Source organism: Vulpes vulpes, chromosome 6 (genome assembly GCF_048418805.1).
Source record: "Vulpes vulpes isolate BD-2025 chromosome 6, VulVul3, whole genome shotgun sequence".
NCBI lineage: Eukaryota > Metazoa > Chordata > Mammalia > Carnivora > Canidae > Vulpes > Vulpes vulpes.
Genome location: NC_132785.1, coordinates 117,614,274 through 117,902,631, shown reverse-complemented (window position 1 = coordinate 117,902,631; position 288,358 = coordinate 117,614,274). Strand labels below are relative to the sequence as shown.

The window sequence follows — 288,358 nt, the reverse complement described above, 5'->3', positions numbered from 1 at the left end:
AACCTACTCTTAATATTTTTAGCTACACAACTCTTTCTCATCATCATCTCACCTAGTTTGCTGAGGTGAACATATAGCATATATGTTATTTTTTTTACTTATTCAACTTCACCTTTCATTTTTCCTATAACTACCTGTGTTTATAAACAATAGTCTCATATCATTCTATATTTTATGGTCATTAGAAGGAGCCATAGATAAGAAAGGGATAGTTTGCCCCAAGCTTAAAGCTTTCTCCTAAAAGCCCTCTCTACTCCTCAAACTCTGTTCTATACTTCAGATTCTAAATATTCATATTAACAGTTGTTTCAAAGAAAGACCAGGAATCCACCCCTGACTTTGTAACTAATATTTTGTTTTAAAAAAATGACCAAATGCAAGTTGGCACAGGGTTGTATATTATTTGGAAATAATTTATTCATAGTCTTAAGCTTACATCATATATCATGATGCTAGAGTTCTATTGATATTTTTTCTCTCCAGGAATAGTTTTGAAAACATTTCTAACCATGATCATGCATCATATAAATATGCGAAGCTTGTGTAGATGCCAAGAAACTAAGTGAAAACCCAGAATTATTTTTCACCGTCATCAAATAGTATGATCATCAGAGAGAAATGGTTATTATAGTTGGAAGATTTCTCCAGACTTTTCTACACTTGTCCACAGAAAAGAGGAGGAGACATTCTCAGATTTGTTTCTTTATAGGAATATGAGTAACTCTTTCAGATCTCCAGGAACTATGCCAAATGTAACTGTTCTACATTTTTTAAAAAGATTTTATTTATTTACTCTTGAGAGACAGACAGAGAGAGAGAGAGAGAGAGAGAGAAAGAGACAGAGACACAGGCAGAGGGAGGAGCAGGTTCCATGCAGGGAGCCTGATGTGGGACTCGATCCTGGGACTCCAGGATCAGGCCCTGGGCTGAAGGTAGGTGCTAAACCGCTGAGCCACCTGGGCTCCACTGTTCTAGATTTTAATAATGGAAATGTTATCACTTAAATGTGCATCAAGTAGGACCAAAAACAACTAGCAAAAGACAGTAATTCAGCAAATTCAGTATTACTAAAAGAAATGTAAAAATGTTTTGAGATCTTCACATAGGTCTACGCCAACCATTATTATTACCCTCATACACAACATTTTAATATCTCTAAGAGACAGAGGCTTTGATGTCTCATAGTCTATGGCAGCTCAATATTACATATTGAACAACTTAAATCGCTGTGAAATAATTCAAGGCAAACCTCTATTCTTTCAAAGAACTTTAAAAGAATAATGAATTGAGGTTCTAGTTAGAAATTATTTTCTAATAAAATTAATGTAAATGGTTGGGTCATTAAATCCAGTTTGAGGGCCTATATACAGGAGAAGAAACGTGCAGTGGCTGGTTGCTGACGCAGCTACTAAACCTTCTGACACAGAAGGAGCAGCACAGGAATATGTTCTTTAAACTAGAATCCAGGTAGCCACTAGTGAATGTGTGGCCGTAATGGACAGTACATATTTTCCATCCTCTAAGGTCACCCGGCCTTTAAGCAGGCAACACACAATGAAAATACCTCAGGGCAAAACGCAGCAGGGCTGTTCCTTTAAAAAGTATTCAGAATAGTATGAGGGCTTGTCTTTTCCTAGGGATGTAGACAATTCTATCTCTGCTAATATTTGGAAATATAATTAGATAGAAAAACACATCATCGGATATATTGGAGGATTGGACAAAGTACACAATGGATGGAATTGTACGTTGATGAAATATAATCCAATATACATGTCACTATGTTATTAAGGATGGTGACTCAACTTAGAGCTGGGAGACTTTCAGTAGTGGTTCAGAAGCAATAAATAAACCCAGAGTATTCTCACGAGAGAGAGAGAAGCTAAGGGAGGAGCTCATGAAATGGCAGGTTTTCAGGTCTGAACATGTATTTCTTTTTCACACATGTTTTAGATTCATGTTGATTGTAACTCAAAATCCATTTTCTTTTGAATTTTTTAAGACTATTGCTTGTTAAGATCTCCAATGTCCCAGGCTTTGTTATTTATCAATCCCTTCTGATAAGTACTCGCTTGGTACTTTTAGTGCACGGAACCTTAGATAAGCTTACAATATTCTATCTGGACAGACCTTGAAATAGACCTAAAAAGTGTTGCCATGGCCTCTAAAGACCAAGCTCCATAGTGCTTACTTAGGTGAAAAGAAGATGCATCTTTCTATCTTGGGTCAGAATTTAGCCTAAACCTAATTAGAATACTAGAGGAAAAGAATCTGGGATTTACATAGACACGTGGGTTTCAGACTGACATCTCCCACATTGTTGAACTTGAACAGATTATTAAAATTACTGAGTGACAGTGTTACCTCCATAACTTGTGAGTTTATAGTAAATGTTTAATGTAATAATTTATATAAGGCACATAGCAAAGGGACTGGCATAAAGGAGATGTCTCACAAATTATATATGCTTTTTTTCCAGGATAACATTAATATTTATTATGTGTAATTATTGCCAGGACTAAATAAATCAATGGATATAGCTTTTAGAATGATCGGTGGTAAAAAAAAAAAAAAAAAAAAAAAAGAATGATCAGTGGTACATACATACTCTTAAAATTTTTAATAGCTGAGATGCCTGGGTGGCTCAGTGGTTGAGCATCTGCCTTCAGCTCAGGGTGTGATCCAGGATTCTCGGGATCGAGTCCTGCATCAGGCTCCCCACAGGGAGTCTGCTTCTCTCTCTGCCTGTCTCTCTCTCTCTCTCTCTCTCTCTCTTTCTCTGTGTGTGTGTCTCTCATGTAGAAATAAATAAAATCTTTTTAAAAATGTTATTAGCTATATTTATTATTATTTATCAATGTTCCAAGATCTCAGTAATATTAATTATATAGTGGGGGATTAAATTATAGGCATTAGAGCAATGATAGATCAGCGAGGGAATCACTCAAACTAGGTATTTATATAGAGAAAAGAAAAATCTGAATCTATAACTCTTTTTGCTGTTGTTGTTATATAGTTCATTCCTTCAGTAAATAAGTACAGAACCAGTAGGGGAAATATATAAAGAGGTTTCTTATAAGGAATTGGCTCATGAAATTGTGGAGATGGATAAATCCCATGTCAGCAGAGCAAGTCAACAAGCTGAAGATTCAGGAGAACCAATCATGTAGTTCCTGCCCAAGGGCCAGCAGGTTTAAGACTCAGGAAGAGCCACGGTTTTGGCTTGAGTCCAAAAGTAGGGAAAAAAAATCTAATGTCCCAGTTTGAAGGCAATCAGGCAGAAAGAATTCTCTCTTACTCAGGGGACCCTCCATCAGCCTTTTTGTTCTAGTCAGTCCTTCGACTGATTAGATGAGGCCCATCTACACTAGGAAGAGCAATTTATTTTACTCTGTTTATTGATTTAAATGTTAATCTCACCCATAAACACCCTTACAGCCACAACCAGAATAATGTTTGACAAAATCTCTGGGTACCTTGTAACCCAGTCACATTGACACATAAAATGAATCATCATGCTCTAGACATTCCAGTCTGCTTATAGGGACAAGAAATAGTCTTTTGAAAGTTTATATCATCAACACAACATTAATTCACCAACTGAGTAACACCCTCCCAGTCTTATAGATAACTCTGCCCAGGAATTTGCTGAGGTCCCAGCATACATCAGAGAACTGTGAATTGAATCTAGTTCAGATTTACAGATATGGATAGGAGATAAGTGCAATATATAACTTTGCATGACATAACAGGGAGCTCAGACTTTACCTTATGGAAAATAGGAAGCTAAAGACAGATTTAAGTAGGAAAGTAGTTTGATCAGATATGTTTTCAAATCATCGCTTTAATAATAATCTATCAGGTGACCAGAGTGATAGTTAATGTTCTGTGCCTCTTCTTATTTCCTGGACTTCTGAATTTGGACTTCAGTCTTTGTTATTTACTCCTAAGATCTACCCACCTAATTATTTTTGGGCCTTCCCTATAGGGCATAAAAATAAGTTGACATTTGGGACCTAAATACCTGCATAATCTCTGCCCATCTTGAGAGATTTATTCAGTTACCCCTCCTCAGATTCCCTTACCACTAATCTTTCAATTTGATTCTAAGTTGCTAACTATGTGAAAAATTCATAGTCACTACCTCTGAAGTAGTGTAGATACATACCTTAGGCCAAGTCTTCATGAAGCAGAAACACAGGTATTATTCCCAAATTCCTGCCACTGGAAGAATTTTCCTCCACTGCTGTACTATAGGTCACCCTTAGGTAGGGTTGCATTTACTTCTAGATAGTGCCAGCATATGAGGAAGGTCCATTTTATAGCAAGTCTGATATTCTCCTCCCCCACTTAACATATAATTGGGAACTCCTGATGAAGCAGAGCATGCAATAAAAGAGTAAGAGCAAAGCAGTAAAAGCAGATACCACGAGAACTTGAACCACCTGCTCATGGTGTTTGCAGTAGCCTTTAAGCCCTCCCAAGGTTTGGTCTTCCATAGCACTTCGATTCTTCCAAGTTTTGGTAGTAACACAACTAGTTAAAGTCACTGAGCCTCCAACTATCCTTTGTGAAGACATTGATTTCTATTTGGCCTGACATAAAATCAAACTTTGCTTTCACAATGGGGAATTTTGCTGGCAGTGAAAAGTATTGTCCACAGCCACCAACTCTTATTAGGGTTTCCCAGAGGCACCATTCCATATGTCTATATGCCACAGACACTTCCCCTACCGTGGACGCTGCTGAATTTTAAAAACCAAGTGGCAGGAAAACTTGTATCACAGTCTATATACCTTTTTCAAAGCCTTTTTTGTTTGTTTTGCTCTGAACTCCATTTGGAACTGGCAGCCTTAAAGATTATACATTATGTGGGTCAGACCAACACGAATATATTTCTTTCTTTGTGATGGACATGATAGGTGCAACACTGGTTTCTCAGCTTAAAGGTGATATACTGCCATGCATCAGATTCCTAGATGCCTAGAAACTTCACCAATCCAAGCCTCTGAAATCTCTCAAGTATTATTGTCACTCTCTGAAATGCATAAAGCTTACTAAGTTACCTAGGGTGCTTCCTATGTCTTGTTCACGCAGTCCAATTAACTTCATATCATTAATATAACGAACCATGTGTTTGTGCTATCAAGAATACCAACTTCCCTTTTGTACATTGTTTGTAGGACTATAAATCAATACAGCTATTATGAAAAACAGTATGGAGGTTCCTTACAAAATTAAAAATAGGACTACCAGCAATCTCACATCTGGGTATATACATAAAGGAAATAAAATAGCTATCTCGAAGAGATATCTGAACTACCATGTTCACTGAAGCACTATTTACGATAACCAAGATGTGGAAACAGCCTCAATTTCTGTTAATAGATGAATGGATAAAGAAAAAGGTATGTACAATGAAATATTATTTGGTTTTTAAAAAGAATGAAGTCCTGCCATTTGTGACTACATGGATTAACCTGGAGGACATTATGCTATGTGAAATAAACCAAACACAGAAAGATAAATACTGCATGACAGTAATTTTATATGTAGAATCTAAAAAAAAAGTTGAACTCATAGAAACAGAGGGTAGAAAAGTGGTTACATGGGACTAGGGGTGGGGAATATGGGGACACATTGGTCAAAACCCAACACTAGTTACTATAATACTAGTACCTGTAACGAGGTACTTCTAGTTATAAGATAAATATATTCTGGAAACCTAATGTAGGGCATGGTGACTATAATTAATAATAATTTATTATTTACTTGAAATCTGCTATCTAAGTAGATCTTAAGTACTCTCACCCCCCCCACACACACACAAATGGTAAATAAAAAGATGATAAATAGGTTAATTAGCTTGTTTGTGTAAATTATTTATCCACGTATACAGACACATCAAAACATCATATTGTTCATCTTATATACGATTTTTATTGACCAGTCATTCGCCACTAAAGCTGAGGGGGAAAAGGAAAAACAAAACAAAACAAAAAGATCGCCAAATTCCCTCTGGATTATTTAATGAGAGAGTAGGAGAGCTGTCACAACCCAGAGGCAAGAGAGGAGGGGTATACTACAGTCCTTGCTAGTTGAAAACAGTTTCTGATTATCTTTGATAAGCATATCTTTGAAAAGCAAGTAGAAAAAAAGCCTTTTAGGCCAATGATTGTATACCAGGTGCCAAAAGTTTCTGTTTATTTGTTTCAGTCAAGATACCACATTTGGATTTATAATTGTGAATTACAGCATGACCTGGTTATGTCTACAATAATCTGTCATTTTCCATGAACTATTTAGCTTTTCTACTGACCAAAATGTGTGAACTAAGTAAGGATGATATGGTAATCAAGACTTTTGCATCTCTCAGGGCTTTGATTAAAAGTAGTAATTTGCCATTCTTTGGGGGCCCCATATAGCTTTTGGAAGGAGCATTTCTAGGGACTTCCACATACCCATTTTTTTATTATAAAAGACCAGAGTTTAGGGAACCATTGTGGGGAGTCTTTTAATTACTTAGTGTATTTAGTTCTATAATACAGTCTGGATCCGGAAAACAAAATAAAACAAGAGATGGACCCTCAATCCCACTGGAGAGACAATGAGATAGATTTATCTAAGTTTCCAATTATCACCTGACCTCCAAAACCCTCTGAAGCCAGTAGACCAGAGTGGTACTTTAGGTCTCGTGATTGCTACAAGTGCAAAGCTACTATGTAATATCAACAAGGAAGTCTGAGCATTTATCTTTTTTTTTTTTTAATCCCTGTGACTCTGGAAATGGCCCCTGACCACTTTGGGGAAGGCTTAGGGAAACATGCATGGTGTATATCTGTGGCCACTCCTGTGCCTTCCTCAAATGGATCAGGTCTTACCCTCAAGCAGTCTGGATCAATTAACTAGCTTATGTCCTTCAGTAAAGAGCATGATCTCCATGACAGTGGCTCAAGTTTACTTTCTTTGTATCATAGTTAGAAAATGCCTGCTTCTATACGCATCAAGCAGTATCTTAGAAGGCTATTCATCTATTTAAGTCTTCAGGACTCTGATCAATTAGCTATCACAACAGCTCCAAACACTCTGATTACTGTTCTTATGGGTAACTATGACCTATAGTGATAATTGCACCCACCTTGTCTCTAATGATAAATGCTGTCTCCGAAACTTCAGTAGAAAGGGGCAGTCAAACTATGGCAATCCAACAAAAACTCAGCCCTGGGAGTACTACCATTACTTCATTCTGTATACCTTTTGTTCTGTGGCTGATGCCTCTCATTATTCAAACTCCTCTGAAAGCCAAAGGGGCAAAGAAGCACACTGATACAGTCTGGGGCAAAGAAACACGTTGATACAGTCTGGAGCACAGAGCAAAGTGGAGAAGGTTGAAGATTGAATTTAGAAAGACAAAGGAAAAGAACCAGTATGCTCACTAAAAGGTGAGATCCACGGCGGCAGTGACACTGTCCATTATCTTCCCTGAGGTTTACCTAACACTTAGTAACAGTCATATAGTACATGCAACGTAAATATCGGCTATGTAGATGGATAAATGTGGGGTGCTTGGGTGGTTCAGTCATTTGGGCATTTGTCTTCGGCTGAGGTTATAATCCCTGGGTCCTGGGATTGAGCCCTGAGTCAGGATCCCTGCTCAGCGAGAAGTCTGCTTCTCTTCGTTCCTCTCCTTGTGCCTCTTCTCCCCAGGCATGTGCACATACTCTCTTCCTCTATCTCTCAAATAAACAAATAAAATATTTTTAAAAAATAGATAGGTAAATGAGTGTACAGAAAGGTGGGCATATTTAAGATTGCAGACATGTAGCTACATATCAGGAAAATCAGAAATAGACAAGGAAAATACACAGGAAAATGACAAATAGATACTGTGGTAGTTGATTTCCAGTAGATGGTGGCCTTCTGTATCATCCAATAGACGGTTAACACCACTTTTAAAGGTCAGGCTGAGGCTGGCTTCTCTAGATAAACAGTAATCTTTCAAAAGAGGGCCTGATACCACTCGGCCTATATGGTAATATTTCAGAATCAAAAGGAATTCCTAGTTTTACTCTAACATATCTCCAAATAGGTCTGTAGAAATCTGTGATTCTATTCATATAATGACATCAATACACTTTTCCATGTTAAAATGATATATTCCTAGGAAGAGGATGATGATAATGCACCTCAATATAAACAAAATTTTTATACCCTTTCTCCAGAAAATATTTTGTTAGGGAACAAAGAATAGCACTTTGATAGTGCATATCCATTGGGAAACAAAGAAGGAGCATATTTTTAATATTGTGGCATCAGTAAGAAATGACAGACTACAGATGTAATGAAAGAATATATGGTATGTGACAGGAAAAAAAAGGCCATGTATTATTTCAAACTCTTCCCGTCAAAAAGTCAAGTATATTTCTCAGTCCTTTGATGCCAGGCCTAGGTTTTGGCTCACTTTGTACAATGGGGTATATGAGAAAATATGCTGTCAGCAAATGCTTGTGAATTTGGGGCTAGCCTGTTGTTACTGCTAGGAAGCCTTCCAGCTCCATAAAAACGAACTTGGGCTAGCCTGCTGTATGATGAGATATGCATGACTTTGTCCCGTGTAACATCGAGCCAGTCAACAAAAAGATAGGTGAGGTACATTAGACCAACTACCGCCACCCATCAGATAGGTTCCTGAGGCAATTCTAAATTATTCTGTCGCAAGTAACCTGCCCCAGACCAGAAGAAACACCTAGCCATTCCACAAAACCATAAAAAACAATAAATGTTTATTATTTTAAGTACTAGTTCTTGGAATGATTTGTTATGCACTTAATTTTTTATTAACAGAGTTTTCTTTTTTTTTCTTCCTCCTGGATAAAAAGAAATAATGCCTAAATATTTGGAGTGACAGGAATAGAAGAATACATGATGCTAAGATTTACTTGGGGTGCCACAGCTCTGACCCTTCCCCTTTTCTTACTCAGATTTACCTCGTTGTCACCTTTTCTCACTCTTCCCACAAGATTCCAAATTGGTATTGGATTTGTTGTGAGCAGAGCCAATCATATACTTGCTGTGGGTGAAGAAGTCTTCTTGTCACTAAGAGACATTTTAGGGTCATTTATTATCTTCTATCACGGGACCTTTATCCCTCTTCAAGTTGCAAATTCCCGAGGCTGAGGTCATATTTTAAACTGCTCTCTGTCACTTTGGCTTCTCATGAGAAGCAATTTCAGCTTCATTCTCAAGAAGAGATTTTGATAGAGAAACAGCATGAGACTAATGGATTCCTAAAGGTAAAAAGTGGCAGCATAACTGATTAGAAAAAGGAAAACATGATGTGGAAGGGAGAGAACTCTAAAATATAAATCCAACTACTCTAAATTTTGTGAACTTTGAACTTTGATCACATGTGCATGTCACCTATTGTCAACATTTCCTATGACTGAGTCCTTAAAATTTCTATAATATTCAATACCTACCTTTCCCCCTCTCCTTTCCTAAGACAAGACAACCCCCAAATAATTTTCAAGAACCTAATTATACCAGATACTAAATGAAAAATAAACAATATATACTAGACCCTCACTATATCCACACAATATATATTATATATATTGATATGCTATACACTATTATACACAACTGTATTATATGCACTATTATGTGTAATAATCATGGCAAAGCTTATACTTCAATTTCCTTCTTCCTTTACCTTCCCTCAGACTTCCATAATTATTAAAACCACACTTTAAGCAGTAAAATAAATGTGCATAGTGTGATATACCTTTTATTGTTAGCATAAGAGTAAAAAGCAATTGTCATCTTTGAGCAGAGTTATTTGATTACAGGAGTGAGTTCCAAATGAGAATGATGGAACACTTTTAAGGTTATGAGAAAGACAGCTCCGAAAACAATGTATCATTTACAAAATGTAATTTGAGCTTGCCCTTTGTCCTGTCACAATTCAAGAAGATGAGATACTTTTTGAAATTAAAAGGCGATACCCAAAAAGAAGATAAAATAGAGTGATATTTCTGAGGCACATAGCACTTCTATCCCAAAAAGCTTTACACCATAATAATTTGCATTCCATAGTATTTTTTCTTGTGAGATTTTTCAAAGCCCATTAAATTAATATGAATTCAACTATGATGCATTCCCTTGAAGTAGGGATTTATTCTTCATATCCCTGTTTTACACATAAGCACATCAGGTGCTTTGCTGAAGGCTACACAGCAACTTATAAGTCAGTTAGGAAATTGATCCTAGAAATCCTAATTTCCTATCTCTTGTTCCGGTACCTTGATAAAACCATTTTGCAAATAGAGAAACATATTACTCTTCAGCTAAATAGCAAATTAAAGACATGCTGTCTCATGTAATCTTGTAAATAGGCTTTAAAAGCCACCAGTACTCCTGAGAGATTTACCATCTGGTTCCCATGGTGGCAAAAAAGAAATGGAGCTGAGAGCAGAAGAGATATTGGATTGTATTCAACAGCCAGAGGTGGGTTTCTGCACAGCCTAGAGCATCTGGATTAGAATCTCCAGATTTTCTTTTCGATAGAAAAATCAATTTCACGTGCAGCCCTGCTGGAGCATACCAGACTTAGCAAAGCGAAAACAATGTGTGATGACTCCTAACCAATCTGTGGTAGAACACATTTGGTATTTAGTACTTACAACCTGTGGCAATCAACCTCCGAGGTGGCTCCCAATGAGCCTTGCTTCTTAGCATCTGTGCTTTTGTGCTTGTCCACTAACACTGAATTAGGGCTACATCATAAAAAGTATTGCAGCTTCTACCTTGGTCCTAGAATCACTCCTTCAGGGAAGCTAACCACCATGACATGAGAACACTTAAACAGCCCTGAGGTCCATGTGGATAAGAACTGAGACTTTTGTAGACAACCAGAACCAATTTTCCAGCCATGCGTATAAGCCATCTCACAAGTGGGATGTTCCAACCCCAAACAAGCCTTCAAATGACTGCAGCCCAGTGAACTGCATGCTCATGAAAGACCCTGTGCCAGAACTTCCCAACCAAGCTCCTCCCAAAATCCTGACCTATAAATATGGTGAGACATGTGTGAGATAATAAATGATTATTGTTTACCTAGTCAAAAAACTCTGACGTATAGTACTAGATAACTAATACATAATCAAACAACTGATGAGCCTGAGAAGAGTAAATAAGGAGTTAAGTTAGTTTTTTTCATTTCGATTCAACTGCTATTTAATAAACACCAACTTTCTATCAGATATCATAGAAAAAATACTGGTAGGTAACCATCAAGCCTGCGGACAAAAGTAGTTTACCACTTAGAAAAAGAAACTGATAAATGATCTAGTGAAAACCATGCAAACTTCAGAATATGAAAGATATTCATTATGAAATTGCATGAAACCCCTTACGATTTTGTAACGGCTTTCTATAGCATTTTTGAGTTAAAATTAAACTCTGTGCCACATCTGGCTCCTAAGCCTCACCTGCTGCTTCTCCAAACATTCTGGAGTTCAGTGTCTTGAACATGCCAAGCTCTTTATTCTCTAGAGCTTTAGCTGGTGCTCTTCCTTCAGCCTCTTCAGCTTCCTTTACCTCCATTCTCTCTCCTTCAACCTTGGTCATATCCTTTACATCATTAACTTCTTCAGGTCTCAATTTAAATGTCACCTCTTTTAGGGGATCCCTGGGTGGCTCAGCGGTTTAGTGCCTGCCTTTGGCCCAGGGCGTGATCCTGGAGTCCTGGGATAGAGTCCCACATCGGGCTCCCTGCATGGAGCCTGCTTCTCCCTCTGCCTCTCTCTCTCTCTCTCTCTCTCTCTCTCTCTCTCTCTCTCCTTCTCTCATGAATAAATAAATAAAATCTTAAAAAAAAATAAATGGCACCTCTTTTAAGAGATTTTTTTGGAGTATTTTTTGTAACCACTACTATTCCTCCATCACCACATGCACACATACAGACACACAGAAACACACATTGTTTTTATTATTACATGATCTCTATTTGCTTCCTTTAAATCGCCAATCCAATTAGTAAGATAGGATCTGTGTCTGTTTTCTTTCTGATTTTTATGCACCCGTTAGTTAGCACTATGTGTCCATATATTAGGTGCTTAATAAATACTTATTGAATGAATAAAAAAACAAAAAAAATATAAACAGATCTCCAGGAACATTAAAGAGCTTGTTAGATCACTTCAGGGAAGACTTCCTGGAAGCAGTGGCACTTAAATGAGGTTTACTGCTTGCTTTAGGTTTCAGAACTATGTGATACGGGTTATTCCAAGGGAATCATTGCCTATGGAGAGGGAAGAGGATGATCAATAATGGGTTTTCAGACAGTTGTGTTTATTCTTTACAGCCAGTCTTCATTCTTCCCAGAGTATACACTAGACTCTATGTTTGTCTATAAAACACTATGGCCTGGTAGAATTTGTAGGGAAGAATGGCAGTTCTACCACAGTTAAATCGTGTTGTTACGAAGTGAATCACTGCTATGGATTCAAAATTCAAAAATGAAATGAACGAGTCATGCTCCCTCAGTGGTGGTTTTGAGGTGAGTGTGTGGGAGGAGTGGAGTGGGTTTATAAGAATGATCTGCAGTATTGTGTTTATCTTCTTGCTCCAATAAGATATATTGTCAATATTTGAGCCAATTGTTCAGAATCTGCAAAGTTGATTGAGATGCTGTTAAGAACTACTGGACCCAGGTCACTTTAGACAAAATATCCAAGAATAGGACATGAATGTGAAATGTTGTCCAATTAAAAAACAGCCTACAATATGAAAATATAAGGAATTGAATTCTCAACTGCTTTATGAAGACAGAATCACAGATGCCATGAGTTTAAGGTAGGGGAGTCTTTCCCACATTGTTCCCAATGTAAAAAAAGTTTGTTTTTGCAAGATGTCACAAAAAAGTTCTAACTCCTTTCTCTGCATGCAAAATAACAAGCTCAAGGAAAATCTATGCATATCTAATGAAACTAATCAACAGATACTACAGAATGAAACACATCATTTGGAGGGTGGATGGAGAATCTGATCAATGGAGTTGTCCATATTCGGGCATATATGTGGACAATTATGGGAATTTTAGGCCTGATTTAAGAAACCATAAATCATATGGTTCTCATCCTTTCTTTTACTAATGTAGTGTATCACACAGACTGATTTGCAAATATTGAACCAAACTTGCAACCAGGAATAAACCCCACTTGATTGTGGTGAATGATTTTTTTTAAATATATTGCTGGATTTGGTTTGCTAATATTGTATTGAGAATTTTTGCATCTATATTCATCAGGGATATTGGCCTGTTCTTTTTTTTTTTTTTTTTTTAGAGAAGTCTTTATCTGGTTTTGGTATCAGGATAATGCATGCCTCAGAATGAATTTTGAAGTTTTCCTTCCTTTTCTAATTTTTGGAATAGTTTGAAAAGAATAGGTGTTAACTCTTCTTTAAATGTTTGGTAAAATTCACCTGTGAAGCCATCTGGCCCTGGATATTTGTTTGTTTGGAGTTTTTTTTTTTTTTAATTGATTCAATTTATTTGCTGGTTATCAGTCTTTTCAAATTTCTATTTCTTCCTGTTTCAGTTTTGGTAGTTTATATGTTTATAGGAATTTATCCATTTCTTTCAGGATGTCTAATTTTTAGTATGTACTTTTCATAATATTTTCTTCTAATTGCTTATATTTCTGTGGTTTTGATTGTTAATTCTCTTCATTTGTGATTTTATTTATAAAAGAAATATTTATTTCTTTTCTCTTTTTGAGAAGTCTGGTTAGAGGTTTATCAATTTTATTAAGTTTTTCAAACAATCACCTCCTGGTTTCATTGATCTATTTCATTTTGTTTTTAGTTTCTATGTCATTTCTTCCTTCTCTATTATTTCCTTCCTTATGCTGGCTTTAGGCTTCAATTGTTGTTCTTTTTCTAGCTTCTTTTTATATAAGGTTATGTGAGATTTTTCTTGCTTCTTGAATTAGGCCCATATTGTTACATACTTCTGTCTTACGGACGCTTTTGCTGCAACCAAAACATTTTGAACTAATGAGTTTTCATTTTCAGTTGTTTCTATGTATTATTATTTTTTAAATTTCTTCTTTGATTTCTTGGTTGATCCAATTATTGTTGAGTAGCATCTTCTTTAACCTCCATATATTTGTGGTCTTCCCACATTATTTATTGTGATTGACTTTTTGTTTCATCATGTTGTAGTCAGAAAAGGTGCATGGGAGGGCATCTGGGTGGCTCAGTGGTTGAGCATTTGCCTTCAGCTCAAGTCGTGATCCTGAGTCCCAGGATTGAGTCCCGCGTCGGCTCCCCGCAGTGAGCCTGCTTCTCCCTCTGCCTGTGATTCTGCGTCTCTCTCTCTGTGTCCCTCATGAATAAATAAAAGTAAAATCTTTTTTTAAAAAAAAGAAAAGGCGCATGGTCTGATTTCAATCTTTTTGAATTTGTTGAGGCCTGTGTTATGACATAATATGTAATCTATTTAGGAGAATATTCCATATGCACTTGAACATAATGTGTTCTACTGTTTTAGGATGGAATGTTCTGTATATATCTGTTAAGAACCATATAATCATGTCAATATATCCTGAAAAAGTGTTTGATATAGTACAATATTCATTCAAGATAAAAATCCTCAACAAAGTAAGTTAGAGGGAACATAACTCAATATAATAAAGTCCATATATGAAAAACCCACAGTTAATATCATTCTCAATAGGAAAAAACTGAAAGCTTTTCCTCTATGGTCAGAAACTAGACAAGGATGTCCACTCTCACCTTGTTATTTAACATTGTACTGAAATTCCTAGCCACAGCAATTTGAAACAAAAAGAAATAAAAAGCATCCAAATTGGCAAGGAAGAAGTCAAACTTTCACTATTTCCAGATGGCATGATACTCTACATAGAGAACCTGAAAAACTTCATGTGAATTGAATAAAGTTGCAAGGTACAAAATCAATATACAGAAATCTGCTGCATTCCTAGATATCTAAGATTACACCTAACCAAAGTGAAAGACCTGTAATCTGAAAACTATGAAATACTGATGAAAGAAAGTGAAGATAACACAAAAAATGGCATGCTCTTGGATTGGAAGAAGATATATTGTTAAAATGTATATATTACACAAAGCAATCTATGCATTTATTGCAATCTTTATCAAAATGCCAACAGCATTTTTCACAGAGCTAGAACAAACAATCCTACAATTTGTAGGGAGTCACAAAAAAAAAACAAAAACTCAAAATAGCCAAAGCAACTTTGTAGCAGAAAAGTAAAACTGGGGAATCATCGTTCTTGACTTCAAGTCACATTACAAAACTATAGTGATCAAAACAATATGTCACTGATCCAAAAATAGACACAGAGATCAATGAGACTGAATGGAAAACCCAGAAAGGAATCAAACGCTACATGGCCAATTAATCTTCAGAAATCAGGAAAGAATATCCAAAGGGAAAAAGACAGTCTTTCCAACAAATGGTGTTGGGGAAATTGGACAGCAACTTGCGAAAGAATGAAACTGGACCATTTTCTTACACCATACACAAAAATAAATTCAAAATGGATTAAAGACCTAAATGTGAGACCTGAAACTATAAAAATCCTAGAAGAAAACACAGGTAGTAACCTCTTTAACATTGGCCATAGCAACTTCTTTCTAGATATGTCTCCTAAGGCAAGGGGGACAAAAGCAAAAAAAACTAATGGAGCTTCATCCAAATAAAAGGTTTCTTCTAGACAGTGAAGGAAATAATCAACAAAACTAAAAGGTAACCTATGGAATGGAAGATGTTTGCAAATGACATATTTGATAAAGGGTTAGTATCTAAAATACATAAAGAACTTATATGGGGCACCTAGGTGGCTTAGTCAGTTGAGCATCTGACCTTTGATTTCAGCTCAGGTCATGATTTCATGTGTTGTGAGCACATCCCCTGCTGACCAAGGAGACCGGTTCAGACTCCTTGCTCAGCAGGGGATTTGCTTGAAGATTCTCTCCCTCTGCCCGCCTCCCCCCCTTGCATTCTTTCTCATGCTCTTGCTGTAAAATAAATGAATAAATCTTTAAAAATAATATATAAAAAAACATAAAATTCAACACCCAAAGAATGAATAATCCAATTAAAATATGGGCAGAAGACATACATAGACATTTTTCTAAAGAAGACATGCACATGGTCAACAGGCACATGTAAAGATGTTCGACATCACTGATCATCAGGGAATTGCAAATCAAAACTACAATGAGATATTACCTCTCACCTGTCAAAATGGCTAAAACAAAAACATAAGAAATAACAGATGTTGTCAAGGATGTGGAGAAAAGACAATCCTCTTGCACTGTTGGTGGGAATTGCAAACTAATGCAGCCACTCTGAAAAACAGTATGGGGTTGAAAAAGTTAAAACTTAAAAATAGGACTCCCGGGCAGCCCCGGTGGCTCAGGGGTTTATGCCGCCTTCAGCCCAGGGTGTGATCCTGGAGACCCAAGATCGAGTCCCATGTCGGGCTCCCTGCACGGAGCCTGCTTCTCCCTCTGCCTGTGTCTCTGCCTCTCTCTTTTTCTGTGTCTCTCATGAATAAATAAATAAAATCTTTTAAAAATAAATAAAAATAAATAAAAATAAAAATAGGACTCCCTACGATCAGCAATCATACTACTGGGTATTTACCCAAAGTAGAAAAAAAATAAATTAAATTTAAAAATAAATAAATAAATAAATAAATAATAAAACAAAGAAGACAAAAATACTAACTCAAATGGACATATGCACCACTACATTTATAGCAGCATTATTTACAATAGACAAATTATGGAAACAGCCTAAGTAAGCATAGGCTGAAGATATAGGTATATAATGAGCCCTAAAACAGAATGAAATCTTGCCATTTGTAATGGCAAGGGTGGAACTAGAGTATATTATGCTAAGCAAAATAAGTCAGTCAGAGAAAGACAAATACCATATGATTTCACTCATGTGGAATTTAAGAAACAAAACGATCAAAGGGGGAAAAGAGGGAGAGAGAGAGCGAAAGAAACAAACCAAGATATACACTCTTAACTAAAGAGAACAAACTGATGGTTACCACAGGAGAGGGGGATGGGTGAAATGGGTGATAGGGATTAATAGTGCATTTGTTGTGATGAGCACAGGATGCCCTGTGGAAGTGTTGGATTGCACCTTTATAAATATCTCAATCAGGAAATTGTGGTAAAAGTGACACTGAGTGATCCTAGTCTAGGTTACAAAGGAAATATAGTTCTCACCTGGTTTTGTCTCTTCCTCCCAGGCCACTTGCATTCGGAGCTCAAAACTATTCTGAAGCCACCATGCTGATAAATCACAAGGATAAACCACATAGGACAGAGATGCTCAAGGAGCTGTGACTGTTTAAGCCTCCAGCTGTTTGAATCTTCCCAGACCAGGTACCAGACAGCAGAGCACAGAAGCTTTAGAGATGCTTCCAGCCCCAGCAGCCATTTGACTAAAACAGTGAAGAGAATCCAAGAAAACATTGCCCAGCTAAGCCTCATCAAAGCCCCAGAATATTCGGGATAATGACAAAAGATGATTGACATTGTTCTAAAACACTAAATTTGGGGTGATTTGTTACACAGACAACTGAAATGGATACTAAAGTTATTATTTTAATACTTCTATCAATAAGGTTTAACACAGATGCAATTAATGTGGCATTTTCAACACTTTCCAAAATTTTTATTTTATCATTTAATTTTATTTTCTTTCTTTCTTTCTTTCTTTCTTTCTTTCTTTCTTTCTTTCTTTCTTTCTTTTTCTTTCTTTCTTTTTTCTTTCTTTCTTTCTTTCTTTCTTTCTTTCTTTTTCTTTCTTTCTTTTTAAAGACTGCATTTATTGATTCATGAGAGACACACAGAGAGAGGCAGAGACATAAGAAGAGAGAGAAGCCGTCTCCCTGAGAGTAGTCCAGTGTGAGACTTGATCCCAGGACCCCAGGATTATGACTTGAGCCAAAGGCAGATGCTCAACCACTGAGCCATCCAAGCATCTCTCTTTTTTAATTTAAATTCAATTTGCCAACATATAGTATGACACCCAGTGCTCATCCCATCAAGTTATTAATTTTATTCTTAAAACTCTTTCAATTGATTCCCCAAAATTGTTTGTCTCCCTCCACTTGAATATAGGCCCGGTAGGGGCAGGATTTGGTCTGTTTTATTCATAACTACTTTACCAATAGATAGAATGACAACTTGAGTCCTTGGCCTATAAGTCAAAGGAAAATCTGAATATGATTCTGGTTGCTGCTGGAAATAAACAGAAAATTTAAGCATAGGTATTATGGATGAATGACATATATAAAGATTTTTGGGGCTTTCATTTGTTGTGACTGAACTGTGAAGAATATTTGTGGGTGATAACTTCATTTTGTATAAATGCTCACATTCTTAAATTCATGTATTAGACTAATACATGATTAGGCTAATTTATCTTTATCTTTTCACCCTTGGGTCATATTGCAAATTCTATTAATTTTTCCCATTATAAATCTGAGGTATTATTCAGTAGTTCTCATTAGCAATACACCCTTTTCATTAAGTATTGGTTCTGAACATTACCTATTCCCAAGCTCTGGGAAGTCTCCTTTCTCTTATTTCAATCTTTTTTCATCAATTTTAAGTTTTACAGGCCTTTTAAAAAATTCTTTCCCTGACCTCACTAGGCTTTCAAAAGCTATTGAATTAATATCATCCAAACTTAATGTGCTGTTTGCTCCTTCTCGATCATTAATGAAGATGTAAAACAAGACCAGCTACCTAGCCTCTTGTCATTTTTCTTGATTTGCCACCCTCAGCCAGCCATCATACCAGTTAATAAAGCTTATATCAAGTCCAATTTGGAAAGATACACTTTAAAAATAACTAATTTCGGCCTTGTTATTCCCAATTCATGTTTTCTGTGTGCACCACTGTTAACCCAAAAGCTCAGGATGTTTTCTTGAGAAGAGAGAAATTCTTAATGTTATAAAACAGAATAAAACATTGTCGCACCTGCTTCCTAAAGGCATTATTTTCCATGAAATAAATTTGATCTGAGTGGAATCAGGTAATTCTCTCCTTGACACATAGTTTTTTTTTTTTAAAGAAAAAAGTCAAGAAATAAACTAGCCAGGCTGAGTTGATATAAATAAAATCAATTTATTGGGAAGATTAAGTAGCATGGATTTAACTCTTTATATACTTTCTTTGTTAATATTCTTGGTCTCTGTTCTATAGGAAAGGAGTTTTATGCAAACCCTTCACATATAGGGATCTGGTTTATAACTTTTCTATAAATCTACAGTGATCCATACACAGCATAATTCAGAGCTCCTTCCTTTCATTCTGGTTGAATTTCTTGCTGCAATATTTTGCAACACATTTGGAACATAGAGATACTTTTAATATAGTGACTTTCACCCCTAAGACATTTTGTATTATATAAAGAACATCATCAGATTCTGAAAGCAAAGTGGCATTTAAAAAGGGGTGAGGGACATTGTATCCATCATATAATTATGTTCAAAGCACTACTTTGCCAGCCTTCGGTACAATCGTGATTGATAATCCCCTCTCCCACCTGAAGCTCTGAATGATCTTCAAATGTCCTTTATCAATTTGCAATTAACCCCAAAAGGCAGGACACTCTGTGTCCATAATCCCACACACCAAACAGTTAACAATACTTTCTTCAGTATTCACTTTATGTTATAATTTTATGTCTTTAAAATACAAGAGATAAGTATACATATATCAATTTTGAATAAGAGCAGAATGTTTTGTCACACCAAGTAAGAGCAGTAAGTTAGGGAGTCAAATACTTCACTGACACTTAATAAAGCATCTGGGGTCTCATTCCCTATTCCTCCCATCACTGTCATCTAGGTCAATTGTGATTCAAACGAGTCTTAAATCAAGAATAAGAAGATGACCCAGAGAGAATAAATAAATGTTAGAAGGAATGAGCCAAATCAAGACTCTTCTCTCAGCTGTTTCACATCCCGTTCTTTCCTCCAGACTGAGCCCTCCCACAGCATACCTATTGTGTCTTGTGGCTCTGTAAGCTCCTTCTTGTTGGAGAGCACACATTCTCATTAATCCTAAAAGCTTGACAAAGGGAAGATATTATTATTTTCTCAAACCATTTACTCCCACATGGTCCCATATCCAGAACAACTCTTGTACAGCAGTTACTCAGAATCCTTTGTATATATTCCCTTGGCTAATCTTTGGATTTTTCTCATACATCTTCCACTTACAGACATACATGGATACCCATTGCTACTACACAGTTCTACCCATGCCTACTACACCACTACAGGTGAGCTGAACACATATGGCCAGACTTGTAGTATCCTATGAGTACTTCAGAAATCTTTTTAATATTTGCCAGTAGTAGAATTATATTTCATTGGATTTTTATATGTTTTGTGTGAAAGCATTTAAAACAAACTAGTGGTTGTTGTAATTCTTGATTTTGGCATTAAAGGAAATATTATACTTTGAGCCTTGGAAAGGTAATAGGTGATTGAACATCAACCTCTGAGAAGCCAAGCATGGGCATTTTTTTTTTTTCTAAAGACGTATTTTTATTTTATTTTATTTTATTTTATTTTATTTTATTTTATTTTATTTTTTAAAAAGTTTCTCATTTTTTAAATATTTTTTTTCTTTATTTATTTATGATAGCCACACAGAGAGAGAGAGAGAGAGGCAGAGACACAGGTAGAGGGAGGAGCAGGCTCCATGCACCGGGAGCCCGATGTGGGATTCGATCCCGGGTCTCCAGGATCGCGCCCTGGGCCAAAGGCAGGCACCAAACCACTGAGCCACCCAGGGATCCCCATATTTTTTTTATTTTAGAGAGAGTGTGTGCACACAAGTTGGGGGAGAGGGAGAGAGTGCTGGAGCAGACTCTGTTGAGCATGGAGCCAGACGTGGGCCTCTACTTGGGGCTCAATCCCAAGCCCAGAGATCATGAATCGAGCCAAAATCAAGAGTCAGCCACCCAATCAACTGAGCCACCCAGGCACCCAATAACCTGGGCATTTCTATCAGTATATTCTTTGAGTGTATCCGTGTATTCTATAATAACAATGTTATTTTGTACTGTTTGTTTAAATATAAATGACCCACCACTAGCCAAGGACTTTTTGAGAGGTAAAATTAATGCCAGATTAATTTTTGCATTATTAGAAATTAGAGTCCCTGGGACAGAGTAGGGCTTCAATATGGTTTTGAAATATAATGGATGATTGACTTGGTGAATAAATGGAGGAAAGAAAGAATAATTGCCTAAGATGTCACCTGTACTACATTAGATACAGGAGATAGAAAGATGAAAAAGAAAAGTCTCTCCCTTAAGGATTCTTCCTTTTCTATCCAGAAGAGTGCCAGAGAAGCAAACGTATATAATTCAATGTGAGAATTGTTTAATAGAGTCAGATGCAGGACCAATCATAGCCAATGTAGGATTCTCTGAAAAGTATAAAGTCTTCCATGCTTAGGAATTCATCTGAATTAATAGATGGATGATTTAGTGTATTAAAGTCAAGCAGACATGGTCTCAGCTCTCCACTTTTTATATATATGGCAAAAATCTCCATAAATAATAGTTCATAGTTTCTATAATAATAATAATAATAATAATAATAATAAATGAAGATAATAAATTTTAAGATCATATTCATATGACCAAGGGCCAAAAGAAGGCATAGATTATTAAAGAGTCTTTTAGTTCAGAAGAATCATTCATCTGGGAGGACTGAAGACTTTGAAGATGTTTTAGGATTTTAACAGTCTTAAAAGATTGATTGAATGTAAATACATGAAAAAGACTTCAAGACATTACTGATGGGGGAATAAAAAACAATATTGTTTGAACAAAAGTAAAAAAACAGCAGTCATAAAATCTTCACCAGCTTAATGAGTGTGTCCATGCAGGAACAATTATTACAATCTGATTCACTATCTCAGCCAGCCTGAAAATATATTCCCACTGTCAGCAAAACTAAAAATGGGGCAAAATGCTTTGGACACCCAATGCTGAGAAAGACTTCACTTGCAGGATATATTTTTACTAACGGTCTGGACCTTTCAAGTTTCTAAGTGAAAGTAGAAAATGTTTAATAAATATCTGACCTCATTTTATGGCCATCCATGGCCACTTCCAAACCAAGGAAGACACAACCTTCTTTTAGAATCACATTTATAAACACCCAAACACTTCGGAAGGATGTTAATTGGGCACAATTCATCTTATGGCAGAAAACCATAAATTTTCTGAATTAATTCTTATCTAAGTCTAACATCTCAAGTCAAAAGCATTTTTCTGTATTGCTACTTGTTTATCTGACTGACTAGCTGTACATCAGAGATTCATTCCCATGACCCTCTCCTCAGGTTCAGTGCATTTCCTAGAGTGGCTCACAGAACTCAGGGAAATATTTTACTTACTAGATCACTGGTTTATTATAAAAGGATGTCACTCAGGAATAGTCAAATGGAAAAAGTTCATAGGGCAAACCATGGAGAAAGGACCAGGAGCTTCCATGCTCTCTCTAATTGTGACACTCTTCCCAAATCTCTACATTTTCATCAACCCAGAGCCTCTCTGACCCATCCTTTGAGGTTTTTACAAGGTGCTTCATTACAGAGGCATGATTTATCAAACCATTGGTCCTTGGTGACGGATTCAACCTCTGGCCCCTCTCCCTTCTCCAGAGGTCATGGGTGGGAATTGAAAATCCCAACCTTTAATCGCAGGGTTGGTTCTCCTGGCAACCAGGCCCTGGGCTTGGGTGGGGTCCAAAAGTCACCCTAGAGCAAACAAAGACACCTTTATAGTTCTCCTCACTTAGAAAATTCCAAGGGTTTGGGAGAGTGTGAGCCGAGAAAAATATTTTTTCATTATCTGAATGACCAAAATAGATATTTCTTATAAATCATATAATCTCATCTTTTTTTCAGTTTAGCTGTCAGGATTTCCATGATGGTGCAGGTGAGGGGGAGAAGGACTGCAACCAACTACCTTAATCCTCCGTTCCGATGTTAATATACTAGCTAGTTAGAATCAATAATTATCAATATGACATTGTGTATTTTAGAGCAAAATCATTTATTTCTCCTTCAAAGTGGAGCAATCCCATTTAAGATGCTCAGCCAACAGCCTGTATTAGTGGAATACAGGCAGATATTCATGAACTAAAGCAATCCTACTACCTTCTAATTCTTGTTTTTCTCTTTTATTCATATTTTCAAAGCTGTAACTGTTTCCCTCTCTCCGTCTCCCCCTCCCATTTCTCTCTCTCTCTCTCTCTCTCTCTCTCTCTCTTCCTCTGTGCCAACTCTTCAACCTTGTATGCCCTGGCTGAACAGAGGAACCCTCTAGTGGCTAAGTTTTCCAACAAAATCTACAACTGTCTTCACGAAATGCAAAAGTACCTGTGAAGTTGGGGGGCAGGGCTGCCATTCCATTCCAGAAGGAGCTGACATGCATGCTTCTGCTTGCTAGCCATTCAATGGGATTCTTTTCTTATCTTTTACAATGCAACATCGAGAAGCTCTTTAGTTGGCTGCTCTCGTCCTGGGCTGATGTGACAAAATGCAGCATTGGGGAAAGAGATGCACACTCATCATCCAACCTCTTTCTACAAAATGTTTCTTTTCTATTCTGTGCTGCCCCCAGAGAACAGATAGTGCCCCCGTAATAAATGAAGTAGGAGATTTAGTCATCAGACCTTAAAAAAACTCATGGCGTGAATCCTTGCCCTTGAGAGAATTTGCTGAGTAGCATGAGCCAAGCTATTTTCTGACTACTTGTGGTTAATATCAAATAGAAACTAAATGTTTCAGAACCACTCAGACAGCCATCTGCTGTTTAAGGGACCTTTCTCGTGTGAGACGTGAGTTTCACTACAGTTCCCACTTCAGATTTGGAAACCTGGTTCTTTCCATATAACCCAGAAGGTGAGAGTCTGAGAGGTATTGGAATAGCCTCATTCCCCAGGGCTCTGTCTGGGGCCAGCAGCCATGAGAGAACATCTCTGAGATTTTAATTAGTTAATTAAATGTCATACTTAACCCACAGTGGCCCTCTTGGTAAACCATTTGAGCAGTGCTACCAGAAATCATGACCACACTCACCTATAGACAAAGAACTTGAGAATTTGAGTATGAGGAAGAAAAGAATGTATCAGTTAAGCCTCTCTCTCTCTCTCCCTCTCTCTCTCTCTCTTTCAAAAATGAAAGAAAATCTGACTCAAACTAGGTTAGACAAAGAAGGGAACATGCCAACACCATCCACTTAGAGGTACTGGTCTTCAGTGGCTTCAGGCATGGTGGACTAAGGTGCTCAGAGCTAAGTTTCTCTCCATCTCTTAGTCTTTCATTCAGGATAGAAAGGGGATACTGTAGCTTGACAGTTCTCAGCTTCAAATCTGGCAAGTTAGAGGATCTGTCTTTCTAAAGCCTCAGTGAATTTCACAGTGTCTCCTATGATGTTTCTATCATTATTCTTTCCCTTTTGCAAATCAGATAACTGAAACAGAACTATTAAATTGTTTGTGTAACAACACACAGTTTCAGTGGGTAGAGACAGATACTAAAGCCAAATATGATTGATGAGGTGGGTATTTGGTATTTCTTTAATTATTGTATTTACAGCTATAGTGTCTGTGCATCTGAGGGCAAAAGCATGTGGGTTACACCAAAAAGCAGAGTATCATTTCTGATCTTAACCCTAATACTTTTGTCACTTCTCTTGGTACACTCTAGCTCTTACGCTGATCTGTGCTATGTGACATCCACAAACTAGACCCCAAATATAACCTCCTTGCCATGGACCCCTTTTCAGCTCCTCCTCTTCCATACTCAGCCTCGTTTCTCTACAAAGCCTTCAATTTCAAACTCTTAAATCATGTTTTTTGACGTACTCTGCTGATGAGTTAAAAGTCTATAAGGTGACTTGCCATGCGATCTTGTAGACTCAAAAAGATCTAGGTAAAGGGTCTAGAATAATATCTACACAAAAGGAAGTCATAAATGGTAACTATTATTATTGGTCCCTACCTCTGAAACTTTTTCAACTCTCACTTTTATCCACCCAGAGAAAATTTGAACAAATGAAAATGTATCTTAAAAACACCAAACAGGAAACATATAATGGTGATATTGGGGAAGCTTACTGATGCTGAAAGGCCCAGCTTCATTTATAATTTTACTGGATATAAAAAATATATTTTACTGGACATTTTTGAACATAAGAGAGAAAAAGAATGAAAGACAGCAAGGTTGTATAAAAAGAAATAAAATTATTGTTGCTTTCTTTGAGAATGATTGTGTATGTGAAGATCCAGAAACCATCAAATAACAAAATGTAAGAATAAAAAATTTTTAAACACGCTTTTTTTTTTCAAGTTAAATTTGAGATTCAAAAAAAAAAAAATGAAGGTAGTACAGAGCTGCCTGGTTCCTCAGTTAGATAAGCAATCAACTCTTGATTTCGGCTCAGGTCATGATCTCAGGGTTGTGAGATTGAGCCTTATGTCAGGCTCCACACTCAGCAAGGGGTCAGCGTGTCCCTCTCCCTCTGTCCCTCCCTCTGCTCATGTTCTCTCTTTTATTTACAAAAATAAATAAATAATATCTTGAAAAAAATTAAAAAAGAAGATAATACAGTTTCTGTATACTGTACATTCAGGTTCACCTATTACATATTTGTCATAATTAAAGTATTGATGTTGGTATATTATGAAGTATAGTCCATATGTTATTCAGATTTCCTCAGTTTTCTTCTAATATCCTTTCTCTGTTCCAGGATCCCTCCAAAGACACCACGCTACATTTCATAGTCAGGTCTCCCTAAGCTTCTCTTAGTTGTGACGGTTTTTCAGACTTTTTTTATGATCTTGACAGTTTTGAAAAGTACTAGTCAAATAATTTGCAGAATGTCCCTCAGTTGGGACCTATCTCATGATTTTCCCATGATAAGAACAGGGTAAAGTGTTTTGAAGAGGAAGATTACAGAGGTAAATCCATTCTTATCACATCATATCAAGAGTACAGGCTATTAATATGACACACTGTTGATGTTAACCTTCATCAACTAACTTGAGGCAGTGTTTGTCAGACTTAGACACTGTAAAATTACTCTTTCTTTTTTCCTCCTCTCTATATTATAATCTGTAAGAAAGTCTCTATGCAGAACCCACACTCAAGTAGTCAAGTGTTACACTCCATCTTGTTGCTCGATATCTACATTAATTAATTGGGATTCTCTATATAGGAGATTTGGCTCTTCTTCCATAATTATTTATTCATGTAATAATTTATTTATGTCAGCATGGACTTATTGTTATTTATTTTATTATTTAGGTTATAATTCAATACTAATTTATTTATTTTCTTGTTCAGAGTGCTCCAGGTTGGCCACTAAGAGCTCTTTTAGGTGGTCCTTATATTCCTTTAACATATCCTTATCATACTGGGGGTTTTGGTTGGTAGACCAGTTGGTTTTTGTATTTTGTTGGTCTGAATACTTATTTCCTGGCATCACAAGCTGCTGCAGGATCTGTATGTATGTTTCTTTCCCCAGTCTTGGAATCTTTCATTTCTCCAAGGAGCTCTATTGCTTTTACTGAATAATGGTATTAATCACCAAAGTCTTGGCATTAGATGTATTCATTGTCCCTGGGATTTCATTGCTTTTATCCCCTAAAAAGTCATATTCACAAATATCAATAAATACTTCTATATGTAACCATCTGTGTCTGTGTTAAGTCAAACATATGTCCATACTGATGTCTCCAACTCTAAACTATATTTAATGGATCAACCTCACTTATTCCCCTATCTGTAGGGCAACCTCCTGCTTCACAGAAAGAAAACTAGCTTCCATCATCTCTCATCCATTTATTTAGTTGTTCAAGTCCACTATACGTGTGTAGTAGTTGCAGAATTGTTAATTTGTACCCCTGTAGGAAACAAAAGTTAAAAAATGTTTTTTTTTTTTAACTAAAGTACAGTGCTTATATGGCATTCTTTCTGCTTTTCACCTTACAGATTTCACTCATTTGCAAAGCTACATAGGCCAGTAACATTCTCCTACCTCATTCTGTGAGGTTCTTATACATATTTTTAATATGTTTGGATTCTTGTGTCATACTCTTCATCCTATTTGGAGATTCCCCCAAATTCCTATTTTTTTTCTAACTCGCATACCCTAAGATTTACTCTTTGCACTATAAAGTTCTATGAGTTTCAGCAAGTGTTTAATGTGTTATATGCACCAGTATACTACCATAAAGAATAGTTTCACCAACATAAAAATCCCCTGTGCTTTAGATATTCAAACTTCTTCCCAGGCTTCAGTCAAAACATTAGCTAACATTTCACTACTTCTATAGTTTTTTTTTTTTTTTTTTTTCAGAATGTTGTATAATTGGAACCATTCAGTTTGTAGTTTTTTAGTCTGGCTTCTTTCACTTAACAATATGCCTTGAAGATTAATCCATTTCATGGTTTTATAGCTCTTTTTATTGTTGACTAGTATTCCATTTATATGGATGGATCATTGTTTATTTATTTATTTTTTAACCCACTCCCTCATCAAAGGATATCTTGCTTGTATTCACTTTTTGGTGTTTATAAATAAAGCTGCCGTAACACTCATGTGCAGATATATATGCACACATATTTTCAAATAAGCAAATATATATAATCATGAATATTGGATTATATAATAAGACTATATTTGGTTTTGTAAGAAACTGTCAAACTATCTATGAAAACAGCTGTACTGTTTTGCATTCCCACTAACAATAAATGAGAGTTCCTGTTGCTTCACATCCCAGCCAGTAATTGGTGTTATAAGTTTCTAAAATGTTAGTCATTTCATCAGTAAGTACTAGTATCACATTGTTGTTTTAATTTGCAATCCCTTAATGACAAATAATGTTGAGCATCTTTTCAGACATTTATTTGCCATCTCTTACTTTTTTAAAAATCTTGATTTCTAAAGTGGTTGTTAGGATTCTTTCTTCATTTTTTAATTAAGTTGCTTATTTTCTTATTGCTGACTTTTAAAAGTTCTTTGTGTCTCTATGTTGCAAATATTTTCTGCCATCCTGGGCTTGGATTCTTATTCATTTAGCTGTGTATATCTATCTAACTGCATCATGGACTGTGCTCTGTGTTATTAATCCTGCCTTGGGACCTCAGTTATCTTTTTTTTTGTTTTAAAAATATTTATTTATTTATTTATTTATTTATTTATTTATTTATTTAGGGGGCCTGAGGGGCAGAGGCAAAGGGAGAAAAAACTCAAGCTTATGTCACTCTGAGTGGAGAGCCCAGTACAGGGTTCAATCTCACAACCATGAAATCAGGATCTGAGCCCAATACAGGTCAGTAGCTTAACTGATTGAGCCACCCAGTGTCTTGGGATCTTGGTCATCTTCATTGAATTAGCAAAACAAAAACCTGAAGGGATGATTTTCTTTTGCTAACGACAACAATTATCTTATGTATTTGTCAAATTTCCTCCCACAGATATTATAAAATGTCTTTATCTATATAATAATGCACTGAAAAAATACTGACTCTAGGATGTTAATTTATAACATTTTGTAGTGTGCCCATGGCTACTATGGCAGTAGAAATGAGTTGTCCATTTTGTTGAGATAGTTTAGCTTTAAATGGTCTATAAATTATTCTTTCTAATATAAATTCTAGCTAAATATTACAAATAATATAGCCATACAATCATTGTGGAAAGGAACAGAGTTACAAAAATACTGTGAGGAAATACAACAAATCAGCATAGATTTTTCACTGAATAAATTATAAGATTTTATGGCCTATCATTACCAAAGATCATGTTGGGAAAATGTTTTAAGGATAGAGTTTGTTTTTACTCTTTAAATCATTATTTGTGGGCAGCCTGGGTGGCTCAGCAGTCTAGCTCCTGCCTTTGGCCCAGGGCCTGATCCTGGAGACCTGGGATCGAGTCCCACGTCAAGCTACCTGCATGGAGCCTGTGTCTCTGTCTCTCATGAATGAATAAATAAAATCTTAAAAAAAAATAAAAAATAAATCATTATTTGTTTCTATGCAATTCAATTTCCAGCCAACCATTGCCTGCAACTGATGTTACTTCCAGTAGTGGTGTAATGCAGAAATTATTCAAGTAAGAGTCTTTTGAGAAGATTGTTTTCCTGTCCCCATGTTACAGATGGGAAAATTGAGGCTGAGGGTTTTAATGACTTAGAAATGGTCACATACTACATACTTCCAGGTGGTTGGAGATATTGTTAAAGACTTGGTTTATCTGATTCTAATGCTTTTGCTGTTTTTTTTTAACATTTTGGCAATCTCTCCCTGCACAGCCAGTTGTGGACAGATGCCTCACTGGTCATGGATTTCACTAAAAAAAAAATGGGTGTCCTCTTCCTGTAGCTGTTAATATGTAGAGACAAATAGGAAATTAAGAGTATGAGTGCAGAATGGACTATGATGAACTAAGTTAAGTATATGTCTTCATAAAAATTTTTAAAATCTGAAGCAGAAAATGGAAGTCAAAAAACTAAAAATAAGAAAAGAGAGATAAACATGAAGGTAAATGAGGGAATATTAGGGAAGTGTTTTTCTTTTTTTTCTGTCCTTTTCTTGGCTATTATGTGTGGCTGGACCATATCAAAGGCACAACAAGAAGCATCCAGGCAAACACATTTTAGAAGGTATGCATTTAAAGATATCAATATTAAGATGGTTTGTAGAGGATATGCACACTTTAGACTCCTTGAATTGGCATCTGTTCTGTATCTACTAGCTGTGTGTCTTTTGGCAAATATTAAACATCTCTATTCATCAGTTAATTCATCTGTAACAGAGGGATTACAGCAGTATCCACCACAGACAGTTGAATGCTAAATGAGTTGATACACACCAAGCACCAGAAAAGTCTCTGGTGTAGAGTAAATGATAAATAAAATTAGTTTATTAGCTCACTACACTGTGGTAGCAAAGCTCTTATCTTCAAGTGACATTCTGCCGCTGTGAGTGTCTCTGTGTTTTTTTTTGTTTTGTTTTGTTTTGTTTTTGTTTTTCTTTTTCAATGTTGTTGTTAACTGGCTAACTCTCTAGCTCGAACATAAGCTATCAGGACCTGTCTTTGTCCTACTCGTTGCTATGTGCCTCACTTCAAGGAGAGTATTCAGCACTCAATAGGAACTCAATCAGTATTTCTTGGGTAAACTAAATGAAGTGATGTGCACAAGGCCACATTCTGACCTGTTGGAGAAGTCATGTTGATCAACACACTTTTCTTGGTAAAAACTGATGTCCTGAAGAATGGACTCATTTTGTACTCAGAGATGCTTGAGTTTAGTTATAAAGGGTATAGTAACACGAGATATAGTGGGATTTTTTTTTAAAGAGAGCAATTTATAAGCTCTGGAATACAAGGACTGGCTGCAAAACCTCTCTAGCCTCTGTTTTATGGCATGTGAAATGAGGTCAAAAAATGCCTATGGAATTGGAGCCCCAGGATGTAACATGGAAATATCAATTTCTTTCGTATTTGTGCCATCTTCAGTGGTTAGGATTTTTGGCCCTAGGTTGTAAAGGTGAGGCCATTTTCAAGGCAACTAAGTGCTTCTTGATTATAAATCTGCTGAACTCCATATAGGAAATTCCCTTGAAAAATGCCCTGAGCATTTAATGTCCCTAGAGCAGACATTGGTTGATTTATTGTAATAACAGCTATCTCTTCTGTCTTGCTGGGAATTAAGTGCCATTTGCCATCATTTACCAATACATAACCACAGTGATCTTTCTGCTTTTCCCTGAATACTGCAGCCACTTCCTTTCTCTGGATCTTTCCCTTTGTTGCTCCTTCTTTCTCTATATCTGTTACCAAGAATGTCCCATGGTTTCCTTTTTGTCATTCAGATCTTAAACCATATGAACTCATTCAAGGGACCTTCCCAATCATCTTACTAAAGTTCCCTGAACTCCCACAAACCCCTACTATAATACTGGCTTAAGGTGTACAGAACACCTGTGGCTGCATGAAACTACCTTGTTTAGATCTTGGCTTATGTGATGGTCATTAGGCTCTTCTAGACTACTCAAAGGCCTATGAGAGACCATATTGGTCACTTAACCTCTGTGTCCAAGATTTTTATAATCCCAGATCTGTGACCAAGAGTTTTATAAGAATACTAGTCATATAAGATTAGAGACTACCCTAATGACCTCATTTTTACCTCCGTAAAAGGCCTATCTTCAATGAAATTACATTTCTAGATACTGGGGTTAAAGACTCAAACATAATATTTGGTGGTGCAGGAGCACAATGCAACCTATAACAGTGAGATATGCCTTTGTATGGGCATTTTAATTATCTGGTATGTTCTGTAATTTTTTTTTAATTTATTTTTTAGCGGGGTCAAGACTTGCATTTCCCTTGTCAGTAATCTGGTTCACTTCATACCCTGAGTTACCTACTCACTGATAGCATCTAATAACATCAAGTTAATATAAAAATCATCTGTTAATTGCATAACGAGCTGGCAGAAAAAAAGAAGAAAGAGTGATGCTTGGGTGGCTCAGCAGTTGAGCATCTGCCTTTGGTTCAGGGCATGATCTCAGAGTCCCGGGATCGAGTCTCACATCGGGCTCCCTGCATGGAGCCTGCTTCTCCTTCTGCCTGTGTCTCTCTTTGTGTCTTTCATGAATAAATCAATAAAATCCTTTAAAAAAGAAGAAGAAGAAGAAAAAGGAAAGAAAGAAAGAAAGAAAGAAAGAAAGAAAGAAAGAAAGCCTCATATGCTATAGACTATATGAAAGCTCATGTCCAGAAAGATTGTCAGATAACTGAAGAAGTATTTATATATAGCCACTTGTTGAATTTGCATAAACTTCAGCTTTATTATAAAGGAGACATATTTAGTGTAAGGTTGAAGAAGAAAAATACCGTATTTTTCCATACCACGGTACCTGTCTTGAATAAGGTGCTAGATAGAGAAAATGATGTCATTTCTGAAGGCAGTTCTCATAGGAGTCTGTAGTCTGAACTTATTTGGGAGGAAAACCATTTCTGGTGAATAATTTGGCTTTAATTATTCAGCTTTGATCCAACATTGATATTGCTCCCCAGAAATTGTTCAGAAATATGTTCAAATTTTCTCTGTAGGAACTCACTTCAGTAATCCTTGCAATTAAATATCCAAGGAATATGAGTCACAATTAAAAGTAAATCACCAAGTCACAAGGGAAAAGTGTACCATGATCAAAAGCCAACAAAAACTGTAGCAGAATGAAAAATGCAAAAATAGTATATGTGGAGATTTACATTACACACACATATACACACACCCCTCAATATGTTTGAAAAATAAGAGATTGAATAAAATAGTGATTGAAATAATGAAAAATAAGAGATAAAATGTGATTAAAATTATAAAATATCATCTTTTTAAATTATCAAATACACATTTTCAAAATTAAAATCTAATTATTAAAAGTAAAATTCTGTGAATAAGTTTAGAACAGATTAGAACCAGTTAAAGAGAAAAGTAATAAATTGCATGTCAGGTTAAATAATATATATAATGCACCAGAAGGAGTCAAATAGTTGGAAAATCTGAAAGAAAATTTTAGAGACATTAAAAATAAAGTCTGATATGTGAATGATTTAGGGTTCCAGAAAGAAAGGAAGGCTTGAATGAAGGAGTGGCAACCTTTAAGAAATATGTTTGGGCTGTTCCCAAGTTAATCAAAGGAAGCAAAATACAGGTTAAATAATCCCTGTTTTGTCCAAGAAAAGGAAAGGGATGAGGACGGTGAGAAAAAAGAAGAAATGAGAAGAAGAACAGAAAAGAAAAAAGAGAAGACACATAGACTAAGTTGTGACAAATTTATCTTGAAAATAAATCTGAGCTAGAAGTTAAAAATGCTATTTATTTTATTTTATTTTTAATTATTTATTTATTTATTTAATTTTATTTTTAATTTTTTGTCTGCTATTTACTCAAAAAGCTGTTAAACAAACAAAAGCTTCTTTGACCCTTGACCTTAAATTTCTACTTTTGTACTGCTTATACACACAGTGGACCCTTGAACCTTTGTGCAGTTGAAAATCATGTATATCATTTTGACTTCCCCAAAATTTAGCGATATAGCGTACCATTGACCAGAAGCCTTACTTATATCATAAACAGTTGATTAACACATATTCTGTATGTTGTATGTTCTATATACTATATTCTTATAACAAAGGAAGCTAGAGAAAAAAAATGTTATTAAGAAAATCAGAGGGAAGTTAAAATAAACTTATAGCACTGTACCATGCTTATCAAATGTAATCTGCATAGAAGTAGACCCATGCAGTTTAAACTCATGTTGTTCAAGGGTCAACTGTACTATGTCATTAGGCACTATGGAAGAGCTTTTATTTTAAGCAAATATAAATGCCTTTTTTTTCTTTTGTCCATGGGGGAAGTGCTGTTTGGTAATAACTCTATCTTCTCTGCTCTAGAATAGATACTTTTTCATAAATGCTATACATTTTAAATTTGGACTCCATCTTAACATCTTTTTTCTCCTCCTAAAAAATGTGTTCAGATATGTTGGTGTTTTGTGGTTTCCACTCTAATTTCTGGACCTCCTACATGGTACATTCAGGCTGTGAGCAACATGTAGTGCTACATATCAGATTTTATCTAGACCTCCTTCCGTAATGCTGCTCCTTTGGCCACTCTTACCGTAATGTCCACTGTGCTATGCCACATGTGAGATTTCTCTGGAAGGCTTCCAGTCTCAATAACACCACAAGAGGGAGCATAGGGCACTAAACATGAGCTCTTGTATCTTCCCAAACCTATCTAAGTGTTTCTATGTGTGCCTCTCCTCTCTTGCCCTATGATGGTCAGTGCAAAGGAGACAAGTAAAAATACATTTTACTGCCTGCTATACTCTATCCTCTTTTGCACCAGAGCTTCACCATAACCTCCACCATTAGGTCTCTCTATTTCTTATGGCAAATTCTTTTTATGCCCTATCATCCTTCTTTCAATTTGCCCTCACCTCTCTCTAGGACAATAACACAAAAGGCTGCAGGAAATGAAATAAGATTATCAAAAAAAGATAAATGGTCATAAGTTTCAAAATAATTATTCTTGTTTGTATTCAATGAACTATAATATCAAGTATTCTTTGTCAGTTGTTTTCAGATTCCTACTTTCCTTTTTATCTGCATTAGTTGCACATGATTCCTTGGTGGAGGGTGTTAAAAAACTTCCAAAGGGGGAGATATGCAAGAACAATTTGAGAGCACTGCATAAATAGAGGCTTCCCTAAACAATCTTGCCATCCGCTCCAACAAACAGAAGTCATGTGACCCTCCAAATAACTCCTATAGGACTGATTGCTCTTGCTTATATTCCTTATCACATTCTCAACTACTCTTTAAAAATCTCACTGAAGTTTTTTTTGAAATCAGAGAAAATTGGGCAACCCAGTGGCTCAGCGGTTTACCACCGCCTTCAGCCCAGGGTGTGATCCTGGAGACCCGAAATCGAGTACCATGTCAGGCTACCTGCATGGAGCCTGCTTCTCCATCTGCCTGTGTCTGTGCCTCTCTCTCTCTCTCTCTCTCTCTCTCTCTCTGTCTGTCTGTCTCTCATGAATAAATAAATAAAATCTTTTTACAAAATTGAAATCAGAGAAAATTCATTGCAGCTGGACCATGGAGTCAACTGGAAAGAAATGCAAAGTGAATAGTTCTAAGAAACTATTCCCTGCAACACAATTCAATTATCACTTTCATGGAGGCTTCCAACACCTTACTCTGAGCCATTTTTTCCAATCTGCTTTGGATTCTGCATCCTCACTTGATCTGAAATTTCCCAAGTTTGAAACCCATGATCATCTTGTCTCATTGCTTGATCCTGATGCTCAAAGCCCACACTTCTTCTTTTCACTGTTAACACTTTACTGTGGCATTATTTTATGAAGCAGTGCAAAGCTATTTTATTAACTCATTATATCTAAGAGTCAATAAAATGTTTTGACAAATTATTCTTTACGGAAAGTTAAAGTATTGCAATACTAGTCTTTAAATATGATCCATCTGGCAGTTAAAGAATTAAGGGTTCCATCAGAACAGACATTTCTGAACAATAGCAAAAATATATGATTATATATTATATATAAAGATTACTATAAATAAGACAAAAATGGGGATTATTGAGCTTAAGAATAATATTGTAAATAATGCCTCAGAGTATTGCCATCACTTGATATTCTAACATATAAAGAATATGTCATTTTTAGAAAAGTATGGAAGATCTCTTGTTCACCTTTCAGATGCAGATTTTCATAACTTACCATGAATTTTTTACCCTTGAGTGATGAAGACTGATTCCAAAAGGATTCATTCCAGTATTCCAAAAGTACTCCAAATAAGAAGGAACGACCAATATACCAAATACCAAATATACCAAATATACCAACAACCAAATATACCAAATATAACCAATATACCAACAACCAAATATACCAAATATACCACCAATATACCAACAACCAAATATACCAAATATACCACCAATATACCAACAACCAAAATGTTATTGGTAAAACTACCTCTTTAAAAAAATTGATTCTACAGTTATTAACTGAGAAACCTGAAAAATGGTTTCTCATAAACAAAGCTATATCAAACATTCAATGCTTTTAAATGTGGCAATAACTAAAATTTTTGAAGTCTTATAATTAAAATCTGATTTTATTTCCTTTAAGTAAATGCAGTGTTCTTGTACAAAGAAAGGGAAAAAAGATAGATGTTCCTAGAAGCAAGTAAAACCAAGTGTCCATAGGATATAAACTAATGTTACCTTTCTGTTATGTTTGCAACAGGAATTGAACTTAAACCTCACACAATACATCCGCAGCTCCTTTTCCCACTTTTTACAATGGGCTTATGTGAAATATCTCCCTGACCCCTGAAGTTATCTACTTCACTAGACTGAGGTCATGTAAATCTAACCATTGACTATTATTTAGCTAGATAAGAATTAGTCTTTTCATTGTGAGATAATAAATATTCACTGCACCGTGGGTATGTGCAAATGTTAAAAGCAAAACAGAAGGTAAACCCTGGTATTATTCTGAATCTTCAAAGTGCTGAGCATAAATTTTCTTGGTTTTCCCCCTGAGTTTCAAATGAAATGCATTTCAATAACCATTGGAAAGCAGATCTACTTTTGCATCAGGAGGAGGTCCAGTATATAGAAAAAGGCTTAACCATGAAGTTGTTCAATTTCTATAATTCAAATTGCTATAGGCAGAGGCTCAGTAAAATGTTGACATGCCTTGGAATGTATCCAAGCAGAAGTCTGGCACTGATGGGAGTGTAAATACAAAAAATATAAACAAAACAGTAAGATTTAGGAAAAGACAGCTTTATGACCTACTTAGATATTTGAAAGTACCTGATGTCTTATACTTGTATTTTTCTATATTTTTCTTAATTATCTAGACAGTCAGACATATTGTATCATCTTACACAAGGGAGAAAAGAATGTTATAGGGAGATATTAAATGTGTGAACTACTATCTTCTCAAGTGATAGAGTCAATAATCAGATCTGGATTAATGTTTCTAAGAAAATATTCAGTCAATTATAGTTATTTGTTGCTTACAGTTTGTTAAATGACCCATTAATAAAGTGAACTTACATTTTGGCAAGATGGAAATAAATATCATAGACATAATTCATTTGGGATATTTCTAGGCAGGTGTATACAGTATCAAGCAGTCTTTGGTATTTCTCATGCATTATTTCCTACCAGTTCTACCTATCCAAACTCCCAATTAGTCTAAGAGTTAAGAAATATAACATCAAAGCTCAGAAATAATTACAGGGATTTTTGCATTTATGGGAATACAAAAATATCCAGTATCCAGCAAGGTAAAATTCAAAATGTTAAGCATCAAATCTAAAATTACCAGACATTCACAGAATTGCAAATGTGACATGTACTCAAAAGACATACTAATTAATTGTGAAACTCAAATTGACATAGATGTTAAAATTAGAAGATAAGGCCATTCCAACTATTATTATGACTGTATTTCTTATGTTCCATGAGTTAAATCATGACTTGGAAAAAAATATAAAGACTAAATAAACTTCTACAAATGAAAATGTTAATGTTTGAAATAAAAAAAAATAACAGCAAATTAGATTTGCAGAAGAAAAGATTTCTGAAATTTACGACATAGTAACAGAAACTATTTAAAATTAAACACATGCGTAATCAAATAAAAAGTTAAAAGGGCATCATGGAGCTGTAGGACTTCAAGAATTTTAATATATGTGGAATCAAAATCCTCAAAAGAGGGGACAGAAAATATTTGAAGACATAATAGAGCCAAATTTTCCAAATGTGATAAAAACTATAAATCCACAGATCCGAGAGATTCACCAAACCCCAAGGGCAAGAAACATGACGAAGCTCATAGCAAATCACATTATAATAAAATTGCTCAAAAGCTAGTAATAAACAGAAAACCTTTAAAGCAACCAATGAGGAATGGGAAGAACCCTACTTTCAGAGGAACAAGGAAACACATGACAGCACTTTCTTGTCAGAAAAAAATGCAAATGATAAAAATGGTAAAGCAGCAGTTTTAAGTAAAGAAGGGAAAAAGAGGCCAACCTAAGATTTATTTCCAGTAAAAATATCTTTAAAAAAAAAGTAAAAATGAAGACTTTTTAGACATGCAGAAGCAGAAATAACACCACCTAAGACTTATACTATAAGACATGTTGAACAAACCCTTTAGGCAGAAGGGTTGAACAAACCCTTTAGGCAGAAATACCAAGTGAAAATAAGGATCAACATATGAATGAAGACCAGAAAACATGATAAATAAATGTGATTTTCCTATTATATAAATTTACTTAATATTGATATTATCATTTAATAGTTAATATTAATATTCAGTCCAAAAATATATGAGAGGTAATACATCATGACCAAGGATATTTAACTACATCATGACCAAGGAATGCCACTTTTTTAACAAACTGAAAAAGAAAAACATAAGGTTATCTCAATAGACACAGGTAAAGCACTTGGCAAATTTCAAAGCCCTTCCTGATAAACTTTCAGCAATAGGATTGAACTTTTTCAACCTGATAAACAGTATCTATAAAAACCTACAGATAGCATCATGCTTAACAGTGAAAGGCTGAAAACTTTCCCTCTACCATCAGGAATAAGATAAAATGTTTTATTCACCATTCACCCTTTTATTCACCATTCTACTACAGAGGTCTAGCTAGTGAAATCAGGCAAGAAAATAAACAAGTCATCCTGATTGTATAGGAAAAAGTAAAGCTGTCTCTATTCAAAGAGGGCATGATATTTTAAATAGAAAATATACAAAAATAGAAATCGACCAAAAAAAGACACTAGATTAATCATTTAGTAAGTTTAAATTAGGGATACAGAACTAATATGTGATAATCTACAGTACTAGCAAAGAACATACAGAAATCAAAGTTAAAAATGACATTTTAACAGCATGAAAAAGTATAAAATATTCAAGGATAAATCTGACAAAAATTGTAATATCTGTGTGCTTAATCAGTCACTGAACACAGCAGAGATGCCAAGGCACACCCATTCCTGGAAGACACAGTATGTTTCTCAGGAGCAACCTTGGCTTGAGAACTCCCTTGAAAAAAATAAAATAAAATAAAATAAAATAAAAAAAAGAGAACTCCCTTGACAGTCTCATCTAATTTTCTCAAGAACTTTACTGCAAATGAAAGTGCTTTCTCCAACTTTTTTCCTGAATTCAAGATCATACCTGCATCATGGTCTAACACCCCTCTTCCCCCATCCTGGCTTCCCCCCCTACCAATTTTGGTTCACAAATTGTTCCTCTGATGAATGCCATGGAGGCTTAATACAATCTTGACATCTACTTCTCACAGAACTTGGACTAAAACAATGATTAAAACCACATACACTCTGTGCCAAATATAAGTCCTAGGACAGTGGTTGAATATATTTTAGAATTATTTATGCAATTTATCAATCCAATAAGCCATTTCAGACAGAAGCTGATATCCAAGAAATGGATTGCCATACCTCTACACTTTGCCTATTTTTCCTTTATTCTGTTGGCAATCTTGAAACCTTGAGAGTTTTTAGAACATTATTTATTCTACTTTAACAAAAACAATTACTCATTCTTATGATCTCAAACAGAGTACCGTGAAGAAAATTTACCTTTTCATTGGTTGGAAATGTACTATAGTTCAATTAAAATCTCAGGGATTCTGATATTTTATAATTTTATATAATTTATTAAATATTTCTTTTTCTTTCACTTATTTTCAGTCATATAATACTACTGCTAGATAATTAGGAACTGCAGGTAAGATAAAAGGTAATAATTTATAACAAGGAACTTGTGTGACTTCTATAGGTAAATATCCTGAATATTCTTAGTACGTAGAACCAATTGATTTGTAATTTTAATGGTCTTTATTTCTTGGCTAGAAAAGGCATATTTGATTTTTCCCCTATTCATCATTTCTTTTAATAAAAAATTTGAATAGGGCTTTTTTTTTTTCATAAAGATGTGAAAGGGAAGGTAATTCTTAGCCACACTCCTCAGTCATGAAACAATATGAATATGACAGCAACTTACTGGCTTTCAACCTCCACTCCAATTTCTTCTAACATGCAAGCTAAAAATAGTCTTGGATGTTGTAACTTTAATAACCTACTTCTAGGCAATTTAAGAGATTTCACAGGTGAATTTTAATTTTTCCCACTTATTAACTGGATTCTAGAATTTAATTCATATTAGGTACAACCCTAGATTACAATAACAACTCCAGATATCAATAACATAATGCAGCACATTCTTACTTCAGACATACTATTACGTATAATCTCTATGTCATATACAGACATGCGCACAAATTCGTGAATACAAATTCATGCATACACACACACAGAACAGTTCTTGTGTTGTTAAATTTGATTAAAGTTGTAAGCAATATGCTACTAAGACTTGTATACTGATACTGCAATATTTACAATGTCAAAGGTGTTAAAATAACACTAAATTGTAGAAAGTATAGTTATCAGTAATAAACAGATTGCTATTCATCTCTTTCCAAAGGTTGAGATTTGCATAGTTATAGGAATGACATATCTGAAATTATTTTTTAGGGCAACCAATATAATAAAGTTATTTCCAACCTTAGTCAGTATTCATTGAATGCCAAGACAACCATATAGGGCAAAGAACAGTCTCTTCAACACTAACAAATGTTACTGGAACAAATGGATGGCCACGTGCAAATTCTCACATCACACACAAAAATAAAATAAAAATGGATCAAAAAGATCGAAATATAAAGAAAAAAACTACAAGACTCTTAGAAGAATATATAGGAATGACCTTGACTTCGGCAAGGATTCTTAGATAGAACACATAAAACAATGAAAAAAAATAAAACTGAGCTTTATGAAAATGTTAAAAGTTAGTGCTTCAAAGGACATCATCATGAAAGTGTAAGGACAACCCACAGAATGGGCTTAGGTATTTTAAAATCATATATCTGATAAGAGACCTGTATTTTGGAATATATAAAGAACTCTTACATCTCAATAGTTGAACAACTCCACTAGAAGATGTACAAATAATCAGAATAGACATCTCTATAAAGAAGATACACAAAAGATCTATGTACATGAAAAAATACTCAATATCATTAGCCATCAGAGAGATGCAAGTCATGGTGATTATAATTTAAAAAAAAAAAGCAAATAACAATGACAATGCAGATAAATTTGAACTCTCATATACTGCTGGTGGGTATGTATAATTGATCAACCAATGAGGAGATAAAATATGGTATATCCACATAATTGAATATTACTTGGAAATAAAAGGGAATAGGGCAGCCCCTGTGGCTCAGCAGTTTAGCACCGCCGTCAGCCCAGGCTATAATCCTGGAGACCCAGGATCAAGATCCAGAGCCACATCGGGCTCCCTGCATGGAGCCTGATTCTCCTTCTGCCTGTGTCTCTGCCTCTCTCTGTGTGTGTCTCTCATGAATAAATAAATAAAATCTTTAAAAAATAAAAAAGGGGGTAAAATACTGATGCCCCCCTACAGAATAAAAAAAAAATTAAATGTCCCTAAAATTTATTGTGGTAATGGTTTTATCTTGGTGAACACACTAAATACCATTGAACTGTATAATTTAAACTGATGAGTTATATGACATTTGAATCATATCTCAATAAAGCTTTGAGAAAAATGTAGTCAATAGAATTGTTAGAACAAAACTCTTAAGACTGGAGCTATAAAGTTGAAGGAACTTATGGATATTATCTTTACAGATAATCACATAACTTCTTAATACATCTTGTGTGTGTGTGAATGAGTAAAACATATTTATTAGCTTTACTTAAGTCTGAATCTCAGTAATAAGTCAGATTTTCCTTAATACATCTCTTGAAGTTGATTTCAATGGTGGGAGACAAATTCATCTCATGAGTTATTTTCTTGTCAGTCATCTAGGAGACTCCCAACACCCTAACCTCTAATGCTTCTTATGAAAACTCAATCAAGGAGACAAAGCTCTAGACAGAGAACTAACTCCTTTTAGTCTTTGGTAAAGAGAACACATTTCATTCTTTTATTCATGTCTGTGGATAGCTAGATCCATTCACTTTAAGAATGGTAAGCTCTGGAACCTCCATAGTAAGTAATCTAACTGGGGGAAAAAATCCTATATTTATCTCAGCTTAGCATTGAACTAAATGTCAGAGGCAAAACCTAGGAAAATGTGGTACATTTCCAATCATCTGGTTATTCTTTGATCTTTGAAACTTCTGCATTAATAGCAATTTGTATTAATAAATCATAATAATATTTTAATAAATAATTCAACTCAGTATATTTTATTCAACAACCTTTAGCTTGCTTAAATGTTCATTGCACATTTTTTTCATATAAGAACCAGATAATATTTTTAATATGGGGTTAAGTTTTAAAATAATTAATTTAGTTCATGGCATTAGTTCCATAAAACAATTTCACTAAAGACAGAATTGTAAAATCTCAATGTGAATCTATAAAACATCAATAAAGTTTAATTTGAAAAGTTAACAAAGTCCATGGAGACTCAACCACATTTTATTACAATTCATTGTACTTGCAGTTAATATTGCCAAGATGTAGAAATATTATGGCAAATAAGGCTTTCTCATTTTTTTTTCAAAATTACCACTGCGGGATCTATAAGGACAATAGTACAGCTATCACAGAATGAAGAAGATAACAAATAAATGTGGTAGGAAGACACAATGGAGAAAGAAGGAATAGGAGAAAGAGATTTACAGCATGCACATATTTTCCCCTTCTTTTTAAAACTTTATTGTGGTGTCTCTAACATATAAAAATTTTATATATTCATGGTGTACAACTTGATGTTTTGAATTATGTATATACTGTGAAATGATCATCACGATTAAGCCAAATAGCTTACTTATCACTTCTACATGTTTGCTATTATGTGTGTGTGTGTATGTGTAGTGAGAAGATTTAATTTAAATCTATTCTATTGGCCAACTTCAAGTATACAATACTGTATTGTTAACTATTATTAACATGCTGTATGTCAGATTTCCAGAATTCATTCATCTTGCATAACTAAACCTTGTACCCTTTGACCAACAACATCTCATTCCATTCCTCCTCTGCCAGCAACCGCCATTCTATATAGCTTCTTGTGAGTTTGACTGTTTTAAATTCCACATAAAAGTGTGATCATATAGTATTTGTCTTTCTGTGCCTGACTTATTTAACTTAGCATAATGCACTCCAGGTTCATCTATATTGTTGCAAATGGAAGGATTTCCTTCCTTTTTAAAGCTAAATAGTATTGCCGTGTGTACGCATGCGTGGACGTGTGCATGTGTGTATACTAATTCTTTACCAGTTCATCCACTGGCAGATATTTAGGTTGTTTCCATATTTGGATATTGTGAACAATGCTTCAATGAACATGTGAGTACAGACACCTCTTCCAGTTCCAACGTTTATTTCCTTTGAATATATATTTAGATATAAAATTGTTGGACCATATGATAGTTTTATTTTTCATTTTTTTAAGAACCTCTGTATTGTTTTCTGTAATGGCTTTACTGATTTACATTACCACCAAGAGTCCCTTTTCAGGGTGCCTGGCTGGCTCAGATAGTTAAGCCTCATACTCTTGATTTCAGCTCAGGCCATTTTCTCAGGGTCACGAGATGGAGTCATGTGTTGGGCTCTGCACTCAGAGCTGAGTTTGCTCAGCCCTCTCCCTCTGCTCCTGCTCTATGCTCCCTCACTCTCTCTCTCTTTACCTCTAAAATTAATTAATTAATTAGTTAGTTAATTAATTTAAAAATTCCCTTTTCTTCATATCTTCACCATCATTAGTTTTATCTTTTTGATAATAGCCATCCTGGCAGGTGGTAGGGTATAGCTCATTTTGGTTTTGGTTTGTATTTCATACTCCTTGACTTCCAAATATATTATAAATCTTTGATAATCAAAACTATATGGTACAGACATTAGAAATAGACAAACAGGAACAGAAAAGAGAGGCCAGAAATAAATGAACACATTTTGGGTCAGCTGATCTTTGACAAGGGTGGCAAGAACACACTATTGGGGAATGATAGTCTCTTTAGTAAATGGTGTTAGAAAAACTGAATATTCATGCGCAGAAGAATGAAAGTGTCCTCAAGTGTCCTCTTGTACCATATACCAAAATCAACTCAAAATGACTGAAAAGTTAAATTTAAGACCTGAAACTATAAAACCACTAGAATAAAATATAGGGGAAAAGTTTCTTGACATTGGTCTTGGGAATAATTTTTTTGGTCATGACAACAAAAGCACAGTCGAGAAATACTAAAATAGGCAACTGGAATTACATTAAATTAAATAGATTCTGCACAGCAAAGGAAGTAATCAACAGGATGAATAAGCAACCTCTAGATTGGGAGAACATATTTGTAAACCAAATATCTGATAAGAGACTAATATCCAAATTATTCAAGGAACTCACATAATTTAATAGAAAAAAAAGAAAAAAAAAACAGAAAAAGGATCTGAGTACACGTTTTTCAAAAGACATACAAATGACCAACAGGTGAACCACAAATAAGGAACAAACTTGCCCTTCAAGCACATACTTTTGACCAGTCTTGGGAATCTATCTTAAGGAAAACAAAATCATATGTACAAGATATTCATAGAAACCATATTATAATGGCCAAATGTTGGGCTCATACAGAATATTGCTACTGGCCCAGTTTCTATTCATTGATCACTTGCATTAGCACTTTCAAAAGCCAGAAAATGACAATCCGTTGTAATGTGAGTCTCCCTGAAAACAGTCTGAAGAGCGATAATACAGAGATTCAGACAACCTACCATGATCTAGCCCACATGCTTGCTGTGTCCTGCTCATATCAAAGAAGCATTTATCAAATGTCAAATGGGTGCCAAATGCTTTGATAGGAACTATCAGATTCTTACTGGATAAATCACCAAAAACAGCCATGTTTCTGAAAGCATCAAATGGGTCCCAGTAAAGAGAAAGAAAAAAAAAAAGATTTTCACTCTAGAAGATCAAGTTTTCAGATAAATGAAGTTTGCTTATGTCAACCACAGGAACAAGTCTTGTATACATTGACCATAAATCAGATTTCTTTCATGTCCTGTGTAGGTCACCCACTAAACACCACACTCTCTGCCTCTAAAATTTTGTTTATATTCCTTTCCTTTTGCTGATGTAAAGCCAATCTTTCCACACTCAGTTATAGTTTTAACAGTTCTATGAACCAGTCTTCCCCAACATTTAATTTCTGGTGCATGTTTAACAAATGATAGGGACATTTGTTTAACTTATTAACTACTTAGCTATTATTTATATGAAATATATAACCTAAAATATAGTTATATACACATTATATATAGTATAAATATATATTATAATATACATAAGAAAATATGCATAAACAAAAACACATGAGAAATAATTTTTAGATATTTTATTGTATTTTCCCATAAATGATGAAGGTATTTCTGTGGCAATAAACAGATCTCTGTATCATCCCTCTTGATGAGTTCATAATAATCCATTTATAGACACATGGATGCACCAAAATTGACTTGACCATACAGATATTATTAGATACAAGAAAAAAAAAGCAACATTGTAATAAAGATCCTTACACATATATGTCTGAACACACACTGCTTTTACTACATCCTGAAATCAAATAATCAAATTCTTAGCTATGAATTATTGGCTTAGACGTCCTACAGTATTTCTGTAGCAAATGCCTCCAGGAAGACACAATCAATTTTTACATTCATGAGCCAGTTATGAATTTTTTCCTTAATTGTCTCAGCACTACTGAATCACATCACTATTTTTTAATCTATTTTTAAATCTAAATATGATAGCTAAAGGTAATATTTTACTGTTTTAGCAGTTCATATCTTTTTTATTTACAATTATGATTAAACATCTTTCCTTGCTTTTTACAGTTTTCTAAGCTTACACTTAGAAAAAGCTGATCAAATTATATGGAAGTATCTATTCTCAGATGATTTGTTAGAATTTTCTGAAAAGTTATAGAAGCTTGGTAATATAAAAGGTGTGTGTGTTTGTTGTTACATTTTGAATATATTTTATGATTACTGTCCCATTTAGGTTAAAAGCTGTTTTTTAAATATGGTTTTATCCTCGATTTTATAATAGCAAGCAGTTTTACTCTTTCTATGAATAGCTTTGCCAGTGGTTTATCTTTCAAAAAATTTAATTTTATCTCAATTCGTAAATTCTGTTAATTTTCTAGCAGTACCTATTCTCCTTAAAGGTATGTGCATATGAGTGCATGTGTGTCTAACTATATGTGCCTTTCCTTGATTGCATAGTTTATTCTATTTTTTCTTTACTAATAAAAACATTTAATAACATTTTTTCCTCTTTATATGTTTTGGGATAAATACCATAAATTTTTATATGTACGATTGTCATTATAATTGCAGATTTTATTTCCTAAAACTTTGGCAAAACTTTTAGGTAGATTTGTTTTAAGTTTATAGATATTTGGGAATTTTTATTGATTTCTTTGGATAAAGGTGATTTTCTTTCTTTTTTATTGGATGGTGGTTAGCTGTTATTAATTTAATGTGCTATTCTACTGCAGTCAAATAATATAACCTCTAAAACATCTGGTTTGGGCTCTGATATTTTCCCTGAGTCATATAGATCAAATTTTGAAATATTCCATTATGCACTTGAAAAGGAGCTACAGCCTTTGTATGAAGAGAACAGATTTTTTATATATGAATATGTTAAATTAATCTATGCAATTAATTATCACCTACATTATCTGAAGACAAATTATATTAATATGTTATTGTCAACTTATATAATTGACTTTAATATCAATTTCATTTTACTTTTCTAACTACTGTGCCTTGTGGCAATATTCAATACTCTGTGTTCATCAAAGTTACTTAATTATCTTATCATTGTGAATTGCATCCTTAAATGATTTTTAAAAATGCCTACTTATTCTGTTTAAATGTTTTTGCCTTAATACCCATTTCATGGTATCAGTAGTGTGACATTGTGATAGTGTGACAGGGAGAGTGATAACAGCAATAACTCTGGAAATCGTGGACAAGTTATACATAACTATATATCTAAGTTTCTTTAGTTATAAAATGAGGATAATATTACCTTCTCTATAAATTGTCTCTGAGGGTTTGCAACGCTGTATAAGGAATAGTATTCTTTTCTGTTTACATTTTCCTGAAAATGTCTTCTTACTTTCACACTTTTTTTATACTTCACTTTCAGACTATTTTTTTATAATCAACACTAATATTTTGTTTTTCGAAGGGAATGACACTATATGGGGATAAACTTGTTTAGCAGATCTCTTCTGTGTACTTAGCAAATAGAAACCATGCTATCCACTGGGATTTGGAGCCAGAAAACATGGGATCTAACCTGTCAGTTCTTATGCTTTATTACCTTTAGGAAAGTCATATAACCTCTTTAAGACTTAGTGTTCTTATTTGCAAAATAAGAATAACACTCACTATAAAAGTCTGATGAGGTTCAAGTGAGGTAATATACAGGAAAGCTTTTTAGACACTAAATTGGTGTTACACCATTGCTACTTACTAAGTCAATGAAGATTCACAAGTCCTTGCAGAATCTCCTCGGACAAGATTATCTTCAAAATTCAGAATATTTTATATTTCAGAAGAGTGATTCAGTACATATGCCACTCATTAGATTGAATGAGGTCTGCATAATCAAATGCATTAATATTTCTGCAACAAAATAGAGACAAATATTCCTACCAAGTAAGATAAATAAAGAGTACATCTAGTTTTGTGACTATATTTAGTACAAATTTCATTCTTAACTGAGTTAGAGAAACTTTCCATTTCAATAGTTTTTGGATTTTGGAATTGGGGTTGAGAAATTTTGATCTGTATTTCTATGACCCCATGATGAAATCCCATTTTGGGGGGAAGTTCAGGCAGATTCCATTTTTTAAAGAACATTTATGAAATGCCTAGATATCTGTGTTGTATAAACATGAAACAAAAAAAAAAAGAAAAAAATAATGGGATTTCATCAAAACTTTAAAATGCTGTGTATAAAAAGTTCCTGTCAAGAGAGTAAAAAGACAGAATGGAAAAAATATTTGCAAGTGATTTATGTGATACGAGTGTAGTGAGCATGGGTGAGTTTGTGTACCTTTTACTCTTTCTTTTGACTGCATGATAAAAAATTATTTCCACACAATTTCAAGGGACTGAAGAAGAAACTGACTTTGTTCTCATCCTCTGAATAGTAGGCATGTGTACTCTTTACACATTTAGAGAGAAGATAGTAGACCGAGTACCTTTCTAAAATTCGGATCCAAGAAAGTTCTATTATCTTGAAGTTGTCTGTTTCGCCTGCTTCTACTACCGAGTTTTCTAATATTTCTAGCTATTCAACTCAACTTTTAAATATAATTTCTAAGTTATCTGCTATCAAGAATTCTTTCTTTTAATTATCTTATCTCAACAATTTCCCTTTACTCATTGGGTCTATAACTTTTAGAATGCACGCAAAACTATTTCATGCTGCTCTTGCTCATTAGCTTATGTTGTTTATAAAGCTCCCTTCATTTTAATAACATTTGGCAGAGCTTGCAGGGAAGATTCAGTATATGTAAGAAAGACCAGTATCCAAGGTACAATGAGACAAAATACATCAATGTCCTGTTATTAGTGTCTAGATCATGAGTCAGGGCTCATGTTGATTTGATGACAGCAGTATGAATTTTCTCTTTTCTGATGTGGCATTTATCTCACAAAAGCATGGTTGAAGCCAGGTCATAATTCCGGTCAATTTTCCTTTTTTTCCTACTTCTAGTTACCTTAATTCAGCAAAAAGTTTTCATAGTTTTGGCAATAGTTTTTTCTATATATTAGTTCAATATAGTTGGTATTTTCATCTTATTTCTTTGTCCTATGTAGAGGCCATGTTTTTATTTTTTATTTATTTTTTTAAAGATTTTATTTATTTATTCATGAGAGAGAGACAGAGAGAGAGACACAGAGAGAGAGGCAGAGACACAGGCAGAGGTAGAAGCAGGCCCCATGCAGGAAGCTGGATGTGGGACTGGATCCCAAGATCCATCACACCCTAGGCTGAAGGCAGGCGCCAAACTGTTGAGCCACCTAGGGATCCCCAAGGCCATGTTTTAGAATTTAAGCTAGATCTGTATTAATCCAAACACATTTTGAATGTGCAAATATTAGATTTTGAGTGGATTTTATCTTAAATTGTTTAATTAAATTAGAATAACAAAATTTTACAAAGCATATTTTTGAAGAATCATCATAGTTAAGAGAATGTGCCTCAAATTCTAAAGGCTTGGATTAAATTTAATTTTTATCAATTAATTTACAGATTAATTTATGGTATGTGACTTTGAACAAGTTACTTTAAAATTTGTTATTATTCTTGTCATCGGCAGTAATGTCACTTTAACTATTGGCAATTTCAGATTTTAAAATTCTATAAGTACAGAAATAAATGAAAATGGAAATTCTCATGGGTTCTTTTTAAGAGCTTATTATCCATCATCAGAGAGATAAGGAAGCAATTTGATGAGGCATATGCCAAGGCAATTCCTTCTGAAAATGTTGAAACTGTCAATGTGTTAAATTTTAAAGAAATTTTCACTTTTTTAGAGAAATATAACATATGATTACTGAATAGCGATAGGTCCCTGTATTGATTTGGTTTCATTTTGCTTTCTGGGACCCAGAAGTTTGTATCACCTTAATTGCACTTTCTAGTGAAGAGTTGGGGAAAAGAAACAGAGGGTGAAAAATGAGAATGGTTTATAAAGAATCTGCATTCTGAGAATCAATCCTTGTTGCACATGAAGTAGAAGACCACATGCTGCCATTTCCAAACGAATATTATAGATTCCTCTCTTGAGAGCACATCCTTGAAACATAGCCTGGAAAATTGATCTTTTTCTGTTTCATTTTTTCATTTCTGAAACCTATAAAAGGACAAAAGAAGTTGCCCAAAAGTTATATGTTAACTGATCAAATTATCATAAGATGGGCTACTGATAATATCTCTATATTGTCTCAAGTCTTAGGATTCAAAAACTCCAGTAGAAATAAAGCATGAAAGCTTTTACTAATATTCAGAAAAATCTCAATTCAAAATTAAAATTTCTGTCCTAACACACCTTCAGTTTCTTAAAGACAGACTTTTATTCTTCTCCAAAACAAGCAAGTTGTTTTGCAAGTTAGTTTCATGGCCAATGTCCATTCTCGGTATCTTTTGGTGTTCACATGAACTTGATGTTTTCCATCTCTTAAAATATCTAAATAAGAGAAAGAAATCGCCAATTAAATACACAGACAAATCTTGAAGTCTACCTTCCACTTTTTGGACACATACCTGTCATCAGAGCTTTCCAAATCACCCTTTCACCTGCATGCACACTCTACACATTCATCAAACTCATTTCTTGATAGTATTCATTCTACTTTAAACCACCTGTCAAAACAACCCTTTAATTAGGTTAAGCTGTCTGGCTTTGTGAAAAGGTTTACTGTACTCAGTTGTCCCTGCCATAAAATTAATAGTTTGACCAACTTCTAAGGAGACAGATTTTGCACTCGTGAAAGTCAAATTAAATCCACCTTTGCCAAACGGGGAAAAATTGGTGTGTCTGAAACTTTGAAAGCAGCACTTCATTTATTATAATCTTTCGAGTGCCAAAGTACAAATTAGGTAGAACTGCAGCTGTAAGAAAGCCCAAGTTATAGCACATTGCTCTTCTGACCCTTTTAGGAGGCAGCACACCTACAAGATAATGAACAGAGAGAATGACTGTACCAGAGTCAGCACTGCCAAATTTCTGACCAAATTTGCAATAAGCAACCAATCATTCAGTAAATTAATATTCCACAGACTCAAATATTACGTAGGCTAGTCACTGCACATCATTTCTAGACCACAATTTTGATATTTTCCAGGAACAAGGTTCATTTTATTATTAAAACTCGGGAGAATAGGATTCATTTTTAAAATGCTTTATAATTTCATTCAGGTCTTACTAAAACTGCTTTTAGACCCACATTCTTTCAGTTGAAGTAGCAAAGGAAGTAATATTTAAGTCTGCTTAATCCTGAAGACAAAGTGATTTGGAATTTGGGGTTGGGATTTTGTTTTTCCCTCAACATAGTGCATAAATGGGTCTTCTATTGACTCAGAGATAAAGATGATTCATGATTCCAATTATTATTTAAGGTGTGTAAAGTCTTAAGGTCTCTAAGGCAGGACTCAAAGTGGACAGTAGATTTAACTAAGACAAAGTGCTCTGGTATTTTTCATAGAGTCAAAAGGAGTTACCAAAAAGTTGCAAAAGCACTTTGTTTTACTTTAAAACATAGGAGGATAAGAATTAATTTAAGACAAATATTGGTTGATTGATTATCTTCCTTTAATCCTGTATTTTAATTCAGTAAGTGTATATTATTGAAAGTTCACACGATGATTATCTTCAACTACAGCTTTATAGAATTTGCTAGAAGTATAGAAATCTGGTGTCTTGCTTCTTTCTTAGTAGTACTAGATGTGTGGTTGTAGGGCAGTCACATAACTGAAAAGAGTTAGGTCATTGCTCTCAGTATTACCTACAAGTGTGATTCTAAAACACTAGTGTTCAAAAATGTTTTGATATTTCTTCATATTCCTAACTAATACTTCTTAATTGAAACCTTTTTTATAACAATATTTCAGGGCGCCTGTGTGGCCTAGCTGGTTAAGCATCCAACTCTTGGTTTTGGCTCAGGTCATGATCTCAGGGTCATGAGGTTGAGCCCCACGTCAGGTTCCACATTGGACATGGAGCCTGCTTAGTATTCTTTCACTGATCTCTCTCTTTCTCTGGAAAATAAATAATAAATAAATAAATAAACAAACAAACAACTACAGGTTGCTCTTGAACAACATGTTTGAACTGTGTAGATCCACTTACATATGGATTTTTTTTCTTTTTATAAATATAGGATAGTGCCGTAAATTTATTTTCTATTCCTTAATTATTTTCTTAACATTTTCTTTTCTCTAGTTTACTTTATTGTAAGAATGCGGTATATAATACATATAACTTACAAAATATGTGTGACTCGACTGTTTAGATTATTGGTAAGGCTTCCAGTCAACAGTAGGCTATTAGTAGTTAAGTTTTTGGGGGAGTCAAAAGCTACACATGAATTTCTGACTGCACCAGAAGGTTAGTGTTCCTAACTCCCACGTGGTTCATTGGCCAATTCTAAATATAGAAAATGAAAAATAATTTTTAATGTTTTCTCACAATTAAGTTTTTCATTGTGTTTTCGAAATACTCAAATATAGAAAGCCAAGAACATGAGTTATTTTTAGACAACCTTTATTAATAAAATTTAATGAGATGCCTATATTTTATGTCTCCACTAATTTTAATAATATTTTCACCTGGCTATGAAAAAGAGTCTCAGATATCCTCTATTACAAATTTGCATTCAGAACCTACAAATTGAGAAAGATCCAGAAATTCCATGAGAAATATGGCCACATTTAATGGAAAATTCAAAGTGATATGCAATTCTTGGTAAAGTTTAAAACAGAACAAGTTTTCTTTGATTTATATAATATTTGCATTTCTTGGCTATTCAGTTTGCTTTAAAGCTATCCCAAAAACCTGTTTTGAATTTATATGTAAAATGGAGTTTTAGTCTTTAGGTTTAGGTATAAACACGCACTTTGGATGCATGGAAGATATTTAGAACTCTGCAGGCTATGGATAATATTTTTTTGCAGAACAATCCTGATCATTGCAGGATGTCTAACCTTCCTGGCCCCATTCACAAAACTCTAGTAGTGACTACCCCCCAAATGTTATGATAACTAAAAATAACCTCCATAAATTTTCAAAATGTGCCCTGGAGGGTGGTACTATCCCCACTGAGACCCATTGATTTAAGGCTTTGCATACAGAAGTACCTAAAGTAAATTTCACAGCTTGAATGGTATAATTATGTAAGCCAATAAATTCCTCTCTTATTTTTTAGCAGTGTACATTAGACTGGTGATTCATTTAAAAAAATGATCAATTTAATTAAAATAAAGCATAAATAAGTTTACATTTTTACTCATTCTATGCAAATATGGGAAAAATAGGAGCAGTATATGGGCAATGTGGAATTATTTCTTTCAATCTCATTATAAAATGTATGGATTTTAATAAAAATATTATGTATGTCTAACCTAGGAGGAAATCTGAACAGACCATGTGTGTCTAGCAACCAGATACACAGTAAGAGGAAAATACTCTCGAAACTTATATTCTGGTCACAAAAGAGAACACATGTTTGAGCAGAAATTCATTTTCAAAGTCCCAGCAAAAGATTTCAGGAGCTCTGTGTAGTAGTCTGGAAATAAGAGGGCTGAGTCAAAGGTAGGTATGTCTTTAGCAAATGCTTTCTCTAATTCAGATAGCTAACTGGACAGCATTCCTGGAAAAAAGGACATGATTTTATTTGTATTTTAGGAAAATATAGTAAAATACTTTTTTTTTTTTTTTTTTTTATGATAGTCACAGAGAGAGAGAGAGGCAGAGACACAGGCAGAGGGAGAAGCAGGCTCCGTGCACCGGGAGCCCGACGTGGGATTCGATCCAGGGTCTCCAGGATCGCGCCCTGGGCCAAAGGCAGGCGCCAAACCACTGCGCCACCCAGGGATCCCTAGTAAAATACTTTTTAACAAACTAATCTTAAGATTTTATATCTGACATTAATTTTATGATTTTGTATTTTTCCTCTTTTAAAAAATATTTTTTTTATTTATTCATGAGAGATACAGAGAGAGGCAGAGACATACGCAGAGGGAGAAGCAGGTTCCTCAAGGGGAGCCCAAAGTGGGACTCAATCCCATGACTCCTAATCACTCCCTGAACTGAAGGCCAACGCTAAACTGCTGAGCCACTCAGGCTCCCTTATGATTTTGTATTGAAAATATTTTGTGATATGCTGATAAATGAAATTTATATTTTCATTTTTAATTTTTTTATAGATGTTATTCATTTATTTGAGAGAAATGAAAACACTAGCGGTGCAGGGGGCAGGGAGGAGCAGCAGAGGGGGAGGAAGAAGCAGGCTCTGCACCGAGTGGGAGCCCAAGACAGAACTCAATTCCAGGATGCTGGGATCATGACCTTAGCTGAAGACAGACACTTAACCAACTGAGCCACCAGGCGCCCCAAGAAGCAAAACTTATTAAAATAGATTAGATGGGGCAGCCCGGGTGGCTCAGCAGTTTAGCACCGCCTTCAGCCCAAGGCCTGATTCTGGAGACCCGGGATTGAGTCCCACGTCGGGTTCCCTGCATGGAGCCTGCTTCTCCCTCTGCCTCTCTCTCTCTCTCTGCCTCTCTCTCTCTCTGTGTCTCTCATGAATAAATAAATAAAATATTTTAAAAATAAAATAGATTAGAGTAGATGGATAGATGCACATGTATACATATATATACACACACATACGTATCATAGGTATGTAGTAAGAGATAGAATGGGAACAAATGAATTGATCATAGGTTACTTCAAAGCCCCAGGACGGTTTACCAAATTTTGATAACAGCATTTTTTAAGTGCCCATTGTTCTGTGCATTATACCAAGCCCTTACATATGTTAATTAATATAATACTTATTTTATAAGACAGATACTATTATTTCAGTCTTCCCATTTCACAGATAGAGAAACTCCAAGGTAAAGACTTAAGTAGCAAGATTTGAATCCAAGCATTTTAGTGCTAAGGTATCCTCGTAAGCATTATGTTCTCTGGCCTCCTTCTACTACTATTCTAGCAAACATCAGTTCTGAAAGTCATTCCATGTGTGCACTAAAAAATAGCATGAAACATAAGTTCAAGTTAAACCCATGTTAGAGTAATCCTACTGCCTTAGAAACCTTAATAAAATAATGTGCATTATGGCTTGCTGGGACACACATCCCTAATTTCTTAGAACACTAACTCCTTTTATCATAAACCATTTTGCGAAAAAATAGTATTTTCATGACTCACTTGAAAAATGATGTACAATACTGTCCTTAACACATTTTTAAAAAGATTTTATTTTATTTACTCATAAAAGAGAGAGATAGAGACATAGGCAGAGGGAGAAGCGGGGTCCCTGCAGGGAGCCCAAGGTGGGATTCCATCCCCGGACACCAGGATCATGATGTGAGCCAAAGGTAGATGCTCCATCGCTGACCCACCCAGGCATTCACTTAAATAACACATTTTAATAGATGATATTAGTAGGAAATATTAATTCCATATTTTTCACTCTTAAAATTTTATCAGTATTTTATCTTGCATTTTCAAGTACTTTGTACCAATTTTTGAAAAATATTAATTCATAGACTCCAGAATCTAAGAATGTTGATAGTATACATATATATATTTTTAAATTGCAAAAATAGTTTTCTAATTATTGAAACTTTGAAAAGACAATCTTTTTGAATATAAAAATCATCAGAGGGCATACTCTGTGATTCTAGCATTTTCTTGGAGACCCATATGAAAAGGTATTTATATTTTAAAAATATTCAATAAATCATTTGTGATGGCTTTAATAGAGATTAAATAAATGGATATAATTAGACTGTTTTCCTTTAAGAAGAATCAGCTTTGAGCTTATAATATCTAAATTTGAAGTTAATGTATTCAAAAATCAGAAGTACTCCACAATCTAGGAAATGCAATGAAATTTAATGATCTAGGATATATTTTGATAGATATACTTATGGCAAGAGAGAAAAAAAGAGAAAGAATACCAAATAATCCAGAAAAAGGGTGTTGTGTTTTCAGACTTAATACATTTTCCCATAAACTCCATATACTTTTATATCTTTGACATAAACTAAAAATGTTTAAAATTTTCTGCCTTTAATTTTGTGCTTACAAAACATAAGTTTTAACTTTCCAAAGACAGCTAGCTTTTCCTTAACAGTTTTTGGACATTTTTTAAAGCTCAAGTTAGAAATTTTAGATGACTTTTATTCAAATGAGCACATAGTATCAGTCATCCACAGAAATTTAAGTTTATTTAGCGCTTTCTATGGACCTAAAACTGTGGTGGAGCCATGGGTTTCCAAAGTGTCAGGTAAAGGCCTTTTCCACCTAGTGTCTATTTTGCCAGTTTCCTATATTTCATGGGAAGATAATTAAGAAGCGCTCGTTTGAAACGCATTGAGATATTCCTATATGATGCTCTCAACTCAAATCTTTAAGATTATAATAGCATCACGAGTATATGGCCTTCTGATAATAAGAACTGACATTTTTAAAGTGTTTTCCTAAAACGAAATGACTTCATTTCCTATCAAAATATCCAATTTTTCATCCTTTACAATGTTGATTCTTGCTTTGTAATAGGAAGAAAAAAAAGATATGAAATAAGCAAGTTTCAGCACAGATAAATTTCAGGAAATGGCCAAACATCAAAATATCCAAAACTAAACTTTGATTTATTCACTGCTTTGGAGATAATCTATGAGAACCTATCTATTTAACCTTCGATAGAGAAAAGATCGAGTACCTTGAACTGAGTTTTACAGTTCACCTCTAGCGTTTAGATGTCATGTAGAAACAGTTTTGAAATAGAAAACAATAACCATTCTCTGCTAAGAACGAACTTAACTGTTCTATAGGTCTGACAAATGCAATGTTAATGTGTTCAGTGTTAACATTTGGGGTTTGCAACTGACAATGAACAAGAAAACCAGGTGCATCTGTAAAAGGACTTAATGTGAAAATCACTTCATTCTATTTAAGCTAATTTTGGCAGAAAGAGAATCTGACATCAGCACTGTGAACAATGAGGCAAAAGTTTCTTTCTATCACCTCTTTCAAGTCTTGGTTCAAACCCCAGTCAAATTCTTCTTTTTTATATGTGTCTTGTATGCAAATGCATTGAATAAGTACTACATTAGTTCTCTCTCCCTAATGTGTTATGACCTATTATTCTGTCAATTCCATGCATACAAATGCAAACTTAAATGACTTTTATCTTTCTTCCTGGTAATAGATTTGTTTTCCATTATTTCTTCCTAAGTACATAATAAATTACCAAAATTTCAGTCATTACCTTAACAATTTTTGCCATATCCACTTACTACTTTTTAAATAAAATCATATATTTCAAGCCTACCGGGGTGTGTGTGTGTGTGTGTGTGTGTGTGCATCTGTTTTAAAAAGGCATTTTTCTAAGGTTGCCTCATGTTTTATGCGCTGGCGACATATTGTCACAATAAAAAAAAAAAGATGTATATATAACCACGGAATTAAATGTTTGTCCAGATGCCACCTACACTTCTAAGTACCATAGGTGGTATCACACACTGGGAGCAACGATGGATAGCACAGCATAGTGTTATTTACACAACAGTCATCTGAAGTCTATTCATGCTTATTTAAAGCCTATAAACTTCCAAATTAATTTCTTTAGGCTTTCTACCTAAAGAGAATTTGGCTTTGTTGTTTGTTTTTTTAAATAATGGAACGCTTCATGATTTTGCGTGTCATCTTTGTGCAGGGGCCATACTAATCTTCTCTGTAGCTTTCCAGTTTTGGTACATGTGCTGCCAAAGCAAGCACTCACTTGTTCTAAAGTAAAATTATTTTATAAGATTCTTTTTATGGTAATGACAGCTATAATCCAAAATATAAAAGTTTGATATTTACCAGCCAAAATATACATTTATATACATTTGCAGACTTTTCTTTTTTCATTAAAAATATACACATATATGTAATATAATACATAATATATATAATAATTAAAATATATAACATATAGTACATGATATAATATATATATTACATATAGTGTTCTTTACACCTATGTTCATAGCATTATCAGAATAGCCAAAAGATGTAAATAGCCTGAAATGTCTGCCACTGGATAAATGGCTTAAAAAAAATGTAGTATAGTCTCACAATGGAATATTATTCAGTCTTAAAAACGGAAAGACATGAGGCACCTGGGTAGTTGGTTAAGCAACCGACTCTTGGTGTTGGTGTTGGCACAGGTCATGATCTCAGGGTTTTGAGATCGAGCCACATATTGGGCTCTGAGCTGGGCATGGAGCCTGCCTAAGATTGTCCCTTGCCCTCTCCCTTTGACCCTCCCCCATCCCACTCCACTGTCACTTTCTCTCTCTAAAAGAAAAAGAAGAGAGAGAGAGAAAAAAGGAAAGACATTCTGCTACATGCTATATATGGTGAATCTTGAGGACATTATGCTAAGTGAAATAACACAGCCACAAAAAGACAAACGCTATATGACTCAACTCAGCTGCAATATCTAAACTGGTCAAATTTACAGAGACAGAAAGTTGACCAGTGGTTACCAATGGCTACCAGGGAGGAATGGGGAGCTATTGTTTAATGGATACAGAGTTTTAGCTTGTGTTAATGAAAAGCTTTGCATTTAGATAGTGATAATTGTTGTACAACAATGTGAATGTACTTGATGCCACTAAACTATACACTTAAAATACATAAAATGGTAAATTTTAAGTTATATTTATTTTACTAAAATAAAAAAGTAAAATAATATATACTTTATATGCTCTTATATATGTATTTTATATGTGTATCCATATATAGCTTAATACTATGTTACATGTGCTGAGTGTCAAAGACCTTAAACTGACAGGTAATAAACTAACAATGAATATGTTACCTTTCACATCAACCTATAACTTTTAATCACAGATTATTATGGCCTTTTTCATTTATCAAACATCATTGGTATATCCTTTCCTAACTTTCCTGAAAAATTTATTGAAGTAAAATCTATTTTGGAACCAGCACACTGTATAAAACTTTTGAACATTCTCAGAGTTTCTGATTAGAGGTAAATCAGCAGTAGAAAACATTTTCTGTAACTAAATTCTTTTTCTTTTAGAAATATTTATTTTACAGAGAGAGCGCAGGGGAGGGGTGGAGGGAGAGAGAGAGAGAGAAAGAGAGAGATAGAATCCCAAGCAGATTCCCCTCTGAGCACAGAGTCCAACCTGGGGCTGGATCTTATGACCCTGAAGATCATAACCTGAGCTGAAACAAAGAGTTGGCTGCTTAACTGACTACACCCCCTCCCCCCCGTTGCCCCAGTATGACTAAATTACTTAATAGTCTGGTTGCTGAAGTCTGCATTCAGAGTTCTACACCCATCTATCAAAATCCCTCAAAGAACTTTGCCCTTGTGAAAATACCTTCTAGTACCTATTGAATTTAACTCTCCCAGAACCTGCTAAATACACTCCTAGACACTCGTGCTTCTTCAAAGCAGAGAGTACACATTCTGTGTCAAGAAAACACATCTTTATTCTAGAATAAAAAACTACCTCTCCATAAGCTAACTTTCTTCTTACTGAGTTGCTGGCCATTATCTAGATTCATTGTATTCAGGCCCAGGGCTTTGTTTGCTTTACCTGAATCCATGTGTAGTGGACATAGGTTGTTTATTCTTTCTCAGCATTCATTTCCTCTTCTGAGAGTAGGATCCAGATTTCCTTTTGGAAACCCAACCCCACGTTCTAACCCTCATTCGTCTTCAGTCTATTTGGTTTGTGTGTGAAGGTCTCATCCCAAAATCCTGGGGAGGAAGACAAAGGTAGTTAATGAGTATGCCCCATCCTTTTGTCCACTGCAGTTATTTTAGTAGACCAAATTAATTCCATAGATTAATTTAATTAATTTAATAAATTACTTCAATATAATCAAATCAAAGTAAATTTGTTGAACTAATTTAAAATAGAAATCATCTTCTTAATAGGTTTACTAAGCTGGTATACCTTAAGCCAAAATTGTTAGTTCCATATTAATACCTTTCCTAGTCAAAGCCTACCTGAGAAAGAAGCCAACAAGTATAAAAGCAAAGCCAGAAGACAGAAAAAGTTTCCAGATGATTTCCTTTCAGCACCTGGATCCACCTTCATCTTGACCTTAATGATCTTCTCTTGAACACTTCAACCACTTGAATCAATATATTCCTGCTGCTTTGGCTTAAACAAATTTGAGATGAGTTTATGTCCCTTGCCACAAAGCAAGTTCAATCGTATATTAGCACAGTGCTCCTCGAAAGTGTTCTATGTGATAACAACGTGAATCAGAATCATCTGTACATCTAAAACATGAAGATCTTTGTGGACCACCTTTGACTTACTGAATCAGAAGTAATGGAAAAATGGTGCCTAGTAATATATATGTGCTATCTTTCCAATGCCTAGCCAGTCACTAATCTGGAATCTGTTCTCTACTTCCCATGTTCTTGAGGCATCAGGTTTTAAAAATCTACTTCCACATTTCCTTCAAATTAATTACATGATTATCTTACTTTTGTTTTTCCACCATTTTGAATGATAACCTGGCCTTGGCCTCTTCTATCCCTGTAGCAACTACCGTGCCCTTTTGTATTTAATCGCAGTTCAGGTCTTGATCTTGGCTTGGCCTAGAAATTTCCCCCAGGAATCTTTCTTAAAGAGAAAGACATTTAGTAATATTGAAACTTCATTAAAAAAAAAAAAAAACAGAATTTTAAAGGAGACTGATAGCAATTATTATTATCTGATATGGATTCTACAGTGCTTCCAAAGGAGTACATGTAGGTATTCAGAAAATTTTTGTGTATGTGTGCTAGGACAGGGAAATGCCAATGTTGTTGAAAGACTTCTCAAATTGAAGCAGAAAAATATCACAAGCAAATTTAAGGACTAATGCAATTTAAATCTACCACGGGCAGTTTTGATGAACAGTAAGAGAGAGGAAGAAAGAAACACTGGAGTTTTGGGGGCTGTATTGAAATAGCGGATGTAATTTAAAAACAAGAGGGTAGGCAATCTGGACAGTCAGGATTCAAACTTGCTATTAGCTCTACAATTTCGCATCATGTCATTGTTCCCCAACACCCTTTCCCAGGCTGTGTGTTTGTACTGTTGATGTTTCCCCCTGATTGCGCCCTGGTGGTCTGCTTGTTGGAAGTCTTTTTTGTTTCCATTCAGTATACTTTTTGACTTGCTTCCCACTTCCCTGGTTCGTTCATTCGCCCTAATTATGATTATCTGATAAAGAATGGAGGTGACACTTCCAAACCACGAGTCCAAACAGTCTCATTAGGCAGGAAACCCTGCCACTTATCTAATTTAAATAAAAAAGGTGTGTTTTACACAAAACAAACCTAAGCAGCCAGCCACAGAAATTCCTTTCATCGGATCTATTTACTTCTCTTTGGTATTCAGTATGATCTTTTAAGCAACAGGCAGTTATAATAAGAGTTCAATGGTTTCTCTAATTTTTCTAATGGAAGTCAGATTTAGAAGGTGTTTGGTTTTTGCAGACCTGTTAAATTCCTAGGCTTACACATTTCAATAGTTAATCATGAAGTAGCTAAAAAATGTGCTCCTTTTGGAAGTATTAAATAAATACAGAGGTTGTTTTGTTATTTAAAAACTTAAAAAATGCAGCATGGAAAGCAGCTCATGAATTTAATTCTATGGCATCATTTTTAGAAAAGACAGGTTAATAATTGAATGGTGTTGTCAAGAGAGATAGAATATAGAGTAGTTATGAATGTATTTTGTCAAGTGAACATTCACTGTTGATGTAAAAAGCTGAGACTGATTGAGCTTGAAAGAGAACAGTGAAAACAGCCGGGATCCCTAATAATCTGGAGCATTTAGACTCAAACTCTTTCATTCTGTCACCCAGATATCTGTATGTTGAGGAATGCAGTGATAGCGATTGCTTCTCCACCCAGGACTAACTGTTGGGTATCAGTGACCAACTCTGTTCTACGATGGTAGTGAGGCAAATGTTCCCCATTAAATTATCTGAATCCTAGAATTATTAAAAAAGAGATCTCTCCCCCCTGATTTCATAGGCTTTGCCCAAATAGAGAAACTATAGATAGTTGTACTTTGATGCTCCAAATTGCATATTGACCATGTTTCATCAGGGATAAATCCTACTTGAGTATATGAACACACTGAACCATAAATGAAGACCACACATTTTTTAATACTTTCTGATGTGATAATACATAGGACTTGGCTCATCATTTAGCAATGTCATTCTTTGCTTTTAATGATAAGGCAGCCAGAGTGGTCAGATAGTCTCACTAAAACAATCTCATCAACTCTGTTTAGGTTCACATAAGCAGGATGTCAACCTGCTGGCACTCTTGGTAGCACAGCTTTTATATGATGATGGACCTGGACAGTTTAATTTCACATGCGCTTCCATATTTGGCTCTTTACCATTTGTGTTATGTTGGTCTTTCTTCTCATTTCCAACTGAATTTCTGATTTAGAGAGGGATGAGTCTCGTTTCACTAATCTTTCCCACACAGAGACATATACAGTTACAGTCTGTCAGTAATTTTTTCCTGCAGCTCTTATACTTTTTTGTTTTTGTCTCTCCTACTTTCCTGTCATTAAGAACTGTGCTGTTGGTCTTATTTCTCCTTACATATACTGACCTTATAATATCCTTTAACAATAAAAGGGAAGTTAAGGTCAGCAAGAGATCACTCCCTAAGAAAGAAAAGGTAATTTGGTTGAGTATTATACTTAAGGATTGAAAATGGAAGAATTGCAAGTATATGATAATTTTTTTTTGGGGGGGGGGAGTGTGATCCATGTTGCTCCATTTCTAATAAAGAAGAGTAGACTCCTGTTATCTTGGTGGGTTTTCCGCAACTGGGGCAAGACAGAGAAAGAAACCAATGAGAGAGACTGACCTTGCATGTACTGATTCATTTAGCTTATATAAAAGGTTTAGACCCATGTCTTGGTTTCCAGAAACTAAACCACAAATTCAAAAGAAAATAACAATCTTGTCTCCAAGTAAAGCTCATACACCATTATCTCAATAACTGTTTCCAAAACTAAAGTCTGAATGTGAAGTTAAGAACTGAAGTTGGTTTAGTCACAATAAAGCAGAATGATCTCAAGTTTGGTCTCTGGTAGCCAAATCTTAAAGTGACCAAAATTAATAAGACCAGTAATGAGACTTAGCAACAACATGTGCTTCATGATATGATGCAGTGAAAAGGGTATTATGCCTTTTTTGTCCTCTTGCCAAAAATGTGAACCTTAATTTGATTGTGAGGAAACATCAGACAAACCCAAAAGAAGAGATAGTCTACAAAGTAAATGTGTAGTCTTCTTCAAAGGCTTGAGGTCATGAAAGACAAAGAACCATATCAATCTGCAGTGGATTGAGACATGATGGTTGATTGCAATGTGGGATTATGGATTGAATCTTGAACCAGAAAAGAATACATTAGTTGGACAATTGGTAAAATTTGTGCAGGTCTATTGATTACTTAATAGTACTATGTCTTCTTGAATTTCCTAATTTTGATTATCATAAAACTGCAATAAGGGGGCACCTGGGTGATTCAGTAGGTTAAGTATCTGCCTTTGATACTTAACCTGATCCTGATCCTTGGGTCCTGAAGGGTCCAGGATCAAGCTCCTGCTTCTCCCTCCCTCCCTAGCCCCTCCCCACTGTTTGTGCTCTCTCTCTCTCCCATTTGCTCTCTTTCTCTCTCAAATAAATAAATAAAATATTTTTAAAAACTGTAGTTATATTAAGATGTCATCATTTTTGAAAGCTGGAGAGATGGTATATGAGAATTAGTTATACTATTGTTACCACTTGTTAAAATTTGACATTATTTCAAAATGAAAGTTAAAAAACTTTATGAAAATATTAGCAGTCACACTTGATCACATGAAACCAGATTCCATAGCCGAGTTGGAAAATAATTTGTGTAGTTTAATCAAATATTCTAGTAAATAAGATTATAGCATTAAACATAATTCAACAGGTGTATATTCAGTTGTTCTACCTATGCACTTGTTCTACACCATGCACAGCAAAAGTCAAATTTGTGAAGACAGTCTTTGCTTTTAGTAGTACACAAATAATATCAAAACCTAAAGCATTTCTTTTAAAAAAAAGATGGAAAATAGGGTGCCTGAGAGGCTCAGTCAGTTGAGCGTCTGACTCTTGGTTTCGGTTCAGGCCATGATCTCAGGGTCATGAGATGAAATCTAGCATTGGGCTCAAGCAGAGTCTGCTTGAAGATTCTCTCCATCTTTCCCTTCTCCGACTTATTCTCTCTTTCCCTCTCTCTCTCTCTGTAAAATAATTAAATGAATCTTTAAAAAATAAAATTAATTCTGGAATGCACTAGTGTTCTAATAGCCCAGTGACATGAAAATGATAAAAAAAATATTTATGCCCTGTCATAGTTGAAGATACATAAGTTCTTTCACACATTGTGCTTATTCAAATGCATAAATTACCCAACGATCAGATTCTCTGCTGTGAGAATTGTATGATTAGTCACTTAGAAGATCATATGAGAGTATTGCATATTCCACATTTAAATAAGTATATAATTGACCCCTTTGCATCCTTATAATGCACTGAAAATTTCTTTTCATAACCATAATTCTGATAAATTATAAAATTCTGAAGTGATTCCTGACATACTCGGAAAAATATAAATTATGCCATGTAGTGTTAGTGTTGTGGTCTTTCAAATATATTTTCCATCCTTGTTTTTTAAAGATTTATTTGAGAGAGAGCAAGAGAGCATACCCATACACGTGAGCAGGTGGGGAGAGGGGCAGAGGGATAGGATCTCACTGTAACCACTCTATCTAGTTTACTACACTATTTCAATAAATATGCAAATAAACAATTTCACTTGTAAATCCAAGATTAGGATAGGCTATTCAGAACCAGTCACATGAGATACGTGAAACGGTAAAAATTTGACTGTGACCCAACCTGATTTCATGGGATATTGTTGACTCAATTGTAGATGGGTTTCGACATAGCTATTATGGCATTGAACCATTGGAGTCCAGATTTAATCAGCAACAATAATAACAGAAAATACCATGCTCCCATGAGTTCTTAATGGCCATGATCTAAAACAAGTTTGATTCATTTAAAAAATGAAACCCCCAAAATTCTCTCATGGCCCACAAACTGTGAATATTTTCCACAGAGATTCAAGGAATGTTCATCTATGTTCTTCTAATGAGATCTTTAAGACAACACCAAGAACATCAGAATCCTTTAAATGCTGGCATTAGCAAGGCCATGTAACATTCCAAGTGGGTTGTTGTGGGAAGGTTTTATCCCATAAGTTGCTCAGATCACACCTCTTCTATTTGTGTCCCTGTTGTCTGCCTTAGAAACCAGTGCCTGTAAAATGAAAGATTAATGGGATTGTCTTCAGCCCTGCTTTAGGCCATTGCATTTATCCCTCATCATTCTGCTTCCCCAGCCCTGACATTTAGCCTCTCCTTATACTGCTGTCTGATATTACAAATTGTGCTGGGTAATTTCCCCCAGCCAAAATAGGAGATTTAGAAACACCAGGGAGTTCTGGAAATCTATCCTGCCCATCACAAAATGCTTCCTGTCCTGGCTTAACACAAAGAGAGAGAAGAAATGAGTCTACACCCTGGAGGGTGGGGCCACTAAAAATAATAGAATCATAAGAGCCACAGAAGGGGGAAAAAAGTGGGTTTTTTTGTAAGAATTATTATCTTGACACTCTATAAGTAATAAAGGTTGGGAAATTTCTTAAACATTACTTTACCTACCTACCTTAATATGACAAAATTAGTTTCAGCGGAATTATTTCCTGAAAAAAAAAAAAAAGATTTTAGCTAGTAATTGATACTCCTAACCTTGGTAGTAAAGACATTTTGTTTTTGTTTTTGTTTGTTTTTTTGTTTTGTTTTGTTTAAAAAAAAAGAAAAAAAGGAAATGAGGATGTATGGGAGAATAGCTAACTTGAGTCACTGCAATGCATGCATTGTACGTTCCTTATGTACAGGCACCTTCAGGCTCCTGTATCTCAATAGAATGCCAGGGGAAAGGGATTTATAAGAAAGATTGGTTATGTGCCTACAAGAACTGCTTATTTTGCTTGAATCAAACAAAATAAGAAAGGTTCTACTCAGGTTTTATTCCATACCCCACCCTAGTTGCCCTACCAACCTATCCATATATTTGAGATCTAAGCTAATTGGTAACTTGGAAGAATTATAAACTTTTTTTTAACAGAAAAAAAATTATTTTAAATTCTGGATTGTAGTAAATTGTCCAACTCATTTCTGCAAGCAGATATACAAGTAGAAAGAAGAGGGAGCAGGGGATGATTCAGAATGGTGCCTATTGCCAAATTCCTACCTTGGTTTGATTGAGTGAAATCAAGTGCAATGATGGGTGTCCTGACTTAAACAATCTCTTCATGAGGCACTTGGCTAGCTCAGTTGGTGTAGCATCTGACTCTTGATTTCAGCTCAGGTCATGATCTCACAGTTGTGAGATGGAGCCCCATGTCAGGTTCCACACTGGGTATAGAACCTGCTTAAGATTCTTTCTCTCCTTCTGCCCCTCCCCACCCCACTCTCTCTCCCTCTGTAAAAAACAATAATAAAAAATAAATAAATAAATAAATAAATAAATAAATAAATAAATAAATCTTTTCACAACTTCTGAATGAAATTTCCACTAGAAACAAGGCCAGGACTATTGAAACAACTATTTACTCAATATGGCTACCCTCCAATGGCACTCTCCTCCCATATGGCAGGTGTACAAAGTGAGTTATTAGCTTCTGAAGTGTTTGCCAGCAGGATGGAGCCTTACAATATTAAGAGGTTGGCCAAACTTATAGCTACATCAGAAAAAAAAGAAGAAAGAAAAGAAGCCTCAAAGAGGTTAACAATGCTTTTCCAAGGCTACACAGTTAACAAGTAACATCCTGTAAGAAGTCATGTAAGCTGGAACTCTCAAGGTTTTAAAAGCAATTTCAGGGTTCTTTGATGCCCCCTTCTCTTCTCCATCTCAAATTCAGAGTCCTTATGCTTTCATTAGGAAGCATCTCATGGAAGAGAAATCTGGAGCAGGCTATGTGGGCAGTCCCGATTTTCTTCTTGGTTCTATCAACCACACTCCCTGACTTCAGGTTTCCAGGCATGCAGTAATAGAAAATTACGTGTCTTGTCACATCCAGAGTATATCTGGCATAGACTACTGACTCTGTGTCTCTCTCTCACTCTCGCTCTTGCTCCTTCTCTCAGTTAATTACCTGCTTTGTTCTAGCATCCCATAGACACAGTGTTGACTACACTTTGCTTAGAGGTCAACTCGTTTAGTAAGTCTTGGTCTGAATGCTTGAGACATAGAAACTATACTACCCACTGGAATTTGGAGCCTAGAGACATAAGATCTATCCTCTCAGTTCTGACACTTCATCAGTTTTGGGAAAATCTGACTTTCTCCTTGAACAAACTTTTTCCAGGTTCTTTGAGGCTCTCCTTCTGGGTAGGCCTCAATTTGGGGGTTCTGTGTTCTTCCTTGAGGATTCAGTTTTAGCCAAGAATCCTGCATAGCTAGCAGTATCTGATCACCCTCAATATCTCACCAAATTCCTCATCTCCCCACTTTGGTATCTGCTCACACTGATCTACCTTCAGCAAAACAGCTTCACCAAAATCTTCCCTTACCCTGAAGATTTCCTCCTAATAATTCTGAACTCACTGACACCCCCCAACACCCCCCCCCCTTAACTCCTTGACTATAATTCCCACTGGTCCATGTTGTGTTTGGAATTTAACCCATTAATACTGAGGTCTGTTTCTCCTTATTACAGTAGCTTTAAAAAATAATAAATTTTATCTCCATTGCTTTAACTTCTGGTTTTCTTTAACACACTTCATCTCTCTGAGCATCAGTGTTTTTACTTGCAAAATAGGTCTAACACCCTCCGTAAAAATCTTTGGTGAGGTTCAAGTGAGATAATACATGAAAGACCATTAGAAACTAAAAGATTTCATCCTATTTTTTTTTAACTAAGATTTTATTTATTTATTTGAGAGAGAGAGCATGAACAGGGGGAGGAGAAAGGGAAAGGGCAGAGGGGCAAGCAGACTCTGTGCTGGGCAGGGAACTGATCTCACATGCCTGGGGCTCAGTCAGGACCCTGAGATCATGACCTGAGCCCTGAACCAAAGTTAGACACTTAACTAAGAAAACCAGGCCCCCCGACATTATACCCTTGTTAGTTGCTATTACCATTGCAGGCTCATAAACGATTTCAGCAGGTCTTCAAAATTCAGACTATTTTAGATTTTGGGTACACCTGGGTAGCTCAGTGGTTGAGTGTCTGCCTTTGGCTCAAGTCATAATCCCAGGGTCCTGGGATCGAGTCCCGCATTGGACTCCTCACAGGGAGACGGCTTCTCCTTCTGCCTATGTCTCTGCCTCTCTCTGTGTGTCTCTCATGAATAAATAAATAACATCTTTTTAAAAAAGAATATTCTAGATTTTTTTAAAGTAATTCAGCTGACATTTGCTAAGAAAATAGACCTCAAATATTCTCTCTCTCTCACACACACACATACACACAAAGGAAACTATGTGAGGGGACGGATATGTTAACTTGATTGCAGTAATCATTTTACAATTTATTTGTATATTAAATATTAAGTTAAATCCTATCACAATGTATTTGCATATTAAATATTGAATTAAAATATATTAATATTTGTACACCTTAAAAGGAAGCTTATTGGCATCTGGAGCAAAAAAGAGTAGTTCGGTATATATGCCAATTGTTAGAGTCGGTGGAGTCTGAGATATCATCTCATTATTGACCGTAGTAATACTTCTAAAACAAAATGGACAAATATTCCCACTAAGTGGGATAAATGAAGACTATCTCTAGCTTTGTGACAGTTTAGGACAGTTTTTGTTCACCACTGAATTACAAAAACTTTTCATCCCAATAGCATTTCAGATTTTGTACCTGGTGATGAGAAATCACCTGTATCCCCATGACCTCAATATTAAATGTCATTCCTTCCTGGAAAGTCCAGACAGATTCCATTTTTAAAGAATATTTTTAGAATACCTTAATGCGCTGGGCACTGGATGAGACTTGCTCATCAAGCTGTATGAGCAACAGGAAAGCAAGAAAAAAAAAAGAAAGAAAGAAAGAAAGAAAGAAAGAAAGAAAGAAAGAAAGAAAGAAAGAAAAGAAAAGAAAAGAAAAGAAAAGAAAAGAAAAGAAAAGAAAAGAAAAGAAAAGAAAAAAGGTGATGTGGATTTTATAAAAATTAAAAACATTTGTGCATCAAAGGCTATGATCATGATCAAGAGAGTGAAAAGACAGTGCCCAGGATGGGAGGAAATCAGTGCAAATCATATGTCTGGGATCTAGTATCAAGAATAAACATAAAAAGGATGGAATCCCCAAGAGCTCAAGATCTCTGGACAGTGTTTGTTTGGGTCCTTTGTCAAATCCTGAGTTGCCACTATGAGGTGATAGTTTAAAACAATAAAAATTAAAAGAAGAGGAGGAGAAAGAAATGATGCACAAGAAACATAATTTTGAAATGCCTCCTGCCCCTCTCTTCTGTTGGTTTCAATTCGGGAAGGCAGGTGCTCATCTAACAATGGAAATCTCATCCACGTTGATAGGCAGCCCTGCTTGTGTTTTCATGGCTCCTCATTTAAACATCATGCCCCACTCCCCCCCACCTTTTTTTTCTGGCTTTTTTTTTGTGTGTGTGTGTCTATCATATATATAAAGCATTTCCAAATCGCCTTTGAAGGAAGCAGTTTGACATGCTAAATTAAACAGAGCTCCAGAGACATTTGTTTCAGGCAGCAAAACAAACTCAACTAGACAAAAAAAAAAAAAAAAGAAAAAGAAAAAAAAAAGAAAAAAAAATGCCGAGCCCATCAGATCTGAAACCATATTTCTACTTGTCTGCGTGTTAAACTGCAATAATGTAAATGAATGCGAATCGCTTGGCGAGCTGTGAGAAAATAAGCTGCAAATTACAAAGCTGGCGAGTGAGTGTTGGAAGTGGTGGAATGTGATGATAACGTGATGGGTGGGGACCTGAGGCTTCATTAGAGATTCTCATTTCTCACTCATTTCATTTCCAGTTATAAAGTCCAGTGAAATGGATCTCGGTAATTGCAAAGTTGATTGCTGCATGGGTTTAGGGGAAATGAATACTGCTTTACTTTTCCCCTTTCCCTTTCTGCCTTCTCTCTCTCCTGCTCTTTTGTTACATCCATGGGATTTTCGGAGAGCTTTCCCAAACTATCGGGAGGATCAAACTCTTTAGTAGTTTTGACATCTCTATGGCCTGTGGGCACCAGTGCAATTTTCTCTTTTAAAAATGAGATGTGATAGCATCGCCAGATGACAAACCGGAGCTGAAGCCTTGGTACCCTGGATATCACAACTCTTCTGCCTGCCAAGAAAAGAAAGAAAACAAAGCAAATCTCTACTTGTTGAAGTAAAGGCTCTATAAGGAAAAGAGAGACCAGGAGTTTGCTGGATATTACCGGTGACAGCAAATAGACTACAAAACCTCCCATGTTAAAGGTGTTCATTTAACTGCATTCAAAGCTCTTCTTTTAAATCAAATTTATTACAATTTGATAAGCACTCTAAGTAGATTCTGTGAGATGGGTTGTCCATTGGCCAGTTTTTCAAACTAAACCAAGAGCAGCCTTTGTGTTAGGTGTTGACATCTGATTCCTTTCGTGCTCATAAAGTATGTTTATGGAAACCAAGGTACCCCCCCCCCTTTTTTTTTTCATGAGAATGGCCAGATTTCAAAATGGCAGGCACAGATCTTGTAAAGGCTATTGGAGGCAATGATGGGGCATAAATGAGATAAGGGGATGTGGATGTAAGTTATGCTTAGGGGTGATATTGGTGGATTTGCAGGTGAATATAGGTAAAACCTTAGAGTCATTCTGATAGACTCTCCCCACCCCCCACCCCAGGACATTACATCTCTCATGATCAAATTCTCCTTTGGATTTGATCTTATGTTCCTATTCAAGAAAAGCATCGTAACATTTCAGGACGAAAGTTTACTATTATAATTCCAGTGGGGTGGACAAGTTGTTGATTATAGTGATCAGGTTTAGGAACAGCAAGGCTCACTACTCTGTGTCTGACCTCCTAGCCATGAATGAGTCTTACCTACCTTGGTTTGTCTAGAATTTTGAGACCCTAGTCTCTGACATTTTGCTCTGTCTCTCCTTGTAGCAGGCTTCTGGTATTGAAAACTAAGTCACAAGGAACACGCAATTCATGCAGAGTCAGGCAAATTCCATCTTTCTCAAATTCTGGGCATCTGCAATTCTATGGTGTGATGATGAATTTATATGTCAACTTGACTGAGACATGGGGTGCCCAGACATTTGGCCAAACATTTTTCAGAATATATCTGTGAGATGTTTCTGGAAGAGATTAACCAAGTAAAATAGATTATTCTCCTTAATGTGGATGGACCTCATCCAATCAGTTGAATATCTGGATAAAACAAAAAAGGCTGAATTCCTCCTGCCTAATTGCTGGGCTGGGACATTGGCTGTTTGCTGCCATCACACTTGAACTAAAATACTGACTCTTGCTTGTTTCAAGTCTGCTGGCATTTGCGCTGGAACTTAGACCATCGGCTCTCCTGGTTCTCAGTTCTTTGGACTTGGACTGGATTTACGCCATTGGCTCTCTTGGGTCTCCAGCTTGCTGACAGCAGATCTTGGAATTTCTTAGCCTCCATAACCATGGAAGCCAATACTCTACAATAAATATCTCTCAATACATAGACAGGTAGGTAGGTAGATATCGACTATATATTTATATTTTTATATTTATACACACACACACATATACATATAATCGTGTAAATGTGAACTTCTCATAGCACTGGGAGAGGACACCTAGAGAATATCCTTTTATACTTTTTTTTTCAAAATAGAAAACTGAATGCTCATTATGAATTTGTGTAACAATTTTTCTTTTTTGTTTGTTTGTTTGTTTTTGCTTTGAACAAGTACTCTACCACCAGTAGAGATTTTCCTAAAAGGAAATGTTTTGATACGTGATCATAGTGAAAATCACCACTGTTGAATATTCACTATATCCTAGGAAATATACTGAGATCTACACAGACTTTTTTTTTCTTTTCAAAGATTTTATTTATTCATTCATGAGAGAGAGAGAGAGAGAGAGAGAGAGAGAGAGAAAGGCAGAGACACAGGCAGAAGGAGAAGCAGGCTCCATGCAGGGAGCCCAATGTGGGACTTGATCCCGGGACTCCAGGGTCATGTCCTGGGCCGAAGGCAGCACTAAACCGCTGAGCCACCCGGGCTGCCCCAGACATTTTTTTTTAAAGCCTGTCCACAAACTTGCAAATGATGAAGGAATGAGGTCTGGAGTCACTCAACAACTTGCTTATAGTCATTCATTCAGTGGTTAGAGCAACATTCATATGGGTCTACTTGAAACTGCCCATCTCTGGCACTGGTAGAAAAATGGTATAAGGAAGTAGCAGGGGATATCACTTCTGATTGGAGTTGGGGCGAAAAGAGCAGTAGTCAGCATGTGTTTATCACCCAAGCTATTTATCACTTTGCTTATCTCTTTATCTTATCATTTCTTCCTCCTATGTGCACAGCAAGATGCCACTTAACTCTCTGGTTTCCTTCACCACTACCAACTCACAGATAGACAGAAGCATGGAATGCAAGCCAAAACAGATTGTAAGACTCTTCTCTTTGGGAAATGAAAATGGAAAGAAATGGAAATCCCACATATATACTTAAAAAGAAATAATTTACAGCACAAAACAGATGTTGACAACTTACTTTGCCCATGGCTTTGGTTTGGGGCTTGGGGGAGAGGGAAAAGAGAAAACTAGTCAAGTAATTTTACAATATCAAAGTTTGTTTTCTATTTTTATAGATAATTGCCTGATTTGTAAAATAAAGCTTTGAATAAGATCATTTCTAATGTTTCCAGGATTAACACTGCTTGTTTATATATTCTTATTTTTTTTTTAAGATTTTATTTATTTCTTCATGAGAGACACACACACACACACAGAGGTAGAGACACAGGCAGAGGGAGAAGCAGGCTCCATGCAGGGAACCTGATGTGGGACTTGATCCTGGGACTTCAGGATCATGCCCTGAGCTGAAGGCAGGTGCTAAACTGCTGAGCTATCCAGGGATCCCCATATTCCTATTTTCAAAAAGAAATCCCATGAGCTTCCAATGCATTCATTGACTCAAACTCTTCCCTCTGTAATCATTTCTAATCTGAGTTTTGTCCAAACTTTAACAGTGGAGATTTACAAAGTCCTTCTCAACAAATCCAGAGGAGTTCCCTTACCCCTCTTCAGCATCATGCAGTGTTTGGAACTGTGGGTCACCCGAGACCATATGTAGAGATGTATTTTCATGCATTAGTGTATTCCTCCAGTGAAAGATCCCATAGCTTTTCTCAGAATCTCAATGAATCAAATTCTGTGGCACAAAAAGATCCTTTAACTGATACAATACTAGTTTAAAAAATTAAAAATAATAATTGGAAATTCACTGGAGACCATTGTTAAAGTAGTTCTATGAAGTGTTTGGTATAAAAGAAACCTATTGCAAAATGAGTTGAAAAGTTAAAGAAAATGAATAAAAAGAAAATGTCAGATGTGGTCCATACCTTTCAGAATGAGGTCTCCCTCTTTTTGATTAAAAGAGATTATTTTTATAATCTGTAACAAAAATTTGGTGTTTATAGTCAGAATGGTCATCGGGAAGGATGTGTAATAATAATTCATTTAATTCTATCATCGTATAGAATGTTCACCTGGTTTATCCAATTTGATACAGAGAGTTGTGGCAGATCAGAGCCTTGAACTTGGCTTTCCAGATCCTGACATGCAAATTCTTTTTATCATTTCATATTGCTTCTTAATGCTTCACACATGTACTTATTTGTTTTTTCTCCAAAGCCGTAAGGTGAACTTATTAGGATACGAATAAGAAGAGGATGGGTTTTGACTTACAGGGCCTGATTCTGAGACACTCTAGTTTATTCATCTATAGAGTAGAGCTAACTTTCACATTCACCTCAATGTGTTTTTGATGTGAGGATGCACTTTAACGTCTTTAGAAGAGTCCAGTCCATAGAAAAATTCCATAAATGTTGGTGTAATTGTTATTATGACACCTGCATTACTCTGCACGGTGCAATATGGCATCCTGGTTGAGAAAGAAGGCTTTGAGATTAAAGAGATGAGTAAAAACCAGGTGTCATTCCTTTCCAGGTGTGGAAAGGCAGGCAAGTCTTATCATTATAGAAACAAAACCTACAGAACAAAAGAGTAAGTTAATGTTTCCAATATTCACCATACTCACTGCTAGAAAATTCTCACCCATGCCTACCATGACTGTGTCTTTCTGCATTTAAAATCTATGTGTTTCCTCTGATCTCTGCAGTCACTAGCAAGAGCTGATTTGCATGTCAGACTTTACCTTCTAAATCTCTGCAAGTAACTGTTGATTTGGTAATAACACTGGTTCCCAGGTGCAAGCAGCACATCGCCATATCCTTTATGAATAAGCTTTTCACAAACAAAATAAACAAGTGCCAAATGCTTCAGGGTGACTGAATGCAAAGAAGCTAAGCCTAGGGAGGTACAAGATGGGATGAGAGATGAGTTTTGCTACTGAGGAATTGAAAGCCCTCTGAGTAACAGAGCCTCCATTTCTATTATTCTTCTCCTAGCCAAAATATTTTTCATCACCAGAATGATACTGAAAATTCGACAATTGCAGCCGTCAGGTCAAATGGTACTATCCCAAATCTATGTGATAATTCTCATAGCACACTCTGCATGTGTAGACGAGTTTGTCAACGAACATAGTAATATCATATGTAGACCTCTCTGAAAGGAGTATTTTGCAAGTATGTGAAAATTCAAATGACCAAGAAGTTTGGAATCTCCCTCATTTGATCTGATAACAGTAAGAATTCATCTTTACAATGACCCCATTCTAGATACCTGGCAGTAACTAGCCAATTTAATCCTGATTAACAGGTCCGTGAGGTAGGTATTATTATTATTAGTCCATTTTCCAGGTGAGAACATTGAGTCAAGGACAGGCTAAATAATTTGCCAATGCCAGTAAGTGATTGAATCAGGTTCGACTCCCTAGTACACATCCTAGTCTCCTGAGACTGGGTTCTATCTCCTCTTGCCATGTAGACTCTGGGCCGTAGTTCACTGTAACACCCAGGTGACTGTTTGCAACTGGTAGCTCTCCTCATTGGCTGATTTTTGATGGATCTTCTCTGAAAAGAATGTTGAATTTCACTATTAAGGTCAGAGTCCATCAGAAAATATCTATCTTGAAGCTGACACCAGCACTGCATTGAGTTGTTAGACTTAAGACCGAAACAACACATCTACTGAAAATAAGTCCCAGATTCCCTTTTGCTTTCCTAATTCCTTAATTCTCAGACAATATGTTCCAGACTCTCAAAATTCCTCAAAAGAGTAAAAAAGAATCAAAGAGCTAAATCAAGGGGAAAAAATGCTAGAGCATTTTGACTTAAGGAGAAAAAAAAAAAAAAAAAAAAAAGAAGCTTTTGAATTCATTTTCTGGACTTGAGAACTTAAAATTCTTTCCCAATCAGCAACACGTCTTAATAAAACAAAATCAGTGTCACCCCCAGAAAAGCTCATTACCTTTCCTTCTCTGACATGCCAGGAGGGACCTTTCTCCCCAGTGCCAGCTGTTTCAGAAGCCTGGGGCCCGCTCCACCTCTAGGGACATTAGCTTTAACCTTTCAATCTCTTTGATTTAATCATATGATCATGTAATTAAATTCCAATAGTCAAGTTTCAAGGCCAGAGAGGCCAAAGCTGAGCAGTTCCATTTAGCCCAAGCAGATGGCAGACACTGTTCCTGGAACAGCATGCTCAGATTGCATGTTGCTAGCATTTATGTGGAGTTCTCGTTAAACACATGCAACAAAAAGGTAGAGTCAGTCTGCTTAAAGAATGAAAGCCTCTTCACCTGCTTCCGTGAGATAAGGTGCAATGTATTTTTAATGTACACTTTTATCTCTCCTTGGCAGCAAAGATGGTTTCCACGTGATAACCAAACCATAAGGTAAGCAAAGCTAATGGGTCTGATTTGTAGACAGCATATGGCCCCCTAGGTTCAATTTAATGCATTCTTTCTTCTCGTGTTGCCTAAAGCTTTTCAAATGTTGAGGAAGAGCTTTCAGGATTCAGTTTAAAGACGCTTCTTCAATTTGTTTAACTGTTGTTAATAGCCAGGTGTTATTTCAACATCTGGTTGAAGTCTGTTTTATGATTTTACCAAGAAGACACATCAGCAACATCGCCAACCTTGTTACATTAACAATGTGTTAGTGAGGCTAGAGTAAAACAGAGATTTCTATACACTGCAGGTAAATCTGTAAATTGGTACAAACTGTTCGAAGAATGTAATTTTGTGGAAAAAAAACAAAAACTTAGAAGTATTCACACCTTTGCCTAATTTTCCCAATTATTCAAAGTGTACAAGCCTGAAGATGTTCACGTTACCCCAAATATACACACACAAAAAAAATTAGAGTATCCTTCACCGGACCACTGATTAAATAAATGTTAGTATATCAGTATGGGATATTATTTTCAAAAAGTAATTTTATAAATATAAATTGCTCAAATGGGATTCAAATCTGTCTAAAGTGGATTATCCCAATTTTATTTTTTTAAAGAAGACTACACACGTATATGAAAATGGTGAGGGGTAGGTAGCTCTGGCTGGTAAGAATATGGGTAATTTCTATTTTATATTTTATGTGCTTTTTAGATTTTCCACCATTAGTATATATTACAATTACATAGAGAAAGTTATTTACAAATTAACATATGGTATTTTCATAGCTGTTCTATGCTATTACTCACAGAAAGATCACAAACAAAAAGGCTGGTCTCTCTTTTTTTTTGGGGGGGGGGTCTCTTCTTTTAATCGCTCCACCAGAAGCTCAACTGGCACAAACATGAATATCAAGGTGCTTCTGTCAACCAGTTTTTATTTTAATATCTCTTGATTGTCATCAGATGACTTTGGAAAACAAGATAAATGACACTAAATCTGTTCATGTAAAATAGCATTGATATAAGAGGTAAAATTTTTAAAACACATATTCTTAGTATTATGAAAAACAAAAGTACCCTTTCTTTGTAATTCGCATTAAAAGAAAACTAAGTATCATTTTTCTGGCTTCTTCATTCATTTATTAGCCTGCTACTCAGCTTAGTCCTGATGATGTCTCTCTAATAGCATCACACAGAGAAGGGTTCATACACATGGATTTATTCTAAATGTCCCTATAACACAGGCCAGGAGTGGCGCTTAATAAAGTTTAAGGGACTCAATCAAAGTAACTCTGTGACTAAGCTCATAACAAAGTCCATATTTCTGTATCTCAGGGCAGCTTCTTTACAAGGTGGCTTTGGTGAGAATACAGTATACTTGGATCTGAGTTTCTTTCATGTGCTCCTAGGGAAAGGCAGCGAGTTTGAGGAGTACTCTGAGGAATACTAATGCGTCTGCTAGCAGAGGCAGTTTTAGCTTTGCTGGAGATTTCACTTAAATCTCTAAAAAGATACATTAAATTGAGATTCTGGAGATCACTTGCTAGGAAGTTTGGTTTAAATGACTTAATGGAGTATTCTTAGTGACTCAACATAGAACCTCCGGATATTCTTCACCCAGGCATGACTAGCCAAATGGCACTCTATTGATGCCACCAGAAGATTTGTCATCTAGGATGACCAAGTTGGTACCTTTCCAAGTTACATCTGTTCTGTAGAAAAACTATGCTGTGTGTAGGGTGGCGTTTTAAATTTTTTCTTCAATTTTGCTTAAAACGTGGCATTTGTATACATTTGTGACTCTGGAAATATCTTCTGCTAATTATGCAAATACTCAACTGGATCACCAGTGGAAAATATTTTGGGGAGTTTTGTTTGTTTGTTTTTGCTTAAATGTGTTTTGAGTCCGGATGCCTCATTGCAAATGTCTGGAATTCATTTGCTGTCTTCCTTGTTGTAGGTAATGACCATTATCCCAGCCATTGTGTATGAGCTCACTCAGGTTCAAACCTTGACTTTCTCCTAATTGCTCTCATGTGGTTAAAGGCAACCTCTATTCACAGCATGGAATATGACATTCCTCCAGCAGACCAAGCCAAAGGGATAAAAGCTTCCCATGCAGAGTTAAATGATCTTAGGGTGTTATTATGTCGATTAATGGCTGAAAAAATATTTGGATCTCTTTTCTTTCCTTTTTTTCAAAAGAGTGGGGGAAATTTGTAAAACAAACTGTTCAAGTAAAGCAAATCATTGATAACTTCTGTTTTTGTAAATCACTAAAAGTATTTTTAAATTTATTAGTTTAGTTATATACTCATTTTGGGCAACTTAACTTGGTATAACTTAACACACACAAAAAACCAAAGGTCTGGATTTTGCAAATGGTTCACTAATAGAGGAGAGTTATGTTTAAGTTGTTGCCTAATAAAAGACACAATCTCTTTTTCAATTGTGTAAAAGTTTTAAATTTTCTTAGGGGATTTTTAGTCTAAAAACCAAGATGTCTTTTTTGTTTGTTGATTTATCAGATGAAAAGCACGGCAAGAATAAAATTCTCACAAAACATCTTCTGTAGTAACAAACAAAATGTAAACCCACTTCAAGATGGAAAATGCACATTGCTTCTAAAAGAAAACTTGCTATCTTGGGGACTCTTCAATGAAAAGGAAGCATGTCAGGAAATAAAAGTCTTTCCCACACAGTTAGAGAAACAGTTGCTTCTTAGTGTAGATGCTCTTGTCTATCAGAGCAACTAGCAGTGTGTTATTTAAAGATTCTCCAAATGGTATCAGCACGAATCACGAAAACATCATCTGAGCTAATAAGGTCATTAAAAACAACTCTGCTTGACTTTAAATAATATGTTTGTGAAAGAATCTTCAGCAACATCAAACATACTTCTAATAATGCTTTATTCTGCTTCAGGCCTAAGAAATATTTGATATTCTTTGTTCATTGCTTTACTTATAAACAGTTCATTTAAGGAGATTTAGCTAACCGAGATGATTTTCTTGCTATTGTTTTGAAGCCCCTATTTAAATAGAAGTCTTTTTCAGTTGTATGCATACATGTGCTCCCAGCCCTTGTGGGAAAGCATATGTAAGTAGACAAGTGATGAAGGAGAGTAACATATTTGAAATTCCTCTTATTATTCAGGAGAAATAAGAAAGTATTGATTAATCTGGACTTTAAGTCAAATAGGCATGCTGAGATTGTCAGGAAACCACTTAAAAGAAATAAAAATAGAACATGCATCATCCAAATCAGTCGAAAGGAAAAAAAAAAACAACCTTCCTCATAAGAGACAATTTAAGCATAGGATATAAAAAGCCTAAAAATAAGAAAGAAATTCATACTACTAAGAAGAAAATATCAGCTAAAATAAAGCTGGTATAACTATACTAACAACAAAATAGAGTTTAAGGCAATAAAATAAAATGTCTGTCTGAAAAATTAAGTGGATCATACATGTTTATAAAAGGAAGAGCTTACCAAAAAGACAGAACTATTCTAAAATCTACCCATTGAATAACAGAGTCAGAATATGACACAATTGACATAAAATGACACATGCACAATCATTTAACACATCACCACAATTGACAGAAGCAGGTAAAAAAAAATCTGAAAAAATAAAATGAGTTATCTTAGCTCAATCTAATGTAGTTACATAGAATTCTGTAAACAACTAGGGAAAAAACACTTGTTTTAGGCAATGACCGAATTTTACTAAGCCATAAAACATATTACAACAATTGGCAACAAATGGATATTTTTTCAGGCCATGTTCTCTGACTTAAATGAAAATAGTGAGGAGTAAGTAATTAAAAGTACCTACCTATAAAACAAACAAAAAAATGGAAACATTCCAAATAATTTATGGATAAAAGAAGATTTATCAATCGAATTAGAAAAATTTATTTATTTATTTTAAATTTTTATTTATTTATTCATGAGAGACACAGAGAGAGGCAGAGACAAAGGTAGAGGTAGAAGCAGGTTCCATGCAGGGAGCCTGATGTGGGACTTGATCCCGGGTCTCCAGGATCACACCCCAGGCTGAAGGAGGCACTAAACCGCTGAGCCACCGGGGCTGCCCCGAATTAGAAAAATTTAGAGCTGATAATTAAATTAAACTTACACACTAAAAGTTGAGAGAGGTAGCTAACAGTATTTGGAAATTTATAGTCTTGGGGCTCCTGGGTGGCACAGTTGTGTTTGAGCCTTAGCTTTGGCTCAGGTCTTGACCTCAGGGTCATGATTTCAGAGTCAGAATCTGAGTCCTGAGATTGAGCCCTGAATGGGGTTCTGTGCTGAGCACAGATGCTGCTAGAGTTTCTCTCTCCCTCTGCCCCTCCCCACCTTACACATACTCTCTCTCTTAAATAAATAAATAAATAAATCTTAAAAAAATAATTTTATAGTCTTATATTAAGAGAAACAAAATGTAAAACTACTGCAGAGAATATAAAGAGCTAACAATTACTATTCAGCATATATAGAAGACTTGAACCAATAAAGAAGAAAATGAACAAAATATCCAGACAGATAAAAATAAAATATAATGAAAAGAAGCTTAAACAACAAGTGGAATCAGGGAAATGCAAATTCAAACCAGAATGACACTGTCTCTGTTCCTAAGACAAATATTTAAATGTTTTACAACAGTAAATAACAAGGATGTAGAAATGAGAACTCTCATGTATAACTGGTGATAATTAAAATTTGTACAAACACTTTGGATAGCAATTTGGTAATATTAGGTAGAGCTACAAATGAAAATTGAATCTTCAATCTAGCAATTCAAATCCTAGGTATATATGATCTCATATATGATGTTAAAAGAATGTTTAATGAAGAAGATTTTATGATCCCCCCAAAATGTAAAATGACTTAAATGTTCATCAACCTGCGAAAGTAAAATTCAAATTTTTATATAATTGTAAAATGATAGATTTATATAATAAAATATTATAATGTATTGTGAATGGATGAATGAAAACCACATAGGCACGTTTCACAAACTTACTAAGTACAAAAAAGGCAGATGCAGAATGATTCATAGAGTTTGAAACCATTGATGTATAAATTTAAAATGTAAAATAGCGCTATATACTGTTTATTGATTCATGTGAATATAGTAAATATTTGAGAAAAGGAAAGAGACAAGTGTTGTAGGTAGGGGGCACAAAGCTTTCAACTATACTTGTAATTTTAAAAAAATAAATAAAAGATCTGAAGCAAATGTGGAATAATTTTAAGATCAGACAAAGATAGTTGATGTGTACATGTTTGTTGTTATTATTACTCTTTATCTTCCTGTCTGGTTAAATAATAATAATTTCCCAATAAAAAGTGAAATAATATATGAATATTTGAAGAATTCAAGGATGACATAAAAATATCAATGATACAAGGTTCATTAAATTTTATAAATATGAAAAGTGTAGATACTATCAGAAATAGCATTTTGGAAGAATTCATCTTAAAATCTTTTACCTAAAATTAGTATGATAGAAACAAAGTTCTGGTTTTGATGCCAGTCTTCATCAGTTTGTTAGGATCAATCTGACACCATCCTTGCACATTATTCAAAACTTAATCTAATATATTTTGTGCCACTGATAACAAATGTGGTTAAGGAGTTCATCTGACAAAACATTTTGTACAATTTTGAATTAAATTCTGCCTCGAGACATACATATCTATCTTGGTTCCTGATTATCCTCTTGTTTTTCAAATTATTAAAGCACATAAACCAAAAGACCAATGGATGCAAATAGGAGTTACAGCACAGCATCTGCAACAGATTTTGTTATCAGCTTCAGGCTAGTTCTTTCAATGAGCTATTAAATCATCAAAATTTGGGTCAAGTGATTTCTGCTCAAATAAATTGTTACCCAAAATAAATACATCAGAGCTTTCTGGAGGAAACTGTAGAATAGAAAATTAATAATTAGTATATTTTCAGATTCTTAACATCATGCTTAAAATGAATAAATTTACAGCTATGATTCTGGAGTCAGACTTCAGGGCAATCTTAATTTCCATTGAGATACTGCACATAATGATAGGGACAGTACCAAAATCCGCCCCCCTCCCCCTCAGAGATGTGGAATTTCTGTCCACATTAGTTATGGAGCACTGTCTTTGGGCAAAATACTCTACAAGTCCTATTAGCCCAAATAAACTTGTCAATTATAAAATAGAAATACAAATTCTGGTGGGTGGGGAATGGATGAAATAAGTGATAGGGATTAAAGAACACACTCATCATGATGAGCATAGGTAATCTATAGAATTGTTGAATCACTGTATTGTGGTCCTGAAACTAATCTAACACTGTATGCTAACTATACTGGAATTAAAGAAAAAAACTTAACAAAAAAAAAAGAAAAATATATAAATTTTGTACCTCCTACACATGGCTTAAAATCTATGCATTCAAAAAATATTTTTTTTAGGTCTCCTGTGTGTGTGTCTCTCCTGAGTCAGCTCTAGAGAGTTTCCCCTGAGCCCTTGTTTCAATAAAGCCCCATCCTTGAGCCTTGTCCTTGAGCCCACCTAGCTCACTTATAGTAAGCATCCTGCTAAGTCATGTCAGTAAGAATCTTCCACACCTGATATGTGATGATCTTGGTCTGCCTAAGGGAAGAATCCTAAATCTGTTTAAAGAGAATACTCTTGCCCTCGACATTTCTTCTTGGTAACTGTACCCTTGCCCTTGATATTTCTTCTTAGTAACTGTCTATTATGGACACCTCACCTCAGTCCTTGGCTAAAAATCCCCACCTGTCCTTGGTATTCACCCTTGAGGTCAATCCTACACTAAGCTCTCTTTTCCCTTGTTGCAACAGTTTCTAAATAAAATCTATTTTTACCACACTGCTGTCTGATGCTTCTGGCTCTCTTTGCAATGTGAAGCATTATGTTAAGTTCTGAGCAAAACAACTGTTGTCCTTACTTTTGTGGATCTTGCAGCAAAATAGGAGATGGGCATTAAACACTCAATCACAGAGACAGATGACCCCTTAAGGCTGGTGTCCTTGATGTAGTTCCTTGGATAGTTAAGGAGGTGCACAGAACTTAATAGTAATACCTAGTCAGAAGTACAGTTTAAGAAATAAAATCTACCTAGCTATTTAGGCAAGAAAGGAAATTAGATACATAGGAAATTTTAGGGAGAATTGCAGGAGCAGAGAAAGGGGACTGCCAATGCAAGTAATGGCCATAAGTTCCAGAGTTCGTCTGTGATTGTCCTCTGGGAATTAGGGGAACTGCTGCTTGGGCACCACCACTAATCCATTTCAGCTGCTCTTGACACTTACATCTCAATGAACATGCTAACTGAAACAGCAACATAAGCATGGTCACTGCCTCATATTGACTTTCAAAAATGTGCATCTCATGATGGTACCCAATTCCCATCTAGACCACTAGTGACAGGAGGGTCTGGAAATGCATTTTTAGGCTCACAGCTTATTCAATACAGGATGGCATCCAGAAGGATATGAGGATGGATGCTGGGTGCCAATTGACTGTATCCTGTAGAGTACACCCTTTGGCAACTCAAGACTGATTACTTATACTTAAAGAAAAAAAGCAGTTTCAGCATGCACCTGCCTAACATATAATATAACATATTGTATAACATTCTTTATACAAATAGAAATATTTGTATTTCCCCCCAAATTTCTTTGTCACTGTATCCAACGCTGGTTTATCATCATCCTTCAACTCCAGTCATAATCCTAACTTGATAGTCTATAATTAGAGGAGCAAACTACAAACATTACAATTTATATAAAATTATAGGGGAAAAGGAAAGTAGCGAAAAAGAAAGTCAGTACATACATAACAAAGTGAGGAAGAAAAGAGGACTGATTATAGATTCCTTATTCTGCAAGTGATCACAAGATCACAACTGTTGTTGATGACAGCTTTTATGCTCATCCCATTCCCTTTCTTTTGAGTTCCTTTGCCAGCACTGAAATTGGTCAGTTTTTTACCCAGTAGGGGGATGAAACCTTCATTCCTGAGTGTTCTTTATTCTGGGTGGTTCTGCCTGTATTGGGTTGTTACAGACTCCCACTTATATATTGACCAAAAAGTATGGAAGCATTAACAGGTGATCTTATAGAATTGCCTAGGCTCCATTTTTTGTGTAGCAACATCTTTATTTTTCCTTAATAATCAGGATCAATTGTGCCAGCCAAAGTGGTCAACCTCTTTGCTTATTGGGTAAGTGGCATGCAAACATCAAATTACTCAGCAGTGATCCTAGAGTTCACAGGAATCACTGGGTGTCTTCTTAGAAGAGAGACATTCTTCTTTTGAGTACTAAGACCTATAAACCATCACAGCCCAAGGTCAAATGAATGGAAAGCTGAATATTGTGAGTAGTCTTTAGATGAAAGATAAATGTTTCCTCTCTCAGTTTATCTCTTGGTTTCCAGACATATACTTTGTATGAGTTACCTTGGTGTACTGTTAGACAGCATTCAGTTCTGCTATACAAAACACAAAAACAAAACTCATAAGATGCTTTCCTATGTTAGTAACTTATGAACCACGTTAAGTATAAAGTAAGTGTGTCTTGTGTATGTTGAACATAGATAATATAAAGGGATGGGAAGACCAAGAGCCACCAAACATTCATAATATGCTAATATCCATGAGGTATCTGAGGCACCAAATATTCTTGACACACATACACTATATTTATATATTTAAATATATATCAGTATATTTTTAAATATATAAAGGATATGAAGTCCTCAAAATTTGTGAGGTCAAGGATTAGCCACACATTCGTGAAACTCCTCCTGAACTCATATGCCCTGTGTCCCATAAATGCAAATAAAATTCACGGATGTTAGTGCAGTAATTGACTGGCTACAGCTTTGGCCAGGTGTATATGGTCCTATGCTTCTTGGATAGGGTATATTGGGCCCCAGAAAAGGTCTATCTATTAAAGACCTTTCCTTAAACCTTAAGTCTACTTGCACCTTATTTTAAGGATAGCCCTTTCCCCTTAGTTCCTATCATGTGTTTTAAATTGAGTTAGCCTTGTGAGATCTGGGCATCTTAATTTGGACTGTGAGCCTCTCTGTATTCAATGATCTCTAGGATAGCTTAAGATCATTCCCACGTGAAATTTAACTATAAACAAAAAGTGCCATGTATTGGTCAGGGATTCAGATCATATTTCTTATTCTGAAAAGACAATGCCTTCATCTTCCAACAGTGTTTCTCCCAAGCGCTGCCATAACTGAGTCTTCAATAGTACATTATACTGTTTTAAAAGGCCAGTTGCTTCAGGCAGCTTGTGGCACATGATAACACAAATGAATCCAATTGACTTGAGTCCATTTCTTCTTCTTTTGTTTTATCAATGAATGCATTGTTCAAAAACAATGTTATGTGGGTCACTCTGATGCTGTCCCATTAAGTAAGTCAACAGATGCAGAGGCATGGTCATAAAAAAAAGGCAAATCCATATGCAGAATAATTGCCTATTCCAATTTGGATAAATAGGTGCCCTTTCCATAATGGAAGGCATCCAGTGTCATTATCTGTCATCAGATAGATGGCTGGCCCCCTAGTGGATGGTGAATTGTGAGTGTCATCGCTTGTTTCTGAGGTTGGCAGCTTGGGTACTCAGTACCAGCTGATTCAAATAATCCATGTTGTTGAGTCTATGTTTTAACCTATCCTCTTGCTGTTATATATTCTTTATTTATGAATTCATTTAGCAAGCAAGGGGGCTGGCTATTGAAAGTAACTGCTTGGGATGCCTGGGGGGCTCAGCGGTTGAGCATCTGCCTTAGGGTCAGGGCGTGATCCCTGGATCAGGGATTGAGTCCCACCTCAGGCTCCTTGCTTAGGGCCTGCTTCTCCCTCTGCCTGTGTGTCTATGCCTCTTTGTGTGTGTGTGTGTGTGTGTGTGTGTGTGTGTCTCATGAAAAAATAAATAAAATCTTTAAAAAAGTAACTGCTTAATATTTGCAAAATGGGTCATTGTATTTACATAATTATTGAGAGGTTTTTCAGCTAGGAATGTCTTCTGAAGAGAAATCAGATGGGACATTAATATCCACAGAGACTCTACCAGTTCTGAAACGTCTTTCCACATTTCTCTTCCCTATATCTCCTTATTACCAATCCTCTAAATTGTATTCATGCTCTGGCAACCTTCATTTTCAAGCAAAGTGAGCAAACAGATGCACCACTCAATGATTTGCACACTTGAAAGATATTTGTTTTCTATAGTTTCTCTAGGGACTAGGCATAGATTAAAGAAGTGGCAGTGCAGGAACATAAAATCCATTGGTAGGGTATACATTTGTTCAAGCAACAAATTTGACCATTGAGCCAATCTTACATATACTATTTCTACTTTGTTTAGGTCTTTTGTTGCCCAAGCTCAACTTTATGGTTAGGTAATTAAAAAAAAAAAAAATGGTGATCATGGTTGCATGGCCACTTGGGAGTCCAATGGTCGAGTGTTTGGCCTCTCTTCGCATCTCTTAGCACAGTAGGATCTTTTTCTCAAAAGGATATTAATCATCAATCTCAGGAAAAAGGACTGGTTTTCTCTGAGTACTCTAAATATCTACATTATTAATCTCTTATCAGATTTGCAAGATTTTTCAAACTACAAGGCCAGCTGCTTCAGACAATATAGAAACTACTGAATTTGCTGAACTGTTATGACCAAGTGGCAGAGAAAACAGCTTGCACTATAGACTGGATAAGCAGGAGAGTCTACTCTTATTCTGAAACAAACAGAAAATTCACAGATGTAGCAATTACTTGGTAAAAGTATTGAAACAGCACATCCAAAAGGGTATACGTTGCTTTCAAACATCCAGGAAGCTCGCCAAGAACTAGGACTATCCCTTTGGAAGGGATTTTCAGACATGTCCCACTGAACTTTCAGAAATATGAAAAAGACAGTAGTTCCTAAATTTTCATGGGAGGTTTTCTCCTACTTTCTGGCATGTGTGTAAATTACACAGTTAGCTCAGATATCGTGTATCCCCAGCTCTCCAGTTTCAGTCATTTGATGTCATTAAATAGTAGACCTGTGTAATATCCTCTGGTATGGTGAGACCATCAAGGTCTCTGGAAGTAATTTTTGATATCACCATGAGAAATGTTTTTTTTTGTTGTTGTTGTTGTTGTTTTTGAGAAATGTTAATTAAGGTGAAAGCAAACCACTCTAGTGCTCTTCATTTATTGAGATAAAACAAAAAAATGTGTAACCATTTCTAGATTAATAGTTGAATACAAGATATTACATCTTCTACAACCATAGCAACTGAAGTTGCCACTTGATGAAATGTACATTGATCTGCTTTTCTCCAAAATATAGCCAACTTCTTCATGGGTGAAAGAAGCAAGTGAAGTGAGGATAACATAGGAATCACTACCCCTACAATTTAACTCTTGGAATTGGTAAATGGCTGTGACACTCCATTGTGATCATTAAAGCCGGGCTTCCATTTGTCACACTTGGGTAATTTCTTCAGTTGTACGGTTTAATCTGAGTTAAGGTGGCTGGACATCTATTTTATTCATAAAGTTATGATGAGCAATTATCTACTCCTAGAGAATGGGTTAAACAATTTACCTACTACTCTACTCCAGATGCCTATTATAATCATGTCTGCCCTATACCTGGTAATAAATGTTGTCATTTGACCTCTCCCATTCCAGGATCCCATCCTTCCCCTTAAACACGGAGCCCATTTCAAGGGCAGCATCCATACCTTCATCTCTTTCCAAGAGAGGACGGCCTCATCAATGTACTGTTAAATGTCTTAGTGAAGGAAATACACTTGGAATCTCTTAGGAGACAGAATTAGAAGTTAAAATGAGTCCGATGATAAATCACTCCTCTGTTCACACCCTTCCAAGTCTCAGATTCTACCACATATCAAAGAATTCCTTGCCGTGCACCTTCATTTGGTGTGAGCCATCGAGTCCACGTTTCAGGCGACCAACCCAGTCGACAGTCATAATCTCTCTGGGCTGTTTGGGCAAGCACATTAGATGCAGATTCTGGTGGTGTCATCCATATTGGGGAATTTCGACCAAGATGTTTATGATTTTTCCTACCCGGTGAAGCTCCCTTTAAATCTATTGCCACACATATTCCCCAGATTTTTGTTGATAAAAACCAACAAACACTTGGCTTTTTTTTTCATATTTCAGCCTGTTCCTCTTGGCTGACTCTTTGTCCTCTACTAGCACCCTGGGAAGTAATTCTAACTCTAGGTCTGAGGGCAGTAAGGTGGTAAGGACGGGCCATGAGGATAAATGGCATTCCTTATACATTAATTACCTAAGCCAAGTTAGTTCCCCAAGAAAGGAAAAACCAACCTCCTACAACAGGGATAAGGGGCTGCTACAGGCAAGGAAGTTTCATTAGATTTGGACATTCAGTATAGTCACACTAATCTATATCCAACTAATATTTCCATCTGAATTTTCTGGTTTCTGAAACTTTCCCAATCAATGCCATAACTTCCACAAAGGAGACTTGGTGAGGCTGTGATTCAGCCCACATTATAATTCAGCAATAAACAGGATCAGACACCATGTACTTTTTTTTTTTTTTTTTTTTTTTTTTTTTTTGCCAACAGCAGCCCTGCAGCTACAAGATATAAAAGACTGTGGGAAGTAGTCATGGACACTCCCTGGGCCTCTGACTTGCCTTGAGCAAAGTATTTAAAACCCTGAGCTGTAAAAAAATTTAAAAAATAAAATAAAAATAAAAAAAAACCCTGAGCTGTTGTTTTCTTTCTCTGCATATTTCAGTCCAGTCAGAAAGAGCTAGCCTATCCCACAATTATTATATTTATATTCCTATCATAAAATTCTATTGAAATCACATAGCTCACCAAAACTTTGGCTTAATGGGTATTTCAGTCCAAGTGACCTCAGGTAATAATTTCAGTAGCTGATTTTTTTTTTTTTCACTACAAGCCAAGAATTGCCAATGTTCCATTACTCACTAATAGAATTGTCTCCTCTTTTATAACCAGGTTAGGAGACCAATACCAAATTTATATCCTTGTGTAAATAGACTTGCAGCCAATTTGGGTACCAAATACTTCATCCAACAAGAATAAAATGCTGGAGATGGAAATGATTCCAGTCATTTTATTTTATTTTTTTTAAGATTTTATTTATTTATTCATGAGCGACACAGACACACACACACACACACAGAGAGAGAGAGAGAGAGAGAGAGAGAGAGAAAGAGAGAGAGAGGCAGAGACACAGGCAGAGGGAGAAACAGGCTCCATGCAGGGAGCCTGACGTGCGACTCAATCCCAGGTCTCCAGGATCACGCCCTGGGCTGAAGGCAGCGCTAAACCACTGAGCCACCCGGGCTGCCTGATTCCAGTCATTTTAAACAGGAGAAGATTCAATACAAATATTAGATGTGCACAACATATTAGGTGCATAATTTTGGGACTGCTTAAAATTTATTTTATTTAATATATTCACTTCCATGTTTCATTGTAACAAAGCCATGGTCTACCAACAATCAGAAGAAACACTATTTTTAAATTATTACTATGTCACCCATGCAAACATTTTTATTTCCATTGCCTATTTAAAAAATGATTTTAAAAAGATGATTAAAAATAATCTATTAAAAAATAATCTATTGTCTATAGAGGCTGACATTAGCCCCAGAAGAAGAGTACGAAATGGCTAAGAGGAGAGAAATCTGGAGTCACCCCTTAAACTATTGTATGCAATGACATTTTACTGTAGCCTTTATCCAGAAATCAGGGATCTCTTGCTTTGCTTCTTGACACCAGAGACGTTAGTGACCAGCCATTGGGACACCAATTATAGCTACATTGTCTAGTTGCCTTTATACCTAAGCCCAAACATTAATAGTCAGATAGCCTCCACTTCATGATTGTCTTGAAAATATTGTGCATGTACATATAATTGGCAAAGCCCAACTGGCATACAGAATCCTACCTGCAAATGTGTCTTATGTGTGTGATAGATTTCTTCCCAGAGGGGGGAAAAAGTATATAGAAGGAATTAGGAATGACAAATACCAATCAGCCATACCTAGGGATTTGTCAAAAAAGCTAACTCTTAAACCTTGCACTCCAGCATTAAGTACTGCATTCCCTGCCTTTATCTTTGGAGATTGTTATGCTTTGAAAAGCCCTATCATTAGTTTTCACCTTAGGTTTATTTACTTTTAGCAGAGATGTATTTTACCAGGATAACAAGGTACTACAAATAAGTCATAGACCAAGTGCACCATGGGAGGGATTAGAATATTGCTATCCACATTATAGAGCACTGGATGTAGGACATGCTTTATATGCATTTAAACTCATTTAGTTCTTACACCAAGTCTATGAGGAAATTATAGCTACAGCTGAAGCCATATGTCACTTGATAAGTAAAAAACCAGGTCAAGATTTCCACCCAGGCCAGCTGTGCTGTCGAAAAGCCCAATGTAGGATCTATACTTTTAGGAATATTCCTACTAATTCTCTCAAGCTATTTGGGAGAGAGAATAGGAAGTGGTAATAGGAAGTGGCTTCTAATGATGTGTTTACCAGGTTGTTCGCGTCGCTTGCTGTGTTCTAATCAAGGGGATCGAAGCTCTTTGCAGAGATGCTAGACTCCAACAGAAGAGACAGAGTGAGACCAGTGAGAATCTAGCACATGCATATAAATACAGTGATATTCCCAAGGCACATTTATTAAAAAAACAGGAAATTTGTGGCAGCAAATGGTAGTATAATGGCAGAGGTCTTAATGAGAGAACTCAGTCATTATTATCATTATTATTATTATTATTAATTAACTCTGTCTCTTCTAATTTGCCTCTGTAGAGAAGGCTGTCAATGATTTTCCCAAAGATGAAAGAAAATAATGAAATAATTCTCAAGGATATCATAGATAGATAGATAGATAGATAGATAGATAGATAGTGTATATGCTCTATAGACTTCGGTGACCAAATTTTACATTTTACTTGCTGAGGAAAGCCGGGTCATGATCTGCATTAAAATCTAGTAATTGCATGATTCTAAATGGAGTCAGAAGGTTGGTTGGGTCATTAATCCACGAAGTACCTTGCTGTCTGATAAAATATACAGTGTGAGGAATACAGTGCTCAGACTGGTCTTTTCCAGATCTCTTTGGCTTCATCTACAGGATGGCCCATCGCAGGCTCATAGCAGAGTTGGCACAGTTAGGTCATTTGGTGATGACAATGCGAGCAAGAAAACCTACTAGCAAGGTAGCACAATGCAGTGAGGGGAAGCACCTGGTTTGAAATACTAAGCCCTGTGCTCCAAAGCTTCAGAGCTTACCCTATCACTTACGGTCAGATCTTCACCAATTCTTTCAGGGGGCTTCCATTACCCCATGTCTGAGATAGATCCATATCCCATGGATGATACATTTAATGATAGCAACAGAGTCTATAAATATAAATTTGATTATCAAGCACTCTAATCCTAGCCAAATTCATAAGGGAAAATTCAGCTGCTCTCCAACATGGTTGACACAACTCATTTACTGCTGTCATTCTTTGGGCATATTGAAAACTCAGCAGAACAAAGTAGAATTTCTGATGCAGTCCCAGAAGTCTACTCGCATTATAGAAAGTACATTTGGTGCCCTGAATACCCGCTAGCCTTCAATATTCACCCTCTCTTTGCCCATGTGGGCAACTGCTTTCAAGAAAAGCTGCTTATTGTAAAATCATGCACTGGTCCAAAAAGAGAATTCGGCTCTCTTAAAGTCATGGCAAGATTTTGTTCAACATGACAAGAAGGCATGTTCACAAACAACTTGCCGTCTGTTTACTGCATTTATGGCTGGAAGAAGGAAACTGAGCCACAGTAAAAGTGAGAGTCACCCAGTTTCGCCAGCGGTCGGCCAACGAGTAAGAACATTTCTGGGATCTTGCAGGGAGAGTTGAAATAATTGGATTATGAGGGAACGTTGTTACAGAGTGAAGACTGACCGCTCTAGAAATTCTTCTCTTGTCACTTTAGTTTTTCTCTCTCCATGGAAAACACTTGGTCTAATGAAACTGGTAACCAAAGGGTCATGGGACTAATCTTGGCTACAGAATTATGAGTGCAGCTGCAACTTTTTTAGCCAGATCTTTTTCCTTTACCTTCAAATTTCCCTGCCTCTCCTCCTTCTGGGAAGCAGATATGAAGTCTGCTCTCCGGGCTCCTCCGCTGGCTGCCATCCACATTCCCGCATTCCATGTCTCGGTGATTATCTTTGCTCTGCATCCAGCAGGCAAACTTGGATTTAGTTACACTAAAGCACCAATCACTTTGATGGTCCTTTCCTTGCACCTTTCGTTTTCATATAGAGTTGAGAAAGTTTGGTTTCACTTGGCTTCAAAGAATTGAATGTTGGGGCACCTGGGTGGCTCAGATGGTTAAGCCTCTGCCGTCAGCTCAGGTCAAGATCCTGGGGTCCGGGCATCCTGGGTGGTTCAGTGGGTTAGTGCCGCCTTCAGCCCAGGGGTGATCCTGGAGACCCAGGATCAAGTCCCATGTCAGACTCTGTGCATGGAGCCTGCTTCTCCCCCTGCCTGTGTCTCTGCCTCTCTCTTTCTCTCTCTCTCTCTTTCTGTGTGTGTGTGTGTTTCTCATGAATAAATAAATAAAATCTTTAAAAAAAAAATCCCAGAGTCCTGGGATTGAGCCCCATATCCAGCTCCCTGCTCAGCGAGGAGTCTCCCTCTCCCTCTACCTCCCCCCACCATTTACAGTCTCTCTTTCTCCCTCTCTCTCTCAAATGAATAAGTAAAATCTAAAAAGAATTTAATACTTACTTTATTTTGTGGGTATTTGTAGCTGATATATATTTTAATTTTTAAGTTTTAGGGCATATTTGGGTTGTTTTCCCAGAGATTTGACAATCAGAGAAGAGGAAAGGTTAAATATTGATTAACTAAACTAGGTTTGCCACAAATTAGCATGTGGCAAAACTAGGGCCCCGTGTATATGTTCATGTGTCTCGTCCAAATTCGTAGAACTAAACAGTCAGTGTTTAGGACATGAAGTTAATTTTATTTCATATTGTTCAATAGATGAGGAACACCTTTGGGCTCAGTCTTACACCTTCATATAATTATAGTCCTATGTCTGGTGAAACTGAGTCTTGAGCAGAAGTGTGAAGCAGGCTGTGGCAGGTTGGGTTGTCAGGGAAGTAGACTCATACAGAGATTAGCAGGCATTATTAGAGAAGGCTCTTGCAGGTGACAGCTGTGAAAGCGATGCATAAAGAGGAAGGACAGGGTAGAGGGAGAAGTGAACCCAAGATAAAATCTCAAGTAAATCTGAAATTGAACCGGCAGCCCTTTTGTGAGCCAAGGTGCCTGACTGTCATCAGTTAAGGGTGGTGGAGAAGAGGCTAGAATCATAGTGGATACTCTCGACATCCTCAAGCTTTCTACCAGTAGCATTAGAGCACTGCACGGAATACCAAACACACAGGCACAGTTTGCTTCCCTTAAAGCTGCCCCCAAATTTGGGACACCTTTCAGTGGCTGTCCATCCTCGTGGCCTGTGCTCCAAACTATTCCATTTCTCCTTTCTCCAATCCATCTTTTGTCCCATCTTCTACTGCTAGTTGCTATATTTGGGTAAGACATATTCCCAGCCCCCATCATAATGGCTAGTAGACATTCCACTTCTTGAAAATCTAGGTAACAAGTGTCCATTTTGATGAAGATGCTTGGAATCAAAGGAGTGAGGAAACTAGTGGGTATTTCAAGCAGGGTGGAGGATGACAGAGCAAAGGGGGAGAGCTGCAGGTAATTTAAACTTTTTAAAAAATGACGCAGTTACATGGATGCATATGGTTAACTCTACTGTTACTACTGTGGGGTGATTGCATCATGAAAAGTTTGCAAAAGTGCGTGCCTCACTGGCTCTCCCACAGATGCCCCCAGAAGCTCAAAAGGCAACTGCTATGTTTTGAAATTTCATCTAAATCAAACAGTACATGAGCATGCTCAAGTATGGCAGGAATGGTAGATTGATGCTCAAAGCATGTCACTCCTGGTCACATGAGATAACATCTCTCTCTGAGGATCTCATGAAACAATGGACTGTGAGATGTCTGTACTTATTACAGGAGCATAAGAATGAATTTTGTTCTATCAACGGTCATATCAAGGAAGGAGACAGGAAATGACAGGAAATGACAGGAAGGAGTTGGATGGAGTTAACACAACTAAGCAACCACTATGTACTAGGTGCTGTGCTGGTAACTTTATTTTTTATGATTTTATTTATTTATTTGACAGAAAGAATGACAGCATGAGTGAAGGGAGGGGCAGAGGGAGAGGAAGAGGGACAAGCAGACTTCCTGCTGAGTGGGGAGCTTGATGTGGGGCTTGATCTCAGGGTCAAAGGCAGACACTTAACATCTGAGCCACCCAGGTGCCCCTTTGCTGGTAACTTTAAATGAATTCTCACGCCATCACTATGGTAGGGGTTTTTATTATACCACTTTCAAGATCTGAAACCAAATATTAAAGAGGTTCATTATTTGGCTAGGGATACAGCTAGTAAGTCAATGAGCCACTATTTGAACTCCAAAGCCAGTGCAATTTCCATCATCTCTTATGCCACGGATTCTGGAATAACTTTTTATAAAAGGAGTTCAATTCTAGTACTTGGATGGTTAATACTCTAACCTAAGGGTTAATCCTTTTGATTACTTCATGTTCTAGATGATGATGATGATGATGATGATGATGATGATGATATTTTCGAAACTAAACCTGAATAACCTGTACTCAGGCCACAAATGATTTGCCTGTTTAGGTGTGTTTATTCAGACTTCCCTGAAACATGCTGTTCATCTTTCCTTAAAAATGGATGTCACACCACAATGTATTTGCCCATATTTAATCACTCTTCCGTAAAATATATTTTATGTGTTTTTGTTGGCTTTTTGTTGTTGTCACTTTTAAAATATTGGTAATTTTACATAAACATTTTATTTGTTTTCTTCCTTATACTGGTTTGTTTGTTTTTTTACTTATCAGGTTACACTGACTTTTTTAATACAGACTCACTTTACAGTAAATCTTTCATTAGGGAAAGCTATCTTTGTCACAATAAATTATTTCAAAAATACGCCTCTGAAGTTTTGAATCTCCTTCACTATGCAAAATTAAATTAAAATTAACAATAATGTGCTTTTTCCTCCAGATGGCTTCATTTTGATTTACTTGTAAATTCTTAAATTGCCAGGTAGAATCTTAATGTTTGGGAAGAAAATTATTAAATAATTTTGTAATATTTGCTCTAATAAATTCCTTGTTAAATGCCATTTTGGTCCTTTATAGAGGTACTATAATACTTAACTAACTTTTGAAAATAATTATTTTACTAACTTGGTTATATTTTATTAAATTCTCTTTATAGAATTAACAAACTTTTAAAAATTACATAACAAGGACCTTTTAAAAATTACACAAAAAGGAATGAGCTTGTAAAACTGGATAGATAATGATACCTCAATCTGCGTTCCAAGGATAATTTTCTAACTACACAGCTAAAAGCCATTCATTTAAAGTATCCATCCCTAGAGTGGCAAAGTCTGAATTACATAAATATCCTTAAAAAGTAATGTTTCATTATTAAATTCAGATGTATCATGTAATCAATTGAAGCTATTATTTACTGGTAGGATTCTTAGGCAACCACTTTAAAGCTAAATATTAACATCCATTGCTACCTGGTAAGCAGCAATTTTATAAACATATTGAATGTCCTGGAAAGAAGTATTTTCTGATTATTCTAAAAATTCAGTTTATTTTTAAGATCATAATTGTATACTTCTTCAAGTTTCAAAGATAAGAAGTAGCACAGTCAGTGTTAAAATCTGTTCTATTTCATCAAAAATAAAGCACATTTATCATTCAGCATTTTCCTGGATATTCTTCTCATAATTTCTTTTTTGTTGAATATTTAAAGTTTAATAGCTATTACATAAAAGGCTTACAAAGATAGAAGATGCACTCAATATTTTAAGAAACAATCTTGCTTTATACAAGTTTTATTGTAAGGAAATCTATCTTTAATAATTTTTATTGAAATAAAGTATTTTATAAATATGTCTACTTAGTAACATAGTTTGAACTCCCCTCTTTTGAGAGAAAGATAATTGAGATAATAAGAATGAGTTTTGTTTCCACTTGCTTCTCTTTCTATTCATTTGTAATTTTTTAGCCACAATGAGTTTGAATGAACCCGTCACTGTACCAAACACTTGACATAAATTATCTTGTTGAGTCTTCACAAGTACTGTTACCCCATTTCACATATAAGGAAAGGGAGACTTAGAAACATTAAATAATAACACCCAGGTACAAAGTGGGAGTTCTCTGTGATTCCACAGCACTTTTGAAAATTATGCATGTTGCTTCCCAAACATACTGAGTTTACTGTTGCTGTCAGTAATGGGGGACACGCAAGTCTTTGTAATAAAGTCAATGAAACTGAGTGTTTGCATGCTCCCTGTTTTTCATCCCATATACTTCTTCCTGAATTTATAAAAACATATGACAAAAATCAGCCCAATTCAATACAGCTAAACCTCATGGAAAAATTACAAGAATCAAATGGAATTTAATGTCCAAAAGAACTTAAGAAATCAACCAAAGTCGTATGCTCTGGACTAGAAGAAACAAGGTTGAGAGATAATGGTCGTACCCATGAGCCAAGGGAGACCCAAGCCATGTAATCCAATTTCTGGACATTAATTCCATATATTTTCAGAAAGTACCTGACATGGTCCTGTGCTCTATGGCTGCTGTTAAAGTAAGTAATTACCCCAGGGACAAATAAGGAATCTGAAGCATAAATATGCTCAAGGCCCAAAGTTAGTATGGATTGGAGCAAGGGTAACTTAAGCTCTGGACATATACAATACAATAGTCTGTATAGAAACTGTAGTTCTCAGGCGGCCCAGGTGGCTCAGTGGTTGAGCGCCGCCTTCAGCCCAGGGTGCGATCCTGGAGACCCGGGATTGAGTCCCACATCGGGCTTCCTGCATGGAGCCTGCTTCTCCCTCTGCCTGTGTCTCTGCGCTTCTCTGTGTTTGTGTCTCGTAACTAAATAAAATCTTAAAAAAAAAAAAAAAAAGAAAAGAAAAAGAAAAACTGCAGTTCTCTACCAGAGGTGATTGACCTCCTTACACAGCAACTTGTTCTTGCTTATTGCCCATACACTTTTGGAGTGCACTGTATTCCAACTAATGGTAGCCAATATGTAAAACATTTAACAACAGAAAGAGCTGGGGGGCAAACTATCAAACAGACACCAGCCCAAAGAGAAAAGAAACGGGCCACAGACCACAGGAATGCCAGTATTGATCTATAGCTGCCAAATAACTGCCCTGAACCCAATTAAACCCTTCAGTCAAGGACTAGAAGAGAAAGTATTTGTTTCCCCTAGCATCTGAATGTCTCAACTTCTGCATTTATTAAACAAGGAAAGGCAGGATAAAAAGGAAAATAATGCTAATATGGACTCCCAGTGAGTGAGCTGCTTTGAGACTATTTTAACTATCATCAACAGAAAGTGTACAGAAGGAAAGAAACAACATGACCTATCTGAAGATGATGCATGTCTCTTAATTACAACTAGATTACAAAATTGAGAATGGTATTGGCTGTAACAAAGTAAGTGTGTGACAGCTGGTAGACTATCACATCTGCATTGCAAAACCATTAATACGTTCTTCGATTCGGAAGATCCTAGATCCATAGATCCTAATGGTTGGTCATATAGTAAAATGAAACAAAACTATGCCATTTCACACTACACACTTTTTAATAGAAAGTTATTATCTTGATTTTTTAAAAGTTTTAATTTTCTAATGTTTTCCTGAATACTCCATTCTAGGGCACATTAGATACTCTTGAATTAATTTTCGGCAATAATCACACATATACATGCTCAGAAGATCCAATAGGAAATATGCTAGCTACACTACAAAGAAGTTTATTCTTTCTCCATTCAGCAGCGCTGGTCAGTGGTCCCATCCATCATGCGACAGAGGACCTGGTATGGTTCTGTGCTACCTTATGGCACTCTCCCTTACCCCAATTTTTCAGGGAAAAAAAGAGAAAAGAATAGGGGGAAATGGAAAAACCCCTGTCAGACTTGTATTGATAATGGTTGTACACAGTTACGTGGAATTTGGGATGCTAATTACCTTTAAATAGATGACTCTTACATATAATTCTGATCTTAATACTCACATAGTCTGGTTTCTTCATATAAAGTTGGCAATGTGTCACCCTGTGCTTGCAAATGGGGTTTGTCTCAAATATACGTGGTGCTCAATGCCATTTATTCAATGCTCCCTTGAATCTGAGACACTGCCAACTGCTTTCCATGCCTGCACTTCTGACAGTCTCCATATGTGTCAAGCTTCACTATCTCTATTTCAGGTAAAAGAAACTAATGACCATAAAGTGTAACTTATTAACAGAGAGAATTGGCAGAGACAGGTTTCCAAAGTAAGTCAGTCTGTTTCAATTCTGAGTTCTTAATAACTACTGCCTTCTTCTTTATGGGAATATCATTTCTAGAAGAGAACTACTTATTCTTGTAGCAAATAACCAAGACAATACAATGTGAACCTCTAAATGATACGTGTCATATTTTAGATATAAGATATGACACAGTGAATAATGAATGTCCCATTTGATACTGCTGATGGAAACCAAAAAAAAAAAAAATAATGTACTTCTGGTTTTTACATGTGAAAAATTCATCTTGACTAGCAAACTGTCAAAATGTTTTACTTTGACTTTATGTCTATCCATACTTTGGGTACGTCTCGTGATGATGACATTTTGTTGTAAGTAATTCTTCAAGATATCTCTTTGTATGTCTTTCTGCAAGTTGGCTCAGAGCTTTGAGATTGTCTGTAAAATATATAAAAAAAAAGGTATGTTCTTCAAATCATTTGAATAGTTCTCTCAGCCCTCCTTGTGGGTATAGACATATCCTAATTTCATAATAAAGCTTCCAAGTCACGGTAAATGTATGGTCATCAAATAATCATGAAAACAAAAATTTCCGTAAAAGCTGTCATGGGTAAACAAGAGATTTTTTTTTTAGAAAATGTATGCTTTATTTGTTCTTATAAAGTGCATATTGTGGCATTTGAGCAAGGCTAATTCTACATATCCAGAATTCTACAAATCATTCTGAGGCTTTTAAAAAAATCATCCAGCCATAGAGGATTGACTAAGCAGCTATTGTTTGAGCTGCTGCTGTTCAGGGAAGCCTGACCCCAGAAGGAGCCTGATATCATGGCAGAGTCCCATGTGCTCTGTTCACATTTTACCTAAAATCATGTCCTGAACACCTGCCAAAAGCTGGGCGCTGTACTCAGCACTGGACATGACACAACGATTGACAGAGTATGTCCTCTGTCTCCAGGGGGCTCAGAGCATAGGCATGTAACAGATCCATGAAAAACCACATACAGATGCCATAAATACAAGTATTTTAAAGTTCTATTAACTGCACACAGAGGGGTCAGATAATTGACATATGTGATTTAAGAGGCTTCCTAAAGGTGGGGACACTTGGGTTGTATCTTGAGGAAGGAACAGGTCACTAAACTAAAGAGAAAGTGAATGTCATAGGATAAAAGATGAACAAAATTACAGCAGTCTGAAGGAGCCAGATCTCTTGGAGATAGACTCTGTTCCGAGCCAGTCTGTGTCTAGTCTAGAGCAGGTAATGAATGAGGAAGACATACTGGGAAGGAATGTCAGAGAGCAACGTATGTATGACATATGTGTCGTACAAAGAGTTTGAATTCTCTCTTCAAGTCATGGTAATGGAATATTTTGAAACCAAGACAGTGTCACAATCAGGCTTTCTTTGTAAATTAGTATCCTTTGTCCCACGGTGTGTAGGAAAGGTGGAAGTGGACTAGAGACGACAGGAAGGGTTTTCACCATGTCAGAGTTCGGAAACTGAGAAAAGAAAACACATTTGAGAAATCTTACAAGTCTTGGAAGTAGAAACACTACCTGATTATGTAAATGTAGGAGTGTGAGCCAGCTCAAAGAAGGCAAAGAAGCAGGAAAAGCCTTGCCCATGTGTTAAATGCCAGTAACTTCCAGGAAAGATTTTCAATGATGCAAAGTTTACCATCCTGGAAAATAGCCTCATTCAGCACCAAAACTTAGCAGGCCTCAGCAAATATTTGTGGAATAAGAACAAAATGAAACTAAAAGAGGTTCTTACTGCCCAAATCAGCGGTCTCTCAACCAGCACGATTTTATATTTGATTAGGAATACATTGGCCCAATATGGAAGTTGATGATGTCACTGAGCTGATAAGAATCTCCTCAAGGACGTAATTTATTTTTCATTTAGTTTAGACTTCATACCAAGAAAATGGACAAATGGGCTCATCAGTTGGAGTGTGCACTAAAAAAGCATCTGTTTTAGAGTGTACCAATTCTTTATCTGTAACTGTCAGTGTAACTGCTGAAAATAAAGCTCCTATAATATCCTCTAAAGCACACATTTTCTATTTGTGCTATGAAAAAAAAAATAAAAAGCATAAATTCAGAAGCCCGTTTGCTAAGGCCCTAATAGATTCTGACATGTGAGCATCTTCAACAGGATCTACAAAATACTTCGAGCAACCTTTCAAGTATGAAACAAATTCATTACTAAAAATAATCTGACTCAAGTCCTTTTAATAGTCCTTTCAGCTCACCCTGTGGGTTTGCGCATATCTTGATTCCATCTGAAGCTTTCAGATCAGATAAATGTGCAGCCACCCGATAATAACAAACACAGAATTTCTATTAAAAAAATAAGGATGGGTAACCAAGAGATTTAAAAGTATTTTGGGGATTTTTAGAATGTTCCCTTATCACGAACAATAATCAGTATATATTGCATCCATTGAGCGAAGTTGTGATATCTCCATCATCACAAATTTTAACCAGTGATAAAGAAGTTGTCCTGAAGGCTAGTTAGTCTTAAAGCTAGTCAATTTATTAAGAGACAAGAAATAGTTAAGAGTCTTAAGAGTCATGTTTAGGGTTAATTTCCTGTAATTACTCTTGCCATTTACAGGTTTTGTGATCATGGACCAATCACCATACTTCTTGGGAAGCGGAGTTTTACAATCTGAAAAATAAAGATAAAGTACCTTATATGGTTAAAGACAAAATGTGACCACGTGTATTAAAGCATCCTAAATATGGTCTTACATAGGTGCTCAATAATTGTCAGGTGCTATTTATTATTGTTTTTGATTTATATTCAAGTCCAAATGGAAATTTAAGGTTGCGTGTCTAATTACCAAACACAATTCCTAAATGTTCAAGTACGTAGTATATGTTTGAAACTTTAATTCAAATTTAATCCTAATTTTATCAATGCACTATCACTTTGTGTCATCTATTAAACATCAAGATCATCTAATATATATACAACAAATGCATCATCAAATTTACCATGAAGTACATATGTTTCTTTTGTCACCTTAGTTTCTCTGCTGAGTTTGAGAGAATGTGAAGTCGTTACATGGTCTCTGAGACTCTGGAATGTGTTAGAAAATGAGCTTATTGTACCTATGAGCTCCTTAGCAGGAGAGTCATAGTTTTCTCCGAATTCCCAGAAGAACCTAACATAGTACTCTGTAGAAAATACATGAGGAGTAAATACTTTGGGTGGATAGATTTCTTTAGGAACAAAGGAAGTAGAAGATATGCTTAATTTGCTTTAGACTGTATTTTATTCTTCTCTGAAACTTCTGAACTCAGCCGAGAGCCTGGAACAATGTAGAAGGATTTCAATAAACTTTTTTTTTTTTTTTTTTAATGAATTGTATTCCTTGAATAAGGGTCTGGTCTTCACAGAGTAAGATCTGTAATTCTTGGTAAAAGTAACTAAGAGTTGCCTGGACATTTCTCGATGTAAAATCACCCAAATGTAATATGAATCATCTGTTACCATTGCTTTTCATCTTAATTTTCCAACAGAGAGTCTATAAATAATTAACACTAGTTAACTGAAGTGTTGTGATTTTATTTCCTGATTTAATCTATGTCAAGTACATTATTAGTGAGAGTAAAAGAGGGGCTCTGGCAAACCTTGAGATAAATCTGAGTTGCACTGGAGCATATGAATAGATAACATTTTCCATGAGTGCTCATTGGAAGTATGGGTGGATGAGCTATAAACAAATCATAAGTAGAAACGTACCATAAGAATCCTAAAGGAAAAGTGACATTTAAAACCAATAGCGTATGTTATGAAATAGGGGCAAAGACTATTCCGATTGGATAACTACATTGGTATCTATCTCTATGCCAAATAACACAGATTTCACAAATACAAAACAACATGCTTAATGTGTGTGTGTATACTAAAAAGATATTCATAGGAACACACAATCTAGTGGAGAAACAGAAAAGAACATGAAGATGTCATGTAAACCCCTCCCACGAAAAGGGTCCAACGGCCTTAAAAAATACAAGTTGTCTTCAAAGTAGGAGAAAAGGAAAAATCCTACTACTTCCTTCACCCCTGCCACCCTCTTACATCATCAGGAATTATCCCACATTTCTTTTTAACATTAACAACGCAAGTATTGGCTGTAACCCAATGAACTTAAACACAGTGTGGTTTTCTTTTAAAATAAGCCTTTACTGAATATATCAACAAGGTACTGTATAGTGTAGAGTGAAGTTTGTAGTTAACAAAGTGTGTGACATGGTAGGTCTCAGAGGATGTGTAATGCAGAATCTTCCAGCCCCTTGCAGTCCCTTGTCAGTGAGGACACACTAAACATAAACCAGAAGCAAATCAACATATGGTTCGAACAATAACAACTCATCGGGATTAACTTTCAGTGAATATATACTGGTCCTATGAGGGACAGACGGTGGAGACACCTTCACCTTGCCTCAAAAAGGTCATAAATTTTACATCCCATGGTTATCTTTATAAATACCTCGGTGTGTGTTTGTGTGTGTGTGCAAGCATGTGTGAGTTTCATACTAGTTTAAAAATTCCTGTTGCGATGGCCTTGCTTTGTGCTCTTCTGATAGATGTGCCACTAGAAGAAGAAAAAAATGAAAACTATAGCACAAGAATCCGATTCGTTTGTTATAACAGCGGTATCATACATGTATAAATCTTTCTCCCCACAATCTGTGACAAGCATCCCTTGTTGCCAGCAATTGTCTTTTGTCTTTTGACCCTGCTGAAGAAATCAGAGAAGGATGTAAACAATAGCTTTCTTCATTTGTATTTTGGGAAAAAAAAAAAAAAAAAAGGACATCAGGCCAGTTTTGACAAAGACTAAGAACTAGTAGTTTTTGTGTTGTTCTGTTTTTGTATCTCTTTCCCTTTGGGGCACAAGGAAACTGTTCTGCTTTCCCATTAAGCAGGAAAGGTAAATCACGGGCAAAACCATTCTTCTCATGTTCTAATGTCTCCTCATGGTGGCTTTTAAAGAAAAAATGCTATAAACAAAGATGTCAGTGGAAATTAACCACTTCACTGTCAAAAGTTGCACTGGGCCTTCCAGCTGAGGTTCTCTGAACTAGGGCAGCCCTAGTAATTTATGTTCGGATTGGATGTCCGGCTGGCTGCACACAGAGCTGGTTCTCCACAGAGGGGACGTAAGCTGTGATCTTGTGAAATGACGAAGACCAAAGTGATTTGCATTGATGGGAAATGGAGCCTCAAAATGAGCTCCGTCATCAATACTTTTGCCAGATTGGTCACATTACAGGTTTTTTTTGTTTTTGTTTTTGTTTTTGTTTTTACTTCGGGAATGCATCTAAAATATTTTCAACAAACATCCAGATATTTAGAAATTGCATTATTTCTAATGGGATAGAAATTTTTCCACTTCTCACACAAGGAAACTAAGCAGGGAAACGCACTTTTGGTCTCTGCCTGTGGTGTCCATTGCGACGAGCTGTTAACGCATTTGACAGTTTTGAGGGAAACACAGAGCCTCTCCCTATTCAAACACATCTCCCCAAACAAATAAGTATTAATGAAAACCATGGGTGTGAATAACGATCAATAATATCTGTGTGATCATGGTTGTACCTTTTCCTTTAGACTTTCCTCTGCACAGTGATAGTTACCTAGCTCTGAATGTAGCTCTATATGATCTGATCACCTCGTTTGGTCAAACAGCATCAAGTTCTTTATAAGCCAGTTGGTATGTATGGCTTTGTTTATGGACTTGGCCTGTACATTCAACTGTGACTCCTGACTCATCTCAAAATAAGAAACAATGACAGCAAATGAGGCTCAATACAGAGCAGATGTATCAGCAAAACACACCCCCATGACTGAAAATGCCAGTCAAAGCCCAATCCAACATCGATGGTTGGCTATTCAGCAGTCTTCTTAAGACATACAAAACATTACAAATCCCATGATGTGCTTTCTGTCCTGGTGTAGGCGAGAGCCCTAGCTATGCTACAACAAGTGGGAGTTTGATCTCAATTTTAGTAGTCTCTGTCACACTGTGTGCAAGATCAAAGTGAAGCCTGTATCTACCTTCTATCTCGTCATAATTCTGTGAATCCCATAAGACGTCATAGAAACCCTTCCAACATTGATCTTCTTGGCCCAAAGCAAAAACATTTCAGCTGCCAAATATCGCGCTGGGGGGTTATACGCACAATAGAAATACATGAGAATGATTACTTTGTGGATAGAAGAGAAAAAAACCCTCAAAAGTCAAAGTACCATCATTTGAACATATAGTTTTATCTACACAGCCAAGGGGAAGAGGACAGTGGAAGGGAATTATCCAGTAAAATACACAAAACCCCATGTCATTGTCCTGAATGTTACATGGCTTACTATTACACTGATCACCTTCACAGACTGTCTTGTCCCTTCGCTGTGTGGAATTAGCTTTAAAAAAGCAACAGCCAAAATTCACTAGCTAATAGACTAAAATGGAAACCTAAGTCACTTTAGGATTAATTCAAATTAATTCGTAGCTAATTTCAGCTCAACTGACTGCAGTTTCGATTCTTGCTTCTACAACATTATAACTTGAGTTATATTTGCTGCTTATTGTGAGGGACAAGGGAGATTAAAACATATAAGTTGGGGGTACATTATTAAAGAAAATAAAGCTCTTACTATAAAGAAAAACTTGCATAGCATTTTATACCTAAACTCTTACAAAGAAGACACATCACAGTTCTATTTTGTTGAGAGAGAGAGAGAGAGGGGGGGGGAAACAAAATGATTGTGACATTAACTTCATAGGTCCCTAAGAAGTGGCCCGTGGTAAAGGAAATATGCAACACAGGGTAAAAATTGATTTTAAAAGGAATTTTTCCAAGGGTGTGTAGTTTTTAGATAATGTATGCGATCGATAGCCCTTCTACATCTAAGGGATGAAAAGGAGTAAGTTATACATACTTTGTGAAGATGGGCATTACTTTGAAAATATGTGAGCACAGACATCCCTCCCTTCTCTAAGCCCTCTGCTCTATGTCCCACTCTGCCAAGGTTGGGGGAACAAGCCCACACTCTGACTTGTTCATTTCTTGTGTTATCCGGTTTAATAAAAGATTGATTATCCCTCCACAATTCCCACAGAAGAGGGGCACTCAAGACTGAAAAGGAATAAATGAAAATTCAAAAATGGAATAGAATTCAAGTTCAGTCCAAGGTGGAAACTCCGTATTGCTTTAAAATAAAATAAAAAAAAAAGCAAACAAACATTATTTCAGCCAGTTTTGATGTATCTTTACAGAATTATTAGCACTGAAAATCAGTATACATTTTAAAGTGTGTAAGTATTTATGGATATTTGTGCAACCAAGACTGGCATCTAAAATTTTCTTTCAAATTTTAAGCAGAGTGGGGGGAAAAAACCAAACAAATGTAGCATAAATAGCTAATTACGAAAATATATGTGAGGTGATTGGAAGACAAATTTGCAAGGGGATAAAGTTATTAATTCAAGCTATTTCAACATGATACTAATACAGTCATTTGATAAAGTAGAGCAGAACCACTGATCACTTGTTTTTGTCTAAATGGTATCGTGGGTTTTCAAATATCAACTTTAGTATATTCCAAACACTCATCTCTTGTTGGTCTAAATATCATGTTGACATAGCCTCAGTGAATCTACCCAAATAAGTCTCATTATCAAAAATAATTCCATTCAATATAATTCTTCCCATTATTTTATTAGCCTCTTCTACAAAAGTATTCTAGAATATATCTCTGTTGAATGTGATTCAACCTGACATATAATTTGAATAGTAACACTTGTAAAGGGAGTTTTCTCGCTGGAACATCCTACGTGTCCCTGCAGATGACCGAAATCACACTCAAGTCTCTAACTCTGTTATCGCATAGGGCCAGGGAAGCATGAGGAGTGATTTTTTAAGCTCCCAATCAGAAAGCCAACCCCCCTCCCACCGACCCCTGGGGTTTGAAGTTCTTTTCCAAACGTGTCGATTTCTGGGTTTTGCCAAGTTGGGTTAACTTATCTTACGGGAACGGGCTTCCTCGTGATGCTTTCTATACATTTCCTGCTCTGGGTCAAATCGGGGTAACTACCTCCTTTCTTGTATTTCGAAATGTTATACTTTTCTTCCAGGTCAGGAAGTGCAGAAATAGCACGAAGGTATCTGGGCCATTTCTTGTTTTACCCACATTATTTAGCCTGCCCTGATGAGGCCACTGTAATCTGCCCTCTCATCTGACCACCGACCGTAAGAAGGGAATTTATTCTGACAGCTTCTACGGCAAAATGGGTAGTGTGCATCATGAGGAAGAATCACTCCTTCTTTTGCCTTGGCGTTGGGTTCTCATTGTACAACCCTGTACAGTACTTCAGCAACTATTTTTTTTTTTAAGATTTAAAAAGCAAAGAGTTACAAAACTGTTTGTAATTAACTTGAAATAGAAAAGATAGCACTTTTTTTTTTTAAATCCCATTATATAGTACACCGTATAAATTACAGAGTATTCAAATGCACAAATGCATCTGGGTAACATTTATCAAATGTAATTCGCGTGTCTCTCTGTGCACACACGTGTGTGTTCTCGGGAGTCCTAGTGTCCGCCTTCCTGACGCCGGGCCCCTGGCCGTCACGTGTGGCAGTGCTCCAGGTCTGGCACACTGCTGTTGCAGTATCGCATGTTGTTGGAGATATGACAGTCTGTATAATTAATGCCCCCATTCGGGGTGTAAATGGGCTGCAGTCTGAAATCTCCTTTAAGGAGCTGATCGTTATTTAAGGAGACGATCTGAAAGCTGGTCTCTGTCATCTCCAGGATGGAATTGTCCTTCTTGGTGCCGGCCTCACAATAGTCATCTTTCCGCCGGCCTCGGTTGTACTTCCACTTCTGGGACGTGTAGCGCCCCTTTTTGTGCATGTGCCAGCAGAAGACGCTCAGCAAGACCACGAGCACAAATATCACGGCGCCCCCGATCAGGCCCGCCAGCAGAAAAGGGGAGCCCATGCTGTGGGAGGTCGTCTGCTCGTGGCTGGAGGCCGTGTTGCTGCCATTGTTCAAATAGGAGGCGTGCGTGGTGGCCTCGGAACAAACGGTGTCTTCCACCGCGCGGTAGTTAAAAGCATCCAGGGGCACGAGGCAAATCCGATAGGTGGATCTGGGCTCCAGGTTCACCAGGCTCAAGTGCTGCTTCTCGCCGCTGACGATGCGTTCCTGAACGATGCCCCCGACTAAGCTGTGGCCCATTTTCACCCACGTGAGTTTGTACGCCATCACCGTGAAGAGGGACAGCCAGCTGACCTGGATGGACGTGTCATTCACGAAATGGACAGACAGCTGGATCCGTTCGGAAACAGGCGGGGTCGCTCTTTCCCTGCCATCCCAGGCCGGGACGGTGGGCAGCCTGGCAGTGGTGGGAGTCTGCGGTGTGTGGCTCCGGCCCGGGGTCGGGACAGACAGCGTGGGGGGCTGAGTCGTCGGGGGGGCCGTACTCGGGGCCGGGGTAAAGACGGGCAGCCCAGGGGTCGTGGTGGGGCACGACAACAGATTCATATTCAGCTCCCGGACAGCCATGCCCCGGACTTGCTCAGGCCCTTGGCACATGAAACCTCGCACGTTGAGAGAGGGGGGGATGTACTTGAGCCACTCGGTGACCCACTTAATGCTGCAGTCGCAGAACCAGGGGTTGTTCCGGGCGGTGAGCTGCTTCAGGTTGGAGAGGTTATCGAAGACCCCTTGGGTCAACACGCGCAGCTGGTTGTTGGATATGTCCAGCCGTTCCAGCTTGCGCAGGTTTGAGAAGGCCGTCAGAGGGATGTGGCTGATCTGGTTGTCCTGCAGGTAGAGCCTGATCAGGTGTGTGCCGGGGAGATCGGGGGGCGGGTGGGAGAGGGAATTCCGAACAATGGAGAACTCCTTGAGCTTGGTGAGATGGCTGAAGGTGCCGTCGGCGATGCCCTTGTTGGTCAGGAGGTTGCCGTCCACGATCAGACGCTCCAAGCTCGTGAGGTTCTGGAAGGCCATGTCCGATATGATGGCAATTCGATTTTCGTCCACTCGCAGCTCTTGCAAATCCACGGGCAGCCCCACAGGCACACTGCTCAGGTGATTCTTGGACAGAAACAACAGTTTGAGGCTGATGGCCTCCCGGAAGGCCCCGTCTTCCACCCCCACTGTGGATATCGAGTTGTCATCCAGGTGAAGCTCCTCGAGCTTCAAGAGCTGGGCAAGAGCAGCCCGGGAAATGGTCTGAATGTTGTTTTCCTGCAAATGGAGAACCCTGACGTTCTTGGGAAGGTTCATGGGGAATTCATCCAGCTGGTTGCCATAAAGGTAGACCGTGTGCACCGACCGTACGTTGTGCAGTTCCGCAGGAAATCCAGCATTATTAATTTGGTTGTTGTGGAGGTAGAGTACGGTTACGCCCTCCGGGATCCCAAGAGGCACTGAGGTCAAGCTTCGCTCATTACAGTAGACAAAGTTCCTATCGCAGCGGCACACGCTAGGGCATGCCAAGATTTTTGACACTTGTGAGTAGAGCCCCAGGGAAATGAGAAGCCAAGATTTCAGGAAAAAAGCCCCATGGCTGGGCCACTGTGTGGTCTGCAGGCCCATTTCTGAAGTACAGAAACAAAATACAAGGTGGTGGGGAAAGTAAAAAGGAAGAAAAAAATATATATATATATATAGCAAAACCAAAATGACTAGACGGGGTTCTGTTAAAGTCCAGAACTCCAAGTGGAGGAAAAGTCTCGAAGGCCTGCGGTAAAACAATTCTCCTGCGGTCTCTGGTCTTATCAGCCTGTGTTGCCTTCTTTGTTACTGTCCTCCATGTGCAAAAATAATAATAATAATAACAATAATAATAATAATAATAATAATTTCAATAGGGAGAATTTTCCACACAGGCGATGAGTGAAGCCAAGTTATCAGCGGTCAACAGGGACCCAACGAGGCAGGCAGAACTAGAACTCCCTTCTCGTGCTGGAGATCAGGTCAGCGTTGATGAGACTCTGAACTTCTTGGTTAAGCTCAATCTGCAATCTGTTGTAGGAAAGCAAAGAGAAAAAAGTCAGTTAAGGGGAGAGTAATGGATGAAGTGCTGACCTGACTCTATGTCCTTCAAGAACAATGTTATCTGACAAATAACACCAGAGACAAGGGAGCTGGCATTAAGTGATGTTTTAAGGAACAATAATTTAGTTGAAAAGGTACTGAGAAAGGATCATGATTTGGTTATCTTATATTCGTGCAAAAGAAAACCAGACAGCTCCCCCTCACCATCAGTGATTGTACTGTGAATTTTACATCCCAATCAGTATATTCTCTTAAATATCTATTCGCGTATCCAATGGAAAAGCCCATCGGACCCACTGTTGAACCCACTGAATCAATAACGATGATCACCTACAAATCTGACTGGCCACACCTTGTTTCAAGATGAAATGACTGACTGACTAATACAACTGGAGGAGAAAAAAATGGGAAGTCCTTTCTAGTTATAAATAAACAAATGCAAGATAGGGGCTGATAAAGTTATTTAAAAAGGTAAGTCCATTTGGTATGATGCTAAGCGAAAATAAATGGGAGAGAGAAAGACAAATACCGTATGATTTCATTCAGATGTGGAATTTAAGAAACAAAACAGAAGAACATAGGAGAAAGGAAGGAAAAATAAAATAAGAGGAAAATTGAGAGAGAGGCAAACTGTAAGAAACTCCTAATTATAGGGAACAAACCAAGGGTCGCTGGAGGGGAGGAGTTGGGGGGGGACAGGGTAACTGGGTGATGGGCATTAAGGAGAGCACGTGATGGAATGAGCACTCGGTGTGATATGCACCTGATGAATCACTAAATTCTACCTCTGAAACGAATAAAAATAAATTCAATTAAAAAAAAAAGATGTGTCCTTTTGATCTGATACTGCAAAGGAGATGAATAAATGTAATGCACGGAAGCACGCATGAAGGCAGAGAGACGATTTCTCTTTTCTTCCCCACTTTTCCCCTCTTCATGTCTTTGTCTTTCTCCAAAATAGCCTGCGCTCGAGTTACCAAGAACGACGAAACTCCAGTCCATGATACATTTCTATTGATTCCTTCTTTCCGGGCTTACAGGTACAGATGAGATCACCATTGTGATCTCTTTGAGAACTGCCAAGCTCATGATTGGGAATAAGTTATTTTTCAACACCACCACCTTCCTCCCATCCGTGAGGATTTTTTTTTCCTGCTTTTAAAGAAGGACCTTCAGCCGACTTTGAAATGACAGAGGACCCAGATGAGGAAGTAAAGGCAATCCACAGATAGTAATCATGCCTTCATGCTCTACAACATGTTCCATCTGTTTTTAGATCAGAGAGGTAAAGCAGTTAATTGAAAGGTGCCAGATTTGATTTCCTTACAAAATAAGCTAACATGACAGGACATGGCAAGCTATGAATTTCTTAATTCTCACCAACAGACAAAAACTAAAACAACTTATATATCTAGAGCACGGAGGAAGTATTTGAAATTGTTTCCTCAGCTATCCTTAGAAATATAATTAAAAAAAGAAAACAAAGCATTGTAAATGCTATTTAAGTGTCAAGGATATTGTGAATTTGTTCCACGACTTAAAAAAAAAAATTGCGAACCACCTAAAAAAAAATGCCTCTGATGACCTGAAACAGTAAAATTCATGTTTTATTGTTCAGAGACCTTAAAAAGGGGAGAGGAGAGATAGGGAATCTTTCTCCAGGCAAAACCAGATTGAGATATGATACTTTTAATTTGTCAAAACTTAAAAATATACGTTTTACCACTAGACAGGAGCCTTCCCCCCACCCCAGCAAAAACCCTCCTATCTGCTTAAAGAATAATTTATAATACAACCGGGATAGAATAGGAAAAATGAGTTCAGTGTCATCAGCCTGACGTCATCCTTAGCACAGATTTCAAATTTTTAGACCATCTCAGTGTTCCCTAATAGTTTGATTTTCAAGGGTGATCCTGGTCCAGTAGCCTGAGCTTGAGCTGCGAAGTTGTTGGAAAGTAGCAAGAACCTAGGGTGTCCTGTTAAAATTTGAGAGTCATTGCCCTAAACACAGTAACATCTTATTTAATCATTCAAACGTTTTCATGTATTCAATACAAAACAAATTCGAGAGCATGTCAAAGGACTCAACTAAGAGTAAAAGCATACTGATCCCTTTTGTCCCTAGAAGATAGTCTCAAATTACATCTTACACATAAATGACATCTTGTAGGTGGAGTAGGGGAATGACTATAACATACACTTGGCCTCAACAGACCCTTGGAAATCTATGTCTGAATGACAAGCACTAATGCTCAGTAGGAGTGCAAAAGTTATTTGTAATCATGAGATCCCACTTTATGAAGCAGGATTTACTTAAGAACAAACATTTGTTTGGTGCTATTAGCATTTACTCTTCATAGGAGGTAGGAAAGAGAGACCGGAAGAATGGAACCCAACACAGTTTTGAGTATTCCACAGGAATCTTCCACATGCAATAGTAACACACAATAAATAGACTTTCCTAAGAGAGAAAAACAGCTGCTCCAGGGCTCTAAGTTCCTAAATAAAAAGAATAGATGTTTCTTGACTGTGTTTACAAGCCTAGTATTAAGGCTTTGGAAACAATGAGCCAATACTTGAGGATGACAAAAGTTACTTAGAAAGTTCATCAACCAGAAATCTCAAAGCAATAATTACTGGGAGCTAACACAGCACTCAGGTTTTGGGACCTGGAGACTATCATTGCTTCCCAATGGCACATTTTCCACTTGCCTGTGCTGTGTCTTCTGTTAGGAGGAGGGAAAGCCCCATCAGCCAGTCCTTTGCCCCAGGCCTTGCTCTCTAGCCGAGGTACTTGACTTATGAGTGCTTCTTTCGTAATTATGTAAGAAGAGGATGTTGTCCTGAAGAAATCCTCTAATGGGATTACATGGGGGCAAACTGTCACTGTTTATCCACCTTAACAGAAGAAAAGTCTCATCGAGATCACAATGTGTTGATCAGCTATGACAAGCTCAATTCTGAATTGGAAACAAACTCTTTTTTTTTGTTGTTGTTGTTGTTGTTGTTGTTGTTGTTTTTTGAGCTTCTTGAAAGTCCCACAAAATTACAGCAAATAGCAAATCTGTTGTAATCCTTGGATCAATGGTAGCCTCAATATGTCAGCCAATATACAGTATCTTTGTTGAAATTAGTACAAGTGGAAAATTACAAACATGTAGGCAATAATAACATTGTTTTTTCATTTAAATACACTAAAATTTCCTCTATATTTTCAGGGCTAATTCCTACTGCATCCTAAGAGCAGTAATCCTTTCAGACTTTAAGTGGGAGACTCTATTCATAGAGAAAGTAGTACAGTATAATAGTCAAAAGCACAGCCCCCGAGTTCTCATCCCACCTCTGACACAGAGTAGCCGCAGGATTTTGACCTTTTACGCCTTCTTTTCCTCACCTGAAAAATGAAGATGAAAATAGTTCCTAACTCATAGTATTCTGGAAAGAATTAAATAGGATAGTATTTGTGGAAAGCCTTCATGATGTCTGACTCACGTGAGAACATAATAAGTATAAACTGTGATTCTCTACCTAATTATTATGATTTACGTAGTCCAAAGAGGTAAACTCCGATGTATACAGCAAAATAAAACCACCTTGAACCTACCAAGTTCTGTGCATTGTAATATACTCCAGAATTTCTCAACCTCAGTGCTACTGGCATTTTGGGCTGGATAATTCTGTATGGGGCTCCCATGAGCATCCAAAAATATTTCCAGGGACACCTGGGTGGCTCATTGGTTGAGTCTCCGCCTTCGGCTCAGGGCATGATCCCAGGTCTGGGTATCGAGTCCTGCATGGGGCTCCCTGTGAAGAGCCCACTTCTCCCTCTGCCTGTGTCTCAGCTTCTCTCTCTGTGTCTCTCATGAATACATAAATAAAATCTTTAAAACAAAAACGTTTCCAGACAGTGTCATGCGTATGTCCCTTGGGATGACAAAATCGCCCCCAGTTATGAACCACTGACCCACACCATCTTATAAGTACCTTAGAAGGTTAGCATTATTATTCTAATTTTGTAGAAGAAATCGAACATAGGTTTCTAAAAACCAGAACCTAAAAGTACTTCTTGCCATGGACACCAAAAAAGCATGAAAATGTAACATGCTTTTATTCGAGCAATATTTATTGGGCACTAAAATGAGGATACAGTCTGAGGCAGAACTGATATGGATTTTGGCTTCACTGGCTTGACCAGTCAGTGAAGGGAGAGAAATGGAAGCATGAAATTACGTTACTATGTAAAGAGTTCTAAGCTTAACGTATCTGAGAATCACAGTAGTGTGTAAAGAGCTCTAACCTACCTAGGCCCTGGGGTATCAGGAAAAACACTGCAGGACAAAGACTGTCCCTCTGATGATTTGAAGGCTAAGAAGGTGCAAGCAAGAGAAGAGATTCCAGAAGTGTTGCACCTGGACCCAAGCTGGTGATAATAAAGATCAGGAGGTGAAACTCAGCTCCACTGAGAGAAGAAATAAAACTTGGACAGCACAGCACATTCCCCCAAATCTGCCCACTTCCCACTTCAGGGAGTCCTGTTTCCAGAAGGTAATAAACAAACCCATGTTTCAAGGTCACTAGCCATTTCCATTTACAAGTCGCTAAATATTGGGAATAAAAAGATTTTGCTTTACAAGATGATTTCAAATATTGAGAGCAAAAGTTGCCATTGCCCCCTCGCCTTTTCCTATTTGTTTGAATGCGGCACTGAGTACGCTTCCTTTCCAGGAAACTAGAGATTATGAAGAACGGTTTCATGGAAGGCGCTAAGGAAAAACAGGAATTTTCATTGCAAGTAGAAAACACAGTTTCAAAAGGTTGCGTATAAATCAACACGGAACAAATGCTCTTTGGAGACACCAAGAACCCGGCCCTGCCGGTCTGTGAAAGCTGCCTGTAAGCAGCAGTTACTCAGACTACTTTACCCTAATTTAACTCTTTTCATAGGAACTGAGACTCAAAGCACATAAATCATGTAAGAGCTTTCAGCAAAGTGTTTCTCTCGCAGTGCTGCCTAAGAAGAATTTTTTAAAAAATTAATTCCAGGAGCCTGTATTCCAGGAGCGCTTAATAAACTCAGACTATAAAAATCATAGTACAGAAAATAAGAATTGTCAATAAGCACTGCCGATCGCATAATATAATGACACCAGGACAAACCTTATAAAATCTTAATGGTCTCAGCATTGGCTGGACTGTGACAAGACAGCACAGCGCATGAAATGCCACGAATGAGAAAGCCAACCCGAAGAGGAACTCTCTACGTAAAGTTTCCCTGGGTACCTGGGACTTAGCACTTCTGGAGTTAGACAATTTGTGCTTAAAATCAGACACGCAGGTGCAGAATTCAGAGGTCTAACTACACTACAAATGTCTCTGTTACAATCTGGAAACACTAAAACAATTTATAGATCTTGTGCACATTTCCACATTCCTGAAGATAGGTTATAAATACAGTTCTTACAACAGTCAGGAGAGTTCTATAGTTAGCTGGCCAAGATGTGGGGATTAGCAGAGGAATTTGGGGAAAAATAAAACAATAGTCAGCCCCTCACTTGAAATCATTTTTCCATCTCATTCGTTGACCCTCAACCAAACCCCTTGAAGTTTCTCATTAGACAAATATTTTTCTTTGCTAAAACAAAGAGAATGAAAGAAGGGAAGATGGAGAAAAGGAGGAAAAGAGGGAAGGGAAGAAGGGAAACACTTTATATAAACGGTTGACAATTTCCTGGCTCCAGTCAGTCTAGAATTGAAAACATTAAAATTGGACCAAAAAAAAAAAATTAAAAAGGAGCTATTCTCCTGGCAAACATAAAATTCTCTAACACATTTGAAGAGTTGTTCCCACATGGTTTCCAGTGTAGTTGGTTCATATAATAAGTTTAGAACAAGCAAACAATGTCAAAAACTCAAGAGCATAAACTTTGAGGACATATTCATTACTGTCACTGGCTGTTCTTCATCCACTAGGGAGCTGCCACTGACCGACCGTTCTTTGGTTCCATTAAAATCTGCGTATCTGGAGGCAAGACTGGGACTTCATGGTTTTTAAACTCAGTGGTGAGCAGACATGAAGAGAGAAGAATTTTCTTGAGACAACACTGATAGGATTAGAGAAAAGAAATAAGTCTACACAGTGCATAAAGGATGGGCCCCCTTCAACCCATATCTATATGCTTTTCAATCCATTTCCAAAAGAGAGTTCACTTATTTAGACATCCGTTCACTTGGTCAAACAAACATATACTGAGCAGCACATGTTTCAGGCATAGAAAATAGTGGGTTTCCTTGGCTTTTATCTCTGAGAGAGACTTTTTCCCCATCATCCGATTCAGAGATTCTCCAACCCCAAAGGTCATCAAAAACACTAGGGGAAGATGAAAAAAGATGAAAAATCTGCATACAGATTTTTGGTTTGATAGGTCTTTTTTTTTTTTTAGGATTTTATTTATTTATTCATGAGAGATACGCAGAGAGAGGGAGAGACATAGGCAGAGGGAGAAGCAGGCTCCGTGTGGGGAGCCTGATGTGAGACTCGATCCTAGAACCCTGGTTTGATAGGTCTTTGAAGAAGGCTGTGCATGTGCATTTTGTCAATACTTTCCAGGTGGTTCTGATGATCGACCATTTGGGCCACTTTAGGGCTCAATCACCCAGACACCCACCATCAGGATGGAGGCAACTGGTCTTTCTCTTTATTTTGTGGGGGGATCAAATTGATTTGTGGCAGGTGGAGCAGTACATGTGGTGGTATGGCAAGAGCAAAGGGTTTGGGGTAAGTTAGAATTTGGTTTTGACCTCAGCTCAGCTACTCTTCAAAATCATGACAATGGGCATTTGACTCAACATCGCTCAAACCCTTCGTTCATCTCAAGAGGGGAGAATAAGCCATGCTCACAAAATTATTGGGAACACTAGAGATAGTGGATGTAAAGTAACTAAGAATACCACGAAGGCTCCCAATAAACTGTGCTGGACTCTGGCGACAGGTGACCTGGATAGCTTTCTGACTTGCCAGCTATGCTAACTTGGGTACATCATTTTGCCTCCCTTGGCCCCAGTTAACTCATTTGTCCATTGAAGAAAATGGTAATATGAATCTCTCACAGTTGTTGTAGGGCTGTAAATCATTTCAAGTGTTAATCGAACATGTGGAGAACATACGCCCCTTATGTGTTGGCCGTTCCCATTTTTAGCTTTAAAAAACAGCAACAATAGCAAAACCCTCTTCCACAGGGAGCTTTTGTCCCATATTAGTAGAGAGTTGGTTCTTTTGAATTCATCAAATTTTACCTCCCTCTTTCATTTACTGATCATAGTTATTTCCTTTGGAGATATACACATACATCTTCCCATCAATCAACACTGTGACTATGTGGAGACATTTACTGGGTCTCTCAGATCTTCTCCTTTCCTATGTAAATATCCCATATCTTTCATTTGCTTCACAATCTCAGCAATGCGGATGCCTCTATTTCTCAGTATGTGCTGCCCGGAATGGAGAACAAGACTCATGTGCACGACCAGCACCAAGTACGACCCAGCAAACAGTGGAGAGTGCCCACTCCCTGCCAGGTGTAGGGCTGATTACTAGAAAGATATCTACGGCACAGACTCCATGTTTGAGTACCAGTTCATGTCAGATAAAATAACTCTTTGCATAAAGCTCTTTGCAATTTCAAAAGCATTTTAATATGTTTCATTTAATGTAATCCCACAACAACCCAAAGGAGATATGTCTATCAACCTCAGATGAAGTCTACAGAGATGAAGTAATCTGCTTGAAGCCATATTGGTGGTATGAACAGAGGATGGTATAAATTTTCCATAAGAAAATACTAGCTACTGGGAATCTCTTGGTGGCTCCAGCGGTTTAGCGCCTGCCTTTGGCCCAGGGTGTGATCCTGGAGTCCCGGGATCAAGTCCCACATCGGGCTCCCTGCATGGAGCCTGCTTCTCCCTCTGCCTGTGTCTCTGCTTCTCTCTCTCTCTCTCTCTCTCTCTCTCCGTGTGTGTGTCTCTCATGAATAAATAAATAAAATCTTAAAAAGAAAAAAAAAGAAAATACTAGCTACTGGTATGATTTTATGAATGGTGTCAGTTATGATGGTATTAAAACCAACATGCACTTCCCTGTAAAAACTAAAGCCTCTCTCCACTGCTTAAATATACAAAACCATCAGTAGTAGCCTGGCACCTGAAGTGAGTAAAATGTCCAAGCTGGACTGGTACATAAATAAAGAATAATTATGCCAGGGAACCCATTATCTGTTCTCCCCCAGGTGACTCCAGGGCTCAGCAGGAGTGAGAAACCAAGCAGTTCAGCTTATGGGCAGCATTAAGGTGCCAAGGATTGGAGGAATCTGAAGGACTTGATGGCCACTGACAGGCTGCTAGCAAAACAGACAGCAAAGCTTCCTTGCCTACTTCATCTCAAAGAACCCCAAGGTGGCTGTCACCACATTTTACAGCTTGGGAAACTCTTTATGTGGGGCCACTGTGGGAAAAGCTGTTGAAGTAGTAAAGCTAGTCACAACTGCCCAACACATGGCCACCTTGTGTATACTAGTAGCTTGAGATGAGATGCCTTAGGTATCAAGAATTTCTTGAATTATAAGGGAAAAAATCTGTAGAAAGTGAGATCAGTAATATAACAAACAGTAATCTTAAGAAAGATCTTGCTAGATCTGCCCCTCCCCCAATCCCTCCCTGACCCCTGGCAAGGGACTGTTTCTAAGCAATTCCATAAGAACACTTGACTCCAGAAAGTCTGAAAGATTTCTTCTATCTTTTGCCCTACAACCCAAACATGCAATGCTCACTCTGAATACTTGTATCCCTTTCCATGCTGTCTCCCAGTCCATCATGCCCCCCAAGACATTCTTCCAGCATTTACCTAGAGTGCAGAAGGAAGGAATGGGAAATCATCTTTTCTTTCCTCCTTCCTTTCTTTTTTTTGGGGGGTAGGGAGCAAACTATGTTGGGATAGAACCAGAGCTTTGAACTTGCTGTTTATACTCTCCTTGATTATTCAGCAGAAGAAATAAGCAGGTGAGTATGACCAGTGTATGCACCCCTAGGCTCTGATATATTTTTAACTTGAGTTCAAATTCCGCCAAATAGTCAAATACCTCTTGAGTGCCGACCACTGCTAGTGACAGTGCCATACTCACAGAGCCATGAGAAAGAAGTCATTATTATCTTGAATTTGCAAATGAGGAGATAAGCTTGGAGAAATCTGTGACTTACTCAAGTTCAAGTTGTCGTAAATCCTAGCCACAGAATGCCAGCTCAGTTTTTCTGACAAGAAAGGAAAGAAAAAGAAAGAAAAATGTGGTGCTCTTCCCACTACATTCTCCTCCTTGAATTATTGGTTTAGGGTGTGCAATCTAGTATATCAAAAATTCTTCTGCCAACGCCCCAGGTTCCCTTGCCCTCTGTTTTATCATTGCACCAATCAAGCAAACAAACAAACCCCATCACAAGCCCTATCTCCCCTGTACCTACCTGAGTTTCAGATTCTTACCAGAGAAAGTCATGTAATAGCACAGATAAGGCCTACCTTTTCTTTTTTTTTAAGGTTTTATTTATTTATTCATGAGAGACACACACAGAGAGAGAGAGAGAGAGGGAGGCAGAGACACAGGCAGAGGGAGAAGCAGGCTCCATGCAGGGAGCCTGATGTGGGACTCGATCCCGGGTCTCCAGGATTGTGCCCTGGGCTGAAGGCAGCGCTAAACCGCTGAGCCACCTGAGCTGCCCCCAGATAAGGCCTACCTTAACTAGGGAATCACCAACCTGCAATAAGCCTGCACTCTGCCTAGCAACCCTGTTCTACTTCTCTGGAAAACTTCTTTCTCAGTCTCCCCAAAGATGGAGTCCGTCTTCCTTAGGTTCCCTAACTTCTCCTTTCACTTTCAGTAGACAGCATGACTTCAATGTGAAGATAAGCAGAAGACATCAGACAGGATCTCCCCTGTCTTCCTGCTGCCAGAAACCTCAGCCCACCTACATCTGCATCCACTTTCTTTCCCTTAGAGCTGGACCAATCCATCACCTCTGTGGAGCTCTGGCCCTACAGGCCTCTCTAGAATAACACCCTCTATGTTCTCCCTCCCTGTGTACGCAATCTCTCTGTTTCAAAGGGCATCTACTTTTAAACATTCTCTGGGGGCACCTGGGTGGTTCAGTTGGTTTGGCATCCAACTCTTTGGTTTCAGCTTAGGTCAGGATCTCAGGATCGTTAGACGGAGCTCCATGTGCAGCCTCACCCTCAGTGCAGAGTCTGCTTGTCCCTCTCTCTCTGGGCCTCCCTCGCTTGCACTCTCTCTCTGAAATAATTAATTAATTGATTAATATCATTAAAAATAATAAACATTCTCTGGTATTTTCCATTAAAAAAAAAAATCCCCCCTCCGGATGCTGCTGCAGTTTTCTCCCAACATTTAGCCACACTTCTCAAAAGAATGGTTCACAATCGACATCTCTGTTTTCTCACCTCCCACCCATCTCCCTCCACCAATCTCTACACTGGTTCCTGCCCCTGCTTTCACACAAGCATGTCTCACTGACGTCAGCAATCATCCCTGGGTTGGTAAATCCAAAGGGCTTATGTCTGTCTTCTTTCTTTATCTCACAGCATCAGTTAGACTGCTGTGCATGCCCTTTCTGAAACCTTCTCATTCTCTGATCGCTCTGACATCACAGTCTGCTGGTTTTCCTCTTCCTCCTCCTATTTCCTATTTGTAGGCTCCCCTTCCTCAATCTAGGCATTCAGTGTGAGTCCAGTAAGCTTGGATCCAGGTGCTTTTCTCGTTCTTCTGCGGGACATGGCATCCAAGCCCCAAGTTTAAATTATCATCTGTGTATGCAAATTTTTTTAATTAATTTATTTATTTATGATAGTCACACACACAGAGAGAGAGAGAGAGGCACAGACATAGGCAGAGGGAGAAGCAGGCTCCATGCACCGGGAGCCCGACGTGGGATTCGATCCCGGGTCTCCAGGATCACGCCCTGGGCCAAAGGCAGGCGCTAAACCGCTGCGCCACCCAGGGATCCCTGTGTATGCAAATAAAGCACAAACCACAATCTCCATCCTAGCCTCTCCTCTTAGCTCATTACCTGTACAGCGAAACACCCACTTGACTTACTCATTTCAATGTCTTAAGAGAACTTCTGGCTTAGCATGTGCAGTTTCAGGTACCTTTTAAGAACCTTCCATGTGCTGACTCATAATAAAGCAATACATCTGATACTGTTATTACCCCAACAGAGAGAATGGAGCCCTGAGTTATACAGCTTCTCCAAAGCCGATCAGCAGCTCAGGGACAGCAATAGAATTTGAACTCATGCACGAGCCGCAAGGCCTTGCTCCTGACCCCTATCTTTGTCCCCTGTAAGCTCCACATAGGCAGAGACTGGACTGCTTTTGCTTACTACTGTTTTCCCAGAGCCTACAATAGCAAATGGCAGATATTCAAGAAGTGTTTATAGAATAAATAGATGAATCAAAAATGACCTTCAGATGATTACTTTGCTTGAAGAGGCAGTCTGTAAAAACTCTTCGACATCTTCAACCTGAGGTCCCATAAGGAACCACCAAGCTAATATTTCGGAAAAGGCTTCAAAGGTTTTAAGTAACACTAACCTACCCAGAGAGATGGAGGGATAGATAGAGAGATAGATGAACAGTCATCAAAGACCAAGAAACTAGATAACCTTAGGAAAGGGCATAAAACATGCAACGGGAGAACAATTGTAATTGCCACAGCACTGTACTTGTTTTGCAAAATAACATCAAATTCGGTGCTTTTATGGACTGAAATGGGGTCAGTCTGACCCATTATTACAAACTTGGTTTGATGAAAGGCACGTCTGATCACCCTAGATACCTAACTTTTTAGTTCTATGATGATTTTGACCGAAATTCAGGCAAGTCCTTATGGTTTACTACAAAAACTCTGTAAATAAATAAATACATAAATAACAAAACAAGAAAACCTCAAAGCAACAACAAATCTCAAGTGTTTCTTCCCATATAATGCCAGTAACTTATATATATTTATACAAATTTCAGGGTGACAGCTCAACTGTGCTTTAATTGCATACTTCTTTACCATTCTGCAGAGATAGAATCCATACAAAACAGGCCGGGAACTTTGAGAGCTATAAAAAAGCTCATAGAAAAAAATCAACTGAATCCAAAAATATAAACATGACCCATTTTCCCACCAAAATATTGCACCACATATGTAATATGCATAATGAAACAGAAAATCTCGTTGTCTTCTTCACAAGGAGAATACATTTCAGTCAGTGATATTGATCAGCACATGAAATGAAATTACATAGTGTGTATTTGCAGGTGAGTTATCTGGTTTTGAGTTTAAAAAATGAAAAATTCATTGCGTGAGCCTCTTTTGGTATCATAGGGATGGCTCTGAATGTAAATGGTACAAAATTTCCTCACTGAATAAACAGGTTTCACAGTGCGCTTCCTCATCTTCAGAACACCTGTCACGTTGAAGTGTCAGGCTATGTTCGGGGGACGATTTGAGGGATGGGAGGGAAAAAAGAAACAAAAGAAAGATGATTATTTCCTATCCTTGACCTTTTCTTTTTCTCAAGGGCATCTGCTCCAGCATGCAGATATAGGGTAAAATAAAATCGAGTTTTTTTTCAAGACTTAAAATCAAACCCCAGAGGAGAGCCATTAGTATCGTGCCCAGGGTAAGCTTCACATTGCACAAAAGAAATCATTCAAAGCAAAATTTTAAAAATACACAACAGATTTTAAAAGCTATCTTGAAAAGAATCTACACGGGCAGCTTTTCTTATTTGAACGAAATGTTAAGTGATATTTCCCAAACAAAAGAGACTTTAAACATACAAGCAGATCCTTTTACAGGTTTATACACAGTCAGAGCACTCCTTTCAGTTATGAACACTGTGGGCTTCAAACTTTATCCCCAATGCAGAAAGTTTGTGTTTTTTTAATTATATGTTGTCAATCAACTTTAACCACTTAATTCTTTGTTTAAAAAAAAATGCTTCCCCCACACCCCTGACAAGCATATACATACACACACACCAGAACATGATCATGATGACTTTTTTTTTTTCCTTTCTTTCTTTTCATTAGGGAAAGCAAACTACAGGACTCACTGCCACCTGGGGCCATGTACACGAAGCTACCACAAGAGGGCAACAACACAGCTGAAGGTTTCCCAGTAACACACACACACACACACACACACACACACACACACACACACCCCTCAGGCAAGAAGATAGTTTGGACTGTTTTTTTCATCTTTGTCTCAGCTACCTAATAGTTGTCCAGAAAAGAGTTCCATTCTTCGCTACTAAATAAAATTAAAAACTCAAGTATTCAAGGGTAAACATGATGTTTGGGATGATAAAGCAGATTAAAACATTGAGATTGATGATCTGTAGGAAGTGAGATCAGATTACTTGCTGCTTGCTTAGCTACATTCTCGCGCTTGACTAAAAAACAGTCTTCTCAGGCCTTAGGGAGTATCAGGATTGGTCTGACAAGGTTTATCTTCGAAGGGATTACATCTAAATGGCAGGTCTGCTGTCTGAGACAAAACATTCAAGAAATAGGTCAAGGGAAAACGCACTTTGAGTGGGTAGCCACTTAACATGATACAGTTTCCTCAAAAACCTTTCCTTGCAAGTCCCTGATGCCTAAAATGTCATAATTATAAACCAATTCCTTTGGATTAGAATGCTACTCTCTCTAGAAACCCAAACATTCTTGGCAGACCTTCTAAATCAAGTGAAGTGCATCTCACCTTTTCCCAGAGCTAGTATTTCTCGCTCATTCATTCATCAAACAATTGTTGAGAGGCTACTTACCATGTGCCTGGGACAGTGTGCGGTCTTTGTGATGCAAAGGTGAAAAAGATAAATAAAGTCTTTACAATTAAGAAAGTGGCATGTTTAGAAAGCAAGACAGAAAAGAAAAAAAAAACTATACACATGAGACGAGAATGATAAAACTGTGAGCAATGTTGTCATGAAGGAAATAAAGGTGACAGGTGTGGGTTTAGCTATGGCCATCACGGATGACACCTTCGTACACGGGATTCCCAAAAAAATGAGGAGTTGTAATGAATGAGGGATCTGGGACAAGGGAGGGCAGTGCATGAGAAGAGAGAGGCCAACAGAACGTCTGGGCATAATAAGAGCAGGTGCAAAGGCCCAAGGGAGGAAGAGCCTAACCTCATTCTAGAACTAAAAGACCAATGTGGCTATAGCATTTAGTGAGGAGTGTAGTGAACAGAGGGACACTGATGGGCCTGGTCACACAAAACGTCATGGCTCGGGCAAGCCATCTGGATTTTATTCTAAGGGCAATGGGAAGCCCAAGATTAAATGGACTAGAGCAGGGAGGGTTTGATGAGAGAACGTAAGGATCGAAAGAGACAATCTGAATCTGTAAAGCAAAGAGCTGAAAGAAGTTTTAGGGGAAAAAGGATAGAGTTGAACAGAAAATGTTATGGAAAGAGGAGCTTGGGGAGGAAAAGTAAGCTCCATGCTTCTAGCAGAATTTTCTCCTTCAATGTCCTGTTTTGGGATAAATAAGCCCCACATTTTTCAGCTGTCTCAAATTCTCTTTGGAAATAGATGGAGTATAAATAATAAATAAATAAAAGAAATACAACTTTGACTAAACAAGAACTTTAAAGACAAAGTGAGGTACTCATGCTGGGTAAAGAGAGCCACATAATTAATTAGAAGGGTCTCTCCCCTTCTATCCTGAGCACTGAAGCCAGCCACCCTGTTTAGCATAATGTCCCTTTCACTGGGAAAGGCACAGACCACCCGCTGTTCCCTAGCAAGTAAATTGGTCCCTAGTATAAATTATTCTATGTGGTGAGGAAAAGCACTGACTCTTTAATTTTTTTTTATTTTTTATTTTTTCCTGAAGCTATGAGCATGGCGTAGCAAACAACCTTAGATAATTTTAAAAAGCAGCTTTTAGTGTTCTTAGTGACAAAAATTTGCCAGTTCTGTCTAGGGTTGGGCAGGGGTGCATCCTTCCAGAGAGGCTGTTCTCTCTCACCTGAGAAGGGTGGGCACTGAGGCCTGGCTCCTTGCGGTGATGAAGGGCACCACACAAGGTGGGCAGGAACCTGGGTATTTTCTGCTTCCACCTGAAAGCTCATATGCTTCTACAGCCAAATTGTTTCTTTTTTGTTTCCCAAGGGATGAGGGAGCTTTTTGTGGGACTTCTGGGGCCAGAAAATGGAGATTTAGGGTCAAGACTTAATGGAGAGAGTCTCTGGTGAAACAACCACCTCTGTTAGCTTCCTTTGGTTGTTGCTAAGCCCTGACCATAATGTTTCCTCAGAATGTTCTGTGCCCTGACTCTCTTGCTTACTCTTCAGGGGAGTCAGAGTATGAGAATAATATCAAAATCAGTGAGAGTTCCTGAAAGAACTGTGACTGACCACAGTACCACCATCAGATTTGTGACCTGCACCCTCCCACCAGGGCAAGATGTGCACAGGCCCAAAGGCCGTGACAATCTGAAGCCTATATGGCCCCTTCCAGGCAATACTCTCAGTAGCCAGGATGCAGAAACCTTCTCCTAGGGCCTTGGCTGGCTTCTCAGAAGGGTCTGTCTTCCCAAGGTTACAGCACTTCTAGGTCTGTTTATCTGGGTGGAGGGAGTGCAGAGCTGGTGTGTGTGTGTGTGTGTGTGTACAAGGCCCTTTGGGATTCAGGATGGAATCCCTGAGGGCAGAGAATATGCTATATGCTTGGTACCAGTTCTCTCCATAGTATCACTTTCCATGCAGAATGTGGTGGAGTTTGAGAATTCTAAGGTCAGGACATTCTAAGAGGCAGCTCAGTCACATAGGAGAATTGTACACACTTTTTAAAACAATTTGTTAATAAGATTTACAAAGGTCCCTGCTGGTGTCGGTGGCTCTTCGGGTGATTAGGGGACCAGCTTCCATGGAGGGAGTCACTCTGCATAGCCATTGAATAAACACAAATACTGCCACGGTATGTTATCTCTCTTAGTGTGAAAGAAATATACAAGTTTTAAGAAACTTGTTAAAAACTCACAAGTATTGATAGAATTACCAATTCAAACTTGGCAATAAATAAATAAATAAATAAATAAATAAATAAATAAATATCCATTCAGTCATTCATCCATTCACTGTGGAATCCACACATGACAGGTAGTGGATTGTCATGGACACAGTTGTGCCCTGCAAAGCCCATGTGTTAAAGTCCTACCTTCTTGAACCTCAGAATGTGATCATATGTGGAGGCAGAGTCTTTAACTGAGTAACTAGGTTTGTAGTAGGTCATTAGAGTGGCCCTAATCCAATCCAACTGGTGCCTTCTAAGAAGAGGAGATCAGGACACAGTTACACAGCAAAGAACCATGTGAAGACACAGAAAGAAGATGGCCATGTACAAGCCGAGGAGAGAAGAGGCCACAGAACCCCGCCAACATCTTGATTTCAGATGTCCAGCCTCCAGGATTGTGAGAAAATAAATGTCAGTGGTTGAAACCATCGAATCTGCGGTGTTTTGCTATGGCAGCCCATGTAGACTGACAGAGATAGCTCACTTCAATAGTTCACAATACAGTGGAAAAGAAAGCTATGCCAGAGTCAGTTATAAAACAAGATGATGAAGAAGCAGCTCACTTATGCCCCACTCTAAGAGCAGGACTGTAAAGCGATTAATTTGTGTACCCCTGAAAAGTCCTCCCTCTGGACCTCCACTCTGAACTGAATCCAGCCCCTAGGCCTTAAGCATTTCCTACTTTTGGAATGAAAATCTTCTTTTCTCAAGTGCCATGGTCATACCCCCAGCAGTTCCAAGAATCCATCCACTCCCTATTTTTCAGGCCAGTGAATAAGGACTTTGTACTTTTGATGATAATCATTAATAAAAAAATGAAAATTGCTAAGCGGTTATTAAGAAAAGTATATTGTCTATCTCCAATTGCTCTCTCAGGCTCTAAAATTCATTGATATGCTTCAACCGTTTACCGGGTTCTCTGCATCAACAGCTGCCAAATCTAAGTGTTGGTCTCAGAGTGAGAGCATCCAGAATGGAAGGGAGCATGACTCCCACATTCACTTGCTCAGTCACATAAGGAGCTGGCCCCACTCTCATGCAGTGCCCAGAGCCTTGGGTGGAGTGGAGGGAAGCATGATCACTCAACATACAATAGACCATGCATTCTCTACAAGGGTGATATAATCCCCAAGGTGAGTAAAACCTGGGTCTTAGGAAAAAGAGAAGAAAATCTTAGATACTATGACAGCTTACGGCCTTTCAAGTGACCACAGGATACAAACAGACATACTGTATATCCGCAGTAGTAAAACATCACGAGGGAAGGGGAGCTTTAGGAAAATATTTGGGCAAACTTCTTAACGGGGGAAATAAAAAAAAAGTTGAGTGATACTTTCATAGACTGGAAGTAAGAATACCAAGCATGGAAGTACAAAGAATAAGAGGTAACGTGCTGAATGGCATGTAAAACTGTGAAATGCACACTACATGCTAGAGATCTGTCAACTCATTTAGTTCTCATGGCAACCTAAGAAGGAACTATTATTATTGCCATTCTAGTGATATAGATTGGAGGCATTAAGTGTTTAATTTTGTGACGGTTACACATCTTAGATATATAATGGCTGGGATGTACATAGCAGAAAGCTCCTTACCAATATTCCACTTAATCAATATACTCAAAAATACTATGTTAACATACCCTCACTCACTGTACCAGTGTCATCCTGGGTGTTAGTGGCTGCTCAGATATTCTTGTGGCACCTCTACACCTACTCTTGACTTGTTAGGAGTTCTACGCCTACCAAGAGTTCCGAACCACACTATGTTAGTTATGCTTTTGTACTGTAATTATAGAGTTAGAATGAATATTTTTTATTTAATAAAGCAACAAAACAGAAGTACAAAAAGGGAGTTACTCATATGAAAACATGGTTGAACAGTCTAGAAAAAACTAGTTTGTTTGTTTGTTTTAATGGCAAGTCAGTTAAAGTTGTCAGCACATTATGGAAGGCCAAAATGGAGAAAGCAGATTCTTAAAATCTGTTACGGTTCCATAATCAGATTACTCTCCTAGTGCCTAAACACTTTAATTCCCATATAAGAAAGGAACCTGGAAATCAGAGTTGATGCATTTGGGGAAGAAAACAATATTAATCCAATCAGGTTCCATATGCAGCTGAAACTCTGGACCCTACATCAAAGGTTTGGCAAATTATTGTCCACTTACATGCTTTTGTTTTGTGTGCATATAAGTTATTATTAAATATTTTTACAATTTTTAAAATTAAAATGAAATACCTGTCCTGATTGTGCCTGATTTAGATAAATAACATGTATACTATATACATTTTCATCCTTCTATCAGCCCTAAAACCTAGGAAACCTGTAAGTTATTATTGAGGCAAAAACTTAAGCAAACTTGATAAGCACCATCCAATGGAGACAGCTACCATAGCCAAAGTAAATACTGCTCCCTATTTCCAACTAGAGTTGTGAGTTCTCGAAAAGGCAAATGTAGCTAAAGGAAAACAAAACAGTGGGTTCCCTACTTGACCTTTCTTTTTTTTTTTTTTCTAAATGATCTTTCTTGATGAAAAAGAGAAAAAAGAGAAAGAGAGGGAGAAGGAAGAGGAAGAGAAGGAGAAGAAGAAGGAGGGAGGGGAAAGAAAGAAAGAAGAAAGAAAATAAAGAAAGAAGAAATGAAAGAAAGAAAGAAAGAGAAAGAAAGAAAGAAAGAAAGAAAGAAAGAAAGAAAGAAGGAAGGAAGAAGGAAGGAAGGAAGGAAGGAAGAAGGAAGGAAGGAAGGAAGGAAGGAAGGAAGAAGGAAGGAGGAAGGAAGAAGGAAGGAAGGAAGAAGGAAGGAAGGAAGGAAGGAAGGAAGGAAGGAAGGAAGGAAGGAAAAGAAAAAGAGAAGAAAGAAAGAAAGAAAGAAAGAAAGAAAGAAAGAAGAAAGAAAGAAAGAAAGAAAGAAAGAAAAAGAAAGAAAGAGAAAGAAAAAGAAAGAAAGAAAGAAAGAAAGAAAGAAAGAAAGAAAGAAAGAAAGAAAGAAAGAAAAGGCAACTGAAAGCGGGGAGTGTAAATTTAATTAAATCAGATGGAAACCTGGGATGTTATTAAAGGAAAAGATGAAAAAGCACACTTAAAGTCCGCCCTACCAAGCACTTCTGACTACCTGAATTATTTATCAGGTGCACTGCAGTTATGCACCAAAAGGGCTATGAATCCTTACTGGTGTTTTTGTGATCTGTGATGATTCTGAACCCTCTGTGTCAAAGCGCCCCGTCCTCGCTAACCAGCATTGACAGCCAGACCTAGGCTAAGAGGGCTACTGTGGTCTTCCCATTCTCTTTCCTAACCACTCTCCGCCACGGTCCACCCCTCTGCACACACACACAGCAGGAAAGACTAATTTTGTTCCCATTCACTAAGCCCTCTTTGAAGGTATTTCTCTAGCACCGCTCTGAGCTGCAGTGATTTAGAGCAATTTATTTTATCTGCATCTTTTTATTTCCTCTGCCATTAGTCCAATTTCAAAAACAATAAGAACAAAAAGGAATCCTTCTCTGTTTTTTTTTTTTTTAAACAATCCTTAGGTTTCTTTATCTTGCATGTAATTATTTTTTCCCTTTTGTTGTTTTCCAACTCTCCCTCGATTTCTTCATCCGTGGCAATTTGTGCAAACAAATGCTGTCCACAGCCACCATTAATCCTTGAAGGGTGACCTACTGTGAATAATAATGTTCAAAAACTCAGGCTTGCTTGTGCAAGGTCAAAAGAGGTCAAAGATATGATCCGAGTCCTTGAAAAGTTCACAACTTTCGGTTGGGTAAATAAATATACATGTTAGAGAAGAGTACCAGGCAACAGAAAACCGCAGTGGAGAGAACATTAAATAAAGTAAAACTAAAGGAAGACCTGGGAGAGTTTTTGGAGATCCTGATTTTACTTCTGCATGTTCTGCTAACACAGGCATGTCACTTAACTTTCCTAGGCATTGTGTCACACATATGAAAGGAACTGGACTTACTTCGACTTCAAGCTCCTTTCCAATGTTAAAATAAGTGACAATTTTTTCAACCCATTTCACCCCTCAAAGTCAACAACAAAAATTCCACAAAATTTTTTTAAACCAGTAAAACAGGGTGGCATTAATTGAGGTAAGATAGCTTTTAAAGTTCTTGAGTTCATAGAAATAATATTAAAGAAAGCAATAATGTGAGCTTGAACAAAAGCAGTGGGCTAGAACAAAGTCAAAATGGTCCCATCAAAAACAGTGGGGGTACTCTTTTTGTTACCCAGAAATCTGTACAATGTACATCTCTGACCTTTTCTCCATTCTTAATCCAGGTCTCAATTACCTGCCAAGATCTGACAAAAAGACAAGAGAAGAAAAATAAAAAGGAACTCCTTCATCTTCTATCAGAAGTTATTTATCTGGCCACAGCGTGTCCTCAAGCAGAGGGCTTCAGTCATCAATGAACAATAAGACAGGGTCACTCTTTATATGCTGGTTTTGAGCTTATCAGTTATTCAGTCAATGCCATTATTCTAGAAAGCATTATGACACAAGTCCTTTTTCTTCCTCTTAATAATAATTGATGCCCAGAACCTCGACTTTCGTCTTTCCTACAGACACAAGCAAAGAGGCCTCTATCTACTGTTCTCTGGGGCTTACCTCATTGGAACAGCTGCAGCAGCTACCAAGTGAGCGAGAGCTAAGTGGAGGGCTCTATACTAAGTGCCTTCAGGGAATTCAGAAATAAATCAGTTCAAGTTCTTGCCTGCACGTTACTTAGGAGAGAAGATGGATAAATGAATAATTGAAGGCAGAAGGTCATAACTGCCGTAAATAGAGACATCAACAAAATTATATACAGGATGAAAAGGAAGAGGGATATTTGGGAATATCTGAAGGACTTGGAAAGAAAGTGTCATTTGAGACCAGTTTCATTTCCAACTCCCTATCTAGTTGTAAAGAAGAAAATCACCTCAAGACTCCCCTCAATATGAACCAAAGAACAGAGATGATCATTCATCTAGGGTTATGGCATATATATCTTCCAAATGGTTATTAGTTTCATTTTCAACAGGAATGAAGGTTCTCTACACGGAATTCTCACACATTGAAGGGTATGCCATCTATTTATGACACTGTAGCAACTTGTTTCCTAATAAATAAATTGCCAGATGCATTCTGCCACAGGGCAATAGAAGTCATTGATGTGAAGGTATGGTTCTTAAAGCAAAATTACACTCAACTTTTCTATTTCGCTTTTCATAATAATTGCAGCTCTTATCAAATCACAATCTTCTGTGCTGAAGGTAGAGCCCCCTTAAGCTACTCTCACTTTGAAAACTCTAACTTGTCTTTGAACAATTCCTGATGAAGACAAAGAGAGCACAGAAATGTAATCAATCCTGATTTCTCCAATTTGTTCTCTGAGCTACAGGGTGCTTTGATTAAATTGGGAGTGCCATCTTGCCTTCCAACAGAGGAGCTGGGGCGGGAGAAGAGCCAGGAACCTACCAGGAATGATTCTGTAGCAGTGACTCCAAATCTGAGCACAGGGACTATTCCAAAGTTGTTATAGCAAGATGCTTACTTTGAGAAACTGGAAAAAAATGTATCATCACTTCAAAAGACAGCTTTGTAGGCTAGAGCAAAGAAAATCGGGTAGGTATATTTTCTGTAGCATACATGTAAATTTTTATATTTATACAGTATGTGTGCATATATATGCAAATATATTTATACCCAGAAAATAGACTTCTCTACCCCCTACTATAAATAGAGAGAGAGAGAGAGAGAGCGCACAAGTGGGAGGGGCAGAAGGAGAAGGAGAGAGAATCTCAAGCAGATTCCATGCTGAGCACAGAGCCTGACTCAGGGCTCAGCATCACCACCATGAGATCACGTCCTGAGCTGAAACCAAGAGTTAGATGTTTAACCAACTGCACCAGCCAGGCACACCTAGAAATTAGTATTTAATGACGGATTTTAGATATGGTTAAAAAAAATCAAATGTCTATTGTGAAGGATTTTCCTCCATATTGACCAAGAAGCACTATTCGTCATAGACACTAAAGTCTTCTACTTGACTTCTAGGAACAACTGTTTGTATAGCCTCATATTCAGAACATTCCATGGTGGACATAAAAACAAATACTGCATGCCAGATACAGTACTCAGATACAGGGTACTCCTCCTGCTAGTACTGTTTGTTAGCCATTCACATCTCTGTGGCTTTACCAATAATAATGATATTTATGAAAGAAATGTTATTCACATAGAATTTGCAATTTACAAAGTACTCCCCCATACATCTCATTTGATCCTCCCATTTCTATAAGCCAAGTCTTATGGCTGGGTCATTTTATAAATGGCAAAAATGAGGCTCAGGCAGTTCCAGGGATTTGTTCAATCTCATCTAGGTAGTGGGTTGTACAGTTTGGGTTTAGACCCAGGTGTTTTGATTCCAAGGTTACGCTCTTTACTCTGGGGCAGAAAGATCTTTAGGGCTTTTCTCCCCAGGCCATCCCTCCACTTCAGCTTGCCAATAACCAGCTGCTACGGCAGCCTGCTGTCTTCCATTACCCAGAGGGCCACACTCTCTCTAGGGAATTGGTGATGTTAGGCATAATTTTAGTCTTGGAAGCCTGGCTGTGGTCCAGGACCTCTTTATTAGGATCACGCTGTGTCATTTAAAGTTCAAAGAGTCTTGTAAGCAATGCTGACAAAATGGCTCGACAATGGTCTATGAATCCATGGAGCGTTCAACCCAGCCCTCATGGGTTTGGACTGTCAGTTTATTGCCTGCCCTGGGCCACATTCTGTTAAGTGGTTTCTTTCACATTTTCCTTCCCTTACATCTCATCCTGTGCTCCCTTCGTCACATCAGCCTCTGTCCCTACATCTTCACCATCTTCCTGAGCTGTAATCCCTGACTGGCCGTAAGTGAACCTTCTTTGTGAACTTAACCTTGTGTTCTTCATCCAACCTCCTCCTCTCCCTTCTGCAGGCCAGAGGACATGGCTTCCATTTGTTTATTTGATTCCACGGTGTTCTTAATAAATAAAATGAGAGTAATACCCATCTTTCTGTCTTCATAAAATGCTAAGTGACAATACTCAACAATTACCTACTAAGCACCTGGAATGGATAAGACAAAGTCTTGACCTCCAACTAGGTCTTCTGATGACAACGCTGATCAGATCTTCACTATTCCGAAACCCATGTCTCAATACAAGCTCCCTCTTCGCCTTTGTCTTTGCATTTATGTAAATTATATTATCTCTATGTCTTACTCTCTGGCTTCTTCTCATCCCATTTACACTATTTGAAATGACTCCCTAAAAAGTCCACTGTATGATTTCCAAATATAAAATCTAATGGTGTATTTCAATCTTCCTTCACCTTAACTTCTCTACAAGGATTGTTACCCTTGACCATATTTCCTTTCCCTAAACTCTCCTTTCCATCAGTTTCTCTGATATCCTGTTAGCCCTCTTATTTTTCCGACCACATCTGTTTTCCTCCCAACCCCAAAATGTGGACAGTCATTATAGTTCTATCCCCATGTGCCTTCTCTTCAATATATGATTAAATGTATAAAACTGGATTCCAAATCTTCAACCCAGTTCCAACATTTTTACATTTGAATTAATTCCCAAACCCACAGATATTAGCAGTCATGCATCCATCCATCTGGAACTTCAATCTCTTAAGTTCTTCTTCCAACTTCTTCATTTTAACCAATGACATCAACATCCCCTGTTACCCACAGTAGTGGTACCCACTCTTCTTACTTCCTCCTGACTTACCATCCAAATGAGTCACTAGTGAGGGCAATTCTTACTTTACAGATTTCTCTTCCTATATTAGCTATTGCCCTCAAACAGAGCTAAACTACATTTGTCTCATATCTTGTCCCCAGGCTCTCTAGCCACTTTCTACCTATAGGAATATCCTGAGAGTATCATTGTATTGCCCCACTCAAAAGTTTATTCCCACTGCTTGTGAGGATATTGTCATTTAAACATCTTCAGAGCTGGATATAGCCTATCTTTTTTATTTGGGTCTTGGATTGAAATCCCAGATTTGCCACTTTCTAGCTTTATGACCTTGGGGAAGTTGCTTAATCTTGCTATGACCTGATTTCCTCACTTGTAAAATTTCATTAACTCACTGAGGAGAGAAAGAAAAGATTGATGAACAAATGATGAAACTGAATGTCTAAGGTGCAATTCAAGAAGCAGGAATTAGGGACACCTGGGTGGCTCAGTGGTTGAGCATCTGCCTTTGGCTGAGGGTATGATCCCGGGATTCTGGGATGGAGTCCCACATTAGGCTCCTCAGAGGGAACCTGCTTCTCCCTCTGCCTGTGTCTCTGCCTCTCTCTGTGTGTCTCTCCTGAATAAATAAATAAAATCTTTTTTAAAAAGCCGGAATTAATTTTGTTGTGAGTGGCATTGTTAGACATACTTGATAATTCTTCAATATTAATTAACTTTCATTTTGTTAGGCCAATGTGGTACAGAGGGAAACATTTAAGCTTTATAGTTAGAGAAACCAGTGTTCAACTATTGAATATTCTAACAAGTAGCTATATGACATTGTAAAAAATCATTTAACTTCACTGAGTCATGGTTCTCTCTCAGTAAACAGGAATAATGATACCTGCCTTACCGAGTTACTTTAAAATTTAGCAATAGCAACATGGGGTATTTATGATAGCTACAAGCTTGATGGTAGTTATTAATACTATTCATGGTCTAGGAATGAAGCAGCCAAAACATGGTCATCTTTGATACTGGAAAATATTTTTAGCCTACTGAGGCAAGAGTATTTCATGGGACCAAAAGCGGTTTGCATATGCCATCTGAATTTAAAACAAAAAAAGCCCACTTCCACTATTTCATCCTAATGTATAGCTGGATGAAATATGCCATATAAGATTAAATCTATTACTTGACATTACTTTTTAAACAAAGGCTGTCTGATTAGTAGAAAGAATCCAGAGACTTGGATCTTTGTCTTAGTGTTGTCACTAACTAAATGTGTGGCCTTGAGGAGAATCATTTTATTTCTCCTCTTGAATATTAAAACCATAACAGGAAAAAAAAAAAAAAGGTTTTCACAATGCCTAATCTAAGGTCTCTATTAGCGTGAAAATCCCATGAGTCCCAAGGATGGAGTGCCACCTGTTGGGTCCAACTGAGAATTAGCTTTGAAATTTAAAGGAATTTCACTGAGCATCTGAATATTACCACCTGAAGCCAAGCCCTACAATAAATAAAGCAAATATAATGGGTTGATGAGGATGACAGAGAAGACTTGGTTTCCTGAATCTGCTGCTAGTACCTGGGTTGATAAGTATGGCTTGCACACTGCAATCTAAAACACTCTTGAAAGTCAAAGTTGAGAATTTCAGTAGAATGACTTCACTCAATTAAGAAATATGTGCAATTCAAGGATAAATGAAATACAATCAGACATACTTATATGTCCAGACACCTGCTCTGCCATGAGCAGTGGGCATTTAGTAAATCACTTAACTCCTCTAATCCAAAAATTCCTTACAACATGGGTGTGAAGATTAAATGAGGGGATCTATACAAAGTCTTTACTTAGCAAATGGCCTGAATGGACTGAAGGCGCCATAAATGGTTATCATGACTTTCATCATTGGATGTAAAACTGTTCTACATGAAGTAACTAGAGTTAGGAGTTTCAAATGAAACAACTATAGTGAAACACTAACAAGTATAGGGCTACCAACATGAGTCTAAAGCAGAGATCAAAGGGTTCTTTCCCAACTGCAGAAATTATACTTATGGTTGTGAATAAGTCAATTTTGTTGGCACACAAAAATGCCACCAGAGTATATCCTCTCTGTGATCCCATTCAGCTGTCACATCCTATCAGCATATAATTTGAAGCCACACGTCCGACTATATATTTCACCAGTAACTTTAGGTTTCTGCAGAAGTAGAAGCACGATACCTCCACATCTCTGTGAACAGACAAAATTTCTCACAAAGTGTTTCAGCCCTGAAAACTCTTAAAAACCGACAGCATTTCATTTCCAGTATTAAGTTTAGACTATGAAAATACAACAGTTTAAGAAGAATATAGCCTCATGGACTTTTGCTATTTAGCTGGGAATAGCAGTCAGGAAAATCCAGTAGAACAAATAAAGGGAAAAAAACTCAGTAATGACACCACCATGATGGTTTTCCTCATGAGGAAAGCAAATATCTCCAAGTGGCTACTCTCATTTACTCGTTTATTTTTCTCAGTTAATAAAAGAATATGTACTGAGCGCTATATATATAAATGTAGTTCATGCCTAAATAGCGAATATTTCTCTTCATCTTTCTTTCATGGCCTGAACACATTTTCTCTCATTTTCCAGCTCCTTGAACTACATTTTTCCTTATTATATTTTAATTGACTTTTCATATTAAATTTTGCTTGAAAGGATGATTTGAGTTCAAAAGCACCAAAGGAGTCATACCTTTTGAGCAAAGCCTTATGTCATATTTAATTTGATCCAAAGTTCGATAGCAAATTCTGGTTTTCCTCTTTATTTTTTCATATTAACACAATAAAATATAATAAAGGCCCAGCTAAAAATAATAGAGAGGGAAGAAATAGTTTCTGTCATTCAAACACTCAGATTTCACCTTGACTTCCGCTATCATGAAACTCTATCATTTTTAAATGTTTGCTTGCTTTCTTAGAATCAAATCGTTAAAGCCATATGCTATCTCCCAGCTCAGCATTCTCATTACCATTTAAAGTGTGCTTAAAATCAATTGAAAGTCAACACATCACATAACAAGCAAGGCACAGCTAGCGTGTTCTGATCTGTGCAGTTGCATGGTAACTGCTTGCCTATGAAATATCCAAATTCTCCCAGGTACCATGGTGATAGGCAGAAAGAGTTTAAACAGTGAAGATGTTAAAAAAAATAAGCCTTCTAAAAGATGATGGGTTCAGTTACTTCAGAATTTCTAAATCAGAAATTCTTTTTTAAATTTATTTGTGCACTGGAAAAATCCAAAAACTAAATTCTCACATTGAAGTCCTTTTACCACATTATAAAAAGGAAAGAGGGCAGCCCTGGTGGCCCAGCAGTTTAGTGTCGCCTTCAGCCCAGGGCCTGATCCTGGAGACCTGGGATCGAGTCCCGTGTCAGGGTCCCTGCATGGAGCCTGCTTCTCCCTCTGCCTGTGTCTCTGCCTCTCTCTTTCTCTTTCTCTCTCTCTCTCTTTCTGTGCCCTCATGAATAAATAAAATAAAATCTTAAAAAAATAAAAATAAATACATAAAAAAGGAAAGAAAAAGAAGAGGTTACTTAAAAAAAAAAAAAAAAGCCTGTTTTGTGTTTGTATCTAATCTCTTGTTTGGTACCTGATTCTACTGGGCAGAAGCATGACAGAGAGCAAATGTGCTAAAGCATCTGAAAAAAGGGGAGGAAAAAGCAAAAAGAAAAAGAACCAACAAACTACATGAAAAACGTGTGTCCGACTGTTTTAATATTTACAGAAATGCTTGATTCATTTTAACAGTCTTGTGAAGGGGGTGATTATTCTTTAGTTGACCCCACCTAAATCCAACTGGATAGGTTTTCTGTCATTCTCCAGATCTGGAAGAAAAGATGGCACGTGAAAAGAAACCTTTGCAGGACTTCAGAGAAACCTGCTTCCTGTCCCCTGAGGGGGAATGCCGCCTCCCTGACCTGTGCAGATAGAGATGGTTTGTTTGTTGGACGCTGGTATTTTAAGAGGTCCCTCCTGAACAATCACAAAATGAACTGTAATTTCCTGAGAGATGCAGGCCTAAAGCCTGTCTGAAGATGAATGAAAATGATCCCAATCCCAAGCACAGAATTCTCAAAGGCCCCCAAGCCCGCCCTTGGGGGATTTGTGGAAGTGGATTCTAAGCCCAGACCAAGCAAGGAACATGCTCACCTCTTGCCAGTCAACTGAACCCCTCTGAGCCTTCTTCATGGCACCAAGAGCATGTGTATGTGGAGACAGGAAAATATAGCAAACCAGAAATGGCCTAGTTTTCCCACTGGGCCTGTTACTTGATATTAAGAAGTTATCCCCCTATAGGAATAGCTATGGGTTTCATTTCCAGGCCCTTCTGTATTAGGACTTCAAAGAAAATCCTGAATATTAATCCTATTGATGCTCTTTGAACATGGTAGGCACTTATACCTTGGATAAAAGAAGGACATTAATTCCTAAGCTCTTTTCATATAGACTTCAAAGGCTTCTTTCTTCTGTATCTTTGAAATCCATGATTTCTCATAGCTATGTGCATATACACAAACATAAAATAAATAAGCATGCATATATATATTCAAAATGTGTGCCTACCAATTACTGAGCATGTTCTTAATGCCAAGTACCTTCTCAGGCATTTTTTTTTTTCACATCCTAGCACTAATCCTCATAAATTACTTTTAAGTCATTATGACTAACTCAATTTTGGGAATAAACAAAAACTCACTAAATTTAAGAAAAATGAAATAATGTGCTCAAATTCATGGAATTTATAATCATCAACCCTTGAACCTAGGATTTCGTGATTCCCAAAACCCAGGGTCATTTGGACATACCACACACATCTTCTACTAAGTAATTCAGTGTGGATGTGTAAGGAACTATAAAGAAAACTTTAATTTTTTCAGGATTATGTGAATTAAACAGGATAGGGACTTAGAATCAAAAGTACCAAAACATAGAAGCCTCAGGTATGTTCCTCAACTGGAAACGACAGAAATTAGGGCAACCCTAAAGGCCAAAATTCTTTCAAAGCTCAGGGAGCAAATTCCCAACTATTTATTGAGCACCTACTACAGTAAGAGGGATTTAGGGTGTGTGATGAAGGGCTGTGTGGGTGCATTTATTTTTTTTAAGATTTATTTATTTATTTGGGAGAGAACATACATGTATGAAGTGGGGGGCACAGAGGGAGAAAGAATTCTCAAGCCAGCTCCTGGTTGAGTCTGGGGCCCACCTCAGGGTTCCATCCTAGGACACAGAGATCATGACCTGAGCCAAAACCAAGAGTCAGAGTCACTCAACCTACTGAGTCACCTAGAGCCAATGAGTGTGTGCATTTTCTGAGTGTGCGCATTTTAAAGAGGACCTCTGAGCTGAGACTCACTGGTGGGGGAACCTGGGTATAGGAATGCCAGGGGAAGCAGTTCAAGGAAGCTCTGCTCAGGCACACATCATATGCAAAAGACCCACATGCACATACCTTCTACATACAACACACATCCTCAGTGTTAGGTATCATGCCCTGCACCCTTCCCTGAAGCCAACTTAAAATACAGATGGGACCTGAGCAAGACCCTTGCAACCATATATGGTCACTCATTCTCAAACAGCATCTGCTAACAGGTCACTTCCCTTTACAGAATTGCAACTTTCCTTAGGGTCAAGCCTCTGCTTCTTGACATACTTAGGGTGTGTCTGTGGAATTTCTTCTCTAATTTTTCACTGCTGTCCCTATGGGTCAGATGGTTTGTTCCCACTGGCCTCTCCTTTCTGCAGACATCTTTCCTGAGTTTATTCTTATTCTAAATTAGAAGCCAATTTAAGGGCTCTTTAGTATTAGATGACTTTTTCTAATCAAGATAAATTTTTATTTTAAAATCTATTCTTATCTGCTGGGGATCCAACCAAAGGAAGCCATGCTAACGGGAATTAGACAATATGGGGCTGGGGTTTGGGACAGGTTATTCAGTCTTACATGCCCCCTCCCATCAGTCTGAGCTTCATGCTCTCAGCCATAGGAAAAGGCTCAGCTTGGTTATATGGAGACAAACCTTAGTTTATGTTTCATATGGCTGCTGGATTACCTCAGTCTGTCAATTGCAATATGAATTTTCTTGACAAAGTAGACCAAGGAACTTGGGTCTAGAGTCAGTTCATTAAAATACTCAGAAGACCACAATTTGAGTGGACTTAAAATCTCATTATTATTGAAATATCAATTTTAGCTAATTGTTTTAGGTAAAAAATAATATGATCATTCACTTACTATCAGTTAAAGCTTTAATCATTTGTTTGTTTCATATAATTTAAATAAAATTTAAATATTATATGCTTCAAATGGACTAGTATTGTTTTTAGATAAATTCGGAAATAAATTATTAAGAGATATTTGTGATCTTAATATTCTAAATTAGCAGAGAAATGATGGGATCTTCAGGATATAAGGTTAATAAGAATTTTATTTTGTTTTATTTTTCAAGATTTTATTTACTTATTCATGAGAGACAGACAGAGAGAAAAAGAGGCAGAGACATAGACAGAGGGAGATGCAGGCTCCATGCAGGCAGTCCGATATGGGACTGGATCTCAGGACTCTGCAATCACACCCTGAGCCAAAGGCAGATGTTCAACCACTGAGCTACCCAGGTGTCCCAGTTAATAGGAATTTTAAAAATACAGTTTTTAAAAATCAGATGCTGAGTACCTTTAATGCTCAGAGCCAAGAATAAAATTATCTCAATTCAAAGAGGGGTGAGGGGAAAGAAAGGTGACTCAGAGCCATGTAAATAATGCTAAATTATCAAAAGAAACAGTTAAAGTTTGCCAATGGTGCAGAGACCAAAATCTATAAAACATTATTAATAGGTTCCCAGGTAGACTATAAATAATCAACAATATCCTTTCAATATTTCCAATCCCCAGAAAGTGCACGATCTATTTAAAATTCTACTATACCTACTGATTTTTGAATCAACATGTTTCAACCTTATCAAATCAACAGAGTCCCAATTGCATTTTTAAAAAAATCATATGAAGAGTTTGATAAACCATAAATTAACCTACAGGACATACAGCCAGGAGATGAGGTAGAGAAACGGAGTTTGAATATCATGAGGAAGAGGCAGCTGTTAGCTTCATGGAATTTCAAAAGCAACACAGACTCAAAAGCTTCAGAAACCGCATAAAAAAAAAAAACAAAACCTAGAAGTTTTGAGAAAAGTCTAAAAACTCTTTAGCTAACCATTTGAAAGCTAAGCTCAAATAAATGAAAACTTAATCTAGATATTTTACATAGACATTTTTCTACTTTTCTTCCGAAGTTAACCTCAATGTTTTTTTTTTTTTTTTAGATTTTATTTATTTATTCATGAGAGACACACAGGGAGAGGCAGAGATATAGGCAGAGGGAGAAGCAGGCTCCCTGTGGGAACTCTGATGCGGGACTCAATCCCAGGACCCCGGGATCATGCCCTGAGTTGAAGGCAGTCGCTCAACCACTGAGCCACCCAGGTGCCCTCTGCCTTTTTTTAACCTCAAGGTTCTTAACGAATCATAGCATAACACAGTGGCAATTGTACAGCAGGATGGGAAAAGAAAATGTTATTCGTATCCAGATGTGAATTAACAGGTAGTGTATATAGTAGACAAAGACATATTTTGTGTATTTTCCATCCATTGATTTGAAAATATTATGCAAAATATTCATGTGATTTTAAAATATTATGGATTGACTACCAAGAAAGCCCTGAGCTCATGGAACTGGCTATGCAGCATATTCTCCACGTCTGGATCCCCCGGGGCACTCTGCATGGCATCCTGCATGAACAGGTGCAGAATTCACGGGGTTAGTTTTTGACTGAGCAAAAAATGTCAATACTCCTTTGCACATACCAGACCCCATTTATTCTGAGTTGATGCACTTTTATCACCAAAGGGGTAAGGGTGTACCAATTCTTCTAATCTGGAGGATTAGAAGCAAGGAATGAAAGGTGGCAGTCACTATTTACTGTGTGTCTCACAATTTGCAGCCCAACTGCTACCAGATGGGGGTAGAAAGTAGGGATGTGGTCCCTGGGATGCAAAGGGCAGAACAAAGGAGGAGCTGCTGCCTTCCTTCTCTAGAGTCATTTCCTTTTTCTATTTTCTCTTCCGTTGTCACAGGTATATTGATTAGCATTAAGACATAAGAAAGCCATTTTATCCTATCACGTGTTTTCTTTTAAAAAAAATCTTATAAAAGATTTTTGTTTTCTTCCTGTCCCATCTATTTTAATGGCCCATCTCAGGCAGGGTGAAATCAACTACTATGTAGACAAATATTTAATTTGACACTTAAAAAATCAATTTGTAATTTACTTTGTTATTTCAATTTAGTGGAGTGAGTCATTCATTTCTTGACTGTTATATGTGTTTAAAACTACAAGATAAATGTGCATTAAATTTATATAGCATTCTATGTAAGCATAATGCCCCTTTATTCCTCACATCCATAAGAGTCAGGGCTTAGCTCAAGAAATATTTATTAAGCAATAAAAACACCATATATTTAGTAGACAAAACTGAATCTCATTTATAAATTAGGTACTCATGTACACCTGCCACTCAATAAATCAAAAGCAATTAAGAAGCACCATTTAGTTGCCTACTAACCTAGGTATATGAAGATTTGTTTTAATTCCAGGCTATTTTATATGCTAATTGACAAGAACAATGTGCTGGCTATTTTGCAGGCTGATCACCTAAGCATTCACCTAAGTTACATTTCAAAGGCTCCTAAGAACCTGCTTCATAACCTACCAAGCAACAGGTGGGGCGGTGGTCCTTCCCCTGCCTATGCATCTTCAGATTTTCAGAGTTCAGACTCTTTTTCGATAGCAGACTTTCTGCAGAGAATGAATTCCCACAGGACAAAGCACTTCAAATACGCTACACTTGGAAGAGGGCAAGAGATATCCTCAGCTTCTGTGAAATGAACAGATGACACCAACATCAAGACACCGCTGACGTGTGCTTTCATTCCTTTTTTTCAAAATGATATTTGTCCAAATCCTCAGTGACTATAAAGCCTGAAAAAGTGTCTAATCCAGAGAAACCTAAACCAAAATGAAGATAGCTTGGGAGAGCCTGGTGTCGTTACCTCCTGGCCTTCTTCTATACTATATATATCGACAGCCGACAAATGGACCATTTCATCTTGGAAAATCAATTCCCTGGAATAATGATCTATCTTTCAAAAATTATACTTAGTTTTCAATAAATAAGATGCCTCAGAATTCTTTTCAAAGCATTTTGCAGTTAACAGCGCATGACTCTCCAAAGTCAAAAGTAAGAGGCATTGTGATAGAAGGATGGTTCTCATGTCATCAAAACAACAAAAAAAGAGGAAACATGGATGATTCAGTGACTTGCTCAAGGCCGCTCAGCAATCCATAGGAAACAGTGATTAGAAGTCTAGTCTGTGAACACATGATTACATAACCTAACCACATACTGAGCAAGGCAAGAGACATGAGCAACTTAAAAAAAAAAATGCTTACTGTCTGTTTCTCCATGCAGGCTGCTTCAGGATGTGTAGACCCTACACCATTTTTACCGGACTATACCCACAAGGAGAAGAGGAAGGAGTTTATCACTGCACTTAGCCCATCACTGAGATGAACACACAGACGTCAGTGACCACTTACTAAAGGCCAAAACTGTTAAGTTGAGAAAAAAAGAAAGGGGAGAGAGAAGGCAAGAAGCATGGAGGGCTGTAGCTATGTGCTATAGGAACAGAGAGAAGCAATACAATGGAGGATCTAGGAGGAAGGGAATTAACCTAAGACATTCCCAACCTTGGCCACATAACCAGTGCAGTGGTTCTCAACAGCGGCCACTTTGATCCACCTCCCCTCGAGGATATTTAGCAATGTTGGAGACCTTTTTAATAGTCATGACTGGGAGTACTACTGGCATTTAGTGGGTGGGGTCCATGGATGCTGTTCAATCTCCTGCAGGACACAGCAACACACTCCACAACAAAGAGCTATTCAATTCCAACTGTTGATTGCACTGCTGTTAAGAAATCTTGAACTAATCATATGACACTGAACAAGTCAGTGACCTTCTAGAAGCCCAGATCTGATTCACATAAAGGGAGCATAATAGTAATGCATAATAGTAATGCAACAGAACCTATCTTGAAAGGTGGGTGAAGATATTGTAAGACATAATCCAAGCAAAGCACTTCATCCAGGTACTGGAATGTTAACTGCATTGAAAGTATTTTTTTAATTAATTTTTATTAGTAACAGTGCTTGTGTCTTCCATTTAGTAACTCATGAAGACAGGAAAAGGAACACATAAAAGGCCACAAGAGTAATCACTCATTTCAAGTTGTAATAGTACTAAAAAATAACATTCAGTACTCAAATAGTCAAATTTGGTTCATTCCAGAATATTTTAATCTAATCCCTTCCCCAATAATAAAAAAGGAAGCTAAAATAAAAGCAGTCCCCTCAAATATTTCCTCATCCTTCACCACACAAGGGTTCCAGAGATCTCACTCAAAGGATGATGAAGACAACATATAGCTTTGTGGATAGTGTTTAATCAGGAAAAATTTATGGTAAAAGGGGATGTTAAAAATTATTATCAGTTCAATATCTTTGAAATGTGAGCTCTTCTTCCAAAGTTGAGTTTTAATTTCAAGTCTCAAAGTGTTTTGATTTTGTCCTTTTGAACTGTCAACCGTGACCACATCTAAAGAGACAGTTTGCATTTGTCTGCTGAACCTGTGGTAGGGTTTGAGTAACACACACACACACACACACACACACACACACAATCCAGTCAAGTCCTTTAATTTGTTGAAATAGTTAGGACTTGAAGAGCAAGTTCCAATTAAAATGACCTAAGAAGCAAGTATGTTTTTCTGCTTTAGATGGTGAAGAGGGACAGAAACCACAAGATTATACATCAAATGAGCAAACAAAACAAATCAGGAAAATCTCAGACAGCAGAAGTAGTTCTTCCACTAGAATTCTTTGGAACTGTTGGCACACTGGTATCTGCTGTCTGGGTCAATTAGAGTGACCAAGATGAGCTCTGCCTTTTTTTTCATTCCTTAGCCATCTACAAACTGGATGACCAAGCAGTTTCAAGCTTAAAATCTATTTCTTCCCATTTTCTGAAAGGCCGGAAGAATGTAAATGTGTTTTTTTAAGTATCATTTTGAAAACAGTATAATATTGAGCTCCCTTATTTGATGGTAAAACTAGAAATTATAACACCTTACTTAAGACATAACCAAAGACAAAATATCAAGTAAGATATTGGTGATATAAATAGTGAGATTCCCCTATAGCCAAACTGGAGAATACTGATTTATAGAGGAAAGTCAACTCCAAAAATTAAAAAAAAAAAAAATCTGCTAACTTTAATATTTACATGCTACCTGTGAATTACTTTGATTCACCTAAATTCCATGAGAGTTAACTTACCTTCTTGTGTTGACATTTTGGATGTGAACTTCTTCCTTCTGACTTTGAGAAATATCATGGCCCCATTGTACAAATGACAGGATCATTACTAAATTGATTCCATGTCTACCATGCCCGGGAGAATTTGCCCGACAGGTGTTCTAACTTTATTGCTTACAAACATTAAACAAAGACTCCTTCATGTCTTTTTCTTTTTTACTTTGAAATAAATAGAACAAAACATCTTATTTTCAATTCCTAAACTGTGGAAGAATTGGCACCTAAGTGGAAGTGAGTTTTATCAGAATTATGAAACACCAATTTGGGGCATTGCTTCTTTTTTTTTCTTTTTTTAAATTTCAATGTATTGCAATAAGAACAATGAATAAGGTCTCGCTTAACAACAACAAAAAATTAGTGTATAAAACTAATAGGCAAAAAGTTATATAGCAGATCTCTAGAACTTATTCATCTTGCAGAATGTAAATGTTATGCCTGTTGGTTAAGCATTATTTCTTATACCAGCATTGTCAGTGAAGTCAGTGGAGTTAATAAAGGCTCAAGTTGCACAACCTCCTGTGATTGAAGCCTGGCTCCTCTCTTCACTGGCTGTGTAACCTACAGGCAAGTTACTTAACCTCTCTGTGCCTCACTTACGTCTTCTCTAAAAAGAATTATATATAAATCATATGTATGTGTGATACACATATATATTAACTATATTATGTTATATTATATTATATTACATTATATTATATTATATTCATATGTGTGTGACAAGTAGAACCAATGCCAAAGAGGGAAATGATAAAAAAATATTTGCTATTATTATTGCTGATGCAATGGTACTCCTGTATAACTTTAAGAAAGGAGAAAGTATATACAACTGTAATTGTCAGTTATTCCTCAGTAAAGTTAGGGGAAGAAAAGAAAGGGTAATGCAATTGTTCATCCTTTGTTTCCCAGCTCTTCACCTGAATCTTGTCATCGCTTCCAGGACCAGATGGCATCGTCAAATCTCTTATGATTTAGATATATCTAAATATGAAGAGAATAAAATCCATCCATCCTTAATCTCAAAAAACTATATTTTATGGAATCTAGAACTCTAAATAACACATTAAGTAATACAATATGTAATTAAAAGCCCACCACATATCGTCTCCTACATATATAAGGTACACACACAGAATGATTCTCTATACTGAGATTGTAACTGCTGGTTATTTTACTCTTTCACTTCAGTTTTTTTTTTATCATCAATTAAACGTGTCTTATATTTGTGATCATAAATAAGTTTCATGTTTCTAAAATAAGGATCATTTTAGTACTTCTATCATAACCGAACACCATCGAGCCTCTTTTGAGGGGAGAAGGCAGGATTCACATACCAATAATATAAATATTGTCCTGGAAAACCGATAGTCTGGGATGAGCCAAATCAGAGAAAGATTAGTAAGAGAAAGAAAACATTTGAACCAGCAGTATTGCTCTTTCAACCCAGAGGGGAGACACTGAACTCAGTCATACCTGCGAAGGGATGGCTTCAGAAGGCTCAGGGGCTGGAGACTCTTATTGGGTGTTGATGACAGATGGCCTGCCAAGCCTAGTATCTCCATGAATCTCACCTCCACCTTACAGGTAGCTGTTTAGACTACCATTCTACCAATAAGGAAAGGAGGGTTCAAGGTCACAGGGCCAGTCAGCAGCGCCCAAAGGCCAACCATATTTCCTGGCTCTAAGTTAACTATCCTTTCACCATGCCACAGAAGCCCTCTCCTGGCCCTCGCCTTTCCTCGGCCCTCTTATGGCTTTATTCATTGCCTTTCCCATTCCTCCTCCCCCAAGTCCAGCCCATGCTTCCCTGTCTTTTTGGATGATGCCCCATTTGCAATGAAAAGTAACAGGTGAGGGGTGGGGGCACAAAGGCCTCCTAGAGCTCCCACACAGAGGGCCTGAGGAAGGTAGGGCCAGCGATGCCCGGACACGCCAGTGTTCTCACAGGCGTGCAGCTGCAGACATGCACACCGACTCTGCGAGGCTCATAAAGCAGCTTTCAGCGCCACTTAGAAGCCTGTGTGAGCGGGCATCTGCAGGCAGCCTCTGCACAGTGAGGAATTCTCTGCTCGGCCAGGCCTGCCGTGTGAGCAGAGGAGTGGCCACGGGAGCCCAGAGAAGAACGTCTGGCCTCTGTGGCTCCGGAGGGCATACTGTCACGTCCCCCCAAACAGGAGGGAACAAAGAGCTGCAGAAAGGGCGAAGGAAGACTCTCCGAGTCTCACCCTGGCCAGTCACCCAACCTAGGCCCTCGAATGTCGACTTCCTTACACAAAGACAGAACAAAGACACCATAATAAAAGGCCTTTGGGGACACCTGGGTAACTCAGTGGTTGAGCACATGCCTTTGGCCCAGGGCATGATCCCGGGGTTCTGGGATCGAGTCCCACATCAGGCTCCCCGCAGAGAGCCTGCTTCTCCCTCTGCCTATGTCTCTGCCTCTCTCTGTGTGCCTCTCATGAATAAATAAATAAAAATCTTTAAAAAAAAATGTCTTGCACTGACCCGACATTTTTCTTATTTATGTTTCCAGCATTTCTTGTTCATGTCATTTCTTCTAATTACCTAATCAGGGAAGTAAATGCAATGCCCCCAATCAGTACGGTGCAAGCTGCCATGGGCACGTCCCATTCATCAAAGACATTTCTTCGTCCTGCGCAAAGACTAATCAACTCTTGCATTTGGTAAAGCAAGTAGCTGAGGAGACCTAGGTCACTGGTGCTTAAACAGAGAGGTTGAGACAAGAGAGTAATTTAATTGTGGAGGCCTCCCTGGATTGGTCGCCCACAGGTTCCAGGGAGCCAGGGACCCCATATTCTCAAAGGGATAAATAAATAAATCCTTTTGCGGGGGATAAAGACAGTCCAGTGCACCGCAAGGGTCGATCAATACTAAAATACACTTGCTGCAATCACTGCCTATTCTTAACACATCCATGTATCCATTGTCAGATTCTGATTAGCTGAAGAAAGGTCCACTTCCTCTTCCTTGGGTACTTGTCAGGAGGTTCCCACTTTTGCTCTCTCCAGAGCGCTGCAATCAACATGCAGTGCTCATATCATATAAAGGAAGTGATATTTTCTTCTTTGCCTAATGCCTTGGAGAGATATCCCTTAAGCCGACCCGGGGTCTTGACTTCCTCCTTGGAAGAGTTCTAGGATGGGCTTGGATCTCCTCCCCATGGCATCTAATCCCTTCTTCCGGGCTTATCTGGAGCCTCATGTAACTGCTGCCAAGATGGGAGTGTTCTGCTCCCAAAATGCATTGCTTTAACCCCAATCTGAATTCTGTTCACAGCAAAGAGTGCCCATCAGTCACTCAAATAATTAATTATTTGATTGCTACCATTTGGGAAATGGGATATCTGCCCATTTCGGCTCACCAACAGCAAGGATTCTGAAAGGGTTAAAAGTGTTGCCTTACCTTCCAATATAACAAAAAGTGGGGACCTGGTATATTTTTTCTCATGACCTCTGTTTCTTTAAATATTATAGCACAGCTTAAACACTATATGAATTAAAATTAATCACACACAAACAAATGACCCTCGAGTGTTTATTTCTGGAAATATTGAGAGAGGCAGTCGTACCTTCAGGGTCGATCCCCCCACCACCCCCACACCACCGAGTAATTTTCAGCATCTTGTGGAGATCATCCATGTGATGGTTTTCTGCATACAAGGGCTAGAGCCCTAACCTTTCACAAGGACAATTTCACTCCTCAAATGGGCATTGTCTGTAGGTTCTTTTCTTTCAGATGGTTTTCTGTGTTTGATAAGTGCAGAGGAAGGGGGTGTGCAGGAAGCCTAAGTTTAACCTCCCAAGTCGTGCGGTGTCACAATGTGCAATTTTTATTCTGAAAAATTATGCAGAATATTGTAGAAACCTATAGCAAATAATTAAAATATATCTCACATATACAGAACCATATAAAACGATGTTTTTTTTTTTTTTCTTTTTTCTACAGCCACTACTTAACATCTCTTAAAATTAGGTGCTTTCGGGATCCCTGGGTGGCGCAGCGGTTTGGCGCCTGCCTTTGGCCCAGGGCGCGATCCTGGAGACCCGGGATCGAATCCCACATCAGGCTCCCGGCGCATGGAGCCTGCTTCTCCCTCTGCCTGTGTCTCTGCCTCTCTCTTTCTCTCTGTATGACTATCATAAATAAATAAAATTTAAAAAAAAAAAGATTTAAAAAAAAAATTAGGTGCTTTCATCCTGAGTTAATAGTAAAAACAGCTAGACTTTACTCAGCACTTTCTTTGCAGGACACATCTGCACGCGACCGACCAATCTCATGCAATCCTCACAACGACTGCATCCGATTGGACTATCATCCCCTTTTTACACATCATACTCAGGATTCCAACAACAGAAGCTATGATTTATTTACTGGGTGCCTAACTATGTGCCAGACACCTTACTACAAATGTCTTCACAGTTAATCTGTGCAGTAGCATTACAATTGTTGGTTCTCTCGTTATTACCATTATACCAATGAAGAAACTGAGCCCACAGTGGATAAGTAACTTACCCAAGATAAACACGAATAAATGCCGGGATTCCGACCCGGATTGGCCCAAACATACACTTCTTAACCACTTTGCTCTACTGTCTCAAACAAATGCTAAATACAAATGAAAATCAGTAAGTGGGGCTGAAAAAGATTTCCAAGAGTAATTGAGTAAATTATTTCTATTTCTTTCTTAGTTTCCCAAACTCAAGCTTTTTATCACACGCATAGAGGCTCCTAGAGCATTGTCCTAGAGCACAATCCATTACCTGCCCAGCCTCTCATCCCTCATATTCACACACACACACACACACACACACACACCATATGATGTAGGGGCATATTATATCAAACAAATGCTGATCTAGCTATTGAATAGAATGATATCAAGCCTCCACTCATTTTGCTTTACCACCAGCCAGCACATCTAAGAGCAGGACTTGACTATACTTAGGCCTGGTATATATCACACTGAGTATGAGGTGGGAGCTGTTACTAAGTAAATATCTTCCATCCTTAGAGGTGCTGTTCCCTATAAATATCAAACTTCCTAAGAACATTCCAGAAAGACTTCTTATGTACAGCTTAGAGATTCAGAAAAAATAATGGTCAAAGAAATATTTAAAATTCGTTCTTCTGGGGTCTCCAGATGGCTCAGTCAGTTAAGCATCCACCTTCAGCTCAGGTCATGATCCGAGGGTCCTGAGATTGAGTCCTGTGTTGTGGGACTCTGCACAGCAGGGAGTCTGCTTCTCCCCCTACCTCTGCCCCTCCTCCAGGCTTGTGCGTGCTTGCTCTCAAACGCTTTCTCTCTCTCTCTCAAATAAATAAAAATCTTAAAAAAAAATTTAAAAATATATGAAATTAATTATTCCTTTCCAAAGCCTGTGTTCTTTCCACTGACAGGCTGCTGCACTGATGACATTCTCCATTTGCCAACCCTCCGAGAAAAAAAAAAAAAAAAACCCAGCCACACAAATGAGGAACTCCACAAAAATAAAACCATGCTCCTCACTGTAGAGAAACACATAACTTAATGCCAGGTTGCATCCATGCTCACAGGTACCACCGTCATCCACAGCCAAGGCGTCATCGCTTCAAAGGCTACAACCCCAGTTGAAATGAAATGACAGGATTATTTTTATCACACATCCTAACTCTAGATGGCGTAATACGAAGAAATAACCCTGTACAATGACCCCAAATACTGGATCTTTTTTTTTTTTCATTCCAGTGAAATGTGGCAAAGGAACTCTGGGCACCATCTTCCTATTCCCCCTAGATAGACACTACTTTTTTTCCTGAATAAAAATAATCCATTTTCTTACTAAAATTTGTTTCTAGGGACCCCTGGGTGGCTCAGTGGTGGAGCGTCTGCCTTCAGCTCAAGGCATGATCCTGGGACCTGAGATCGAGTCCCATATTGGGGTCCTTGCAAGGAGCCTGCTTCTCCCTCTGCCTCTGCCTCTGCCTCTCTCTCTCTCTCATAAATAAATAAAAAAAAAATAGATCTTTAAAAAATAAAAATAAAATTGGTTTCTATAAACTTAAAAATAATTGATAGCATTAAACAAACTTTATCATCATTGCAAAGGATGACTTTAACCTTTTGTTCCAGAAGAAAATGCAAATCTTCATCCTGGATCAGTCTCCAATGCTAACATCACTGCGCTCATCACTATGAATGTCCATGAGGACCAGGGCTTTGAACCAAAGGAAGGGAACAACCATCAATTTGTTCCGAGAAGTGGAGTTGTGGTAGAATTTTCTAAACCGTGTAAACTAGGATTCAATGGCACTGTCAAAGCATTGTTTTCCTTTCTTTGACCACTAAATATAGAGGCCGGTCTTCTCGGGAAAGCGGCATCCTATAATGAGCCATGCAAAGCTGCGGGCTTGTCATTCAGAGCACTGCTTGCTCTATTCTAGAATCTGGTCGTGGCCCCAGGACTATCTCCAAACAAATGGGAAGCTAATTTGCATAAGCCTCATTTCCATTTTATTCATCCTCTGCCCAAATCTAGATCAGGGGGCTGTTTAATATCATCCCACTGTGGGAGGTCATAGGAATGGAAAGGGCATTCCTGGTCAAGGATGAGAAAGCATAGGTTCCAGAGTTGAGTGTCCATCTGAAATCCAAAGCTCCTACCAGAGAAAGCCTGTCGCAAGATACAGAGCAAGAAAAACACACAAACACACGCACAAAAAAGATAAATGAAAACATAAGCAGGGAAGTAACTAGAACCATCGCCGTGGTCTTCTCTCTCTATGGATGAGCTAAAAAGCCACCACTGAGGCAGTAGCAGTGAGATACGCCAGCTACTTAACTTACATTTCCATATTAGTCTTTTTTTTTTTTTTTTTTTTTACTCCCTGATACATAAGTAAAGACCCAGAGGAAAAGAAAGTCAAAAGACAGGTGGTTTTCTCAATGTTAAGCATCCTCTAAACAGCAAGACTGAAACACAGTGGTCCCTGTCTGTAGCTCCTTTGCCTTCACCCAGGGGACCTCCCTTCTGCTGACCTGTTGTTTTCTGACACTGCTCTTCATACAACAGGAATGTGTCCTAATAAGTAAACAAAAGCCTCAGAGGTTCACTCAGCATTTGTCTGTTTTCTTCTCCTTGAACACTAAGCAGTCTGAGACAAACTGTTAACTTAAACTCAACTGTATTGAGGTGTATGAGCCCGATTTTTAGGTGCGTGGTCTCAAGGTTATTTTCCAAGCATAAGTCAGCCTGATGTCACAGTAAACGTGTACACACACAACACACACAGGCATGGGCATCTACATGAACGCAAATTTCTTGAGCAAACATGAATCCCGTTTGAAGGAGAAAACGAAATTACTTCTGAAAACTCTGCAAAAATCCTGCAACATCAACAGCACCTTCCCCGGCTCATTAATTCTGGCCTAAATTTGCTACTGTCAGGCACACTGTCCAGCAGACACCCACCTGCTATTAGGCTGAATGTGCCTGGCATCTTGACATTCTATTGATTCCAATCCAAGGCTTATGTAAAAAAGGCAGCTCAGAGTCCAAAAGGAATTTTAGCCACAAATACTTTGGGAGAAATCCAAACAACTAAAAACAGAAAGAAAGACAAGATGCAAATCTGAGTGACAAAATTGAGACAACCCAAACCAGACTGCTGAGCGTTCAAGGACAAATCTACAAACGGCCCGGGCATCCCCTTTTGACAGCTACTTAATTTTAGGTAATTCCAATAGCCTGTGCATTGGACGACCATCCCCTCCCCGTCTGGACTATTGGCACATAGATTCATAAGGGTATTCATTATTATTCCAATGGTGTTGCTGTTAAGGAAGACCCCGTCAATTCTTGCCCTCTAGATCCCTATACATATTCAGTAAAAAAATATGCTGCACTATAAACATGGTCCTGATAATGACAAAGGATTCAGGTTCTTGAGCTCCTAATATAAACCAGAAACTATGTAAACTGCTTTAAAAGGACTGTGTCCTTTATTTTTTATTATTATTATTTTTTTTAGGACTGTGTCCTTTAATCTTCAAAACAGTCTGATGCGCAAAGAGTTTGATTTCCATTCTACAGATAAGAAATATTGAGGTTCTCAGGGGTAAAGTAACTTTCTCCGGGCAGCTGGAAAATGAGACGCTGGGGAAGAGAGAGCATCAGGATGCATTTATAAATTTTCTGACACTTCCCAGCCCTTGTCCAACCTCCCCTCCCCTCAAATAACCTGCGCCTAAATAAAAGGGGTCTACGTCCAATTTCCAAATCCTGGCACTGGTGGCTTTGGTGGCAGCTGCTTGTCACAGTCAACTAGGCATAAACAGGATGGCTCTGGGGATGTTCTTTAAAACCAGACCAACTCTCTCTTACTTCAGCCAAGAGAAGGCATATATTTCAGAATAAAAGTAAATTTAGAGAGAGAAAGAGAGAGAGAAGGAGAAACCTGTAATCCCACCGAGCAGCACACAAATTTTAACTGACTCCCACTCCTCCCCGCTGGCCCCCCACGCCCACCAGCCACTGCAGTTCAAAGACAGCTCTTGGCCGAAGGGGGGCATGAGATCCATCGGGGCCAGCTGGAAGAAGGACCTCACGCTTAGGGGAGAGTAGAAAAGGAGTGGAGACTCACTGCAGATGTCAGTGATCTCAAAGAAAGAATCCAGTCTTTTCCAAAAGCTGGTTTCTATCCGGGCTGCCGGGAGGATCAGAAGATACGAGGTTTCCACTGGGAGGGATGTGTTTCTGCTGCGCTGATATTCCCGAGGTTTCTAAGTTGACTGCAGGCTGCTGAGTGCCAGTCTGGGTTTAAGGAGCAGGGACAGCCATCGAGGTTTCAACGAGACTCGACTTTACCCCCTTTGCCGTGACAAGACGGGTGTATTTTACCCTGCAATCGAGCATCTTTGGGTGCCTTTTGAGCATCTCCTCTGCGACTTTGTGCATGTCTCTAAATTTGAAGCAATACTCATTTTTTTTTTTTTGTAAGCGAATACTCCTACATGGAGCTATGTAAAGTCAATATGTGAAATAACCAACACGTTCCTCCAAAAGGTTTGTGACACCCCCCGATCTTCATCTGCCCTACCCTGCGGTGGCATCTCTATGTTTCCTGCCGGTGTCAGGGGTAGGAGGCACTGCCTGGAAGTCCGGCCAGCGCATCCTTCCTGCCGCTCTGTCTCTGACTTAGAAGGTGACTTCTCAGAGTCAGCCACTTAGCCATCTCGCCCTGGTTTATCATCCATCAGTGAGCGGTGCTACCGCTGCCATTATTATTCAAAATGGTTATGGACTTATAAAGATGTTCTCATCTGATAATAATGTTTGCAATATGCTTTTACACTGCCTAGTTAACAAAGTGCGCCTGTGATTTTCTTGCCGGTGCAAGTCACAAAAGCTGCTGCCGTGGAATGGTTAGCAGCGTTCTCAATAGTTACACATGGAAATGCAGGGTGTCTGTGTGTGTGTGTGTGTGTGTGTGTGTGTGTGTGTGTGTGTGAATGTATCAAAAACAAAAAACCCACAACAGATCGGGTGTCCTTTTGTGCATGGTTGACAACAAAAAAGGCAGCACCCCAGGAAATATTAAAAAAATATCTCTTTCCCCCTCAACTCACAACTTAACAGACTCTCCAAAGGCAGTGATTGCCATTTGCTGAATAAAGGGCCCAATGTCTGTCCTTGACCTCCTCGCTCAAGTCCTATTGACAGGAGAGGAAGTAGAACACACATATTGAAGGCAGGGGATGGTCCTTGGAGGCTAAGAAGCTGACTAATAAAAAGCATACTGCCTACAAAGCAGAATATTGAAGGGGAGCACAGATGCAGGGAATTAATAAAAATCCGTGCACCTCTTTTTTAATGACGGCAACAGTGGACTTGTGACTAGAATTCTCCTCTTGGTGAAGAGGAGAATGTCAACAGGAGTTCTATAACAGCACTGCAGGAGAAAAAAAAACGGATGCATACGTCATTTAAAATGAATCACATTTCACTTCCTCCATTTTCACATATACAGAGAAAAATATAAAACTACATTTTAAAAAAATCAATTCGGCTTTGTACTTTTCTACTCCAATAGGAGACATAGGCATCAGAATGATAAGACTTGATAGCCTTTGCATGATTATTTAAATAGGGTCACCCACCATGGGATCCCACGGGCTGTAGATGTGCCAACCCAAAATGAAAAATGCAAGTGGCAACACATTACAAATCGCTCCTTCTTTATTGTGAGATTTGAATTTCCTTTTTGTTTTTGAACAAGAGCGTCATAGTTCGCTGACAAATGTCCTGAGCTATATATAGAGAGGAATAACAATATTTATGATCAGGGGCAGAGCTGGCTTTTCACTTCCAAACAGAAATACAAACTATGTGCTCATTTTATGACTTTCAGGTCAAGGATTCGGGTTGACCATCAGAATGTTTGGTGCCTTCTGAGCACAGGGTGTCCACGCTCTTGGGGATCTGGAATGCCTTCAAGTTGTGTCTACAAATGCCCTTCCTCCACTGCAATAGACTATAACCATCGTGAAGCAAGCAAGGGGTTTTAATATGGAGAGCTGTAAATCTGAATGAGTTTGATAAGAAAAAAAAAGACAAATGGGTTATTAATTTACCTCCAAAAGGTACAAGCAGTTTGTACTGCCATTGCTTAAGAGATTAGATTCTCTGAGAAACTGGAAAACAAAATCTTTGGCTTTCCTTGGAAGAATGCTAGAGGCAATTTGCTGATTATTTTTCAAAGGAGGAAAAGAAGGTGTTGAAAACTCTTAACAACATGTAAAGTTCTGAGTTTGCAAGCACCAAACACAAAACAATGATAATGTTTTAGCACTTTATAAATGTAAGTCACTCTAGTCTTCGGAGATATAAATACTTTTCAACAAAGTACAGGATCCCTGCCTCTATGCCCAAATAGAGGAAAACAGCCAAATACTTTAAAGCATCAGAAGATAACCATGGTGATAAAATACATAGCTCTTGTCCTGAGAGGAAAATAAGAAAACACACGTAATTAAAATGGCAGTGAATCTGAAAGAAACCCAGATAACTATGGTTTTGGTCGTGAGTTTCTGAGACTGCCTCTGATGGCTGGAATTTCAAGTAACAGCACAGATTGTAAAGAGAGGAGGATCATTTTATCTCAACATTGGTCACTGGTGAACCCAATGGGAGGTAACTAGTCAGAGAAAGTGCAGACGATAAATAAACAAGGCCCTGAATGAATAATCTCTCAGAGAGTTAGTACAAGAAGCATTCTGTCCAATTCTAGAATATATGCTCACAAATGGAGTTTTACCAGCAAGAAGGAATTAAGGTTTACTCAACTCCTTAAAAGCTATGTCTCCCCCAGACATGGTACTAAGTACTTAACATATATTCCTTGCTTTAATCTGCTGGATACCCCAGCCAAGTGGGTAGTATTATCACTTCTTTACAGATGAACAATTTGATACTGGGCAGTGAAGGCGCTAAGCACTGGAAGGAAGGCGAGATGGTGCCTGAGGTGACGCAAAGGCAGCCCCATTGTGTCCTCCCTTGTGCATACACTCACTGGAGGGACAGTGCTACCACAGCCCGCTCCTGCAACAGTACATGGCCCCAAAGGGAGAAGGACAGTCCGAGGCACGGTTTTCAATACTTCACTTGATGCAATGTTGGTTGGGGGCCTTGGGAATCCAAACGGCTCCTCTCCCCGATGACAGTGAGCTGCCATTTGCCTGGGATTACTTCTGGAGAGACCCACACACCTGTTCCCAAAGCTGAGAACTATCTCATTCCCCTCGTTCCAACCCAGCTTGTACTTACAAAAGTGGTGAGTCAATTTGGGGACATCCAGCTTCTGTTTCTTGAGCTGCAGAAGCCCTTAATCCATTCTCAAACAATGTTTTGAGGAACAGACAGAGGTACTAGTAAATATTTTTTGAGTTTGAAGAAATATTTATGTGAGCCCTTAATCAAATTGCCGTCAGCTCCAGAAAATGAGAAATGGGGTTGTAAGTCACAAAGTCCCTTGATCCACCCACCCACACTCCACCCCAAGGCACACAGAAGTATCAGATATACACATTAATATTTACCTGCAGTATAACACTGGGCCCGTTTCACACATAAGGACTGTGTGGGATGATCTGGGTCCAGGTTTTGAGATCTCAGTGAGACAGTAAAAGTCCAGGGGCAAAGGTTGGGAATGAACCACCTTCAGGGTTGGGTTTTAGCCAGCTGAACCACTCCCTTGGCAATCACAACCACCTATTATTACAGGCTCTGTGCTAGTATCTGCCCAATTTATAAGACAAGTGCACCCATTAAGTGTATGAAAAATCATGTCTGATAACTTTATTAAATAAAAGCCAAAGGGAAAAATATTTGCTTACCCAATGACTAAGACCTTTCCTGCCAAGTAAGTCTATAATCAGGTGGGCAGTATCCAGAGGTCAATTTCAGTGGAAATGAATCTTAGCTGTGTTGGTAATGACCTGGTCTCCTCTTGAATGATGGCCAATGCCTTTGTTGCCTGTTGAACCCAGTTATGTCCTGGGTGAATTTTTTCCAAAGGAGAGTGAAGCGATGCAATTCAACAGTGGAAAATATTCCATTTGGAAGAATAATGATTTGGGAAGATAACAAATTGCTCAACAGGTTCCTCATAAGCCTCACATCAAAATAGAGCTCTATAATTAAGGAGAAGGTGGTCGTACCCACATGAGAAGCCTTGGAACAAATTTCCACATGAAGTGATGGCTTAATAGGAGCCATGTAGCTAAATTCCTTTGCACTCAAAAACAAACAAACAAACAAACTCTTCAATTTATTTAAGAAATAAAAGTGAATGCAACATTGGCAAAATATAGCATAAAGGCACAAAAATGAATAAAAGATTTTAAAAAAGGAATCTTGAAACTTCTAATATCCTTCAAAAGGATTAAGATGTTAGTTAACGAGCAGTACCAAAGCCTCCACACACCTCTTTTTGTATCAGGACCCTTTCTGACCTCTTAGTATTAACAGTTGTGAAACAAGCAAGACTACCTGGAATTTCTATAGCATGAGAAGTTACCAGGTAAAATAAAATAGGATACAAACAGAGCACAGGACATATGTATACAAAAAAAAAAAATCACTGTTTATCAAGAATTCAAATTTAACTGGGCATCTCATATTTTTATTTATTAAATCTATTAACCATATGATCAAGCAGTCATGAACAACTTTTGAATGAACTGTTTTTGAGCTGGTGAATGGTGCAACCAGAGGTCATTAATCACTAGTGTGCTTTGTGGTTTCCTAAGAAGCTCTTTGAAAATGCTGACTCCTGAGACTTTCCCCTACAGATTTGTCCTTCTATGGGCCAAACAGCACTACACTGACCTACTCCCAGGTGAGTCCTGATACACATACATTTGAGAATGACTGTTTTAACCCAGACTAATAAAAAAAAAAAATGAAGACACAATAAGCTTGGTTTCTCTGATGGTTCAAATCACTCCATTAAGCCTTCGGAGGTGGATCAGATAGATGTCTGAAATCTTAAGATAGTGTTAACTTGAGAATGCCAAAAGGAGATCATGGAAACCCAAATGTTGCTTAGGAAAATATCATCATGGAGCACTTCTTCACTAACCAGCTGAAGACACTGAGGGAAAATCATTCACTTTAAATTAGCAATCCAGAAGCACAACCAAGAATAGCATCGCTGACACCTGATGCCAGCATTCACCCCATGCTGTCATTTCTAAACAATTTCTCCTTACATCCTTTCTTGAACAGCTGAAAGAGTTGGCACACCCAACAGAAGGAGCTGAGACATTTTTCTATCCTTAGCTAATGCGTAAACTCCTTAGCTACAAAGTAACTGTCCAATCACAATATAACATAAAGAAATCCACATTTGAATCAGGAATTATCTCAACAGATGTAAGCTGTTTCTTCATTGTATCAGTAAATGTTAACATAGCATTAAAAGTGAGTAAAGGAAAATCTAATTGCACTTTACTGAATATAAAACCCAATTACTTTTTTGCTTCCAAGGATATGAGGAGTGTGTGTGTGTGTGTGTGTGTGTGTGTGTGTGTGTGTGAGATGTCTGTGGTATGAGTGATGGAGGAGAAAGTGTTTCCTTCTCTTACTATTGGCAGAATTTCTTTTTCTGCGATATTCTGGCCATTGGCTACAACTCCCCAACATCCCCCCATTTACAATTAATGAGAACTTACCTCCCATGAAGGCTATGTCTGACAATGCGAGGTAGCTGACTATGAAGTTCAAATGTCCAGAAACATGACTCAGTCATGGCAAGATGGTAGCATAGAAACTGTGGCTACTCAGCTTTGAGTGGCCAAAAACTGGAGAGCTAATACTGCAACGTGGACTATGTGCAACAGAACTTTGGTTTAGTGGAAAGGAGTAATAAAAGCTCTCTCTTGTGAGTTATTCTGACTTTGGTTCAAATCCAAGTTCCACCCAGATGGGCCATGAGACCTTGGGCAGGTGACTCAAACCCTCTGAGACCCTTCACCATCTGTAAAATGTAAATAAGAGCATCTAACGGAAAAAGCTACCATGAGGATTAAATAAATTAATATGTGTGAAGTATCTACCACAGGGCAGGGCACATGGGTCACTAAATGGTAAGAATGAGAAGCACGAGTATGTGGTTCTCTGGGCCCATGGGGTCACCATATACATCCTGATGCTGAGGAATGGACCAGCTCTGTGCCTGGCTAAGTGCAGAACAAATTAACAATAAAAGAACATCAAGATCTACTCACTGTCCGTTTATAATTGTCTTACAATCAAGTAACCAGTACATGTTTCATAACCCCTGCCGTGAACATTGGATCTGATTAATTAATGCTAATACAAAAAATTTCAAGCCATGCTGCCCTGGTTCCCCATATCTCGATTAAGGAGATGACCCATATCTGCTTGAGAAGCACACAAAAGTGACACAGGTCATATACCACAAAAAGACAACACAGAAGTACAAATGCCAGTTGATGAATAGCTGATGAATAGTGGGAGAAGTGGTATAACTGATAACATCTATGAGCTCAGAGGAAGAGGGAACCACCACAGCTGGATTCTTCAAGGCAGATAAGCCACTTGGAACTGGCCTTGGAAAAGAAGTGGGATTTAGATAAGCAGAAAAGAGGAAATCCTGGGTCTCTGATACAAGTAAAGCAGCAGAAATGAGAAAGCACAGGGCTGTGATGACTTTTTGATAGTGTATTATCCAGGTCATTTGCAGCACTGAATGCCAGGCACAAAAAATGGCCCATTGCTATTTAGGCCTGTGGTTCTCAAGATTGTACTGTGTGTCTCAGCATCATACAACTGTCAAATAATCACAGGGATCATCTTCAAGACTCCACCCAAAAAATTTTTGGAGCTGCTTAGATAAGATTGGCTGTAGAGTACATACAGTCTTAGTAAACTGGCACAACATGTCCCTTCTCCAACACACACACACACACACACACACACACACACTCACATGCGTGCATTTCCATTCCACTGACTACAAAACAATGGTATTCCTTGATCAACTGTTTATATGATAGGAAACAGGGGCCATGAAGAGCTTTGGCAAACCCAATCAAGATACACTTGATAAAGAAAGAAGGTGCTAACTGTATTCTTCAAATGTCAAATGCAGAGTCAGAGAAGGAGAGTCCACTATAGCTCTGCTCCAGTGGACTCGCCTCAGTCCACCTTGTTACTCCACTATCTTGGTACTCACTTCCCTTTCCACCATGGTAAGAAAGTTAATAAAGTACCAAACAGATAATTATCTTTGATTTCCTTTTTTTGGCATCAATCTTTGGCATAGCCTTTTGGAACTGTCAGTGGAAGGGATGAGCTCAGAATTTAGGCAAACTATTCCTTCCTTCTTATGCCTACATCAACCGGCCCATCCACTGGATTACACTCTTCAACTGCCAGGTAGGCACCATTAAATGAAAATGTCACAGTAAGCCCTGCCTGGTCCCCTAATCATTTAACATTCTCCATATCCCATACTGTTCTTTATGCTTATAGTCTGTTACAGTTTCTGAAACCAATATATGAGTGTGATGATCTCCATTTTAAAAGAAATTCTAGAAGAAATATTATAGCAGATCCAAATATAAAAACATTATAGCCAACCCTGAGCTAATACCACGGTGACTGTTAAAATGATGTACTCGTCCAAAGGAAAAAAAAAAATTTACAGAGAGCATCCCATACTAAAATAAAATATATCAATTTTGCCACTTTGGACTAAAGCAAAATAGATGAAGGAAAGCTCTGGGTTCCAAATCCTTCAGATATCACCAGGGACCAAGACACACGGTTACTACTTTATACCACCCAAACACAGAATCACTGAGAAACCTAAACAGACACACTTTCAAGAGATACGTCTTACAAAAACTTGAAAAAACAAGGCTTTAAAATCTAAACTCGGGGATCCCTGGGTGGCTCAGTGGTTTAGCGCCTGCCTTCAGCCCAGGGCGTGATCCTGGAGTCCCGGGATCAAGTCCTGCATCGGGCTCCCTGCATGAAGCCTGCTTCTCCCTCTGCCTGTGTCTCTGCCTCTCTCTCTCTCTCTCTCTCTCTCTGTGTCTCTCATGAATAAATAAATAAAAATCTTAAAAAAAATAAATAAATAAAGTCTAAACTCTAGACTCAGTATAGAGTGTGATGAAAAAAAATTAAAAAGTGAAATGGAATATATTAAACTACTGGAGTTGTTTTCAAAGAAATAATGAGAATTTAAGGGAAAACACAAACATAAAGAATTCATTAAAACCATACACTTCACTCTTTGCTCTTTGAGCAAGAGTACAAATTAAAGCATACCCATGCAATGCTATAAAAAATAATTGACCTCTAAATGTGAATTCATTTAGCTGCTTCCAACACTGTGGCCAGTTTGAGGTAAGAAAGTACAACCATGAGTCCTAATACCTGAAATGAAAAAGAAGTTGAATTATCACATGTGCGATTTTTGTACCTACCGAGTATTTACAACAGCCTCACGTAGATTCTAATCTAGAGTTGAAATGTGAAACCTATGAACACGAAGGCCTTTCACTTCTACTGGTCAATGCAACGTTGGCAAAAAGAACAAGAGAACGTCTTTAAAGGAGTCAAGGTATCATTTATGTGTCAACCTGACGACTCGCCCCCCTTGGATGATGGCTGTCAATCCCAAAAGCTAGAGAGGGGGATGGCAGAGGTAGTGTCTTATTTGGCGTGAAGGCAGCTTGTCACTTTCTGCTCTCGATTTTTCTCTTCGGTTGAAAGATGATGCGCCCATGTGGAGAAAACCTGTTTAAAGAATACTGTGGTAGATGAGATGGACCTCCCAGCAGTTTATAAAAGCCACAGAGATTCACTGTCACATTTAATTAGCACGATCCCCGAATTGAACTGACCAGAACTTTTAAGAGAAAACATCTTGGTACCTACAGCACTTGCGATCATTTTTATTGCTGAAGCAAAATCTCCCCAAAAGCCGAGAAAAAAAGAATGCTTTCATGACATCACTTCAGAAATGTATTTTTCAGTAGCTCTGATAAAAACCCCAACAAACCATGGTAACCAGAGGGCTTGGGGACAAAACAAACCTCATCTGAAATTCTTAAAACACATTTCCTACTGTGACCGTCTGCAGACTTTTTTTTTATCAGAACTCTCAAGTGCACTGGCAATGGCCTGGCTCCTAATGTCTCCCTTTCTCCAACGTTCCTCCCCAAGGGACAAGCTGAATGCCTCCAGTGTGATGTTTGGTGCAGGGAATGATCTCTTGCCTGTGCTGTCCTTGCCCTGCCCCAGTTCCATGGTCCCAGCACAGAGGACTCCACGCTGGGTTCTGGGCTCCTTGTTGCTCCTACTGTCATTTATGTCTCTGGTCAGCCCAGGGAACCAGGGAGGCTCACATTTCCCCTTCACTCCATCCCAGACTAGAAAAAGGAAGCCTGTACTGACTGTCACTGGTAGCCTTAACGAAAGATGGTCAGCTGCCAAGGATGCGTGGTCATGACAGAGCCCCTTGGGCAGAGTTCTTCTCTTTCTAGAAATCCCAAAGCAGTGCTCAAAGGCACTACAGTCATCACCAATAGTGGCCAAAGTGCCTCCTTGTGCCCCACAGTCTTCACTCATTTGCCACAGTGTCCCCCCAGGTCCATCATGAAACACAGTCCCTCTTTTTCAAAGGAGTGTAGTTGCCAGGAAATTACTGTTAAAGTGTTAGCTATTTATCATAAAAGCGTTTACTGATCACTTGGTATCATAGTTGGAATTTCTAAGATAAAAGACTGATCTGCTAATCTTTAACAGAGTAAGAGGCAGGGAGGGGCAGCTAAAGTACACCAGGCACTTACATACCACGTCCCTTGACCTCTGCTCCATTTCACAGACCATGAAACTGGGTTTCAAGAGATTATGTAACTGACAGGAGAAAGATGAGTAGCCCCAGAATGAGAGGTGACAGCAGCCAAGGTGGGGCTCCACAGAGAGCAGAGGAGGCGTGATAGGGTCACTGGGTCCCAGACAAGATTTATGGAAAGGAAGAAGAAAAGACGAAGGAGACAGTGGGTATAAAGACAAAAGAAACTGAGTATAGAGCTGAATCACCTTTTTTTGTTTTTGTTTTTGTTTTGTGCTCCTCCCCTCTGGTCCAGAGCTGCACCAAGTCTCCTGAACATGAGCACATGTTTAAGGAAAATCCCCATTCACATTACCTAAGGCAAGGGAAGTTAAATTAATTTGGAAATACACCTAGCGATGACTGTTGTCTCGGTCTATCAGTGCCTCACACACGGTCATTAAGGTTTTCCAATCATCTTTTAATTCCAGTGCTCATGCATATCATAACCCCTTCGATTGCCCAAGCAGGGCCTTCCTACTCAATGAGAAACAGAGTGACCTGCCTACCAGGGAACTAGAATGAAGCCGTGTGCCTTGTCGCACGGGCTCGTGTTCTTCCCCCCGCACCTCCTTCTCCCAAGTCAACAAGGTCCTGATTTCACCATCCCATCCCTATTTATCCCATTATGAAACGAGGAAGGGGCCAAATTCTCAAGGGACCAACCACAAGGAGAACATGGATGACTAATTTCCAAATAAGTGGTAAGACTCTTGGCATAGCAGCTCTGGTTCAAGCCTTCTCTAATCACCTGCTGGGGAGGCGGAGGGGAGGGTAACCCACGTTGTTCACAGAAGTTGATAAAGCTAAGCATTCCCTTGATCTTTAGAGGAAAACAAAATTCACTGAACGAGTTATTTACTTTGTTCTAGGCTCCATTCTTTGCAGATACTGACACATCCAATCCTAACAGCAACTCCATGAGTAGGTACTATGAGTACGTGCATTGTACACGGCAGGATCCTGGGGCAGGGTGATAAAGGAGCTTGTCCAGTCAGTCTTCTACATACTTCTCTGCAGTGGCAGAGAATTGAGGTCTGAGTCCAAACAGTCTGGCTCCAGAATTCACACTCTTAATCCACACAATATGGCAATAGGGCAAACGCACCCATGGCATATAGTGTCTGTTTTCCTAGAAACCACCATTTTAGTATAACAGGAACAGTATAGAAGGAAACTAAGAGCTTCTAAATACCTTTGGAGTGTCTATTATGTGCAGGCACCATGCCAGTGGTCGGAATACTGTGATGTTCACACCACCGTGCAGGTGCCCACAGAGTTCTGAGTGGACATGTCCATGTGGGAGCTGAATTAGGATGGTTCTACTACTTCTGTAAAGCTCAAATCCACAATTCTGCTCCCAATTTATTGGATGTATTTGCACAGTCCTTCCCTGGCCCAGCTGCTGTGGGAAGAAAAAAAATTGGCCCCTCAGCACAGGCTTCATCACATTTTTCACTTAAATAGGTTCCAATAAATGTGTCCTTCCTGCAACTTTCAACAATGCTGGTTGAATCATGAGAAGTTCTGCATGACCTGTGGAAACTATTTTCATTACTTTTCAGTCACAACACAAATATGAATACCGTTTGAAAGTTCTGCACTGGATTACCTTTCATCTGGCAGAAACAGACTGTGTTGTTGTTGTTGTTTCATAATGACTAATTCACAAATGACCTAATTGAAAAGTACTTACACTTGCTTCATTCCTGGGAAGCCTATACATGGAAGGGTTATGTTCCTTTTTATTCAGGCCAAAGATTTGATAGGGCCCAATACTGAGATTGTTTTTCAGCCACCAGATGACATTTTCTTTGGATGCAAGTAGCCAGGAATATAAACCCTGTGTATTTTAACTACATATTTGGATCAGCTAACTGAACAATACCAAATACTGCATTTTCCAAAATGTTTTCACCAGAAATTTCTCTCTCTCTCTCTCTCCCCCTCTCACTCTCTCTCTCTCTTTCACACACACACACACACACACACACACACACACACATTCATAGAGTGGTAAGAATGACTCCTGTAGGATTCGCCTTGAGAATTTACCAAGTGTTATCTTATGGGTTGAAAATCAGGATGATCCCTGGATTCTTTTAAAAAGCCATTTTATTCTTGGAGAGCAAACTTTGATTTCAGTCTTGAATGGAGTAAGAATCTGTTACATTTATCTCTCAATGAAACTTTCCCTTGAAAGTTTCTACAATCCTACCCAGTCATCATCCACTGAATACTATCTCCCCTGACCATGCATGGCTCATCAGGGAGCTCAGTCCACAGCACTGACTCCCCCCAACGCTCTGCGGCAAACACATCTAGAAACTATAATTGGCTCATGCGCCCTCTTGAAGGCTTCCAACCAGAAGGAATTAGGCAAGTGCCAATATAAAAGTGGATCTCTAGCCAATTATACCCTCCCTTGTCTTCCAGTCTCCATCGTGTAAATAATCAAGATACTTCATCAGGAAACTATTGGCACAGTGGCATTTGCAAATTTCCCTCCATTTGTGGTTTTCCTACTCTGGTTCACCTGTCAGCATGGCCCAGATTTGGCAGGGGGCAAAGACCCATCTTTCTTATTCTAATGGTTGGAGGTGGAAGAAAATCTTACACAAATTGGTGCATTTTGCTTATTCATCCTCTATTAAAAGCACTCCACAAGCAGTGAAGTTTCTGTCTGGAGGACTAATAAAAAAAGATTTTTTCCCCCTAAGATATGGCTTGTTGGTTGGTATTTTGTAATAAATTCCATTATGGGCTCTAAACCTTCCCAAGGACCCATGGATTCAATAGGTACGAATATATCAGTGTCATGTCAAGCACATTTTCCCTCATGACTTGCAACAGCTCTTTCAATGTAGGAGTATTTTTTAATGCTATTTCCAAATGTCTTTTAAGCATGACAATCCCAAAATAGCAACTTTTTAAAAAGCTAACAACCTGTATTTTAAAACCAATAACCTGAGCACAAGAACTCTCAAGCATATACACCTTAATACATCCCCATGTACATGGTCCCTGAAATCATTTGAAAAATTTAAAAATAAAGAAATTTGGTCACTGGTCATGTATGTATTGGAGAGCTGGTACTATTCCTATTAATAGGATTAAGAAACTACTGGGGTTCCAGAGGCTACATAATACTCTGAATAGCTCCATCAAGATCATTATTTTTACATCCAGCCCACTAAAACAACTGCAGAATCCACTTGTCTCATATTCACATTGTAACTTAAAATGAAGGTGACAGATTTCTTATGAGAAAAGGAACAGCACGCAATAGATATTATGACAAAAGCTATTTTTTGACTCTATACATACTGGAGGTATTAATATCACTCTTTCTATGCAAAAACAATATAGGACACCCCAGACTGCATGTCATTTGGGTCAAGAAGATTTTCATTATCCTCATCCTGTACCATCCCCCCCAAAAAAGCCCCCAGAGACAAACAAACAAAAGCAGTTTTTAAAACAGGATATTTCATTCACATCTTCCTAAGATCCCTGAAAGGGATAGAAGTAACAGAAATGGAAGTCTAGTTTAAAATAAAACTCAGGAGGGGTGCCTGGCTGGCTCAACCAGTAGAGCATGTGACTCTCGATCTTAGAGTCATGAGTTCGAGCCCATGTTGGGGTAGAGTTTACTGTAAAAAAAAATAAACTCTAGGATTTCTATGGCTTTATACCTTGACTCTTATATATATTATTAATTGTGTTTCTACTAACTGCTATAGTTAATAACTCCACTACTCTCTTCTTACTGTCATATAAATGGTAAGATAGAGATAAGATAAAACCAGGGATCTTATGATTAATTTCATCTCTCCTTCTTACTATAAAATGACTGGTGTATGTTCAACAGCTTCTCTTTTAATATCCTATAAATTATGTACCCATTAATTCAGGAGTTTGAATTCCCTTTAATATTGAGGAAGTAACATTTTAAAAATCTCCAAGTCTTGACTGAATTATAAAATTAAATTGTTTGCTTTTTGGTAGAGCCAAGATTCCATGTGAGAACTAACTCATGATTATACAGGAAATATGAAACAGGAAATTAGTGAAACGAGGAAATACATTTAAATTTGCTATTATTGCACAAACTTCTTATGACACGACAGGCCACATGAAATAGCGCTTAAAGTATGAACTACCCTATAATAATCACCACCAGGACTTACACATGAATAGTACCCTTCAACTTACAAATCACTTTTAGATATAGTCTCACATCTGATCACTACCAAAAAATCCTTTGAAATCAGCACTATTATAATCCCCATCATATAGATGAAGAAGCTGATCTGCAGGATGATGCAGAGCTGCACAGTTTAAGAACTATTACATTAAATTACATATCATTTGTTTCCATCATGATAGGTAGAGTCATATTTTTCTGTAATAGTGTTACCTATGTCTACAAAAGACACAGAAAATAGTTTTCTGTGGTCTACAAAAGACAGAGAAAATGACAGAAACCAACTTTCAAATACTTTATTTTTATATTATCTATGAGTCCAATGGTGCACTCCGAACCCCAGCCCTTCTTGCCAAAGACAAAGTGTCTTCGCACAGATCCTCCATAAATATACTTGGAGTGATCTTCATTGGCCCAGTGGAGATGTAATGATTTAGGATTCTAGTTGCCTAAATATGTTTCTAACTCAGGTTGTCAGTGATGGATATTGTTTATTCAATTTTTTATTTTCCTCTATTTCTCTAAGTTAATCCATTTGTATTAAATGAGGAAAACATCTCACTTTTAACATTGCCAAATTGCTACTCACTGTAAATTTTTTTTAAAAAAATCGCTAAAGTTTCTAAATATATCCATCCAACTCAACTAATATAGAGTCATTGACCAAATCAATTCATGAGACATGAAAAAAATGCCATTTGGTTATAATATTCTACAGGTACAGGCAGAGAAGTGTAGTTTTCCAAGTACCACTTTGGTTTTCTGTCACATAAATATTGAAAATGGAGTCACCGAAAAGCTTGTGCCCGTCCTTTACTTCCTCTGATAAATATCATCTTATGGAAGAGTATCAGTGCCCTGACTTCCAGCTGCCCTTTTGAGTACCACATGTAGGACTACTTTTTTTCATGGCTTTTTTATGCTAAGATTTTTACACCATCTCCCTTTCAACTCCAATGCAGAGTTGAACTCCAATGTCTTTACTGGGATTCAAAGTCAATTATTAGCTGTTATGTACAAATAAATACCAGATACATCCATACTCTCCACCTAAGCCATTTAACTTTTTTTTTTTTTTCAAGAGAAATCCGCTCTTTTTTTGGTTTTCTTTTCTTGGGTCACATTTAAGTATTGAGGTCTGGAGATTACAGAAGATCTGAAACACGTCAGTCACAAAAAGTAAGACTTGGATGGGGAGATGGCATTCAATGCATCTGCTATTTGTTAAATAGCACAGACTCTGGAGTCAGGTACAGCTGGTCCCATTCCAATCTCATCGCTTCCTCGTTGTGTGGCCCTGGCGACAGTGTGATATTATTGGGGACAACCATCATAATTCATAATTGATAAGCCTTCTGGAAAGATTAAATAGAGTAAGGCAACAGTGTCTAGAAAACTGTAATTCTCAAAAACTGATATGTGCTTCTTCTCTTTAAGGAGTGGATGTGGTATAGATGCCAGTGGATGTCTAATTTTATGTTAGAAAAAATAGATTTAAAATACATTTATTTATTATTTCTTTTTATATTTAACACTGTGAAAATAGCCTCACAAAAGGAAACCAAAAAGCTCAGGCTCTAGTCCACAAGGGTTCTCAACTGCCTCTAGGTCTGGGACTCAAGAGCTCTGTCCCTTCATGCAGGGTTCTGTTGCAACCCATTGATTTCTCCTCACAGTATAAAATTTCCTTTGTTTAATTTCATTGGGTTGTTTCCCTTGGGTCCTTCTGACCATTTATGTTCCTTGTTGTTTATACTGTTCAACCATCAATAGATTTCATTTTGAAGAACATGATGCAATCCTGTGATGCCACTCTTTCCTGTAATTGAACTGTTGTTGCCTGAAAAATGTCCTAAAGAACAGGAAAATAATTGATGTCCATGAGCATCATAGTCTTCAAGACATTTATGAAATAAATTAGATATCTTGTATCTGGATTTAAAAAAAAAAAAAAGAACAGTGGGTCAAGTTGCAACCAGCTATAAACTATCTGATGTTTCATACCCGTCTATTCTCTTCCTCTCTCCACTACTTAATAGCACCTCAACTGATGTTCAGAACAAGTCCATGAGTGGGTATTATGAACTTCAGCTAACAGAGATGGAGACTGTACTTCTAGAAAACCAAATAACCCGCATTAGATCCTCAAAACCCAAAAAGTGGTAGAGATTGCACTCAACTCTGGTTTTCTTGATACCAACTGCCTGGGAAACACAGGAATCATTAAAGAAGTTTAACTTTTTTGACATGACATTCCAATTACATTGGCTTAGAATTTCAGAAATGTCTACATCTGTGCGAAATGAAATATCCTTTTGAAGACCTGAGTCTGATGGATTTAAGAAGCTGACCAGGTGTCCAGTGAACTTTCAATAGGAAACAACGCCTTTCCTCCCATGAACCCTCTTCCCAGTTAGTTGTTCAGAAGCTGCCAAACATTCCACTTCAGAAACTACTTATATTTAGCCCAAGGCTTTACTCATAGTTTTAAAAATGTAAATACTTTTTAAAAAAGTAACCTTTAGCAATGATGGCAGTTATATTCCCTATAGTGGGAATGAGTTTTCAGTTTATCTCAAGACTGGTTTTATTGGTAGGAGCTTGAGAACTGGGGAAAAAAAAATGATGATGACCAAAGTGTCCCAGATAAGTAAAAATGGGGAGTTCTGGAATTTTAAGAGCACTGAAGGCAGACAACAATAAAATACAAAGACAACAATATCAGCCACCCTCATGATTCCATAATTTTACCAAAGGCTGAGGCTGTTGAAAGAACAAATGATTTTCAGGGCTACAGTATTATACATTTTAAAATAAGGGAAATTTACCATTCTACTTGGAAAGACTTCTGTTATGAATCTATTTTATCTCACCCCTACATTATCATTATAAACCAGGCGGCCATTCTGCAACTTTATTGGTTGTCAGTAATATCACCTGCTGTAATAACGGAGGGAGAATGTCCACGCAGGCAAGACTCATGCATCAGGACGCCTAGTTGTCTACCTGCCAGGGTTCTGTGAGTGTTCAAGTAGAATTGCAGCATTCGCTCTGCACAATTCACAATCTAACAGATGGTCCCATCAAGCAAGTGTCCCTGATAGTCCGTCTCTTTGAAAATGAGGGCAAAGAAACGCAGACTAAAATTAAGTCGACTAGAAGAATGCATGTCCTTATTCCTCACAGTATGTTGACAACGGCTGACAAATTTCTAGTGGATATAATCTCATAGAACATGCACAGTAACATTTTATAACAACATAAACCGAGATTGTAAGATACCTTGATAAATAGCTACTTTTCACCCCAGGCTGTGCTCTCCTCTCTCCGGATACGTGCACAGCTCCCGTCACCATCAAACAGCCAGGGGAGAATTACAGACTGCTCCAGAGATAGCTTTGGAAGCTGCGAGGAGCTGTTAAAAAGTTGCATTCAAATTATGGGGTGGTGGAACACAAACGTGCTCTACAGAATGTAACATCATTTTCGGAGGCAAAGAAAAAAAAAGAAAGAAAAAATAGACACCATGCTACTGAAAGGTAATGGGGGAAAATTTAGTGCTCTACAAACTGACAGTGAGCTGTTAACAAGGTAAAATTACCAAATATTGGTGCAATTTGGAGCTTGCATTTTCTGTTTGGGGAATTATGATAATGTGACAAGGTTATCGTTATAATTAGGAGAGTAATTAAAGTAACGGAGTAATTGCTCTTCTGCATTTTTTCTTAGTCAAAAAGATCTTAATTGTAGGGAAAAAAAGAGAGAAAAGAATATTCTTTTTTTTTTTTTTAAAGATTTCTCACAAGTGTCACAGAATCCAAAATCAGGGAGACTAGTCACATTGGTACGTATAGCATCTCTCAACTTTTTTTTTTTTTCCTATGAGCAACTCTTTTTTTTTTTTTTTTCTAAGCTGTTACAAATTCCTCGTTCCAGAGCACAGATTTTACATGTGAAGACTGTCTATTAGGAGGCAGTCCCTTCTTGTGTGATATCATTTTTAATTTTTATAGGTTAAGGTGGGGTTTTTTTGTTGTTGTTTGTTTGTTTTTCCTCAATACTTTCTCATTCCAGACTTAGTTTCAATGAATTATACAGTCACACTGGCTCACCTGCACAAATGAGGAAAATCAAAATCGTTCCCCCCAGGTGGGTGTAAATCCACAGGTAGTAGACAAACAACAATAAAAGAAAGAAAGAAAGAAAGAAAGAAAGAAAGAAAGAAAGAAAGAAAGAAAGAAAGAAAGAAGCGTACCCATTCCTGAAGAGTCAGAGCTAGAACAGACAAGGTCTGTCTGGCAGATATATACTTTGAAGTACGGAAATGATGATGCAGTATTAAGAGATTTGTTTAAATTCCTGGGGGAAGAAGGGAACCGGACCTGGCAGAGCTATGAGAAAGTCAACATTTTTTGCTCAAATCCTATGGGCTTCCTGAAACAGATAGAAAGCCTTGCCAATTTTACATGAAGTGAGAGCGATCAAGACAGGCCCGCTGACTAATGCTAACCTGTTATTCATCACTAGTGACTAATGATTGAGGAAAACCACTGAGGAAATGCGGCCAATGCAGGGGATCCCGGGATCTTGGACCTAACCTGGAACCTGCCATCTATCCTCAGGATGGCCAGGGCAGCGCAGACCTGGGTTCCAGCTGTGAGTCCCAGGAACAGCACTGCAGGGAAACTGAACCAGGTGACCTCACATAAGGGAGATCACGACTATGAATCTTCCTTTCCTTACCTGAAAAATAACGATCTGATTCCTCTAATGTGCTAAACTGCCCTGAGGTAAAAAAAAGGGGGGGGGATCATAAAAGAGCTTTATAAAGGGTTTTATTTAGGTCATTGGCATGTATATATTTCATATAATGCAAATTGGCTATAATCTTTACTGCAAGCAACGGTGGTCTGGCTCCCTGACTCCCCTTCCTCTGGGCAGTGAGAATGATGTATTCAAAGAACATCAGAACTATTTGGAAACAAAAAAGCTCATATTCATTTTGGTGTCAATTTAGCCCTGAAGTGATTAGACACTGCTCCTGCTAGACTGTTTGCTGCTTATCTGCTTAGCTAAGCCATATTCTTTCATCAAAGATCAGCTCAAAGGTCACTTCCTCCTGGAGCATTCCCAGGGACCCAGAGTGGAAAGGAAGCTCACTTCTACTTGCTTATTAAGCCACTGCTTACACCCACCTACCGTCTCAGGTTATGATACTTGCTCCCCTGTCTGTCCACCTCCAGGCCAAGAGCAACTTGGGGAAGAGGCTGAGTCCTCTGTGCCTCTGCCACCCTAGGGTGAACACATGTTCTGAGTATAAGTTGACCAGGTGAATAACAGATTCTTCAGCATGAGTGATTATGACAGTTATAAATGCACGAATAGGTGGGGATACGTGTAGATAAGTACAGATCCGGGTGTCTGAGTACAGATCCGGGGTGTCTGTATGTGCCCCTATGTGAATTCATCTGACCATATCTAGGTCTAGATCTCTATTTTAAATACAGGCTCCTTTGATTAGGATACTGCCCTCTTAGGAAGCCACTAGCCACCCGCATTACCCTATCCTGAGAAGAGAGTGTGGGAATAAACAGTTCCTTTATTTCAGGAAACATTATTTCCTGAAGGTTATTATCTGCTCCGGCAATAGCAATATCACAGCAATTACTCTAAAGAAACCTTGTGTCCGATATGCAGGATACAAAAGCATTCCAAAAACACAATGTGGATCTCTAAAGGAATCATGAAGAGGGAACTCCCCGGTGGATAAACACCTCGAAGCTTTTGCTATGGCTGCTGTTCTTCTGAGCAATTGCATCTTCCCCTTTTGTGATGTGATTTTAAACTGAAAGCATTAGGTAGCAAGCAGCACTGTAATTAAAGCTTCAAACAGAAAATGATTGAAGAAACACTGAAAGAGATGTCTCCTTTGAAAGTGCATTTCAATTCTCCCCATGTCTTCAGAAGAAAAATGCTTCTGACAGTCTATATTTTACCACTGTTTCACTTAATAATGCATATCGACATTTATCCAGGAACATCGGTCGTTGCTTGGCTTCTCATTAAAATCAGCTAAGCACCCGCCCATGACTCTGACTTCCCCTCCACACACCCCGGCTATCCCCCACTTTGTTTTCTCTACCTGTTCTCATTTACTTGTTTTGAAAATTAACTTTTTAAGAAAGGATAAATAATGTAGAGTGGAAACACAATTCCCCTGGAAAACCTGAGTATAACTCAGGGGGCGTGGGGAATGAGAACCCTTTGTCTCTTGTTTGCAAAATAACTATTTCATAACCCAAATGAAAACACATACGTGCACAGGACATATATATTCCAAGATCAAAACAGACTACATGGAGGGTTCATTATTCTTATGCTCTGTGCTTAGAACATCGCAAGAGACTTTTTTATAGATGCCCATTACCTGCTTAACTTTCTAAAACGCATCCCAGATTAACTATTTGTACAATCAGCATCGTCTAATATGAATTAGCACTATACCAAAACAAACAAAAAAAAAAGAGAGAAGTTTCTTTTTAGTTTGCTGTTGTTTTTATAAATCTCTGGGTCTGTGTAGGGACACGATCAAGTCCATCTCCGTTCAGAAAATCGAGGTATTCTACTCATAAAACCTAACATTCATAATGTAAGTCTAAAGCAGATTTCATTCAATACTTGGTTAGGAGCTATGGAGGTATTTCAAGAGGAATCTGATACACACACTGCTCTCAAGGTAGCTGGAAACTAATAATGTAGCTACCTAATTTAAAAAGAGCTTAAAAAAAAAAACTCTGTAAATTAGTCATGACTTTAGCTCCCAATTGAGTAACAGGGTATTGTGCTTTTTTTTTTTTTTAAAGTTTATCACTTTGAAAATAAGAGTTCACAAAGTTGTTTACTAGATGATTTCAACTGGTACAAAATTTGTACTAGTAAAGCACTGTTTATAGGTAATATAAATAGCTAATATTTAATGTGCAAATACTACACACCAGGCCCCGTTCTGAGCACATTTTAAGTATCAACTCATAACATCTCCTCAACAACCTTATAAGGTAGACATTATCTCCTTGTTGCACATAAGAAAACTAAGGCACAGCAACATGGTAGCTTGTCTAAGGCATCAAGTAACAAAGAAGAGATGGGATTTGAACCCAAGGTGTCTGGCCTCAGGGCTAGCTTAGCCATTTTCTACTACCTTTGTCTAGGTAGAAAGGCATCTCTGCAGAGGAAGGTATGTGCAACTTAACTGGGTTGAAAATAAGAATCTGTCCAAAGAACGTGTGATTCTCAGACCAAGCTCAGGCTACAATTCAATTTTTAAATTAAAACATTTTCCCAGTAGAATTTTATCACCAGCTTTTTGCAAAGAGTAGAGTGCCACTTGTAGGTAAAAATTAGTGTAAGAAAGCAGGGTGTTTGGGATGTAGGCTAGAGCTTGTCAAAAGGTTAATAAGCTTTATTGTAATAAAGCTCTTGTCAATGAAATTTCTGCACATTGCACTTACCCTTGTATACTTAATTTTCAACAACCCAGTGGGCCTTCTCTTAAACTGGCAAATATTGCAGATAAAATCTATAAAAACGTCTCTAGAATACCAAACTTTGAGGACATCTTAAATGTCCAGACAGCACTGCCTATGTTATTGCTTTAATTTTAAGAGAATTATAAGCATATTCCAGACATTTTTAAGTACAAAGTATCTATATTCACAAGACTGAATTTATCAACTTCATGGTCAATTTCTTAGTTATATGCCTTTGATCCATATTGTATTAACATCTCACATGTAAAGTAGCAACATGTCTAAATCTTAACACTTATTTTCTCCCTCTAATCGTTAAATGTTCAAACAGCTATTTCTTTTCCAGTTTTCAATAGCTGGCGTCCTCCACTTTTGTCCTCTTCTTACCAGGTTCATTTTAAGATTTTCACCTAGGGGAGAAATAGTTACGTCCCCGATCTGTGGGTGTCTTGTAGGAGTCTGGGCATATTCTAACACACAGTGACTAGTTCATTTCTGAAGGCACAGCAAGATTAGGAGGGCTGCCCACCTCCTTTGGACCCCTCCACCAGGATCTGAATCTACTGTGACTTTCGATATGAAAAGCCTTCAATACCTTGCCACCTGTAAATTTTCCATCTTTCCCTTTCAATAAAGATAGCTTTTACACGAAGAGTAAAATCAAATTTCTAACTTGCAAGTGTCTAAGGACCACAATTACATTACCAGAATGATGCCTATCTCCATTAGACAGGCATTATTAGATGATGTTATAGGGCTTTACTCTACATCAGTGCCTTCTGCAGGGTGTGATGTATACCCAGGGGGTGTGGACCTGTGGGGCTGGCTCATGACAGCGCCACCTCTGACACCGCCATACAGCTCGGCAGCCGCCTTCAGGGGAAAAGAACCTCAGAATCACCTTACCAGCATCCTGTAGTGACACGGTACTGTTCTCTTCACCAGGCCAAATGTATTGAAATTCACAGCAGCAGTTCTCTGTTTTTACATTCAGAAAGAAATGGCTACAAAGACATAACCATTCCTTGGATCAGGTCAAACATGACACTCCTATTCACAATGCTGACTGTTTTGGTCAAAGCCAATGAGTCGAATTTTACAAATAATGGATCAAGTAGAAATACCACAATTTTTACAAGGGAGGGATTCTCAGCTCGATTAAATGCACTGAATTCATTGTCAGCTTTAATTGGAATGCCAGCTTTCAGTTAAGGAATGGGGTGGAGGATTCAAGAAGGTATTCAAGCAGCAAAGACGCAGTCTGATAGGACCTCAGAGACCTCTGTAGGCCGCCGGCAAGCTTCAGAAAAAAAATGAAAATATTGTACATCCTGGACTGTATTTCTTAGCTGCACTAATATTTCAGGAAATGAAGCACATAATACTTCTATTCTGTAGAAAGGGCATTTGCAGCCTGTGACCACTCACTGACAAATGTTTGTCTTCTGCAGTGATTTTTTTTTTCCTTTCGCAAGATGACAGTTTATTTAAATCCTTCAAGAAGACCAAACTAAACTGGCACTTGGAACTTTCTGGTATCTGGGACTTCAAAAAAATAGTTATTCTTTGCTGACTCAATCATGCATCTTTTTTAAACTAATTTTTGTAGTGTCCTGCAGAGTAAAATGAAGCCCTTTTATAGGTAAGTTAAGTACTTTGAAAAAGAATAAAATAAAATGTGTTCTCCTTTCTTCTATATGAGAATGGAAAGAAAAGAGAGTCCTTTCTACTTCTGATGAGCTTTTCTTTCCAATTTAAACCCTCAACATCATGTTTGAAAAGTATGTGCCCTACCCTATGAGCTGATGAATATAAAACTAAATCTATTCTGTTTGTATAGTAATTTGGATAACCGCGTCAAGCACGTGGGTAGAGCTGAGTTTCAATGCACTCCAAAAGTCATCTGCTACACAACTTCTTCAATAGGACAAAAGATTCTGTCCTTTTTGAAAATTATAGTGCAGAACCACCACCAGCAACAAAATTATTCATAATCACCTGTTGGAGGTAAACTAAAATCTTCTCGCTTCCCCCTCCCCCTTTTTCCTCTATCGTTTTCTTTCCCCCTCCTCCTCTGATTCCTTCTTGCCTTCCACTACAATGTGTTGAATCCCTAACTTTATAGCCGACTAGTGTTGGAACTGGGGTGAAAATATGAATTAGACAGTTGTCATTCCAAGGGGTTCAACAAGGAGAAATGACTCTTTGATTATCCTATTGGTGTCACTGAGAAAGAGAGGCAGACAGACAGAGTGAGCAAGTGCGAGGGCACATGTGGAATATTGGGGGCAAGCATTTAAAAGTTGGCCACTACTAAATACACTGTTTGCATTCTACGGCGATTTGGTTATCACATTTTGTCCTGATTTCATGTTTCTTGGCCAATAAACTTTTACAGCCTCATTATCCATTCCATCCTTTTTTTTTTCTTTTTCTGTCTGAGGGCTGCAAAGGAGAGCGGTGTGCATTTCATAGCAATGACTAAGGCAGACACCCATACAAGCTTACTTGAATCAGAAGAAAAGAGCCACCAGATGGAAGGTGGCCACTCTCTAAGTTTTCTCTGCCTTATCTGCTGTATGTGTTGAGGCTAGACGCCTTTAATTTGAAAGAATACCATAGTAAAAATTAAACATGAGAGTCAAATCCTGAGCCTGGCATCAAAAAATGCCTTTACCTCTGTAGTCCTCCAAAACTAGATTCGGGTGGTTATACTGGTAAATTTCCAGGAACTTAATGAATGGCAGACACATCAGATAAAAGAGAAAACAAGACTTGTTCGATTTGTAGAGCTTCGACCTCTAGGAAGGATTACTGAAATTGCTCCCTCACACCAAAGGTTTCACAATCAGCCTTCCAAATCCTGCCATAAACCAGAAGGTCCCCATGTCTTACCTGTCTGCACCAGGAAACTCCAAGCTATGACAGTCATCAACATTATCACTGCCAAACATGTACGAAGCTTCTAAAGGGAGCTAGAGGGACTGTATCTCTCTTTGCACAGGCCAGTGGGATGTTCCTCTGTGATCATCTGCCTTGGTAGCTTGGAAGGGCATGAGCTAGGCCATTGGGTCAGTAATGCGGGGACACATTATTGTCTGCTGCTTTTTGAAAATATCAGCGATATTTACCATACTTTATTTATTTTTTTTGAATAAGCCATGTTGGAAAACCTGTCCATATTTATTGAGCACATAATTTGACCAGGTACTAAATGCTCTCCATGTATTACCTCATTTAATCCTAAGGCAACTCTTTAAGGAGGTTTTAATTTGGCTCTTTTCACTGCACTGATTAAAAAAGAAGAAGAAGAAGAAGAAGAAGAAGAAGAAGAAGAAGAAGAAGAAAAAGAAGAAGAAGAAGAAGAAGAAGAAGAAGAAGAAGAAGAAGAAGAAGAAGATGATGCTGGTGTAGATTAAGTTTCTTGCTAAGGTGCCAGAGCTGTCAAGTAGGGAAGGCAGCTCCAAGTCCTAGCAGACAAAATCCAGAGCCAACCTCCTAATCACTAATGCTAGCCTCCTAGATTCTGACCATTAGAGAGTTACTGGAACCACCCAGTGTTAAACAGATGAGGAAACCGAGGTTCAAGAATGTTGAGTAACTTGACAGAAATCAAAAGAATTTTTAGAGACAGCATAAAAACTAGAACTCAGACCCTCCGCCCACCCACCTAATGTTATTTCAATAACCCACACTGTCGGTCCCACTCAACTCATAGCACAGACTGTTGACAGAATGACCATCTAACATATAGATACACAAAAGAGAGAGGGGCATGCCCCCTTCAGCATTTCATTCTCCTCTTGCCAATTCTATGAAAAAGGGATAATGAAACATGCCCTACCTATAGGGAAGTAGGACCAAACTGAGTACTTTAAAACTTAAGGGAAGTATGAATTACAACAATGACAGAAATACGAAGAGTGGTTCCCTTCTGCAAGTATCTCACTTCATACCATATTTTCTCTCTTGAGATGATTAAATCAAATCTTCAGGTATTCCAGTAGTCCATTGCAATTTTAAATATAATAAATCTTTTAGACATTTCAGGGTATAACCTCTACACATATTCATCCAGTCCATGCAGCTATCCATTCATCCATTTTTTTTAAAGAACTTAGGATACAGTAGTAATTAGTCAAACACAGAAAACCAACAATGCACTAAGATCCTATTGTGTATAATGCTTTTCATCTCTTACGTCACTTAAATTTTACAAGAACACAAAAACAAATTAGTATCTTCATTTTACAGAACAGGCCTCAATGAAATATATAATTTGCCCCCAATTTCACAGTCAGTTAATAGTAAAGCCTGGATTCACACTCAGATCCATCTGATTCCTCATGGAACAACCATGGCATACTTGACATTCCCTCTGTGTGGGGCAGTTCTTGGATGGGTCCTTAACCACAGGGAGCTGCCCCTCCCATCCCTTCTTGTTAAACAGGACAAGGGGGGGCAACACTGGAACCTCTACTGCTGTCATTTGGGCTTTACAGTGTTACATTACGAAGTGACGTGAAAAAAGCAAACATTTCATGTTTTTATAATGTTCCAGTAACTCTCCACTGGAGAAGGGTAAGAGCTACTGTATGCAGAGAAAGAGGTTCTGGGACTTTACCAGTGATGTGCCTGGATCTCTAAGCTTCTGTCCCCCAGGCCTCATTTCCTAACTTTCCCACACAATCCTATTCCTTCTATCAATTACGACCAAAGGGTCCTGTTCACCACAGTTCACAGAAACCAGCTACCACTCTTCCATGTGCAACATGCTCTTAATTTTGAAGAGTGGAAGGGCATGGGGCTTGAAGTCCAATCCTTTCATCCTCTTGTTAGGAGTTCCAGAGAGAAGGTGGAGTGAGAATCAAACTCAAACTACCAGTTAAATCAGAGATTTCCTCTGGATCTCATTATTTACAGGTCTCTCTGTCATTTAAAGACAAAGAATTATCTGATACTCTTTTTTTTTTTTCAGGGAGATATTAGCTATACATTTTTATAGAAATTCTGGTAAGGATTTGGAAATAAAAAAATCACAGAACAGGAGGAACAATGGCAAGTCAGCTTGTTTCCACGCCCATCATGAAAAGACCAAACCTAAGCTAACTCATCAGGATTCATTATTCTTTGTTTAAAAAAGATTTATTTATTTATTTATTTATTTATTTATTTATTTATTTATCCATCCATCCATGAGAGACACTCACAGAGAGAGAGAGAGAGAGAGAGAGAGAGAGAGAGAGAGGCAGAAACACAGGCAGTGGGAGAAGCAGGCTCCATGCAGGGAGCCCAACGTGGGACTTGATCCCGAGTCTCCAGGATCAGGCCCTGGGCTGAAGGCAGCACTAAACCACTGAGCCACTTGGGCTATTCTTATTTCTATTGATTAATAAAGGGAATGCTACAATTTTCCCATGGATGCCTTCCAGATTTCCAGCTTTACATAAGGATATTAATATCTCTACACAAAGGAAAGTAAAATCAAGGTTAAGTTCCAATATCTGTTTATTAAAGGTTTTTTTTTTTTTTTTAAATCATGCTGTATGGTGTAGATCTTTCTTTATCTTGTAACAGTGTGTTTCTAGACTATGGAAAAGCCTCTAAATAGAAATCTAGGTAAAGGCTAAAACAATACTGATTTTTCACCAGGAAAGAAGTTGATAAATATAAAATTTTGTATGGCTGTAGTGTTTTGATATGAAAAACACCTTCATAACTGTGGATGACACTAATATTATGCAGAAAAAGAAAAAATACTCATTAGCCAGTTATAATTACATTGGTCATTCAGGCTAAATGAACTGTGTCTCTATCACATCATATTTTCCACAATGTGGTCTACAATGAAATTATTCACTTAATTTGCCTCTTTCTTTCCTCTTTGTCATGGCTTTCGTTTTGTTGTTTACCTGTTTCCTAATAGACATTCCCTGGGGTTCTTGAAGAGATCATGTTCATTCTTAAAAGCTCTTAGTTGAGAATTTCACCTAGTGGAAACATTCACAGCACTGTCCCCAAAGAATATATTATGAATGTTACTATTTTCATGTTTGTAAAGACAAGTTGAAACTTAGTAGAAAAATCCCCCCCAAAAAAAAAAAAGAAAAAAAAAAAAAGAAAAATCCCATTTTTTGCCTGTTGATAAGCCAGACTCCTCTGCAGGCAGTTGTTTTTAAGAGTACTTTCTTTGGATAATTCCTTTCTAATAATCCATGATACCTACTGCTTCTGAAGCGATGAGACTGCTGGAAGGATTTTTTTTTTCCCATAAAACATGTGATTTTTAAGAGTTTTTCAGCAGTGAGTGTCCTAACTGAGACAGAGTAATGACTATTTCTGGAGTATCGTATCCTCTTCTGGACCCTGGAAATAAATAGTGTTATGGAGAAACTGGGTAGGAAGCACTGTGTCCCTACAGAGATCCTTTGGGGAACAAGTGACACAGTATTACAGAACTGTCTTCTCTGGGCAGGAAAAAAATAGCCACTTATATAAGCCACAGCATTCATATTATTTCAAGTCGGAGGGCAAAGGGGAATGGAGCTAACGCTTACTAGTACTTGATGTGTGTCAGGTATCACCTGATCTATTTGCCACAGTGATCCTATGAGACGCATATCATTTTTCCTTCTTTAACAATTGAGAAAGCAGATACAAAGATAAAAACAAAACAAAAACACCATGCTCTAGTTACCCTAGCTGGCAGAGGCAGAACCGGGATTCAAATCCATCCATCTGAATCCAAACTCCATGGCCTTCCATTACCCTCCACCCTATGTCTTTGTGCAGTTCCCTTTTAAAAAGAATACAATTATGGAGATAATAAAAAACATGTGATTGCTGTATTTTTCAAAACATCCAGATGTCGTCAAAGATTCCAGCAAGCTGAAGTCTATGGTTTTGCAATAATGCAAGCATCTCTTTCAGTATAAACTAGCACACCACTAATTTTGGCTATCAAGCCTCAGTTATAAGAATCCAATTCAACATAATCAAGTTCTAATGCCTCTGATTATGTCTATTTGCTCTTGCCTAGAGGGCTGGAAAGACGACAGGTTTTACAAATATAAACAAAGGGTTCATGATGCTGTTGGAATGTCCTACCTTCCTGTTTTCAAAGCAAGAGTGCACTGCTTTGACAAAGAATTCCACAGGCAGAACAAAGGGAGCCTATCCCATTAAATACTTTTAAAACTCAAATATGTAAGAGTTATCTGTGCAAACTTTGCTGATATCAATTTGCCTCATATTTAAAATCTGCTGCAAAGCAGTACAGATAGAAGGAGACACAGACTTGTGCTGTCTGGGAATTTCACAGAGGTGGATTGGGGTCAGATACCTGAGCTCAGTTTAGCACCTCAAACATTTATTGGGCATGATTTTTGCCCTAGATGAGCTCACAGATAGTGGAGACAAAGCACTCGGTGAAATTTCGTACCACAATAAGACTACTACAAAGACAAAAGTCAAGACATACTCTAAATGTAGCTCAGAAGAGAAGATAAACTTACTTTGGGAAGATTAAGGAAAGCTGCAGAAAGAACAGCCCTGAGTAGTGAGCTAAGAAGTTCAGACTTGACCTTGGAAGCAATGGAAAGTAACGTCATCAGTACTGGAAGGAGAGAGAGTAAGGTGACTGCGGTGTGCCAAGTCAGGGGAGGAAAGACATACACGGGCCACAGTCGAACCAAAGTGCAAGGTAAGAAGGACAGGATTTTGAAAAGATGCATAAAGCCAGAGACAGAATACTTGAAAATGAATGAGAGGGAGTAATCAAATATGGCTCAAAATAGCAGTTCTAGACAACATGGCTTGTGTGCTAAGGAAATATGATTTACATTTTTTGTTGGGATTTGTTGCAATCAGTTCACACTGACACACACCCCACACTGAAGTCCAGCAGAAAATCCAATCAGCTCATAACTCCGAGTGGAGAGGGAAGAGGGACACGGGGTCATAGGCTGATGTGTTACAGATGCATGTGGTCCGGACAAACCAGGCAGTCATTCCTGATAGGAGCGACACGAGCATGTTGACATTTCGTTCACATGGCCTGATAGCAACTTCTCAGTTGGATAGCAAACGTTTGGTTCTACCCAATTCAGCCAAATTCAAACTATCACAGATAGAAACGTCACAGAATTCCCTGAAGGGCCAAACAGAGCTGGTGTTTGCATGTGGTCATGGAGTTGGCTGGCCATAGCGCCGTCCACCAAACTGCTTCCACTCCTGGGCAGAGCCTGCTTTCACAACTCCATCAATGAGCTCATCTAGAATGACTCAAGAATGCCACCCACCCACAGTTGCCTCATGACAGATAGTGGGCATATAGGGACAGAAGAACACAGAAACACTGATAGCCCGTTCTAGCTGTCTAAAGGGAAACAGAGAATCAGGGAGTGGGAAATGAGGAATTAAGGCAACATGGATAATATTCACATGGAATGAGGAAGGACAGATGTTTGGAAGGTCTTCACTGCAATCCCTGAATTCGTAAAACACAACTTTGCTATATGCAGATAGGAGCGCATTGGTACAAAGGGCACAAAGAGAGGGATGGCAAAGGAAAAAAAAAAGGAGTAATTGCCAACAGGGTGAAGACTTTCAAACATATCTATGCTTCTTTTCAAACCATCAGTGTAGAACAGCCTTTTCCAGCCCATCTCTGGGTCATTCTTCTTCCCCAATAAAATCTACTGCCCGAACAATTACATAGATCTGGAAAAGGAGAGAATCTGACCTATTTATAACACAGTCAATTCTCCATTATCCCCAGGCTCTCTCAGAGGCCACTAGCTTTACGCTATTACCTGCCCTCTGGTCATTCCACTGTCCATTATCACCTCCACAGGGAAAAAGAGGTGAACCTCAAATCAATTCATTTAACTATTTATTAGTAGTGCTGGTAAAGGAAAGAATGGAGAGTGTTCTCTGCCATACACGTACCTCACAATCTGGCACTTATCTACAGACTTGCATTAGTACAGAAAATAGGATCTCAGTTGTCATTCTTTATTTTCAAAGTAGTGATTCTTCCCTCTTCCCATTTTACAGAAATACTTTGAGAGACCCAAGAAACTTTTTCACTCAAAAATGGCAAAGAGAAAATAATAACTTCTTACTTAGGGATCTTCAGAAAAAAAACAATCTAAATCAAAATGCTGCATCACAGATTATCTACTGGACAAGAGCAATCACCTCTGAATTCAGTTTTCAAGGCATGGAAACATAAATGTCAAGTTGATTTTGGACATCACCCAGTGCTCACCTCTCCTGTAAAGATAATTAATAGCTACAAAATAAGCTAAGCAACCTGAGGCAATTCTCTCTGCTTTTCTCTGTATGTACAATTGGATTATGAGCAGTATTACTAAACAGAATCCACCTTATAGGTTTTTATGAAGATTTAAATGTGTAAATATATATAAATTGTATAAGCAGAACTCTAAGTAAATCTTATCTATGACCCACACCTTTATTTATTGTTTACTACTACTATTATTATTGTCATCATTATTACTGCTAACCCCCTAGATGAGAACATGGCTTTGCTGATTCTCAGTGTGATTCAAGAATAAGGAGAGAACACTGTTTCTAAACAGTCCCACAAATTAACATTGTAAGATCTTCTGGGTAGTGTTCTAAGCCTCTTATATTAAAGCAGAGTGGCTTATCAAAAATCATCTCAGGTATCATTTCATGCATCTCCTATTGGTATTGAAAGTGTTGCCAGCATATAGACAGCCCAGAGGCAATCAAGGGGTAAGGTAGGAGCATATCAAAATACACTCCACCATCTTCGACCTACTTAGCCACTGGAAATTTTGCTGAAATTTTGCATACATCCAGCCCACAGGCATGAAGTCATCCCTGTCCATCCATTGATAATTCACCATGAAAGTAGCAAAGTATTGTTAGTATCATCTTTGGCCAAGAAGAAGGACGAAGGTCCAACTTTTGTCACCATCATGGCCATACAAAACCACCTAAGTTTAGAAGTCATTGTACCCTCCAAATACTCTTCAGTGCTCATATCAGGAAGACTAAGGTGGATCCTACTTTGTGAAGACAGAGGGATTAAGGACTTCTGATTTCTAGTCTTCTTGTCTTCTCTCTGGAGAGCCCTGGCTCCTCAGATATCTCCATCAGGAAATAATGTGCCTGAGATAAAATGAACAGCATAAAGGCAAAGGGAAGAAAAAAAAAACTGAAAGAAAGTGCAAACGCACAAAATTTTCACACGTTCTTTGCTTTGCCCTCTTTAATTATACCAAGAAAGATACAGAGTTAATGCTATGAGTTAAATGTCTCCTTCTATGGTTAACCATATCTGAGTGCACATCTACTTAAGTGATGGTTCCACTCAGTGCCAGAAGATTTATCATCAAGTGGAATGATTTCTTCTCTAAACAGATCTTCCTGTTTGGCAACTGAATTGCCTCATGTGTGGTTTGGAGTGCTTGATGCTGATCAAAATTGGGTTAACCAGCAGGCACTGACCTGACAAGCCTGCTTAGAGGAAGGTAGAAAGGTGGTGGTTGTATTTTCCCCCCATTGGGCAACCAATCTATAGGAATGAAAACACACTTCTGAGGAAGGAGTGCCTATCACTAGATTATGAATCTTATTGTCTTCAGGATTGGCCAACCCAATTATGCATCTATTCATTCAATTACATTTGTGCAGAAGCCAGTACACCTGCCATTACTGTCAACCCAAGGGAGATGGAATGAATAAGCCACGGGTCTTAGAATCCAGTGAAAAGACAGACATTAAAATAGACATATTATAGGACAACATGAGCAGAGAAATAACAAAGGTACAAACAAAATGCTGTAGAAGCCCAGAGAAAGGAGTGAGTAATTTTCATTGGGAGAGAAGGTGACATTCGTGCGGGTCTTAAAGGAAAAGAGTTGGCCAAATGGAGAGTGAGAGGTTATATTCTGCAAAAAGGATAAGCAGCTAAGCATCAAGAGGCCATGCCTTGTCATGAATGTGGGTGCAGGAGATGGGTGCTTTGAGAACGAGGCTTGAGTGATGGTTTGAGACCCAGACGGTCATGGATCTCACATGTCGCGATGACATGTTTGGATGGGCATAATCCAGAGGCACAGGGAATCTGAGTGGTATGACTACGGTAGTATAATTCGGTTTGTAGCAGAGGAATTGTGAATAGTTTGAAGGACACAGATGCATGGTGGCAGCATCACACAGGAGACCGTGGCTACCAAGAGAGAAGCCAGCCCTGATGTCTGGCCTCTCGGAAGATTCTTTACGAGAACAGCTGGGTTAAAGGAAGCAACATTTCCTGTGACAAAATACACAGAAAAAAATTATGTCAGAAATTCATGAATGACTATACATGAGATGATTATAAAACTACAGAGTCTCTGGGTCAGAAAAACTTCTAAAAATTATGGAGGTCAGTAAACTCCAGTCCTGGGAGGTTTTGTGCATCCATATTTCCCAGGCTTCATCACGGGCTTAAGGAATCAGAACCTCTCAGCCTAGGGCCCAGGAACTTGGATTTTTAACCAACGTCTCCAGTTAATTTAGGCGGGTGAGTCAAGTTTGGAAAAAGGTGTCTCTAGGTCGACCCATCAGATGTCTTGATGCTCAAGGATGTGGTCTTCATTGAAAGAATATCCCAAATGCCAAAACAGCATGGTGCTTGGCACATGGTAAGGATTCAACTTTTGTCAAATCCTTGGTTACCAGCGTGTGACTAGAATGGATGTCTGTCGTGCATTCCTTCGGGACTCAGAGATTATTAGACTTGAGTTTTAAATTCCACTGCTGTCAGCACTCTTGGACTTGTTCCTTACCTATTTGAGCAAAAGAATTTTTTAAAAAACTATTTTCCAAAGAATTTTAATCTCTCTTACATGCTCTAAAGTAGCAAAACAAAGTCTTACTGTTTTACGCTGGGTGGAATGTTGGTTCGGAAGCTACTTACTGAGATGCTAACACTTTACAAAATATACTCTAGTGCCTGCTTCTCTCTGCTCCCATTTGGTTAATTATATGTATATATATTACATTATCTATTACGTGATCTTACCAGGAAAACCTGTCTGTGTTTCTGGACTTGGAGTCTGGGACATGCCTAACATCTTATTAAATATAACTGCGTAATAGCAAAAAAATGTACAGATTCATAGTGGAAAGCAAAACCTATATTTTAATAGTTGAGTAGAAAGCAAAGGAAAAAAAATTATACTACGTATTCAACCAATTACAATGATAAAGGAAAAATAATTCCAGCACTGTGTATTTTGACCAATGCCTTTGAGAGCTGCATTTGTTCAGAGTATCTTCCATAGAAGTAGTTAGAAATCCTTTTACTTAAATTCACTGAAAGTTACTTCCTAAAAGAAGTATTTCCAGGGCACCTGGGTGGCTCCGTGATTGAGTGTCTGCCTTTGGCTCATGTGGAGATCCCAGGGTCCTGGGGAGCCTGCTTCTCTCTTCTCTGACTCTCTCTCTCTCTGTGTGTCTCTCACGAATAAATAAATAAATAAAATCTAAAAAAAAGAAGTATTTCCACATTAAACTGATAATCCAGTAGCATCATTCTGATTCAGACATGGAGCATTGTACCAGCAAGGTACAATCATTCCCTAATGCAAACTAAGTGCTATATAAACATGACAATAATTTACATGTTCATCTCCTACAGTAAAATACGTGCGTGACCCTGCCAAGAGTCATGTGTGAGATGAACTGCGTGAAACTAGTATTTAAAATTCATTCTGATAAAAATCTCTGTGCACAGGCAAAGACAGTGATAACCACAGTGCACCTGTCATAGTGTAGACACAGCACTCGTTGCAAGCTGCAGGCATTGGTCGCCCATGGAAAGGGGCACAGGGGTGAACAGGATTGTGTGCAGAAGCACTCCTACACCGTCAGAGCCTATGCTTTCAATGAACAACAACAATGACAACAACGACAGCAAACCACAATTTAGACAGGGCCCGGCTGACACCGCTTTCTGCTTCCCCAAACTGAGTGAGTCCTCTTTTCTGTTCTCCCTCCCTTTTCCATCTCCTATCACCCCAGCAGCCTGCTCTATATACTACCAGCTCTGAGCTCATTCTGCCACCGTATGAAGTGCTTATTTCCTTTGCTGTCCTTTTCATGCTCTGTTACATGCATAAATACCAACATTTTCTTTAGCAGAAGAGGCTATACCCTGTTAGTGAAGAGGTTCAAGGGGTCCAAAGCCTTTTTTGGGGATTCCAGAGAAATGGCAAAGGTGTTTGCTGAAGGGGAAAGTAACATCGTGGAATCATTATCATTTCGGAGAGAGAAGGATCCGCGGTCAGCATTTATTAAGCCTCTACTGTATACCAGACAGGCAGACATTTTAGGCTAGACACAAAGATTAAAAGACATTTAAAGATGTGTCGAAATTTACCAAATTAACAAGTGACACAGCCAGCATGAGAACCTGAGACGAAGTCTCTCCAAACATAAAACTTTCTTCCTTAACACGATGTATTCCCAGCACACTTATCAGGATTGACCGTCCTCCGTCATGTACAAACCAAATGCAGTTAGGTTTGGCATCTCCCTCTCTCCTTCTCAGCCTAGACAGCCCCAGAAAAGATCCCAGAAAGATCCCAGGATCTAGACAGATCCCAGGTGGAGGGATCCTGCATTGTCTCTCCAGTCTCCCTCTGTGCCTGGCATACAGTAAGCGTTAAAAATCACCTCTTGGATGAATGGAAAAGCTTACTTTATCATCTGGTGTGTACCCTCTGCCTCGAAAAGAATCATGTCTCCTTCATGAGTTCCAAGCCATTCACACAAAAATAAATTCCCCCTTTGCATTTTGTTCTTTTCTTTATTCAGAATTTCCTTAGGACCTATCTGGAAAAGAAAATGTCCAATTAAAAATAACTTGGGCTATCTCATCCTTCTATTCTGTTAGGAACATATGGGCTAAATTAGCACCACCAAGCTTAGGAATAGAATAAGTACCCCCTCCCGTGGTATCCAAGACTTAGATTTGTTTGTGCGTTTCTGACTCCCCACACATATACCTCCAAACTCTTCTTGTTTTATTAGCAGAACTCTTCAGAGCAGTATGTTTCAGGCAAGCATTTTTCTTCTTCAAGTATTATTACTGTATCATTCAGCACTGCCAGGATAAAAAGCACTCAGATTAATTTTGCCAAACTACAAAAGTAATTTGTCACGCAAAAATAGAGTTATGTGGCCAGGTACTTTACAATGTATTGCAAAAATTCTCATCAACTTAAAAAAGGGGCGGGGGGGGGGGCAAGTGTCAGAACTTTGGCAAATAGTAAGTCAGAAATGGAAAAGAATGCTATTAGATACACGTGGTCATACATCCAAATAACGGATAAAAACATTCCTTCTGATCAAGAATCACAACCTAATCATACATTTTATAAATACACTTCACATACGCATGTGTTTTCTGCAAGCTTCATTTAAGCAACCATAAAATGATTAAAAATTAACCTTTACAAAGACCTACATGTATACAAATCAGGAAAGTAAAATAAACATGCTCACTCTTGGAACATTTAAAATTAAAACCACCTCAGATTGGACAATTAGAAAAATGCAACTGAACAAAGTATGGAAAAATAAGTTGTAAAATATGGCCCCACAAGGGTTTTGTGATACTAACAATGTCAAAATAAGGCCAAGCTTTGGGGTATGTCGGTTTTATAATAAATCAAGGCTTTCCATTCATTAAGAATGAGCTCCGGAGGTCTCCCACACTAAAAAGGCAGTTTTTTGCACCAGCCCGCCTCATGTTGCAAAACCAACGTTTTAAACATCATCCTATATTCTATTAAGGGCTTGTGTTTTTGTGAAAGGTAACTTGGATGGCTAGAGTATAAACCCAGCCAAAAAGAGAAACAATCTTACTGCAGGGAATGTGGATGGTTTCTCCTCAAAAGAGCCCCAGTGGAATCCATTTGTGATAAATTCAGTTTCCAACATCAAGCCAATCTGTCAAGGATGGAAAGTCTGGCCCCTGCACAGATCTCACCCTAATTACTCTTGATCCTTGAAAAAAATACCTTCATCAAAACAGAGCAAACTCACAAAGGAAGACAAGGCACCATGAAATGGATGGAAGAAATGATGTAGAGGGCCACCAGACACTTTACTGCTTGGCTGATACCCCACTGTATTCACAAAAGCCAAAGTTCCTGGAGGCCAGGCCACTCTCTCTGTCTTAGTACAAGACTTAAAACTATCCTGGCATATGACAGTCCTGCAGGGATAAATTTTATCAATCTGAATAATGCATCTTTATAGGAATATAACACTGTATGATTATCAAGGTATTTTCCCACACATTAATCTCTTCTTACCCTGCAACGACCCTGTTGAACCCTGCAGAAAGGAAATTAAGTCTCTGGGAGATTAAGTAATTTGTCCAAGGTCAGAAATGTACAAAGGAGTGTGCTGACATGAGAATGCAAGTTTTCTCTATATAAACACATATTTTCTTTCTTCCAAAACAACCTCCCTACTGCTCACTCCCCACTACAGTTTAGGTCCCAAATCACAAGGCCTACATCAGAAAATTATACTCATCCATAAGAGGAAAACTTGTATCTACTATAATGATGGGGGGATAATGAAATGCTATTTTTTTTTTACGACTACATAGTTATGTAATTGAAATAATTGTTACTCTCTCAATAAAAAAAAAATCCAACTGATCATTTCAGGTGGGTTGGTAAAAGAAGAAACTTATAAACTGTACCTGGAGAATACATCTAGGTGACTAAGCATAATATTCATAATTTTGTGCAAAGCCAAGTGGTCTCAAGGAGAACTTCTCAAGCAAAAGCCATAGGTAGCCTTCAACTTGTTTGGCTCCAGTTATTATTATTGTTTTCCAGTTATTTATCCAATGAGAGGCTAGGCTAATAAGCTTTCTCAGACCAACTCACAAAGGTGGTTGTGAGCAATAAAACCCTGCATATGATAACTGGGAAAGGCAAGAGAGATAGGCCTAGTAAGGCTGGGTATGGATCAGTTTCATCCTTCAGGGACTAAAGAGAATTTCCTGGAACCTCCAGGGAGTAGAACCATCCATTCTACTCCCATTGCCTTCAATTCCTCTTTAGCTATGAGGGATATCAGAATTCCCTGCATTATTTCCTTCTTCAAAATATTTCAGTCCAAGTTCTGGAGCAAAGGGGGAGAGGAACTATCACAGAGGCTATTTTGACACTGGATTTTCATGAAAAGTGATGCCCATAGGCAGCTGGGGCTGAGAGTGACACCAGCACATGGACCTATTTCGGGATTGATATGAGTCTAATGTTTTCCATTCAGCTCATGACCTCTGTTGACTTCAAGGGACACTATATTTGTGAACAGACTTTGGGAGCCACTGTTCTTTCACTCTCTGTGGAAGAGGGTTTCAATATTCCAAGGACCTCATAGCATCTATGAACTGTGAGAGCTGATGCTTTTTGGTGGGTTTAAATCCAAAAGCCCTCAGGTTCTTAAAAGGTTCAGATGGAAGATGCTTTTATCTGTGTCTTGAAAGCTCTAATAAAAAGAACTGAAATATAACACATGACCCGTGAACTGAGGGGGACAGGGGACCTTTTGCCAAGTTCCCTGCACATTCCCTTAAAAGCAACCTGGGAAGAAAGTGAGAAAAACTGCTCAGCTCTAATGAGCACCTAATGGGTACGAGCACCAGAGATTTATTTTTGTGAATGCTTCAAAAAATGGCTGAGGTCTTTAACCACTAAACTGCCGGAAAATGTGTGGCCTTATTAGGCATCAGCAGAATAACTGACCAGTGTTTGAGGATCATGAATGTGGCCTTTTGACTTCCCAAAGTACACAAGGATATTTTCTTTTGACTTTCCCTTATTACAGATCCATAAAAACGACACTGCTTTGTTCAGGAGACTCGGGACACATGGTGCTGCATGCTTCTGCAGAAACACATCCCACATTAAATTAAGTTAGAGGTGGTATTTGAAAAATAAATAAATAACGGAGTTCCAATTCACTGCAAATGGTACAGGAGGCCAGTAAGTGGGAAGCCTACAAGAGAAGGACTTCTTTTAGAAAGATGTTTTACAGGACTTTTTCTGCATCATTAACTCTTCTGGAATCCTGAATATAGCATGATGAATTTCCCTAAAAAAAGTAGCTACTGTTTAATTTTGAATCACTTCAAAGAGCCTCAGTAGAAGGAATCAAAGAAAACCAAAAAGACCAGTAGATGTAAAATTCGCCAAGAAAAAAAAAACATGAAGGTTCTAACAGATTTTGACCATGTACTGAAAATACCTCTGATTATTTTGCTAATACAGTGTTTTACTGTTCCATGTGGCTGAAATAAGTCTCTGTATTCATCGGAACACAGGATATTTTTATTACAATATTTGTGTCATAGCTCTTTAAAAGGAAACGTATTTAAAATCTTGAAAAGAATCTCTGTCTTAAAATGGTTCTTGATGTGTAGGTGAGTGCATGTGTTTTACTACAAACAGATACTTAATTGGAGTTCGTATTGCTAAAAAGAGTAAAGAGATACAGGCAGTCTTAGTCCTGTCCCCAATACGTAGTTCTAGAAAAAAATACATAATTTTTAAAAAGCCAAGCAATTTGGAAGGTGGGGAAAGGAAAGAAAGTTGGCTGAGGTATTATAATGGTTGTTTAATCATCATCATCACCATCATCATCATCATCACTGGTCTTTAAAAATGGCTTTTACATAAAATCTTCCCAAGGGAAAAGAAAGAAAACCTCCTAAAAATTCCACATCCCTGAACACCACTACATCAAAAACCATCTGGAAAACGTCAGATAATGGTATCCACCCACCTAAGAAATTCAGTAAACTTTGTCTTCAATTACCGTTTAGAATAATCAACTCAAATTGAAATTTCAATTTGAAAACCCTCAGAAGACAAAGCTGGGATTAGGAATCAGATTTTAAAAGTCTCCTTAAAAGACCATCTGTTTATAGACACCCTTCTCACATCCCACCTCGTCCTTGATCTGTACCATAAGTTCACAGCAGAAGCACAGCTGAATTTAAAGACATACACACACGGCTACTATGAAGTCCAGTTATCACATGTATGTTCTGAGCTTGTCTCACGTTTCCCTTGTTATGTAAGCACTTAGGGGCAATAAAATTTCACTTACATCCAGCAGCATTGTGAGTCTAAAAACATTAGTCTATCTGACTGTACAATCCTTTTCCTGGCAGTGGGTAGCACTGGTATTTTATTTATATTGATCATATTGTCGATGCTCTATGGAATAACCATTTAGTAGCCTATTAGCCTGTAACGTTTTATTACTTGTTGTTAAATATCATTACCCATACTGAATTCCACATTAGAAAAATCAGGTTTGAAAATCTCAATATTCAGAAAGAACTACAGAGCTGTTGGGGTCCCCCCCCCCACTCACCACATAACCTGCAAACTGATGAGAAGAAAGAAAAACAATGAGTATCCACTTCTCACAGATAGAGGTCACTAATGGACTGAATTTGAATCACAGTGGCAGAAACCACAAAGTTATTAGAGTGATCTAGAGAAAAATGAACTTGAAATTAAAGTGAAAATACCTAAAGATGATGATTATTCAGAAAAGTCTGACCCGAATAGAAATAAAATTGTCACCTTGACCTTTTTTTAAATCTTCTGAACACTGAGAAAAACCAAGAGCCCCCCTGCCCTTTGCTGTTTGTTTGTCTATTTATTTAATTATTTATTTATTTTTCCTTCAGAAACTGCTGATCGCAGAAGCAGCAATTCTTCCTTTTAGGGTACGAGACTGAGGAGTCAAACTAGATCAGATATTCGCACTGAGTCTCTACAGAATAAGGCTTCTGGACATACATACTTGAGCCTTTCTTGAAACCACAGCTTCAAACTGGGATGATATAAGGTTGCTTCAGGGAGATATGTCTAAATCCTAAATCAAACTCTCCAGCAGGCCAGAATATAAATGTAACGGGCATCAGAGGAGGTTCAAATTAGATCCAGCCGGTCAAAGTCAAACTCGGATAAGATCACATCATCTGAAACCTAGCATATTGGGGAAAAATCATGACTGCCTAGGGGACCTCAAGGCAGCCCAGCATGGTGTCATTTGGGAATCTACTTTCTTCTGTTAAAAGCATCCCCTGGAATTTCTAAAACTGCAGTGAAACTACTGAAGTGTTAAGACATGGGCTTTAAAAAAAAAAAAAAAAAAGCATTCTTTCCATGCTAGGTTTGTAATAGGTTCTGCTACACAGCTAGCCCAATTCTTTCTACAGTTTCGTGTACCTACTGGCAGAGACATGGAATAATGCTCGAAATTTCATCTTCCAACCTCCTCCACTCAGATATTTGCAACTCAACATGACAGTATGGCGCTACACCTACACCGACACCAGCGATTATCACAGATTCTTAAATGGTTTAACCCTATCCTGTTTGGGGGTTTTGAGCAGGGGAGAAAGAAAAGTTGTATTTGTGGGAGCAATAACATCACAGGGAAATAAGCAACTTTTCTTCTATCATGGTGGCCTGTCGATCTTATATATCTTGGTGCATATGGTTTAGTGATTAAAAAAAAAAAAGTCCCGTTCTAACACTTTAGACACTGACCTAAAATTTTACATTCATACTGCAACAACCAAATACATCCCTGGACGAATGCCAACCTGCATTCTATTCCCTCAAAATGTTTGGGGGATCCTTTCATTGGAGACTTAGGAAGGTCATATCGCTTAAATCCACAGACAATAGGGGTTCCTATATGGAAGCTAGCCTACATATTAGCTTTTGGCTGGGGGAAGTTAGACATAATAAATTTAGCAATAAGCCTGTTCGAAAGGGGACATGCCCCAAAGCTCCCTGAAACCCTGTGTGATTTAAGAGCCTCCCAGCTGAGTGGGAAGCAATAGCTCCCATTTAGATAGGGCTTTGCATAGCAAATGCAGCATGTGAAGAAATCTAATCAGCACCTTGCACTCCTGCGCGAGCATTTACACGGATTTGTGCCTTGCACTTGATTAGCTTACTGCAAGCTTTACAAGAGATTCCCTCCACCGAAATTAATCAAAAGCTCTTGGAGAAGGCTTTCCATTTACTAGAGAAGTCAAGATGAGCTTCCAGGTGAATAAATAATGATCCTAATAATGATGACAGCAGCAGCAAACATTGAGCTGCCCTGAAACTGGGCTGGGGGACAGGGGACCGTGGAGAGTTAGGGCTGGAATCTCTCTGTAGCTCTCTGAGGGAAAAGCTGGAGCTATTTTCTTAGTTAGCCTAAGTAAGGCTGCTGTTAGGAAACGTGACCGTGTTCTCTCTCGGCTCCTCCTGGCCTCGAGTGCACGCACGCGACCACTCACTGCCCCACACACACCACGGGTGGAACATCAAGGAACACCTGGCCTCTCTCCAACACCACCAACCACCCCCTAACACACACACACGCACACACACACACACACACACAATCGCTGCAAATCCACGTCGCCCATGGCTAATGCATTTCATCTCATCCTGCAATAAAAAAAAAAATGTGACTTCTAAAGTTTTTATTTTATGACGCCAGAAGGTGAAAGGAAGGAGGGAGAAAGGGAAGGCTTTGGATGTCAAAGGCAGGAAAGGCAAAATTTTCCCTTTACTTGAAATTCTCTCTCTCTCTCACACACACACACACACATACACACACACACACATTCAGATTTGCTTTCCTGCACCACCTAAACGAGGTGGGCGAGTGGGAGTGAGTTCCTCTCATTTTTAAAAGATGCAAAATAAGGCTGAGAGAGAGAGAGAGAGAGAGAGGGTGAAGGTGAGGAGGTGAGGGTGGGAGTGAGTGAAATCCATGCATCACCCCCCCCACACACACACACACACCGAGGAACACTAAAGCCCCTGAATCCACATTCTCCGTTTCCAGCCCGCTACAGGAGGAGGCCCCAGCTGGGGCCCAGGGTTCTCCTCCATCCCCGCGGAGCCCCACCTCCCTGCCCAGCTGCCCGCCGAGAGCAGAGACGCCCCACGGGTCCCCCTGACCTGCCCGGAGAGCTCCGCGCGCCAGGTGCCCAGCCCCAGGATCTCCAACTTCGCCTCCCTCCCACTTTCGCTCGGAGCCGGCGAGCGGCTGGAAGGCGCCGCCAGGGCGCGGGAGCTCCGCGGCGGGGCTTGGAAGGGGCGGAGGGTTGGGGGCGCGCGTTACCTGCGGAGAGTCTCCAGGTCTCCTCCGGGCCCCGCTGGTCCTCTGGCTCAGCGCCGCGTCCTCCCCCAGATCCAAACTTTTGCCGGGTCCTCCGGGTGGCGGCGGCGGCGACGGTGGCGGCTGCCGGAGCCCGGGCTGCTCGCCCGCAGCGTGGAGGCGCGGGGGTGCGGAGGCCGGAGCCTCGGGGCGGCCGGAGCCCCTGCGCCCCGCTCGCCTAGCTCGCTCTCGCCGGTGTCGGCTACGGGGCCGCGGCATCGTCCCCCCCCGTCCTCCGCCACCGCCGCCTCCAGCGCTCGGGCATGCCACTCTCTCGGCTGCGGCCCCGCGGCCCCCGCCTGCCCGCCTCCCCTGCCTCCCCCTCCGCCTCCGCCTCCGCCTCCCCCTCCGCCGAGCCTCGAGTCCCGGGAGCAGCGGAGCGAGCGGGGAAGGCAGCGGAGAGAGAGAACCCGCAGCGCCGGGGCTCCCCAGGGGCGCAGGACCTCGAGGGGCGGCCGGAGAGGCCGGCGGGCGCGCCTGGGGCGCCGGGGGCGCTGCGGGGAGCCCGGAGCCGGGAGCCCGGAGCGGGGCTGCGCGGGGGCTGCGCTGGGGGTGCGCGGGGGCGGGCGCGGGGCTCGCTCCGAGGGCTGCGCCCGCCCGGCGTGGGTCCCGAGGCTGCTCCCACCTCACTGCTGCCGGGTCGGACGCGGCCGGGCTAATGTAGACGCCGCGGCCCCCACCGCCACCCCCACCCCCGCTGACACCCCCGGGAGATGTTTACAGTAATGAATCCGCGGGGTCCCCGGCGCGGCTCCCGCGCTCCTCCCCGCGCTCCGTCCCCCGCGCTCTGGCGCGCTCCCCAACTCGAGCCCTCTTTCTCTGTCCCCCTCCCTCCCTCCCTCCCTCTCGGAGTCCCTCCCACATTTCTGGTTTAAAGAATGCTTGGGAGGCGCGGCTGCAACCCTAAGCTTTCCAAGAGGCAAAGTCAGACTCCGGTTTTTAACCCTCTCGTCCCCGAGCGGCGTTGCCGAGGCCCGGGCCAGCGCCGCGGAGGCCACCCCGACCGCGCACGCCGCCCTCTGCAGCCGGCGCCACCCACCCCCGCTCTTAGGGCCCGCGCCGCCGCCGAGCGCTGAAAGTCGGTTTCCCCCCGCCCGCCGCGGCTCCGCAGCATCTATTACTTAGACCCCCGAGAAATGATCGAAACGCGCATTTTAGAGAGTCAAAATACAGCAAGTCTCTCAACCCAAGATGGCGTTATTTTAAGTGGAGGCAACCCTGGTGATCTGCACCCCCCGCACCTCCCCACACACCCTATATCACCCGTTAAGTCCCTGATCCCGGACCTTATGAAATAACTTTAATTGGAAAAAGAATCCGAAGTTTCACGTGATTATTTTGAACACCTATTTTCTCCCTTCACTCTGGCTGCTGGAAAAAAAAAAAAAAAAAAAGAAAGAAAGAAAGAAAGAAAGAAAGAAAGAAAGAAAGAAAGAAAAGGAAAAAGGTTGTTCACCACCACCCCCACCGCCCCACCCCCCAGATTACAACGAACAACTAAATTCAGCCTCAAAGATTCAGGAACCAGACTTGACAGCCAAAGGAGGCTGGTTTGTACACAGGCAACGTTTCCACTTCGCAACCTCTTTGCAAAGGTTAAAGAGCAATGCAAGAAAACCAGGTGCACGTCTCTTTCTTGGAAACCAGATTTTAAGAGGTTCTGGTTTTCTCCTCTCCTTGCATTGCCGCGCCTCCTGCCTCCAGTAAGTTGCTGTCATGTTTTAACAAGTCTGCGGAGAGGCTGCGTGTGAACAGAAGAGGGAGAGCGAGCTCGCGCCAAGCTCCAGGCTGCGCCCGGGCGCGCCGTCGGCGAGGCCACGCGAGAAGCAAACGGCGAGCCCCACACCAGCCCGGGGCCAACTCTCCGGGGACACGCGGCGTCGTCGCCGTCCAAGGGTTGGGCAGGGGCGGTGCCCAGCATGGGGCTCTGGAGGATTTCCCCGTCCTCAGTGCAAAGCCTGAGTCACTTGGCACCACTTTCCCAATTGTTTTTATTTCCTCCGCATCCCTGTTGTGTCTACCACCTTCGCGTATTTGAGCGCCTTGGTCGTGTCAAAAACGACTTGGAGAAACGCCCCAGATGCCCCCCCCAGCACGAGCCACGCACGGATCCACCCAGACGCACGGCCCGGACGCGCTGGCACACGCGCGCGCACACACACACACGACCTGGGTTCGTGCCCGCGGGTCGCTGGTCCTGGTGCATTAGGCAAAGTGGCCAGGAAAATACTGTGATTTACATCTGCATGCAGAGCCTCTCCTGCCCCCAAACTCAGTGCGTGACTAACAGACATCCAGAGGAGGAGGGGGCGCGCGGCGGGAGAGGTTCATTGGACTAGGACAGCCGTGCAGTGCCATCTTGCTGGGAGGTTCCAGGAGCGAGGCGCCAGCGACCACAGCCACGGTGGCCTCCACCTCCACCAGCAGCTGCTGCTGCTGGCCGGAGCCCCACGCGATCCAAGAGTTTCCAGGGCATCCAGTGAGAGTCCAGGCGGCCCCAGTCACCCTCTTCCCCCCATACTTAATTATCCCCGGTTAACACCCCGACCCCGACCCGCAACCTTGATCTCCGGCCCGATTAGAAATGAGAAGTGACCGCGCTGGCGCTGAAGGCGCGGAGACGAGCCCCGGACTGGTCAGCGCGGCGGAGGGATCTTTCCAGGCGACTCGGAACCCGCGCGGGGACGGGATGGCAGCTCTGCTCCCGCCCTCCTCGCCGCCGCCAGGCCCCCGGCTCTGGGGCGCGGGTGGGCGGGGGGCAGGCGCTTTCCGCCCCCTCTCCGCGGCGGGCGCACGCGGCTCCGCGGCCGCAGCCCGACTCCAGCCCCGCGAGCCGGCTGCGCCTTCCTCGCCCCCGCGGGCGCGCGGGGAGGGCGCGCGGGCCGGGGCTCGGGGCAGGGCCCCCGAAGACCAGCTAGGGCTGGAGAAAGACTTGGTTTTGGAAAAAGTAGCCCCCTCCCCAACTCGAAGGAAAACGTAAGGGCATCCCCCCCCCCGCATCTCCTGAGCCAGGAATCGATCCCGGATTGCGGGCAGGAGGCGGGCTGGTGGCTTTAGGTGCAACCGCTTGATAGCATCGGTGACATTATCGGCAGATGGAGTGAGCGCGGGGGTGGGGGACAGGGGGGTGTCACTTCTAGAAGTTACGGTGTTCATTCTGGGCAAGTGAGAGGTTGAATACCAGCAAGCTCAAGAAACCCCAGTTTGGGATCCATCCCCCCCCCGGCCCCCCCAAGCCGACTGGCAACTGTGCGTTTTGACCCAGAGCTCAGTCACAAAACTCTTTAGAGGGAAGAGGTGAATTCTCCTTGCAGACAGCCCTCCCTGACGTCCAGCGGAGAGTTAAGCAGCCTATGCTCTTTCTGGAGGAAAGAAAAAGCCAAAACCATCCCGTCGCGATGACCACCTTAAGCTGATTCAAGAAAAAAAAAAATGTCTATCAGACCCCAACCGCGTAGCAGCAGCCCCGGCGGTTACTGGAAACGCCCCCTGGCACCCCCGTCCCTTTACCTGGAGGCCGCCGTGGCTCCTCGCGGTGCGTTCATCCGAATCCGACCGGGTCGGGGAGGTGGAAAGGGAAGAAGCTGGCGCGGCAGCAGCGGGGCTCCCGGGGCATGGTATTGTTTTAGGGGTCACCGCCGAGGTCCCTCCTGCCCATCGTTGAGAACCGCCAACCTGATCCCGGGTCTGGGTGGACACGGCGGCGGGCGCAGCTGCTCAGACACCCCGGGCGGAGGCGGCGCAGCGCCTTGGCGCGGAGACGGGGGCCCCGATGGGCTCTGAGCGCTCCTTCTTCCGCGGCCACAACCGGAGATGCCCAGCTCGCCAAGTGACAGCGACAGGTTTCGAACGTACAACTAACTACAAGGTACCCAGCCCCAGACAGTAAGCTGCCTGCCCCCTCCCCCTTGTCTCCCTCCTACCGGGGAGGGAACTAATTTAACCCTGTGCGCGCCCTGCACTCCCCGGCGAAGCTGGAAGCGGCTGGGAAACCGCGCGCGGCGGCTCCCGGGGCGAGCGCTTTGTTCACGTGCGTTTCCAGCGGGCGTGTTGCTGTCTGGGGGCATTCGCGTGGCGAGACGCCAGGGGCAGGCTTCCAGCGCCAGACTCCGGCATGGGAAGGAGCCCTCGCTAGCGTTTCATCCGGACCAGACCCAGCCCTCGAAATCTATTTTTTGCCTCCAGTTACCAGATTTATTGAAGTTGCCAGCAAAGTTGGGTCCTATTCCTTTATTTCTTCCTCTCTCCCGTCCCTCCCTTTCCCCTACCCCCCCCCCCCTCCTCCCCACCCCGGTATTATTTCCTTTCCTGGCGGTGCTTTGAAGATGTGGAACTCTCGGCTCATTTCTAAATCTAGCTTATAACCGTTCTTTTGCGTGTGCCAGACGGATGGTGGAGGGGACCCGTCCACCCATGCAAAATTGAGACGAAACCGCAGGGAAAGCTGTCTCTCACCCACTCACCCGGTGTGGGCAGTGGCAATTGACCACAGATTCAGATAAGACCAAGACGTGCCCGGAAGATAGGGAGGGGGCGGGTTATGAGCGAGTTTGAGCTGTGAATGGGGAGATGGGAGAGAGAGAGAGAGAGAGAGAGAGAGAGAGGAGAGAGAGAAAGCGCCTTAGAATGGGATAAACAGGGGAAACACAGACAAGAATGATGATGCAGAAAATAGATCTGAATCCCAAAACTGAAAAGAGCAGGTCAGCTTTAAGTGCCTAGATTTTGAGCGACAATATTCCCCAGCTCCTTTGAAAGCAGAATGAATGAATGAATGAATGAATGATGAATGAATGATTTTTAAAAATTTTTTTAATGAACAAGAAAGTGAATGCTCAAGGCTCAGCCTTGGCTCCCCAGATGCTTTACATTTTGTAAACAGCTTTGTCGAAGTGCTCAGGACTCCCAAGAAGTTAACTGGAGTTGGAGGCGAGTCATCTCCGTAGACGTGGAATGGAAGCTTCGACCAGAGAAACTGACAGCCAGACGCCTCTGCTGTCATCGTCACACCCTAATGAGCCAGAACTTCGCCCACAGTGCAAACTCAGACAATCTTCAACAGATTCCCTTTTCCTCCATCTCCCTCTGGACGAAAGAAAGAAAGAAAGAAAGAAAGAAAGAAAGAAAAGAAAGAAAAAAAAGTCTTTAAAAATCGTTTAGAGGGTAACACGTGGATCTTGCGAAAACTTAGTTATTTTAAAAAAAAATGTGTTTCTCCACGGGATAGATGTTCTAAGTTCTCTCTGCAGCATACGCAAGCCAATGGGAATCTGTAAAAGCCATTTCCAACGCCTCCACGAGCCAGGCCCGTCCACAGAGGCAGTAGGAACAGTTTCCAGCCGGCCTGGTGCAGAATTTCGTTGTAAATCCTTTTAGTTTGCCAAGGTGGCAGCAAAGCATAGGGAGAGCTTGTCAAGCTGCAGAATAAACACTGAAGACCACATTTTAGGACAAATACTCATCTACCTGCTTTTAAATAGTCATCTTCATGTGTGTAAGTGTCCCTGAGTACCCACAGGAGGTTCTTTCTTTGAAATCTTGATCTGAGATGCCAGTATCATGATTTCATCTGAAAGAATACGTTTTGGTTTAATAGAAAATGGAACTCTGCACGGGTTTTGCTTTCTGATTTATGCTACCAGAAAGTGAGTGAGATTGAGAAAGTGAGATGAGGTGGCTGCAGATGTACACAATTTGTGTTTTAGATTATTGCTGTCTATAAATTAGAAGGACACACTCCCGTGTGTGATGGGATGACTGTAATCAGGACAAGGAAAATTAAGTACAGAAAAACATCACATCAAACGTATGAACAGAATAACTGTAACAATTTTCTTAGCCACATGACGGGTAAGTCAGCTTTAGAAATGTGGGATGGCATAGCCCCAGGAAGCAAAAGAGGAGTAAATGTGGTACAGGGGCTCCAGAGTGTAAGAATTTGGCAGATTCACAAAACTGTTATTTTATTTTTATTAAGACACCATCGCTAAGACAAAAGGGTAGAAGAGTAGAGAAATGAAAAGCAAATCTGTGACCTTCAGAAAATGGAACGTCATGAGGCATCTGGATGGCTCAGTCAAGTTGTGTGTCTGACTCTTAATTTCCACTCAGGCCATCATCTCAGGGTCCTGAGAAACGGTCCCCTGTGGGGTACCATGCTCAGTGCGGAGTCTGCTTGAGGTACTCACTCTCTCTCCCTCAGCCCCTGCCCCACTTGTGCATGCTCTCTCTCTCTCACATAAATAAATAAATAAATAAATAAATAAATAAATAAATAAATACATACATACATACATACATATATACATACATACATAAATAAATACCAGAAAGTTAAAAAACAAACAAACAGGAAGTTAGTTCCTTTGTTATTCTTTGGACTTCATTCTTCTATAGAGTTCTCACATCAGCTGAAACTTGGCTGCCATCTCAAATCTTTTAGGGCCTCCTCTCCATGTTTTTTTACACTCCCCCCATCTATACATGGCATGTACGTTGGCCTGTGTTTCTAATACTGTTTGGAAGTAAAGATAACACAGGATTTGGATTTTTTAAGATCGTGGCTTAAGCCCAAGGCCCTGAAAATTTTGATCTTGGGGAAGTTTGGCTCTGAGCCACTGTTTACTCGTTAATAAAATGGGCATAAAAATACCTGTTCTACCAGCCTCATAATATTGTCGCATCATGAGTCAGTGCATGGGAAAGTGCTTTAGAAATTTCAGTTGTTATTCAGTTATTGCTAACAATATTATCATTGCATCACACGGTCCCAGCCTTCAAAACATTGGAAAGTTACATCAACCTGAACAGTTTCCCCTAATGCTATCATCTTACATTGCCTTGGAACATTTATCAAAACAAAGAAACCAACATTGCTACGTGGCTATTAGCCAAACTCTAGGCTTTATTGGTATATCATCAGTTTTTCCACTAATATCCCTCTTCTGTTTCAGGATCCCATCTAGGATACCACATTGCCTTTAGTCATCATATCTCCTGTGCTCTGTGATGATTCCTCAATCTTTCCTTGTTTTTAATGACCCTGGGAGTTTTGAAGAATAATGGTCATGTATTTTGTCTTTCCATTTGGGTTTGTCTGATTTGACTCTAGTTCCGGGCTTGGGGAAAAAATACCAGGGAAGTGGAGTGCTGTTCTCATCTCATCATAGCAGGTGGTGCATGATATTGGCATGATGTCACTGATTAAAACATCATCACTCTCTAAGGAATTGTGTGCAAGATTTCTCCACTATAAAGTTATCTGTCCTTTTCCATACTCTGTTCTTTGGAAGTGAGTCACTGAGTCCTGCTGACCCTTATGAATTTAGATTTTTAAATACACGGAATAAGCCCTTAGTGCAACTCATTAACAGCCCAAATATTGAACTCACCCAGGAATAATCTCCCAGGAAATTCCTCCGTATTCTATAACCTTAGAAAATTGTTCATCTCCTCTTGGCTGTGTATTATGAACCCATCTTGACTACTCCATGCTTACAGTCCCCAAACCCAGTCTCCAAATCCTGTTGACTCTTTCCCGAGATGTCCCCTACCTTTCTAGTTCTCATTGTCACATCTGATTGGTTTAGAATTCCAACTTTCCTACAAAAAGATGACATCCATGACTTCTGATCCTTTCCTCCTTTTCATCATTTTCTAATAGTTTGGAGTTCATTTCATTCGCCTTCTAAGGGAAAATAGTGATCTACTAGTTTGTCTCTGGATTAGTCTAAGGGTCTCAAATAATTTAGTTGGTCTTGTCTTTCTTTTAGGTAAACATTTGAAGCATGCATGTTGACTTCATTAATAAGCTTCTGTAGCAACTAGAAACCCAACCTTTCTTCTAAGATGAGAGCCACTGTAAGAAAATCCACGGTTAACACACTGTGCATAGACAGCTATTCATTTCTCTTACGAGTGTAAAATATTCCTTATGCTTTTTTTTTCTGAGTGTGGTGTGATTCATGTGACTCTGTGACACTGAAATACATACTCTTCTGGTTTTGAAACATAAGATACAGTTTATCCAACAAACGTTTGTAGAAAACACAAAATATGTAGCAGAACCTTGATAAATAGACTTAGTCCCTATTCTATCAAAACTCTCAGTGTAGTAGAGAAACACTGTTAAATAATTTACACTCATTAGGTAAATTAAACACCTTGGATACATGCAAAGCACGTTAGTATCCTAAAACAGATTCTCTATAGAGGGAAAGTCTCTCCCAAGTGATGAGGAGGCTTTCTTGATAATGTACTGATTTTTATAGGGGAATTGTGACATTATTTTTACTTCCAGCCTTCTGCATACAGCAACCCCAGGAACCAACCTGAGACCTCTGTCTCAGGGAAATCTCTTTGGGCCAAGAATTGGAAAATCAGTTAGAAGTAATTGCTTGCATATCCATTTCCCTTAAGCCTTGGTTTCTTTGCCTCTCCATGCTGGTTACAAGACGATTATGCGTGAACAAAAACAGAAGGTACACACTGACAGGAAACAAAAGCACGTTAAACCATGGAGATTTCCTCATACATAAACCTGCCATTTGTCAAGCACTTGCTCTCTGTTCCAAAGGGAAGCTGGCAAAAACTCGAAGTGAACATTCTCCAACAGCACTGGGGAAGAGTAAGTGAGGGAAATGCCCTTTTCAAAAAGGGTATATGGTTGATGTAAAGATGTAAGCCATTTTAAGAAGAGATGAAAGATCTACCCAGAGAGTAGATCTTTGGAATCTGGGTGCTACAATTGTAGTACATGTTTCTGAGCCTGACTATAGTTCTGATGAAGAAGGAAGTGCCATTTAATCTGAGAAAACATACTTAATTGAGTATAAAATATTCCGAATTAGAATATATAGCTAATACATATATATAATTTCCCACTATATTACATACATACATATGCACAAACATTTATGTATATATATGTGTGTGTGTGTACATATGCAATTCCTACTGTTTATTGATATATTAGAAAAATAAAATTGCATTCTTTAAAAGGTCAGAGAGAGTTTTCAAGCCTGAAAACTCTCTTTCATAAGAACAAATACTCCATCAGTTTAGCTACGTGTAGTTGCAAAGGGCCTGAAATTGGCCTTGGATGGTGGTACTTCAAGACTCTACACTTTATCAGAGAAATCTCTTAACAGCTCAAGGCCTCAGTTTCTCTTTTATCCAAAAAAGAGAAACAAAACTACTGCCAGGGTAAATATATAAACAGTAAGTGAAATTGGTTATTTTGAAGCTCAAAATAAGAACAAACCATTATTAGTTATCTACTTACTGTGGTTTACAGAACATAATTTCATGTGAGATCTATTTTACTCTGTAGAATCTTAAGACATGGGTTTTATTTGTGTTGCCATTCCTGGCTTTTCTGGGAACCTGCTGTACACAGAGTTTCAGAGCCTCAAAGATACAAAGTTGCTTCGTTCTTGCAAAGTTTCAGGTGCCAACCCTTCAACCAAGTTTTGAACTATCTAAACAATAAATGTCCCCAACATAGGGAATTCTTAGATCTCTTCTCACTGTATCATTGAAAATGTCATATAAATTCCTATTGGCCAATTTTGTTCTGTAGTTCCTCCACTTAGCTACTAGAAGCAACTAAAGTTTTCCAAGTGATTCTTTTATTGTGTTTTTTTAATTTAATTTAATTTTATTGTTAGATTATTTTCATGCTTGAATTTTCTGGATCTAGTCATCTCATTTGCTTACTCGGTTAGAACAACCTGGATTTCATGTTTTCCCTCTCTCCACTTGAAACATTTTTAAAAAATTAAGTTGTTTTTAAAACTTAATAGTAGGGCAGCCCCGGTGGCTCAGCGGTTTAGCGCCGCCTACAGCTCAGGGCGTGATCCTGGAGACCCGGGATCGAGTCCCACGTCAGGATCCCTGCATGGAGCCTGCTTCTCCCTCTGCCTGTGTCTCTGCCTCTCTCTCTCTCCTCTCTGTGTATTCTCATGAATAAATAAATAAAATCTTTAAAAAAAATAAAAAATAAAAAATAAATAAAAATAAAACTTAATAGTAAAAATTCTAGAGAGGTAGCTTCTCATAGGTAATGTCTCTTCCTCTGTCTTTGTCTTACCTTCAAAAGTTTCCATTAGTACCATACTTTGTTGACACATTACAAAGTCATATGCTATGAATTAAGTGAGCTTATTTGCATTTGATTTCTACTCTTTATCAATAGTGAAAGGGCGTACATTAAATTCTTCTTCCTAAACACTGAAAGGCCCTTGTTGATCACAGTCTGGTTTCTAGGTTGACAAAGGCCATGACATTCCTTTCTCTGAAGAAGGCATCAAAAGCTTGATTTTCAAAGGCTTTCCCACTTTCCTTGATGTTTTGAAGAGGTAGCTAATGAATCTCAAACATAATATAAAACCATGAAAATATCGGAATCATTCTGTTCTTGGGTTATGTATTTATTTTTATTTCTAGGGATTCTGCTGCAGTTTGGAGTTTAAATACTATAGTTTCCTCTTCCTTTTACTCTAATGCTTTATAAATGGAATCATGCTAGATGATTAAGTGTAACTGATACAAGAATATGGGTTACGGATCAGAGTTAGTAGAAAGACAAGAACTTAACCTTCAGAATACCTCTATTTGTAGAGTGGTTTGTCCCTTAGACCATTCCCAAATGGATAACTGTATCTGAGAGCTTCCTACCCTCCACCCACATGTCCAGGTCACAAAAGCAGTGAACCAGCTAGTAGTATATGCCAAATTTCCAGAAACCTGTCCAGAAGTTAGCCACTAACTGGCTGTCCATTTTACTCCCTCATTAGCAGGAAATATTTTTTTCTTATCATTATGGATAAAACCAAAGTTAATTATATTTACTTCTAAATCTCTATAAATTAAGACAGTTTCCTCAAAAGATCGTGTTTTTCTCATCTCTATCCTAAGCAGCCAGACTTAAAAATTACAGAAGTAAGCCTGTGAAAGCTAAGGAAGCCTCAACATCATTAGGGAAACAAAACCACAGTGAAACCAGTTCACTCCTGCTAGAATGGGTATAATAAAAAAGACCCAAGCAAATAACCAGTCTTGGTAAAAAAGCAGAGAAATTGGAATCCACATACATTAATGCTGGCATCAAAAAATAGTTCAGCCACTTTGGTATGAAGATTTCTTAAAAAGTTAAACATAAATTTACCCTATAACCCAGAAATTACACTCTCAGGTATATCTACCCAAGAAAATGGAAACATACATCCACACAAACACTTCTACATGAATGCTCTTAGCAGTATTTTTGATTTGGAAACAGCCTAAGTGTCTATCAGCTGCTGAATGTGTAGATAAACTGTGGTGTATTCATGCAATGGACTACTATTTGAACAAAACAGGGATTCATGGTAAAGCATGGGTGAACCTCAAAATGATTTTGCTCCATAAAAAAAAGCCAAGCTCGAGAGATCACATATTGCATGACTTAATTTATAGAATCTTAAGGAAAAGCAAAGTTTTTGAAGACAGCAAATCAGTAGCTGCCAGGAGAAGAAAGAACAGAGATGTGCATAAGAGATCATAATGCAGTGATTAAAATGTTTTAAAACTGATTCATGGTGATGTATGCATAACTTGGCAAATTTACCAAAAATAAGAATTAAATTTTACACTCAAAAGGAGTGAATTATATGATATGCAAAATATATCTAAATAAAATTATTTTTAGAAGCTAAGAGGATTGTCAGCATCTATGAATATTTAATATTGGTAATATTCTTGCTAGATCCTCTTACATCATCAATAAATAGGGCTTGAAGTATCTTAAGACTAATAAATAAAGAATATAGAGAGTAATAGAAATAATAACTAATATACGAGTCTAAACATTCTTCATATTCTCTACTCTTTCAAAAGAGCAGATCATTTGCAATCTGATTAAATCCACCCAAGTGATCTGTAAAAATTCAAAAGCATAATAAACAGAATACAGGGGACCCATCCTTTCCACTCCATTCTCTGAAGAAAAAAAAAAAAAGTAATATCTAAAAAATGTCCATGAGTCAATGAGGGAAAACAAATTGTCTGCTTTTGTATTAAGTTCTCTGCTCACCAGACTCTTCTGCCAAAAAAGATTCTTCTATTTTTACAACACATGGTACATTTGTTTACTATGGCTCAAGGAAACATAATGTTTTACTAATAAAAATCTATCTTTGATAACAAAATGATCAATTATTTTAATATATCCTTTGAACAGTTTCATTCCTTTAGATACTCATCAATCAGGAATCTTCTTTCTTTCTGTCCAGTTAGGGCAATATAATTATCATTTTGTGAGGATGTCACATTTTTCTTTTTTTCTGGCAAAACAAGAAAGCGTAAGACAGATGGGTTAAGAAGAAAGTCAGACACAGTATCAGTTGCCAAAGGAAAAAAAATAAAGACAACATCTTGTCCATCAAGGAGCTCAGATCAAGAGTCTTTCTTTTCTCAAACGATGACAGCTCCAGAGCTATGAGCAACCAGAAAATAAATAAAGCAAAAACCACCAAAGGTGTTTCTCCATGGTTTCCACTGTAATGCCTAGAATAGACAAACATGTCATTTTACTAGGAGAATTATCTGAAAAAAAAAATTGGCTAAAGCCGACCAGAAAAAAGGATAAAATAGAATAAGGCCATGTCATGTCTATTACCAAGGGATGAAACTGTATCATGCTTTTCTGGGTACTGCTGATGAAAATGTCTAGGAAGAATAATCTACATCTACCTTCAACAGTATAAAAGGATCCAAAGTACAGATTTATAATCCTTACATGAGGAGCTTCAGGACAACTGACAGAGCTGTTCTCAGTTGAAAATGGACCCTGGTTGGTATTCAGCATTCATTTTTCTTCAACAGGAGCTTGCCCACTACACATGGTGAAATAGAGTTTATGTACTCTTTAATAACTTTTTTACATCCAGGAAGTTCTTGTTTTTCAGGCCTCCAGAAATTGGTGATAGAATAAAGGAGGTTGGAAGTGGGGCTGGGTCTACTGGACTTGTGAGCTGTCCATCATGCATTCACAGCAGCATCCCAGATGGAAGAGAGATGAGGGGGAGCACATTTAATGAGGTGTGAGCTTGGAATGGTCAGAAAAACACAATTTTGAAGGTTTTGAGATCAATGTCTTGAACTGACACAATGAAAAATCTTTTATCATAGAAAAATCACATTTTTTTTTCATTTTTAACATTGCTCTCAGGCTTTAGAAAAAGAGTAGAGACTAAGTTTGAAGATATTAAGAAAATTTGCTAATTGGCCAATTTCTTCATCAATGCCTTATAGGATGTGTTTAAGTATAAGGGCACGTTGAAGTCTATTTGGAATAGAAACAGACAGAGTTCTGCTATCAAATATGTTCCCAACTAGCTGAAGATATAGGAAAGCCACTCAATTTTCTTAGGCCCCAGATGTCTCTTCTCAGAGGTGATAATAATTTCTGGCAAACTTGCTTTGCATCGTTTTGTAAGCATAGAATAAAATGGTAAATGTAGAAATATCTCTTTATCTATGAGAAAAACATTTCCCTAAGCAAAAGTGTCATTCTTATTTAAAAAATGTGAATGTCTCCTCCTTAACCCCTTAGCTTACTTGAGGATGAAAACCAGGGTAACTCCTCTAGGAAATGATCAGGTTCTGGTTTACATTGCTTCTGTGATGAGGGTGATAAAGGCTGATCTTTAGATATGACAAGTACAAAGTTCCATGCTTGCGCTAGAGTTTGGAGAGCCTCATTAATCACGTTCCATTGTGTTAGAGGTTCTGTAAACATTGCAAAAACATAAAGTACAGCCCTTCTATTAGTGACATCTTTCCAACCTAACTCCAGGAAGCCTTTGAGATTTTCTTAACTGACTGGATTTCATTTCAGTCATTAGTTAACCCTGCTTAGTGGGTGACTCTGAATCCCACCAGGGAGGAGTAAGGGGATATGTATTCAAACAGTACAAACATGGCTTGTCCCAGTCACATAACCATTAAGAACAGTAGGGGGGATTTCCTTTCTCAGGATAAGTCAAATCATTTATGTGAATCCCATAATATTCCTTTTTTTTTTTTTTTTGCCTTTGGAAACTAATGCTATAAATTTATAGTTAGAAAAAGAATACTAACAATACTTCCTATGGATACTTTAGGCAGATGAGAAGGCTAGTGTTATTGCTTACAGATTTGTACGTCCTGTTGGCAAAGTCTTTTTATGTATGAATGGGCCACTTGAGACAGTTAAGAAGTCAGGCCACCTTTGGGATATAGATCAGAGTATGTTTGGTATCCACAAGGACTAATCTGCTCAAGGTTCCTCTAGATATTTTGGTTACATTTAGCTTCCAAGGTCTGTAAAATCCTCTCATTTATAAATATTTTATTATTTATTTATTTATTATTTATTAATAGTTTCCTTCATGGAAATGTTTTAAAGCATATCTATCAGTTGGAATGTAGTTCTTTTTAGCTGTAACAGGGAAGATCACAACAGAATTAATGCGAACAAAACCATTTAAATAGCTGTTGGGTGAAATTTGTGCAGAAACAAAGTATATTTTAATATTATTAATTTTATAATTTAGTTGAAGAAGATAATACTAATTCCCAGTTTCAAAGTTTTTTGGGAGGTTATAGGTACAGTAAACAATAAAAACATTATTTTTTTGGCCACTTTTCTTCCTTTTGACCCCTCCCATTCATTTACACCTCAGGAAAAGCCCTGGCTTTGATGGTTAGACAGTGATCTAATGAGGCAAATGTTGAAGTTTATATGAAAGCAAGCTATCTTTCTTCTGTATAGACAGAATGGAAAACTTTATGAGTCTCGCAGCAGGATGACATTTATACACAGAAAAAGAACATATGGCTGGATAAGAGACAATCCTTAACCATCTATACATAAACAACTCAAGTCATAGAACATACTGATGATGGGTGACAATTAATACAATGTTTATGGGTAATGAAGCATGTATTTCCTATACCTATAGCAATACTTTTCCTCAGATTCAAAGTTGATCCTATTGTTTCTCTTTTTATCTTCTAAAAGTTTGCTTTTCTCATACTAGTATTTTATACATATTTCAAAATAAGTGTGATTCAAATTGAGCAATTACTAAGAATAATAATAATTAATCAAAATGCGTATCTAAATAATTGCAGCGAGTAAGTTAGAATCATTAATAACACGGTCATACGGATGTGATAATGTCGACATGCTTGTAACAATGGACTAAGCAGTGTGAACTACAGCTATGAAACTGTTTCCTGGTGCTTGCATATCAAAATCCAGTAAATATGTCTGGTTATCGCCTCATGCTTTCTCATAGTTATACCATATTTCCAACTCAAATTCAGCTAATTTCCCAACAAACCCATATTCTTTCTACCACTCTTGGGCCTTGTCTGCCTCTCTCTAAATTTGGTTGTTCTCTTTGTACTTTTACAAATTTCACATGGTAAGTTTCTTTTTCCCTTAGCATGTGCATGGCATCCATGTTTTATTTTTTGCATAATTAAATATTTCTGACACTCCATAAGACACTGTAATTTATGCTAGTAAATGTGTCAGCAAGAAGTAGATTATTGCAGAGTATTCAGATAAGTAAATGAAACTGCAGTAAGATTGTAGCAAGTGCTAGATTAGGAGAAATATAACATTTTATTACGAAACAGAAGAGGCAACTAACTCAGTCTTTTGGAATCAGGAGTCCTTTCTGGTTGGGTATGGAATATTACAGAAACTTAAAGCTCCTTTTGGATGGAATATTTATTGTTGAGGAAGGGCTAAAAAGAAGAGACATAGATAGTAATAGCACTTGAAAGTTGTAGTTAGGAAGTTGAGCTTTATCCTCAAAGAAAGGAATCTCTGAAGGTTTTTAAAATGGGGGAGTGATAAGAACCAATTAATGCTTTTGCTACTTATCTCTGCCATAGACAATCTACAAACAAATGAGTGTGGATGTGTTCCAATAAAACTCCATTTAGAAAACAAGACAACTGGCAGGAGTTGACCCCCAGACCAGTTTTCAAAACTACAAAGCTGATGATGAGGTAAAATTGCAAGGGTTTGGTCACTGACTAGAAGGGAGAAAGAGGAAAATGTCAAGTTTCTGGCTCAGTCAGTATGAGAGAGGTAATTACAATGGATGACCCCAAGTTAAAGGTGTACGTGTTCACGTATCATGTAGAATAGTGTTGAAGAAGGCAATGACACAGTAAGAAGAGTGACTATAACCTGGAGCAGATCTTTCAGTGGCTGTTCCAACACAAGTTAGGTGAAGCACTGTAGAATCTGTGTGAGCTAGTCATTCTCTCTTTTTTACAAATTATGACATGGCTTTATACCTCTAAAATGAATAATCACTTTTCAAAACATAGTAATTAGGAAGACACTATTTGTTTGAACACCACTGAGTTCTAAGAATAAAAGGTGCTAGATACAGGCAATGTATTACGATGCAGTAACATGTAATATTTTGAAATACTTAACAAAGAGTCACACATAAGCTGCAGAGAGAGAAGGTAAATATGGAAACATTTAAAGAAAGGATGTGACTCACAGGAAGAGAGCCAATCTGAAAATGCAGGAGAAATATAGGGAGGAGACCAAGGAGAAATCCAGAGTGAAATGGAATAACTGTTTGGGGAGCAGATGGTGCAATATCTCATTCTTAAGAGATAAGATGAGTGAAGAATCTGCCTTTTCTCCTCAAAAAGTTACATTGGTTATATTTTGTATTCCGTTTCTTTCCTTTTGGGAGTGGTTTCATCCATAATTTATCTTTATTCAAGATGGGAATTTTACCAATTTCCCGTATAATGTCACTGCTGTCATGTTAAAGATCTAGGCTTCTCATGCTATATTTTTTTTCTTACTCTCTCCATGTCCATATTTACTCCCATCCTTCTTATTCTGCAGATGAACATGAAGTCGGTGAGGTTGCACCATAATTTGATGTTAAAGTATTTTGGCAACTCCTAATTATTGGTTTCTGCAAGACATTTGGGAGATATTATATACTATGAGTAAAGGAAATCCCTTCACCCCTCCTTTTTGGCATGCTTCTCTTGGGCTATCACAGTTAGGCCATCAATGGGAGAAGATGTAGCTTTTAAATGCTTGGCAAATATAACTTGGAACTTCAACTTTTCATTGATTTTAGCATCTAAAATCCAGATATCCTGCCCACGCTCCTCCTTCTTGCCACTTGGCCAATCCCCATTCTCTGAAAACATGGTGTCAGTGTCTTCAGTGTCTGGAAACTTTTGGCATGGAAACCACCACCAAACAATGAAACATTTCCTTTTCATGTACATTGAGTCACGTCAATGTGCTTTAGATCTCAAGAACCCCTCCCAGAACTGTCTAAATGTCCCATTTTAAAGGAGGGCATGGATACAAATGTCAAAAACCAATGACAGCAAGGTTGATGCCATCCCAAGTTCTTAATCCCAACATGACAAGCCCTGAGTATGTCCAGATGTAAGAGGATAAGGTTTCGTTTAACTGACTTAGAAAAAAGAACTTGGAAGAATACAATTGAAGGCTGTTTATTTAGAGTTTATATATATATACTTTCTATATATATAATGGTATACGTTTCCAGAAGGGGAAAAAATCCATTGTCCAGAAGGTAAACTAAAATGCATGGATTCTTTAATTCCAGAAGCAGATCCTAAGGTTTACTATTTTAAAAACTCTCATTAACTTTGAAAAATCCTCTTGGTTAGGTTACACTGTCATGTGGAAACAAGAACACATCTAACAACAAATCCTTGTGCATTTGTCTTTAAGGAAGTGGTTCATTTTAATAAAAGACGGTATAGGTTAAAAATAAAAAGAACAGAAAAGGGGCACATGGGTAGCTCAGTGGTTGAGTGTCTGCCTTTGGCTCAGGGCATGATCCCTGGGTCCTGGGATCGAGTCCCATATCAGCTCCCCACAGAGAGCCTGCTTCTCCCTCCGTCTGTGTCTCTCATGAATAAGTAAATAAAATCTTTAAACAAATAAAAAATAAAGAAAAGGAAAAAAAATGATGCTAGCTTTCAATTCAAGTATATTGTTGGTATGAGGCAGAGACTATCCAGGTGTAACTATAAGTACCCATGAAAGTGGTTCACTGTATTCAAAGTGTAAGGAAAATTTCCATTCTACCACACCTAAAACAGCTTAAAAAAATCTCATATATATATATATATATATATATATATATATATATACACACACACACACATATACACATATATATGAATATATGTTTCTTTTGAAAAATTCTGAAGATTCATATATAACAATGTTTTATTGTCTTAAGTTATGTTAATATATCCATTACTCTAACTAAGTAATGAGGGTTAATATGGCTTAATCCTAATTTAATTTTCTCACAGCTAAGTGCCTGCAGAGAGCAGGCAAATTACCATATCTCTTTATTAGGTTCATTAAAACCACTGAAAGGTGATATTTACAATTAGTTGTAAAAACTTATTACTTTGGCTGAAACAAATCCAGAGAAGGTGATCCAGATTGCAACTCGTCAACATTGCATAGCCACAGTGCATGGAATATATTTTAGATAATTCAAAACACAAAGCTTAAAAAAAGATAGAACACTTTAAAGTCTTGTCTCAGGAAGTAACTACCCAAGTCATTGGGGAATGTTCAGAGATTCACTGGTTGAAATATGCTTATGAAGACGTTTCTAACCTGTACGTTGCGATTTTTAATGTATCAGGATTACTCCATCCCTGTCAAGTTTGCTAAGTAGACCAGTGTATTGATGGAAACACATTCTTAGTTCATGACAATTTTCTTCAAAGGGAACCTCTTCTAGAAATGTAAGATGAACAGATGAAAGCAATACTGAATAAGGTCTAGAAACTCCACTATTCTCCTTATTGGTCTTCCTCCTCACGGACATAACTAGCCATGATAGCTTCTAGAGCTAATTAACCAGTTGAACAGGGTAAGGCTGGCAGGTGCTAAGGGAAGCTAGCATCTTTTATCTTGAGGGGGGGGGGGACTTCCAGTTTTATTTTCTAATATAGTTCCCATTTGTTCTCTACTAATATTCAAGAAAGATTTGAGAACTTCCAAATTAATTCAATTTTACCAACAATCAAAGGGAAGGCTCATTGCTGAAAAACTGGCAGAAAGCGGAATCCACATGTGCCTCCAACTTTGCATCTACTCGTACATACATCTTATGCCCTCAGAGGTATTTACAAGGCCTCCAAAATGAAGACTAGAATTTTTTTAGCCTCCTTTTGTTCAAGTGTCTCTCAATAACATGCACATGACCTAGAGAGATACTCAGAAAGCATACCTTTTGGTCAGCAAATAATACCTGGGAACTTAGCACAAATGTGCCACACTTCTCTATTAGGTATTGGGGATGCAAAACTGAATAGGAAGTTCTCCTAGCTGTGATCCTTCAGGGTTTATTTGATTGAAACTGGAGGAGAGAGAGGACACGAAGTTGCTTTAGTTGACAAGACTGGTGTGTATGTATCAGATAAAACCCATCAATTATCATCTAACTACAGAGTATTGGTTTGCTTTTGTTCCAGATCTAATATGTCATAAAGAGGTATCTAGTCATTTCATTGGCTATCTGTAGCTTGTCAAAGTGACAAATTATTCTTGCAGTACTTCTCTGTTGATTCCAAGATAGAATATTGTCTTAAAATATGTTTCCTTGCTCTGCACTCTGCTGTGAGTTTACAGGACAAAACCATGAGGTTAACAACTGGGACTGCAAAGAAATCATTCTCTGGTAATTAAATAAATCTCAAAACCTCTAAAATCAAGCAAGGGTAATTGCCAGGAAGAGATGGTGGACTCTGTCTGTCAAGAGATATCTTTCTCATAGGCTTCTGTCACTTTCCATTACTGCTGCCAATGTACTCCCCAGCATCAATTGGGTCCCTCAGCTGTAAACTCCAACCTTTTCCCTTAATGGGTACTTGTGAACTGAAAAGCCCTCCCTTTGATTGTCTGTTGGTAAAACTGAATTAATTTGGAAGTTCTCAAATCTTTCCTGAATATCAGTGGAGAACAAATGAGAACTAAATTAGATAATAAAAAAAAACAGGAAGTCCCTCCCGCAAGGAGATAAAAGATGCTAGCTTCCCTTAGTACCTGTGAGCCTTACTCTGTTCAACTGGTTAATTAGCTCTAGAAGCTATCCTGGCTAGTTATGTCCATGAGGAGGAAGACCGATAGGAAGAATAGTAGAGTTTCTAGACCTTATTCAGTATTGCTTTTATCTGTTCATCTTACATTTCTAGAAGAGGTTCCCTTTGAAGAAAATTGTCATGAACTAAGAATATTTAAAACCATTTCTTAAGCCACATTGAACTAGCTATTTTCTGGTCCATGTATGGCCAACCTATGACATAAGTACTACATAGTATGTTCCTTGGTCCCATGGAAGGCTTCACTGTACTCATGCAATCCTTCACTGATTCCCTACAAAGCCTGAGGATCCTTCTCAACTGGCACATCAGATAGCTACAATAATTGGTTAGTAATCAGCACATTAGTTTAATCCAGTGCATCATCTCTCTTCGAGCCCTTTCTTAGAATTTCTTACTTCCAGCTCCAGGTCTATCATGATTTGTGTGCAAGAATATCTTCTTGCCTAAAACTCTTCCTTAGGATATCACTGTCTGCCCAATGTCTCAAACTGCAAGTCTGAAAGTCAGTTCCACTAGCTCAATAGCTCTTATGTTAACCCAGTCTCAACAATTTTTTTTTCTGAATATTAACTTACATTTCTTAAGAAGTGTTCTTTGGAACAGGATTCCTATTGTATATGCCATGAAAAATATTCCTGAGGCAAATACACTTGGAAAATGTTACATACTATAACCCCTTGTGAAGAGTAACAATGTATAAAAGTTAAGGAAAGAGTCCAAGGAGGACTGTATTGGAGAAACCTGTCTGATTCAGTTTAACCAAGAATTTCCCAAACTTATTTGACCACAGCAAACTTTTATTTAATGACAGTTTTTAACAAGTCCAGGAACACATTTTGAAAAGTGCTCTAATAACTTGACCAGTTTCTTTATTCAAACTTCTCCCTTCAATCCATCTTACTTCTGCCACCATAATTATCTTTCTATCGTTACATCTCTGATCATATCATCCCTGTGTTCAAAGACTTTTACTGGCTTCACAGTAGTGATAGAATAAATTCAAACTCTTGATTATGGTATTCAAGACTCGAGGTTTCTTCTGCAATTCATCTCTATCAGCTGTAATGACAAGGTAGGCAACAATTCTTTGAACACTCATAGGTGCTTTATGAATGGATCTACCTCTCTTCAGCTCCAGGCCTTCTGATTGCCATTCAGCAGGCATCAGCATTCTCACTCACTTTTATGCCTTTCTGCTTTGGATCAGTTCATTCCCTCTTTTGGAATATCCTTTTCTCTGTCAACCAAAATTCTTTAATACACATCTTAATGAACACCGTGGGTTTGAAGAATTTCCTTTGCTTTCTCCGTATCCCTAAAGAAACTAGTCACAATGTTAGATATAGTCTCATCATACTTTATCTTTCTTCCCCTGTTTTACTCCTTGTACGTAGATGGAAACTTCTTTCTTTACTTTGTAAAAATATTTTGTTTACTTATTCATGAGAGACACAGAGAGACAAGAGGTAGAGACACAGGCAGAGAGGAGCACAATGCAGAACTCAATCCCAGGACCCCAGGATCATGACCCGAGCCAAAGGCAGACACTCAACCACTGAGCCACGCAGACATCCCTGATGGAAACTTCTTTAAAGGACTGGTCCAAGACATCTCAGTCTTTGAACTCTTGCCATTTTACACTGAATAACTTTTTATTGTGTAGAACCGTTCTGTGGATGGTATATAAACAGTGTATTTAAGGCAATCCCTGGCCTCTACGTACCAGATACCAGTAGCACCCATCTCCTGAGATGTTGCCAAATGTCTCCTGGGTGTGTGTGTGTGTGTGTGTGTGCAAAATTGCCACAATTAGGAACTACTGTTCTAGACTAAACTTGTGTATCTCTTTAGCTTAGTCTTCTGCGTATCAAATAGCCACTGAATTCAACATCATTGAATGTTCATATCCCTTTAGGATTTAATTGTAGTTGACAAGGAGAGAAGAAAAAGGAAATAAGATATTCCAAAAACGCCATCATTTGGGAATCTTGTGAGCATCGTTAGTTTCTAGTTTGGGGTCTCTCAGAATTGAACCTGATTTTAGGGGTTCCCCATTTAGCGGGACCTATTCTCCACATTCAAAGAGTAGCTAGACTTTTGAAGTCTGCTTCTCATTTCTAGGATTTTGTTATTCAAAATCCATCTTTTGTTTTGTGCTCTCTCAAGTATTCAGTTTTGGTGAAGTGAATGCACAATCGAGCCATTAAGACTCATTAACTGCATTGATTTGTCTTTTTCTTTCTGTTTCTCTTTCATTAATGAAACATAGCGATTTGTCTCCAGAGATTTTTATTTTTTATCCTTTAGGAAAAAAAATCTCATATTTTATTTCTTACAAAGAGTTGTCTTGTGGCATGAAGACTCATCAAAGTCATAATTACATTGCATTTGTCTGCATTGAACTGTCTGTCATCTGTAAGCGTTTGAGCCTGGCACACATCTTTCTGCATTGGTACCACATTTTTCCAAGTTACTTACCAATCTGAGATGATTTGTTAGTGAGTAAAAGATACCTTTGGCACTCTCTGCCTTTAATTTTTCCTGGCTACATAACAAAGTTGTTTATAATCTCCTAGCTGTGTCCCTAGGCTAAAATTATAAAGATGCTATTTGAAATTTTATTTATAAAAATTGCTAAAAGATATTGTTTGTCATCAACCTTGATGTTTGTCTACATACTCCATCTGCACTGGCAATTTCTATGCTTTATTCACAAATACCCAACTCCTACTTAGGTGGAGAGGATGATTTTTATCTTTATTTATTTTAAGATTTTATTTATTTATTTATCAATGAGAGACACACAGAGAAAGGCAGAGAATTGGGACGTCTGGGTGGCTCAGCGGTTGAGCCTCTGCCTTTGGCTCAGAGCATGATCCCAGGGTCTGGGATCAAGTCCCACATTGGGCACCCTGCTTGGAGCCTGTTTCTCCCTCTGACTGTGTTTCTGCCTCTCTCTCCCTGTGTTTCTCATGAATAAATAAATAAAATCTTAAAAAAAAAAAAAAGGCAGAGAATTAGACAGAGGGAGAAACACGCTCCTAGTGGGACTCGATTCCCCGGACTGGGATCACTCCCTGACCCGAAGGGAGACACTCAACCACTTAGCCACCCAGGCATCTCCCAAGAGGATGACTTTTAAAGGCTCAACTGCATCCATATGTTAGGATCTTTATCTAAACCTTATCTGAATGATCTGGGCTTTCTAAAACCCTGAATTTCTGAATTTCTGAGAAATTAGCAACCTCTCTCGCTAGGCTTCCTAGTTTCAAGAAAACTGGCTAATTCAGAGAGAATCGGTACCTGCACAGAAATTCTGTACATCAGCCTCTGGTATTTGATTAAAATTACAACAGACACTTTATCACTTGGCTTTGTTTAGCCATGACATACCCTTTGGACCCAGAAAGAATCTTAATTGAGGATCCACTTGAGAGTCTTCAATCTGCAAATGAGGGGACCCTGGTCAGGAGGTATTAAATAGTTTGCACTTTTAAAAGAAAAATTAAAATCAGTTAAAAGGAAAGAAAGAGTTCCAAAAATATATTCTACCCTTCTAACTTGACTCTCCAAGTTCACAATCCTCAGCAGACACTTTTTATTTTATCTGACTTTGCCTCAGCAGATATACAGATGTAATTTTAACCTAAACCCAAAATAATGGCAAGAGAATAGGCAAAGAGTCAGTTTCTCCCTCCCCTTGTCTTGTTTCTGCTTTTACCTCAATTTTTATATTGTCCTTTAATTCCTTTTATAAAGACAAATAAATATATTTTCCTAGGCATCCCAGTCCTTTTGTCTCTTATATTCGCTAGAAGAAAGCATGACTTGTAATCACTCCATGGTTGTCACTGCATATTTTTCCCCATCTTACAATTAAAATGCAATATTTGCCTCAAGATTTTCATTGGCTTTTTCTAGTTTAATTGCATTTCTTCCAAGAATGCTAACAATTTTGAAAATATTCACCTTCTGGATCAGGATTTCTTGAAGGATGGTTGTATTGACCATTTGGGCCAGAATTATCTAAAATGCCTACCAAAAATATAAATTTCAGAGAAGGCTCATCCCAAATACACTGCGTGAAAATCTCTGTGCATAGATATCAGGTGTCTGCTTTTTCTTTTCTTTTTTTTTATAAATTTATTTTTTTATTGGTTTTCAATTTGCCAACATATAGAATAACACCCAGTGCTCATCCCATCAAGTGCCCCCCTCAGTGCCCATCACCCTGTCATCCCCACCCTCCGCCCACCTCCCCTTCCACCACCCCTAGTTCGTTTCCCAGAGTGAGGAGTCTCTCATGTTCTGTCTCCCTTTCTGATATTTCCCACTCATTTTTTAACCTTTCCCTTTCACTATTTTTTATATTCCCCAAATGAATGAGGTCTCCACTTTTTCAAGTCCCTCCTGGAGTTCTGGTGTTAACTAACGTTTGAGGTGACTTTTGGATGCTGTTGAACCAGATGACTTGTGCACACTCTTCTGGATATTTTTTCCACATCCAGATCTGTCAGTATATTCAAAGCAGATCCCGAGTTGGACTCTTTCAGCTCTTTCCACTCCACAAATCAGGCCAAGCCACCACCATGTCCTGTTGCAAGAGCCGCAACGCCTTCTAGCTGGTCTCTGTCTTCCATCCTTGCTCTACTTCAGTATGTGTCAACACAGCAGAGAGAATGTTTTCTTTTAGAGTAAGTTAAGTCATATCCCTCACTGCTCATATCCCTTCAGGGGCTTCCTGTCTCGCCAGCCAGCAGAGGTCAAAGTCATTACAATGGCCCACAAGACCCTTGTGTTCTGGACTCTGTGAACTCCAGCCCCCATCCTCTGCTGCTTGCCCTTTGCCCCTTACTCTCCCATTACACTGCTCCTCTGCTCTTCCTGGATGTGTCAGACCAGCTTCCACCTCCTGGTCCCCAAGCCTGACTGCCCTTCTCATCCTGGTCTGCTCAGCTTGCTCCCTTACTTTCTCCAGATCTCTGTTTAAGTTCTCAGCCAGGCTTTTCCCAGCAATCCTGTTTAAAATGGAATATAAGGGAAGGGAGAAGAAATTTGTGGGAAATATCAGAAAGGGAGACAGAACATAAAGACTCCTAACTCTGGGAAACGAACTAGGGGTGGTGGAAGGGGAGGAGGGCAGGGGGTGGGGGTGAATGGGTGACAGGCACTGAGGGGGGCACTTGACGGGATGAGCACTGGGTGTTATTCTGTATGTTGGCAAATTGAACACCAATAAAAAATAAATTTATTATAAAAAAATAAAATGGAATCTTTCTAGTTCTGGGTACTTCTTATCCACCTACTCTGTTCTTGGGTTCACCCAAACATACCAGCATCTGCTATTCTGGATAGCTTCCTTATTTTGGTTATTGTAGTCCCTCCCCCAACTTTAATCCATAAGGGCTAGAAATTTTTGTAAGTAGAGGTGTTCAGTGCTGTAACCCAGCCCCTAGAACAGTGGACTATGCCACAGACTCAGTATATATTTGTTGAATGAAATGAAGAAACCATCTCATCTTAACGACTCTGGACTGCAGGAGTGATTATCATTATTGCCAGACAAGAAAAGCAAAGCCTTTATAAAAGAGAAATAAATGACTCAACCAAAGTCACATGGCCCATGCTTAGCCGGGCAGAGCTTTGCTCTATGCCACAGCATCCATTCTTTCCGTGAATCTTCAATGCTTCTCTAGGATCCTTTTGTTCAACTTCTTCATTCTCCAAATAAGAGTGCTGTCAGCCCAAAAGCACATTTTCAGATAGAAGGAGAGAACCAGACAGCACATGGTTCTAGTGACTAAGACAAAGTGCTTCTTTGCTTTCTGCCACCTTCTCAGGCCCTTGAGTACCCACTCACAGTCCCTCTCAAGAGTTCCTTATTATGTCAGTCTAGGTAAAACTACTTGAACCTAAAACACACTTTATTGTATTGTATTTACCGTGTCACTATCCTATGCAGTGCTTTCTGGAAGACCCAAGATCTGTAAGGCATGTTTCCTGTCCTCAAAGAAGCTTGTCATCTACAGGCTACAGGGGATGCTGATGTAACACACAAGAAATCACAAAGTGTGGGACACCTGAGTGCCTCAGAGGTTGAGCATCTGCCTTTGGCTCAGATCATGATCCCAGGATCCTGGGATGGAGTCCCACATCAGGCTCCCTGCAAGGAGCCTGCTTCTCCCTCTGCCTCTCTCTCTCTGTGTCTCTCATAAATAAATAAATAAATAAATAAATAAATAAATAAATAAATAAATACAGTGTTTGAGTGTATTATACCATTTCATTTATTGAAAGCCTATACTGTTTGCAGTTTTGATATTAGTTTGATGTTAAAATATTGCACAAAATAGCCATTTCCCCCCAAAATTACATAGTTCCCAAAGACTTTAAAAGCAGTTTGTGTTTTTTTTTTAAAGATTTTATTTATTTAGTCATGAGAGACACAGAGAGAGAGAGAGAGAGAGAGGCAGAGATACAGGCAGAGGGAGGAGCAAGCTCCATGCAGGGGGAGCCTGATGTGGGACTCAATCCCGGGTCTCCAGGATCACACCCTGGGCTGAAGGCGGCGCTAAACCGCTGAGCCACTCCGGCTGCCTTTCCAAAGCAGTTTTATCTCTGTCTTTAACTTGTCTCAAATTTTAAAAGCAGGAATCAGGAGACCTAAGTCTCTACTTGCAGCTATATCACTGACCTGTTTTCTGATCTTGGCCAAATCAGTAAGCAATTTTAATGGTTATCATTTTAGAGTAATAATAGTGATAGCAACAATAAAAGTTAACATTTTAACTTATTCCACACCAGGTGGCCAGGTGCTACACATCTTAATCTTTACTATGCTCTAATGAGGTCGGCACTAACATCATCCTCCTTTACTAGTGACAAAACTGAAGGACAGAGAGAGCCAAGGTCACCCAGCTAATTAGAGGCAGAGCCAAGATATGAGCACTTGGACTCCAGAATTCTGTGCTTCCAACTACTGTGCTATACCACCTCTGAAACCTGACTCCCATTGCACCAACTATATTCTTTAACCACTTGCTTTATTCTTATTCTTCAAAAACTCTCCCCAGATATCCATGGCTCCAGACAAATGACACTCTTTCCCATCCATAATATATATTCCAATCTTTGCAGACTCTGGATTTCCACTAAAGCCTGCCCTCTGACTGGAATGCTCTTTGTCTATCTCTAACATTCAAGTCCTGTCCGCACTCCAAGAACTAGTTATTCCTAGTAACAACCAGTTGGAGAATAAGTGCTCTCTTCATAAAATCAAAACTTCATTTACAAAATCAGGAAAGAAAATTTGAATAAACAATGATAAACCATTTATCTGGATGAGGCAATATATCATGATAATATCAATTCTCCCCAAATTGTTCTACAAAATCAAAATAATTACAGTAAAAAAATTCAGCAGATGTTTCTAGAAAATTGCTAAAACTATTTCTATACTTAATCTAGAATAATGAAGGTCTACAAGTAATTATGTCAGTTTTGTAATGAAAGAAACAGGATTGACTTAGTTTAAATTACTCCACCACATATTAAAATATGTTATATGATTATAATAAGACAAGCAGTATGGCATCGGTGCAAGAACAAAAATCTCAATGAAACAGAATACATAGTTTATAAACAGACCTATGTATACAACGAAACTTACATTATACTAAAAAAAAGTGCACTTTGTGCAATATTTTAATGTCAAACTAATATCAAAACTGCAAACAGTATAGGCTTTCAATAAATGAAATGGTATAATACACTCAAACACTGTCTGTATTTATTATTTATTTATTTATTTATTTATTTATTTATTTATTTTTAAAGATGTATTTATTTATCCATGAGAGACACATAGAGATAGGCAGAGGAAGGAGCAGGCTCCCTGCAGGGAGCCTGATGTGGGACTCGATCCCAGGATCCTGGGATCATGACCTGAGCCAAAGGCAGATGCTCAACCACTGAGCCACCCAGGTGCCCCTATTTACTTATTTATTTGTTTATTTATTTATTTATTTAGGTTTATTTATTTATTAGAGAGAGAGAGAGAGAGAGAGTGAGCACATGCAAGCATCCAGGGGAGAGGCAGAGATGGAGGGAGAAAGAGAATCTCAAGCAGACTCCTTGCTGCGCATGGAGCCTGACATAGGGCTCCATCTCAACACCCCAAGACCATGACCTGAGTGGGAATCAAGAGTTGAACGTTAACGAGCTGAACCACCCAGGTGCCCAAAGTCTACATACATTTTTAAATACAATTGATATTTATGTGATCAAGAATTGAATTTACATAAAACACTGTGAAAATAAGTGAGAACTTCCTTGTTCAGACCTGTAAAGATGAAACGGGTATACTTTTAAAAATCAAAGTTACTGAAATATGCCACCATGTATTATATTATGAAGACAAAAATTCTTAATCAAATATTTACTTTAAACCAGGAAATATTTCAGTGTTATTTATCTTTGGGAGTAGAGGGCCTCTTGGAAACTGAGAACAGAGCAGTAAAGAAGGATTCAATGTGAGGTTTGTTCACCTGAACATAATGACCATGTCATTAAAATTAAACTCAAATTGGTGAAGAGATGGGGTAACCGAGTGATGGACATTAATGGGCATGTGATGGAATGAGCGCTGGGTGTTTTATGCAACTGAAGAGTCACTAAACTCTACCTCTGAAACCCAAAAAAACTCAAATTGGAGACCTTTATAGAAGGTGGCATATCAAGAAAAGCTGGATAGCACTGACTAGCTATGGAACAGGTTTTAGGTTTGTTTGTTTTTTTTTTTTTTTCAAATTTAAAAAACATAAACTATTTTAGCTTCTCTCATGAGTACAGTGAACATGAATTAGCTTATATGTCACTATCATAACACCCCAGATCCACTTACATATGGATTATTTCAGAATTGAGGAATTAATAGTAAGGAAATTTCCTTTGCTTTTTTTTTAAGTCACCATTACAATTTGCTCCTCTCTCTCTCTCTCTCTCTCTCTCTCACACACACACACACACGCACACACACTTTGTTATTCCTTTCTTTTTTTTTTTTTTAATTTTTATTTATTTATGATAGTCTCAGAGAGAGAGAGAGAGAGAGGCAGAGACATAGGCAGAGGGAGAAGCAGGCCCCATGCACCGGGAGCCTGATGTGGGATTCGATCCCGGGTCTCCAGGATCGCGCCCTGGGCCAAAGACAAGCGCCAAACCGCTGCGCCACCCAGGGATCCCTGTTATTCCTTTCTTTTATTTTTTTAAAAGATTTTATTTCTTCATGAGAGACACAGAGAGATGCAGGGACATAGGCAGAGGGCGAAGCAGGCCCCCTGTGGGGAGCCCGATGTGGGACTCAATCCCAGGCCTCTGGGATCATGATCTGAGGCAAAGGCAGATGCTCAACCTCTGAGGCACTCAGGTATCCCATACTTTGTTCTTTCTTGTGTGTTATATCAACATCCCCTATAGCCTGTAGATGACAGGCTTCTTTGAGGACGGGAAACATGCCTTACAGACCTTGGTTCTTCCAGAAAGTACTGCATAAGATAGTTACATGATAAATCCTCAATAAAAAAGTAGCAACTGGAGCCAGAGAAGACCCAGATGATTTATGCTCAGTGAGAAATGTCTAAAGTTTGGTTGAAGAGGCTTTAATTTAGTTCAAGATCCAGAGAGCTTGGGGACCTGTGGAGTATTATTTCCACAGAAGTAGAAGGTCACAGAAAATGTGTGGGTTGGTACAGAGGGTGTGGCTCAGTATAGAGGGTGGTTAGTGGCAGTTCATTTGCAGATCTACCAGATAAGGTTTGGAGTTGTATAAACTAGATGTTATGACATCTCTGTGCGTATAGCACTTGCCAAGGAACCGCTGAAGATGTATTCCACCAACATGTCTTTCTGTTTTTTCTTCAGACCACTAAAATCCCAGCTACTGTACCCCCACTCTCTGTCATGCATACACAATCTTAATCCTTTTTTTTTTTCCTTCCTTTTTTTGGTTGTTCTCTCTCAAACATTGACAAAATAAAGTGTTGAAAGCCTGAATGGCTTGCTTTGAACAGAACAGCACAAATTCATACACAAAGCTGTTTCCCCTGAATTCCCTCTGGGCCTGATTCTAGGACCTCTTTTCTTTGGGTAATAACTCTAATTTGGTTAATAACTAGGATGGGAATAGAAAGAAAGGAAAAAACAATTCAGATAAAGCAACTACCTCCTTACAATCTATCTTTTAATGGATATGAAATTTGAAGTCTAAAAACAACTTTTTTTAAATTCCATTCTTTTTTACATTTTACTTTTGTTACTCTCGACAGGAAATGTAAACCACGTGTACACAAAAATATGAATCAATTTACAGAAAATTGGTTTCTCTTGGGGTCTAATACTCATTTAAATTTTTAACTCAAGATAGCAACAGATGTGTCAAACTTACCAAATAGCACACAATACTCTTTTGAAGATATACAGAATAAATACTACTGATCACATTTAAAAATTTTTCAACTAGCAAATTTATACCTCAAGCTTTAAGAGTTTTAACCAGAGTTTTAAAAATGATTCATGTCAAAATACAAACTGACAAAAAAATACGAAAAGCAATTTTGAAGAAATGAGTGTAGTCCATTGATAAATGCCTTTGTTGCAAATGGAGAAAATAGATCTTTAATCTGCCTTGGCTCCAGTTTTTAACAGTTGGCATCTAATTAATGAGTTATCAAGGGTGGAATCACACAGTGGAGCAATCCCCCTTTCTCTGATTATGGATTGCATTTTGATGATAAAATTGTTGGTTGTGTCCCTCTTTAGTGACAGATTTTGTGTGATTAATGTCTTGAGTGTCTATTTTTCTTTGTTCTCTTCGCACAAAAGATGCCAGAAAAATCAGCATCACCAAAGAAAATGTAGCTTCTATCCCCTTAAAAAAAATCACCTTCCACCTTCTCTTGTTATGGTTGATCTTCAGCTTAGTGTATTTGAAAATGAAAAGCAAAATGAAAGACCACAAAGTTGCTATCCCTATTACTGGTGGTTCAATGTAAATTATGATGCATAGTTCTGAGCTTCACTAGATGTTTTTACGCAGATGAGATGATTTATAAAGAGTAGTTCATTAAAAGCACTTGTTTTAACAAAATGCGAGTCAACAAAACATTGTTTTCTGCAATAGACATGAACATTTAGTCATTTAACCATGGTTCTGTATGTACATTGTTGTTTGTTGACACTTGCAGGCAGATACACCTGATTTAACAATCATGTGCACAAATGCATGAGTAAGATCTTTTTTTTTTTTTTTACATAGTTTATATAAATATAGCCTCATTGTGCACTTAATTGATGAGTTGGTTATACTAGCTTGTTTGCAAGGAAAAGAGATCTATTCAAGTCACCTTAAAAACAGTGATTTATAGACAGATTGGTATGTTTTGGAAGCAAGACTTCTCTGGGGATCTTATTTTATTATCACAGTTTTTGTGTTCTTCTCTTGCTTCAGTTTAATTTCCCTGTAAATTAATTTCCTGTGCACATTGTGCTCAGCTCTCTGCCTCCCCATCTTCGTAGTCCCCATGAACCTCCATTGTCATCTCTAAGTCATTCTCTGTCTTAAACTCTATGAGGTGGCTCAAACTCTCAGCTTCTCCAAGCCAAATGCTCAAGAGGGGACTCTTCCTGACTCATCTCACCTCTTAGGTGAGGCTTCAATGACAAGAGGTCAGTTAACATGATTGTGGATTTCTCTGTCCTGGAGTTGTGGTTCATTCCTGGTCTAATGAGGCCCATTAAGAGCTTTATCATGTGGAATACAATATTGCTTTTGCAGCCAACTCTTTAAAGTTGTGTGGATAAGATATATTCCCTTAGGAGAGGAGTCTTATATGAATGATGCTACCTGCTAAATGTTTGTGTTCCTCCGGCCCCTGCAAATTTATATATTGGAATCTAATTCCCAGGGTGATGATATTTGGAGGTAGAGCCCTTGAGATGCCATTAGACCAAAGGGTGGAGGCTTCATCATGAATGGGATTAGTGTGTGATAGGAAGGGATGGCAAAGTGCTTGCTTCTTACCTCTCTCTCTGCTTTCTGTCATGTGAAGGTACAAAGAGAAAATGGCCATCTGTAAACCAAGAAGGAGGCCTCACCAAGAACTCAGAGAACCACAGCTTTGCTGATAGACAGGATCTGGGATGTAAGTAAAATACAATTATTTTGGCTTCAGCAGAATTGGATTTTTATTAATTGAGATAGGAAAACTGCAGGAGGCCTAGGTTAGTTGAGGAGTGGTGGTTTATTAGAAGGTTTGTTTGGAATATGTTAAATTTGAGTTGCCTGTTGAACATTCAGGTGCAAACATCTTGCCAGAATTTGGGTATCTATTTTAGGTCTGGAGCTCAGGAGGGAGTTACAGGTTGGTGATATAAATTTGGTAGTCAGCCTACAGGTGGTAACTAAATCCAAGAGACCAGAGGAGATTTCCTAAGGACTGAGTTACTTAGTAAAGACAATGGGTTAATTGATGTGGATGACACCAACATTTAGAAGTAGAGACATGACTGAGAAATAAGTACCAACAAAGAGTTAATAGAAAGATAAAGCTTTTTTTTTTTTTTTAAAAGAAGGAAAAATAAAAAGATAAAAGCCTGTTAATTGTGGTGTCCTAAGAGTCACAATTTAAGAGAAGATTCAACTGTATGAAATGCTCCTGATCAGTAAAGTAAGATGCCCGACAATAACAACAAAAAATGATGATTGTATTTAGTAACATGGAGGTTATATTAGCCAGCTCAGGCTGCGATAACAAAATTCTACAGATGAGGTGTATTAAACAACAGGATTTTTCTTCTTTTTTTCTCACAGTTCTGGAAGCTGGAAGTCCTCAATCAAGCGGCTAGCTGCTTTGATTTCTCATGAGTCCTCTTGTCTTGGCTTGGAGATGGTGCCTTCTTACTTGTCCTCATATAAACTTTCCTCTGTGCTCACATATTCTTGGGGGTCCTTCCCTTTCTCATAAAGACACCAGTAATGTTGGACTGCAACCCCACCCTCGTGGCCTCGTTTAACCTCATTGCCTGCTTCAAGTTTGATCACCAAATACAAATACACTGGGGAGTAGGCCTTCAGAAAATGATTTTTTTTTGGGAGGGAGGGGTCACTACTCAGTTCATAAGAGAGGTCATTGATGAGTTGATAACTACAGTTTTGGTGTTAGGGATTGTGTTAGAACCTGATGTGAGTGGCTTCAAAAAAGAATGAAAGGTGAAAATTAGAGGCAGTGGATACAGACAACAACTATAAGGAATTTTCTTATTAAGAGAGGGCAAGAAATGGTGGTAGACCTGAGAAAAGATAGTAAGGGATATATTAATTAAATTATATTTCCTATATTTATATTTTTCTTTCTTTCTTTCTTTCTTTCTTTCTTTCTTTCTTTCTTTCTTTCTTTTTTTACTAGACAGAAAAGACACAGTTTGATGTTTGATTATCTCAAGAGTGAGATGCCTCTTACATTGGAGAATTTTCTGCATTTACATTGTGTAGACATTGGAGTGACCACAGAGCTGCTGGAGGCTACAGGGCAGAGATGGGGCTTGGGAGATGAGTGAAGGATAATTGATGGATTTCATAATTCTTTTGAGTATTTCAAATGTTAGTTATTTATAGGACATTTTAAGATATTATTGTAATATATCTTCTATTAGTTGGTTTATATAAATGTAGCATGTATTGATACAAACATGGTCTTGTTGTTGTCTTATAGAAGATCTCAAAGGATGACTATTTTTGAAACACTTGTACATTTTGTTCCCTAGTCAACTCAAATGTACATAATTGCCATATGTTTAGGTGCTTAAATTGCATTTGCTTATGATTGGTAGTGAGTACATCAATACTTGATTAACTGTATATCCTCTTTGTTCCTTTTTATACTCAGAGGAGAAGGGAAGTGTCTGCTTATCTGGTTTTGGATACTGACTGTTCTCCATGAGTGTTTCTCTCTAGAGGTAAAATTATTTATTAAAAAGGCCATGGAATTTGGAGTCAGCAAACCCAGATTTGCCTTTTACTAGCCTTACAAACTAGCCTATCTTATTTTATTTCTTCTCTTCAGATTATTCATGTGCACAGAGGAGATTACAATACACAGTACTATATATATATGGTTCAAAACTACTCTTGTCTGGCCCACGCTTACACTAACATGGTCCTGAAATGAAGGCAAACTTAACATATATGATGGGCCTTAGTATTTTCAATCCATTTGTCAATAGTATGGACTGAGATTTCCTGTGAATTACTGCTCATCTCAGGAATGTAAACCAGGGTCCTCAAGGTAGAAGTTGTTATTGAAAAGAAAAAGGGAAAGCAGAATTTCAGTGATCACTTAAGGAATGGGGCTCTAATAGGGATCAGAGATTTTAGCTGGGGAGGGCTAATAACGAAATATGGAAAGGCTGGTCCTGAACTTTACAGTAGAGCTACAAAGACAAAATGAACTTGAGAACTCTGCTAATTCTACCACTGTAGGGGAGCAAATCTGGATGATTTTGCCTTGGTTTTTCTGTCTTATAAAACTACAGTAGCAGATCTAGAAGAAATTGAATGAAATCAATTTTATTATTTGCTTTTATTGACAAAGGGATGGTAGGCAGTGAAAAAAGAAAAAAAAAACCTGGGAAAATACATATCTAATGAAGAAATAACAAAGAAAACTCTGGCATTGTGATTTATCCCTCCTTTAGTTTTTGGATATAGTAAAAGGTCACTATAGAGAAAAAAGCAGGATGTAAATTAAAGTTCTTTTAGAGAATGACATTATTTAGGTTTTCTATTATTCTTTCATTATTTTTAGCTACTTGCAATGTATCAAGTTTCTTAATTATTCAGTAGTGCAAATATACGCTTTATTCTCATATACAGAATAAACTTCATTCTGCAAATAATAGGCAAAGCTAATTAGCAACTTATCACTCTTATTTAGGCCAGAAGCCACTTCTATTGAACTCTCTACCTTGGGAATATAACCTAGCTCTAGGAGTGTTAATTAATCTGTTCTTTCAATAGCCACACACTTTTAAAAGGTAAGGTTAGTGTATTGTCACAGAGCCTAAGGCTTCTTGTTCCTCTTTCTCAAAAGAATTGGAAGCATTGTATTGTATTTCTTTATAGGTTTTTGTTAAAGAACAACTGTGACTTTGAAAGCTGAGAAATTTGGAATGTTTTGAACAACTGAGAAATCTGGAGGTTTCTGGCTTATATGTGAATGACAAGGAAAGAAAATGCCAAATGTTGATGAAAGTTAGAATCTTATGACATAACTAGATAAGTAATTCATTTATATTCTATTTATGGAACACAATGGAACACATTTTGTGCCAGCCACTTGGGGATACAGTGAATATAGTGAATACAATTAATATAGTGGCATCCATTAGAGCAATGATCTTCAAAAACAGTTTCCATGTACCTTGGAGACGTGCAGACTTTGAGCTTGGATAAGACAGACTGGAAGGTTCTACAGATATTCCTGTCTAGACAGTCTACTTAATCTGCACACATTCCTAAAATTAATCTGCCTGAGATATAACTTTCCCACCCACCCCTTCCCTGAGGTCCTTCTTCTTACAAAACTGCCTCAGAAGTCCTGCTTGGAAGGTTAAGACTTCCCTTATCAAACAGTGATAATAAAAAAAATGAATCTAAGGATTATATAACACATTTCTTTGCAAGTCTGGTGGTTTTCAATTATTTGCTTGAAAACAAATGGGAATCTGATCGAGTTGCAGGCGGATGGATTGTAAATGTTTTTAGATGGTAGATCACTACGTAATTTTTGTGTAAAACTCAAAAGATAGGTTTATAAGTTGAGTCTCCCAAATCTCTCTCATTTCCAACTACTTATTTATGATAATAAGGTTTCTCAGTGCCACATCTAAAATCAAAGGTAATAATGAAAAATAAGGGAGAAAGCTCAATGCTGAGCCCTGAGGTTTTCTATGCATTCGTGACACATGAACCTAGGGAAATAATAGATGAAAATATCACAGTCTGCCTCATTGTGGATCTTTTTTACAATAAAGCTTTTCCTTTAATTTTGTTTTTAGATTTAATTTATTTGGCAGACAAAGAGAGAGAAAGCACAAGCTCTCCTCTGCCGGGAGAGCGGCAGAGGTAGAGGGAGAAGCAAGCTCCCAGCTGAACAGGGAGTCTGATGTGGGGCTCACATCAGGACCCCTGGGATCATGGCCTGAGCCGAAGGCAGGTGCTTAACTGATTTGGCCATCCAGGCCCCTAAGTTTTCCTTTTTTTTAATTTTTTAATATTCAAAAAATACTTATTTATTAAAAATGCAATGGGCTAAGTTTATGCTGAGAAATGTAGCAATAAATACAGTTGAAGAAAACAGAGCAGCTCTGCACTGATATATTGTCACAAACAGGAAGAGCGAATGCATCACCCAGACCAAAACATCTGCAGGCTGATTTTGTACATGCTCCTTTAGAAACACCTTGAGGAAAATATCTTGTCAGTTTAGTTAAGAGAATGAGATTACACATGTAATCACAAATGCATGCTGATCATGACTATTTAAAATTTAGCAAACAATACCATAGAGACATTGATATGTAGATTTCTAAAATGCTGCATCTTAAATTTAGTTGGCAAGGACCACATTTAGCTATAAACATGAGCTTAGTCTTCCTGGTAGAAGCCAGACACTAAACTGTAAAACAAACAAACAAACAAACAAACAAACAAACACCCCTCCCATGGTTTGAAAATTCCAGTTTAAGTAAGTGGTAAAAATGCATAGGTCTTTAATCAGGGAACTGACTGTACGAAAGTACTTCCTTTCATAGTATTTCTTTTTACTTTGTATGTGGGTTATTGCTTATGTTGTAGGATTTAACTGTTTCAGCACTAAAAGGCAACTATTCAAGGAATAGGCAGAAAAAGGAAAAGGGAATAAAAAAATTAGTTTAAAAATTATAAATTAGTCTACTCTTGTGGTCAATTGAACATTAATGATTATTGTGCTAATATCCCATTCCAGAAGGAAAATACATAATATTTGTAAATGTACAGTTTTTGGACATTTTAAAATAAATTTTAATTTATCTACGTATTTATGTTGTAGGTAAGTATTACTGGGCAATGACTAAAAGACTTTCATTCATAAAACATATTACATTAGGATCAAATTCTGCAAGAGAAGAAAAGAAATGGAATTATAATGTTAAGGCTGAATGATTAAATGATTTAAAATGAATGATGGGGGCTTTCCGATTGCTGTTATTTAGTTCCAATGGATACACTTAAAATAGACATTATAATATACACATGACACACTCTGCAACTATTTAAACTTAAACGGTTAGAAATTTTAGATGCCATTTAAAAATTGTGCGAGGTTTACACGGCTTTACAAATTATTTGATGGGGTTCATGAGTGAAAGCTTAGAAGACCACCACAAGATAGAGAACATAGACCAATGAATGGTTAATTTCCACGTGTGCAGTGGGATTGAAGGGTAAAGAGTTAGGCAGAGTGAAGATGAGGGTGTGTCGACATGAAGTCCAGTTTTTAGGGTAAGAGATACTCTCCCAAAAAGGAGTGGTGAGAAGGATTTAGCTGATAAGAGGGTGAGTAAGGACAGGAGGGGAAAGTGTTCCCGGGAGGCAACACCATGATTAGAAACTCAAAGTAAAGGGACGTTATGTTCTAGGTTGAAAAAATAACTGAGTGTAACCAAGATTGAAAATGTTATTATGCTGAAGAATAAAAAGGGATAAAGGGGTGGAAAGGGGAGGATTTTCTCCAACAGTTTAGAAGCTGAAGTTTAGTCATTTACCATTAGGGCCTACCTTTCAGGAATTATGAACGATTGTCTTGAATTATGGTTTTCTATCTTTCATTAAAAGCAAGGGTTACCAAGAGTTTGTGTAAAGGGCAGGTTAGTACATAGTTTAGACATTGAAGTCTCTGCCACAACTATTTAACTCTATCGTTGTAGCATAAAGGCAGCCATAGGCAATATACGAATGAATGAACATGGCATGGTTCCAATGAAACTTTATTCAAAGACACTAGATTTTCAATTTCATATAATATTCTCATGAAACAAGATATTATTTTTGTGTGTGTGTTTTTTTTTATCCCAACCATTTGAAAATGTAAAAATCATTCTTAGTTCATAGATTATACAAAAAAAAAAAGAAAGAAAGAGAGAAAGAAAGGCAGTGGACAGTATTCAGCTTATGGGCTTTGCTTGCCCGCCACTGATTCAGAGTATTTCAAGGATTTTTGTCATCCTCTAACTCTGCTCTTGAGATCAGAACACCATGAATCCAGCTTTTTCCTTCCCTCCTGACACCGGAATTGCATAAAAACCAGGATTCCTGGACACATACGTTTGTTTTGCATTTTAAAAGTTTGCTCTATTTCTTTATTCCTATGTCTGTATAGGAAAATCTTAGCAATACTGAAGTCCTACTCCCTCTTTATTTTGGCAAAAATCTACTGAAAGAGCTTATTCTCCTTAACCCCTTGCATTTTGAATTGAATAGCTTTTAGTCCCCCCATTGGTCAGCATCTAACATTTTATCTGAGGCTTGAAAAATGCATTTGAACAATATTATATCGTGGAGAGACCACCAACTTCAAAATTGATTATCTAAGTTTGATTCTTATTCATACTGCCTGGTACTTGGACAAATTACATCACATCCCTGGGCCTCAGTTTCCTTGTCTGTAATAATAGATGTGATTATAATAGGCTTTTGTTACTATTGTTGGGCTGTTGTGAGGGTCGAGGCAATGACTGTAAAATGTACAGTATATGACACATAGTAACACATTATGTTTCAATTATTAATATCAACAGCATTTTATGAATATTTTTACTTTTAATCAACAGAGAGCTCTAAGTAATAACATATAAATCTATTCTAATAAATAAATTCTAGAAGGCCAAATAATCTAGCTATTTGAAAATTCCTGATGACCTCCATCTTGATCACTATTGTCTGTTAAGAGGAAAATTATTGTCCTGGGTAGTGAGTCTTCTCCTCTTACTGGATTGAATCAAATGGCCAAGGAATTTCTGAACACATTTCTAGCTAATTTCAAGTATATCTGACTCTCTAGCCTCGGCAGCCTCTCATTCCTTACAACTGCAGCTCCTTCATCGCAGTCTTATAAATTAGTTCTTTCCCGGGATCCCTGGGTGGCGCAGCGGTTTGGCGCCTGCCTTTGGCCCAGGGCGCGATCCTGGAGACCCGGGATCGAATCCCACATCAGGCTCCTGGTGCATGGAGCCTGCTTCTCCCTCTGCCTGTGTCTCTGCCTCTCTCTCTCTTTCTCTCTGTATGACTATCATAAATAAATAAATAAATAAATAAATAAAAATTAAAAAAAAAAGAATCAATAAAAAAATAAAAATAAAAATAAATTAGTTCTTTCCCCACTTCCAGGGTCAATCAGAAACTGAAGTTGACTAAATCTAATGCAATTTCAAGGTATTTCCTGGTTTTTTGGCCTGGAGTATCCCAATTATTTTTTGATATACCCAAAGCCTTTCCCCAGAAGACCCTATTCACTTCCTTCATATTTACATTGCATTCCCACAGTGGTCATCTTCCTTAATTTCTCGTTCTAGGAATTTCTCTAGGTGCCCCAGTTCCTTCAGAACTGAGGTTTTGATGCTTGGAAGATGTCTTTCCGGTGTATTTGCATCTTGCTCATGAATTCTGGTGATGTTGGCTAAAATCCTGCCAGTTGTTAACAGAAGTCCTATCTCTTCCTACAGACTATTAAGTCTCCCCTTCTGGGAAATATTGACTTCCCCAAATTTTTCTTGGCTGTGCTTTGGGTGTGTGTGCTGTGACATTGCTCTGGGTATTTGTTGTGGACATTTTTGCCAAGACTGATATCTGATGTTTTGTCCTGCTAAGTTTGCTCGTCTGCAAAATGTAACCAATAATAGTACTTCCCTTATGGGACTGAGGTGAGGTTGAAAAAAATTAAAGTGCATAAGTACTTAGTAAAACACCTGCACAACCAGTGGTTAGTTGTGTTCGATAAATAATAGCCATGCTCGTTAAAACTCAGATCAGTGGTTCCAAACTTGTCATTTGAGTCACGTAATCATTTTGCCTCATTGGCATACTACCCGCATTACTATTTCTTAATATATATTTCATAGACTTTTAAAAAACTAAATAAAAATAGCTTCTCCTAAGCAGTTATTAGATTCAAGTTGCTTTGATATACTGGTGATTATAAAACATCATTCTTTTTTTGTAACATGAAGAAAAAGCACTGTCAATTAATCTAGGATCTTCCATTAATTTTAAGAGGTATCCTGATATCAGAGATGTTAAAATGCCAATATCTATCTTCTTTGGAATTGTTATCAGATTTCCCTTAGAATCACACCCTAGCTTTTTTTTTTTTTTTTTTTTTTTTTTTTTTTTTTTTTTTTGCTCTATACATACTGTCTCTAGGAGTTCTTGATAACTCCTGCAATGTAATAACCACTTACACACTGTCGACTCCTAGCCCCGCATGTCCTCCTAGCTCCGGGGATGACCTCTGTCTTGATCTTCCAAAGAGCTCTGTTTATCAATCTGCTTGACTTCTCTGTGTAGACACCACAAAGACACACCAGACTCAGTGTGTGCAAAATCAATTCCTTCTCTTTTCCCTCATTTGCTTCTCGGACTCTACTCCTTCTCTTGATGAACAGCAGCACCGGGGAATAACTGCTCAAACCCCAAAGCTGGGGCTCATCTCTGGCTCTATCTCACTGATCTGCAGTCCTGTGATTTCATCTCCTCTGCTTGTTTCTATATCACTCCCTCTATGTTCTCACGATGGCAACTTGGGTTTCACTGCCCCTCTTCCCTTTATGGTATATCTGGGTCCACCTCCTACTAGAACACCTACCTTCAATATAACTGCTCTCTCCTATCATCCCTTCCACACTGCTCCAGCCAGACTTCCCTACCCCAGTCCCAAAGGTGCTCCATTAGGTCTTTTTAAGATATTCACTGGTTCCCCATTACCTTCAGTTATAAAGCCTTCCACCTTTCACCTGCCACCCATGACCTGTTATGATCTTACCTAGGCCTCCTGTAACCCAGTCGCCTTCTAAGTGATTAACCCTCTGCCTCCCCCTGCACCCCCAAGCACACCCACCACACTCTTCTCTTAGCCAAGCTGAACTCCTCCTCCTCATCTCCCCCACCTGTTCCAGAATGAGCCAAGGCCCCTCTTGCACTCCTTTGCATTAGCTTCTCTCTCCTTCCTTTCTCTCCCATCCCTTTCCCTGCCACCTGCTCCTCTCTTCATTTTCTCCCACTTCTTTCTTCTTCCCCTTTTTCTTTCTGAGCTGTTGCCACTCCTAAGAAGCCTTTGCCACCTCCAAGTCTGAGGTAGTAGCTGTTTCTTTATGCTTCCAGAATATCTTGTGTTTATTATGATTATACCATATACTTATTTCTAGGTCATCCCAGTAGAACTGCTTGCAAGTGTATAGTTTAGTTTTATATGGTTATATAACAAATCACTCCAAATTTAGTGGTTAAAACCAACCAAGCATTCATTATTATTTATCATGATTCTGAGGGCTGACTGGGCTCAGCTGGAACATTCTCATTTGGCATCTCATTTGTATGAGTCAGATGACAGTTGGGGCTGGAATCATCTGAAGCTTCTATTGGGCTCATTCCCATCTCTGGTAGTTGATGCTGGCTATTTGGCTGTGAGCCCAGTTGAGTTTGTCTACCAGAGAACCTACCATTATTCTGCCCATGTGGCCTGGACTTTTCTCAGTATGGCAGCAGGTTCTTAGAAGGCCCCAAGAGTGAGTATTCCAAGAGGCCCAGGCAAGAGCTTCTGGTCCTCCCAGGATCTGGATTAAGAAGCTCAAAGCTCCAGACCTTCTGCTATATTCTTTTTTTTTTTTTTCCTTCTGCTATATTCTATTGGTCAATGTAGTCGTAGAGACTACTTGAGTCCCGCGGGGGTTGGGGGGCACTCTAAACGTTTATGGTGTGCCAAGATCACATTGCTACTGAATACTTGGATGGAAGGTGGTGGTGTGATCATGTTTGGAAATGCCATATACCACAGTGGGGTGGGATATTAACTTTGAGCTCTGTCCTTTCAGAGTCAAGCATTGTGCCTGGTACAAAGTTAGTGCTAGCAGTCCCCTAGACAGAATAACATACTGGTTAAAGGCAAGCATGGCCTCTGGAGCCAGAAATGCCTGGGTTGGTATCCTGGTTGTTCTGCTTTCCTAGCCCTGAGATCTTTGATGAGGGGTGCCTCAGTGATCACACTGGTAAAATGCAGGTAGGTTCTAGCTCGTTAGTGATGAGGTATGATCAGATTAACACTTTTAAAGGCCTTAGGACAGTGCATGGCACATACACTCCAAAATTAGCTACTAAGACATGGAGGAGGGAGAGCAGTTGTTTTCCCTTCCTCAATCCTTATTCCATACCTTTTGCATCTATTCCACCCTGTTGTAGGCCACTGGGCAATACTTGTTTGATTTTCCATGTTTCCACGGTAATTAAGTCCCCATGTGTGACATTCCATCTTGGCAATCTAAAGCATACTGAATATTCCTCCACTGACATACATATTAGTGCCAAATATCTCGACATTTTTTTGGAGTGTACTATATTCTCAGGAGTTATGTTCTTGTTTCAAAGTTTATCTGGTGCTCTCAAACAACTTTGACCTTCTTCAAGGACTAAGATTGTACCTCATAGAGCCTGTGTATGACTGTTTTAGAGTCCAATCCAGTGCCAGAGATACCACAGGCATGGGGTAAATGCCTGTCATTAATGTATCATGTTATTGACATGCTGATAGTTAAAAAGCATTGGAAAGAAATTTTAATAAAGTGATAGTTTCTGGGATTTTCAAAGAGAAAGAGAGGTCATGGGATATCACCCCAGAATCATGCATTCAGCTCTATTTCCATGATTTTCAAGTGAGTACTGTCTTATTGCTAACACACCTGCTCACATCTGAGCTCTTGTGCTGGCTCTTTACCAAGAAAGTCACTGAGTAGAAACATGTGGCATTTGGTAAGAAGGGTTACCTCCTGGAATGGCACTCAACCTTAGCTGGAAATCTTTTAAGTAATTAGTGTGTGAGTCTTTTCTTAAACTTAGTTTCTTTAGGAATTCTGAACACCCTGAAATTACATGCTAGATTTTATGTGCATGTGTAAAAACATATTTTTTCAGAGAAAACCTATGTTTTTCAAGAGGTTCTCTGAATGATCCCTAAGAAAGAAAAAAAAAAAAAACCCGGTTATGAAAACTTGGGCAGAATTCACTGATCCTTGACACATCCTGGAAGCTGTTTACATCTGACCCAAACTTTAATGGTGTATTTACTTAATACTTCCCTCACTTTAGCATAAAACTGGAGGGTAACATTTACAAAAATCCCATAAAGTCCATTAGTGGTATTTCCCCATCTTAGTGGTCTGGGTTGTGGTAAACAGTAATTTATTGCAACGTAATGTTGGTTTAAAATTTGGACTATGAGACTTTATGGGTGAAGTGTATGTCTCTGATTACACACTTCTCTTTAAGAGAATTTGAGGATATAAAAAACATCAAGAGAGACAATTCCAGACCATATTAATTTTTTTAAAAATCGCACCCCTTTTCTAGTACAAACACAAATACACACACATACTCCCTTGTTCCTAAAATATATTTTCACTCATAAAATGCCACAGAATTATTCGTTATGTTTTTAAAGTGTTCTCAGGGTGTGTGATTTATAAGAAGAAAGATTTATTTAAAAATGATCAGAGGCCCTTAGGTTCTGCTAACTCATTGAAAAGCTTATAACTATATACCAGAAAATCCTATCTATTTGTCTTCAGAGGTATAATTCCTAGGGATTTTAATCTTTATTTAGCTTCTCTTACTCAGGAAGTTCATATAATTGGAAGTTAGTTCCTGAAAGTTTCCTTTTAATTAAGACCTACTATTTATAACAATAACATTCATGATTATACTAGTAGCTTTTTATTGAGCATCTATTATGTACCAGGTTCAATACTAAGCACTTCACATGTGTAACATCTAGCCCTTTATATATGCCATAAAAGAGTTCAGAAATTGCTTTCCCAGATTTAGGCAAGAATGCCACTTCATCATCTGCTTTTTAACAGAAGTTGATTGCTAGTATAACAAAAATACACACTTACATGGTCATGTCTCCTGAGTAGTTGAAAACTCTTGTGGTTTCCTCCAGGGACCTTATTTCCTCAACTTTTGTTGAATATCTACTATCTTCTAGACACTGTGTTGTGCTCTAGATTCTAAAAGTGAGCAAGATGGGCATTATCCCTGCCCTCAAATATCTTATATCTAATCCAAGTAGAATACAGCATGAAATGTGAGCATGAATTTATGTGAGGCTAGGTCAAATTTATTTGCATCCAGCTCTTCAACGGACAATAAAAAATGGAATATTTTTTTCTTTGAACACCATGAGTTTTGGGAGGTAGGCTATTGTCATTTCTTTCATTAAGTATGTCAGAAACACATTTAAATTCACGCAGGTGTGGTTATAACTGTAGTCATGGTGGACTAGAGTCACTTTGGTTGCAATAAAGTTTTGAAGACATACTGTTCCTTCGCCCTTTGTAGATGTTCTCACTCAACACAAAACACACGTGTAGGAGTTAGACTGAGAGAAAAAAGTCAATATGGTAAGTAGGAGATAGTAAAAGAGTTTGGCTTCTGAAAATGCCTCCTTAAAACTACCCTGGATTTTAGCACCTGTATGGATCAGTAAGTTGAGCATAGGACTCTTGATTTTGGCTCAGGCTTGGATCATGATCTTGGGTCTTGAGATCAAGTCCTGTTAGGGTTTAGCAAGGAGTCGGCCTGGGATTCTCTCTCTCCCTCTTTCTCTGCCCCCCCTCCCCGCCCCGATCATGTGCACTCCTTCTTTCTCTAAAATAAATAAATAAATCTTTAATAAAATACCAAAACTATCCTGGGTCTTTGTTAAAAATGTAGATATTTATGCCCTACCTAAAATCTACTCAATAAAATCACTGGGTTTCACAATCCAAAATATGCATTTAATGATATCGGTGGCTTCCTAGACTAGGGAAAATGTCAAAGAATTAACATGGTGGGCAGCCCGGGTGGCTCAGCTGTTTAGCACTGCCTTAAGCCCAGGGTGTGATCCCGGAGTCCCAGGATCGAGTCCCACATCAGGTTTCCTGCATGGAGCCTGCTTCTCCCTCTGCGTCTCTCTCTCTCTCTCTCTCTCTCTCTCTCTCTCTGTGTGTGTCTCTCATAAATAAATACAGTCTTAAAAAAAAACAGCATGGTGACATGGAAATCTCATTGTAATAAGTGTTGACAGAACTAAATTTTTGACCCCACACAGGTGGCTAACCAGCAGGATGTCTTTGGGCGAAATCATTTTGATTATTTGCCATCAATTTCTTAGTACTCTCACTCCATCTCCTCCAAATATTCCCATTAAGTTATATCAATGCGTGATACTCTGATAAAGATGTATGAGCAATTAGGCAGCATTACTCACAAACACAGGGTCAGATGAGGACAGATCCTTCAGCCAATCAATTAGCATCCAGCAAACACATAATGTGGGAGATTTGAGAGATTTATAAGACAAGGTCAGTGTTCTCAAGAGCTTACCATCTGCTTTTTGAAAATAAAATTCATTTAAGCCAACACAAATAATGTAAGGCTGAAATGGTTAATACACACAAGCACTATATGAGAGTAGAGTTAGTCCTGAGCTAAGATTGTCAGATAAGATATAATCAAGCAAATTTCAAATGATGCTTTAGGGCAACTGAATTTAAATTGTTGGGGAGTACTAATTTGGTATTCCATATGAAAGTCCAGAAAGCTGTCATTCAACTCTTAAAAGAGAGAGAAAAAAAAAAAAACATAGCATAGAAAGAACACCCTTAAGTCAGTAGACCACAGTGTTGACTATATGCCAGCTGTAGAAACTTTGAAAGACTATTACTCTAGCTTGCCTGGTCATTATGTCTGTTAATGGTAAACTATACCTATGACATTTTAACTGGAAGAATCTGTCCTTGGATACCGGTTGTGAGAGAGTCAATATTTATTGGTAGGCAACTAGCAGCAAAAGAGAATAGAAAGGTGTATCTATGGACCTCTAAGGGCACAGATGGAGGGTAGAGAGGAGAATATCCACTTTGGCCTACTTGGAAGGGCTAGAAGTGCCAACATTTCACCCCAAAGCACTCATTCCTTCCTCTGGATTATGCTGTGAAACTTAGAGTGCCAAATAACCACTTGGAATGAGTCCTTTTGAGGATATTATTATAGTTTGAGAAGCCCACATGGGAACACACACTCCAGCATAAGAGGGATAGATCATGATTTAAGCCATCCATTTTCTAGAGAGATTGGGTTTTTCAAACACTGGCCAACCACATTTATAGAAGGCTAGAAGAAGGTAGCATTTTCAGAGATTAATATGGAAACTATGAACTCCTAAGCAAAGTTAGAAATTGGGGACATCTAAGGATAGTTGGGTGGCTCAGTCGATTAAGCATCTGAGTTTGGCTCAGGTCATGATCTCAGGGTCCTGGGGTGGAGCCTGCATCAGTGTCAGGCTCTAGGCTCAGCCAGGAGTCTGCTTCTCCCTTTCCTTCTCTCATTGCCCTTCCCTCTGCTTGTACTCTTTCTCTCAAATAAATAAATAAAAATTTAAATGAAAACAAAAAAGAAATTGGGAACATCTATTTGAGAGCCTCCTGTGAGATGATTAATTCCTAGGATTCCTATCATCTGTTCTTGCAGATTCACTTCTTCCTCACTTCTCTGACATCTAATGAAGAAAGCTTTTTTCCTATTCCTGGCCTCTTGCCCATGCACTCTTCCCCCAAAGAAGGGAAGGACTGTAGGAATGCTGAGTTTGAGTAAGGAAACCCATAAGCCCAGGTAACCCCTCTCCCTCTGTTCTGCTTGAGAACTACTCCGATCACTCAGATGGTACATTCCAGTCTGGTCCTCACACTCCACATTTGACAGGGCCAGACACTGATGCGGGGAAGCCTGGGTTGTTCAGTGCTGTCCAGGCTTGTGGGCAGTAGGCTCATCTGGGATTCGCTGGTAGAAAATCTATTGTGATCACTTAAATGAGCCCAAATATATAGTTCAATTTTTAGCAGTATAAAGTAGCTCTTTTTGTCTCTACTTGATTGACTTCATTGTTTCTCTTTCAAATGTTTCAAAACTGGGCAGGAAAAAGATTATTTCCTGACCCACAGCTCACTTAGGTAGTAGGAAAAATATGTTCACATATAGTTTTATATGATTTTATGCAATTTTTTTGTAATTAACTGAAGTCAGAGATACACAGGCAACACATATGTCAAGGTGTTTTGGGTGTGGCCTCACATTTACCTGTCCCTTGGAACCTATACAAAGAGTATCTTCCTACAGAAGCTAGTGGTAATCTTGGGCAGAGCTGAGAGAGGCAAATAAAGAAACAATTTTTCATGACTGATATTTCAGGAGGTTTGTAAGATAATACCCCTCTTTCTCCATGTGTGCAAGAAGAAGGTAAACTTGAGGGAAGGAAACTGTAGGCATTTATATTTCAGTATTGTCTATACCTTGGGAGGTTTTGAGTAAGTTTTAAGAAAACATCAACATTGTGTAGGTTTATTTATACTGACATCTCCAAAAATTTAGGAATAAACTTAGTTCTGGGTTTTCAGGAATGAAAACCATTTCATTGCCAGCTTTGCTTGTCTGGTTTCCCAGCTTCCAAGACAATTTCGACCCGCAATGCTACTTCTAAGAGGATTGTGATAGAGATTTTGTGTGGCTGCTGAGCTTTGAAGGCTGAGTGGGCCAGGTCTACTAATCTTTTGAGAAATGCAGCTACAGGCATCTCCAGAAGTTTCTAAGGAAAAGGCCTGAAGATCAAATTCTGACAATTTCTAAGAGGCTTAAGGTAGCTTCACCATGATAAACTGAGACATGGGTTTGGAAATATCCCCTGATGAGGTGAGATCCCAGCTCAGCTACTCAGGAGTACATGACCTCAAGCAGCTCCTTTATCTAACCTCAGCTTTGGTACTTTTGTAATTTATAAAACTAGAATAATAGTATCTCTTATAGGGAGATAATCCATCTGAAAGTGAACTGTGTGTATAAATGCTCAATGTATCTTAGTTAAATTAGATGTCAGAAAGGACAGAACCTCAGACCCAGAAGAGTCTTTAATGATGATCCAGTCCCTCATTTCAAGGGAGAAAGGAATGATAATAGTGAAGGGGTCTGAGGTTTTATAGCATTATAGAGACTCAGTGCTGAAAGGTGCTTGAGAATATTTACTGCAATGCTCTATTTTGAGAATCTTAGGTCTATAGATATTGAGCAATTTCTGGTAGTTGCACAAATCAGAAAGAGTGGAACTGGGCCAAGAAGCCAGAATATCTACCCTAGTTTAATGCCTTCCCAGGATTTCATGCTTAAATCTTTATTCTGTAGTTAAAACAGCAACAAAGGCACAGAGATGTGACATCCTGATGAGTGAGGAAGGATCCCAGAATTCTCTTGCAAAATTTCACTACTGCCAAAGCCAAAGTAAACACATTATAGAAACTTCTTGTGTTGGACAGATGAGAAATCCCCCTCCTTAGCACACTATGATTTGTAGGTCACGCACGTAAATGAACAGCATTAGAAATCAGAAAAATTATTGAATATCCAAACAGGTTGTTCCTAGAATGTGGATTGTTTTAATTCATAGGACTATACTAGGGACAATTGTACAATAGCCTAAAACCATTAGCCTCCGCTTTATCACTACTTCATGGGATATAAATTAATCATGGGAGGTCTTGACGTTTCTCAGACCACAGGAGCTTATATATTTTCAATATAATGTTTTAGATGAGTAGCAGAGAGACTTGCATATGACCTTTGATGCAAAATTCCTACTACGCTGGCCATAAGGCACATTATTTATATTACCTTTATGTCTCTGGAACTGCCCATAACTGTAAGACAGTCAGGGGAAACATCCTCACTTATCTATGGGTGCCAAAAGATTTATGCAGTTCCAAGAACTTGAAACACGGAATCCAGGGTGTTCTCCATCATTGGAGATGGAAGTAATGATAAATGAGTGACAGTACCCTAACTCCTACCAGATGCTGCATGGTGCTAACCTAATTGTCAGACTCTTCTCTTGGCACCTCTTGGGACTTGAAGTCATCACGTTCTAAATTTCATCTACACAGTTTTCTTTTGTCTTATCCACAATCCTGATAGAAAAGTCCACAAGCTAGCAGGAAGGTGCAAGAAGCCACATACCCAGGCTAAGTACTACGAATGTTTCCTCATCAAACTATTTGGCTGACAGCAAAGGAATAAGATGCTTTCGGATCTGTCGGCTTCTATCATTCACCCCCTGCATTTGCTTATATTTGCAATAACTAGACTTACGTTTTTCCCAGGCTTTGTTCCTTTTCACATTATTATGCACTGTAACAGGAATACCAGGCAATCACATTTTAAACCCGTCAGCCCACAACATTTATTTCCAATCTACCACCCTTTTACCAGCTCTTCCCCTCCTTCTGGGGGCCAGGCTGGTGATGCTATTGACTTATCTATTGACTGAGCATGAGTTTCCTGGAAGCACTTTTTAGTTCTTTGTGAAAGCATGGCTCTTTTCTCTTTTGGGTTTGTGAACCACTGTCTGACTATGCTAGTTTGTTTGTTTTTGTGAAGCTGGAAAGCTAACAGCTTTAGGAGAGCCTCTTCAAGAAAGAGTATCTGCCAAATCATCCTGGGAGAAAAGAAGATCTCAGGAGAAAATTATCCTTGGATTCAGTTGTCATTGGGGGCGTCTCAGATTTTCAAAGCTTCAGAAGGTCAGAATGTCACACCATGACTCCATGCTTGGACATACACAGATAATGATTTCTGCCTCCCAAAACATGTGATGGATAATATTATCTAAATGTGCTTGTGATATTTTCATCTCGAATGCAGGTGAAATAAAACACATTTCTTCATGAAGTAAGCATTCTAAATACTAACTGCCTCCAGTATGCATTGGAGGGTTCTTGATAGTTTAATTTCATAAATAAATAAAAGAGATTAAATATTAACATATAACCAAAACTTCATATTGTATGCATTACAGACACTAGAAGAGAACACGAGGAATGTTTACCATCACCAATGTTTCCTTAAACATGGGACATTTCTTTACCAAAAAAGGCAGGAAATACATGATAATAATTCTTTAAATTGAATACACTTGGCTTTCTGAACATTTTTATTTGTCTCATTTTTACTAGGGATAGCTTAAAATTCAGCCATGGAGCATAAGTAAACTGTCAACCCATGCATAGGACACACTGTATATTCTCTCCATGCACAACATAACTAATTCCAGCCCTCTATATTGAAACCAAAACAGCATTTAGAGAGTGGCCGTTTTCTTCTCTGCCGATCCAAGTGAAAAAAAAAATGCAATTGCATTTGTGATTACTTTAATTAACTAATAAAAAACATATCTGACACTAAAGGTGTCATTAAGAATTCTCCTCTGCAGTCTAATCTTTTACAGAGCCTACACTTGCTTTTCTGGGTTATCTTTCCCCTCATAAATAAGGTTTTTAAAAAAAGGATTTGCCTGGCTCAAAAAAATAAGAGAACCACCTAGTCACTTTTTATTCTTTTAATTTAAAAGCTGGTTTATTTTCTGGTGACCAGGGACCCTCATGTTCCAAATTTTGTTTTTCTTTCCTCCAGAGGAATGTAAATTTGGTGTCTAAACAACCTGGCCAGGCTAATGGGAAATCTTGCCTCTAAAACTTAGCTGAATGCTTTGAAAGTTCCTTTCTCCTTAGTTTTCTCAGTGGGTTGCCACTTCCCATGCACTAGCCAACTTTCTTAGGGATGCAGCACCTGATCTTTTAGGAATTATAGGGCCCAAAGGACTTCAGGTAATTTCTTTTGACTAGTAGGACCTCTTTACACTCTCTTGATCGGGACCTGTTCTTTAAAAAGGAAAAAAAAAAGTCATCTTTTGCAGTATTTCATTTGGCAGAAAATTGCTATTCCAGATTTGTTACAAATTACCCATGGAGATAAACATATTGAGGGCATTTAATTTGAAATGCTGCCTTTCAAGTTTCTCTACTTAAGCTGGTGCTTGTGGGAGACAATGTTTGAGACATGGATATACAGGCAACACCCTAGGATGTTTGAACATAAAAAAAATGTTTTTATTACTCTCATACCCAGTTCATTTAAAACACTACTATGGGATCTCAGAGTTCGGGGTGCATTCTATTAAAAATGCATCAGCCCATGTAGAATTTCAAGTTTTCCATCTAAAATCAGACAAAGGCTAAAATAAGAAGTGGTAAGGTACATTCTTATGTATTAGCATTAACAGTTTTGTATCACATTTACTCTTCATTACAAAGCAAACTGCCTTAGTGGTGAAATATTTCATGGTCATCCCTTGTATTTGTTCGTTCTTTGAGCGATTTTTAAAAGTGATCTTTGAGGATCTTGAGTTCACACACTTACATCCTCTCACAGGTTCTCAGTCAGAAAATAGTCATCTATCAAGTACCTAAATAGGACCTTGCACCCTCATTGTAACTTAGCATTGTAATTGCAACCCAAGGAGAAGGTGGATGGTGGGTAAAATAATGGAGTTTCAGTCCCCAGATATCACACCCCACGTTATGCGAACATCTCCAAGTTAATACCTTCTTTTTGCCATAAAGACTTCACCCATCATTTTCTTTCACTCCACGCAGATAGTTGAAGGTGAAATCCTGCAAGCCATCATGTAGGCTGCTCAAGGCATCTTTATTCTTGGGAATAAACCCCATAATTGTAATACAGACAACAGGCATGTATTGACGGCCTTTTTGGTATCAGGCACTTGACTCAATTTTGTGTACACATTAAATAAGTCAGTTCTCACAATTACATTATGAATGTCTCCATTTCACAGATAAAGAAACTGAAGTTCAGAGAAGTGGCTATCATGTGGAAATTCTCCATCTAGGAGATAGACAAGAAGCAAATTTAAAATTAAATTCCCACACCCATCCTCTAGACTTTTCCTAACTTAGCATCATCCAGGAGATATCTCTGTCTCACAAACTCAACCCTCTCTCTACTTTGCACCCTCCTTGTTTGTAGCATACCTTCAAGCTGCACTTGAAATACGGCTTCAAAACTGGGTTTTTAATTTAGTTCATGCCATTTCCAGTTTTCCAGTCAGCAAATAATGCAACGTAAAAGCGGAGTTAAGAAATGTTCCATGTCTTCTCGTCTTCTCCAACCATTCTCTCCAGTGTTTGGTCTTGTGCTTAGACTAGTGAGTATGAAATATGTACTTTTGTCCCTGTGATTATTCTAAGTCTCAGCCAAAGGGAATGGCCTTCAGTTTTAACAAAACGAATATGTTATATTTTCTCCTGTGGTAGTGTAAGGAAACACATGTCTTAGAATATCTTTTAGAAAAGGTAGTTCTGGGCTGTTTTGGGAAATTCTACCAAAAAGCAGAATAGTCTGTACCCAACAAAGAATGAAGGAGCACTTTTTTCCATAAAATTTTCTTATTCAGAAACCTTTTGAAAAACAACTTGCACATAGTCATTATGTCAACACAAATTGAAAGTTTCAGAAATGTCTATGCTTAGGCCTACCTATTACTTTGTGAATTAAAAAAAATACATTACTGTTTTTAATCTTGTGGTTTCATGTTAAAAATCCAGGCAAACTTAATCAGCGTTCTCCTTTTTATCTTTCCCTTGGCCACAACTAAAAAAAAAAAAAAATTAAAATTAAAAACAAAGAGGAAAGAACTTTGCTATCAGTTTCCGAGCCAACAGAAAAACACTCACACAAGGAGCATCAGCTTCATGAAATACTGAAAGAGGGATTTTGCATTTTAGGATGAGTGTTAAATCTTATGCTTTACTTCTAAATAAAATTGAGCCAGGGCTCATGTGATTAATCTGCTGAGTTTCCTGAAGATATCCTCTAATATCTGGGGAGAAAAAAAATATTTCCTGTACCCAGAGCATTTTTAATAGCTCTCCCAGTGAACAAAGAATGGCTACTCTTATTTCCCAGTTCAATGTGCCAAAATTGCTGGGAAAGTTGTTTCTTATTGTTTCAGCATTAAGTCAACATTTGAAAAATTGAGACTTTTTTTAATCAAAGGATTAATATCCAGGTCATGGGTAATAGAAATCTCACCAGCTTTGGTGCATTGGGCTTATGAAATTGAAACAAGTGGTTCTATTCATTATTAATAAATATATACAGTTGTGTTTAAGCTAAATATCAAAGTCTTAGGTTGAGTCTTAGGGACCAAGTGACTCCATGATATAAGGCTCCCTTGCTGATCTTTTATGATTTTCTGCAGAGCTCTTCACACAATTTACAGCCTTGTAATCAGTGGGGTCCTATAGATCAAGGTGTAAGCAGGGTAAAATATGTTTTGTTAAACAAAAATTGTGAAACACTCCATTGTGACTTATAAATTACTATTTCTCTCTACTTTTCTGTGTTCAGATTTATAGCATTTATCTGACACAGTTTTTTTATAAAGAAGAAAATCCAATTACTTACATTTATTTAAAAGAGGGCTGTGGTTTAAAAATATCATGACTGAGATGTTAAATCCGTAAACCCAACACTACAGTTATCCTTGAGCAATGTGGTGTCTATTGGTTGTTAGTACATTAAAAGCAGTTTCCCCACAATGTATTTGTATAGAAATTGGCAAGGTAGTGGGTACCAATTAGTTAAATGCACTATAGAACAAGTTAATTTCTTTTTACTGCAAAGAAAACTGGACACTACATACAACAAACTTTTCACTTGTGATCCTATCATTTTAAAATGCTACACCAGATTAGGTAGATAGATGATAGATAAATAGATAGATAGATAATAGATAGATAAATAGAGAAAGACACAGAAAGATGGACAGACTGACACCTGGTATATAAAAATTCCTAGTCTAGATCTTCCCATACTTATCAAACTTTATTTGGAATCACTGAAAATCTGGTAAATTATTTGCCCAATGCTTGGCATTATTGGATCCAAATGTTTGGAGATGTGATTAATTTTAGACTTTGCATGTATAAATTATTAAAACATACGAGAGGAATATTTTCTTGTTAATCCAGTATTTTGGATCTCATCCTAATGTGGGATACTATATTGACATTAACTTGAATGGGTGCCACTAGTTGGAGATTTAGATAAGACACAAGAAAGGGGAAATTGGCAAAGACTTTCAACATGAATTGATATTTAAGAGATGATTATGAAGAGACAAATCTGTGAGGGAATGCGAACCCTAACACTTTAAAAAAAAGGTATTCTCAATTGCTTTCCAATCATTTCACATTATTACTAATATTAATATTACATACATTAAAGTAGCATTTGCTAAGTTTATCTTCTTGGCTAAGCTAAGTACTTTATTCACATTATATCATTTAATCTTGATATAAACTTAGCAAATCAATGAAATAAAGATTATTATTCCATTTTTGAGATGAAGGAACCAGATCATAAGTTTCTATAAATTGTTCTTAAGTTTCTATAAAAGTCAGAATTGCTTCTCATAAGAGCCTCTGTTAATTTTTGTCCTGTAACATCCTTGACCTCTGAACTTCATCTTCATACGATCCTGTTGTTTCACATTCCCCCTCAATTTTCTAATAAATAAAAGAGATCTTTTGTTGCTGCTTGTAGAAATTCACCTTAGTTCCTTTCTCTCTTTCAATGGGACAAGACTTGTTCATGTTTACCATTAATTTCTTCCTTTTCAGAAGACAAACTATCTCACTATGGGTCACGATTTTCAAAACTTGTGTGAGCTCAGTGAAATTATTCTCTCAGTAGCTTGAAGGTAAATATGAGTAAAGTAGAATCTTCGGCAGTATCACAAGAAAGGGCAGGAAGAAACTTTGGATGAATCAAGTATCTGCTTCTTCTTTAATGCCAGCCACTGTACTGGGCACCTTATTTCACTTAAACTTCAGGAGAAGTTGGTAAGAAAAGCTTATTAATACCATTTAAAAGAAATCTGAGATTCAGAAAAATGAACTTGAAATTCTCTAGATGATGCTAAACCTAGATCATCTGCAATGAGGGAACCTTCTTCTGTGTCATGCTCTCCTTCAGTGCAAATCCATAGACATGTGTGGCTTTGATTATTTGCCTGTTTTTCCCTCAGGCATTTTCAAGATCTTGTCAATCTTCACACAATTTACAGCCTTGTAATCAGTGGGGTCCTAAAGATCAAGGTGTAAGCAGGGTAAAATATTTTTTGTTAAACAAAAGTTGTGAAACATTCCATTGTGACTTATAAATTACTATTTCTCTCTACTTTTCTGTGTTCAGATTAAATAAATAAATTAAATATGCTCAATATTTTAAGCATTGCAATCTTGCTTTCTAGCAGGCAGAGGAAAAGATCAGATTTGCTATGTGGGAAGGATAATAATGATGGATAACATTAGTACGCAGTAATTAGTTGCACAAAACAAATATGCTTTTTCTTTTCTTTTTGGTTGAAATGTTATTAGAGGTTTAAAGACATGGCTGAACAAAGTGTTGGAAAGATAGAGCTATTTTATAATTATGCCGTAATGCTTTGAGTCTATGTTAAATGGTTTAGTGGAAGCTGAAATACAATATGTACCAAAATGGATTTTCCCCCCTAGTTCAATAGCCTCTAATATTTCATGTCTATTTAAGCTTGAGATATTTAAAGAAAATGAACAGAAATGCGAATATACTACATAACACTTCTGTTTTTCTTTTTCTCTGTATGTTTTCCGTCTTTCCGTAAAGACAACATAATTTCATTAATTAACACAAATGGTCATAAAAACCACCACTTGCCATTGTGTTATTCCCATTTAATGTTTCTATAATGTTGCATAATGTGAAATTTTTGCACAGCACTACTCGGCCAGGACTGTCAGCAGCTGAATCACTGAGTGTTGGCAGTATCCGTTAAAACTTGATGAGTGTAAGTTCTGTGAATAAGATGTGTGAAGCATGCAATAAAAGAAAGCTGACCTATCTGAGATAAAATACATTTGCTTTTCACTTCTGCTGCAAGTCATAGTATTTAGTCTGTCTTACAGTGATTTCAATCAGTGCCCCAAGGCACAGAATAATCAGGCATTTCCCTATGCTATACCAAATGGCCCTGGAATATTTATTGGTGGCTTTTGCTATTTTATAATTTTTGCTAAAGAAAAAAAAAGATACCTTAAAAAGGGGTGGAATGGAATGGATTAGTTCATAGGATGCCCATAGAAGTCATTTAAGGTATCTTGGATTTATGGAATTACTGTCCTCAGAGTTAGCATGAATCCTATTTACCTCAAATATCATTATCCTCTTTGCCAGGAACTCTGACAAGCTGAATAAATACATAAAGGGGGAATCTTGGTAGTGGGTAGACAGACTGGTGACTCATGACAGGGTCAGAGCCTTTGCTATTTGCTTAGAAACAGATCTCTTTCCCTGGCTGCCATGAGGAGGAAGTGATGATGGAGAATGGTTCATTCCGAAGCAATGTGGTCTGGGCAGCTGGAAGGTCAGGGGTTAAACATGTGCTATCTCAGCTATGCTGGGTACAATAACAACATCAGGCATCAGGAGAATGATCTATCAGGGCAATTAGTCAAACAGGCCTTGTGGTAGCCCAGATAGGCCTGACTCTGTTTGCATCTGTTTATCACTCGGAGATAAGAATCCTTGTGAACCTTTTTGTTACCTTGAGAAAGTAGACACCTGGAAGGTAAACATAAGACAACGGTGTCTCTGAAAAATGATTTTGAAAAATGACTACAGCCCCCAGATGGGATTACATCCTCTTTATTTCTGGCTACTCGCAGAAAGATGATGAAGAAGAATTGCTTGGCTTATTTTTTTTTTTTTTCACGTACTTCTTAGTTTATTCACCCATGAGCAGAAATTATAGAATTGGGCTTCTTTTGATCAAATAGGAAACTTGGCCTGGATGCCCTAGGAAGTGGGAAAGATTGTGGGTTGCTTTTTTTCCCTGAGATTTTCCTATAAATGCCACATTTTGCCATGGCCCACACACTGACCTAGATGTTCAAAAGAGTTGTTTTTCTTGGTTCGCAGGAGCCTGATTTAATATTTCTTTCTTCCCTTCCGATTGCAAACTCCTAGAGGATACTGATCTGACCTTTCTTTGGTCTTGATGCCATCAGACTGGGTCACAGAGTCAGAAACTCATGAAAGGGATTTTCCTTAGAACTACCTATGACTAATTTTAATCATAGTTGAAACTCGGAAGTTTTCAAGATGATAGTTAAAGATTTATTTTGAACAACAGTTTGCTGAGCCCTGAATATGCACAGTCACACCTGTGTTCGTGTTTCCCTGTGCCTGGCTTCTACCCACACTGACATAAAACCATATTTGCACTAAAGCGTATCCAAGAAAAGAATCTACCTAGGCCTTCAATGGCAGCAGGAACACTGATGCACATTTTTCTGTTCCTCTTTCCCGATCTAATTTGAGCTTCCTTCGTGATCTAATGGTCCCATCTGGCATTAGCATTTCTGGTTAACTTTATTTTATTTTAATGGTTATCTTTAAATCTAGTTTTATAAACTGTACCTGTCTTCCACTTTTTTTCCAGGAGAGCAAAACATATTTGAGTAAGGAAGAGATTCCCTTTTCCCACCCTCTCATATCCATGCCTAACCAATAATCAGGCTTAATAGTGAGCCACTCAGATGTGTGTAAAGATCATTTTTAGCCCCCTAACAGAAGCTATCTGTGTGTCCTTGGGGAACTTAATTAACCTCTCTGAGCCTCACTTTTTTTTTTTTCCATCTACAAGTTGGGAATAAAAGTAGATATTTTTTCTTGTGTGGAGTCAGTGAAAATGCACACGGAGGTGCCTCATATGGAGCTTAGACTACAAGAAACACCATATACATGGCCCAGCTATGACCATCACACAGATTCTGTTTAGCAGATATGTTAAGCTACAGGTAGATAAACTGCCTTATGCTGTGGATATTGTAAATCCATATTTACACTGTGACCAAAAAGATCATAACAATTAAGATAATTCACCAGCTTAAATTTTTAAATGAAAAAATATTTAGTTTTAGAGTAGTTTAATTTTTAAAATTATTTTAAAAAGATTTTATTTATTTATTTATTATTTATTTATTTATTTATTTATTTAGAGAAAGCAAGATGGCACAAATAGCAGAAGGGGCGAAGGGAGCTGGAGAAGCAGACTCCCCATTGGGCAGGGAGCCCAACTGGGGGCTGACCCCAGGACCCCGGGGTCAGGACCTGAGCTGAAGACAGATGGTTAACTGGCTGAGGAACCCAGGTGCCCTGGAGCAGTCTTAGATCACAGCAAAATTGAGTAGAAAGTACAGAGGGATCCCATGTACCTCCTGCCCCCTCAACAAGCACAATCTTCCCTATGATCAACCTCCCCACCAGGGTGGTACCTTTGTTACAATTGATGAACCTGCATTGACACATCATTATCACCCAAAGCTCATAGTTTACACTGTAGTTTACTCCAGATTTGCATATCTAGGGTGTTGAGTCTACACTCAGTGGTATCCAGTCATTCCTTCAATTATTCATTATTGTTTCTACTTAGCAAATTTACTTTTCCCCATGCTGTGACATTTATTGTGCTAATAAGATATGTTCTAGGCTGTGAAGGGTTTATAATCTAGTGTTTATCACTTCTATCTAAAATCTATTATGTTTAATTTATTTTTATAAAGGGCACCTTATCCTACCACCAATGTGGAACAGGCTCCTACATGCCCCATGTCCTCTGCTTGCACACTTTCAAGGATTGTAACATGCAAGTTTCTGCCAAAATATCAATGAACATGTTTTCTGACCCTTACTATTCATCCCCACAGTAAAAACGAAAAAAGGACAATTTAAATCACAACTCTGGTAATTGGCCATGACAAAGCAAAGCATTTTAAATAATACCCTCTAAATGTTCTTCTAGACAGATGCTTGTCTTCATTTAGTTATTAGATTCTAAGAACACATCAAAGGCCAGTTACAATACAATCTGCTTAACACAGAATTTGGAATAATCAGCCCTGTTCTGGCCCTTGGATTTCCATTCAGAGTTATCTTTCCAGAACAGGCCCCAATATGAAATCCTGTGTTGTCAGCTCTACTCTGTGTGTAATAAAGACCCAAAGATATTGAGGAAGTGAGTTTGGGTGAGGACAGGACACTAACTTGGATGGACAGCAGTTTTTGTGCCTGAATCTGAATCTGAAGAAGGCCAAACTTCCAGAAGCCCAGCGCAAGCCTTATATCTACATGAGATATCTGGTCCCTGTCTTTTCAGAATCAACTGCCTCTCTAATGGAGTTGGGGAGGAGTCCAGAAGATGGAAGAGAGACTTGAACAATACCAGAGTGAATGCAATGACACCACTGCCTCCTGTACCTTTTGGCTCCAGCCACTCCAGCTATCTCACTGTTCCTCAGTGTGATGGGCTTCTTTCTACTCTGGAACCGTAGACGTGTTCCATTTTGTCCTCAAAGCAAATCTTCCCTCTAACCTGGTTAAAGAGTTTCCAGTTCTCAAACACCAGGAAGGTGCTCCTGATCTTCAGATGAAAGCTGATATTCTTCTCTTGTTTCATAGTTTGTAATATTGTATTCATGTGATTATTCAATACATTCGTGTTTCATCCAGTAGAATAGAGTTCTCATGGCTCAGGTCTTGAATCTCCAAGATGTTCTATCCCTAATACCTGGTGTGTTGGAGATGTTCAATATGAGCTTGTGGAATTTGTGAAAAGATATATATGTTCCAGTGGCACTAATAGAAAAAAAAAGGTATTACAAGCTATTCAATACTTCTACTGACTTTTCTTAGTTTATAAAGTTTAATGTGAATTAACCAGAACTTAGAAATTTCAAGAGTTTTGAATACAATAGAAAATGAAATAAAAAAGTGGAAAAGTGGCTTTATTTGTGATGACAAAACTATATTCTACTTTAGATAAATTAACAAGGTTAAAATCAATTTAAGCAGTGGTATTTATTCTTTTCACCATAAAAATTAATTATCTGGCTTTTAAGATTAATAAGCATCTTCCCTTTTTGCCCTCATTTTATATTTTTAAAGGACCCAAGTGAAATGCAAACTTGAATTTGGACTGGATTTTCAAGAATAACAAATGAAAAGTCAGCAAGTGTTCTAAATACTTTAATCTTTACCTACAAACTGGGCAAAGTACAGGTACATTAATTCTTGCTGATGGTTTATGTTGTATAGCTACTGAATCAATAATCTATTTATCAAACATGACATGCCTTCTATAAGTACTCTATGTTCCAAAGTGACAATGGAGCAAAAGTCAAATAAAAGTTTGAAAACTTTAACCATTGGTTACTTTCAGTTTTTCCCCCCTCAGGTTAGTGAACTGATTCATTGAAATGATATGAAAAAAGTGAGGAAAATCAGATTCCATGCTGCTGGGTGAAAAGTGTGTCACTAAAGATTTAGAATCAATCAAATTATTCAGGAGAGAGAAGATAAGTTAAAGAAATCCTCATCCAAAAATCTTGACTCTGAAATGATTTAACAGGCAGAAGAATCAAAGACACTTTGTGATCTTTATTTTATAGCAGCTGTAGAGTGTATCACATTTTGAGATGAGTTATCGTGATTTAACATTTAATTGCGAAGCATTGCCATGCACGAGATGAGTAATGGCAGAAAGTATTGGCCCAAAGGAGCATGAACTATTGGTACAAGATGATAGGAGGAGAGCAGCAGGTGATGGATGATGCCTGGAGGAGTAAAGTATAATGGAAGAAACCAGTGACAGCATGGATGAGTCAGCTAGTTACCAGAAAGATAGGTCAGGAAAAACCTAGCAGATATCATGAGTCAGTCCACCAAGACCAGGAGATGATCCAAAAGGGGAAGGGTCAAGGTGACCACAGAGGCTTTGCGAAACAAGCTGCTGACACTCTAGCTCATCATCTTTTGGCATCCGTATTCAAACTTGCTATTCAAAAGAGAGAGAGAGGGAGAGAGAAATAGGTAGGTAGATGATATAGAGATAGTATTTTAGGTTAAATGACACAGAAGAGTTTAATTAAGAGCATGTCTTTAATTTTTGCTCTAAAGATACAATGCTAAATCTTTTTGTGATAGAGAATTCCAACCCTAATATATTTACACGATTTGTAAATATGGGGATCATTTTAGTTTTAATCTTCCAATTCTCTCAATACCATTCATGTATTTAGTAACCAATATTCACAAACAGTTGAATTTGCCTTGGTAATCCAATATTTGTTGTGAAGATGAATTCCCCAAAATAGTTCTTTTAAGTGATAAATATAGTATAATATAATTTTTGAATATAACAGACATTCCCATAATGTTTTGATTTCTCAGGTTTCAAGGGCACATGCTACTCATAACATACAGCTATACCTTTGTAGATCAAAGTATCTAGGTTATGATAAGAGGCTTATGGTCTCAATAAGATTCTGGGGTTAGAAATTTGCATAAATTCATATCTAGCTGATCTCATGAGTTTCAGTGATATCTCCAAGGACTGAAACTTAAAATGAATGCACTTTTTTTTTTCTAGGCCAGTTGAGAAATGAAAACAGTCTTAATTATTTCAAGCCTGTATAGTAGTGTACGGTGTAATTAACTCTGATGTGTGTTTCACACCCAATTAGAAGATATTTTAGCACCAAGATAATTGGACCCAGCAGCACCTGGGAAGTATAATCAAACAAGTTTATCACCACATATTATTGTCTTATGATCCTCTGCACTTTATGGTATGCATAAAGAGAATGGTCAAGACATCTGGGAATATGTTGCTCATTATTGAGGCTTTACCAAGACCCAACTCCAGTGCAAGGTATTACTGTTTATCTAAAGACCTCTACCTTTTTCTTACGACTTCACAATGCTGGTGTTCCTTTTTACTAATGATTTATCGATTGATTATCAGGTTGATAATATCCATTTGCTTTCCTTCTTGATTGATGTTTTGCAATATTTTCTAGGTAAGGGGATAATCTGTTAACATATTTTTCCTTGGATTTCCTGGAGTTGGGGGTATAACCCATATTCTGGAATTTTCAGATGCCATCAACCACAGATTCAAAGGATCCACACTAGAAGTTCATGTAGAATAGTGTGATCTGTGGACATGCAGACTGAAAGCTCACTAGAAATGCAGATCTCGGGACTCTGCCCCAGGCCTACTATGTCTGCACTTTAAGAAGATCCCCAAATAATGCTTATCGATGCCCATAAATAAAAGTTTGAAAAATATAGTCTAGCTAGAGTAAGAAATCCTTTATGATAGGGACCATGGTTTCATTGTCTTTATAGTCCTGGTAGTGCCAACACACATGACAATATGTCTGGAAGGAAACTAAGAAGGGAGGAAGGAAGAAAGGCAAGCAGACAGGCCTTGGACCTGATGGTCATGAGTCAGGTGCTACAAAATAGAGGGAGTCTTTAGGTATTATCTGAGCATGGGTGGTCTCACAGTTCCCCCCAATCTTACCTTGATCCCTACTCTTTCTAGGATTGGTGTTCCCAATTTGCTGCTGACTCTAGGCTCATATTTAGATCCTTAGTTTAGGCCCGAGCCATCCCTTGTGAGTCCTGACCCTCTATTATCAAGATGAGTATAGCCATGACTTTCTGGCTTTAGACAAACACAAGGCCATAGTCATCATTTTTAAAATAGTTTTACCAAAAAGCAATGGCAGTTCATTTAATCAAGCCTACTTAGATAAAGCTTTCTCATCTCCTTGGATTTTTGCTGTTGTTCCTGATTTAAGTAACATGTCATGAGAATATCCTGACAAAAAAGACACTACCCATATGCAAAATTATAGTATCCTTTGCTGCCTCATGCAAGAAAATCCAATTTTTTCCCTAGTGTAGTTTTTAGACAAGGGAAACACACCAGTGTCCTGTAAATCCTGACTTTGTTCCTATAGGCAAGTAAGTCTTCTTTTTCTTCTCCAACATATTTTTTGGGGAACTATACAATCACTTATAATTACCTTAGAATATTTTGTTATTATACTAGAGTAGTTTAAATAATGTTTAGTACTACATTTTGAACCAATTTTAAAATATTTACTGAGTCAAGTAATAAAAAGTATACTAATGCTAAAGTGAAAGTTAATGGATGCTGAGGAAATGCTTCTTGAGAATTTAATGCTTTGGTCTATTTATTTGTGATTCTATGTTCTTTAAAATTACAACTCTACTGAGTGCTGGATAAAAAAATATATAAAAATATAGAGAAATATAAATATAAATATATATAAATATAAATACCACTGGGACACCTGGGTGGCCCAATCCATTAAGCAGCCTTTTTTTTTTGTTTTGGCTCAGGTCATGATCTCAGGATCCTGGGATTGAGCCCCAGTTTAAGATTCATTCTCTCCCTCCCCCTCTACCCCTCCCCCATTTCGTTTGCTCTCTCTCTCTCTCTCTCTCTCATATAAATGAATAAACTTTAAAAAAGATAAATGCCCATTGGCTTTGAAAAATAACAATATGTTTAGGAAAATAAAATGTGAATATAAATTGTACAATTAGAACATGAAACGTATCAAGAGAGACTTTTAGGTCTTAGAAATACAAGAATGCTGCCAGCTGGTTTAGTATGTAAAGGGTTCACATAGAGGAGATAGTGAAGCTCAAAGGTTTTAAAGGCAAATATCATCATTTATTACCCGGAAATCAGGGGAAGGACTTGATGCAGTCATTTCACACTGGGAAAGTTAATGAGCAAACCATGATTTCTAAATAGCACTGGCAAGTTACCTCTTTAAAAATCACAATATTCCATCCTTGGACCTTAAGATAGACTTATTGCTAAGAGGTAGGGTGGGGGGAAGAAAAAAGTAAAAGAAAAGAAAACCTTCTATATACTTCAATAGACTCAGATGAGCTTATGGTCATGGTGACCAGAAAAAAGTCAGCAAGAAATATTTTAAAGCTATATTATTTCAACAAAGTAGCAAAATCTACTTAAAAGATTAAAAAAAAAAAGTTTTGTTCCATAGGACAGTCAGGAATTATGTGGGTGCATGAGGGTGTCCATATTTCATATAAAACTCTAATGTCTTTTCTTATGAAATGTTTACTTTTCCATGGGCATAGACTCTTCCAAATACATTTTAGTGTATTTTTCACTTCGTATTCAGTAGCCACATGTTTAGTGTTTGGCAAATTTCCATAGGTGACATGTGAGAAGAGTCATGAACAAGTTCCCCATTATTTACTTCCTGTTGCTTACTTTACTGGAAGCCCAAATGGGGGTTTCCAAGCTGTAAAGTTTTGTTTTCAATAGCACATTACATTTTGAAGAAGAAGAAGAAGAAGAAGAAGAAGAAGAAGAAGAAGAAGAAGAAGAAGAAGAAGGAGGAGGAGGAGGAGGAGGAGGAGGAGGAAGAGGAGGAGGAGGAGGAGGAGGAGGAGGAGGAAGAGGAGGAAAAAGAAGGAGGAAGAGGAATGGAGAGGGCAAAGAGAAGAAGAACATAAAAAAGGACATTTGAGGTTTTGGGCCTCATAGAAATATACAGAAGGAGAAATCAAAACTTCTAAATATTGATCCTCAGTGTAGAACTTCTAACTATTGATCTCAATCTCCCTGTTGAGAACTTGCAATTATGCCACTCTAGGCAGATCTCAGCCAGAATGATTTCATATTTAATCAGTTTTTTGATGTAGAAAAGTATTAAAAGCTTACTGAACATCTCCAATTCCTCTACCTCTCTGGATTTGCTTTCCTCTACAACTATGGAGCCCTTTGTGGTTGGATTTGCAAAGCCTTTGGAAGTTTGACTCTTTTGCCACCCACGTTCTTAGCCCACTAGCTCTTGGCTTTTCAGATTTGTGAGTAGCCAGAGAAGATTTTAAAAACTCAGCAGTGCTTGGCCAACATAAACTAATTTTCATGGACTATTAACACACTCAATTATATGGCCTATAGTTTCTGTGGGTCTGATGTCTTCACTCCCCTTATATTCATGACTCCAGGCATAGACTTAATGCTTTGGGGCTCCTGAGATACCATTCTCAGGAGCAGAAAATGACTAATAAATATGCTCAATGTCTCAGAATCCAAACAGAAAAGCGGTTTATGTTTAGAACCCACTCCCCATGAAAGTATAAAATTTTAAAGCATGAGTCAATGAAAGGTTCTTTAGAACTTTAATCCTTGAAATACCTCCATGTATGTGTGTGTGGGAAGAAGGTATTACTAGTAATAGAGTATTCCAGAATAAAATGTTCATAGTAGGAAAAGTGTGGGGATCTCAGGTAGTTCTTATCTGGGATTATGGTTGTTTAACACAACACAGAACAACAGAGAAACATTTAAAAAAAAACAGAAGACAGATAACTTCCCAAATGTTTTTTTTTAACTGGTGTATAGATGAAATATAAAATGTTATGACATTTGGGGCTTGCTCTTAAGAAGGCTCAGTTGCTCACAAGGCAAGAGGTTTGATTCTTCTATCATTTGATACACAGCTGTTTAAATACAGTAGGCTTAGACAAATGAACTAAAAAACATTTGCACTTGAGCTTGCTTCCTCAAAGGTTAAAATAAAAGTTTTACTTTTACAGTAGGAGAAAAGGGCATTGGGAGTATTTCTTCAACACAGAGAATGGAGGAAAGAAGATAATAATGTTGAACAGACTCAAAAACAGGCTTCCAAAATACGTGAGTGCCTTTCTCCTGTACCACTATCCTTACATACACCCACCTGATCCAGCAGGTGCTCTGATTGCAAAGGTAGAAAACATTTCATCAAATCCTCATGAAAATAACCTCTCTTTATCATACAACCACTAGTCCCTTAGTTTTTTGTTTGTTTGTTTGTTTTTGTTTTTCTCCAAGAAGAAGATCAGCACATTACTCTGGATCCCTGGAGTTAGTTTCATTGTGTGCATTTGTACAGATAATTTGCTTCAACTACAGAGTTGCTTGAGTCAAAACTTTCAGAATAGATAACCAACAAATAGTTAAATATAAACAGAAGGAGGCAGCACAATGCAGATGGTCTTCTTCTTCTTTTGTGGGCCTCAGGGTCCGTATACTGCAAATATTCTCTATAGATTTGCAAGCTTATTCTTTTCCAGTTTTAGGGGCCCAATAGACCCTCTGATGACACCTGAAGGAGGTAGACTACCTGCTGTGCCCCTTACTATGTTGGGCCTAAATCACCAGGCTTTTCCTACCTGCCAAAGTCTTTGATTAATCCTTTCCTATCTATGCCCTTTTCTCTGTCTGGAAATTTCTATAGTTCTCTGTGCCATCACAAAAAATGGGGCTATATTTTATTCACACACATATAGCTGTGTGTTACTGATTTAATAACTACTCTTGTTAATCTCATGTGCTGGGTGTGCTTGAAGGCCATCAACGTATTCCTTCAAATGAAATATTTGTCTTCAGAAAATAAAAGATTTAGTAACTCTAAGGTAGAATTTGGAATATAGGGGGAGGCTGGCAGAGAAGAAATTTGGGGCAGTTGCTTGAGATTGCAATGATGGTTGAGATCTACGGAGGTAGGCTACCTCATTCATTGTCAGTAAGAGGATACATTGTGTGACCACTCCCCAAAAGCAAAAGCAAGTCAAGAGCCTTCAAAAGGTTCATTAACTTTGGTCCAATTATTCCATTCCCAACATCTTGTCCTCAGTAAATGACCAAAAGTTCACATAATTATTCATTTGTTAATGATGAAGAAAGAATAATAATATTTTTAATAATGCTAAGAACTAATTTTATTGAGTGCTTACTGTGGACTGTACTGTGAAATGTCATTGACGTTCCTTATCTAATCTAGTCTTGACCCAGCAAGACTCGGAATGAAGTATTATTTCTATACTAACATTAACAGTGGGAAAAAAGAGATTTAGGAAGGTTAAAATATCAGAAGGTTAAATGAACATAGCTGGGAAGTTAAGGAGGTAGGTGACCTGACCTGGGTTTGGAGCTCTTTTGCAGTGCACAAACTACACACTTGTACATGGAAGCCATGGTTTGACTCTAGTGGTCACCTCCTTTACTGCTGCAATCAAACTACTGTTCTATTTCAAGAAATACAGTGACTAGATGAGATTGGCCTAAAGCATTACTGTTGCTGCCACATGCTGCTGAAGTACATGGACCTAATCGAAGGAGCATCTCAACTAGGCACCTCTGGAGAAGTGATCATCTTGTCACTTCTCAGCTCCTGCTGAGCTCACCAGAAACAGTCAGTGTCTTGCCCACAGTTCATTCCAGTAAGGTGTAGATAGCATGGAGTATGCCCATCCACTGCCTGTGGAGTGTGTGTGTCTTCTGTCCTGGAAAGAACTATCCAGTAAAGATCTTTGCAGAACCATAAGAAGGTCCAAAACAAACAAACAAACAAAACAAAACAAAACAAAACAAAACAAAACAAAACAAAACACCTCACAGCCACATTTATCCAAGAGCTCCCCTGCATTGCCCTGGTTAGATACTGCTTTAAGTTTCTTAGAAATAATAAAGGTCTGGAGGACAGGAGGTCCTAGGAGAAGCAGAGGACTAGGAAATGGGACAGCAATGTGTTATCTCTCAGACACATGGATGGTACTAAAAGATTTCTTGGTCCTCTGTGGTTGGTCAAACTCTTGAACGTGGAACCTCTGATTTCTTGTCTACACAATGTAGCTACTAAGTAAGACCTTATCATAAGTTTGTTGCTCTGATAAAATGAGATGAAGTACTATACTGAAGATACTACTATCTGAGATGCTTCGTTCCTTTGCAATTTCTGGAATTACATTACCCATTAATAAAAGCTCATGATAATCCAGGGTAGTTTTGAAGTTATTTATGATTGTAGATATGTTTAGGGCCTACAAATGCTTTTTATGCTTTTTAACATTGGACACAGTAACATGGTACTTTGCTTTCATAAATGATATTTTCCTGAGGTGTAGTAAGTAGGAAGAGGAGATTATTTAGAGTCAAAGCTCAAAAGGTGGTGGGCTATTATGGACCATCGATGGCTTCATGAACATTTGGTTATTGTTTGAGATAACAGTTCAATACCAATTAAATTGTAGTTAAAATGATTATGATCTGGAGATAGTGCATTTTAAAAAAAGATAAAACATTTTAGAATTCTATTCAGAAGATGAACCTAATCAGTTATTTGAGGGTAGATTTTGTATTTTAGTTGCATTAGTGAGCATATCAGAAAGTTATCCCACTTAGAAATGTGAAGCAATTGAGCTTTTCTTTTAAAAAGTCTGTCCAAGATGTTTTTTTTCCATTCTATGATATTGCAGATGGTTAAAAAAATTAAAAATTGCTTTAAATATGGTTCAACTCAATTCAACAAATGCCTGTTTCATGTCTAGCAGGGGCTATATCCTTTGTTAGGTACTAGAAGTTCAAAAATAGAAAAAAAAAGATAAGCTCTCTGTCTTCAGGGATATTATAGTTTATAAGACAAAATGCACATTAAACATTTTACTACAAGTGATGCAAATGTATAGAAAGGGCTATATTTTGCCTGTTATAATCTTTTGAGGTTTCCCTTCCAAGTACCTATAGGGAAGTCTTTATGCACATGAGAATATTGGTCCTTTATTGAGATATAATTGACATTAACATTGCGTAAGTTTAAGGTGTATAACATGACAAATTTATAAACGCAAAATATATTTATATATTGCAAAATGATTACCACAATAAGGTGAGTTAGCACATCCATCACTTCATAGTTAAAATTTTTGTGTGTGTGGTGAGAGCTTTTTACTCTTTTTAGCAATTTTCAAGTATAAAATATAGTGTTGTTAACTATAGTCACTATATTGTACATTACATCCCCAGAATTTATTCATCTTAAAACTAGAAGTTTTTGCCCTTTGACCACCTTTATCTATTTCCTCCATCCCTAATGCCTGATCCTGGCAGCAACCAATCTGCTCTCCATTTCTATGAGCCTCGTGTTTTTAGATTCCACATTTTATTTAGCAAGATAATATATCTGTCTTTGTTGAATTTATTTCGCTTGGTATAATATCCTCAAGGTTTATTCATATCGTTACAAATGGCAGGATTCCCTTCTTTTTTACTGCCAAATAATATTCCATTGTGTATACGTATACCACATTTTTTTATCCATTCATCTGTTAATGGATATAGGTTTTTTTCTATGTCTAGGCCATTGTGAATAATGAATGCTGCAGTGAACACAGGCGTGCAAATACCTCTTCAAGATGGTGATTTCATTTCCTTCAGACATACATCCAGAGGTAAGAATGCTGGATCGGGGCAGCCCCAGTGGCCCAGCAGTTTAGTGCCACCTTCGGCCCAGGGTGTGATCCTGGAGACCTGGGATGAGTTTCACATTGGGCTCCCTGCATGGAGCCTGCTTCTCCCTCTGCCTGTGTCTCTGTCTCTGTCTCTCTCTCTCTCTCTGTCTGTCTCTCATGAATAAATAAATAAAATCTTAAATCAAAAAAAAAAAAAAAAAAGAAATGCTGGACCGTAGGGTAGTTCTAGTTTTACTCTTTTGTGGAAACTTCATATTGTTTTCCATTGTGGATGTACCAATCTACAGAGAATATTGGTCTTGGTTCTCAAATTTCAAAACAAATGTTTAGCTCTCTCTGCTCACCTGGTGCTTAAGATTTATGGATACTTTCTTAAGTAGCAATTGAAATTAGATATACTTGCACTATATGTTATAAAACATTCTGACATTAGAAATTAAATCTATTATAGATAATCTTATTTACTTAGCCTTGTAAGTATTCTACTTATATCCTTGCATAAAATTATATACATAGAAAATTATACACACGGACTTTATTAACATAGGCTCCAATTCACTTATTTGTGCTTCAATGTAATGGTGTTGGCATTATCAATACACATGTATCACTTGACTGTACAGTACATTTTTTATACATTGTGCTTAAGATGCACACTCAAGTTGAGCTTCTGTTTCAGAATATGACAATAGAAAATATTTCTTTTAAATGAGTGCTATATTAGCTTCTATAAGATAAAAATGTATATAATTTATTGTATTACCTTTGTTTCCCCAGCTGCCACGAGGCTCCAATTTAAAAGTCAAGTGGATGATAATATTACTTCCATCTTCCCTAGTGGTTGAACTACTTGCATCACTTTTTAATTTATGGTTTTAATCTCCTGTCTTGTTCTAATGAGAATTGTCTTAGTGAATGTGCCTTTTGCTACACATCATCTCTAAACTATTTAATGCTGAGAGAAGCTATAAGGCAATCAAAGAAATAAAGTTGCAACGTCCCACACACTTCATTTTGCCATGGTGTTCAGTTTGGTTGTTAACATCTGTCCGGGCTTTTGACATATTTTAGCCCACTGTGTGGTTTAGCATCAAATACCTCAAGGCATTTTAAAATCCAATTAATACCCTATCATTTTGTGAAATAAATAAGGAAAGTCACAGATAAACAGCTTAGACAAAGGTAAACCAGAGACAAAATTAATTCCTAAGATGGGACTTCCACTTGCAATAAGAGAAAGAGAAAGTGCCACTGATTTATTAGTAATTGATTCAAAATGACCCAGGGTCGGTTCTGTTGAAGAGGTACATTTCACAAGTAGAAAAGATGAAAGAAATCCTCTCAGGTTTGGATTTATAGCTCAGCTTTTGTAATTCAAAGAGAAAGCATCACAAACTGAGTTGCCAGCTGTTTTGTAACTCACTTGGCAATCAATAATTCAGGTAAACATTAACTCAGAGTAAATCCAGTATCTTGGTACCTTCATGTCTGCAGGTCTGAAGAGGCCAATCTGCTTCGAGAGAAGACAAGATCTGTTTTTATCAGTGCTCTTAATAAAGTGAAAGCAGCCACCTGAACAGCCTGGCACACTCAGTGGAAAGTTATCTGTGCTCCCTCCTGTCGTGACTAGTCCACTGGGTTGACCCTGTCCTCCTCTTGAGACCTCTGGGACCCCAGGTACTTAGGATCAACTTTCAATTCTTTTGAAATACAAATTTCCAACCCTGGAGAATGTCACGTAGTATATTTCTTGATTAGATGCCACTAGCATGGCAATTTACAGGGGGAGACATGGAGCAATGTTTTATTATTCAATAAAACAAAGTCTCAACGATGAGTGTAAAAACACGAATGAAATCATTGGTTTCGGAAAACACACCCTAAACCTCTTTCTTTTGATATTTTTAAAAACAAAATGACAACTACCAAAGTTGTCTGTAGTTACCGCCTAAGCAGAGTCGGGTACGTTGCGGTTATTGTCATAATTCAAATCTAAGACTTCTGCCAATACCTCTCATCCATGGCAACAAGCAGTCACCCACCCTGCTATGCAAGTTTCAGCAGAGAGACTGAGCCATCTTTTGAATGAATCAAGAATTTGCCAAAATGCCAATAGAAATATCAAATACAAAGATTTGCTGAAATATTTCCCTGAGATTGGTGTTTGAAGAAAAACTCTTGGCACACAATAAAAGCTGGAAGCTTGTTATTACTCTGATTAGTCATTTGCTAAGTGATGCAATTTGTATTTCCTCCTCATCCTCTTTATTTTTCTATTTGTGTGTGTGTGTGTGTGGATCATCTCTATTTGGATTAAAGTAAACTGCTATTCAAAGAGGTTAAGGTTTTGCTAAAATCAACTTTGCTTCTGGTAATGACAATTTCCTTTATTAAAGCTCTTTTCATTGAATGAAATGCAGAACAGTTCGAAGATTATATAAGATCCAAGTCTATCTTGTCATTAAAATGCAAAAGACCTTCAACTACTTTTGACACACCTACAGCTTTTTCTTGGCACTTCTACTTCCACTCAGCTAAATGGTGGCAAGTTCCAGATTTCTCAAAACAACCCCCAAGTTCCCTTCCTACTCACCCTGTTCTTCAATCTGGAAAATATCCTGGTATGGATTTCAGAAGTACTGCCTGATTTCTTAAGCCCTAGATGTTTGGTAGCCAAGGAATGTGTTACTATTTCTAAAGTAAATAATTAAGCCATCCAAAGGAGGGAGGGGGGAGAACAAAACTCTGAAAGAATTAGAGCGATGTAGTACTTGCTTCCATTTCATTTCTGTGCTGGATCTTTATACTTTCATGCTTCTTTTTGCCTAAAGGATAAAATGAGAAACAATTTTTAAAGATTTTATTTATTTATACATGAGAGACACAGAGACATAGGCAGAGGGAGAAGCAGGTTCTCCTGCAAGGAGCCTGATGTGGGACTCGATCCCGGACCCCTTCTACCTTGAGCCGAAGGCAGATGATCAAATGCTGAGCCACCCAGGGGTCCCATAAATGAGAAAAGTTTTAAATAATCATTGTTTATCTTTTCTTTTTGCATTTTTCTTGAAGTATAGTTTACATACCACAAAACTCACACATTATAAGAGAATACATTTATTTTTAATAAATTTAAGGAGTGTGAAACTATCACCCCAATCCACCTTAAAACATTTGCATCATATTACAAAATTCTCTACAGCTTATTTGTCATCAATTAACCCTTAACATAACAGGAAGCTAAAAGAAAAAAGGAGGTGTTCTTGGTTAAGTCAGGAAGTGTCATTTTGAGGACTGTATGACAGCAGCTTGAATGCTTGGATAGTGAGTTGATAATGAACTTGGAACAATTGAAGGTATTTTGATGGAGTTATTTTGAATTCATAATAAGTAATCATGCAGACTAAAACTTTGTGGGACATACAGAAGATAATGAGAGCAAATACTTTTATGGTGCTAATATCGTACCAGGTACCCTTCTAACCACTCTAATGTAGGTTTCCTTTTGTAATCTACACAATAACCCTATGAGAATGTACCACTTTACCACTACTATTCCCTTTCCCTTTTCTCAGGTAAGGAGAGAGAGGCCCAGATAGATAAATTAAATAATTACATAAGGGATGGAACTTGGATTCAAACATAGTTAAGTCTCACTCTAAAATCCACATGGTTGCTGACTGCTCTACTCTACTCATCAGTGTAACCCAAGTTTTAAAGTCTGGCTAAGCAAAAGGAAAACATTGTCTAAGTTGGAGCCAACTGATGAGCGGTAGTTGAGGTTCCAGGACCCAGAATAAAATAGGCCAGGAAGAGATGTCTTTGCCCAGAGCTAAGGCTATTTCAACCTGGCTGCACTACCGGTAACACAAGCAGACATGTTGGTGTCAAGTTCAATGTTTTGGTGGGAGTGAGAGGGAAGCAGGAAATGGGTAGGAACTAGGCAAGCACACTTGCAACAGCTGTGTCTTGGAATGAGTCTTCTCTGGCACAAGCCTGTGCTCTCCATTTCTGCAAACAAAGCGATATCCGCTAAAGACTGTGTGTCCGTGTTTAGCTTGATATTTTTCTATTCTCCTTTTTTCTTGATCTGCTCAATTAATATTTTCCTTTTCTTAGGCTCCCCCTCCCTACCCGGCCCACCCTGCACTCTTTTTCCAGATGTGTGACAACCACTTTTGGTCTCTAAACAGATTTCAGACTAATTTGTTTAATGGCTGTCTGTTCTCCATTTTGCTGATACTGGAGGATTTTAGAAGCCTAAGGAGACTTCTATGGAAGCTGTTCCATGGTAATTCAAGTTCCAAGTCTGTGAATATATGTTCTGGCAGCTTTGTGGACTCAAGTACTTCCTGGAGTCTAGGGCCAAAATGGGAAACACAGCTGGGGCAGATGTTCTGGACCTAGAGTTGCCTTCTTGGTTTTAAAAGCTGAGAGATTCAGATTGTTTAAGGGTCTCTGCGAAGCTAAGCCAGGTGAAGCGATGGGAGCCGCACCAATAAATGCATTTCCATATACTCACTGCTCTGGGCTTTTAGGATTATTTTGGCAACAGTTTGTGAAATGACCAGCCTATTTGATACCTAGAAAGGAAAAGAGAAAAAAAATGAAGATGTAATGTTATAGACAACAACAAATGGACATTAAAATTATCCCATTGGAATGACATGCAAGCTTGGCAGATTGAGTTAAGAGACAGATTCCCCCATAATAAATTGTCTAAAAACATCACAGCAAAGGCACATTTTTCAAGAACAGACAGGAAAGAATATCCATCCCAATGGTGTTTCTTTCCAAAGAAGTAAGTAGCCATCTCTTGTTAACTTTCATTAGTCAAACCACATCACCATAAAATGTGTTTCTGAGACCCCATATATAAAATAACTGGATGTTTGCCCATTTAATATCGATACAATTCTCTTTTCAGCACACTGCTTCATTTTAGCTGTTATTTTCTAGGATAATAGTCATTTCTGAAAAGAAAAGGCTATATAAGGAGTTTCCCAGGTTTTTGTTTTTCTCTGCTTTCTAACCACCACAGTTACAAAGTTTCCCTAATTGTTATTGAATAATTGCACCATCCATGCAAGAGCACTTGCATCAGTCGACAATTTAAAACTGTGGCCCCGTAGAAAACATGCTTTAAAAATATATAACAGAACACACAAAATATTAAATTAAACTAATGTTTATTGGGCATCTTCACTGTGTGGAGTTACAAAGCTCTCTAGTTAGGGAGCAGTAGATCCAGCCTCTAGTTCTAATTCTCTTTCTAATGATGTGGTTGTAAGTAACTTATATGACTTTCAATTCCTTGGTTGCTTCATCTGTGTGGTGAATTTTAGTTTGTTAGGGTGTATCGAGACTTGAGCAGAAACTGTCGCTGGCTAATATCAGTAGAAAAGAAATACACTGAAGGATGCAGATTAGAGGTGGTTCCCAGATCCTTGGGGATGGCCACAGACCTGGTCTTGGAAGCTTAGGAAGAAAAACAGCATTGATAGTGCTGAGGAGGACAGGCTAGGGAGCTGGCCACTTGAAGACAGCATCCTACCTTCTTTGGGCATGGACTTTCCCACCTTGAGCCACTGAATCAATCAGAGTTCACTGTTAAAACTACTATCATTGCTCCTCTGGAAAGAGTGTAGCTATTACAGCTGCCACCATATCTATCTACAAGGATGAGGAGGAGGCTCTGCTTCCCATGCTCCTGGTCTGGGTTGAAAATGTCTGACTGACAGGGTCGAGTTGCCATGCCCATTTCTAAATTGCAGTGGGGTGGGGGGAAGAATAGGTCAACACAGAGCTCTGCTCTGTTCCCTTCAAAAGGTGATAAATGCCCCAAATATAAACAGAAGGCTGCAGTCAGTGCACAAACAAAAATATCGATGCCACTAAAAGAAACATTTCAACTTCTAGCACTTTCTAGAATACTCATTAGAATTTGAGCGATAGTGTTCCTGAAAAAGTCCTGATGGTTGCCTATTGATGATTGCCTGTCATCTTGTTGTATTTATTAATAATATCTTATTTCACTCTCATTTATGTCCTGGTTTATAAAATAAATTGTAAAGTCAACCTACTTATAATGGGTGACACTATTTCACATACTAGGAATACATATTTGTAATTCATTACTATATTCATATAGAATTTTGTTTAGCTCATATTGAGTTTTCTATAGCATATTATATTATCCTGGCAATATCCCACAGTGTAGCCAGGGCAGGTCTTAACAGATCATTTTTATAAGGAAAAAAAAAAAAAAACCCTGTTACCTGACAAGTGAATGTCAGTGCTCATCTCTGCACAGCAGAGAGGGCACTAGACCCTGTATTTCTGATTGCTCCAACCAATGATATCAAACATGCCACGTTCACAGTTATTAAAGCAGAATATCACATTTAATTCATGAGAGTTGCCTGCGGAAGACAGAGTGAAGATGGCTGAAAAAGTGGAAAGAGTAGCTGTCAATTCTGTACTGAGCCAGAACTTCTTATTTCGGGGAGGAGGGGGATGCCCCTCAATGCTTGGGTGTGGTGAATAGGTGCCCCTTCCATTTTCCAGGCTGGTTTGGACCTGTGCTATTGGGTTCAAGTGGACAAACTGCTCATTCTTCTTCTTATTCTTCTTCTTTTTTTAAATGGAGTTGCACGTCCTTATTTGCAAATGCTAGGGAAGTACTGTTTTAAGCAACCGAGCAGAAATATTCCTCTCTGCTTGAAAGATATTTCTCACCTGTTTATTCATTTAACACCTACTTATTAAGGGTTCTCATGTTCCCAATGTGATGCCAGCCAGATATGACAAATAAAAAGGTGAAAAGACTCAGCTCTTGTCCCTGGATAGGCTGTTGTCTGTGCCCTGGGCAAAATCAGACAAACACAGGGCAAGCTCAGATCAATGAGCATGATCACAGGGGTAGATAAATGTAGGGTCTGTAGGAGTACTTAGAAGGGCCTCTTAGTTGGCTGCAAAGAGTGCATGGGAGTCTATTCAGAGTAGATGAGTTTTAATCCTGGCAAAAAGACAACAAATGAAGAGGAGACTGCGTTCTATGCAGAGCGAACAGCTGTACAAAAGCTGGGCATGCCTGGAGGCATTCCTCTTTGTAGGACAGGAAGACACTTCAACATAGCTGAAGAGTGGGTTCAAAGTGGGTAGAGTTCAGAGACCAGGCAATCAAGTGCCAAGTCATGCATGGCTTCTAGACCATGAGGGGTTATCCATGATAAAGCCATAGTCTCTAATCTTATAGTTATATGTAGAAAAAATAGAATTTTTCTTTTCTGTTTTTAGTAACATTGCTGGAAATGGTCTAACAGTTGACTCAAGTGGTTCTGATGAGGGTACAAATAATACTTATGAAGTTTTCGCTCTGTGGTAACCCATGCCCTAAGTACTTTATAGCTATTCAATAACTTAAGCCTCCAACAACCGTGTGCAACCATATTACAAATGAGAAAATTGAGACATAGGTATCTTCCCATAGGTTATGCAGAGCTGGGTTTTGTAGTCTACTTTCCAAATCTGCTCTTAGAGATAATACTACACCTTAATGCAAAATTCCATTTAAGACATCTCTGTCATGATAATATTTTTAACTCTGTGAGTTCATGTGAATCCTATTTTGAATTATTTAGAAATGCAAGCAGTAGAGAAATAATACACTTCAGAGTCATCAGCTTTACTATTATTATAATAAAGTCATCTGATTAGAAAGCATCCCCTTGTCTCCTAAAGGGATTATTTCTCTTATAGTACCTACCCTCTCTGAGCTTTAGCTTTTCATCTAAAAACAAAAACAATAATATATTGTGGTTAAATGAGATAATCTGGGAATAAGTGACAAGTACAAAGATTAGAATGTGACACTACATAGTTAGGCATTTGCAACAATCTGATGATATAAGAAGATGGGACTTTTACTCGAGGGTTATCTGTGAAACAATGGAATAAATATGCTACCTTCTCTTTTTTTTAAGATTTTATTTATTTATTCATAGAGATGCAGAGAGAGAGAGAGAGAGAGAGAGAGAGAGAGAGAGGCAGAGACACAGGCAGAGGGAGAAGCAGGCTCCATGCAGAGAACCTGACGTGGGACTCGATCCCGGGACTCCAGGATCATGCCCTGGGCTGTAGGTGGCTCTAAACCGCTGCGCCACTGGGGCTGCCCAATATTTTACCTTCTCAATAGTCATCATTTAGTTTCAAGTTTATTTATTCAGTTTAATTTTTTTATTTAATAAACTTGCTTTGAGCTACTTTGTGTCTGCCTCTGTTCTTAGTACTAGGGACACCATGGTGAATATTAAAAGGTCCTTCTTCTCAGATATCATTCAGTCTTGTGGAAGAGTCAGATACAGATGCACTTAGGAATTACAATGCAATATGCCATATATACTGACAGTATGGTGTACAGAGTTAATGGGAACTCCAAGTAAGGGAACCTAGCTCAACCTAGAACTTTGAGGGAAGAAATCACAGTAAAGGGCAAGTCTCCAGATATTGCCAGAATAAGTATCAAGAAAATGGTAGTGAAAACAAGACAGAATTGATTATGGAAGAGCAAGATGTAATCTTTCCCTCTGCTAATACACACCATTGATAAGGCAAGTTGGGGGAGCCAACTCTATTTCTTATTTTTTTTTTTCTCCCTCTAGTCATATCCTTCAGAATCATTTGCATAAGATCTAAAAGTTGATCACGTTCACTCTGGCATTACAGAAGGCCCTGTATACTTTATACAAAGCTGCCTTTTCACTGATCATTATCCCAGGTATATTCCTCATCATCATTTCCCAATAGTAATGCAAAGATACCCAGGCCCCTGAATGGATAAGCAAAGTCCAACACAAATGCTATCAAAGTTTCCCCAAATCATCCTTTGAAGGCCATTGTTAGATACTTGTTGGAATGAGACGATTTTTTTTTAAGCTAGCATTTTCCCATCGAAATGTTCCTCCAGAGAGTTTATAGCCCAGTGAGGGCTCCTAAGGCAGCACGTGTGTTTGGTTTATTATAAAAAATACTGTTTAAGAAACACGTGCAAAGAATTAGGAAAGAGATTGTAATAATATCTCATCACAAGAATTGTGGAAGTACTGGGATTGTATAGTATTTCCAATAATGATGATATGGTCATAAAAGTGTATAGTTATCTATTAATGGACCCTTTTATATTGAGAAAAGGTATTTTGAGTAAGTTCTCATTTCACTACTGCCACTGTGTAGCTCACTATTTCCTGAGTTCCAACTGCCTGCAGATACCTTGAATTCTTTGAGGAGTTTCTTTGTGGTCTTTCAAAACTGCCAAGTGAATTTAAACTCCACTTGATTTATACTTGGGATTACAAAGTGCTCTTCCTATGTTGATTTTCTCCTCCTCTAAAGCCCCAATCTCATCCTTGTCTCATCGTGAAACTTTATCTCTGTTCCTTGTGACTTGGAATTATTGCAATATCCCCAGTTTATGGATTTCTTTATGGAGAATAGGCTTTGCAGTCTCCATCCATCAGGATAGGTAAGTTAGGTCATGGAAACCAAGAGACCTCAAATCCCAGAAGCTATATGCAAGAAAAATGTGTTTTGTTCCAGTGACGCTCTGTAGATTGGCTGGGGACTCTCTGGGACTCTGGTTGACAGGGAAGCCACTAGCTAGAATCTTGCCAGTTACATGGGCCGAAGGAAAGAGAATTCTGCAGGGTCTTGCACCAGCACTTGCATACTTTATTCAGGAACGGACATGTGTCTCTGGGCTTACAACTGATTGGCTACTCCTAGACCCATGATCCCATCCAACCACAATGGAACTATGAAGTACAACCCCGCCCTGTGCCAGGAGGTGGAGAGCAATAAATATTTGGCAAACTGTTCTAACGACAACCACAGAGCCCTTCAGACTGAGATTTGACTGGGGTCTTTGGCACTTACTAATGATATACCTTAGTCTGACAGGTGGCTTAGCTGCTAAGCTGCTCCATGTCTCAGCTTTCTTTCCTGCAGAAGAGAAGAAATCATTTTCTTCAATGACTCCAGATAAGCAGTCATTGACTACAGAACTCATTTCATTTGCTGTTACTCTTTGATCTTAAAGAGTAACTTGAGAGTAACTTATTTCCCCTTTAAGAACATAAGCTTACTTTCTTGAACTGAGCTCCTGTAATGTTAAAGGAACATTAGGTGAAAATGGTTTATCGTCAAAATTGTCAACAGAACTGATAAATGAAATTTGACTCTATGATCTTTGTTCATTAAGGGAAGAAACAAAAATAGAAGGGACATGGGTTGAATTCTCAGGGCTATCAGAAACTCATCTTTTCATCTCAGAAAAAAAAAAAAAAACAGTTGCCTCAAATATCTCATAAAATGTCCCTTACAATTCAATTTTTTTAAAGAGTATTTTATTTAGTTCATTCTTCTCAATGAAGTAGCTGGGTATGAATCAGTGAATGGTGTTGGATACTATGGGTTTGGGAATCATGTTTTAGTTTCTGCTGGGTCATTTTTAATGGACACCTTAGTTGCGTCTATTGCTAAAGAACAGATTTATGCACTGTTTGTTTCAGATCGATGAGCATTATAAGCAATCAGGGTGAAGAGTTAAAAAGCGCAGTGTTTTTCTTCCTTAGGCATAAAACAGTCATTCAGCTTCAAGTCAGAATGGGGTAAATTATTCATTTTAGTATTGTTGATATAGGCCCACCTAAAGATATGGCCTTGCTGACCTACGATAAAACTGGCAAGATTAAATATTTCTCCCATCCCAAATCTTTCTGCAGTTATTCAGGCTTTTGTGGGCTACAAGCTCAATAATTTTGTATGCATCAAAAGAACAGGCTGGGTCATAAATAGCCATCATTAATTGAAGCTGCTTTCACACTTAGTTTGTAATTTCTCATCTCTATAATTTAGACAATGTGTACCCTGTAACCAGATGTGAAATTTTATTATACTTCATGGGACTGCTTAATATTGAGCTTTAGTTTTAAATATATTATAGTGCTCTCTGGACTAACACTTGTCTAGCCATCTTTGAGCTGCATATTAAAATATTTTCAACTGCAGGTGAGATTAGTGCACTCCAATATTAGTGTACCTTGGAATACGTCCAATTAACCATACCCCTTTGACAAAGATGATTTTGGTCTGGTTATTTATTGGAATGTTGAACCAATATGGACAATGAGGCAATAATATTATCATGCATTTTTTTCTTTCCCACATGTAGTCAGAACTGAGTTATTGGTCCTCCATGAAGGGGACCATCATTGTGCTGTAGAAAATTAGATACTGGGAGAAGTTATGGGATAAGTCTTTAATTCTCAGGTTGATTTCCTCATGGCCCCTTTATGTATGCTTGATAAGCTATTCACACTTCTCTTTAGTTTCCCAAACTTCTCAGGCCATTATGCCTTTGCCATTCTGTTTCCTATGTTAAGAATGGCTATCTCCATATCTCTTCTGAGTCATAAAGTTGTGCAGCTCAGCTCCAGCAATACTCCTTTTAGAAAACCCTTCCCAGAACTCCTTATGAGTTCCCAGGTCCATGCTCTAATAGATAGCTCAGTAGACAGTACCTACCAGCAATGCATGTGTCTGTTCTTCCCACTATAATGCTAGACCTTAGACAACAGATTGCTTGAATTTTTTCACTTTTTATAGCCAGTTCCTGGCCATGATATGACTTAATAAATATTTATTGAATGAATGAATATTTGTTGAATTAATAGCTGAATATTTAATATAATCCTGACTTTATTTCAATACTATATTTATAGGAAATACTAATCACCAGCACTTAGCAAATATTTGCTATATGCTAGACACTGTTCTTTGCAGTATATCTGTTGTAATTCATTTAAGTGTGTACAAATCCTATAGAATAGATATTGTTACCACCCTATTTCACAGATGAGAAAACTAAGGGACAGGTAGAAGAAATAACTTGCCCAACGTCACACAGCCAGGAAATGGTAGAGCCAGCACGCACGTTTAGTCTAGTTCCAGAGCTACTAAACAAAACCACTTCATGGTTACTCCTCATAGGGTGCATTTCAAGTGGTCAATGAGAAAACAGACTGAAAACAAAGTTCCTCCTTCCTGTACTTGCTTATTCCTAATGGCTGCTCTTTTTAGCTCAAGCAGAAAATAAAGCAGTAACATGTTTCTCTATTTATTGTAGCTTTAGTAATTTCAGCTTGTAAATTTGCTTTGAAAGCCTTAGTGTTTAAATATTAATCAAAGCTATGGAACCTTCCAAGCAAGTGCTGTCAGAGAAAGATCAACATTAGTTAGATTTTTACTTGCTGACAAGTTAAAAATAAGCTTATAGTAGCTTTCCTACCTCCTGGAGATATGTTGGCTTCTAAGCCCGTTGTGGGATCCAAAAGGAAATTTTGGCATTCAGCTTTAAAGCAGGTATATAAAAATCAAAATTGTTTTCAAATACAAGCAATTTCTTCCATGTTTAGATAAGTGTGCTTATGGAGACAATTCAGTATCCCTCTATGTGATTTTCCTAGAAATGTCCTTTTATCTTCTTTTTTTTGAGGCTCTCAATATGCAATAAAACTTATGATGACAAAACTTCATTTAACAGTGGAAAGTTTAAATTTTTCCATTTGTTAGAGAAATACCTTTAAACACACAAATGCACAGTGACGCACCTATGCTTTTCCCCCAGATAACAAACAGGATTTATAAACATGTTATTCCTTAGCTCACATTACTAGTAACAACATTCTAGTATGTTGTTTGACTTTGGATCAGTTACTTATACTATCTTTAACTCGATTTCTTATCTGTAAAACAGGTAATAATATGAATTACTTTATGAAGTGAAAATGTGTGGAACAGTGCCTATCAAGAAAAAAGTTCAATAGATTCTGCTGTTGTTATTATTGGCTTCAGGCAAGGTAGGTTTATAAATGAGTAAGCACTGGAAGAATGACAAATATGTTCTTTTAATATGTCAGATTAACCTTTGTGATTATGAGTGTGTATTAGTATGTCTGGACTGCCATAACAGAATACTGCAAGGGGACTTAAACAACAGAAAGTTCTGGAGGCTGGAAGTCCAAGACCAAGATGTCATCAGGGTTGGTGTCTGGTGTGACCTCTCTTCCTGGTTTGCGGATGGCCACCTTTTTGCTGTGTCCTCACATGGTCTTTCCTGTGTGAGCATACTCCCGGTGTCCCTTTTCTTCTAAGGACATCAGATCTATGGGATTAGGATCCCATCCTTATAACCTAACTTAACTTCAATTATTTCCCTAGAGGTCCTGTCTCTAAATACAATCACATTACAGGGTTAGAACTTCAACATATGAAATTTTGGGGAGATATAATTCAATTCATAACAAGATAGACCAGCACTTGGAAATAATAATAAAAGTCGAAGATTGAAGCCCTTACCTCTGAAACCTTGGTCAAATTACCCTCTGCTCATCCCACTGGAGTTTTTAACAGATCATCATCTCATTGCCGTTTTAAATAAACGGCTTCAGCTCTAGTCCAGAGTACTACTCATTAATACGCCTTTCTGCTTCCGGCACTGCATCAGCAGAAACTTCCATGGTATCTTCTGTGCATTTTACTTTATTTTATTTTATTTTCTGCAGGGTGATAGGGGGCTCAACTAATACTTAACACCAGAAACTGAAGGGAATAGGGGAAAGGGAACATTTGTCCGGGCACGCCATCAGCTTCAAGCATGTCAAGAATGTTGTTGGCATGGCTTTGCCATAACTGGAATGGTTGTAGGGCCGCATATCAGTCCTTCATATGGGTAAGTGTGAAATTCCTAAGGTTTTAAAAATAACACAATGATATAAGAGTCTTTCATTCTAGCACACTTAATCTCACACATAATTATAATAAGATTTGTGTAATGAAGACATTTAAAACTGAAACTGAAGAGTATCTGATCAGAAAGCAATAACAAATTTCACATTGTGCAGAATAATCCATTTGTCAGTAAAAACCTGACTCTCGTGCTTAGATTCCCATCATTCTTTTTTTTTTTTTGATAACTGCCCAGAGACTCTGTTTAGTTATGATGCCAATTTGTTATTTCATGTAATATTAACAACTCATCGCATAAAATGAACAGTGTATTACTTTTCTGAAACTCTGCAAGTAAATATTGAATTATGGTTAACAATTTATAGCAATTCACTTTAAAAAATTTCCATTTCCCTTCTCAAGTCTGTCAATATTCAAAATAACTTCTTCCATTATGTCCACATGTTTGTGTAAATTTCACATGAAACTATCATTTTATCGTCTTTAAAATGGCTAGAGATTCCATTTTTTTTAAAAAACTACTGTTATGGTCTAGATAAACTAAGTAATTTATTGGCTTACATAGTATCTTCTATTTATGTAGGCAAATTAGACAAAACATTAATTATTTGTTATTTATAGAAAGACCCTGATGGACCACATTTTCATAAACACTGGAAAAAAAACTTAATTGAAAAAATACTTTTTGGTCAATATTATAAAAACAAAGTAAAGATAAAGTGAAACTAAAGTTAATAATAAATAAATGTTACAGCATAGAAATCTAATTAATGCTAAGATGGTGTTTGAGCATTATTATTAGTTGCTGGTTTTTAACAGAATGTATACCTGGCTTTTCACAACATGGGTCCTCTGTTTTTCCTTCCTTTTCCACATTTGACAGACCCAAGTAAGTAGCCGAGAAGTAGCTCCAGAAAGATGATCAGCCAGCACATTTCTGGCAGCTGGATTGTCTGGCTGAAGCCTGGGGAAATTGAACCTATATTTGCCTCCAGGAAAAGATGAGTAGGGCCATAGGGGAAGGAACTGTGTGTGAGAAAACTCAAGCAAGTGGTAGCATGAATCTGAACAAGTGTAGTTTGGTGTCTGATTGTGTAGCCCTTTTGTTGTTCTCTTTTACTCATATGTAAATGACCACAAACCCAGCAGTTGCAGGGAACTTCTTTGATTTTTGGTAGTGTGCTTCCTGGTCTACTGTGCCTTTCAGCACCTCTACCCATAATTAGGTCTTTGTTCCAGCCTTTGCCTTATAGTCTCTTCTTCCAAGAAATCACTCACCTTCCCAGCTTTTGGAATCACTGTTTTATGACACAATGGATGGAAAATAATGCACATGCTTTATGATCCTTGAGAAGAAAAAAAAAATAAAAAGAGGAGTGACCACGGAGGGGGATTGTCTGGCTTTGGGGAAGTCATCACCAGTTGGCAATTGTTAGAGAATGACTCAGCTGTCTGGCTCTACCTTTCAGACAGGTTTAGGTAAACTGGAGACAGATCAACACTAAGGCTTATTCACATAGAGACATGCCTGGATAAGCCAAGTAACATCAGTACAGGAAGGGCAAGTATCTATGATTGTGTCAGGCAAATCCTCCTTTCCCCCTTTGAAATGCCATGAATTTAAACTTCCCATGGAAACCAAAGACCGACTAATTGTATTCAAGTATATAAGACTAAATAACTAAAATACATTTCTTTATGTATTTCTTTGCACATTCATTATGTGTTTATTTGTTTATTTATTTATTGAATGTCTGAAACGTGACAGGTGTGTTGTGAGCCACTTAATGACTATTTAAGAACATTTATCCTCATTTTGGAGATGAGCAACCTTCTAGGAAGGTTAAATGGCTTTCTCCAGGTCATACCACTATTTTATGTGACAGGTGATACTGATCTTAGTTACTTAGCCTTTGTTTCTTCATTTTGACTACAGATTACTCAGTAATATTCAAAAACATTGGTTACCATGCATGTCTTAGGAACCGTTCCCACACTTCTGGTGTCTGAGTTTGAGGTTAACACATGCTGTGAATAACAGGGAAGAGGAACAGAAGCTGATGGGGTCTTTGAGAATAGCACTGAGCCTTGAGCCACTCCTGGCAAAACTGACCTCTGGTCTTCTGACATGCATGACGTATACATGTCCTTATTGCTTACTGAAACCAATAGTATGGCATTCTCTTATTTGCAGCAAAAGTTCCTAAGTGCTAAACGAAAATAGTAAAGATAGCATAATGATAAGAGGAACCAAAATATAGGTTTAAGAAAGCCTTCCAAAAATAAACTCATGTATTCCAAATAGACTCCAGTTAGTAGGACCCAGGGGTGAGGAGGCTCTGTTTTGGATTTATACAATAAATGTACACAATTTATACCAGAAATGCTATGGGACTCATTATAAAATTATTTACTTTATAACATGATGTCACGTATGGCCCATGTAAAACAGTGTGGTAGAGGCTCCGTGGTGGGAGTGTTACAGACTGCGGATTCTGTCAATGAGAATATGTAACTCCAGTTGTACCTGGGAGGGCATCATATGATATGACTATCTTGAGTTTCTAATTTCCCACTCTGAAAGAAGTGGTGCAAGACAACATTCCATTGCATTTTCTATATCAGGAACAGTTTGTAGACATCTGTTTCCAAGGATACCGGCATCAACTCATAAAGAGTAGATTTGCCCCATAAAGATTTTCCATAGAATGCAGAATGAGATGTGACACTGTATGTAAACCCATATATCGCCACTAACAAAAGGTAAAATTCATTAAGCACTTATTATTTGCCAAGCACTGTGCTAAGTGCTTTTCATGTATTTGCTATTAGAGCCTTATACCCTGGTGAGACAGGACTCTTTGCATTGTATGTATGAGTGTGTGTGTTTAAATTACTTTCTACCATCTTGTGGCTGCTGCTTCTTTATTTACAAAACTATGATAATAATGCCTATTTCATAGTGTCATCAAGGGGAGATATATATGTTTTTGTTTGCCTGTGCTTGGCACAGAGATGAAATGAACACTAGTTAAGCTGTTTTATATATATATATACACATATATATATGTATATATATATAATTAATATAATATATATTTATATATAATTAATATAATATATATTTATATATTATTGTATTAACTATATAATATATATTATATAAGATGCCATTAAATCTAAATAACACATATGTTATAATAATACAATGGTTTTCCATTAGATATTAGTAGTTATTATTACCTTGCTAACTATTAGTTTATTGCCTCACTTTGACTTTTCAATCTCAGACCTGTATGCTCTGTCTCTTAATGACCCCTCTTGGAGTTAAATGGTTTTTCTGAGTTCATTTTCAGGTAAGAGAATTTATCAACTGTATTGTCATTGTTTGAATTGAAAAATAAATACATTTTAATGAAAGTGCTTCTAAGATTAACCAATTCATGTCACTAGCATGCTACCAGTTTCCCTTAAACATTAGTATTTTTTTCCCTCAAATTATGACTAAGAGAAAAGGCTCTGATGTTTATATAAAACTGTGGTTTTATAGTTCCAGTAAAGGAATTCTTTAGAGCCTTCTAATTTCCCTAGTTGTTACAGGTGACTTAGAGAAACACTGGTTAGCTATGTTTGGTTCAAAGATAATGTGCTTATACTACTGGGTATTTACCCAAAAAACACAGAACACTAATTCAAAGAGATATAGGCACCATTATGTTTATTGCAGCATTATTTACGATAGCCAAAAAAATAGAAACAGCCTGTGTCCATCGATAGATGAATGGATAAAGATGATGTGATAGATATATATATATATAGCGCCTACTATGTATGTAGTGTGTAAATATATATATATGCCATGTACATAATGGAATTTTATTCAGCTATAGAAAAGAATGAAAGAATTCCACATGGATGGAACTAGAGAGTATAATGCTAAGAGAAAAAGGACAAAGAAAGACAAATACCATATGATTTTAATCATATGTAGAATTTAAGAAAACAAGAGAAAAAAAGAGAGAGAGACAAGTCAAGAAACAGACTCTAACTACAGAGACCAAGCTGATGGTAAGCAGAGGGAGATTGGGTAAGGGATAAATGATGTAGGTAAAGGGGATGAAGAGTACACTTATCCTGTTGAGCACTGAGTAATATATGGAATTGTTGAATCATGACACTATACACCTGAAACTACTATAACACTATATGTTAACTATGCTGGATTCAAAATACTTTTTTTAAAAAATGAATTTTCTTTTTGAAGTATGCAGTGGTGCCAATCAGTTGAGCGTTTGACTCTTGGTTTTGACTCAGGTCATGATCCCCATGTTGTGAGATGGAGCCCCACATTGGGCTCCATGCTCACCAGAGTCGCTTGAGATTCTCTCTCTCCCTCTCCTTCTGCCCCTCCCCCTGCTCCTGTACTCTCTTTCTCTGAAATAAATAAATCATTGAAAAAAATGCAAATCCCTGATTTACAGTAACAAATACATTCAATTCTTTCTTTTACAGGAAAAAAATGATGATATGCATATAGAGAAAGAGCTGGACCAAATGATGGCTAAGGGGACTTCTATCTTGAAATCCACAATTTTAATCAGTTTAGATAACTGTTCATGGTTCGTGATGATCACTCTTCCATTAAATGTCTGGACAATTAAATAAGATGATACATGTGTAGCTTTAGCATAGAACCCAGTATCCAGTAGATGCTGTTCTATGCTAGCAATTACTGATATTGTTTTCTCTGTTATAGAATCATGATATTGCTTTGTAAACTCAAATGATATGTGATGGACACCTTAATACAAGTTCTTTTCTTTATGCAGCTAGTTAAGGAGCTGCTGCCTTTCTCAGTTTCAAATCTAACCATCTATATTTTGCTTTGTGATCCTTGGGAGACTTCCTTGCCAGCTGGCTTCTGTTAGGCTTTGCCAATAGGGAGCCCACGAGGGAGACTGGAAAGCAGGAGGAGGAAAAAGAGACATGCTTATAATCTGTTGTTCTTATGCGGGTCACCCTTGAAATTCCTCTCTCCATTGGAATTGACAGTAGGTTCCAATAACTGCAATTGTTCCTACTTTATAGTTTTTTCACATCCTGGAAACAATTTCTTAGTGCCTTTTCAGCTGTATCAAAGCTAGATAATCTAGGTCCTGACCTCAGGTGGTTCCTCCTCCTAACTTCTGATGTACCGGTACCAGTCAACCAGGGTGGCTCTGCAGAGCTCTGGGTTCAAATTCCACAGGATCCTTCTCTAAGCTTCTAGATTTCAGTGATACCACCCTCTTCCATTTGTTCCCTGAACCCAAGAGGTGAACCGCCCAGTAATTGCTTTTATAAATCCACAGTGTCTTCCTTTTGTCTCTCGTTGCTGTAATACCTGGTTGGTGATTATTTATATCAAATCTTTGTGTTAAAATAACTAGTGATTGCCTTTTTTCCCCCCTCTCAACAGGTCCCTGACTGATAAACTGTCCCATATCCTGCCCAGGGCATCCTGCCCTCACAGAAAACATTGTGTAGGCTGATAAAGTCTTTTACTATGGGCAAGCCAATTTGAAATGGTGCTTTATAAGGTTGCAGAATGTCAGATTATTTTATAATTAGACCTGTTTTTCTCATAATGGTGAAGTTCTCATCTTAAGACCTGATAAATTCTCTACCACCTAGAACCTTGCAATATAAAGGAAAGTTCTCTTGGGTTTATATTACCCAAGAATACTCTTTGAGTAGAGGAAAGTTATGCTAACTTAAAATTTGTCAAGAAACTAAAAGTTATGGGATTTTTTTCTGGGAAAAGTTTCACCTAAAGTTTAATATGTAATTTCTAAATGAATTTGTGAACTGTTAGTTACTTAAGGTCATTTCTGTTATATTTGCACATTTTTGGAACTTCTCTTTCCCGCTCCACCACCTCTCTCCCCCATTTAATCTGCAATCACAAATTTTGCTTCTTCTGTAACATACTTGTTAACGGGGCCTTGTGTTGTTAGAGACTAAAAACTTAATCCTAACTAGGCGACTATGATAAAAATAATGAATTCAGCATTACAATTAAAGCATAGCAAATGTTGGAAAACACTGGGAGGGGAAAATGATCCAAAATCTACCATGTTGAGAATGACTGTTCTCAACACAATCCAATAGGTTTCTCTTCTCATAAAATTCAAATAAAATCTTAAAACATAAGGGTTTAAGATTACTCTATGCAGTGTACTAGTTAGTTCATATCTGAATACCTGATGTACAGAATTAGTCAGAAAAACCCAAGTAAATCTCATAAGCTGAGCCAACAATAAGATGGAAATGGATTCTACATGTGTCATGAATAAAAATAAATTAGGGATAGGCTAGAGATTTCCACTTAACTTCATCAGTTTGAGATGTGAATCTAACGTGATAAATATTTGAAGAACATTTAAAACTAAATCTAGTGGAAAATGCTGATTTTTTAAGGGAAATGAGAGCTATAATATCAATTACTTTGGTTAAAAGAAACTTATCCGACTAAAGCGGGAACCAACTAAAGTACACTTATAATGGGAAACAGAAATTCTTTCTCATCTGATATCCTAGTTTTAATTTAGAGTCAAACAAAATTAATTACAACTACTTGGCAGAGTATGCAAAGTCACATTCTGTACTTTCTATAGGTACTATAAAGAATTACTGTTCTTTGGGTCCTTTCTGAGGACCTTCATAGAGTGCTTGAATTTGCTAGTTAGATTAATGATTTGGCCTTCACAATGATTTACCCATTTACTAAACTGATGAGTATACTTGTATGTTTTCTAGTATAGATTAAGACATGTACCATGGTTCTCATAATTACCTTATTTTTATTGATTAGCTTTTGTAAGAGCAATAGCATAGTTTAATAAAAGTACAGAGTTTTTGGGTTACAGTTTGGGTTCAAGTCATGTTTCCTTCGAGCTGATTCTTTAGAATGTAATCTCCATGAGCACAGAGATTTCTGACCACACTCTATCCCAAGAGCCTAGAACAATACCTGACACATAGCAGGAACTTGACAAATAGTTCCCGAATGAATAAATAATGATCATAAAACTACATTGTAAATGCTAAAAATCTATGAAAATATTATTGTCCCCTAATATAGCATGATATTGAGAATCTGCTATTGAGTGCTACTGAAACAAGATAGATAATTACTGGTGTATCTTATAAAGTAAATCTTACCTTGGTTCTGCAATCTGCTGGGGTATATGAACATTGCAAAACAAGGAAGAATGTGTCGAGGTGCAAGCAGTGCTTTCCCAAACTGAATTCCAGTAAAGTACAAAGGGATAAGCATGTGTGTCTTTGTCCGTCTCTGCGTGTGGGCACGTGGGCTTGTGAGTGTTTGCTAAGTATATGTTGCTTACTCTTTTGGTTTTAAGTCTCTCAGACAAACGTGAGGCACTGACTTGTGAGACTGTTAGACCCTTAGGACCAGCCAGATATATAGGATTTGACTTTGCTAGGTCTTAATTCAGTACTTTCCAAGACCACCTATCATGGAAAGTTTAAAACGGAAGGGGGATAAAAGGAAGGGAACAAAACTAAAAAAGATTTGTGCAATAGGTAGAGCTGCTTTCTATAAATCCTGAGATAATAAAACAAATTACAAAATGAATTCACTTTGCCTTCTGTTTTTATGGCTTTGCCTTAACTGGGTCCTCTATCTTCTCAAGTTCTTACATGAGACACTGTATTTTGGGAACACCAAACAGCTCCTCAGTCTATGAATCCTCCTTTGTACGTTCTGCAAAAGGCTATATATTTTGTAAGTCTATGAGTGGGAGGTACTTCTTTCTTTATTTGATCTCTCTCTCTCATAACTCTGTCTAGAAGCTTAATATGCTACTTTTCATCAAGGAGGCAGGCTGCTATGAAGGATGACCTCTTCAGAGTCACGCAGAACCTTTTGAAGACAGATTTAACTCTTTCCTCTTAGCAGGTCTTACTTTTGGGGAATGAATCAGCAATCAGCTGCAAAGACATGAGATTTGAGCGTGTCCAAGGCTAGGGATCTAAGATGTGACCCAACCAGCAACCTGTGTAACCTCACACATTATTTTTAGATCTAGCCACCGAATTCAGTGGAGCAATTGGACGGGGTTATAAAGGTTTATCTTAGTCTTAATTCATTTCCAGATTTCATATTATGACCTGCTCTGCTACCCTGAAGCAAAATAATCATGGAGATCCAATGTTTACATTAAATTCATTACTGAATTGTCCTGTTCTCAAGAGTGCCCAGCAGCCTCTGAAAGAGTCTAACATACTTCATGAAAGGTGTTCCATTTCTGAAGAACATGAGGCTAATTAGTTGCCAGAAAATGTATCAAAGATCTAATTGATGGCAGAGGGGAGGGCAGTGAAATAATACAACCTGTGGGGAACCTGATAGGAAGGAGTATGGCTCAGGACATTGCTAGTGTGATATCCCAGGTGTTGATAACTTGCTAATCAATTGATTATGTTCTTACCATGCAGCTCTAAAGGTAGACCATTCTATACAAGAAATTCAACACAAAGCCCAGCTAAC

General features: G+C 38.2%; 1 protein-coding gene, 1 long non-coding RNA gene and 1 other non-coding gene across 6 annotated transcripts; 1 reads left to right on the top strand and 2 right to left on the bottom strand.

Annotated features, from left to right (window-relative positions):
• Window positions 1-57,300: 57,300 nt before the first annotated feature.
• Window positions 57,301-57,407, bottom strand: LOC112930217 (U6 spliceosomal RNA). Its single transcript, XR_003237071.1, has one exon. It is a non-coding gene; the product is annotated as a U6 spliceosomal RNA (small nuclear RNA).
• Window positions 57,408-100,910: 43,503 nt separating this feature from the next.
• On the bottom strand, window positions 100,911-199,958 carry FLRT2 (fibronectin leucine rich transmembrane protein 2). Of its 4 annotated transcripts, none has more exons than XM_026012501.2 (2): window positions 199,821-199,958; window positions 100,911-109,452 (listed from the first exon to the last, which is right to left on the bottom strand). In XM_026012501.2, exon 2 carries the CDS (start codon window positions 109,021-109,023, stop codon window positions 107,041-107,043), a length of 1,983 nt encoding a protein of 660 aa, XP_025868286.2. In that variant the 5' UTR covers window positions 109,024-109,452; window positions 199,821-199,958; the 3' UTR covers window positions 100,911-107,040. The 4 variants fall into 4 exon arrangements, with proteins under 4 accessions (XP_025868286.2, XP_072618281.1, XP_025868285.2 ...); XM_072762180.1 differs by lacking the exon at window positions 199,821-199,958 and adding an exon at window positions 198,872-198,988; XM_026012500.2 differs by lacking the exon at window positions 199,821-199,958 and adding an exon at window positions 196,275-197,086.
• LOC112930184 (uncharacterized) lies at window positions 199,860-231,612 on the top strand. The gene is made up of 3 exons (XR_003237061.2): window positions 199,860-200,178; window positions 228,611-228,703; window positions 229,372-231,612. It is a non-coding gene; the product is annotated as an uncharacterized lncRNA (long non-coding RNA).
• Window positions 231,613-288,358: the final 56,746 nt, after the last annotated feature.

Excerpts from the sequence above, each read along its gene's own strand:
- FLRT2 (XM_026012501.2), bottom strand. The coding sequence starts at position 109,023 with ATGGGCCTGCAGACCACACAGTGGCCCAGCCATGGGGCTTTTTTCCTG.